General features: G+C 37.2%; 1 protein-coding gene and 1 long non-coding RNA gene across 2 annotated transcripts; one reads left to right on the top strand and one right to left on the bottom strand.

Moving 5' to 3' along the window:
• Nucleotides 1-75090: 75090 nt before the first annotated feature.
• Nucleotides 75091-80809, top strand: LOC141521574 (uncharacterized). The gene is made up of 3 exons (XR_012478008.1): nt 75091-75335; nt 75814-75995; nt 76782-80809. It is a non-coding gene; the product is annotated as an uncharacterized LOC141521574 (long non-coding RNA).
• Nucleotides 80810-94217: 13408 nt separating this feature from the next.
• KLF13 (KLF transcription factor 13) lies at nt 94218-199377 on the bottom strand. The gene is made up of 2 exons (XM_074234271.1): nt 198247-199377; nt 94218-103461 (listed from the first exon to the last, which is right to left on the bottom strand). The coding sequence occupies exons 1-2, from the start codon at nt 198779-198781 to the stop codon at nt 103169-103171; spliced, it is 828 nt and encodes a 275-aa protein (XP_074090372.1). The 5' UTR covers nt 198782-199377; the 3' UTR covers nt 94218-103168.
• Between the last annotated feature and the right edge of the window lie 32269 nt (nt 199378-231646).

Raw genomic sequence — 231646 nt, 5'->3', positions numbered from 1 at the left:
TTAAGATTAGATAATTTAGTTTCCAAGTAAAATTAATTTTTAAATCTAAATTTTCATTTATTGCATGTAATAAATTTAGTTTTTATTGCCTGTCATTTGTATTGCATTATGAAAGTGATGCATTTATATATCTGCCTTTCTTCATTTGATTGTGAGGTTTTATACCCTAATACATAGTCAGTTTTGTATAGTTGCCAGTTCCTACTGAGAAAATGGTATATTTCTTTTTATCCCCATTCAATTTTCTCCAGTGTTCTATCATATCTAACTTTTCTAAAATAGTATCATTTCCTTAACTTCTTTTTGTTTATTTTGTGGTTATATTTATCTAGTTCTGAGAGGGGGGAAGTTGAAGGCCCCCACTAGTATAGTTTTGCTGTCTATTTCTTCCTGTGATTCACAAAACTTCTCCTCCAAGAATTTGGATGCCTTATACCACTTGGTACATATATGTTTAGTATTCTACTTCATTATTTATGTTACCTTTTAACAAGATTCTCTTTCCTTCCTTGTCTCTTTTAATTAAATCTATTTTTGCTTTTTGCTTTGTCTGAGATCAGGATTGCTACTCCTGTTTCTTTTTTACTTTGCTTGAAGCATAATTATATTCTGCTTTAGACATTTACACACTGTATGTGTTTGTTTTTCTGCTTCAGATGTTTTTTAAAACAATAAATTGTAGGATTCTGATTTTTAATCCAATGGGTGAGTTCATCCCATTCACATTCATAGCTATAATTACTATATATTTTCCTCCATCTTACTTTTCCCCTTTCTTTTATTTTTCTCTCTCATTTCAATCTGTCCCTCCTCACCAGTGTTTTACTTCTGACCACCATCTCTCCTTATATGCCATCCCTTCTATCAAACCCCTCCTTTTTCTTTCCCCTTTTCCCTCTTACTTCTACTCTCTGTTCTGTCATCTCTTCTACCAGCACCCCCTCTTTTTTTCCCTTTCCCATCCTATTTACTTATAGCATAAGATAGATTTCTCTACCCAACTAAGTCTTTGTGTTGTGTGTATTATTCCCTTTTTTGAGCTAAATCCATTGAGAGTAAGGTTCAAACAATGTTCACTCTCCCTACTGTAATAGCTCATTCATGCCTCTTCAGGTGATATAATTTATCCCCATTCTACCTCTCCCTTTCCTCTTTTCTCACTATTTTCCTTTTGTTCACCCCTTAATTAATTTTTTAGTCATCTGATCATAGTCACTCTCTAATTATACTCCTAACTACCCTAATAGAGATACAGTTCTTAAGAGTTACAAGTATCATTTTCCCATATAAGGATATAAGCGTTTAAACTTATTGAATACCATGGTGTTTTCTTTTTCTTTCCTATTTACCTTTTTTATGCTTTTCCTGAGTTTTGTATTTGAAGATCTGGTTCAGTTTTGGTCTTTTCATCAAGTCTGCTATTTCATTGATTGCTCATTCCCCGCCCCCCCCCCCCCCAAAGATTATGCTCAGTTTTGCCGAGTAATTGATCATTAATCCAAGTTCTTAAGATTTCCAGAGTATCATATTCCATGTCCTCTGATTCTTTAAAGTAGAAGCTGCTAAATCTTGTGTAATCCTGACTATGGCTCTTTCCTATTTGATTTGCTTCTTTCTGGTTGCTTGCAGTATTTTCTCCTTTACCTGATAGTTCTGGAATTTGGCTGCATTGTCCAATGCATCCCTGGCCTTTTTTCAAAATTCTTCTTATTCCCACTTCTCTGATCTCTCCTCTCTAATGACTCAGTCTCTGGCATTTGGAACCAACCATTCTTTGCTCTAGTTACCCTGTTCCTGATCTTCATTTACTTGCTTTACATCAGCTTTCTCTAGGCAACCACTCTCTCATGTCTCATGTTCCCCACTTCGAAAGGGCTTTTTCTTTTTTTATTAAGAACAACATCAAAACCTTTTTTATTTCCCTCTATCCTACCTTCCCCATTTGTACTTTTCTTTTCTTCTTTCCCCTTATCCCTCCTCATCACTGTTTTGCTTCTTTGTTGCCTGCCTCATATTGTCCTTTCCTCTTTTTCCTTCTACTTCCCTGTAGAATAGGATAAATTTCTTATTGCTGTTGGGAATGTATATCATTCCCTCTTTGAACCCAATCTGTTGACAGTAAGATTTACTCAGTGTTTACACTTTCCCATCTTTCCCTCTTCTATAATAGGTCCTTTGTTCCCCTTCATGAGGTTTTGATTATCCTCTAATGTCTCTACTTTCTTCCAGCATAAACTTTTTCCATGTCTTAATTGTTTATAACTCTCTTGTACCCTCCACATTCTGTCAAAATACACTCCTTTCAATTTTCCTAATAGAAGTACATTCTCAATTCACAAGCATTATCACCATAATAAACAATTGGTATTGGGGCAGCTAGGTGGCACACTGGCCTTGGAGTCAGGAGTACCTGAGTTCAAATCTGGACTCAGACACTTAATAATTACCTAGGTGTGTGGCCTTGGGCAAGCCACTCTAACCCCACTGTCTTGCAAAAACTAAAAAAAAAAAAAAACAACTAAAAAAAATAATTAATTGGTACTTACATCCTCTAACATTTTTCTTAGTCTTATTGACTCCCCCCCCCTTTCTGTTTACCTTTTTACACATTTCTTGTGTCTTGAATTTAAAGATCAAATTTTCTGTTTAGTTTTGGTCTTTTTATCAGGTAAGTTTAAACATCCTCTATTTCACTGAAAGGCTATCTTTTCCCCTGGAAGAATATGCTGAATTTTGTGAGGTAGTTGATTCTTGGTTGAAATCCAAGATCCTTTGCCTTCCAGAATATCATATTCCAAGGCTCCTGATCCTATATTGTTGAAGCTGATAAATCCTGTATAATCCTGACTGTGACTCTCTAGTATTTAAATTGCTTCTTTTTTGATAGCTTGCAATATTTTCTCTTTTAGCTGAGAATTCTGAAATTTGGCTATAATATTCCTTAGAGTATTTTGGGATCACTTTGTGGGGCTGATCAATGAATTCTTTCAAGCAGTAGTTTATCTTCTTATTCTAGGATATTAAGGCAATTTTCCATGGTAAATTCCTGCATGATATTTTCCAGACTCTTTTTCTGATCATGGAATTCATGTAGACCAATAATTCATAAATTATCTCTCTGGATCTATTTTCCAGGTTGATCATTTTTCCTAAGAAATATTTTGCATTTTAATTACTTTTTCAGATTTTTGGTTTTGTTTGATAGAATTTTTGAATCTCCATTTGTCCAATTCTAATTTTTAGAATTTTGTTTTCTTCTGCTATCTTTTGTGTTTCTTTTTACAGTTGGTTAATTTTACTTTTAAAGGAGTTGATTTTCTATTTCCATTTGGCCAATTTTAGTTTCTTTTTCATATGTGATGGAAATTATGCCCCAGCTTTATTTAACATTCTTCAAATAGTGAAGTCTTTTTTTGTTTTTTATTTTTATTTAAATTTTAATTTACATTTTTATTTACACATTACTAAAATAGTCTTGTTGTAACATGATCCCCCTCCCTCCACAAAAATAAAGTGAAAGAAAGTGAAAGAAAGTGAAAATAAATATGCTTCAGTCTGTGTTCAGATACCATCACTTCTTTCTCTGGGGTGAATCACATTCTTTATCTTAAGTTTGTCAGAGAAGTTACTTCCATATTTTTCCACAGTTGCTGTTGCTGTTGCTGATTGCAATTCCCTCCATCCATTCCTCCCCACTATCATTTATTATATTTTCTCTCTTCTTTAACTCTGTCCCTCTTCAAAAGTGTGAAGGAAGAGGGGGAGTAGGTGGCACAATGAATAGAGCAACAGCCCTTGAGTCAGGAGGACTTGAGTTAAAATCTGAGCTCAAACACTTACCAATTATCTAGCCATGTGACCTTGGGCAAGTGATTTGACCCCACTGCCTTGTAAAAAACTAAAAAAAATAAATAAAAACCAAAAGTGTGCTGTGGGACAGCTATGTGGCACAGCAAATAGAGCATGGGCCCTGGGCCCAGGAGGCCCCAAACATGCATCCCACCCCAGAGAACCAGCAACCACTTAGTTCTGTGGTCCCAAAAAGGCCATGCAATCCTACTACCTTGCAAAAAGTAAAAAAGAAAATGTGTTGTAACTGACTTTACTTTCTCATGATCTACCCTCTCCTCTATCACCTACATACCCCCCTCCCCTCCCTCTGTTGTCTTTCTCCCATCCCCTTTCTTTCCTTTTTTCCCCTCTTGATTTCTATACCTTATTAAGTATGTATGTTGTTTCCTCTCTGAGCCATTTCCTATGAGAGTGAAGGCTCCCTTATTCCCCCCTCACCTTCCTCACTTCTACTCCATTTCAAAAGCTTTTTCTTGACTCTTTTACATGAAATATCTTAGCCTATTCTGCCTCTCCTATCTGTTTCTCCCAGTCCATTCCCTTTTCAGCCATTGACTCCATTTTTACAATATATTATACCTTCATATGTTATACCTATATATACTCCTTCTAACTGCTCTAATAAATGAGAAGGTTCATATGAGCATTATCAGTATCATCTTCCCATGCAGGAATATATGCAGTTCATCATCAATAAATCCCTCATAATTTATCCTTCTCATCCACCCTCTCTACGCTTCACCTGAATCCTGTACTTGAAGGTCAGACTTTCTGTTCAGCTCTGATTGTTTCAACAGGAACACTTGAAATTCCCCTATTTCATTGAAAGTCCATCTTTTCCCCGGAAAAGGATGTTCAGTTTTGCTGGGTAGTTGATTCTCAGTTGCATTCCATGTTTTTTTTGTCTTCCAGAATATCATATTCCAAGCCCTGTGAGCCCTTAATGTAGATGCCAAGTCCTATGTAATCCTGACTATAGAACCACGAAATTTGAATGGTTTTCTTCTGGCTGCTTGTAACTTTTTTTCTTTGATTTGGGAATTCTGGAACTTGACTATAATATTACTGTGGGTTATTTTTTTGGATCACTTTCTGGAGATTGTTGGATTCTCTCAATTTCTATTTTACCCTCTGCTTCTAGGATATCAGGGCAATTTTCCTGTAGAAATGCTTTAAAAATGTAGTCAAAGCTTTCTTCCTGATCATGACTTTCAGATAGCCCAAAAAATTTTAAATTGCCTCTCCTGGATCTGTTTTTCAGATCAGTTTGCTTGTTCAATGAGATATCTCACATTTTCTTCTAGTTTTTCCTTGTTTTGGTATTAAGTTATTATATCTTGATTCCTTGCAAAGTCATCAGTTTCGTTCAGTTCCATTCTACATTTGAAGGAATTGGTTTTTTTTCAGAGAGTTTTCTTATCTCCTTTTTCATCTGACCAATTCTGCTTTTTTTAAGATATTCTTTTCCTCATTAATTTTTTGGACTGCTTTTTTCATTTTACCTGAACTAGTTTTTAGCAATGTTGTTTTCTTTAGCATTTTTTGGTATCTCCACCAAACTGCTGACTTGGATTTCATGTTTTTCCTGCATCTCTCTCATTTCTCTTCCTAATTTTTCCTCTACCTCCCTTACTTGATTTTCAAAATCTTTTTTGAGCTCTGCCATAGTCTGAGCCCAATTCCTATTTTTCTTGGAGGCTTTGGATACAGAATCTTAGACTTTGTCAGCTTTGAGTGTGTGTTTTGATTCTCCATGGGACCAGAGTAATTGTCTATGGTCAGGTTCCTTTTTTTCCTCTTTGTTCATTTCTCCAGCCTGTAGTCTGATTTTGGGGTGCTCCCTGAGATTTTGAGTATTATTTGGATGCCCCCAGAAGAACTTCAGTTCCTTCAAGGTCTTATGAGAGACTCTGACTGTTCTCCTGCCTGTGCTCTGGTCTGTGGATGCCCACAAGCACACCCCTCTGCCCTGGAACTGTGAGGAGGGTCCCTTCTCTGCTATTGTAGTATGGGGGCCCAGACTGTGACCAGAGTCTGAATATGAACAAAGCATAAGAGTCCTGTCCCATGGACAGAGGAGAGACCTCGACAGCCTCTCCCCACCCCCTTACCTTCCGTGAGCTGAGTTCTCTGGGTGCAGCTGCCAGGTGGTTCCCTGCTGGGTGGCTCTGTGGGCCTGCTTCCATTTCCTGAGATCTGGGCTGCATTGATGGCTGCAGCTGCATCAAGGGCCATAGGTGCACTGAGGGCCAAGCTGGCCTGAGCCCCGCGTTCACCCTGGCAGAAGTCTCTCCTCTGATCTTCCAAGTTGTGCTTGGTGTTCCCTGCATTGGCAGGTCAGAAAACTGCTTCTGCTGCCAGGAGCCAGTGCTCCCAAGGACCCAGGCACCCCATGGGCTGTTCCTGGAAGGCTGGAGCTCCTCTCCAGCATGGTGATCCTGTCTATGCTGCTGCCCCTGTGGAACAGAGCCTTCCCATGATCTTCCAGGTTACTTTGGGCTGGAGAATTGCCTCACTGTGTCTTTCTGTGGGTTCTGTCTCTCAAAAATTTAGTTGGAGTTGTAATTTTAAGGTTTTTGAAATATTTTGGAGAAAGCTCCTGGGAAAGCCTGTTCTCATGCTGTCATCTTGGCTCTGCTCCCCCCTCCCCAATTTTAGTTTTAAAGTTAATGTTTTCAGGAGCAGCTAGGAGGCCCAGTGAATAGAGCACTGACCCTGGGGTCAGGAGGACCTGAGTTCAAATCCAGCCTTAGACACTTAATACTTACTTAACTGTGTGACCTTGGGCAAGTCACTTGATTCCATTGCCTTGCCAAAAAAAATTATTAAAGTTGTTGTTTTCTTCAAACAATTTCCCATAATTCTCCTACATGACTCTCATTTCTTTTCTCCATCTTTTTTCCTCCCCTCTTCCTTGGTTTTTAGAATCCTTTTTGAACTCTTCAAAGAAGTCTTTTTGGATTTGAGACTAAATCAAATGCTTCTTTGAGATGTTACATGTAAAGTATTTTGTCACTGCTTTTCCTTTCTGAAACGGAATAGTAGCTTTTATGATTAGTGCTTTTTTCTGGTCTTTTGCTCATTTTGATAGTTGAGCTTTTCTCATAGGGAAAAAGGGTCACAATGTTAAGCTTTATGTGCTGGGGCTGGGGGGCTGGTCTCTGGCTTATCGCTTGTCTTTGGTGTTTTAGATGCTAGCAGTTTGCACCCTGTGTTAGGGTAGCCTAATCCAGGCCCACTTGTTGCAACAACATTCCAGGACTTGAACTTTGTCTTTTGAGATGAGGTTGGGACCCTCACAGCTTGCTGAGCCCGGACCCAAACTACATTGTGACTAAGAGCCTTCCCTGGCTTTCCAGCTTTCCTGCTTGGCTGGCCTCCCCTTTTACCCTTGTAAGACGGACTATTACTGAAGTTCCACTATGTTATCTTGAGTTGAGAATTTGTTTCACTCTGAGGTTTTTTTTTTGTGGGTTCTGTCACTTTAGGGTCTGTTTAGAGTCTTCATTTAAAGTTGTTTTGGGAAAAGCTCTGAGAGTTTCCTAGTTTCCTGCTGCCATCTTGGCCCTACCACCAGAAGTCAAGATGGTTTTTTCAAATCCACAGGCCAAAAACTGCATCTGAACGATGTCATTCCCAAAAGTGAGCTTTGGCATATTTCCTTGAATACCAACACCCTCAGAGTGTTAAGAAATGAGACTATATTTTTAACGTACCTTTTATTCAAAACATGGACAAGGAGAATAATGACAAGAAATAACTAACATTTGTATAATACTTTTAAGATCCAGAAAGTGCTCTAGAAAGATTATCCTATTTGATCCTCACAATAACCCTGAGCTTGGTGCAAACTGAGGATAAGAGAGATAAAGATAATTATCTCACAATAAATCTGAGATGGGTGCAATTATTATCCTTATTTTACAGATGAGGAAACTGAGGCTGAGTGAGGCTCATGAGACTATTAAAGGTTTGAAGCAAAATCTGAATGCCGGTCTTTCTATCTATTACATTACATAATTACTTAAGCAGCTAAAAGAGACAAAAAGTAAAATCAGTACTATAGAAGTATTTTGGCAAATGCCCAGAGAAGGAGAATCATTTTACCTGAAACTAGAGTGATCAGTAGTAAATCTGAATCTATCACGAATAGCCTCATTAGTTTAGGGGAAGTTACAGTTCCTACCTCTTGGCTCAATGTAGCCCCTTTGCAGCTAGCTCAATGTATGACTAATAGTAGGTGACCTCATGCCTCTGGGTCTGTTCCCACATCTATAAAATGAAGGGCGTTCAAACAGGGCAGGGTGTATTAACCTGATATCCACAGTCTCCTGATGAAGATAGAGTCTGTGACCTTAGGAAAAAATAACCCCTTTATTTTCACTAAACTGTAATTGTAGCATTTTCTTTGATTACTTGGAAATATCATACTGAAAAGCATTCCATAGGATTCACTGAACTTCCCTAGGGGTCTATGGCAGCAAAAATGCTAAGAGCCCCTGAACTAGAAGATTCTGGAACTGATGATAAATTCTCCACCCCACCCTATCCCTAGCTCCAGGTAGAGCAACAAAGAAAGGGGATAACAATGGACTGTGGGACTCAATTGGGGAAGAGGTTTCCTGGTATTCCTAAGGAAGGACTCTTTCCATTCAGTATTGACTGAAGAACACTTCAAGAAGGGCAGGATCCTTCCAGTGAAGTCCATGACCTGATAGAGAGTTTGGATTACAGAATGCATGCTTTTGCCTCCAATCCTCAGAAAGAATTGGGAAACAGGCTATGACTGAGATGTCAGAATGTAGCTAAGAACTCAAATAGAAGAGACCTCCTAATAAAGAGGGCTCTTTGCAGAATGAGCTCAAATCTTATATTGACTGCTGTTCATTCTTTGTTTTTCAAAGAGGACCAATGACAACATGTCTTATCTTGTGAATTTGATTGAAGTTACACAGAGTTGCACAGAATCATGAGCCTCATTCTTCCAAAGTCTTCAAAGTCTGGTGGCAAGACAAAAGTCAATTGTCTGGGATGTAGTGGATAACATTGGGGTCTTCCATGTCTGACCAAGCTCTAAGCCCCCAATGGCATCTGCTTCAGTAACTATCATGACCAATGGAACAAATTGTTCTCATCTACCCAATCCACCAGAGGAAGTCTTCATACTCTTGTGAGAGATACTAGGTCTGTTGGTCACCCTCAACTTGATTTAATCTGTCTGTTGAGACAGCTATGCATGCTACAGCTTCTTGGATTCACAAGTAAGAGTTGAGTGCCAGATAGACATCAAAAAATATATGAGCAGCCCTGTAAAAGGCTCAGCAAACTTTCATACCCTACTAAATGTCCTATTTAACCTTACTGAAAATAATGAAGAGAGGGAAGGTACTAGAATTAAGAGGGATTGAGAAAGACTTCTTGTAGAAGATAACATTTTGGTTGGACCTTAAAGGGAAGCCAGGGAAATCAACAGACAGAGATTAAAAGGAAAAAGTATTTCTATTATGGAGGACAGTCATAAAGATGCCCAGAATCAAGAGAGAGACTATATTATTCATGGAAAAGTCACAAGGTCAGTGTCAGTGGGTCAAAGAGTGTATACTAAGGAATAAAAAGTATGAAAAGGTAGGAAGGAACTAGGTTATAAAAGACTTTAAACACCAAACAGAGGATTTTACATTTGATCTGAGAGGTAATAGGAAGCCACTAGAGTTTATTGAATAGGAAAGTGACATGATCAGATTTGCACTTTAGGAAAATCACTTTGACAGCTGAACTGAGGATGAAATTAGAGTGGGAAGAGACTTGAAGAATACAGACCTCCAAAAGGCTATTGCAGTTTTCTAAGTGAAATGATAAGGACCCACACTAGAGTGGTGGCAGTATTAGAGGAGAGAACGGTTTATTTGAGAGATATTGCACAGGTGAATGTGACCATGGCAATAGGCTGGATATTGGGAAAGAGAAATAGTAAGGGGTCTTATTTTGAGAACCTGAAAAACTGGAAGGATAGTAATGTCCTCTACAATAACTAAGTGTGTGTGTGTGTGTGTGTGTGTGTGTGTGTGTGTGAGAGAGAGAGAGAGAGAGAGAGAGAGAGAGAGAGAGAGAGAGAGAGAGAGAATAATGGAAGGGGGAATTCAGGAGGTGAGGGGTAAAGATAATGAATGCAATTTTAGACACACTGATGTGTCTACTAAGATGTCTATTAGATGTTGTTTTCTCAAATGAGATGCTGAATAAAAGGTTCTTTATAAATGCAAATGAAAGGAATTTTTAGCTAACTTATCTACTCATTATGTTTGTTGTTATTCAGTCACATCTGATTCATTGTGACCCTATTTGGAGTTTTCTTGGCAAAAGATACTTGCATGGTATGCCATTTTCTTCTCCAACTCATTTCACAAGTGAAGAAACTGAGGTAAACAGGGGTAAGTGACTTGCACAGGATCACACAGCTAACAAGCCTCTGAAGCAGACTTGTACTCAGGTCTTCCTGACTCCAGACCTGGATCTCTCTATTGCATTACCTGGGAGATGGTTAAAAAATGAATTCAAAAAGCAGCATCTCTAAAAGATTCCAAGGAATGACAAAGGCAGCAGATTTTAGAAGACCACTAGCTTTAGAATGAGAAGACCTGGATTCAAATTCTGATTCTATTACTTCTGACCTTGGTCAAATCATTCAACCTCTCAAGGCCTTAATTGTTCTATTAATAAAATAAGGGAATTAAATCATATGACTTCAAAGCTCTTTTCCAGTTCTGATATTCCGTGATTCTATGACTTGAAGATAAGACTAGGATAAGAAAGATGCAGGCAAAGATTTTTCTCCCAATCTGACTCCCACTAAATCTGCACTTCCACCACTTTGCCAGTAGCCCAACCACATTTGTATCACTTAACAAGACTAAACAATACTATTGGATCATTCTAATCCTTTTTTCCGTGAAGCCAGAGGCCAGTGACCCAACTGCATCTCAATCTCTTGGTTAGACTCTTGTCCAGAAGAGATGCCATCTTTCCCTCATCCCTTCCAGGAACTTTCTTAATTACTCATATATCTGTCATTCACATTTTTTTCCCCAATGTTATGTTTAGAGTGACCCTCTGGTAAACCCCATGACTTTATTTATATATAAAGTAAGAATCCATGGGATTCTAAGAGAGGAAACAATGTATAATGTAATTTTGACTTCTTTTAAGGAATTTACAAATCTTTCTGTATCTGTAGGGTTACTGTTTTATAACCTGGATTACAGAGACTCCCAACAGGTTTTGGACTAACACAAATTTGGCCCAGTACTAAGAGTTGATCCTAAAAGGGTCATTGTCCTTCAGTCATTAAAATTACTCCTGGAGATAGGGGAAAAAAAGAACAAGAACAAACAAAAAAGTCTCATAGGTTGAGAAGCAGCTCCTTATACAAAATTCCTTCCCTCTGAGGCTGTCAGCTTATCAATCTTCTGGAATTTCCTGTATTCTTGCAGCAAGGCATGCCCAAATTCAGATGGGGAGCCATTCCTTAGATGTCTTCAAACTAAAGCTCATACCTTGTAACCTCAATAAGCCTTGTCTTTCAGTGTTTCATCCATCTAAGTAAGCTCCTGTTGTAAAATTCTGCAATTATCCTGACCTCTATCTACTTTGGTGTTTGGGAGGTATATGGGGTGTTCAAGGGGAAGCTATAATGTGAGGGCTCACCAAACCCTTTTCAGGGTTGCTCACTCACCTTTGATGTTCACCTTTTACCAGCACTCACCTGTGACTTCATGAAATAGTAGCAAAAAAAGTTGTAGCCACACCCTGGTAAAACCATATTAGCTATTAGACTAAACCAGATTGACATTAACCATCACTGGGTTAGTGGAGTGAATGCCCTGCAGAACAGACAGATGAAAACAATTTGCTCCAATTTCCCTGAAGGCAGGGAAGCAGGCACTGTGGGGTCCTTGGAGCTTGATCATCCCTTGTATTCTCAGGCCATCTCCAGTCATCTTGATGTTTATCCTGCCCTGGACTTTGATGACTCTGGAAAAGTGAAGTTCATGATTTTGTGCAACTCTGCTTCACTTAAATCCAATTCACCTGAAAGTCAAAACAGCACCAGTAATGCCATTGGTCCTCTGTAAACAAAGGATGAAGTTTGGTTGTTCTGCTGCTTTCATGTGTCTGACACCTTCTGGTAAATATTTAACAACTGACTCTCTAGGGGGAAAAACTATACACTTTTAAAGTTTATTCTACATCCTTATTAATATTTCCTCCATCGCTTTTATAAGTTAGACAACTGACAAGACAATAAAACCAGCCTTTATTTGTACTTTTTGGTTATAAATTCTAATACTGGATATATAATAATCAGGTCTCTCTGGCTCTCTTGTTTCAGATCATCCCTCTTGTTTCTCCTTCTAAGACCCTTCAGACTCTCCCTTTGGAGGGGTGGGGGAGAAGATCCCCTCTCCAGTTCTGATATTATGTTAGCTTTCTCTCTTTCCAGACTGGGAAGAAATATAACTTCCAGGGTCTTTGCAATCAGCCAAAGCCTTGCCAGATGACTGTGATGATGATGATGATCTGACATAAAAATAACATTGATAAAGAGCACATTTCACACTTTACTTGTCATAACCCTGAGGACTTGTGGCTAGGACACTCCAATCAATCAATCAATCAATCGAGTATTTATTAATGGCCAGACACTATGCTAGTTTAAACAAATCCATTTAAAGCAAATAATTTTTAAAAAGATATGTCAGAGTCACACACAGGTATTTGCCTGTTCTTGCCCCAGAGACTACGCTTCCTATAATGCTTTCGGACTGAGTCTACAGGTCCAGGTCCCACAAGGATCTCCTTCAGCACCTTGGCCTGCCTCCATTTTGATGAGGGAGTTTCCCATTCCAAGAGCAGGAGGAATGAGCAGGAGGAAGGAGGCAATGTCCAGTCCAACCAGAGGTGGGCTGGAGTCATTTCAAACAGATTCTTGAGAGGTAATAAATAAATTAAATTAAAACATTTACACTTCAGAAAATGACAAACACTAAAAAAAAAATCAGGGCTTGATTTAATTCCTCTATTGATTGTCTAGACTTAACAAAATCTAAAAAATCTTTATAACAGGACAGATTAAACTTAAAAGTTAGTTGTTTATTTTTTTGAGGAGAGAACTTGTTGTTAAACATTTACCAGCATGCAACTGAAGGTAACCAAATGGTATTTAACATCATGGTTCCTCAGTCCTTTGAAAGATAATGGGAGGTCTAGATTCTGAACAAGTACAGTCTCTGTGAGTGTGTGTGTGTGTGTGTGTGTGTGTGTGTGTGTGTGTGTGTGTGTGTATGTGTGTAACACTTCCCCACTCCTTGTGCCGATAACTAGGAGAATACTGACTTCCTATAAACCTATCACACTATTACTGACTTGGGGTGAGGTTGGGAAAATAAGAAGAAAGGGGCAGATACTAATTCAAATGGTATTTTCTTCTGCTTGTGGAAATTAGAGTAACTGATAATCAGAATCAGTTTGAAATAGCTACAGCTAATGTAACTAGTCACATGCCTATGATCATTTTTAACACTTTGGTTAAATAAAACAATAGTCTATTCAATTAGAGATCATTATAAGGGATAAAATGAAAGTAATAGAATTTAGTCTGTAATCAAGAGGAATGATTTGATTGGTGAAGACACAAATATATTCCCAAGAGTTCTTAACCTGGAGTCTGAAAACTTTAAAAAAAAAAAGGTTTTTATGGGGACAGCTAGGTGGCCCAGTGGATAGAGCACCAGCCCTGAAGTCAGGAGGACCTGAGTTCAAATGTGACCTTAGACACTTAATTGCTTAGCTGTGTGACCTTGGGTAAGTCACTCTTAAGCCCATTGCTTATATATATATATATATATATATATATATATATATATATATACACACACACACATATATATATATGTTTTTATAAGGATTTCAGTTTCCCTTATAATGCTATGTATTTTATTTTATGCATTTAAAGACATAGTTCTAACACAGGCTCCATTAGTATCACTAGATTGCCAGAGGGATCCACTATATAATAAAAAGCCCTGCAGACCCTTGTGGATCAGATATGTGATACAGCTCATCCTTCAGAGACAGTGCTAAGGGGTGTATGACTGACTTTCTACAGCTTTGAGATCCTGCTCTGAAGGAAATGAGCAACCACTTCAGGAGCTTTTTTAAGAATACCTAAAAATGGGGTCACAGAATTGGACACAAATGAATCGATTGAACAATAACAATTAACCTGTAACCCTTGTCTAACTGAGTGGGGTGGTTTCCTGAATTATAACTCTGGGTTGCTATATGCATGTAGGGAGATGTGACTTTTGCTTGTCTTAGAGACCTATGTGCCTACAAAGTGGTTGCATTATTCATATTTGCACAGCATGTTTCCATTGAGCCGAAACCAATTACTGTATTTTATATAATTATAACTTCAAATACTGCAAATTTAAATACATACAACCACTTCATGGGATTCATTATTCACCCTTACAGGAACTTAGCTGTATCTAATGTGTAGGAAATAAATCTAATTCTATCTGGGAGAGTGGAAAAGCAACTCTTCCCACAAGGGGCAGAAATCAAAGGCTCAATTAGAGACATGGAATGGCACCTTCCGGATCCAAGATCTTGTTTAACTAAATATGTACTTACAATGCAGTCTTCCTGGATTCCTGTGGCTTGAGTGACTTAATCAATTATATAAGCCAATCTGTAGTATGTACAAATGGTATTGTTTTAGAGACCCGTTGACTTATTCTTTAGAGGTAGACATAAGTTGATTACCTGTTTTTCACCAGTAGTAAACTGATGAGAGTCATAGATTCATTAGCCAAGGGAGAATCAGTTCTAATCCTTCAAACACCCTAGAACCTTGAAGATCTTCCCTATATGATGGCAACTCACCAATGTAAAACTGGGAAAACTCTAGGCCTTGTAAGAGTCATTCTAGGAATGGTCCCGGCTAACCTACTTTGAAGGTTTAGTACATGCAAAGGAAGACCCGGCCAACTCTAATCCAAGAAGCTTAACACCTAGGCTCTGGACCATTCTACCACTTGGTTTTGTAACTTGGCCACCTCCCTATAGGCTCAACTCACCTTACCCTCTGTCCAGGGAAAGTGGACTCCAGTAATTTTTAAATAGCATAGTCCAGACAAGAGAGAATTCACCACTTTCAAAAGATAGGTGAATTATAAACCACTGCCTTCATGACCTCAGTTTGGCATTCCTGCTCTGAAAAAAAATAACAGCTTACAAGTCAGGATTCAATAAACACTAGACTTGTGTATTTGCATAGGGGGAGGTGGGGTGCATGCATGTGTTTTTTCTCCACAGTTCCCACTGGAATCTCTGTCAATATAAAGTGGTGAAAACAAGTTTTTTCCATTTGTTTTTTTAGGCTTCAAACTGATGATGACTCAGTGGCATTTAAAGCCCCCTCTGTAATTGGGAATCGTTCATCAAACAGGAGTTCCCCTCAAGTCATGTGCATCATACTTCCAAATCCACCCATTTATAAAGTTGTCACGAAGAGTCTGCTGGTCATTTGTTTAGGAAGTTGAAGCCTTAGAAGCAGCCTGATGTAGCTTTTTGGCTAATACTGTTGGGGACTGTGTGGTATGGATCACGTGTTTGGGTTTGCTTTTAATCCACAGTAAATAGATTGGAAATTCCCAAGAGTGGCATAAAAATGACTTGCATATGGTGGCGTGAAAATTGATATTCCTCTGGAAGAACAACAATTCTTGAAATCTACACTTTACCCACAATATCTTCCAACCCAAACAGTTGTTCTCATAAAGTTATGAATGAGTGAATTTTTTTTTCAAATATATAATGGAAGAACACCATGCAAACCCAGGCTAAAATGAAACAACAATCTGACGAATGAGAAATCAGGTTGGAGAAGAGAGAAGTCTTTTTATTTAGGGAGAAAGGGAAGAGAACAATAATGTTTGTAGTTTGTATATTCTCTTGGTTAGCCAGTTGTCCAAGCTGTAAAGGTGAAAGGTTGAGCTGTTTCTTGTTTTTTTGTTTTATTTTCCCTTTGATTTCATAGTAAGGAACTCCCAGTCAGAAATTTTCTCCACCAATATAAGGAGCCACTTCTTCCAACTTAAAGTCTTAGAGAGTTGCCTTCCACAGGTCATTAAGAGATTGCATGACTTACCCAGGGTAACACAGCCAATATTTATCAGATGAGGGTCTTGAACCTTGGTCTCCTAACTCCAAGATCAGTTCTCTGTGTATTACACCAAGTTGCCCTCCTTATATATAGAAAAGTTGTTAGATTTTTTTCCAAATGAAACCCAAGTACATCTGTGACTTCATCAATGCATTTATTCCCTCCATTAGTTTTGACTGCAGTCCATCCAAGTTTTTCCATCCTTTATAATTCTCACCCATGTCCTTACATGAGTTTGCTTCATAAAACACTTTCAAAAATACTGGGAGTAGGGAAGGGGATCTTTCTTTCTCTGGCTTTCATGAAAATAACAATGGAGCACAATGGTTATATCCTGCTGTGAACAACCAGGAAATTATCTTGCTATCTAATTGCATAAGTAATAAGTTGCCTCTAAGGCATAAAAAATATTATATCTCACAGGAATGAAGTAAGCTTCTTGCCTTTGAATTAACCTACGGTCAACCTTCCTTAGATTTCTAATTTCTGGGTTTAGTAGATCCACCTAACTTAACTCCATCAAAACCAAGTTATTCCACTCCTATAGTAAAATGCATTTCCTGAATCTACTTGCATTTTGCACATTAAAAGCACTGGAACCCTAAGTAAACATGAAGGATAGAATAGAGGGGCTATAATAGAATGAGAAGGTCCTGTGACTGCTTCCTATAGAGTTTGGATTCACATAAATGTATTCAAATTTTAGGGACTAAACCTTAGATGATCATCATTTGCCTTTAGTTCTTCTCTCTAGTCCAGAGTTTTACTCTGGCAATATCGCCAGAATAAAGATAAGGTATAGCTGGTGTTAAGCTTTCCCCAAATGGAATATTAGGTTCCTGAGTTTTGTATAAGCACTCATTATATTAATATGTAACTCTTTTATTTTATCCACCATATAAAAACATAAGATGCAAATGACTCATAGAAACCTATGAGAAATACAGAAATATAAAACATTTGAGCAACCCATCAGACTCACACTGAACATAATCACACTTTAGAGGACTGCCAAACAAATAAGTCTCCTTCACATTGAACCTACAATGTCCAAATAACTCAAAGTCTAGATCCCTTCTCCCTTACCCTCAAGATACAGATTTAGACTCAGTTTCAGGTGTCCTTTGTCAACACATGAATGAGTAAATTCTCCTTTAAAAAGGAAATTTTTCCTCACTAGGAAGCTATGCCCAAATGTTCACACTTAGAAACTGGATCTCTTAGAAACTCTAAGACTTGGAAAGTCTTGAATTTGTGATTATCTATGAGACAGAACCCAATACTGGCCAAATTTACACAGGATCTCTTCCCAGCTCATAGAGAGCCACATGTACCACTATCATTGCTGCATTTTGGGCATAAAAAAATACATTCTCAGGAATTATAGTCTGACTTGTGGTCAGAAAAGGAAATTAAAAAGCAGAGACATCCAAAAACCAAAGACCTGGGAAATTCAAAACACCTAGGCCAGTACAACTCATAGTGTTTTTCCTTCAAGTCACCACAGTTTTCTAATCCTGAAGTGGGATAGAAGAATGGGAAGAAGAAATACCTTTTCCAATGGAACATTGATTTGGAAACCCAAAGAGAGAAAGATCACAAAAAAAGAAACCTAGCCACTTTTCATTTTTATAGAGTCTGGGGAAAGAATAGCACTTCCAACAATCAGTTAACTAAATCATTTGCAAAAATTGATTAAGCATGGTGATGGGTGCTGGGGTTTCAAAGAAAAAAATGTGAAACAGTACTTGTCCTTAGGAACTTACATTCTATTGGGGAGATAATATGCACATGTATAGGTTTTTTTACGAAACACATACAAAATAGATGCTAGGAATTAGTGTAGAACAATAGCAACTGAAAGGATCAGAAACATCTCTGTGTAGAAGATGATTACACCTAAGACGAGTACCAGAGGAAGCCAGGGATTTTAAAAGATGGACATGAGGGGGAAAGTACATTCCAGATGTGGGGCATAGCCAAGGCAAAAGACATGAAGATGGAAGATAATGTATGAGGAACAGCAAGAAGCTCATTTTGTCTGGATCTTAGAATGCCTTCAGGGAGAGTGATGGTTAGTAAGCTTGAAAAAGTAGAATGTAGATAGGTCGGGAAGACTTTTAAATTCTAGACAGAGAAATATGTATTTGATTCTAGTAATAACAGAAAGCCACTGGAGTTTGAAGAGAATTATATGTTCAGCCATGGGTTTAGAAAATCAGTTTGGTATCTTATTGAAGGATAGATTAGAGGAGGGAGAGCTTGGAAAAAGTGAAAACAATTAAGAATCAATTGCAGGGGGCAGCTAGGTGGCGCAGTGGATACAGCACCTGCCCTGGAGTCATGAGTACCTGGGTTCAAATCCGGTCTCAGACACTTAATAATTATCTAGCTGTGTGGCCTTGGGCAAGCCACTTAACCCCCTTTGCCTTGCAAAAAAACCTAAAAAAGAAAAAAGAATCCATTGCAATCATCATCCAGGTGAGATATGAAAAAAGTTTGAATTGAGCGATGGCTTCATGAATGAGGGAAGGATATAGGTGTTAGAGTCCTTGTGAAAGTAAAAAAGTCAAGATTGGACAATTGATTGGAAATATGGGGGTGAGCAAGGAGTCTGGAATGGCAAGAAGGTTGCAGATTTGAATGACAATAAGGAAGGTAGTGTTTTTAACAGAAACAGGTAAATTTGGGTTTAGAAGAAAGATAGTGTGTCCCATTTTAAACACATTGAATCTGAGATGCCTATATCCAGTATGATCTGATTGATTTAATTTCTGCTTAATTATAGATTAGGTTTTAAAATTATGTTTTGATTTTTGTAAATATGTCCTTTCTTGCTTTATAAGCACAATACAGTGACTGTAATGAGATTTTTTTTTTAAATCCAGTTTAAAATCCAGTGTTTGTGGATTTCCTTCTAGTTGCTCAGGCTTCAAATCAATGTAATGCAGGAAGCTTTTATCAGGTGTCTATGCTGTGCAAAGAACAATGTTAGGAATAGGAAGGAATACAAAGATAATTAGAAATATAGTCAAAATCCATGCCCTTATGGAATTTGCAGTCTTGTGAGAGCATGAGACATACTCAAAAGTGGGGGGGCAAGATGGACTTGTAAGAAAGTTATGGGTGGTACAGAAGAAAAACACCATAATTCAGAGTCACAGAGCCTTGTGTGAATCCCAGCTCTGTGACTCACTTCTCATGTCATCTTGGGCAAGTCATGTAATCTGTCTGGGACTTATTTTCCTCATCTTTAGATGAGTGGGTTGGACTTCTAAATGCCCTTTCACCTCTAAATCTGAAATCCTTTGAAAATGTTGTACAAGATTCAAGGATGGAAAGATTATTTCAGCCTGATGAGATTGGGGAAATCTTCTTGAAGGAAGTGACAATTGCTCAGAATATTGAAAGATGGTTCAGATCTCAGTTTAGGTCAAGCCATTTAAATGTGCAGGTACTTTTTCCATGTATGCTTCAGTCATTGCCCTCTCATAGATTATTTTAGTGACACATTGTAAAGAGATTTATAAGGAAGGGTAATTTAATTCACTAATCCTACAAATAAATTCTTTTCCAGAACTTCTTAAGGAACACAGACTAGACTCAGTCTTGTTCCCCTTTCTTTTCTTTCCACTAGGCTCTTAGAGATCAAGGAGCCAAATGGAAATATTAGAGAGATAACTATTTATTGTTTTTTTGATAAAGAAAATTATCCCTAACAATTTATTTGTTTTGCAAGCTTAGTTTTCAGCAATTAGATTTGCTTAATGATGGTACACTTGTAGTTTTACCAAAACCCATCAAAACCCATTAATATTGACCAATGACAGAATAAAATTTCCAAATTGGGAAATTGTCTCCACTCAGTGAAACTTAGTAAGAGAGCAGCTAAAGGAGAACAATGTTTAAGCCTAGTGGCCCAAAGGGAGTTGCCTACTTGCCTTTTGGAACAGACTTTCTCCAATAGTCAAAAGCAATCTTCCTTTACAATAGAAGATGGAGTGACAGGATGAAACTAGGGGATATCTTAGATATAGGAAACTATGAAAGATAAAAATTGTAAAAGAGGACAAATTTATCTTCAGAAACTTCCTACCTACCCTTTTCCCATTATTATTAGTTCTTCCTTTCCCCATTCTACTCTCCTCTTCCCCTTCACCTGAAGTTGCCATTTCTACTGCAGGGTAAATGACTGGTGATAGTTTCATTTAAATAGGGATGCAAATCTTAAATTAGAGGTATGAATCTCTTAACATATGTAGGCAGGCAGTACCAAGAGAACATTGTGCATAGTAGAAGAAATATTGATTAAGAGCAACTTTGATTGACTAATACATCTTGAGAATCATAAATATTCAAACCAACTCCAAAGAACTTTACAAAGGAAGTTGCAATTTACCTCCAGGGGAAAAAACTGATAAATAGGAGTATGTATAATATGGTTGTAAATGTGTTTATCTATAGATGTATTTAATTTATATTTCTGTGGGGTGGGTTAGGGAGTAAGGGAGAAAAAAGTACACCGTAGAGCAAAAAATTAGAAAGAATCACAGATAAGCAGGATAGCTTTGAAAACAATGTATAATATTTAACTGTAGTTGGGTTTTTTTTAAACAAAAAACTGAGATGGGAATTCATGGTTGTATTGTATTCTCTATGTTGTGTTATATGGGCTTTTTGTCCCTTTTTGTATTTCAAAATTAATAAAAATTTAAAATATATATATATATGTATGCAGAAAATATAGCTTTTTTATAGATTAGTCCTAATGTGAGAAGACATAGGTTTAAGTCCTGACTCAATCAGTTGATTAAATATGTATTTATTAACCTATCATATGGCAGGCAAAGTGGGATGGACTAGAAGGACAAAAAAATGAAATAAAGTGTTCTCAAGAAGCTTACATCCTATTAGAGGAAACAATATGTAAATATATATATTCCAAGAATAATATAAAGTACAAATTAGTTAAATAATTGGTAGTTAGGAAAAGATAGCACTACAATTTGAGGACTTTGGGAACTAAATGAGAGATTGTATTAGACAGAAGTGAAGAAGGAATGCATTGTAGAGGCAGAGAAGAGAGATGGAATTCTCTATGTGAGGAATAGCAAGAAAACTAATTGGGTTAGATCAGAAGTGTGGGAAGAGAAGTAAGGTATAATTAAATTAGAAGGATGGGTTGAAACCACATTATAAAAATAGGAAAAAAATGTTGTGGAGGCAAAAATGACAATATTTGTGGAGTTAAGAAGAATAAGAAATTGAAATGCCAAGGACATAAATCTTCCAGGACAGTGGGGCAGAAAGAAACAAGCTTATTAAAGATAAGTCACTCACATACCATGAGCATCAGTTTCCTCATATGTATAATGGGGATGATAACTGGATTATTTACCTTGTGGCAAAGGAAGATATTTATAAATCTTTATTGTTTTGAGTATTGTATTAAGTTGTTTATCATTTATATCTAAGTCTTTGTAACCCCATTTCAGATTTTCTTGGCAAAGATGCTTAAGTGCTTTGCCATCTCTTTCTCCAGCTCATTTTTCCAGATAAAGAAACTGAGGTAAACAGGAGCGACTTGCCCAGAATCACACAGCTAGAGAGTATCTGTGGAAAGATTTGAACTCAGGAAGATGAATCTTCCCAACTCCAAGTCCACCACTCTATTCACTACACCACCTAACTGCTATAAACTTTTAGGCTAATGGAAATTCAAGAATCAGCCACAGGGTAGGATGAGATTATTCAATAATATCAGATCCTTTCCTTATCCATGAAATGACACCATAAGGTATTTCCTTCCCCTAATTACCTTTCCTTTTTCATCTCAATAAAAGCAATACTATATGTATTTGCTAGTATCTCAATAGTAAAATAAAATATTCATATGGTTTATAGATATGATACACCTATCTATAGCAAATGTATATATGTGTTTTATAATAACCTCTTCTAAATATGGATATTAAATGCCTCAGTGGTGTTTTAAAGCTCTTGGGCACAATTAAACTATAGGAATAGAAGTGAATGTGCATGTGTTTTAAACCCTTTGTTTAATGTAGCAAAACTATATTCTCTGTTGGAATTTGGGACTAAGACTGTATTATGATGACAATTGGAAACCATTTCAATGAGTTGGAAAATGGAACTAAGCAGATATAGTATGAAAGATGGCAGTTAATCTAACACCTAGAAGTGTGAACGGTGTTACATTAATCCTGTGAAACTTTCTTTTAATAGGCCATTTGTGATTTGTTTCGAAAATGGGCAAACCCAAGGTTGTAAAATTTAAAGAGCGCTTGGGAACCCTGGGGAGAGGGGTGGTTGATGCAGATGGAGGGGAGAGCAGGGAATTTGAAACCCATCCGAGCTTTGACAGCTAGGTAGCTCCATAGTGTACAAAACCCTAGGTCTGGAGTCAGGGGTTCAAATTTGACCTCAGATACTTACTAGCAGTGTGATCCTGGGCAAGTCATTTTTTTTTTTGCTTCAGTTTGCTCATCTATCAGATGAGCTGGAGAAGGAAATGGCAAACCACTTCAGTGTCTCTGCCAAGAAAACCCCAAATGGGGTCACAGAGAGTAAAACACAACTAAAAGCAACTGAGCAGCAACCACAAAATATCAAAATATTTCCTTACCATTGCCTGAATTTATAACTTTGCTCTAATCAATTTAATTTCACTCTAGCCTATTAATATATCACATAATATGGTATATTAAATAATTAATAAATAAATGTATATTTTGTTGTTTTTTAGCTGAAATTCAAATAGAAATGGATGCAGACAGCATATTGGATTAGAAAATCATAAATTAACATTAGTTAGTTGATTTATTTTGTTAAATATTTCCCAGTTATATATTTTAATCTGGTCCAGGAGGCACTTGAAGTTTTGCAGACAATATGAAGACAGCAGGCTGAAAGATTGATACTCTTGAGTCCCACCTCTTTATTTTACAAATGAAGAAGCTCAGGCCCACAGAGCTTTCATGTCTAAAGTCACAGAGATTATGATATTGGTATCCTTTGAACCCAGGTCCTTTGATTCCCAAACTAGTACATATATATATGTGTATATATATATGTAATGTTATATTCATTTATTTACACATATTTGTGGTAGGTGGGTGTGTTTGTACTCTGACTTTGTAATCTCATTTGTTCCCAGGACTTCAGTCACTACCTTTAAAGAATTGATTTCCTAATCTCTCATTTGTGTTCCAGACCCAAATTTCTGAAAGCCTGCTGGACATTTCAATTCAGATTCATTCCTGGAGACTCATATTCATTTTAAAAAATCTCCAACAACAGATATGATCATGTCAATCTTTCTCTCAAAAATCATCACATGCATCCTCTTATCTTGAACACAAAATGGAAACTTCTCAACCTGTGATTCTGATTTCAATAGACTTCTCCAGACTTGTTTCACAGTTTGTTCCTTCATGTACTCTACCATTCCATCCAAGTTGGCCTATTTGTTATTTTATAAATTTAATCAATATCTTGCTTCTCTGGTTCCTTAGCTCACATTCCAATCACTCTTTTCTTTTCTTTTTTGCTCTGTCCCTTCTCACATAATCTTTGCTTATTTATCTGTTTCTATGTTATATCCCCTAGTAAAATACAAGTTCCTTGAGGGCAGAATCTATTTTCATTCTTTTTTTGTATATAGCTGCCTAATCAATGTTTAATTGAACTGAATCTTAAAATCCAGCAAGACCTCATAGATTATCTAGTCTAATTATCTAGTCTGGGATCCCTTTCTCCAACTTCCTCCAAATAGGTCATCTGACCTTTGATTGATCAGGAAAAAATGGAAGAAACTAGCTCCTGAAGTTGCCCATTCAGCTTTTAAATAACTCTAATCCCTAGAAAACTTTTCCTAAGATTGAGTGGGAGATGAAGTCTTCTAATGCAACTTTCACATAGTGCTCCTAATTCTATCACTGGGGCCAGGCAAAAAAGTTAAATCCATTTTCTGTTTTTTAGCTTTTCATATACTTAGAGACAGCTATTATTTCTTCTTCCCTCCAAGCTAAAATTCCCAATCTTCTTGCATCATGATCTCAAGGCCTATCACCAGCCTGGGCATCTCTCCAGCTTGTCAATGTCCTTTCTAAAATGAGATCAGAAAACCAAACCCAGAACTACAGATGTGGTTGGACAATAACAGAATACAGCAAGACTAGCACATTCTCAATCTTGTACAATCTTTCTTGAGGCATCTTTAGATTATCTCAGCCTTTTTTAGTGGCCATGTCAAACTGTGTATGCTGAATTTATTCAAAACCTCACCCTGATTCCTGTAATAGCCAACCCACTAACATTTTCCTATCTTGCTAAAATGGCTCCTGTAAAATAATGTTTTCACCTAACTTAAGGTTTCCCAGGAATCAGTTAAAGATGATACTTGGTTATATGCCTAAAGTTTTCTTGTTTGGGTCTTAAAGACTTTTCTATCTTTCAGGGAGGTCTATTAAAATTCATAAAAGCCAGAGGGAATTAATACCTGAAGCCATTTTCAATGAATACTTTTTTATTTTAATTTCTTTAATTTAAGGCAATGGGGTTAAGTGACTTGCTCAAGGTCGCACAGCTAGTCAATAAGTGTCTGGTACTGAATTTGAACTCAGGTTCTCCTGACTCCAGGTCTGGTGCCACCTAGCTGCCCATCAATGAGTACTTTTAAAGTTGATGTACAGCTCTGGATGAAATAGGTATGAATAAATTGGGTTAAGAACAGTATTTCAGAGAACAGATCTTACTTAGGATCACAGAATTTTAGGGGTAGCTAGTGGCACAGTGGATAGCGCTCCAGGTCTGGAACCTGGAAGACATGAGTTCAATTCTAGCCTCAGACATTTCCTAGCTGTGTGACCCTAGGCAAGTCACTTAGCCTGTTTATCTCATTTTCCTTTTCTGTAAAATGAGCAAGAGAAGGAATGGGTCATTTCCTTGAAATGGAAATACCATTCCAGTATCTTTGCCCCCTGCCAAAAAAAAAAAAACCAACAAAAAACTAAATGAGGTCTTGAAGCTCTAAAATGACTGAATAACATCAGGGATCCTTCAAGATCCTTATGTATTCCAAAGGAGAGCTTTCAAGGGATCTTGCACTGGAAAAATGATGAATCTTTAGTTTTGCTAATCTCTTAACTGAAATATAGCATTTCCTTCAAATTACTTTAGAAAACTTATTTAAGAAGGGACCTATAGATTTATTAGATTGACATTTTTTGATACAAAATAACAGTTAAGAATCCCTGATGTGATCCAACCCTCACATTTTACAGATGAGAAAACTGAGGCTCAGGGATGCTAACCAAATTACACAGATGATAAGAACTAAGCTTCAAATTCAGATCTCTGGCTAAGTATGCATTGTTTCCTCAACTTCATCACACTTAGGGTCTACCTTTGTGTGAACACGATTGCAAAGACTTATCATTCAAGATTTTTTTTGAAAGATTTTATTTATTTTGAATTTTACAATTTTTCCCTTAATCTTGCTTCCCTCCCTCTACCCCCCATAGAAGGCAATTTGTTAGTCTCCACATTGTTTCCATGGTATGCATCGATCTAAGTTGAATGTGATGAGAGAGAAATCATATCCTTAAGGAAGAAACAAAAAGTATGAGAAAAAAAAATTACACAATAAGGTAACATTTTTTTAAAATTAAAGGTAATAGTCTTTGGTCTTTGTTCAAACTCCACAATTCTTTCTCAGGATACAGATGGCATTCTCCATCAGAGATATCCCAAAATTGTGCCTGATTGCTGCCCTGTTGGTATGAGCAAGTCCATTAAGGTTGCTCATCATTCCTATGTTGCTATTAGGGTGTACAGTGTTCTTCTGGTTCTGCTCATCAGTCAAGATTTTAATTCAGGAGGGGGAAATAATCTAATTAGTTAGAATATAGCTAGGTTTCCCATCCTGAGATCTATTTAGACACAGTAATAAAAGGGCATAATTTCAAGATAGCTATATGAATCAAATACCAATGTTGATTCATTGATAACTTGGAAAGGAAAAAGGGGCAAATGAAAGAACTGGTAAGAATGTGAATTCATGTAAAAGATCAGAGCTCCAGAATTAAACAAAACAGAAGGGGAAAAGATGACCCTGGTTTTCTGTTAGGTTATAATCTTAGAATATTGGTATTTGCTTACTTTCCTACAAAGGAGATCATTGTTTTTACCCCTCCCCCTTCCATTTTATAGGTAAAAATTTTAATTACTTGAGGGAAGTCACATAACTAGTGAGAGACAGAGGGCAGACTTGAACCTTGCTCTCCTGCTTCCCAGGCCAATTTATTTTCTTATGCCAATGCCTGCAAGGATTTGTTTCTCTCCTCTATTCCAGGTCAAAACTAGGTCCCATCCCCTCTCTACCACTGTCTTTACCTCCACAGACTATCAATCACAATGGGCATGATAAGATTAGGAGGAGACAGAGAAGTGAAATGTTGAGCCAAGAGAGACTTTACTGTATCATTTATGTTCCAGTATCCTTCTGTCAACAACTGATTTTACTATCAGTTTAGTTGTGAGTAGTTGGGGTGGTCTCACAGCAGCCACACTCTCAGGAGCATTATTATTATTCTGGCAAGCAAGAGGTTGAAATGACATCTTTGGCTTCTTACCCCTGGATTCCCTAAGGCTGGGGCCATTTAGCCCCACCCTAACCTGCAGGCTAAGAGACATAAGGATTTATGGATTTATAATCCAGGACACTCAGCATCATCTCCTAGGCTTATTTGTGAGGGTTGAGTGAAATAATGAAACAACATCTTATAAACCCTAAAACATCACAAAAATTCCTGTCATTATTAATATTTCTATTGTCTCACTCTGGCCATTTTATCCCAGTTAGAGAATAGGACTTTTGCCCCACCTTTGTGACTAGGACCCCCACCCACCACCACCTTACATCCCAGTCCCAATTCTAGAGTTCTGACTTCTTTCTCCCATCCCCTTAGTCTAATCCTTTCCTCCTTCCAGATCCTGTAAGACTAAAACATACCTCACTTCCTTTCACAGGTTTCTCCCAGGAATTGGAACTCTTCCCATGAACCAGAGACTCTGGTTCTGACTGAGTGAGTGTTGTGGACTATAGGTGACCCATTAATGGCTTGTTTGACCCCTTTGAATTAGCTCATTCTTCCATAGATTGTTAACTTTTTTTATGCCTGATTTTCCAAAAATGTGTCCAGACTTCATCTTGGGCACCCCAAAAGAAATGATGTTTTGGAAAGATTCCAGAAGTGATTATTAGTCTTGAGTTCAAATATCTTGGATTTGTTCTACCTACAACACACTGAGCAAAGAAGTGAATAGAAGTAGGCAAAATAGGCAATTACCTATGGTATGATCCAGGGTGGAGGCAAAGACAAACTAATTTTTCTAAGTGTATATTTTTAATATCTTCAAATTCTACTCATCAAACTTTGGTGATCATTTATGTCAATTAAATTCTCCCAGCATTTATTAAACACAGGGAATATAAAGTTGAAAAACAAAAATGAAAATCCTGAAATAGTGCTCTCCCTTCAAGGAGCATTCTATTGAGAAGCAGTTCTTGGTATTAGAGTGAATTAGAAAGAACTTGAGTAATCAGCTTACTCACTCAAACATGTCACCAGTGAACCACCTATGGTTCACAACACTCATGCAGCCAGAACCAGATTAAAATATTGTTCCTGTCTTATTTTGATATGTTGGTGTTTCGATTATAAAAAGAAACACAGAAACATGTGTGGTTTGTAAATCAATATGTAACTCACAGGGATCCTTTTACATGGTTTAGTGGCATCTGTTTCTGTTTGAGTTTGATGTCACTTATTGAGCAGCTATATGGTGTAATGGATAGAGCACAAAGGATAGAGGGACTGTAGTTAGGAAGACCTGAATTCAAATCTGGTCTCATATTTGCTAGCTATGTGACCCTGGGTGAGTCATTTAATTCTATTTGCCTAATTTTCCTCAACCCTAAAATGACCTGGGGCAGTGGATAGACACTGGCCTTGGAGTCAGGAGGACAGGAATTTGAATCCAATCTCTGACATTTACTAGCTGTGTGACCTTGGGTCACATCCAGGGCCATCTCATCATCCTGACTCATATCTAGCCACTGGACCCAGATGGCTCTAGAGGAGAAAGTGAGGCTGGTGATGAAGCAAAACTTCCCTTCACTCAAATCCAATTCATGTGCTTACTGATGTCATGGTCTTCTTTGAAAATGAAGGACAAACATTAAATTGACCTGGAGAAGGAAATGGCAAACTCCTCCAGTGTCTTTGCCAAGAAAATTCCAAATAGGATCACAAAGAGTCAAACACAATTGAAATGTCTAAACAACTTCACTTATTTCAGTTCCTAAATCAGAATTCTCTTTACTGCATCCTAGGTCACATCAAAGATTCCCACTTTATGCTATACTACCTGCTCTTCATTCCCTACCTCCATATAGAAGTGTGAACCCCATGACCATGATCTCTGTTTGTTAAGAAGATCCGCTTATCTTGCCTAGATTGAAGCCACCCATCTATTTATTGGCCATCTCTAGGTCATACTGTCTTCTAAATATCCTGTTAATTCATTTTTCAACTGTGCCTCTGAGAAAAGTAATCATATCAACACTGGCATTCCTGGCAAAGCACATTTCAACTGATTGTCCAATTACCATTTTTGGTTATTATTTTCTCTCTTCCCCAAAACACTCTTACCTGGCCATTCCTCTCTTTTATATGTTTTCTTCCCCATTAGAACATCTCCTTGATGATGGGAAATTGCCTATTTACCTGCATTTATATCTCCGGCATTTAGCACAGACCTTAGCACATAGTGAGCACTCAACCACTGGCCAACCCATCCTTACTTGAAGACCTCCACTGATAAGGAAACCTACCAACTCCTGAGGCAGCTACTCTACTTCCTTCTCTTGAGCCATGATTGTTGGATCAATTTTCTTCAACCAAACCAACTTCTAATCAGAGCTCCTAGTTCTACCCTCTGGAGCAAAACTGAACAAGTCTAAATCTCTCACATATTGTTTTCAGTCATTCAGTCATGTCTCTCCTAGGTCACCCCATGGACATTGTCTGTGGGATTTTCTCAGCAAAGAAACTAGAGAAACTGAGTCAAATGGGGGGTAAGAGACTTGTCCAAGGTCTCACAGCTAGAAAGTTTCAGAGGCTGAATTTGAACTCGGATCTTCATGACTTCAGGACCAGTACTCTATTCACAATACCACCTCATTGCCCCAATCTTCCAAAGGACCATCATTCAAATACTTGAAGACAGCTATCACATTACCCCCTCTCAGTCTTCTCTTTTCCAAGCTAAGCATCCTGTTCCTTCAACATCCATTCAGAATGGTACCTGATTCCCTCAACATTCTGATTGTCCTTCTGGGGACTCATTTCAGTTTTTCAATGTCCTTTCTAAGGCATGGTGTCCAAAAACAAACATTAAAGACTTTCAATGAATGGTAGCACAGAAGGTTCAGTTTTCAAGCAAAGGGGAGCATAACAGTGAAACTTTGTCTGGGGTACACATCCGGTCCATTCTACTGACCCTTGGAACTGATAGAAGTTCTCTGTGGGTAGTGAAATGTCAACTTGCTGATTTTAACATTACCTGAATTTTCTTAAAGCCCATAATGCACCTTGGGTGAAGGTGCATTAAGAAGGAAGTTGTCCACTTAAGGGAAGCTAAGAAAATTCCACCTATCACCAAATGGCTCTTTCATGGACCTTCCCTAATCCCTGTCCTTTATTTAGGGTGAGGCTTTGAAGGATTCTGATAAATTACATATTATTCTTTGGGAGTGGTACTAAACTAAGCCACTTTCAAATAATTTAGCGATCATCTAGCAAGATATAAAGAAATGGAACAAAGGAAACATCATTTTTTTAATGGAGGAGAAAGAAAGAGAGAATAAAAATAGATCAGAAACATGCCAAGCTCTCTAAAAACTGAGGTCTGTCTAGACAATCATAGAAAGGGCCCTGGGCAGATGGGGAGGCAAGTGAGGGTGATTTTCACCTCTTACATGAAAAGATGAATAAATAAGGTACAGATAAATTTCATCTACTTTTCAAATTTTACCAATAGTCTCTGAAAATGAGAACATCCACTTGGAGACCAAGAGAAGAATTCACACCATAGACCTTATCCCCCCATACTTTACTCATCTGTGACCTCACTGAGAACCAATGGAGAAAAGGGGTTGGATTTCAAAACTGAGTTTGAAAACTGTTTTTTTTTTATTTCCTACATAGGTAAACCTTGTTCAGATTATATCTGTGGAATTCAGAGATTTCATCTATGAAATGAGAAAATTGGGACTAGATGCCCTCTGAAGAGGTCCCTTCTGACTCCAAATTTATAATTCTGTGACTTTTCATTCATGCAGGAATTTTCATTTATGAGGCAGTTTCCCCATTTCTCTAGTCATTTAGAGAATGTGTTTTGCTCCCTTTCTTTTACTCAGGCACCTGTATTTAATCAAAGGCCCCTTTCATTGAGCTGATGTCCATCCCAGTTTCCAGATCTAAATATAGGTGCTTGGCATCTGGCTTGATTAGGGTTAAAAATAGATTTTGCATATGTTCCCAAAGTTACTTTTTTTTATAAGTGTTTGAGAGTCTTCCATTTTCCTCATGGAAAGGGTTAATATAGGGAGACATTGCTCAGAAGTCATGATCTTATCCTCCAATTATTTGTACTATTAATGACCTTCTGCTCTGCCTGTGTCCCATATCCCACACTTTCAAGCTAGTTTATGGGGAGTTGCCTTGGAAGCACACCCTGTTCCCTCCAGGTTAGTGACTTTGAGACCCAGGACTTTGAGACCCAGACATGAAAAAGATGGGGAAGTGCAAACTGTTCTTTCCAAGTAACCTGCTTCTCCCTCCAAGACTGGGGCCAGAAGATGCCTGCCTTGATGTGCTTCCAGACCTATCTTCAGTGGGTGAACTGGAAGCCTGGGAGAAGCCAGAGATCTGGCCACTGACTGGAGCCCTGGCCCTCCAAAATACACACATTGATAGCAAGGGCCAGGGAACCACCTCACGGCTCTCCACTTCAGCTTGGGTTTTACTTTTGGCAGGTCAAGATGACCCTGTGGTTAAAACTGACTTTCTCTTTCCATTTGGAGCTTATTTTCAGGGTAGTTTGGGGTAAACTGCATGGGCGGTTTCTTCCTAGGCGGGGCTGTGTTCATAGAATCAGAACTTCAGGAAATAAGTTACAGTTCAGAGAGGCAGGATGGTAGAGAGAAGAGAAAGAATGATAAACAAGGAGGCTGAAGAGTTTCATTCTAGTTTCAGCTCAATTAGCATAAGATCTTTTCAGTGACTTCTGTGAGCCTCAGTTACCTCACCTAAAAAGTGGGTATATAGGCTCTGGGTTCCCTCCTCCCAGGTCACTGTTCTGGCTTTGCAACTTCTATTGGTTCCCTATTCTTCTAGAGATAGCCCAGGTCCTCAATGGCCTAACCCAACTGCCTTAACCAAAAATCATAGGCAAAAGAACAAGCCCAAAGTGTCCCTCCATGCCCATAACTCCTGGCTGACACAAGTGTTTAGATATTGGAAGAATTAAATGATAGAAATCTATGAATCAGCCTTGAGTCAAACTGCAAATAATGGCTTATTTTTAATGATCTAGAAGAAATATTCCCGCAGAGGTGCCTTTTATGGAGATTTTCTTTTTTGTGGGCTCCAGTTTGTAAAACAATGGAAGATTTTAATAGTCTGGAAGCATTCTGGATCAAAAGGTGTGAACAAACTGTAATGATAATAATAACAACAATAATAATAATATAAGAAATTACACCAAAACAGTCTTTCCAAGTCCAGTTGTTTTGAGAGTTGGCACCATCTCCTGTGGAAAAAAATTAAATAGAAGGGAAGCAGCAAAGCAGAACAAGACAGTGACCACAATGAGGAGGACCTACAATACTTAGTGGAAACAGATGACACCAGTATCAACATCATGAAGATTGTCTACAAAAAAACAAGGAGGCATAGTACCAGTGGGAAGAAGTGAAGCCCACACTTCCTCCTCTCTGGGGCCCCACTCATGGCAGCATTGTAAGCCACAGGAACTGTGGGGGACTTTGTGGGGGGAGGATGACCCACTGGAGTGGAAAAGGGAGGAGTCCCAACCATCATTCCTCTCACATGAAAATCCTTTTTGTGTACCTATGGAGGAAGCAAAATTGAGCTATTTTGACACTTTAGGAGTTCAAGTATTTTTAAATGTAGCTGACACAAACCTAAGGGATTAACCAATTACTGATGTTACTGGATTCTATCAAATATGGTAATATTTATAAAGTACTTAGCATAATCCATAGAATAAGACCTTAAAGGCTTATTACCTTCCTCCTTCCTTGTGAGTTAGGGATAATTACTCAGATGGGGAGCTAGAGCTCCAACCTGAAGTCAGAAAGACAGCTTTCTGAGTTCAAATCTTTCCTCAGCCACTAGCTGTGTGACCTTGGACAAGTCACTTAAGCCCATTTACCTCAGCTTCCTCATCTGTAAATTGATTTAGAAAAGGAAATTTGCCAAGGAAACCCTAAATGGGGTCACAAAGAGTAGGACACAACTGAAATAAGTGAACAACAAAAAGCCAGATAAGAGAGATCCACCCAAAGTGTATCAGTTCTTTTATATCAGACCTCAGCGAACTTTTCCTAATTGAGCTACATAAGGAGAATACTTACCCTACCTAATTAAAAGACTTTTGTGAAGTTAAAATAAGGTAACCTGGAAATTCTATATGGATATAAAGGATTATTAAATTATCCTTTTTCTATCTCTGGATTCTAATGTTTGCCTTTAAAATCAGAAACAGATGCCAGATAAGACACCGTTACAGATCAAAGTCTACAGCAATATTACTGGGCATTTCCAGTAAAAGGTGGATCCAATTCAGAGGTGGCCCTTTTTTATAAGCAGAGTAAATATTACAGTTTCAGGGGCAATTCAGTCAAGTCCATCAACATTTCTTAAGTGTCAGTCATGAGGAAAGTTGTTCTATTGTTTCAGACCCTTCATGACCCCATTTGAGGTGTTCTTTGTAAAAATACTAAAGTAGTTTGTCCTTTCTTTCTCCAGCTCAATTTACAAATAAGGAAATGGAGGCAAATGGGGTTAAGTGACTTGCCCAGGATCACATAGTAAATGTCTGAGGCCAGATTTGAACTCAGAAGGATGAGTCTAATGCATCCTCTATGTACTATGGGTCACCCAGTCAGTCCTTATGAGGAAATTATTGTTGATACAAAGAATAAAATGAAATACTTCTTATCATCAAAGGGAGAATTTTTCTGGAAGATAGTAACACAGACACTGATAAGTTTATGCAAAAAATAGACTGAAGTTTTTTTGCGCTGCCCAGAAGAGGGATCCATGCAGCATTGTTCATGGTTTCCATAGTAACTTTAAAGGGAAACTTTCACAATGTCTGGAGCCCTGCAAGTCTTACAGATGAAGGAGGAGGATGTCCTCAAGTTCCTTGCTGCAGGGACCCACTTGGGTGGCACCAATTTGGACTTCCAGATGGAACAGTATATCTACAAAGGGAAGAGTGATGGCATCTATATCATTAATTTGAAGAGAACTTGGGAAAAGCTTCTGCTGGCAGCTTGTGCCATTGTTGCCACTGGAAATCCAGTTGATGTTAGTGACATTTCATCCAGGAACACTGGCCAGAGAGCTGTTCTGAAATTTGCTGCTGCCACTCGCACCACACCTATTGCTGGATGCTTCACCCTGGGCACCTTCACTAACCAGATCCAGGCAGCTTTCAGGGAGCCTCACCTCTTGGTGGTCACTGATCCTTGTGCAGATCATCAGCCTTTGACTGAAGCATCATATGTTAACCTTCTAACCATTGCACTGTGCAACACAGACTCCCCATTTCGCTATGTGGACATTGCCATTCCATGTAACAACAAGGGAGTTCACTCAGTGGGTCTGATGTGATGGATGCTGACCTGAGAAGTCCTGTGGATGCATGGTACCATCTCCCGTGAACACCCGTGGGAGGTCATACCTGATCTTTACTTCTACAGAGATCCAGAGGACATTGAAATGGAAGAGCAGGCTGTAGCTGAGAAGGCAATGACAAAGGAGGAATTTCAGGGTGAATGGACTGCACCTGCCCCAGAATTTACTGCTGCTCAGCCAGAGGTGGCTGATGGGTCTGAGGGCATCCAGGTGCCATCTGTGCCCATTCAGTAGTTCCCTACTGAAGATTGGAGTGCTCAGCCGGCTACTGAGGACTGGTCTGCAGCTCTTACTGTTCAGACCACTGAATGGATAGGAACTGCCACAGAGTGGTCCTAAGTTTTACCCAGATGTCCTAATAGTGTTGGAAAAATGCTGATAGAAAATAAACATTGGTTTCTTAAAAGAATAGACTTAAACACAAAGCACATTTTGTATGAGGAGAACACTAACCACTGAAAGTGATCTAGAAGGGTTTCCTCTAGGAGGTAACACATTAACCAAACTGAAGAAAATGAGGGATTATAAAGAGACAGTAACAAGGCATTCCAGCTTAGGGTCACTGACTGAGAAAAGGCAAGGCAGTAGAAGAGGAAATGTTGAAAATGGGGAAAGTTGAATAGGCCAGTTAGTCTAGAATGTTAACTATGTAGGAGATCTAATGTGAAAACATTCTGGAAAGATAGATTGAAACTGGAGCTCAAAGGACTTTAAATGCCAGAAAGAAGAGTTTGTATTTTATGCTATAGGCAATAGGGAAAGAGTGAAGCTTTTTGAGCAGGGAGGCAGTTCAGCAATGCACCTGAGGAACATGTTTTTGGCAGGATGCATTAGAAAAGAAAGCAGGAAGATAGTGGCACAAAGTCCCTCAGGGTGCCATTATTCTCAATTTTGTCTTTTTTTTTAAATTTGTTTAAGTTTTATTGATGTTTTGTTTTTACTTTACAAGTATTCCTGCTTAATTTAACACAGTAGAATAGTTAAGTAAAAATAATCTGGAAGTTATGCAACATTTCACATCTGTAGAGCCCCACCCCACACATCTTTCTAATCTTTTTCTCTCTTTCACCCTATGCCACCCCACTGGTAAAGAAAAAGAAAAAAACTAATTTCTTACAATAAATCTGCATAATCAAAAAACCAAATCACCCCTATGGCTGTATACAAAAATATATGTCTCATTCTCTAAACCCTTCACCTCCCTGTAATAGATAGGATGTTTCAGCAGCAACACTATAAAATCATGAAAGGTCATTATCATAATTGTAATTCTTATAGCTTTCAATTTTTTTCCCCAAATGATATCCACCTCCAGAGAAAAAAGTGATAGGCTTTGAATGTAAAGTGAAGTGTGTGTGTATGTGTGTATATATATATATATATATATATATATATATATATATATCTATGTATGTGTATATACCTATATTGTAACACATATAATGTATATATTTTTAAATTTTTCTTGCTTTTTTGCAACATAGCTAATATGGAATATGTTTGCCTGATTTCACATGTCAAATTGTTACATTGCTTACCTTCTCAATGGGGTTAAAGGGAGGAAAAGAGAGGAAGGGAGGAAACTTTTTTAAAATGTTAAAAATAAATGGTGTTTTTAAATGAATTTTTTCCCATTCTTGTTTTCATATAGATTTATCTCTTGGTTCTGAATACTTCTTTCTTAATTAATTTATAAAAGTCCTCAAAATTGTTTTTTATAATATTGATGTATAGTTATTATGTCATATTGATAGTAGGAATTGTTCTGTTCCTGCTTGTTTCACTCTGCATTCCATATGTCTTTCCATGTCTTTTTGAAATCAACTATTTCTTCATTCTTATAGAATAATAATATTCTATTAAAGTCAAAAATCATAATTTAACCAATCTTTTCTCAACTATTGGATATTCTCTTACTATCCAGTTTTTGCCATCACAAAAAGAGCTGCTACAAATATTTTCATATATAAAGGATTTTTTACTCTCTCTGATCTATTTGGGTATAGGTTTACCAGTATTACAGCTGGGTCAAAGGGCATGCATCATTTAGTCATTTTTTTGTGTATAATTTCAAATTGCTTTATAGAATGGTTGTACCCATCAACCATTCCATCAATAGTGCTTCAATGTACCTGTTTTCCCAAACCCTCTCCAGCATTGTAATTTTTTTTGTTTTCCTTGCCACTTTAATGAATGAGAAAGAATTTTTGAATTTCTCTAGTGTGCATTTCTCTAATTAATAGAGATTTGGAGCTTTTTTCATATGATATGGAGCATTTTCATCCCTTGAGAACTGTCTGTATGATTTTTTACTATCAATATGAATCAGTTCCTTACTTATCTTGAAAAGAAGACCTTTACTGGTCTTATGTACTGGAGAAACTTGCAACAAATGTTTTTTTTCCCTTTTTATCTTAGCTTTCTTAAAGAGGTTTGTGCAAAAAAAATCTATTTAATTGCGAAATTATCCATTTTACTTTTGTCTTCTTAAATGCTATTTAAACTTCTTTACATAGCATATCGGGGTTTGATGTAAAGGGTTCAAATGCAGTAGTTCCCTTGTTGCTAAGGAAAACAAATTGTTATAAAAACATTGACAATTTTGTTCCATTTTCTGTTTGTTTTCTTCCCACCAATTTCACTATAAATGTTCATACTACGATAATGCTCAACTAGAACTTATGGCAAACTTTTCATAGACTTATTTTTTTTCTGCCACTGATTTTCACTGTTTTGAATTGTGGTGTTTCTCATACTCTTCGATTATCCTCCTTCAGTAGTGATTTTACAAATGAGTTTGTATTCTATACAATGTTGTCCTATACAATTTTGTCATACTTGACAAGGCAATCAAATGATTACTAGCTAAGGCAGTTTCTGGACTTTTTTGATCTACTTAATATGGCAATGGTTTTTATGTCACATAAACATTTGTAACAACTGGTAGCAATAAAGGAAACAAAAAGATGTGATAACTGATTAGATATCTGAACTCAGGGAGAGGGAGATTTGATGATAAGGTCAGGGTCCAAACAGACAAGACTGGAAGAATTGTTCTGACTTCCAACAGAAATTAGGAAGCTTGATGGAAGAATACATTTTTTGGGGGGGGATATGATATCAATGAATATTGATTTTCTTTCTCTAGGATTTTCTATATGACAGGAAGTGTGAGAGATGATAAAATCAATGCTGGAGAAAATGCAGTAGCATATGGGAAAATAGATAAAAACAAGTATGTATATATATATATATATATAATATGTATATGAAATATGAAGAAGAAATCCAAAACAAAATAATGTTTGTTCATTATGGAATAGAAAATCCAGAAAGTACAGTAGAAGGGGGAACTGGCAGAGTTCTGCCCTTCTTTAATTTTTCTTCTAATTTGATGCTGATTTTGATCTCTCTAACTCTTTACTGGAAAACAACAAACAGCAGATTCTGACATACCTTTCACAACAATAACCTATGGCTTCTTGTCTGGCCAAATAAAGACAAGTTGACAGTTTTCTTGGTTTTTTTTTTGTGTGTGGGGGTGTGATATTTGATGTTCACCAGATCTAGCACCTCTAAACTCTTTTCTAGGAGAAAATATCTATTACGAGTAACCATGAGACTTCTAAGTGTTTTAGAGACCTTTCATATTTCTCAACATTTTTTCACCATGCTTCTTTGTGCTTACTTCATATAAAAGTTATCAAATATCAAATTATATATTGACTTGCTCTGGAAGGACATGTCAGATTCTTTGAATTTTTCTACCTCTTCATCTTCTGCAGTCACTATATAGGGTATGAGCAATAATTATTTTATGGTATTGTTTTTGTTTTATATGTCATAAGCTCTGCAAGACAGATGACCAAGTATCAAATAAAATGATTTCTCTCATTGCCTATGGGCATATAAACCAACCTTTTGTTTTACTTCTCCAAAAAGAAGTAGTGGGTCATCCTTTTATTTACAACTGCATTCTGTTATCTGGTTTCACTTTTTACAAGAAAATTAATAGTAATTTGGTTTAGCTCTTTTAAATGTATGTCAATTCACTGAATTTTGGACAAATATATAAAAAATCTAGTACTTTAGAAGATAGAACTATGTGTTTCTTTAGGGCAGGTAGGAGGCACGATGAACAGAGCACTAGACTGGAAGTTAGAAGACTCATCTTCCTGATCTCAAATATGATCTCAGATACTTACTACCTATGTGTTCCTGGGCAAGTCACTTAACCCTATTTGCCTCAGTTTCCTTATTTTCCCTGGGGCAAATCATTCCAATAGCTTTGCCAAGAAAAACTCCAAGTGAGGTTATAGAGAATTGGACATGACTGAAAAATGACTGAATAACAATGTGGTTTTTAAGAACTTCTGCGCAATTTTCTATTTTGCAGCATTATGGATACAGAAGTGGACCAAATTCATCTAAATGAAATTTTCTTAATTTTTTGTATCTGTTTCATGAGTGTCTATGACACTGACCTTCTTGAAATAAGCCTTTCTATATTTAGTTAGATGGATTTTCAATCATAGATCCATCTTGTCTCTGGGATTTTTCTTACTGAAAGTCTATCCAATATAGTCAAACATGACAAAGTCTAATCTCCTCATAGTCTTCAAGAACCCAGAGCCAGTTTCATGACAAAATGGGGCATTGAACGAGGCTCTTGATGAGACCACAAAAGAACCAGAGGCATAAAGATGAATTGCACCTCAGGCCTTGCCTTCTAGAAGCTTTGATTTTCATAGAAGTTGAAGACATGCTATAGAGGAAAGAATGCTGTTTGCAGTCAATAGACGTGGGTTCAAATCCTGGCTCTATCAGATGACTTTGGACAAGTAACTTAATTCTTTGGGCTCTGATTTAATTCCTTGTAAAGCAAGGAAAAGACCTCTTTTAAGTTCTTTTCTAAGTCTCATGATCCTGTGATCTTTAAGGACTGTTCCAGCTGCAAATCTTATGATACTAGGACATGTACAAAGAGAAACATAATACAGGACAGAATATGATGAGTACAAGAGAATCCCAAATAGGACTGTGAATATGTTGGGAATAGCAAGAACTACTTTTGTTTGGAGGAATCAGGGAAGACTTCCTGGAAAAAGTTAGATTAGAGCTGGACCTTGAAGCTTCTTTCAAGAAAAAAGTAAAGAACACAAAGGATTGTGTTTTTGGCATGGGATGAATGTATAGGAACAGACTTCAGAGAATGAGCTCAAGTACTACCTAGTAATGTAGTATATTTTGGTTGTAGTAGTATATAGTTTTTAGCCACTATTGTAATATTGTTGTTTGCCCTTTGCTCTCAAGGAAGACCAATGCTAACATGAATGAATTGACACACAGATGAATTGGATTTGAGTAAGACAAAGCTGCACAAAGCATCAGCTTCATTCTCTTCTAGAATCATCAAAGTCCAGTGACGGAATATAAGTCAAAACTATTAGTAATGGCCTGGGATGCAATGGATGACTCTGGCATCCTCAATGTCTGACCAAGCTCCAAGGTTTCACAGAGCCTATTTCAGTTGCCTTCATGGCCATTGGAACCAGTTGTTCTCATCTGCCCTCTGTTCTCATCTGTTCTCATCATTACATGCTTGAGATAGACTCCCCCTTAATTTGCTGATGGTTTTGTGATCTGTCAGCTATCCCTCGACCTTGTCACATTGTATTAATTGTAGTTTTAATTGTCTTCTGATGACCACAAACTTTACTTTACTTAGAAAAATCAAGTCCATATGAATGTGTCTTTGATTCTACAGAATGTGAAGACTTCCCAGTGGAAATGGAACTATTTGTTCCAATGGCCATGAAGGCAACTGAACCAGGTACTGTGGATCACTTAGAGTTTGGTCAGATACTGAAGATACCAAGATCATCCACTGTATTAAAGCCATTGCCAGTCATCCTGATTTTTGTCTTGCTACTGGATTTCTATGACTATGAAAGAAAGATAACTTTACACAACTCTGTCTCACTTAAATCCAACTCATCTATAAACAATAATAGTTAGATTTATTTTTAAATTATTTGAAATGGAAGGGGCAGAGCAAAGATGGTGACAGGAGAAGAGCCTCTCTCAGGTGCTCTCGCCATAATATTTCAAAAAATTGTAAAATTATGACTTTAACTAAATTTTCAAGAGACAGAACCAACAGAGGGATCCAGTGAGGCAATTCTCCAGCCCAAGGTAACCTGGAAAATAGTGGAAAGGCTCTACTCTACAGGGTTAGAGGGGCAGCCCACCAGAGTGAAGGAACTTCAGCCTCCAGGAGGCAGCCCCAGGGCACCTGGGAGCTGCAGCTCACAGCAGCAGAGGCATTTCCTGACCTATACCTCAGGCAGCACCAGATACAACTTGGAAGATGGGGGGGGGCGGGAACCTTTGCCAGAGTGCATGAAGCCCAGCCCTCAGGACACTCAGCAGCAGTAGTAGATCCAGTAAATGGAAGCAGGCAGGCAGAGCTGGTAAGCAGAAGCCCACAGGCAACTGAACCTTGAGTGCTCAGCCTACCAAAGGTAGGGGAATGGAGAGAGACTTCTGAGATCTCTCTTCTATACCTGGAACAGGACTCAGGAGCTCTGACTACATTCAGATCCTGTTCACAGTCTAGGCCCCCAATAGAACTGCAGCCCCCCACCACCTCAGACCCATGGCACAGGGGTACACTTGTGGCCATTCACAGACCAGGAGGGAAGACAGAGCTTCACATGCTGAGATCCTGGTGGGGGGTTGCCCCAATAATACTCAAAAATTCAGGAAGCACCCCAAAACCAGGGAAATGAGTAAACAGAGAAAAAAGAGGAACATCATTGAGAAATACATTGTCTATGATCCCAAGAAGGATCAAAATACTCAGTCTGAAGATGAGGAAGTACAAGCATCTAAAGACTCCAATAAAAATGGAAATTGGGCTCAGGCTATGACAGCGCTCAAAAAAGATTTTGAAAACCAAATAAGGGAGATAGAAGAAAAATTGGATGAAGAAATTAGAGAGATGCAGGAAAAACATGAAAAAGAAGTCAGCATCTTAGTCAAGGAGATCCAAAAAATGCTGAAGAAAATAACATGTTAAAAACTAGCATAAGTCAAATGGATAAAACAGTTCAAAAAAGTTATTGAGGGGGCGGCTAGGTGGCATAGTGGATAAAGCACTGGCCCTGGAGTCAGGAATACCTGGGTTCAAATCTGGACTCAGACACTTAATAATTACCTAGCTGTGTGGCCTTGGGCAAGCCACTTAACCCTGTTTGCCTTGCAAAAACCTAAAAAAAAAGTTATTGAGGAAAAGATTGCTTTAAAAAGTAGAATTGGCCAGATAGAAAAAGAGATAAGAAAGCTCTTTGGGGAAAACAAATCCTTCAGATATAGAATGGAACCAAAGGAAGCTATTGACTTTAGGAAAAGTCAAGACACAATACTTGAACACCAAAAGAATGAAAAATTAGAAGAAAATGCAAAAGATCTCATTGAAGAAACAACTGATGTGGAAAACAGATTCAGGAAATATAATTTAAAAATTATTGGGATACCTGAAAGTCATGATCAGGAAAAGAGCCTTGACCTCATTTTAAAAGAGTTCCTACAGGAAAATTACCCAGATATCCTAGAAGCAGAGGGCAAAATAGAAATTGAGAGAATCCACCGATTTTCCCCAGAAAGAGATCCAAAAATAAAAAACACAACCCCCCCAGGAAAATTATAGCTAAGTTCCAAAACTCCCAAGTCAAAGAGAAAATATTACAAGCAGCCAGAAAGACACAATTCAAATATTGTGTAGCTGCAGTTAGGATCACATGGGACTTAGCAACACATACATTAAGGGTTCATAGGGCTTGGAATATAATATTCTGGAAGGCAAAAGAGCTCAGAATGCAACTGAAAATCAACTACCCAGCAAAACTGAACATCCTCTTCCAGGGGAAAAGATGGACTTTCAATGAACCAAGGGAATTTCAGTTGTTCCTGTTGAAACAACCAGAGCTGAACAGAAAGTTTGACCTTCAAATACAGGACTCAGGTGAAGCATAGACAGTGGAAGAGAAGGGTAAAATATGAGGGACTTAATGATGATGAACTGCATGTATTCCTGCATAGAAAAATGATACTAATAATACATGAAACTTCTTATTTAATAGAGCAGGTAGAAGAAGCTTTTATAGATGAAGCACAGGAGAGAGCTGAATTTGAAGATATAATATATTGGAAAAATGGAGTTAATGGTTAAAAGGGAAATGTAATGGGAGTAAGAGAAAGTAGAGGTGGAATAGGCTAAGATATTTCATATAATAAGATTTTTTTATTATTGCAATGAGCTATTGTAATGATATGGAAGGGGGAAAGACCATGGGGGAATGAGGGAACCTTTGCTCTCATCAGAGGTAGCTTGGAGAAGAAACAGCATATATACTCATAGGGTATAGACATCTAGAGTAAAAAGGAGAGAAGGGGGACAGGGGAATGGGGGGATGTGAGTGATAGAGGAGAGGGTGGACCATGGAGGAGAGTGGTCAAATATAACACATTTTCTTTTTTTACTTCTTGCAAGGGTCTGGGATTGGATGGCTGGTCCAGGACCACAGGGCTGGGTGGTATGTGGGCTTGGGACCTCTTGGCCCCAGGGCCAGTGATCAGTCTGCTGCACCACTCAGTTACCCTACAGCACATTTAGGAAGAGGGACAGAGTGAAATGAGAGAGAAAATATAGTATATGGTAGTGGGGAAGTATGGATGGAGGGAGTAGAGATCAGCAATGGCAACGGTGGAAAAATATGGAAGTAGCTTTTGTGATGTACTTATCATAAAGAATGTGATCCACGCATGACAGAGCTGGTGGTGTTGGAACACAGACTGAAGCACATTTAAAAAAAATTTATTTTTATTTTTTCCTTTTTCCTTTACTTTATTGCTCATGAGGGTCTTTATTTTTGGGGGTGAGGGGGTATTATATTTACTGTCCAACAAGAATATTTTAGTAATATATAAAAACATCATTTGTACAAAAATAAAAAATAAATATATATAAATATATATAATTAAATTTAAAAATAAAATAATTTGAAATGAATTTCATGAAATAAGATTGGAAAGCAAGCTAGAGTCAGATGGTATAAAGTCTTAAATGTCAGACAAAGGACTTTGAATTGGGAAGTCATCAAATATTTTAAATCAGGGTAGATTAAGACCTTGCTATTAGGGAGAGAGCTTGTCAATTAAGTGACTGAGAGCAGCATCACCTGGTGAATAGGGCACTGGACTTGAGGTCAGTCTCACTTTGCATTACCATGAGCAAAGTACTTAATTTCTTTGTGCCTCAGGTTTTTTTTTTTTTTACCTGTCAAATCAAAGAGTTCGACTCATTGGGCCCTTCAAACTCTAAAGTGGTGATCCTATGAAGAATGAAATGAAGAGACTAAAAACAAAGAGATCAATGAGACCTTATAATAGTTGAACCCAAGCAAGATGTATTGGGGGCCTGAACTTGGGTGGTTGGAAATAACTTGGATGAAGAGAGGTAGTGGAATGAATGAAAAAGATGAAGGGAGACTTCACAAGACAGGTTTGATAACTGACTGGAGATAGGACTAAGGAAGAATTAAGAATCAAAAGTGACTATGAGATTTTGAGTTTTGTAACAGAGAAGATACTCATACCATTACCAGATAGAAGGAAACTAAGAGAATGAGCATATTTGATGGGGATACATGAGTTTGTGAAGATATAATCTTTCCCAATGCTATAATTATAATCCACAGTTCCATAGAATCATAAGTTCCTGTATTAAAGACACTGTAAATTCTGGTGTCACCATGGTAGCATATCCAATGATGCCCCACACAAATTCATGAATCTGATACTGTAGATCTTTGCTATTGTTGTTGTTTAGTCATTTAATTCATTTCTTAATCTTCATGACCTCATTTGAGATTTTCTTGGCAAAAATTCTGGAGTAGTTTGCCATTTCCTTCTCCAGGTTATTTTACAGATGAGGAAACTGAGGTAAACAGGTCAAGAGATTTGTCTAGGTTCACAAAACTAATATCATCTGAGATCAGATTTGAACTCAGAAAGATGAGTCCTCCTGATTCATTCTGTGTGCCACTTACCTGCCCTATAGAGCCTATAGCTCTACAATAGATCTAAATTCACTATTGACCAGTTATATATCTATTATTTTTTTCTCAGTTCTTCCTTGCTTTCTCAGATCTTTCTTAGATTTTGTCCTAAGCTTGTCTACAACCTGATCTGTGGGTTATCTCAATTCTGGTTTTAGCCAACATATTCCATTACTAGGCTTAACCAATCTTTAGCTCATGTTCAGAAGCCCACCATGAGATACACTTACCCATAGCTTTCTTTTCTAGATCTCTTAAGACTGTAGCCTTGGCAGTTTTTATTTCCATCTATCCCTTTCTGCTATGAGTGACTTGAAATGATTCAATTAGTTTTACTGTTAAATTGTAAGATCGATTAATCTGATCCATGACCCTAGACTGATTTCTGATCTTTCATTTCTTGAGGCCAGTTCTTCCCATTCAAATCTGCACCCTCTGGGTCTTCCCACTAGTTTCTTGTCTAATGGGTCTTCCTTGCTCTTAGCTTTTTAATAGAACAATACACACTCACACACCCTTGGTCCAGTCAACAATGGACACCTTCTCTGCAGGTCAGTGTTGCAGAGTACAAAGAATGATGGGCTTGAAGCCAAGAATCTTGTCTCAGATACTTAACTGCTTTGCTAAATATGAAAAACTTACTTAAAATCTCAGAATTTCAGTTTCTCCATTGCTAAATAGGAAAATTCATATTTGTACTGCTTCACAGGGTTACTGAAAGGAAAGCACTTTCCAAACCTCAAAACATTATATAAATATGAGTAATTATTATTTCCTTTGTCCTTCCTCTTGCTTTACCCACCTCTAAGCCTCAGGGTTTTTGAGTCATATTTCAAGACCCTCCTTGAAGGGACATTTGCTTTTTAGAATCTAGGTTTCATTAAAAAAAAGCCACAAACCAAAAACATATTTGGTAATATGGATTAATAATAATTATAATTTGTGTAACTTTAACTGCTCTGGCCTCCATTGCCTGAAGGGCAGGAATATTACATTTTACCCCTCCCTCGGGGTTCTCTGTAACTTTTAGAAGAAATTGGGAAAGGGCAATGAAACTGTGCAAGCTCTTAGATCCAGCAATACCACTCTAGGTCTGCATCCAAAAAAAAATCATAAAAAGGTTGCCCTTTACACATGTACAAAAATATTTATAGCAGCTCTTTATATATGGCAAAGAATTGGCCATTAAGGGGATGCCCATCAATTGGGGAATAGTTGAACAAACTGTGGTACATGAATATGATGAAGTATTACCATTATGTAAGAAATCATGAGGGATGGGACTTCAGAAGTCTGAAAAAGACTTACATGAACTGATGCTGAGTGAAGCAAGCAGAAACAGAAGAACATTGTACATACTAACAACAACACTGGGTGATTATCAGCTATGATGAACTTGTTCATCAGCAGTGCAATAATCAAAGACAATTCTAAAAGCCTTGTGTTAGAAAAGAACATCCATATCCAGGGGAAGAATGTGGAGTTTAAATGCAGGTCAAAACTTACTGTCTTCAATTTTTAAAAATTATCTTATGTATTATATTTTTTCTTTCTAATTTTTTTCCAATTTTATTTGATTCTTCTTTACATGTATAACCTATATTAGATTGCTTTCTGTCAGGGGGAAGGGGGGGAAAGGAGAGAACTAAAAAACTCAAAACTTTGCAAAAAATGATCATTGAAAACTACTGTGGCATGTAGTTGGAAAAATAGATAAACAAAACATAAAAACAAAAATAAATTAGCTGCTGAGAAAAAAAGAGGGATTAGAGATATCTAGTCTCTCTGCCATTGACTCCAGCGTCCACCAATTGTAGAAAGTTCTTTTAATCACCTAATAGTCTTATTATCTTATTCAAAGAAATATTTTCTTCAAATGAATATTAAGGAAAAAACACAAAGGAATTCTCCTAACACCTGGAAAGGATTCTCATCACGTTGTACTACCTCATAATTTGGGGGGAGAAGATTAGGTTCACAGTTTATCTCAACTGCTATATAACTGCTAAGTTCCAAGTTCAATGTTCCCTTGCTGTGTAGACTGGCTGGCTGGCTAGCTATGTAATCCTGCCTCCAAGATTGCCATTGCTCATATCCAATATTATCCACAACCTGCACTTAGAACTGAAAAAGGCAAATAAAACAGACCCAAAGCAAAAGCCCAGGCTCAATTCAGGGCCACAGTATAAAAGAAAGAAGAAAAATAGCCCTTCCCTTCATCAGTTCAGTTCATGGTGCCAGTACTTATGCTGTGAATGAATTTATAGAGAGAAAGAGAGCATGACAATCTCTGTCTTATAGTTTTAAATTCACAGCTTATTATAGCTATGCATCAATGGAAAGAGACTACTTGTCCACATGGCAGGGCAACACACAGAATGTCTTCTTCCAGAAGCTAGTCTTCAGTATCTACCACATGGTGGTTTCCATGTTATGTGATCTGAACATAAGTAAAGCAAAGCCCCAATTGTACTTGTTATAAAGCTCTTTACAACATTATTATTTTTGATATTATTGTTTTTATTCTCTTTTTTCTTTACATATAAGGAATCTGAGACTCAAAAACATTTGACAGTTTTCTCAGTCACATAGTAAGTTTGACACAGTAAGTGCCAAAGTCATGATATAATACAAAACATCCCTCCCCATTCCAGTAAAAAGAGGATCTGGAACTATTGTTCACAACCAGTGCTTTCTGATGACAGAAATAGTAGATTAAGAAAATCATGTTGTTGTTTTCCAGTGCTGTACAGATCCAAATATAACTCACAGCTCCCACCCAACCACCCCCAGTCCAAATCTGGCTTCTATAAAACTAGAATAAAATTCTAGAATCAGTGCTGTTTGTTCAGTATAAAGCTTTCTGTATGAATAAGCATTTGTATGTGTATAAATACATATGTTCATGTGTGTATGGGTATATATATATAATATACTACCCATTCCTATCCATATATATATATATTATATATATATATATATATATATATACACACACACATAGATTTAGGTTGTTAGTACAGGTAGAAGCTGTGTATTATAGGTCTGTTCTTTCTATATTTATCTCTAACTGCACTAAGACTTTTGGAATATTTATATCTATTTATAACAAACATATAATGCACATGCATACTTTGGGATCTTCTTATATGTACACATATAAATATATGTACTATATATGTGTTTGTATGCACTTGGGATTTTTAGAACATCATATCTATTCATATAAACATAAATGTATACCCACATAAATGTTCTCACATGTAGATCATGTCCATTTTCCAGAAGAGAGGTGAGGAACCTGAGACAAAGAGAGATTAAGCGACTTGCCCAGGTTGATATCACTAGTAAATGTCTGATATCAAATTTGAATTCCGACTTTCCTGACTCTGGGACCTGTTTTATCTACTGAGCCACCATTGCTCTACACACGCAGACACACACATGCACACACACACACACACACACACACACACACACACACACACACACTTTATTTCAAAGAGATCTCAATTTAGAGGGATGACCTATATAGGAAAGGAAGTCTATAACAATATGCTTATATTCCCTGTGTTTGAGCCATCCCGTGGAAGGAACTGGAGAGTTTTTTTAAATTAATATGAAAACCTGTTGAGTCTCCAGAAAGATTTCCTCCTGACTCCATAATGAAGTCATTGGGTTTGTCAGCCCAGAACCCAAGATTGTCTTAATTTGCTTCAGTAGTCCCTCCTTATCGGTGTGTCAGAGTTCTGTATTCTCTGACTGCAAAGAGTCCTTTTGATCCTTGACAAAATCTTGCCTAGGAGAACAGGGAGAAAGTTCAGAATGTATTGGGCAGGACCAAGCTGTTTGAAACCCAGTGACACAGATTTATCAGGGCCAAACTCGTCTAACCCAGTGTCCAAGGTTTTGGGTAGTTTGCCACAGATCCTAGAATAGAAGACTTTTGAAGGGATAAACAAAGCCTAGATACACAGAAAAAAACTGGCCAGCAGCACCAGATTTGCCAAATAACCCTGCTAAACTACAATCAATTTTTCCTCTCCTTTACATTGCCCTATGATGGACACGTTTATAAAATACCAGTGTAGAAATCCCAGCATCTCTGGTTTCTTTATGCCCATAGAGCCAGCTTCAAGATGGGAGAGGCTAATTTAGTCCTCAGGGATATTTTCCAAAGCTGCTGCCTGGCTATTCATACAGCTCAGTGTCCTAGTTTCTTCACTCAGGAAATACAATGCATTTATAGAACTCCTGCAGTGGACAGATAGAAAATCAATTCAGCTCTCTAGCCACCCACTTCTTAGTCCTTCCTGAGATAAAAGACCAGAGTGGTAGAACTCCGTAGAGAAAAATTCTCTAAAGATTTCTGCTGTGGAGGATTTTATTCTTCTACATAATGTTATAAAAGTTTTCTCTATTCTACATCTAGAAAAAATATTTCCAATATGGTTGGAAGGAAAGAATAGAGACAAATGAAGAATGAACAGCCTCTAGATTGATTGATGGTCTCTGTTGGTAATAAAGGGGAAGATACCCAGGACCAGCATTTGGTAGAGTAGGAAACCTCTTATTTGATAAGAATTAAGGGATATGAAAAGTTCCCAATGCCCTCAATAATATTTTCCCTCTCCAATGTTTAAAAATTCTATCTTCATGGTTTTATTTTTTAGCTTAATTCTTTAATCTCTGTTAAATGCAGATCTCCCAATAGAGAGATAAATTTAAAGCTATCCATTAGTTGCAATTACAAAATGAAAAATGATTTAAGATATGAGCAGTTAGTTGGCTTTGGGAGGCAAGGGGGAGGGAAATGTGTGGGGAAGGGGCTAAAAGGAATGGCTAAAGCACACTGAGACTCAGTTTAACCTAGAATAGGTCCTGAGGGTAAACCGTTCTGCTATCAATACATGGAGAGGATACTGGAGAGGACAAAGGTGGAAAGTCAAATTAGGGGAAAGTACAAACAGTGTAAGTAAATGGTAAAAAAAAATTTATGTTGTTGGAGTTTTATAAGGGGAGGAGGGGAGTTGGCATGGACATTCATTTTTAACGTGATTTCAAAGGAAGATTTCGTCTCCAGGATACACTATCTACTCCTTTCAGACACAACAATATGAATACATCCTTTAAATGGAAAAGGAGACCTAGGTCAGCCTGGATGCCGAAATTCTCTATCAAGTTTGGGTTAGAACAGGCGGAGTGAATTGCTAATTTCCTGCCTCTGGTCTTGTGTTCCAGGAAAAGAGAATGCTTTGGCAGACTCACAATCCAGAGGTTTCAAATGATGGGAAGAGGCTTGCCTCAGAGATGTTTATTTTTCTGATTTGTCCCCAGCTTTTGACTCCACAACAAGCTATGGAACGACTTTTGTTTTGTTTTCGCTTTCGTCTCCCAAGTGAATACAGGCTCAACCACAGGCCAAATACATTGGAACTATCCTCAGAATGGACTGATTAAGTGTTTGTTCCATGTTAAAAAAAAATCATGCTCAAAGCTAAGTCAAATTAAACTTTTTTTTTTTTTTTGGTAAATTAAAGGTGGTGGGAAAAAAAGCAAAGAGCCTTTTTTTTCCCTTTTTGGTTAATCCCCCAAAAGGTTGGATTGTTTTGTTTTGTTTTCCATTCTAAGGAAGATTAGCTCCAAAGCCAAAAATAGGATGAAGAAGAAGAAGCAGCAGCAGCAGCAGCAGAAGAAAGAAGATGATATGAATCTTAATATCTCCACCCACACCAATCCATCCTCTACTCTGTTGTCAAATTGACCTTTCCAAAATGATCATATCTCTTTACCCCACTCCCAGATCAAATATAAATTCCTATGTTTTGTTTTCAAATTTCATAGCCTTCATAACCAAGTTCCTTTTCACCTATCTAGTCTTCTGACACCTTCCTCCCCTCCATAAGTAGTCTATAATCAAGTGATTGATCTTGCTGTTCTGTCTCCTGACTCTTAAGTGTTTATTTTCAAAAAGTGATTCACAGATCTATAAATCTCTCCTTCAACTCTCCTCAAATTCCCTGGCTTACTTTAAATCTCAGATGAAGTCTCACTTTCTCCAAGAAGCTCAATCTTCTTTAATCTCATTGCCTGCCCTCCAAGGTTTTTCCCAATTTATCTGTACAAATTATCCTCTACACTTGCTGCAGACATAGATACTACCCACTGTCTGAGAAAGGATTTGAATTCTTCTTCACATTAAATTCAGCATCTTATTAAGTATATTTTTGTGGTTTAGTCATTTTTTCAGCTGTGTCCCATTTGGTGTTTTCTTAGCAAAGATATTGGAGAGACTTAACATTTCCTTCTCCTCATTTAATAGATGAGGAATGGAGGCAGAGTTAAGTGACTTACCCAGGTTCACACAGCTAGGAAGTGTCTGAAGTCAGATTTGAACTCTTAAAGATGAATCTCCCTGACTCCAGGCTTGGCATTCTCCCCACTGTGCCACCTAATTGATCAAGTATTTTATTTTTAGATAATTTCATATTTAATGTTTAAGAAGGAAAATTATTGATAACACCAAAATTATCTCTCATTTTATCTCTCAACTGCTATGATTCTGTAGGCTAGAATTTAGGAAAAACTGGTTTTTATGCTCTTTTCAACAGAGATTGAGCTTATTAGCTGTGTGACCCTGGGCAAGTCATCAAACCCTATTTGCTTCAGTTTCCTCACCTCTAAAATGAGCTGGAAAAAGATATGGCAAACCATTTTTGCTAAGAAAACCCTAAATGGAGTCACAAAAGGTCAGATTGACAGAAATGATTGAGCAACAACTACACTGTAAAGGAAAGTAACTTTTTTTTTTGCAAGGCAAATGGGGTTAAGTGGCTTGCCCAAGGTCACACAGCTAGGTAATTATTAAGTGTCTGAGATTGGATTTGAACTCAGGTCCTCCTGACTCCGGGGCTGGTGTTCTATTCACTTCGCCACCTAACTGCCCCAGGAAAATAACTTTGAAAGAATTATGAATTCTGATCATTGCAAGCATGATCATTATCCTATAAAACTGATGATGAAGTGTGATACTCATATCTTGGCAGAAGGGTGATGGATTGTTGGTACAAAATAAAATGCATACAGATATAAATGTCTATTATTTTTTCTGACAGTCAATAGGACATAGATTTATTTTGCTTTTCTGTATTTATTTGTTAAAAGAGAGATGATTTCATTTAGGAGCCTGGAGGCCTGGGATCCATTCTTAAGGAGCTCTGAGCCTTGAGAAAGCCAGGTACAATGAGCTCACTGATATAACCTTAAAGCTTACAAAGTTCTTATAGTGAGGTTCAGAGGAGAAATCACTTGTTGACTTTCATAGACAAATGAATCTGTGAACTCATTGAAGCAATTATTCCTTTTTTTCTCACAGATCAAAACTGAGTTACCCATACTCATCCTGCATGACCCTTGTCAGTGTCATTCCAAAAATCCAATGAAGGGTTCACCAACATTCTGGGGGCCTTTTTAATTATTATTTCTTCAAGTTTATTTAGTATTTTTTACCCCTGTTACATGTAAAAAATAATTTTTAATATTCATATTAAAAACTTTGTGTTCCAAATTCTCTCCCTTCCTTCCTCTCTCTGCCCCCCCCCAACTTGGAAAGGTAGACAGTTCAATATAGGTTAACTTCTGTAGTTATACAAACATTTCTATTATAGTCATGTTGTGAAAGATACATATAGACCAAAAAATCCTCTAGAAAAATAAAGTAAAAATAAAAAGTATGCTTCAGTCTGTAACAAAGAATAGAGAAATTGTGAGAGTGATGAAAATTTTTAGAAAGAAAAAAAAATAAAATTAACAAATAATTTTAAAAATATACAAAAATGAGCCTAAGGAAGTTCAGAAGGGTACATAGACTAGAAGGGCAGAGTTGATACTGTGACATTCAATTTTATGTATACTTTTTTGTTTCTTTTGTTTTTTGCTTTTTGCAGGGCAATGGGGTTAAATGACCAAGGTCACACAGGTAGTTATTAAGTGTCTGAGGTTGTATTTGAAGTCAGGTCCTCTTTATTCCAAGCTGGGTGATTTACCCACTGTGCCCCTTAGCTGCCCTGTACATGGGAAATTTATAGCTTCATATGCACACCTCTCTGGCCTTTGTATATGGACATGTTCATGTATGTAAATTGCCAAGGTCATAATTAAAAATTGACAAAAGGAAATAAAAAATTATGCTTAAAATATTTGCTTAATGACATTAAAAAGACTGCTTCAAACAAACAAACAAAACAGTTTGTATATCCTTCTAAAAGATGAAGTATTCCACAGAAATAATCCCTTCTTTATATCTTGGAAGAATTTCTGTTTTCCATGAGGAGAAACTGAGATTAAATAACAAGTCAGATTTGTACTGTACTTCTGTGGACATGGGTCAGACACTGGTCAGATGATATTTTTATACTTTTCCATAGTGGGGCAATGAGAACATACAAAGGACCTGCCTCCTCTGGCAACTTTTCCTAGAGAACTAATGTCATGGAATTTTTGTCTGCTTAGTGGAAGATATCTAACCTTTGCTAAGAGACTGGATCCAGGGCTTCTTAAACTTCTTATTCACTCTTTTCCTCCTAGCCACCCCTCTCTTCCCCAGCCCATTTGGATATATTATGACTGTCTATGTTCTTGTTTTTGTCCTATAGGAAAACAGGATGGTAACCATGGTGAAGAAAAGGCCCAAGAAACTAGAGGACTGGAGATTAGTAGTAGTTATTAGAATTGTAGGGCTTGAGTTAACAGGTAACTGGATTACTGAATAAAATGGGCCACATGCCTTCTCAAGGTGATTTCATTAATGTTATTTACCTTTCAAAGGCAGCAATGGTGGCACAATGGATTGAGTACTAGGCCTGGAAAACCTGAGTTCAATTCCAGCCTCAGATGCTTATTGAGTTATACCCTCAGGCAAGTCATTTAATCTCTGCCTGTGCCAGTTTCCTCAACTGTAAAATAGAAATAAAAAAAGTGTCTACCTCATAGGGTTGTTCTAAGGATTAGACACATGTAAAGGAGTTTACTTAGCATAGTGACTGGAACATAGTAGGTACAATAGATTCATAATTCCTTTCCTCTCTTCCCTTCTAATGAACTGGAAAATATTGGGAAACACATTCTTAAACCAAATAGTTTTGAAATAGACCACCCTGGAAAATTTTATTCGTGGAACAACTGGTTCACAGAGAAGGGCTGGCCACCAATCAAGGATGGAATCATGATTTCAACTGAGAAGGCCTGACTCCTAGTCAATATCTCTTACCACTTTAGTCTATTATTAAAGAAGATTGAATATAATGGAAAAAACAAAACCAAAAGAAACCAAACCAATGCCTCTGGGGTCATCCAAGTCATAGCAAAAGTCATAAATTTCAATATTCTACTGGAACTAGAGATTTTTATAATGGAGGTCATTTAAATTTCCCATTCAGAGAACTGTCATGCATTCCTAAAAGACTCATTCTTTCTAGTGTGTTGCCCAAAACAGAATCATTACATTCTTCTGGCTTTTCCAAAACAACTACTAAATTGATATTTGAGCTCATTTTGAAGGGATTATGCCAAAACAAATGTGAGACTTTTAACTGATCTATTCTGACTAAAGTAACAAGCCTTGTTACAAAATTATCCAGAATTGTACTTTGATTTTAGCTTTGTAGAAAGAAGTCATCTTTGGTTGACTTTGTTTATTTATTTTTTAACTCTAGTAGGTGCTATCCTCACAATTTTGGAAGGAAGAAAAGAGGAAAAATTAAGAAGGAAGGAATGATGGATGGAAGGGAGCGAGGGAGGGAGGAAGGAAGGGCCCCAAAATGTTGAGAAGATGACCTCTTATGAACTTTCAGAACATGAACAATGTATGTTTAGGATGGGTAGGCATGGAGGAAAGAGATCTGTATCATTAAAGGGAATCCTTATATCAATGAGATCAATGCAGATTCATTGAAATGTTTGAATGAGGGTTAGCTAGGTATATAGAGTATAGCTATACATATAGTATATAGATAACAGACCCTGGAGTGAGGAGGACCTGAGTTCAAAACTTGTCTCACACTTAATAATTACCTAGCTGTGTGACCTTGGGCAAGTCACTTAACCCCATTGCCTAGTTTTAAAAAAGCAAGAAATGTTTGAGTATATTATCCTAGAATCATATCATGTTATATAAAATAGCATTTATTAATGGGAAATGATTTTAGATATCATCTAAGCTAATCCTTTCCTTTTTCAGAGAAGGAGACTGAGACCCAGAGCAATGACTTAACTAAGATTATTAGTGTCATTGCCATCATGGAAACCCATAGCTCTTGCTTTCCAAATTAATGCTCATTACGTTATACCACATAAATAGTTATGTAACTAAAGTGAGATATACATACATTTTATGTCCTGTGGTATGGGCATTATAATCTCTGTGCCCTTTCAAATGGCCAGGAAATGATAAATACTGTTGGCAGAATTTCAATAAATACCACACATGGCTTCCTCATTTTCAGTGGACAAAATAACACTAAATGTTGACCAACCCTGAATCATTCTTTAATAATTAATTCAAGAGGGGCGGCTAGGTGGCGCAGTGAATAGAGCACTGGCCCTGGAGTTAGGAGTACCTGGGTTCAAATCCGACCTCAGATACTTAATAATTACCTAGTGTGGCCTTGGGCAAGCCACTTAACCCCATTGCCTTGAAAAGAAAAATCTAAAAAAAAAAATTATTTCAAGAGCCAGCTAGATGGTCCAGTAGATGTGCCTCCTGATGTATAATCCTGAGTTCAAATACAACCTCAGACACTTACTAGCTATTGACCTTGGCCAAGTCACTTAACCCTAATTTCCTCCTCCCCCCACCAAAAAAGATCAGTTCAAAAAATACTTCTGGGAACTTTCAAGGTGGAGTCAAGATGGCAGCATCCCTACACAACATTAGATGAAACCTCTATATAGACATTAAAGATGCAGATCCCATCAAAAAATTTAGAAACAAGCTTTCAACTGAATATATCCTAGAGGATCTTCAAGTGAAGGTCTGTTTCTTTGGAGGAGGACAGCTAGCAGGAGGCTTTTAGCCACAATGCAGCCCAGGCCCCAGAAGCTGGGCAATAAGCTAGCAGGGAGAGTCCCAACCTCAGACAAAGTCTGAACCCTGGGGTCACTGGGACAAAAGACAGTTTGAGAATAAACTGTTGCATAGGCAGAGCCTGGATATAATGAAGAAAACAAATATCCACATGGGTAACATCTTGGTGAATGATAAGCCAGGTATCATACCCCAACCTCAGCACCAAAAGCTTGGGACTATACTCTCTATGCCCCAGGAACAGAGTTTAATGATTAAAATGAGCAAAAAAACCTAAAAGAGTACTAACCATAGAAAGCTACTATGTAGAGATGATAAAAATGCCATCTCAGAAGAAGAAAGCAGTGGTAAATACCTGCATGAAAAGTCTCAAAGGAGTGTATGAATTGGACTCAAAACTAAAGCCTCATAGAAGAGCTTAAAAAAGAATTTAAAAACCAAAGAAGAGAGGAAGAAGAGAGGAAGAAGAAAAATGGAAAAAGGAAATGAGAACCATGCAGGAAAATTATAAAAGATTGACCAAAACAAGCAACTCCTTCAAAAGTAAAAATAACCAATGGAAAAGGAATATAACTCTTCAAAAAATAAAATTGACCTACTGGAAAAGGAATGTAACTCAGCAAAAAAAAAAATAAAATTAACCAACTGGAAAAGGAAACACAAAAGCTAACAGAAGAAAATAAAACCCTAAACATTAAAAATTGGACAAATAGAAACTAATGAATCTATGAGACATCAAGATTCCATCAAACAAAATCAAAAGACTGATAAAATTGAAGAAAACATAACATATATTTTAGGAAAAACAAATACCTTGGAAACTAGACCCAGGAGAGATAATTTATGAATTATTGCTCTACCAGAAAGCTTAGATCAAAAAAAGAACCTGGAAAATATCTTCAGGAAATTATGTCCCAATATATTAGAACAAGAAGGCAAAAATAGTCCTTGAAAGAATACACAGAACATTTTCAGAAAGAGACACCAGGATAAAACTCCAAGGACCATCATAACTAAATTCTAGAATTCTGAAATAAAAGAGAAAATAATATAAGTGATCAAAAAAGAAATTGTTTAAATATAAAGGAAGCACAATCAGAATTACACAAAACGTATCAGCTTCAACATTAAAGGATTAGAGGACCTGAAATATAATATTTCATAGGGCAAAGAATCCTGGATTACAGTCAAGAACTGAATATCCTACAAAATTCAGCATATTCTGTCTGGGAAAAGATGAATTTTCAATGAAATAGAGAATTTCCAAATTTTTCTGATAAAAAGATTAGAACCAGTCTTTGGTTGGAGAGGGCTGTAGAGCTATGGTTGGAGCACCATAGAGAGGGAAGGAGAGAGTATACTTAGAGGGAATGGACATGAAAACATGAAGAGAGATTTTGCTTTGCTTGAAACTTTGGCCATAGTTGGAGCGAGTATGTTTGGAAGGAGGAGGTAGGTATAAATGATTCATGAAATGATTTGGCTTTTCCATGATGCTTTGTCTCATGAGGATTATGTGTCCATGGAGGGTACTTGAAAAAGAGATAAAGTATAAAGTGATTATAATTTGATTTAATTTGTGACTCTTTAGAAGTGTATGTCTAATGAAATAGAAGAGGAGAGGATACTTAGTGACTATGATTATTTCTCCAATCAATCTTTGGGAATAGTATTTCTTTCAGGTCAGATAAAAGGAATATATTTTGACCAAGGGGATCTAAGTACAAGATAGGGATAAAACATTAAAAACATAAAAAGAAGGATTATACTAAGAGAAAGATAGGTACTGTGAATAAATGATACCATATGAAGAGGCACAAAGATCCATTATAGTAAAGGGAAAGAATGGAGGGTGTAAACACTAAGTAAATTCTACTCAATACATTTGACCCAGAAAGGAAATAACATATATTCCTAATCAGGTCTTAAAAAAATCTATCCTACCCTACATGGAAGAAGAGGGGAAAGGGAAAGAAAAGGGAAGAAGGGATTGATAAAAGGGAAGGCAAAGGTATATGAAAGAAAACTTAAGTTAAAATGTAAAAGAAAAGTTAAAGAGAAAAGAGAACAAAGCATTGGTGAGGGAACAAAACATTGGTAAGGAGGAACAAGAGGAAAGGAAAAAGTACAAATGGGGAAAGATAGCACAGAGAGAAATACAAAATTAGTAATCTTAATTGTAAATGAAAATGGGATGAACTCAACCATAAAACAGAAGTGGATAGCAGAATGGATTAAAAACCAGAATCCTTCAATATATTATTTACAAGAAACACATTTGAAGCAGAGAAATACACAGAGGGTAAAGGTAAAAGGCTGGAACAACTTCCACAGAAGTAAAAAAATCAGGGGTAGCAATCCTGATCTCAGACAAAGCAAAAGCAAAGGTAGATCTCATTAAAAGGAATAAGGAAAGAAACTACATCTTTTTTTTAAGTTAAATTTTTATTTACACATTACTAAAACAGTCTTGTTGTAAGAGTAAGCATAATACCTCCTCCCCAAACAAAATTAAAAACCTCACAAGAAATAAAGTGAAAGAAAGAGAAAAAATGTGCTTCAGTCTATGTTCAGATACCATCAGCTTTGTCTCTGGGGTGTATCACATTCTTTTTTGTTTTTGTTGTTCTGGGTTTTTTTTTTTTTTGCAAGGCAGTGGGGTTAAGTGACTTGGCCAAGGTCACTCAGCTAGGTAATTATTAAGTATCTGATTCCAGATTTGAACTCAGTTCCTCCTGACTCCAGGGCTGGTGCTCTATCCACTGCACCACCTAGCTGTCCCACTCACATTCTTTATCATAAGTCCATCAGAGAAGTTACTTCCATATTTTTTCAGAGATGCTGTTGCTGATTGTAATTCCCTCCATCCATTCCTCCCCTCTACCATTTATTATATTTTCTCTCTCCTTTCACTCTGTCCCTCTTCAAAAGTGTGCTATGGGTCAGCTAAGTGGCACAGTGGACAGAGCACCAACCCTGGGCCCAGGAGGCCCCAAGCCTACATTCCACCCCAGAAATCCAGCAACCACCCAGCTCTGTGGTCCTGGACAGGCCACCCAATCCTATCGCCTTGCAAAAAGTAAAAAAGAAAACATGTTGTATCTGACTTTCCTCTCCCATTTTCTCTCCCTCTCGTCTATTGCCTATATCCCCCCTCCCCTCCCTCTGTTGCCTTTCTCCCATCCCCTTTCTCTCCTTTTTTTCCTTCTAGATTTCTATGCCCTATTAAGTATGTATGTTGTTTCCTCTCTAAGTCATTTCCAATGAGAATGAAGGCCCCATATTCCTCCTCACCTTCCCCACCTTCCACACTATGGCAAAAGCTATTTTTGACTCTTTTACATGAAATATCTTAATCTCTTCTACTTCTCCTTTCCCTTTCTCCAGTACATTTCCTTTTCACTGACTCCATTTTTACAATGTATTATACCTTCAAATTCAGCTCACTCCTGTGCCTCATCTATAAAAGCTCCTTCTAACTGCTCTGATAAATGAGAAGGTTCACATGAGTATTATCAGTATCATCTTCCCATGCAGGAATGCATCCAGTTCATCATCATTAAATCCCTCATAATTTACCCTTGTCTACCTTCTCCATATTGCACCCTGAGTCCTATATTGAAGATCAAACTTTCTATTCAGCTCTGGCTATATCAATAGGAACATTTGAAATTTCCCTGTTTCATTGAAAATCCATCTTTTCCCCTGGAAGATAATGTTCAATTTTGCTGGATAGTTGATTCTCCACTGCATTCTAAGCTCTTTTGCCTTCTGGAATATTATATTCCAAGTCCTATGAGGACTTAATAGGGATGCTGCTAAATCCTGTGTGATCCTGACTGCAGCTCCAGGATATTTGAATTGTTTCCTTCAGGCTGCTTGTAATATTATCTCTTTGACTTGGGATTTCTGGAACTTGGCTATAATATTCCTGGGGGTTATTTTTTTGAATCTTTTCCAGGAGGAGATTGGTATAGTCTCTCAATTTCTATTTTACCCCCTGCTTCTATAATATCAGGGCAATTTTCCTGTAGAAATTATTTAAAAATGAAGTCAAGGTTCTTTTCCTGATCAGGACTTTCAGGTAGCCCAATAATTTTTAAATTGTCTCTTCTGGTTCTGTTTTCCAAATTAGTTGTTTTTTTCCAATGAGATATTTGACATTTTCTTCTAGTTTTTCATTCTTTGGTATTATGTTATTGTTTTTTTTTTTTTATTCCTCTCAAAGTTATCAGCTTCCTTTATCTCCATTCTACATTTGAAGGAGGTGTTTTCTTCAGAGAGCTTTCTTATCTCCTTTTTCATCTGGAAAATTCTGCTTTTTAAGGTATTCTTCTCCTCAACTTTTTGGACTGCTTTTTCCATTTGACCTAAACTAGTTTTTAACATGTTGTTTTATTCGGCATTTTTTTTGTATCTCCTTCACTAAGCTGCAGACTTGGTTCGCATGTTTTTCCTGCATCTCTCTCATTCCTCTTCCTAATTTTTCCTCTATCTCCCTTACTTGGTTTTCAAAATCTTTTTTGAGCTCTGTCATAGCTTGAGCCCCACTCCTACAGTTCTTGGAAGCTTTGGATACAGAAGCTTGGACTTTGTCATCTTCTGAGTTTGTATTTTGATCCTCCATGGGACCAAAGTAATGAGTATCTTTCTAAAACCATCAACAAATATTAAATATAACAGGGATAAACTAGGAGCATTTTCAAAAAGAGCAAGGATAAAACAAGGATGCTCATCATGACATTACTATTCAATATAATTTTAGAAATATTAGCTTAATCAATAAGAGAAGAAAAAGAAATTGAAAAAATTAGAATTGACATTGAGGAAGAACAGTTTTCACTCTTTGCAGATGATATGATGGTATACTTAGAGAACCCGAGAAAATATCTAAAAACTACTTGAAACAATGAACAAATTCAACAAAGTAGCAGGATATAAAATAAACCTGTATAAATTTATATATACATGTATATATGTATGAAACATAAACATTTTCTATATATGAACAATAAAGCCCAAGAGCAAGAGATAGAAAAAGAAATTTTATTTAAAGTAACAGCAGAAAACAAAATATTTAGGAATATACCTTCCAAGACAAATTCAGAAACTATATGAACAAAATTACAAAACACTTTTCATGAAAATAAAATCAGATCTAAACAATTGGAAAATGTTAATTGTTCATGGTTAGGTTGAGCTACTATAATAAAATGGTAATCCTTTCCAAATTAAATTACTTATTTAGTACCATACCAATCAAATTACTAAATAACTATTTTACCAACCTAGAAAAAATAGTAGCAAAATTCATCTAGAGCTACAAAAGGTCAAGAATATCAAGGAAACTGATGAAAAAAATCAAAAGGAAGATAGATTAGCTTTACTGGGTCTGAAACTATACTATAAAACTGCAGTCATCAAAACTGCCAGTGAATTAAGATAAGTACAAAAGAAATCATAGTAAATAACTATAGTAATCTATTGTTTGATAAACCCAAAGAAATTAGCCTCTGGTATAAGAACTCAAGATCTGACAAAAATTGCAGTAAAAACTGGAAAATAGTATGGCAAAAATTAGGCATAGACCCACATCTCACACCCTTTACCAAAATAAGGTCAATATAGGTACAGGAAATAGACATAAAAGGCAATACTATAGACCAAATAACAGATCAAGAAATACTCTGTCAGATCTATGGAAAAGGGAGAAATTGATGACCAAACAAGAAACAAAATGGATGATTTTAGCTATATTAAATTAAAACCTTTTTGTCTACTAAAACCAAGATTAGAAGAAAACAGAAAACTGTGAAACAATTTTCACTGTTAGGAGTTCTGATAAAGGTCTCATTTCTAAAATATATAAAGAACTTAATCAAATTTATAAAGTTACAAGTCATCCCCCAATTGATAAATGATCAAAGGATATGAACTTGCAGTTTTCATATAATCATATGAAAAATGCTCCAAATCATTACTGATTAGAGAAAATGTAAATTAAAATAACTATGAGGTACCATTCACACCTAGCAAATTAGCTAAGAATGCAAAGAGGGAAAACTATTAATGTTAGCAAGGTTGTGGAGGACTGGGATATCAATGCATTGTTGATGGAGTTGTGAACTAATCCAAACATTCTGGAAAGCAATATAGAACCATGCCCAAAGAGCAATAAAACTGATCATACCTTTGATACCATAATTAGGCCTATATCCAGAAAAAATCATAAAAAAATGGGAAAAGTCCCACATGTTCCAAAAATATTCATAGCAGCTCTTTTTGTAGTGGCAAAGAATAGGAAATTGAGGGGTTGCCCATCAATTGGGGAATAACTGAACAAGTTATGCTATATGAATGTTATGGAATACCATTTTTCTATAAGAAATCATGAATGGTCTGACTCTAGAGAAGCATGGAAAGAATTACAGGAATAGATGCTGAGTGAAGGGAGCAGAACCAAGAGAAAATTGTACACATTAACAAGATCATTGTGAGTCGATCAACTTTGATGAAGTCAGATACTCTGGAGCAGTTCAGAGAGCCAGGACAATCTTGGGAGACCTGTTATGGACAATGCCATCCACATCCAGATGAAAAAAGAAAAAAAAAACAGTAAAAAAGCAAAGTACAGGATCTGAATGAACACTATGTTCACTTTTAAAAAATTTCCTTTATGTTTTTCCTTCCCATCCCATGGTTTTCTTTCTTTTCCCTTAGTCCTAATTCCTTATATAGAAAATGACTAATATGGAAACAAGTTAAACACAAATGTACATGTACAAATTTTACTAGACTGCTCGTTGCTGAGGGGGAGTGGGATGAGAAGGGAGGGCGGAAGAAAATTGTGTAACAAATTTGTGTAACAAATATGCATGTGGATAAATGCTGAAAATTTTTCATAAAGTATAATTGGAAAAATGAAATATCAATTAAAAACATTTTTGTAGTTTACCATCTTGAATACTTGGAATATTTATTACAAACTTTAATTACTATTGTAAAAAGGCATTACTATTTAATTACTATTGTAAAAAAAACAATAGAGAGAGAGCTGGTCCCACAGCTTGAAAATTCTGTGCTCATATTTTGTCTCTTGGACATACTTGTTGTGTGATCCTGAGCAAATGACTAAACCATTCTGTGCTCTAGGAAATTCTAGGAAATTCTCTATGTCTAGAATTTGCAGAACACTAATATCCTTTGATAGAGATTTCCTCAAATTGGTTGTTGCTGTTTAGTCATTTCAGTAGTGTCTGATTATCATGACCCTCTCCCCCCACCTTTGGAATTTTCTAGGCAAAGACTGGAGTGGTTTGCCATATTTTTTTCTCTAGTTCATTTTACTAATGAGAAAACTGAGGCAAAAGGGTTAAATCACTTGCCCAGGATCACACAGCTAGTATCTGAAGCCAAATTTGAACTCAAGTCTTTGTGACTCTGCCTAGCACTCTATCCACTGTGCCACCTTAGTTGCCCTATCTCACCCTATAAAAATGAGATCAGAGGTCCATGTCTTATTTCAAATTATCACTGTTCTTCAGAAGTGCTGTTGAATAAAGTCCCATTTGTTATAATGTAGAACAATGTGTTCATTGCCATCATTTATTTACATTCAGTTTGCACTTGGAAGATTTAATAGAGGATATCAGATTTGTCTTTTCATGAAGCTTGTTTGGGAGCTAATACTTCGATTTAGGTTTTGGAATATTAAGAATAGCATCCTTTTATCCAACATGAGGCGAGAAATTGAATGTTAACATGAGGACCTCACAAAGAAGCAATAGGGCAAAAAACAGGAAGGAGGGAGAGAAAATTTTCCTAAATCTTAAAGGTGCTCAATTCAAAGGCAAAATGTCACTCAGAAAAGTCAGAAAAGAATCAATGTGAGCAATGATTTCTTGGATTGCCCCAGATCTAACACAAGGACTAGACTATACTTTGCACTGTGGTTTTATAAGATTGATACTTAGAAGTGATCTCATAGCACACCTGGAAGAGGAGTCAGAACCCTCTAATTCAGTATCCCAGGGCAAAGTCTTCATCTTGTCTAACTTATGGCTCTGCTGTATAGGATTAGAGGTTGAAGGCAAATTCCACAATTGACAAATGGTCAAAGGATATGCAAAGGCAATTTACAGATGAGGAGATCAAAGTAATCCATAGCCATATGAAAAAATCATTAATTATTAGAGAAATGCAAATTAAAGCTTCCCTGAGGTACCACCTCACACCTCTCAGATTGTCCAGTATGACCAGGAAGGATAATGATCATTGTTGGAAGGGATGTGGGAAATCTGGGACACTATTACACTGTTGGTGGAGCTGTGAACTCATCCAACCCTTCTGGAGAGCTATTTGGAACTATGCCCAAAGGGCAACAAAAATGTACATACCCTTTGACCCAGCAATATCACTACTAGGTCTATACCCTGAAGAGATGATGAAAAAGGGTAAAAACATTACTTGTACAAAAATATTTATAGCAGCCCTGTTTGTGGTGGCAAAGAATTGGAAATCCAGTAAATGTCCTTCAATTGGGGAATGGCTTAGCAAACTGTGGTATATTTATGTCATGGAACACTATTGTTCTATTAGAAATCAGGAAGGACGGGATTTCAGGGAAACCTGGAGGGATTTGCATGAACTGATGCTGAGTGAGATGAGCAGAACCAGAAAAACACTGTACACCCTAACAGCAACATGGGGGTGATGTTCAACCTTGAAGGACTTGCTCATTCCATCAGTGCAACAATTGGGAACAATTTTGGGCTGTCTGCAAAGGAGAGTACCATCTGTATCCAGATAAGGAGTTGTGGAGTTTGAACGAAGTGCAAGGACTATTCCTTTTAATTTAGAAAAAAAAAACAGATATCTTATTGTCTGATCTTGTTACCTCTTAGACTTCTCTTCTCTTTAAGGATGAGATTTCTCTCTCATCACACCCAATTTGGATCAAGGTACAACATGGAAACAAAGTAAAGACAGAGTGCATTCTGTGGGGGGGAGGGGGGAGAGAAGCAAGATTGGGGGAAAATTGTAAAACTCAAATAATATCTTTAATAAAAATAAATTTAAAACCTTAAGAAAAAAGAAGTTGAAGGCAAAGTAAAGGCAACTAAAGGGATACAAACATGCCATCTCCACTCTGGATGACTAAAAAGCTTCCTTGATCATTTCTTCATTTCCCCCGGACTGGAGAATAATGAAGAATTCTGGATAGGGGAACCTTGATAAGAGCTCTGTTAATCTACAACTCATTTGCTATGATTTAAAAAAATTAACCTCTGTTTTAGTCCTTTGGCACCTCCCAAGGAAACCCAGAGCCATCTTACCTGCCCACGGCCTCAGGTCTCTGACATATATTTTTTAAATCAAAGACTTTTCCAGTGTTCTAATTCTATTTCTAGTCCAAAGAATCTTGGAATTGCTAATTTTGCATCCTGTCCAGTCTCCCCTACGCTGTACTTCAACCTATTCTTGCCTGCTGTGAGGTAACCTTCTTGGTCAGAATTTAACTTTATTACCTCCTACCAGGTTAGACATCAAATGAAGGCCCTGAATTGACCTTTCTTCCTCAGTGAACTTCTCTCCATCCATTTCTGATAGGTATGTCCTATATTTCTCTGCCCTTTCATGGCTAAATATTCTGCAGATGGATGAATACTATTATCACATTCTTTATTTTCTTGAGTTTTTTCTTTTGGTCTATTCCTTTATTCACAAAACTAATAGAAGTCATGTTTGTCCTTCATTATCAAAGAACACCATGATATGAGGGAGGTGATGCTGTGACAAGCTCCTGAGTTGGATTTGAGTGAAAGGATGCTGTGCTAAATTGTCAGACTCATTTTCTTCTTCAGAACTATCTGGTTTCAGCAACTGGATTTGAATCAGGATGACTGGAGATGTCTCTGGATTCGAGGCAATTAGGGTTAAGTGATTTTCCCAGGGTCACATAGCTAGTAAGTGTCAAGTATCTGAGGTTGGATTCCAACTCCCATCCTTTTGATTCCAAAGTCAGTGCCCAAACCATCACCTAGCTGCCCTAGGTGGTGCAGTGGATAGAGCACTAGCTGTGGAGTCTGGAGGATCTGAGTTCAAATATGGCCTCAGACACTTAATACTTACTTAACTGTGTGACCTTGGGCAAGATACTTAACTCCATTGCCCTGCAAAGACCAAAAAAAAATGTGGAAATATGTTTTACATGATTGAACATATATAATCTATATCAAATTGCTTACCATTTGAGGGAGTGGGAAGGTGAGAAAAGAAGAAAATTCAGAACTGAACTTTTTATGAATGTTAAAATTTGTCTTTACATACAATTAAAAAAGTTTTTTAAACTATTTAAATAAAATTCTCTGCATTCTGATTTCCAACTTGCCATATAAAGGAAACTTCTGAAAATTATTAATGACTTCTTAATTGTCAAATCTAAGGACCTATTTTCATTCAAAAACCTTTTTGATCATTGCAGCCTTTGACATTGTTGATTACCTTCTTTTCCTTGAGGTTCCCTTGTCTCTAGATTTTCAGGACTCTGTTTTCTCCTAGTTTTCATCCTTCCTACCTGTCTGATCTTGCCTTCTCAATCTAATTTGTCAGCTCTTCATCCAGGCCATACCCACTAACTAGGAGAGTTCCCTCAGACTCTATCCTGGGCCCCTTTTTGTTCCTCTCTCTATATATAGAATTTCCCTTGGGTATCTCCTCAGATCTCAACAATCTTATAATCATCTCTATACAGATGAATTATTTAGACCTAATCTCTCTCTTGACTTCCAAGCTCCCATTTTCAACTCCTTAATGGTAGGTATGGACATTCCATAGACACTTTAAACTCAGTATGTATAAAACTGAATTCGTTATGTTTTCCCCCAAACCCTTTCCTCTTCCTAATTTCCTTATTATTATTATTAAAGGTATCACATCCTACTAGTCTCCCAGGCTTGCCACATAGATGCTATCTTTGACCTTTCATTTTCATTCCCTATTTTCCAAGCTGTTGCCAATACCTGTCAATTCTATCTTCATATCAGCTATTGGAAATGCCCCTTTCTCTCCTCTGACATTATCCTCGCCATCTCACCTCACACACAGACCACTGCACCAGCCTTCTAGTAAGTAATCCTCCTTCAAGTCTTCCCCTACTTACTCAGCTACAAAACTGATTATCCTTAAAGCATAGGCCTGCCTATGTCTTACACACCAACCCCATTCAATAAATTCTAATTACTCCCCATTGTCTCCCAGATCAAATATAAAGTCTTCTTTTGGTTTTTAAATTTCATCATAATCTTATCCCTCCCAACCTTTCTAGTCTTCTTAAACCTCACCCCTCCATTTGATTCAATGATACTGGTCTTCTTCATAGTCCTCCCACAATTGACTGATTATGTATTTCCACTGGATGTCTCCTATTTCAGGACTTTTCTCCCTTCTTGTCTTTGCTGTTTCATTTCCTCCAAGTTTCAACCAATATCCCATCCTTTACAAGATTATTTTTTGACATTATCTCCAATTTATTCTGTTTATTACAAATTTTAATCTGATTGTGTCCATGCTTTCTTCCCACTAGATTATGTCCTCTGTGAGGACAGAGACAGTTTTTACTTTTCTTTATTTTCTTTATCTCTAGCCCTTAGCATAATACTATACATTTAATAAATGTATATTGACTTTACTTAACTTGAAATTATACCATATCTGTAAAAATGTGTTTTTAACTCTGGAGAACCTTCTTTTATAACAAGATTTTTATGAATTAAATTTTCCTCCCAATTTTTAAAGGTATCTGGAATTAACTATTAAACTAATCAGATTATTTATAATTATTTATTAATTCTTTTATGTGTATGTTTTGGCAGACTAAATTATATCCTTTCTTAGGGTCACATTTTATACCTCTTAGAGTCCCATTCAATTCCTAAAATAGTACTTTCCCTGAAAATATTAATTCTAATTTCTCTCCTTGATCTGTAAATAAATCTTTTCTTATTAGATTTATCATGAACAACGTGCTTGCAGGGGAAATTGATGGCAACATGCTCAGTGGTATCAAATAATTCTGAATTTTGGATGGCAAGACAAAAAAATGGGAAATCCCCTAAATATACTCAGTTCTTACAAGTCATGTAAGAATCCTAGATAAAATGGTTACAGTTGTTTAGTCTCTTTTTCCTTTTTTAATATCCTTGTCTCCTTTCTATGGAGTTTTCCCTTCTTAAAGACAAGAATTCTAGGGTAAAGGTTAATGTTTTATGATTAAAGCAAGAAGCCTGGTCCTATTGTGTTCATTTTATCTTTTCTGTCCCTGAACCTGTGGCCTCATTAATTTGAAGATGTCTGTCAGCAACCATTGTTACTAAGATCAGAGTTATGGATCCTGTCTCAGGTTGGAACAAAATAGGAAAGAATCTAAAGGAACCAGCATTTCCACAGTCTTAACTTGCCTGAAGGTCTCAAGGGAATGACGCCTAAGGCTGCCTGTCATTATAAATCAGTAACAGAACCATACTTCAGTCAAGCCAAACTAATTGACAAAACAAACATGTTTACTGAGCCCTTTCCACATCATGCCCTTCCCAAAGTCTGTTTTCCTGTTATGTCCCAAGGGATTTTGTGGGAGCTAACTAGTTCATTTGAAAGAAGTGATACTAGTCACATTGCTTATGAAATAAGACAACATTCTAACAGAATTTTTGCCAGTTCCACCAAACTAAACATCTTTATACTCCCTGGTTTTGTTTTCAAACAAAGGGATTAAATAGTTATAGTGACTGAGATTTTTATTGAAGAACCCAGAGAGGAGCCTCTCCCAATGAAAAACATTCCAGACTAATTTGTTGACTGGAGATACATTGAATGCTTCCCAGACATCAATCTGGCCTTCTCACAACTGCCTTTGCCATGGAAAAAGGACATTATCCATGATTCACAGTTGGGAAATATGGAAACCTCCCTAAATTCCTTAATGAAGGTCACACTGTAAGACAGTCACAGGAAAAGCAATGAAATCCAGGTCTCCTGTACCCCAACCTTAAAGCCCTAAATATCAGAAGACCTGAACTTTTAACAGCCAATAGTTTACCACATCTTTGAACTTGGCTGTCCTGTATTTTAACTGTGAATCTTGCCTTTAATAGGTTTCTTTCGTTCGATATCATCTGGTTTTTTTTGGCAAGGCAATGGGGTTAAGTGACTTGCCCAAGATCACACAATTGGTAATTATTAAGTGACTGAGGTCAGATTTGAACTCAGGTTCTCTTAACTCCAGGGCTGGTGCTCTACTCACTGTACCACCTACCTGCCCCACTTGACATCTTAAAGGATATTGACCTAGGATATTGACCTTTTCTCCTCAGCCTGAACCTAGTGATTCAGTCAAATTGTTTTCATTATTTTGCTATACACTGGACATATTCCTGCTCCTGTAATATTATTTATACTGTTTCCTGGACTAGAGTATCCTTTCTATATTAGTATATTAGGAGATATATCCTAACCCTTCCCCCATGCAAGTTAGGCTAATGTTTCTTTAAAAGGTATTAAGACTTGGTTGACTTTAGGGAACTACAGACCCAAGCTGTTAGAAGCCATTTCTGATCTCTTAAATACAAAGCAACCATGAGATGCTCCAAGCATTCTTTAATTCTTGGTTGGTCAGTCATGATGGGTATTACAGTAAGAGAGCTTCTCTCAGCCAGATCAACTTGAGGAGCCTTCAATGCCTGTCAGTATTAATATCCTTCTGCTTTGGCTAAATAAATCTCCAGTTAACTGTTTAATATTCTCTGAGTGCCTCCTTTTATTCCAATATTTGACATGAAATACCAGGGACTGTATCAGATCTGGACAAGAACAACCCATTTCTATGAAGTCAATACTCATCTGCTTGACATAGTTCCAACCCTTTGTGCTCTTACCCCCCCCCCCAAATGAATTTTGCCCTACTCTAGACTGTTAAAGGTAGTAATTACTGGCACCACACCACTAAACAAGAATTGCTTGAACTGTGGATTTCCTTTTCTATCCAAGCCCCTGTTGTGTCAGCTCTCAACAAAAACAAACAAACAACAACTACAACAAAAGGACATTGAATTTCTTCAAAACCTATCTTGAACAGAACCATATCCTAGAAATCATTGCAGTACATAAGTGCTATTATTCAAAAGGAACAAAATACACACAGGACACTGAAAAGAAATCAAATAGAACCTACTACAACCACCTTTGATTTATGTGACATCCAATAAAAGGAATTATAATAAAATGTTTCAAGAACTCAATGAATCTATAGTCTCATCAAATTTTTGTAATGGTGCAGAGTAAAACCAATTCATTTATTGGGGTCCAAAAAGAATCAAAAGCTGTCCCTCTTCTCAGAAAGAACACTATCTAATGGGAGGCCACAACATACAAACTATGTACAAATAGGATTATATGCACATATGTGTATGCATATATATGTGCATACTATCTGTCTATATTTTGCCTCTTCATTGAGAGAAATGTTTGGTTTTTTTTTTTTTACTATTGGGGAAATAACAGAACTTTTTCCTTTTCTATTTCTGTATTCAAAAATCAGTTCCTTGTAGATTATTCAGCCAGCCAGTTAAGGGACATTGCTGATAATGAGATTGTATTAATTTTCTAATCTTCTTCAGACTTCACCCACATGGGGAAGCCCATTGTTCTACTCAGGCTTGGGTAGATTTTTTCCTATATTCCAAACTGGGGTGGTCTGGGAATAAAGTGACATATTCAAAGTCAAGTCCTTCAGCTTCTCATTAGAAAAGGCCCACCTCTCATAATATTTTTCTCCTCATTAATTGTTAACCAATTAGTATTGATTGCTGTCTGTTGGGAACACCCATTCTTCCAAGGGCATATAAACATCAATAGGCTAGCTGTTTGGCCTTGGGCAAGCCACTTAACCCTATTGCCTAGCAAAAACCTAAAAAACAAACAAACAAACAAAAACCAACAAAACATCAATAGGCCACAATTTGGGACAGCCAAATGATTAATCCTTTTATCAATTATTCACTAGCCATAATTAATAAAATGAATAATTTCCAAGAAATTATGTCTCTTGAACTTTTTATATATCACACTATATATAAATGTCTCTGTGCGTATGTATGTTTGTGTGTATAGATGTATATATACATCTGTCTCTCTTCTGACACTGACTCCTCCCTGGTGCAGCCCTTTATCCCCTCAAATTTATATTAAGACTTTAGTCTCCTGGTTCATCTCCCAAGTTGTGTGTGTGTGTGTGTGTGTGTGTGTGTGTGTGTGTGTGTGTGTGTGTGTGTGTGTGAGAGAGAGAGAGAGAGAGAGAGAGAGAGTAGGTCAGTGAATATATACATGCATGCACATATACAAGAGAAAGAGAGATAGTATAAAGATAGACTAAACAGGACTTGGCAATTGATTGGACAATGGACAAAAGAGAGGAGTTAATGATGCCATCTAGGTTGGAGGTTTGTGGGATAAGATGATGGAGCTTTCAACTTTAAGAGGAAAGCATTCCAGAAGAAAGATAATGAGCTTACTTTTTGGAGATAATGAGTTTAAGATATCTATGGAACATCCAGGTTTCGATTTCCACAGGGCAGTTGGAGATGGGAGAATGAAGGTAAGGTGAGAAATTAGGTCTATATTAATTGATTTGAGAATCTTCTAGATAATGATGAAAATTCAATCCACGAGAAATGATAAGATCCCCAAGTGAAATAGTATAGAGGGAGAAAAGAAAGTCTCAGGACAGAGGCTATGAGGACATCCATGGTTGATGAAAGAAAGAACATATTGGGGCGGCTAGGTGGTGTAGTAGATAAAGCACGGGCCCTGGAGTCAGGAGTACCTGGGTTCAAATCTTGTCTCTGACACTTAATAATTACATAGCTGTGTGGTCTTGGGCAAGCCACTTAACCCCATTTGCCTTGCAAAAACCTAAAAAAAAAAAAGAACATATCAACTGACTGCTTATGTACTGCCATACTGCCATGAGATACTCTTCTCAATATTCTTATGACTTCCAATACAGAAATATCCTTCCCTGACCATTACTCTCCTATATAAATTGCCTTCCCCTGTTAGGACATAAACTTCTTGAAGGTTGAGACTGTAATGTTTTTCTATCTCCAAGTATCACTATAATGTCCAGAATATAGTACATACTTAATAAATTATTTATTTATTCATGCCCTAACCACATGGTATGAAAATAACAATATGCTCTCACACTTATAGTGAATGTCATCTACTGATTCCAGACTGCATTATCATTGACACCCTAGGCAATACACTTGCTTAGTTCTGTAGCCAACTTCTTGTTCCAACCTCAACCTCTACTCCCAAACTTTCCTGTTACTGTAACTTACTCTGGTCATGTTGACCAAATGGGCTATGATTGGAGCTAGTGATGTTTATTCTCTTCATTAAGAGGCTACTTCAGTCCATTCAACTGCACAAACATTTATTAAGCACTCTACATATACTAAGCATTGTATTAGGTGCTGGAGATAAGATGACATATAATAGGACCAATCAGACCAATATCTTTTCTCTATCCTCCCTCCCCACAAAGGTTACAATAGTTTTTCCCTAAAAAGTAATAAAACCAAAAACTAGAACTTATTGCCCTGGGGGTTGGGTCCAGATTCCTGGTTGCTCTAGATGTATTGATGTGGTTTTTTGTTTGCCTAAGGGCACATAAAGTTTCACTCACATGGAGCTGGGGTACTAAAGACTTGGCAATATTCCCAAACTATTTAAATCACCACACCCTGTCCTGCTGACCAGGACAGAAACCAGGATAAAAATAATGGCTCATCTACCCATATTAACACCCTCAAGTATCCTTGTTGAATAACCTTTCTACATTATAGCTGTCAGTCTCCTTTTTTTTTTAAATTGTTCAATAACTTCTAAGTGTTTCCTCAGAACCTGTCCTAAAAGAATGCTGGTCTGAGTCATCCTTACCTCTAGGAGATGTCAAAAGTTGGAAACTGTTCCTCCCCTGCCCTCAGAAATATTTTTTGAGATATTAAATACAGACATGAACATAGAACATCTTGCCTCTTGAACTTGGAAGTGTTTTGTGTTTCCTTTCATGATTTATTTTGTGGGTTTCCTTAGGAGCCTTTATATAGCAGGATCTCAGTGAAGGAGCTTTTTTTCATAGTCAGGATTAAAGAGTTGCTTAAAACTACCAGCAATGTTAAAGGACAGTCAGGGATTAGTTTGGGTTCCTTTCCAACAAGTAAACAAAGGCTATAAGCCTGAAGTGGGGAATTAAATCTTTACCTCTTGAAGAGTCAAATAAATTGTTCTTTCCATCATCATTACACCAAGAACTGATGAGTCAATTCAATTCAATTCAGCAAGTATTTTATTAAGCTACTACTGTATGTAAGACATTGTACTTTAGGCACTGGGGAGGGAGACAAGACAAAATAAAACATCCCTTGACTTCAAGGAGATTATTTTCTAGATTTTACTTCATATTTTTTTAAGATTCTTCCTTTTGGTTTGACTTATCAATAAGTATTGCTAAGTAAAGTACCATATCACTTTGACCACTAGACTTTGACCCCTTAGACCTTGATGGGATCAGTCCCAGACTCTGAACCCAGGAGCCTTTGGGAGAGCAATACTTCCAAAGTCTAGTGCCCCCAGACACCATCCTAGGAAGAGAGGCAGCCTGGCAACTGCTCATACAGGTACTAATACCACAACTACTGAAATCACAAAAAAGAACATTTGTGCCACCAAGTTGGCACAATCAAAATCTCTCCCCTCCCATCAAAAAATTAGTGTCCAATAACTTCCTACCTTGCCTTAGTCATAATTTTCATCCTTTAAAGAATGAAGAAGGGGGTGGATAGGTGGCGTAGTGGATAAAGCACTGGCCCTGGAGTCAGGAGTACCTGGGTTCAAATCCGGTCTCAGACACTTGTGGCCTTGGGCAAGCCACTTAACCCCATTGCCTTGCAAAAAACCAAAAAAAAAAAAAAGAATGAAGAAAGAGATAAAGAGAAATTCTATTCTTAGATCTGATTCACAGTAAGGGTTGAAATAGGTGCTTAGAGGAAAAATTTCAAGAATAGATAGATAGAAGTTCTGGCATAGTCTATGACATATTCCCAATATTTAAGGAAAGTAGATTTCAAAGAGTTCAAAAGAATAGATAATATCCCATTGTAAGGGAGATGCTCAAGAATGAAATTCTGAAGCCAGAAAGGAAAACAAATCCAATGAAGATAAAATATGGCATTTGTCTAAAATGCAATGTGACCACATGACAAACAGCAATCAACTGAGATCTTTAAAATTAATGCCAAAGATGGAAGCTAGGCTAGGAAGAGAAGGTGAATCTAATAAGAAAATGTCAGGTATGCTAAATAAATCTCTAAATGAGGTGGAGTTGGTGAAGGAAGTTGAAGATAATAAAAAAAATGGTACATGTTTGTGTTTGGTTTTAGCTTCTCCCCCCCCCCATATATTGAAGGAAAATGAGAATCAAAAAAATGGATTACATGGGGTATGATAATTGATGACATAGGAATGCAGAAATACTGAACTCTTAATTTGCTTCTGTTTTCACTACCAAGGAAGATGACTTGTACTAGAAATGAAAGGACTAAAAAAATGACTAACAAGGAATTGATATCCAAAGTAAGGGAGTAGTAAAGAGCATGTAGCTATCCTTGATGAATTCAAGTCACCTGACTCTAATATATTCTTGACTACTGAAAGAACTGACAGATGTGATTGATAAACACTCTAAATAATATTTGAAAGAACATGAACAAGAGAAGCATAACAAAGGTTGTCCCAATTTTCAAAAAACAAGAAAGAAAAAAAAAGGGGGAAAGAACCAGATTTTAAAACTATAAGATGCCGAGGTTGACTTTGATTCTTGGAAAAAACTCTAGATCATTAAAGAAATAACTGGAACTTATTTAGAAAGGGAAGATTTGTTGACACCAAGCCAACATAACTTCATAAAGAATATCACATCAATAATCTCATTTTCTTTTCTCACATAATTTCTTAACTAAAAGATGAGGGGAATGCTGTGAATCTAATTTACCTAGATTTTACTATTCATAAAACAACTCTATATTCTTGTTGAGAAGATGGAAAGTTAAGGATTAGATGACACAAACAGAAGACTTTGGAACTCTTTGGATGATAGGATTCCATGGTTCAATGTCCACATGGCAGGTTCTCCAGTGGTATACTCCAGGGAATCTATACTTGGCCCTGTGTTGTTTAACATTTTTGTCTATGATTTTGACAATGGCAAAGATCAAATATTTATCAAACTTTGGGTGTCACAGAGCTGGAAGTGATAACTAGTAGTAAATGAGAGATGAAAAAGGAATCTTGGCATGCTAGAGCATTGAATTGAAATGGATAAAATGAAATTTATTAGGAATACAGGTAAAATACTCCATTTCAGTTAAAAAAAATCACTGTCACAAGTTTGAGACAGGATGGTTATAGTTAGCTAGGAATTGTTCTGAAAAAGAGCTGGGAGTTTTAGTGAGTTCTAACCCCAATATTAATCATCAGTTTTATGTGGCAGTTGAGAAACTTGTGCTTCATTAAGAGAGATAGTTTCCAGAAAGGGGAAGTGATAGTTTCACTGTACTATGCCCTTGTCAGAGTATTGTATTCTGTTCAAAGTATCATAGTTAAAGAAGAACATTGATTAACTAGACTGTCCAGGAGGCAACCAGATGGCAAAAGGCCTTTAATCCATATCAAAGGAGGATGGGTTGAAGGAATTGGGCATGTTTAGCCTGGAGAAGGAAAGCTTGAGGGGTTGTCAGGTGAAAGAGATCATTTGATTGGAAGGCAGAGTTAGGGAAGAAATAATAATGAGACTCACCTTCTGGAAAACTATCCTAAAGCATAGAGTTTTTTGAGGATGGTTCAGGCTTCCTTCAAAAGTGCTGGATTCCTTTACCTAGAGACTAAACAACTGCTAGGTATGTGATAATGGGGGAGGGGGTTCCTTTCTTATATGGTTTAGATTACAGGATTACTGAGATCTTTCCCATTCTCAAATTGTGTGATTCTGTGACTTGGTGACCTCTAAAGTTCTGTCCAGCTGTAATTCCATTAGCTATTCAGTTCTGAGCCTTTTGTTATTGTTGCTGTTGTTGGGTTGCACCCTACTCTTCATGACCTCCAGTTGTCCTGACTCCTACCTGGCCACTGGACCCAGATGGCTCTGGAGGAGTAAGTGAGGCTGGTGACTTAGCACAGCCCCCCCCCCCCATCCAATTAACAGTGCTTGACAGGCATCACCTCCTTGAGGTCCTGGTCTTCTTCAAGAAGAAGGACAAGCATCACCATCAGTCAATAATCCTTTCTCATGGGGCTAACAACTTATCCAAATTTCTGCATTTAGTGTGCCTGGCCGGTAGTAGCTTATTGGTCGATTAACTGAGAAATCGTTGCCAGGGCACATTCAACGGATTGATCCAGCTGAGACTTGGAGCTTTGGGGAACAGAAGAAAGGCTAGTCACACGTCTCCAGATGGAAGCTCCAAAGTCCAACTCTTCCCAGGTCCAGAGGGGAACAGCATATCATCTTAGTCACTGCCATCCGTCAGAGGAGAAAAACAACTGTGTGGTTTAAGAGGGTAATGTGTTCCATTGTGCAGGATAGAAGGAAACTGGAGGAAAGTCTGCTGAGGCAGCTAGGTCTCTATCTCTCCATCTGGTTGTTTCTGTGTGTGTTTCTCTGTCTCTACCCGCCTGCCCGCACCCCCTTCTCCCTGGCCCTGCCCCGTGTATGTATGTGTGTGTGTGTGTGTGTGTGTGTGTGTGTGTGTAAGGGAGCACATGTTACCCGGTCTTGTAGGGTCTCTTCAACCGGGAGGCACAGAGGCTGATGGAGATGTAGCATCCCCAGGATGCTGTCCAGAAGCATTCTCGGAAAAGAAACAATAGTATCTGGTGTTTGCAAAAGAAATACATTAAATTTTTAACAGGAGGACTACTTCCCCCCCTCCCCCAGTGAAATCTGTCTACAGAAAGAAGTAAACTCCGGAGTCCTGGAAGGCCCGGACAGCGGGCAGAGGGCAAATGCCATCCTCTTTAAAGGAGGCGGATTGGGAAAGAGGAGGTGCGGCCCGGGAGGGATGGGGAGAGGAGGAGGGGGGTGGGACAGAAGAGGGGGAGGAGGCGGGAGAGGCCGGGGTTGGGGGGACCAGCAGGGGCTGCCCCTCCAGCAGGGCGCTGGCCCTTTGTCACCCATCCCTTCTTTCTCCCCCACTTTATAGTTCTTCAGTGGGATGCTTACGTAGGCTATGACCATGCTCTTGTCTGTGCGTGTGGTGGGGGTTGTGCTATGACTTGAGTTGTCGGGGTTTTTTTTTTTTCTCCTTAAACCCCAGTTTATGTTTTGTTATGTTTTGTATCTGCAGCTTCGTCTCCAGGATCTTCCAGTAAAGGATGACTCACGGCTGGGTTATCTCCCCTCTCACTCTCAGGCCTGGGAAACTGCAAACAAGCCGCCCTCCTCCAAGGCACCCTCCCCGCCGGCCTGCCGCCCGGCTCCGCAGGAAGGCAGCCGGCTGCTCACGCAGTCCCGTCTCCAGCCGGCTTGGGCAAACTAATTAGCCTCCAAATGGTTTTAGGAGCAGACTAGATGATCATCCTGCTTAGGAGTGAGGCTTCCATAATTAATTTTTAGGGCAATAGCTCTAAAGAAATGCTTTGTGCCCACAGCCAATTAATCTTAATTATTAACCTCATAAACAAAGTCGGTATATTTTGTAATAAGGCCTGTAGAGACAAATGTCTTATCTTAGGCAATCGAGGCAAATTACTGGGTAGCCAGATCCAAGCAGTCTCAAGTACAGAATAGATGCTGAAATCCTTTATGTCTTCAGCTAATTGTTGGGCTCCAAGGTAATAATAATAATAATAATAATAATAACCGACATTCATAATAGCACTTTAAGGTTTGCAGTTCACTTTTCAGACCCTTACTTAAACCTCATAATCATCCTGTGAGGTAAGTAATATCTACTTTGTCATTCTACAGATGAGTAAACAGAGGCAGAGATGGTAAGAGACTTATTACAGTTAGTATCTGAAGCAATATTCAAACCCAGAATGCCTTGACTCTAATGTCAAAGATATCTGAAATACCACATGAGGTATACTTATGTGATTTAAAATAGACAAATAACACACATATAAAATAAACCCAGATATATGTTAATTATTGAATCAACAAACATTTATTAAGTAATATGCCCCTATGAGAATAAAAAAATGAGACAGTCAATGAAACTTGTTCCAAAGACTGCATCTCTTTTGCAAGGGATGTTTATTCAAAATTTTCTGTTACTGGTTAGGTTCAAAGGGTAAGAAGCCAAAATCCAGTTGGAATTTATAGTCAGCTAACATTTCAGAAAGACCACCAGAATGAGAATCAGGAGACTCTGGGTCTGCCACTGACTACTGTGTGATACTGAACAACTTTCTTTGCCTCATCTGTAAAATTAAAGGGTTGGAAGAGATGCTTTCTAAGGGCCTTTTAGTTCTTACATTCTGGATTATAACAAAGGGCTTCTCTAAGCTCTTCTGAGACTATTGTACTATTTGTCTTTTACCCTGACACTGAAATTATTGTTCTGTCCTCCCAGCACAGTGCCATATATGTGCTGACCTGATCATGAAATCCCCATCATGACCTCAAGCTATCTTCTAGGAAACCACCTGTGACCAACACCTGGCTTCAGCCTTGGCTGACCCATGTTACCTGTGTCCTAGTGATGCCTTGAAGGGAAAACTGGGTGATGCCAATTGCCTTATCCAGATTTCAAGTTGGTTCTCGTGATTACACTTGTCTCCCTTTCTCCGGGGCTATTGGCTCTAGGCATGGACCATGGGTGCAGCCACTCTGGCTGCTTGCCCTATCCGCCTCCTCTCTGGCACCATTCCACACAGAGCCTTCCAGGGCTGTAAGTTGACATGTGATTGTCACAGAAATTATCCTCAGTACCTGCTTACATTAAGATCTCTAAGAAATATATCTAGGCATTTTTTTCTTTCTATTTTTTTCCAAAGCATAATCATCTATATCCTGTGGGTGAGGTAAAATAGTTTTTTATTAGTACTATGTCTAATATGCTATCTGAGACCCTGAGGAAATTATCTTACTGTTGATATGATAACCTTCATTAATCAGTAGTGTTTCTCTCTCTCTCTCTCTCTCTCTCTCTCTCTCTCTCTCTCTCTCACACACACTTTCTTTTTTTTTTTTTTTTTGCAAGGCAAATGGGGTTAAGTGGATTGCCCAAGGCCACACAGCTAGGTAATTATTAAGTGTCTGAGACTGGATTTGAACCCAGGTACTCCTGACTCCAAGGCCAGTGCTTTATCCACTGCCACCTAGTTGCCCTCTCTCTCACTTTCAGACTGGAATGACTAAAGTCCACTCTAAATATGAATTCCACAGCTTTAAACATTTAGTAACTTAAAGGAAGATAATAAAATAAATCCTAAATCTGATTTTTTTCAACTGAGTAGACTCTTCCTGAGTTCAACACACCCATTGTTTATCTGTTTGTTTTTTTTTAAAGGAGAGATAAAATGATATAGGGGAATGGGTGGGGAAAAAAACAGTTATTAAATGGAGATGGATAAAGAAAAGGAAAACAGTTCCCCTTCTCAAGGTGCTCACACTCTAATTGGGGGAGAAGATACACAGAAGAAAGTCTAAGATCTTTCTGTAGTTAACTAGTTGTGTTTTGAATAAGCTGCTTAACCTATAGACCTCACTTTCCTTAAACATTAGACTGGTTGTACCAGATGAGCTAAATCTTTGATTCTATGTGGAAACTTGACCTTGAGTATTTTTGGAAATTTGGATTCAGATTTTGCCTCTGACTCATTGTGTGACCATGGGTAAGCTCTTTGTGCCCAAGCTTACTCCATCTGTTAAACACTCCCTTGTGTCTGGTTTTGCCATGGGTGTCCATGGTTTAGAATCAGCATGGCATAGCAGATGGAGGACTGAGCTTGGGATCAGCAAGAAATAGATTCAAATTCCAATTTTGATGCTTGCTAGGTGTGTCATCTTGGCTTAGTTGATTTGCGTTTCAGGCAAATTCCTCAGAATTTTTCTCCAAAAGTGTGTATTAGTATTATAGAATGCAATTTGTCAGCTCATATTGTGCTGGCAAACAGTTAAGAATAGACTTGGAGGGGCAGCTAGGTGGTGCAGTGGATAGAGCACTGGCCCTGGAGTCAGGAGTACCTGAGTTCAAATCTGACCTCAGACACTTAATAATTACCTAGCTGTGTGGCCTTGGGCAAGCCACTTAACCCCATTGCCTTACCAAAAAAAAAACCCAAAAAAGAATGGACTTGGAGTGGGAAGTACAGAGGGAATGAGTGCCATACATACTTTTAAGTTTAATCTGAATTATTAACACTTTCTAACTTATTTTCATAAGTCTAGGTAATCAACAAAACAGTAAATCAAGCTCTTATTTGTAGCATTTGCTGATTTCCAAAGTGATACATTTAAAAATCTACTTCTATGATCTGACTCCAGTATATTGATCACGTTGATCAATCACATTGATCCAGTACTTCATCAGTTTAGATTTCCTACAGGGCACCACTGAGTATTATGTTATACCCAGAAGGTCACGGCAAACCTTGTACATTCCCAGATATCCCCTTCACCACTCTCCTAACAGAATCATCAAATGGCAAAACCCTAAGATGAGCTTCCTGCCTCTTTTAGACTGTTTTAGTGGATTTGTCTACTGTGCTTATGAGACAGAAAGACAAAGAAAAGAAGATTCTAAAAGACAGATGGGGGCAGAGAGAGAGAGAGAGAGAGAGAGAGAGAGAGAGAGAGAGAGAGAGAGAAATTATGTTGACCTACAGTCATACCTATGATTATCGTCATTACCTTCCCCACTCACTCTGCAATACATTCAGATCTGACTAGTAGTCTCTTGGGCACTCCAGGAAAATCCCTCTTGCATCTTTTCCATTAGCTTAATTTAGTTTATAAACTTGGCTCTCACACTAATCTGGAGGACTCTCCTGCTTCCTCAGAAGCCCTTTCTCTATTTCTTTTCCTTTTCTCTCCTGTCACCAGGTGCTCTGTGATATTTATCCTTTCTCTTCCTCCACTGGAATATTGCTAAATGATTCCGTTCAAGATGCCTCATTCATCTCTTTCTTTGCTTCATAAATTTTCTGAGCCCCATACTGGGCTAATCCCTAAGGTTACAAACATGATGCAACTAAACACTTCTGGGAAGCTCTGTGACTTCCAATTCCCTTTCATACTGGCTTCACACTTGATTGGTGTGTGTGTTGTACACTATATTTTGAAGACCAAATCTAATCAAACTATGCTTTTATTTCTTGTGAGTATCTAGAAGGAAAAAATTAAAATGCATTAATATTATAATAAAAATAGTTTTGGCCTCATGGATCCTTTGAAGGGGTCTCAGGGATCCCCAGACCACAGTCTGAGAATTACTGTTTTAGACAATAGGGAAATGCATTCAAAGGTGTGGTGATAGCAGACAGGATAAGATCAAGAAATGGCAATAAATTCTCTTTATAATGAACAGTAAAAGACTTGGGGCAATTTCAGATAATGCTGGAAAGACAGATTGGAGAGATTGGAGTTACATTCTGGAGGGTCTTGAATGTTAGAATAAACAATGTCTTTTTTTTTTTTTGGTAAGCAATGGAAAGCCTCTGATAATTTTTGAGAGGGGAAGGACAAGTCCAGATCTGTTTGAGAGAAAGATTATTTTGACTGAGTCCTGAAGGTGAATTGGAGGGGGTAAACTATAAGAGGATAGAATGAAGGTTTATATTCTAGAGTGGTTGCAATAAAATAAAATAAAAGTGTAAAGAAATGTTTTTGGGAAAGTTTTGATGGGATAAAATTGACAGAATTTGGAAATTTATTAGATGTGAATAGTGTGGATAGGAAGAGTCTGAGGCTACTTTCAAGTTTTGTGATAAGGTGGTTGGGAGAAAGGTGCCATTAAAGAGAAATAATGATGAAAGGAATTCAGACAGGTTTTAAGGGGAAAATGATGAATTCAATTTTGTATATAATTCATAGATTTAGAACTGTAATGGATGTCAGGAATTATCTAACCCATCCAATGTTATATTTGTGGTAATGGTGATATGATGAGGATGATGTCTGTCCTTCATTCTGGAAGAAGATCATAACATTAGGGAGGTGATGCCATGACAAGCAAGTGAATTTGATTTAGAGTGAGACAGGGCTGTGTTAAGTCACCAACATCACTTTTTCCTCCAACATCATCTGGGACCAGTAGCCAGATATAAATCAGGATGACTGGAGATGTCCCTGGATGTGAGGCAATCAGGGTTAAGTGACTTGTCCAAGGTCCCACAACTAGTAATTGTCCAGTGTCTGAGGCTGGATTCGAACTCCCATCCTACTGAATCCAAGTCCAGTACTCTATCCACTGCACCACCTCCTAGCTGCCAAAGCAAGCAATCTCATACAGGTTATACATATGCAATTGTGGAGACATATTTCCACATTAGTCATGTTGTGAAAGAGAAAAAACAGAACAAAAGAGAAAAGGCAAAAAATAAAACAAAAAAGTCAAAATAATATGCTTTGATCTGCATTCAGATTTCATAGTACTTTCTCTGGATGTGGATGGCATTTTCCATCATGATTCTTTTGGAGTTGTCTTGGATCATTGTATTGCTGAGAAGAGCTAAGTCTATCATAGTTGATTATCACACAGTGTTATTGTTACTATGTACAGTGTTCTCCTGATGCTGCTCACTTCATTCCACATCAATTCATGTAAATTTTTCCAGGTTTTTCTGAAATTCACCTGCTCATCATTTCTTATAGCACAATATAATCCCACTACACATAGCACAACTTGTTCAGCCATTCCCTAATTGATGGTCATTCCCCCCTTTTCCAATTCTTTGCTACCACAAAATTAAGAGCTGCTATAAATATTTTTGTACATGTGATTCTTTTCACTGTTTTATGATCTCTTTGGGATAGAGTAGTAGTCTTGCTGGATCAAAGGTTATGCACAACTTTGAACATGATCACAAATTGCTCTCCAGAAAGGTTGGATCAGTTCACAACTTCACCAATAAAACTAACTTTCCAGGAATACAAGGAAGTGGAAGAGACTAAGGGTAAAGAGTTCTATTTTCAAAAGAACAGAGGTTCCAAGAGTCTTAGTGAAAGTGATAAGCAGAGTGCTTTGTGTATATTATCTAATTTAATTCCCTCTTCAACTTTTTGAAGTAGATAAGATATTTCACAAAGAGGTTTGGTAATTTGCCCAAAATTACAGAACCAGCTAGTGGCAGAGCTGAGACTAGTAGTCAGATCATGTAATTTCAAGCCCAATGCTCCTGCTAAACTATACTAGCCACAGTGTATATAGACTGCATCCATCCTCAGATTAGGTTTGGCACTTGTTTATATACCACCTTGTATTATTCTCTAATTGCCCATTTGTGAAAGTCCTGTGGCCCATCTTAAGCTACTCTGGAATTGGGAAGGAGTTTTATGTTTCAAACACAGCTCCAAGAATACTCTAACCTTGACCTTGCCTAGATTTCTCTTGATAACAGATGAGTACCCACACAAGGTAGATTAGGAGACCCAACAACACCTTAACATGGACTTTTCCACCTACTTTTATACGATGTGCCTCATATTGCCAGGACACCCAAGACATCAATGGAGCCATTCTTTATGGATAAGCTGCTCTTGTAGAAATCTAATTTTAATGGAAATCATGTATTTTACTGGTATAAGGAATCTATCAGTATCAATCTGTTCACTGAATATGTTCTGACCTTCTAGAAAGGTCAATTGATTTTAGGGGAGAAGACTTTGATCAGATTGAGATTGGGACTAAATCATTTGGAATTGGGAACTCCCAGATAAGGGAAGCCCCTCTACCCATGTAGATAATTTATAATCTTAGAACACTGAGAAGCTAAGTGGCTAACCTAGGATCACATAGGATTCCTGGCTCCATGGTTAGCACTCTTTCAACTACACCCCAGTGCTGAGTTCAGTTTTTGGTTCTGCTTTTTACTATCTGTAGGCCTCAACTTCTTTTTCTATGAAATATGTGTTGTGGAAGGGGGGAAGAAGGTTGAACTAGATTCCTTCTATGATCTCTTCCACCTGTTATTCTACAATCCTACAAAAATGTTTCTCTTTGAAGTATCAACTGTAGGAGATATGAGTGATATTCAATGAAAGTCTTGGAACAGTTAGATCCAATTGCATGTATGTACTTATTACAATAGTTAAAGATATCTATGATTAGAAAAATACCAACCAGGAATCCCTCTGTCCTCATCAATATGGGTTAGGATAGTTGGAAGGTTTTCCCCTAAAGGACCACAAACTGTCCCTAGACCTTGATTGACTTGGAACTGATGAATTTATATTTATTTTGCTATTTATTTCCCCAATACATTTTAATTTGGTTCTAAACACACTTGGGGAGTGTTTCCAGGCATGTTTGACATTACTGTGGAAGAAAATCAATCATCCTGATTCCTTTCTGGCCATTGGACCCAGATGGCTCTGGAGGAAAAAGTGAGGCTGATTGACAGCCCAGGACCCGTGGTCCCTCCCTCAAAAACAGTTCATACGTATGTCATGAAATCACTTCCCTGGTGTCATGGTCTTCTTTGGGAATGAAGCACCAATATCATCATTCGAAGGTGGGATTTTGGTGTGAATTTTTAAAAAGTCAGGCATCAGAGATGAGGAGGGAGAACATTCCAGGCATGGGAAACAGCTAGAGAAGATGTCCAGAGCTGAGAGATGGAATATTTTGTACATTGAACCATTAGTATCTTTAAATTAAAGAGTATTTTGTGGGAGGGAGGGTGAGCAGGAAAGAAAATGCAAAACATATAAAGACTGGAGTCAGGGTGGGGATCAGAGAAGGTTATAAAGGGCTTTGAAAAACTAAACAGAGTACTTTATTTTTTATCCTAGAGGTGATATGTAGCTACTGGAGTTTATTGAGTAGGGAGGTAATTTGAACCTCAGCTTTACAAAAAATCATTTTGGTAATAGTAGTCCAAGCTTAAGGTGGTGAGGGCTGGTATCAGGAAGATGGCATGATTCGAGAACAGAAGAGATTTGAGAGATGTCATGGAGGTAAAGTCAATAGACCTTGATAGTATTTGTATTAATTATCTTTTCTATGTCATGCCGAAGTAAATTTTCTTTTGTTAACTTTTGAATGACCTTCAAGTGTCTCATTTCATTCCAACTCAGAACCTAAGCTACTAAGCCTGAGTCAAATTCATCCATCACATTTGGCACAGTCAGTAATTTGGACAAGATGGCATCATGGCTCATATTGTATTTGAAGTTTTGGAAAGACAATGCAAATATGAAGGATAGAGTAATTGAGTGGGCAGATTTGGTTCTGTAGTACCCTGTGGCAAGGGTTCTTTTTTTTGTTTTTTAGGTTTTTGCAAGGCAATAGAGTTAAGTGGCTTTCCCAAGGCCACACAGCTAGGTAATTATTAAGTTTCTGAGGCTGGATTTGAACTCAGGTACTCTTGACTCCAGGGCTGGTGCTCTATCCACTGTGCCACCTAGCCATCCGGGCAAGGGTTCTTTTGATGATGCGTAGGAAGTCTTCTCAATAGACTGAATAATAGGCCACTACTTGTACAGGGCAGTTAGTTCAATGGGTGCTGGAGATGGCTTTCAGAGAGAGTAAAGAAAGTGCTGGGTCTAGTATTTACTGGTAGTTATTGACTGTCTTTAAGAAGTTGAACTGCTAGCATAAGACTAAAAATAATTGGATCAGTATATTCAGCAACTAGAGACAAAGCAGCAAGTTTTTAAGGACCATTCAATGACAGATGAGGTATATTTGAGAGTTTATAACAACACAAGTTAAAAGGATTCTACTGAAGAGAGTGGCAAATGACAGGTTACAGCTGGAATAGACAGGCTGGGATAGATAAATATGGTGTCCAACCCAGAGACTTACCTTCACTGTACTGAGATCAGACTCATGAGACAGGAAAATAGGCACAGAGATTAGGAAAAAAACTTGGAAATATGATTAATAAAAAACACCTAGTTTATCCTATTAATGTCTCTAAGGGTGATTTCTTCCATTGGTGGGGGGTGAGGGGTTAGGTTGGCTATAAACCACAAAGATACTGGAGAGAGTTTAAGAAAGCCAACCAGATGAGTGATTGGGCTCCTAAGAATATGGTCCCCATGAGGCATCTTTCTACAAGAGAGGTCCTTAATTTGGGGAACTCTCAAATACCTTACTAATTGAATCAGTTATACATGCCATATGAAGACTACCTTCCCTGTTCACATCCAAGGCCATCTCCACTTGTCCTGATTCATATCTGGCCTCTGGACCCAGATGGTTCTGGAGGAGAAAATAAGCATCTCCACTCAAATACAATTCATGACTTGTTATGGCATCACTCCCTGATGCCATGGTCTTCTTCAAAAACAAAGGACAAACATCAGGTAACTAAAAGGAGAACTTATGAATTACCTAACTCTATAAAGATAAATTCCAATAGTTCTGCAAGGCAAGGTGTGAAGTTTTCCCAGTGTACAACTGTTCCCTTTGCTTGCCTCACTAATCAGCTATGACCAGAGGCATATTAGATCTCTGTCTTCTTGCCTTCTTGGTGGAACTCCATCTGAATGGAATCAGCCTTTAGCTCTGGATCACCCCCATCACTCATCTATACATGTGAGAGCTGATGGATTGTTGAAATTGATCCGAAGATTAGGATTCCTGTGTCCTGAGCAAATACTGCTATCAGTACAAATGAGCTTTAAGGATGGTTAGCAGAGGCACAGATCTTGATGTCTTGCTAAGTGGGGTAAAGGCAATGATACTTTCTCTTAGACAGGCTCCCAAAACCCAAAGCAATTGATGACAGTCTATAGGGTCTTAGTAAAACTAATGCAAAATCTACCAACTGTGCAGTAAAGGCCCTTTAGCTTCTTCCAAGCCTAAGGTACACCTTAAAGCTCCTATCCATTTGGATTATCACCTGAGCTGAGGAAGAGGAAGAGTCCATGAACTCTTGGAAGTCAGTGTGTGGTTATTTTGCAAGTAGGACCAAATAGAAACCAGTAGTGTTACCTGGACCATCTTCTATAGTTAACGTCAAACAATATCTGATTCTGAGGTGGGGTGTAGGATGTGGGGACTGAAAGATATTTCTTTTCTAGAGATAAAGATGAAGGAAGTTGACATTTTTGTTAAAATACTCCCCTTACTGCAATCCTAGGAGGAAGCAAGATGACATCTGGTCACTTACTATGGATTATAGACAACTATAGAGTCATCATACCCATTACAATACCTCTTCCTGATTGCATCAACATAATAGATCAGGGACTCCTGGTTCAGGGTGAATGGTATGGGATCATTGACTTCATCAGTGTTTTTTTCTTTTATTCTTGTGGCTGAGACTAGTGAATAATAGCTCTTTTTCACCTACAAAGGAGTCTAATTTTCCTTCATTGTCCTCTCCAGGGCTAACTAAATTTTCCCTCATATTGCTACATTTTTGTTGAAAGAGAGACCCAAAAAAAGGGTCTCAGAGGACACTGAGATACAACTTTACATTGATGATGTAATGTTTTTGTTTTCCAGGTTAGATAAGTCCACAGGGACAAAGGTTCTAGATCAGATTGTGGGCCATATGAAGGTGTATAAATCATTTCTTAAGAAAATTCACAGTCTAGCCTTCTCAGTCAAGTTTTGAGAAATACAGGGAATGTATTTAGAGTATTCAAGGCACAATCTGGAATAAGCTACTGACACTCACTCCTACACAATTTAAGAAGGAGGGTAATAGATTTCTTTTAGTTATATTTTATTTTCAAAGATCAACTTTCTCTTTCTCTTAGTTTCCTCCCTCATCCAGATTGAGAAAGCACCCTACCCCCAAAAACCACAACAACAACAAAAGCCCTTATTATAACTATAGTCAAGCAAAAAATATTCCTTATTAGACATGTCTCAATAAAAATGTCTCAAACTACACTCAGAGTTTATCAACTTTTATCAGTAGGTAGGTAGAATGTTTTATCAAGAATCTTCAGGAATTGTATTGATTACTGTGTAGATCAGAATTCCCAATTCGCATGTATGTATATTTGTATAAATTATAGCCTATAATATTATATAATGATTATTTGATATGATTTAATTATAAGCATGAATATATTGAAATTATTTGCTAACATAAAAGCAATCATACTGTAACTATATTATTAAGTATAGTAATATATTAATATCACTATTTGTATAGTTTGTCTTAATCATCCAAGTTCCACCTTCTCACTCATCCCTTTTGAGAACAAAAGAAAAATAAAATCCATTATACACATTTTTGTCAATCAAAATAAATTTCCACATGGCTATGTCCTAAAAAATATTCAGCTCATTCTGCATTCTGAGTTACACCTCTATCAGGAGTGGATAGCATCTTTCACCATTAATCATCTGAAATCCTCTATGATCATTCAGAGTTCAGCACAATAATATTGCATGATATTTATATGTCATAATTCATCAGTCCCCAATTTATAGACACCTCTTCAGATGTACATTTTTGCCACCTCAAAAAAACCTATTTGTCCATCCTTCGAATTTGTTTTGCTTAGTACTAATCCCTCCCTTATCTCTTCTCTCCTCCCCTTTTTTCCTATTTCCCCATTGAGTGCCATGTATTTCTGTATATGTATGTGTGTTCTTCCTTCTTTTGACTAATTCAGATGAAAATAAGGTCCAAGTGTCAGCACTCTCCTCTACCTCATCCTTCTTGTTTTTATACTTCTCTACTTGTGCATTTTCATTATGTGAGATAATTTACCCTAGCCTTACTTTCTCTTTCCCTCCCAGTGTATTCCTCTTTCCTTTTCTTTCTATTCTTAAGAGCATCAAGACATAATAGAACTACTCCCAGGCCTTGTATGATTGATGATGATAAAAGAGATCAGAAGGCACAAATGTATCATCTCCCATATTTGAATGTAAACAATTTTTCATTATGCATTCCTGTTTATTTTTTTTTTTTAATTTCTTGAAATGTTCTTAAGTTTTGTTTCACTTTGGTATTTGTATTTGTATTTTGAAGGTTCTCTATAACTCTGTTTTTTTTTAATCAGGAATACTTGGAAATCCTATATTTCATTAAGTGTTCATTATTCCTCCCTGTAGCTTTATATCTGGATTTGCTATTCTTGACTGTAAGTTCATATCCTTTGTCTTCTGGAAGATCGTATTCCAAGTTCTTTGCTCCATGAAAGTGGTGGTTGCTAAATCTTGTGTGGTTTCTGGTTCCTTGTTACTTGAATTCTTTCCTTCTGGCTGCCTGGGTAATTTTTTTAACCCAAAAAACCTTGGATTTTGGCTATGATATTCTTGGGATTTTCATTTTAGGGCTTGTTTCAGGAAGTGTCCAATGGAGTTTTGCCCATTCCAACTTTGCCCTTTGGTTCTAAGAGATCTAGGCAGTTTTCATATTTCTAGAAAAGTGATATCTAGTTTCCTTTTTTTTTCCCTTTTAGTCATGATGTTCAGATAGTCCAGTGATCCTTAATCTTTTTATCCTCATTGAGTTTTCCAAATCAAGATTTTTTGCTTTGAAATATTTTTATATTTTCTTTTATTTTTTTCAGACTTTTTGGACTTTATTTTAATATTTCTTGTTGTCTTACAAAATCATTATTTTCTGTTTGATTCACTGAAATTTTCAGGGAATTTGTTATTTAGGCAATATTTTGTTAGTTCCATTTCTAATTCTTTCTTCCATTGCTCTCATTTTTTTTCTAAATTTTTCTCAGGTATTTTCCACATTTTAAAAATATTGTTTAATTCTTTTTTAGACTAATGCTTCATGTCTTCTAGAAATTCTAGTTTGAGTTTGTGCTCCAGCTTTATTTTTCTCTGAGGCAATGCTTTTATATGATTTGGAGTCATTCTTTTCTTCTGAGTTTGTGTCTTGAGTATTCCTATCTCTACAATGATAGAGTTCTTTTTTGTTTCCCCATTCTTCCAATTGGATTTGATGTTAGGACTAGGCCCTGACATACTGCTGGTGGAGGGTGGGAGGAGGGTCTTTGCCACATTCTTGGGTTATTAAATATTGTATTATTCTAGGATGTTATGGGTAAGCTGGAGAGCTTGAGCTTTCAGTGCTCCTAGAGTTGTCTGATCTAAAGTATGATTGATCCCTCTTTCTCCCACTTCTACATGTTCCTGACTTGGGTTTGAATTTGAGCTAGAGTAGATCACTGCTGGATTTTGCCCCATCAATCAGTTGAAAAGCTTTGCTGTCTCTGAGCTGCAGAATTATAGGTTCTGTTTTGGTCTGAGATTTTCACCCTGTAGACTTAACATACATTGGAAGCAAGACCCTGTTTTGTATCTGAGGTCTAAGTCACAGCATTTCTATTGCTTCTGGCTTTTGAACTCCCTACTTTTTTAATGAATATCCCAGAGACACCCTATCTGGAATTACACTGTGGATCATAGGTTCCCTTCTCTTTCTGCCCTGAATCTGTGATCTGGGACTGAACAGTGGGCTAGAAGGTTTCTAGTTGGCATCTATCTTCGTTGGAGTATGGGACTGTGGGAGCCCTGGAATGGGTCTTTAACCTTGGTGCTCAGAACTACCTGGAATGATCGCTGTGCATTGTGTTCTGTTCTGCTATGGGGCAGTATCCACAGACCCTGTCTGCTTCCCTCAGCCAATCTGAGCTAGACAAAGGACTCATCATGACTTTTTCTAGATTTCCCCGACAAAGTTTGATCTAAGTTCCTATAGTAGAGGTTATCAGTGCATTTCCTATCACTCTACCAACTTGGTTTGACCTTCAAAGCTCAGAGATTTATTGGATGTTTCAGCTAACCACACTCTCTCTCTCTCTCTCTAGGTATCCTAATAGTTCTCACTTACAAATCACCTACAAATATGTCTGAGTGGGAAGTAAAATCAGTTATAACCCTGAAAGATCTAAAACAGATAATCTTAAAGGTTCTCTTCTTGTGGGACTCATGTTTTTGCAGGTCTTTGTCCTTAAAGGTCAGGGTTGATGTATCATTTAGAAGGCACCAAGAAATGTCCAGAATCAACAACCTCAAAGTGATCCCTTACAAAACATTTTTTTTTCTGGGAAAGAGGTAGTATTTATAATAATATTTTATTTTTACCCATAATTACATGTTTCTTTTTTTTTTGCTTTCTTTTCTTTTCTTTTTTTAATTCTCATTTTGTACAAATGCTTTTTTTACATTAATAAAATATTCTTGTTTAAGAGTAAACAAAATACCCCTCCCCCCCATGAATATAGACTTGCTTGGGTGATAAAGTAAAGGGGAGAGAAAAAAAATTAAAATTAAAAAAAATAATAGTAATAATTGTAGGTATGGCCAGGTGGAACAATGGATGAAGCACCAGCCCTGGAGCTATGAGCACCCGAGCCCACATCCAGCCCCGTAGACCCAACAATCACTCAGCCGTGTGATATGCAAGCCACTTGATCCCCGCTGCCCTGCAAAAACCCAAAAGAAGAAAAAAATACCCAAAATAAAATAAAATAATAATCATAGTAGGGGTGGCTGGGTGGCAGACAGAGCATTGGCCCTTGAGCCAGGAGCACCTAGGTCCAAATCCAGCCTCAGACACCTAAAGATCACCCTGCTATGTGGCTCCAGGCAGGCCACCCAGCCCCATTTGCCCTGCACCCTCCCCCAAATAATAATAATAAAAAATGTGCTTCAGTCTTTGTTCTAACACCAACAACTGTCATGGGTGGATCACATTCTTTATGGTAAGTCCATCACAAAAGTTGCTTCCATATTTTTCCAACATTGCCATTGTTGATCGCAACTCCCTCCTTTCTTATTTCTCCACTACCATGTACTATATTTTCTCTCTCCTTTCACTCTGACTCTGCTGTAGGGTCGCTGAGTGGTGCAGCAGACAGATCCCTGGTCCTGGGGCCAAGAAACCCTGATCCCCCATACCACCCCTTAGGCCCAGAATCCACCTGGCCCCATGGTCCTGGATAGGCCTTCCAATCCCAGGTTAGCTGAAACATCCAATAAATCTCTGAGCTTTGAAGGTCAAACCAAGTTGGTAGAGTGATAGGAAATGCACTGATAACCTCTACTATAGGAACTTAGATCAAACTTTGTCGGGGAAATCTAGAAAAAGTCATGATGAGTCCTTTGCAAGAAGTAAAAAAGAAAATGTGTTATATCTGACCACTCTCCCCCCATGGTACATCCTCTCCTCCATGACTCACATCCACACCCCTTCCCCCTGCTCCCCCCTCCTTCTTACTCCAGATGTCTATACCCCATTGAGTATATATGCTGTTTCCTCTCCTAGTCACCTCTGATGAGAGCAAAGGTTCCCTCATTCCCCCTTGCCTCCCCCCTTCCATATCATTGGAATAGCTCATTGTAATAAAAAAAATCTTATTATAGGAAATATCTCGGCCTATTACCCCTCTCCTTTTTCTTTCTGCCATTACATTTCCCTTTTTTTTCTATTGACTCCATTTTTACACCATATTTTATCTTCGAATTCAGCTTTCTCCTGTGCTTCAACTATAAAAGCTCCTTCTACCTGCTCTATTAACTGAGAAGGTTCATATGAGTATTATCAGTGTCATTTTTCTATGCAGGAATACATGCAGTTCATCATCATTAAGTCCCTCATATTTTCCCCTTCTCTTCCACTCTCTACGCTTCACCTGAGTCCTGTATCTGAAGATCAAATCTTCTGTTCAGCTCTGGCCATTCCAAAAGGAACATTTGAAATTCCCCTGGTTCATTGAAAGTCCATCTTTTTCCCTGGAAGTGGACATTCAGCCTTGCTGGGTAGTTCATTCTTGGCTGCATTCTAAGCTCTTTTGCCTTCTGGTATATTATATTCCAAGCCCTATGAGCTTCCAGTGTAGTTGCTGCTAAGTCCTGTGTGATCCTGACTGCAGCTACATGATATTTGAACTGTGTCCTTCTGGGTACTTGTAATATTTCCTCTTTGACTTGGGAGTTCTGGAACTTGGCTATAATATTCCTAGGGGTTGGTTTTTTGGGATCTCTTTCTTGGGAGGATCGGTGGATTCTCTCCATTTCTATTTTTCCCTCTGCTTTTAGGATATCAGGGCAATTTTCCTGTAGTAATTCTTTGAAAATGATGTCAAGGCTCTTTTCTTGATCATGACTTTCAGGTATTCCAATAATTTTTAAATTATCTTTTCTAAATCTGTTTCCCATATCAGTTGTTTTTTGAATGAGATATTTCACATTTTCTTCTAATTTTTCATTTTTTTGGTTTTGAAGTATTGATTCCTGATTTCTGGTAAATTCATCAGTCTCCCTGAATTCTATTCTTTGTCTGAAGGATTTGTTCTCCTCAGAGAGTTTTCTTATCTCTTTTTCCATCTGGCCAATTTTGCTTTTTAAGGCATTCTTCTCCTCAATAACTTTTTGAACTGTTTTATCCATTTGACCTAAGCTGGTTTTTAGCATGCTGTTTTCATCAGCCTCTTTTTGGATTTCCTTGACTAAGCTGTTGACTTCATTTTCATGTTTTTCCTGCATCTCTCTCCTTTCTTTTCCCAGTTTTTCTTCCAACTCCCTCATTTGATTTTCAAAGTCTTTTTTTGAGCTCTGTCATAGCCTGAGCCCAATTTCTGTTTTTCTTGGAGTCTTTAGATACAGGAGCTTGTACTTCCTCATCTTCAGACTGAGTATTTTGATCCTTCTTGGGTTCATATGCTAAATATTTCTCAATGATCTTCCTCTTGTTTCTCTGCTTGCTCATTTTCCCAGCCTGGGCCTGGTTTTGGGGTGCTTCCTGAGCTTTTGGGACACTCCCACAAGGGTCTCAGTGTGTGAGGCTCTGTCCTCCCTCCTGGTCTGTGAATGACCATAAGCGCCCCCCTCTGCCACAGGACTGAGGTGGGGGGGCCCTGCTGTTCTAAGGAGGGGCCTAGACTGGGATCAGGATCTGAATGTGGTCAGAGCCCCAGAGTCCTTTTCCAGGGGCAGAGGACAGAGCTCTGCAGTCTCTCTTCACTCCCCTCCCTCAGCTCAATGGGCTCATGCCCTGGGGGCTCCTGTTTACCAGCTCCTCCTGCTTCTGTTCCTGGATCTGGGCTGCGGAAAGACCAAGCTGTTCGCTGTGTGCCCTGAGGGCTGGGCTCCACGTGATTGCTCTGGCAGAGGTCCCCGCTGTTCCCTCACTTTGTGCCTGGTGCTCCCCAGGGTGCAACTCAGGAGACTCCCCCCTGCTGCTGTGTGAGCCGCAGCTCCCAGCACCCTGGGGCTGCCTCCGGGAGGCTGAAGTTCTTTCGCTCTGGCGGGCCACCCCTCTGGTGGGCTGCCCCTCCGACCCCGGGGAGCAGAGCCTTTCTGCTCTTTTCCAGGTTACCTTGAGTAGGAGAACTGCCTCACTGGGTCCCTCTGTGGGTTCTGTCTCTCGAAAGTTTAGTTAGAGTCCTTAGTTTCGAGTTTTATCAGATTGTGCCTAAGACTTGATCCCTTCTTGTCTCCATCTTGGCTCTGCCCCCATAATTACATGTTAAAACAATTTTTAGCATGTTTTTAACTTTTGTATTCCAAATTCTATCCCTCCCTCCCCTGCCCCATCCCTGAGACAGTAAGCAACCTGATATCATTATAGCACTTTTAAAAATTACTTGCTCAATTGTTACTGGTCTCTAAGTGTTATTTAATAGATGATATAGGGTCATATAGGGTCACTTCATCCAGAATTACCTATCATGAATGGGGTGATGCAGGATGGGTCCCTTTTACAAAGTGGGAAGGCATCAGTGTTCTCTGTTATTAAATAGAAATGAGATATTTGAAATCATGGTTGCTCAGATCTCTCAGGTGTTAGTGCCTTTCACAAATAGAATGTTGATATTCAGAAACTGAAGCCTCTAGTCTAGACCCTAGAATCCTACTTCTTTAAGTACTTCATTGAATTTCCACCTATAAAGACTGGGTTTCTACAGAATACTATTTTGCCTTTTTTAACTTATGGTTCCATCCACTATGAGAAAGCCATATACAACAGGACAACAATAGCTACTAATTCTAATTTAAAGGGTAAATGCTCTAGAGAATGAGGGGTCAGAATAGCCACTCTAGTGAGTGGAGTTGTAGGCTGGAAGGTCTACATTAGAGAGCCTTAAAGATATGGAATTGGAGCAGCTAGGTGGCATGGTGGATAGAGTACTGGCCCTGGAGTCAGGAGGATCTGAGTTCAAATTTGATCTCAGACACTAAATAATTACCTAGCTATGTGATCTTGGGCAAGTCACTTAATGCCATTGCCTTAAATAAATAAAATTTAAAAATAAAATAAAATAAAAATATGGATTGGAGAAAATCATATATGGTTGGGTAAGGACCCAGGAGATGGATGGTCAAGTGATGTGGAGTTTAAAGAGAATAGGATTAACAATTAAAAGTTGTGCCTCATGCTTTTCAGTGATCTGGTTCCTAACATTTACCAGCACACCACTGGTCACACCTCTTCCATCCTGACCTGGTTAAATGAATATTTTGTAGCATCCAAATTGCTGAAGGATATGTAGGAGTATCAGTCAACAGGCTAATACATTTACTTTCAGTTATCAAAGGGATGCTACTCTAGTTGCTGTCCTAGGACTCCTTCCTTAAAACAGGGGTATCTCTCTTCTCAAGTAAGACCGGTATTGGGTGTGTTTCCTTTTGACCCCAGCTTTGTGACATCATTTATTTAGTGCCAGTTTTGTAGCTCTCACTCTCATCTCTTCCCCCCCCCCCCTTTATGTAGCTACTGCATTTAATGGGCTTCAGAATAACATGGCATCCTGCTTTGAAAAGGGAAATACTTTAGCTCATTAAATTTTTATTGAATTTTCCAGCCAGGAGAGACTACATTCCAAATATACCAGGTGGGATGATTGAGGGGAGTGAAGTTGGGACTGGAGGGAGTGGGAGTAAAGGAAAAATCTGTCATGTCTGCCTTACTGTATGTGTGAATTGAATTTAAGCCTCAGTTGTTATTTAAACTATGAACATGTATAATTAGCTCTGTGTAATTTTTATTTCTACATTTTATTTTTTCTACTTTAAAGGAAGATTTAAAAAAATAAATGTTTCTACCCTGACTTTTCCCTTATCTTCCTTCTTTCTTTCCTTCCTTTTCTCTTTCCTTAGATTTCTTTCTCTTTAGCATGACAAGTAAACTGATATTTGAGTTCTTTAATTCATGCATGGAAAGAAGAATCAATTTCACTAAAGCACTATTTAAGATTAGTAGTTCAAGCTAAAAGGGACCTCATCTATATTTTGCCTACAAAATGTCTCCAAACCAGAGACTTTCAAACTTCTCCCTCTTAAACAAGTTCAATTTATTCATTTAAGAAAGTAGCTAATTTTATACCCCAGACTAATTCTACTCTCCCCCCAAAGGAAAACTGTTCAATAAAATGATAAATTCATTATAAATTTTATTTCAAAATGTAAACATCACTAAACATGCATAACAAGTTAAGACAATATATTTTACAATTCTGTTAATTTTTTCTTTTTGCATAGGACATCATTACAATATATAATCTATGTGATACAAAATACATAGAAAGTTACAGCAGAGCACATGTAGACCAGTATGGAACTGTACAACTGTAATACTTTAATGTAGTGATTTGGAAAGTTGATGAGGGACCTTTGGAAGCATTGGTGTGTTGCTAATTTTTATTTAAGTTCAGACAGAAATGAAGATGTGTGCTTTATGGAAACAGTCTAGGACCCTTCAATTTTGCTCGTGACTACTTACAAGTAGTTCCCTCAAAGATCACATAAAAAGGGAAAGGACAGAATTTCTGTGTGCAGGGATCTGAAGGTGATTTGTTCCCTATGCCTTGTGCATTTATACATAAATTAAATCTGTCTGTACACTCACATATCAAGATGTGACTCCCCACCCCCCAGAACTCAGATGCAAGCATAAATTGTGTAATAGAGAGACCCTTGTCTTATTACCCTTAGTGATCCTGGGAAACTCTATGCCAACTGATTTTACAAAATCAGTTCAAGGTAATGGGAATAAAATTGTTTTTCATCTTCCATACATATGAATACAATTCCCCTGATCCTTGTTCTTATTCCCACCAGAATCCTTGGTCATACATTTTCTGACCGTACAAGGTTGTAGTGATTGAAAGCAAGGAAAATTCACCTTCTCTAAAGCATCAAAAAAAGGTAAATTTTTAGACTTCAGTACCTCACTCCCATTCCCACTCAGCTAGAATCTTAGACTAGGTCAGGCCTTGGGAAAATGATCCTGTTTACTTTCTTTCATAGAATAATGAGGGATGAAAAATCAGTTCAAAGACAAGTTGGCTAATAAGCCTCTCAAATTCTGAGCAGAAGGGAACAAATTTTAATAGGAATTGAATTCTTCAGAATTCATCTAAGAAATTTGATTTCCAAATCAGAAAGCAGAGTTCTTATCATTGTTTTTGTTTTCCTGATTTTAACATCTCCCCCAAGATGAAATGAAAGAAGTGAGGGCAGATGGGGCAAGAAAGCTATTCACACTATACAGACTAAAAGAAGAGTGTCGATTTTTTTGTTTTAATTGGAAGATTTTAAAGCCATATTGGAGAAAACAGTCAGTAATATGCCCTGATAGTTTCGGGTGATAATATGAAATCTATACAATCTGGCGTTTATAACTTGAATGAACCCAAGATTCAAATATTCTGTCAAATAAAATTCTTTATACTAATATGGGATATAAACAATAATAAAGTAAATCATCTAAGAAACCTCATTTTGTACTCCATAAAATAAATAGCTACCTCTCTCAATTAGGTTATGTTGCCTATCAGTATCATAAGTTGGATTTCTTAACAGAAACCAAGTGAGAAATCCACCAGAATGTCTCCAGAACAAGCCACTAAAATTCAGTGTCAGTGAGTTCCAATGTCAGGAAAACTATTTGTATCAATATATACATATACATATACATATACATATACATATACATATACATATACATATACACATACATGTACACATACACACATACATATATGTATATATGAGATATATAAAATGCATGTATACATATATGCATATATACATATATATATGTATTATGGTTTAAGTCTTTGGATAGCAAACATAAAAGATGATCTAAGTCAGAGGTGTCAAATATGTAGGGCATTACTAAACCAGAGTGAAATGTAATTGGGAAATAATTAACAAAATAAATAAAAATACAACAGAACATATATAATGCTAATATGTGGTTTTTGAAGTCAATACAGCTCCTGGATCCTTATATACAGTTTAATGACCCCCTTCTTTTCTTTTTGAGTTTGACACTACTGATTTAAGTCATCTCTTATCATTTTTCTGCTATTCCTTGTTGGCTGCAAAGTAACCAAGATATAAAGGCCTTGACTCTTTGGGAGAACTGCCTGGATTCCATGGAAACAAATCAACCAAACTGATTAGTTGTGAGCTTATAGCTCTACCATAACAACAATTGTCTAGTAGTCTCTCAAAGTTCCCCAAAGTGACTTTGGTGAGAAATCACAAAATGTGTTACCCACCCTAGTTGACGGCTTTGCTGTCAGAGCTGGAATGGATTGCTATTGTTGTTGGAAATAGAGGTTTCACTTAAGGGATAATTCTTAATGGTGATATTTGCCTTCTGGTACTTGCCTCCTGACTCAGGCTAAAGAACAGGGAAACGCCATTCTGTATCATTAACTGCCTGTTCCACCCCATACCTTCAAACTCAAACGTTAGCTTCATTGATGGAATGGCACAAACCATTTGTTAGTAGATGCTTAAAGCTATAAAACCAAACTATCTCCATTGTCTCTGCTTACCAAGGCAAAAAAAATTTTCCTAAGAACTGGAGAGGGGATCAAACCATGCCTTCTGATGCACTGAACCAGTGTTGACTCACATGGGAAAGCAATATATCAAAATATCTGTCCCCCAATTTGTCTGGAAGCCTCAAGTCACTCCATTCTGGGAGTTTAAGATTATCATAATACAGACTATATATTGGAATAATCTGATACTTTGCATTTACATAGCACCTTTCCAAAAAAGGATCTCAAAGCCCTTTATAAAGATGATTGTGTCTATCCATGTTATTATTTTTATGGCTGTTAGGATTCAGGAAGCATTCTAGAATTAGACACAGTTTTCTCCAAAGATAAGAAAACTATTTCTACAGGTTTATCTAGGGATATGAGGTGACTTTCAAAGTTTTAAAGTCAAAAAAATTAGAAATGGATCAGTGGGGCAGCTAGGTGACACAGTGGATAGAGTACCGGCCCTGGAGTCTGGAGGACCTGAGTTCAAATATGACCTCAGGCACTTAATGAATACCTAGCTGTGTGACTTTGGGCAAGTCACTTAACCCCATTGCCTTACAAAAACCAACCCCTCCCTCCAAAAAAACCACCAGAAATGGATCAGCACCACTTTGTTCAAGAAAAGGTCAGCTGAAATTCTTGTGGGGCAAATTCCCTTTAAATTCTCCCTTGCCTTGGTAAAAAGTTCTCAATTTTTTACAATTTTCAGGTGTCCACTTTAAACACTAGTTTCACAGACACCTGAAGTGGCTCCCAAACACATAAAGAGTGAAAGAGTCCTCACATAATGGGGGGAGGGGTACATGGCTACTTGTTTCAGATGAATTTTCTGTTTCCTAAGGAAAAGTTTGCTCTTTTTTTTTTGTTTCAACTGAGGCCTAAGTTACTAAGGCTAAGTTGTTTTTATTAAATTGCACTCCCTTTTGTTAAAGATATATTGATAGCCACATGAATTCTCTTCTGAATTCTTCTTCTGGTGAAATGTTACTCCGATGGGAGAATTCTATTTGCCCATAACCTAAATCTCGCTAATGGGACAAAGTTTAAAACCCTGAAAGCTTCAGACAAGACAATAGAAATTAGGCCCTGCAACCCACTAGCAAACAGTAGTTCCATCACTATGTCTCAGAATCCAAAAGAGTCTTGATTACTCACCTCTAGGGCATTATTCTCATTTCATCAGAAGGGATCAAAATAATTTTAGAAATGAAGACAATGCTAGATTCCTTTCCTAGCAATGACCAATACCGCATCATTGTATTCAGACTTCCATGATACAGTAGAATCCTATATTAAGGCAATGTTGCCCTTCCATCTTGTGGACAGAATGGCCATTTATTCAGGTCCTACAATGAAGTGAAAATGAAACAAAGTGCTTTCTTTGGGAATAGAAAACCTTCCTTCTCCTCTCCCTCTCCTACCTGTTATTTCACTAATAAAAACAAGTTCATTATCCTAAGAGTTCACTATTATTTTTTCCATATATAGTCAGATATAGTATCTGGAAATGCATCTCAATAATCACAATATAATAAGCAGAAAGAAAATCACTTCTGGGCCCCTCTGTGAATGGCTTTGAAAGCATTTGCACTTGTCATAGAAAAAAACAAAACTAAAAAAACCCTGAAGCATTCATCTTCCTTTCTATTTGCTTGTGGGGTTACTTCAGTGACTACAACATCAAAAGACTTTGGGATAATTACTCCTTAGCCTGGAATGTGAATTCCCAATATTTGAAATGTGTCTTAAAATATCGATTTTTCTCAGCAACCTCTTTGGAAAACATGTTAAATTTGCCCTTCAGGGTTACACCCTTTGAGATAACCTGTTGGGTAGAATATGCTATAATTCCCTAAGCTTGTCTTTCCCTACTGTTTTATAAACACATTATCACATTATATTCCTTCTCTTTCTGAACCTTCATTTTCAACAAAATGGTCCAGTCTAAATGAATGAGAATAATTATTAAAAATGAAGCCAGGTGACAATAGCTTCAAATATATATGTATATATATTTATATATACACATATATATACACATCTATATCCATGTAATATAGATACATATGTGTATGTAAATATATACATAAATATGTGTATAAAGACTGGAGCATCTATGCTTCAAACTGGGGCTTAAGTAGTCACCCACCACACAACTGAAACGTTATGAACAATGCAACTGTTAAATATAAGTACCTATTAAACTACTTAGAAACCTCTAACATATTATTAGCCTATCACAGTTAACATACAGTACAAAATTAGAAACTGGCAATTGGAACAATGCAAAGCAGCAAAATGAGAGAGGAATTAAAACTCCTTTGGAATGTGGAGACATTTGCTTGATGACAAACAGGATACTATAGATCAGGATACTATATGTGTATAGACATATTTGTATACACATATCTATGTCCGTTGGTTGGTTGTCATTTCTTTGCTATGCTACACTCTATGGCATTTCCATTCTTACAGTAATATGAAATCAAAAAAAGCAAAATAGAGGTCCTAAGGACCCCCCCCAGTTCAAGAAACTCCTTATGAATTAATCCAGATGAACCAAAAGGACTTGTTGATAACTCAGGTCACTGCATTTAACATGACGGTCATTTCTTCCTAGGCAAAGTGAAGTATATTCTGAAAAATAGCAGAAGTTGGAAGTTTCTACAATGCTCAGTGTAACTTTTGAAGAATCACTTGTCCTGTAGTTGGGAAGAGGGAAAGAAGGGTCTGAGAGGAAGGAATATAATTAAGGAAAAGGGATATGGGAATGATCATAAAAGTTCAGTTTTGATTGAAGCTAACCCTGAGTATGGGAAAAGGACCTAGGGATATAAGGATGGCTATAAGTATGGCTGGATGATTCCTTCCCCCCCCCCCCCAATAGTGGCAGCTTAGGACAAGTAAGAAAAAGCCCTGTAATGCTTTACACAGTTCCTTGTGGAAAAAATGTTGGAGGAGGGGGTGGGGTTTGTAGTTTGTTCTGTCAACAATTTTGATAGGTCAGTTCACTTTACCCATAAAAAAAATGTCTTCAAGTCATCATGTTCTAATCTCTGCAGTAAAATGCAAATTGTGCAGTGTGTTGTGCATGTATATTTAACATATAACTATATATATACACATATGTATATGTATATATACACATATATATGAATATGTATATATCTCCATGGCACACTGGCTACTCACACATCTGATAAAATGCCTTAATAGTTAAAATTTACTCTTTCAAATTCCCTTTTTCTTACATGGAAGATGCCTTAGCAAACAGCCCTGAGACTGTTCTAAGAATCAGTGGAGATTTTTGAACTATGGGTGAGCTAAAAACACTTTCTGATACTTAAAAAAATGGGTACTTTTATTTTTCCAGTCAGAGAACATGCTATCATAATAAAAAGTTCTTTTGCTTTTGCCATTCACCGCAGTGATGTTGCAAGGGGGTAGAAGAACTTCCTGTGTTGTGCAAGTTTACTATCTCGGTGGCTTCCAGGGGTGCTGGAGGATAAGTACCTTAATAAGGGGGGGCAAGGGGAAGAGGGCCAGCAGAGGACTCCTTCCATACTCTGCTTTCTCAGCACCTCAGTTGGTTTCAGTAGGCTTTAGCATTTCCTGCTAATTCAGTGGAGAGAGAATGCTTAGAGCTTGACCACTTGGGTGGAAAAAGGTCCCCAGGGCCAAGGAGAGGCTGCCTTTGCAGGGGGTGATACCATGTCTAGGTAGATGTGGGTGCCTTAGCATAGCTGTGGCTTTTCTTCCCTTTGTCAGTTAGGCTTAAGGCATTACTTTGGGGGGGTCTCTGCAAGGTCTAAAGAGCCTTCAACTGAGACCTTGAGTGGGGAGAATTTTGCTTTTTGTTCTATAATTGGAAGTGGGATCCTATCTTGAAGAAATAACCAGTATTACAGACTCAGCACTCAGAAGCAATGGGCAAGGGCTTGGGAGCAGGGGTAAGGGGGTGGGAGGTGGGGAGAGCCGGAAGCAAGACCAGAGAGCAGTGTTTTCCTACATGGGTCATGGCTCACAGACCTCGGAGTTTGGTGTTAACAGAAACCCAAAGAACGCAATTCCATTATGAAACTGACCAGTCAAGCACTAGCTTCCAGTCCTCGTTTCTTTTATTATCATCATCATCATCATCATCATCATCAATCATCATCAGCATCATCATCATCATTGTCTGTCTTTTTCCCCAGTGTGTGAAAGAATCTAACAGAAAACTTCTGAGTGCAAATCTATTTACAGAGTAAGGCTGCAGTTAAGGGTGTGTCTTCACTTTACTTATTGTGTAACATAAATATCCATCCCTGAGAAAGGGGAAGGGGTGGGGGTGGGGGGGAAGAGTTCAACATAGTTGAATTTTAATCACATGGTTGTTTCTATTGTGCAATTTGTATTTTTTTATTTTTGTATTTTTTTCATTTCTTTCTTTACTTTTTCTCTTTTTTTCTGCTTTTTGTTTTTTGTTTTTTTTACAAATCTGCTTTGACACCTGAGGTGAAGAAAAGTTTTGTTGTTGTTGGCTTTTAAAAAATGTTTTTTCTCTTAAAAAAAATATAGGTTAACAAGAAGCATATGGCTATAAAACAAAAGGAATATTTAGGTACAGGAAATGAATTCAATCCGTCCATTGGTAAAGGTTAGTTCAGCCACCCACAGGAGCAAGGTGACAAGCATTTGCTGAGACTGCAAGCTATAACTGAACTATTTCTTTTTCCAAAACAAACAAACAAAAAAATTAAACAGCAACATCAAGCAAGAGAGTTGTAGACATGTGCAACACAACTCAGACTCCATAGAGTGCATGGTGGGTTCTGTTGCTGCCCAGTCCAGGTAGATTCAGGGTGAGCTGGCGGGGCTGATGGTGGGACTGCTGGCATCCGAGCGGCTGTAGTCACTGACCGAGCCTGTCCTGGAGCTGCTCCCACTTCGCCTCTGGAGCATGCTGGGATGGAAGTTGGCATGGCGGCGGGCATGCTTGGTCAGGTGGTCACTGCGCATAAAACGCTTCTCACAGATGGGGCAACTGAATTTCTTTTCCCCTGTGTGGGTACGGTAGTGCCGGGCGAGCTCATCGGACCGGGCAAATTTCTTACTGCAGTCCTGCCAGCTGCAGGCAAAGGGTCTCTCGCCTAGAGGGAGGAAAAGATAACACCATGAGTGGACCATGAGGATTTCGTTCACCTGAAGGAACACTGGGGCACTGGGAGGATGGCTTCTGGGCCAGATCTTCCCCCTCACAAGAATGGTGATCAGACTTGGGGAGGAGAAGAGCTTGGTAGAGAAAACAATGGCCTTGGCTTAAATCCTGCAACAGCTGGGTGACCCTGGACAAATCACTTCATTTCTCTTAATAATAAATAATGATAATTAATAATTCTCTTAATAATAAAACCTATCTCACAGGGCTCTCAAAAGGACAAAGCTTAATCAAATGAGTAAAGTAGTCAACAGTGATATGGAAAGTGCTGTGTAAATGTTATTAAAAAAATATGTCAGTAAAGTACTGGTATCTTTTATTAAGTAAAAATATGCAAATTTGATTAATAAAAATTTGTCTTTGGCACCCTTCCCCAAGCTCCCTTTAATGTATCTTTTTTGCCCTTTCCTGATGCTGTTTGCTTCCCTAGTACTCACTTCCTTCCCTTCCAATCATGCAATAAACTACTTAATAAGGATCAGACTCCCGGCTAGGTTCTGGTGATACAAACATTTGTATAACAGTCCCTGCCCTCAAGAGGCTTATAATCTAGCCAAGAAAGATAACCTAGATCTTTAATGTTGGGGAAGGAAGGCACTAGGAGATGAACAGGAAAGGCTTGGAAGGTAATGCTTGAGCAGAGTCTTGAAGGAAACAAAAGATTTTAAAAGATGATAATGCTGATGCTTTGTCCTTCATTCTCGAAGAAGACCATGACATCAGGGAGGTGATGCCATGACAAGTACTCGAATTGGATTTGAGTGAGGGGGCACTGTGCTAAGTCATCAGCCTTCCTGTCTCCTTCAGAGTCATCTGGGTCCAATGGCCAGATATGATCAGGATGACTGAAGGTAGCCCTGGAGGAGAGGTGAATAAAAGGAATCATACTTCTAACAAATCTCTCATTTCCTCAGGGACCCTATGTCATATTTCCCTTGGAAAGTTCGTACCTTTAAAACAAACCAAAGTCAGTGACTGATAACAGTGGCATTTAATAACTCTTCCCAGAGGCACTTGAATATAAATTGATCTTGGAACTCCAAGGAACGAATCTCAAATAATGAAGGTTTGGTGGAGAAGAGGTGGAAAATGAGATGGGTTCTGGGTCATCACACACACATGGGTCACCATACTCACCAGGAACTCTACCATGCAAAACTGGGTACTCTTTAATTAGCTCTACCTCTAGAGGAGAGGCTTTTAACAGTCATGGGAGCTGGGAAGGGGAGAGAAGCCTTTGCATCAGCCCCTTCGAGAAGAGAATGCTTAGCTCTGATCACTTTATCAGCCTGGCAAGTTTTCAAGGCAGTGTTTTATGACAGCTAAAACCCAGCCAAGTACAGTTGGCAGAGGCTGGCTACTATCCTACATCTAATGGACCCTCTCTCCACTGATGGAACAGACTTGTTAAGCAGTACCAGGTTTATCTCCATGTGTTAACCACGACCTCTGAAGAGGGAAACAATACATGGAAGCTCACCTGCTAAGCTGTGAGCAGCACACACAATCTGTTGTGATGTCAATAAATGTGTGTATGTGTACATGGGGTGGGGAAAGGGTGATAATAGTATATGCATGGTCATTCTTCTATCTAGAGCAAAGGTTCTTAACCTTTCTTGTGATCTGGATCCCTTTGGCAGTCTGGTGAAACCCATGGACTCCTCAGAATAAGATTTTTAAAAATTCATAATTGAAGCAAATATCTAGTTTTAGTTAGAGATTAGCAAAAATAAAGATATCATTTCACCCCTTCCCTATCTATACATGTACTTCATACAGGCTGGTGGATCCCAGGTGAAGAGTACCCAATCTAGAAGGATCAAAGAAAGCTTTAAAAATATGTAAGGGAAGGCAGGTAGTAGAAAGAATACTGAACATGAGATCTGAGGGCTAGACACAGCTTTTCTGATCATAGACAAGACACTTAACCTTTCTGAGTCTGAGTTTCCATATCTATAAAAGCAAAAAGTTGGATTAGATAGCCCATAAGGCTTGTTTCAGCTTTAATATTCTACAAATTATATATTAAACTGGCAGCTGGATGATTCAAGGAACAGAGCTTCCTGGCTTCAAGTCAAGATAGACCTGAGTTCCAATCTCAGGCTCTTGCTAGCTTTTCTAACAAGAGCACCTTCCCTCAAGGTTGAAGTGATGAGCAAATGAGACATTTGGGCTCCATTTTGTGAACCCCAAAGCTATAATTTTGAATTGTTCTGCCTTTTTCCTCTGCCTCTTTCTCTCTCCTATCTCTATATTTATGTCCATTGCATCCACTAAAGCCCACTTCTTCCTGAGCTGCACACTTTGTAAAATTCTTCTGATCAAAATTGGTCTTAATGTAGTTTCTGTAGAGAAGGAAGTTTTGAAGTTTGTCATTTTTGTTTACTATCTATGGTAGATCCTAGATAATCTCCTGGGAGCCAGACCTGTGCAAATCCAGTAAGAAGCAGGCCTCTCTTGTTTTCTAAAAACACTTTTCCTTCACATAGGCCTGATATTTGTTGAACCAGTCAAGAAACACTCATTAAGTGCCTGCTGTGTTCCAGATAATCTGTTAGGCAGTAGAGATACAGATACAAAAAATGCAACAATCTCAGCTCCAACAGGCTTGCTTTCTGTACAGCACTTTAACATGTTTTCCAAAGAGGGCAAAGAAGACTGAAGCCCAGAGGGGAAGAGACTTGCCCATGGTCAGGAGCTGATGTTCAACCCTCAGTCTTTGATTCTGGGGCAGGGACTGGACTCCAGATCTCAGCATCCCAAGAATGTGATCTTTCAATAACACCACATGGCTCCTTTCTAACATGTGAAGCCTTCAATTTCCAATCTGAACACAGGCTTCCAGAATTAGAGCCATGTACACATCCTTCCTGAACACTGAGCAACCCCATGTTCTGGACCTGAGCATCGGGACTTTGCTTTGGCAGGCAGCAGCCCCTGCTGTCAGGGTGAACGTGGGCCTGTTGCCAGGGACAAACCTTTGTCTTCTGTTAATGAAGGCGTGGGCCTGGTAAAGCTGCACAGAGCTCCTGTGAAGAAATGGTTTGGCTCTTCTTTGGAAGGGGATGTGGCTTTGCAAAGCAGGTAGGTTACATAAATGTTCTCGTTTACTGCCAGTAAAGCTATGGGGGGGAGGGGGGAGAGAGAGAGAGAGAGAGAGAGAGACAGAGACAGAGACAGAGAGACAGAGACAGAGAAACAGAAAGAGAGACAGAGAGAGAAAGAGAGAGAGAGAGAGAGAGAGAGAGAGAGAGAGAGAGACAGAGAGAGAGAGAGAGAGAGAGAGAGAGAGAGAGAGAGAGAGAGAGAGAGAGATTATATGAACTGATTGCCTAATCTTATCAGGGAACATGGAGCACAGCATGATTTTTTTCTTAAGAGTAAGCAGAGAGGGACAGGGTGTCCTTTCCAAAACTGCTTTCAACATTACTACACATTTCCTCTGTTCTATCTTCCTGGGCTTGAATCAGAGAGTTGGGAGTTTCAGTCGACAGCAGCATTTAGGACTGGGGTCAAAACAAAATGTTTTTGGACGGCAGCACCCAGTGGCTGAAATTTGAGAAGTGTGAGGGGTGAGGTCAAGCATTCCCCCTGCTACCTGACTAAATTCCAAGGATGAAGGAGATCCAGAACGTCAGACTTAATTCAGAGCTAGTCTGACTGCAAGAAGCAAAGGTCACTCCTTAAGCCTGTAATGTCTTTGGAGGTGGGGGGGGGGTGAGGAATGAGGGTAAAGAAGAATGTTTATAACATTCCAAAAAAGGAAAAGATCATTTAAGCATTTGAAAAATGCAGCCCACATTGTATATTTTGTTCTGCCTGGGCCACTTTTGGCACTCAGTAATGTAGGCTAATCATACTCTAAACAAAGTTTGAGATCCTGGGGTGTCCCCTTTGAAAAATGTTAACATAGCGAGGAAAAAAAAAAAGTTTTGCAGCCTCTCAGGCTTTTTTAGGAGCCTAGTTCCCAAGGCAGCCACCTGTGCCTTTGATATGGAGGGTCTGGAATGAGAGGAAGGGGAAAAGGGATCTAGATTCTAGTCCTACATTGCAGCAAGAGCAGAAATAGAAAGCAGGGAGAAAATGACCTGCTTGGCCATGCCTCCCTCAAAAGTCTTGGGACATTTGGCAGCATGACCAGGCTGCTCTCCCAAGCTGTGTCTGGCTGACTCCAAGGCCAGATATTGGGTATATAGCTGAGACATCTCTCCACCCAGAGGAAAGCCAGTTCTGTTTACAGTGTAGGTGGCCAGCAATAAAATTATGAAGGGAGTCAAATTTGTCTGGTGTCACTAGCATCTTTTTCTTCACCTTTTGCCCTCTCCCTATCTTCTTTCTCCCAAGAGTGAGCGAGAGAGCGAGCGAGTGAGAGAGAGAGAGAGAGAGAGAGAGAGAGAAGAGAGACAAAGAGACTATTTTCCTAAAGTTGTTCATACTCAAATGTAAATGACCAGTCCGGTTTGAAGTATGACCCTCTTCCTAAAGGAATTTGCATTTTAACCCAGAACAAAAAAATTTGTTTGTCTTATGTCAAAGGTAAGTTCTAATTGTGAAATTAAGGATGGGATTCATATCAGGCAGATTTGTTTTGGTGGAGTTTACAATAAATTTGGTTCTATGTTCTTTTTCACATTATTCTCTCAGATACAGGCTTTAGAATTAGCTTGTGGACATCCCTAAAGCTCTCATGCTGAGCTGTTGGCAGCAAGATTAAAAGAGACCCATGAGAAATGAGCACCTCCAAAAGTGAACCACAGTGCACAGGTCAACAAGGGACATTTTTATGTAGTCAAAATGTCCAGAGTCCAACATAACAATACACTGGCCAACAGGAACCACAAACCCTGAATGTTCATTTTCCTTCCACAAGTAACTCAAGGGAAGCAGCATATTACAGTGGGAAAAGCAGTAGATTTGGAGTTAGACTTAGGTTAGACTTAGCCCCAGCCCTGCTTCTTACTTACTATTTAGGCTTAACAATCCCTTCTCTAACTTCATTTACTTCACCTGTAAAATGAGGGGATTGGACTCAATGGCTTCTGAGATCTCTTCTACTTCTGCATTTGTGAGTCTATTCCCTATCCTAGACAGGGTCAGGTCTAGGGGAATTGAGTGACCAGGTAGATTTGGTGAATGGAAGAACCATAAGACCACAGAACCAGGATACCTGAGCTTGGGTCCCTCTTGGCCACTTCCTGTGTGTGTGTGGTACTGGTTAATTCAATTGACCACTCTAAAAGTCACTTTCCTTCTTCTCTAAATTTGGGGTAATGCTGGGGGTTGGGGGGGAGGAAGGAGGGAAAATAAATAAGATAGGATTCATACCTCTCAAAAGGGTTTTTAGGAGGTATGTGCTTTGTAATTGTTAAGTGCTTTGTAAAATATAAGTGGTTATGATAAAAATGATGATGTCTCCTATTGCTTGTTATCCTACCATCCATTCAAGGCTTACATATTATTCAAGATATGTATCAGATTCTACCATTTTTGTTGTTTCCCCATGTACACTAAGGCACAGGGATCTCTTTGTTCCCTTCTTTGAATTAATATGGCATTTTTAGTATTATAGCTGTTGGGCAGCTAGGTAGCACAATGGATAGAGCACTAGCTCTGGAGTCAGGAAGACCTGAGTTCAAATGTGACCCCAGACACTTATGAGCTACATGACCCCAGGCAAGTCACTTAACCTTGTTTGCCTCAGTTTCCTCATCTGGAAAGTAGGCTGGAGAAGAAAATGGCAAACCACTCCAGTATCTCTGCCAAGAAACCCCCAAATGGGGTCATGGAGTGTCAGAGATGACTGAAAATAATTCAACAGCATTTCAATTGTTGGTCATGTTATTTTCATCTCTTAATGTTGCATATGTTTTGTCTCCTTATGAAAGTTTTTTCTGTTTTTTTTTTAGGATTATGAAAGTCTTTTAAGGGTGGAGACAATGTATTATATTTTTCCTTCTCTTCCTTTTCCATTTTCCAAGTGCTTAGCCCAGAACTGGTACATTAGAGATGCTCCTTGAATGTCTTCTGATTTGTGCTGTGACCCTGGACTGCCCTGGTACCCTCTCAGAAGTCCTTCTCTTCTACCTTCACACTCCCACCAACCAAAATAAACTGTTCATATTCTACTCTCTCAGTGTCTTCCTAGATAAAATACTCTTCACCAATAATGGTTTAATGTGTCACTCTAGACAGATAAACTAAATAAGAAGGAAGCAGTCATCACGTAGCACTATCCAGAAAGGCAGGCTCAGTGGAGACTCTTTTTTTTTTTTTAAGGATTTTGCAAGGCAAATGGGGTTAAGTGGCTTGCCCAAGGCCACACAGCTAGGTAATTATTAAGTGTCTGAGGCCAGATTTGAACCCAGGTCCTCCTGACCCCAGGGCCGGTGCTCTATCCACTGTGCCACCTAGCTGCCCCTTAGTGGAGACTCTTTAATGAAAGAATGAAAGAAAGAGAAAAGTCAAGCCAAGTCAAGATGGGATAGGGAAAGGTAGTCAGAGCCCTATTTAGTCCTCTCTTGCAAGAGTTCACCTACATTACCATGATTCAAATATACAGTTCTTTAAAAGGAACCCAAGCAAAAGCAATTTCTGGTTCCTGGACTGGATTTTTTTTTGGTAAAGGAAGATACTGCATAATGAAATTCTAGGCAAATATAGTGCAGCTGGATGATGGTGAGATAGACTTTCAGAAAAGCAATTCAAGTCTCGTGGCATCCCTCTCCTTTGAGCTAGAACAACAGCATGTGTCCTAACTTTTCTACCTTGTTTTCCAGGAAAAGAACCCTACCTAGGATAAATTTAGACTAGAAGGAATAACTTTCCCTTGAAATAGATAGATTAAACTTTGATCCTAGTTGAGGGAGAGTATGGACATAATGAATTAGCCACAGACTAAAGTGATCATCTCCATGGTGACTTACATTAGGTCTTTAAATATTTTATATTTCTCTGTGGTTTTGTTTCCTTTGATGGCAAATCCCTAGAAGGAGGGAACTGAGCAAATTAGAGGAAGCATCATGGACAGCAATAATGGGAGAGTGGAGGGGCGGCTAGGTGAGTAATGGATAGAGCACCGGCCTTGGGGTCAGGAGTACCTGGGTTCAAATCCCGTCTCAGACACTTAATAATTACCTAGCTGTGTGGCCTTGGGCAAGCCACTTAACCCCATTTGCCTTGCAAAAACCTAAAAAAAAATAATGGGAGAGTGGAGAAGCAATTGGGAAAGGCCAAAAAATTGTGGCAGAACCCTGTGGCAGAATCAAGGACTGGTGGTGACCCAGACTTGGAAGAGACCACAATTGAGCTGATTAAATTATTTTGAGATATGACTAGGCACCAGATATGTGATTACACTGATACTTTCTCTGCAAGGTAAGTCTTAAAGAGTTACCTAAAGCAATGAGAATTAAAGTGATTCATTCAGGGTCACACAACTACCATGTGTCAGAGCCTTGCTGTTAGCCCCAGGATCTAAGCCTACAGCAATCATGGTGAATTTGATTCAAGTTGTGCTTGATCATTGGGTTCACATCCTTGCAAATCTGGGATTTGTCTTTATACTTGAAGGGTGATGAAAGATTGTTTTCCAGAATAAGGACATATTATTTAAATTCAGTAGTGAAGTTATCTGGAAATGAAACCTATTTAATAACCTTTTTTTTTGTTTTTCTTTAGTCAATTAGTCTGACTCTTCATGATTTCATTTGGGGCTTTCTTGGAAGAGATACTGGAGTGGTTGCCATTTCCTACTCCAGCTCATTTTTCAGAGGAGGAAGCTGAGGCAGGGTTATGTAACTTGCCTGGGGTCACACAGTTTATAAATGTCTTAGTCTGGATTTTAGCTATCCGAATGAACTTTTAAGTATCTTATCACCAATTATGTAGTCACCTATTAGACTACTAGATCATAAGCTCCTTGAAGGCAGAGATCAGGCTCATATGATTAGTGTCTGAGACAATGTAGGTCACATTCTTGGTGCTTAATCGATGCTTACTGCTTTAGCTGAAGGGATCAATGCATTTCTGACAATTAGAGGAGGAAGTTAGGCAACAAACTCAGAGAAAAACAGAATCACTTTCCATGGTTTTGGAAACTGTTAGAGAAACCTCACCCAAGTGATTCAAATTAATAGGCTTTTAAATCTATCACTATCTTGCTTTGATTTGTGACTATTGTGTTTGGACATCTTTTCAGCTCACAGCCTCAAGACTTACTCTCTGGAGAAGTTCTATTTATATGCTGGTCTCTCAGGGGACAGCTTAGTGGTGAGATGAGTGACCACAAAACTGAAAAAGATTCAGTTCAGAGGGAAAAAATATAGCTTGTCATGGGAAGGTATTGCATTTTATCATGGAAAATAGATATTTCTTAGAATGACATTTTGCAACAAAAATTATTTTCATAAAAAGGAGGCATAGTATGCATGCACTGGAGTCACACTGTTAGGGGTACCTAGCCCAGAAGACTATGTTAGAGATAATGACTAAAAATGAAGTTTCTTTAATTCTTCAATAACTCAAATCTCTGAGTTGGAATGTGATTCTTTATCAGAACTCTATTTAATAGTGTATATTTATAGCAAGGTTCTTCTGCATATAGGCATGTGTATATATAGTAATTAATAATAAAAGAAGTTTGATATTGTCTTGAGAAGCTGCCTAATGTTTAAACCAAAACACCAGAAAACAAGCCTATGAGATATCTGTATGTGAATCTCTGAGTTTATACATACATATATGTATGTGAATATATTTCTAGGCACATATACATGTATTCATGTATATGCACACACATATATATAAATGAACATGTACAGGTATGTGTAAACATGTGCATTTGCACACAAAGAGAATAAATGTATTAAAATTGCTCTTAAAGGGGCCGCTAAGGTGATGCAGTAGATAGAGCACCAGTCCTGGAGTCAGGAATACCTGAGTTCAAATCTGACCTCAGGCACTTAATAATTACCTAGCTGTGTGGCCTTGGGCAAGCCACTTAACCCCATTGCCTTGTAAAAAAAAACCCTAAAAAAAAAGATTGCTCTTGAAATGAAAACTTACCATGTTTCTGATTTTTATTGAGCAATGAATATATGCTGGACCCTTACCCAAGTCATCCAAATGTCAAACATTAGCCAACTGTCAAACTTTAGCTAACTACTATAGAATTACCATGTGTGTACAGATATGCATAGGAATTTTGTCACATAAACTGCCCACCATTTCTTTCTAGAAGAAGAATTGAATTTAGCTACAAAGGCTCAAATATGCAGTTCTTAGACTGAATACTCACCCAAGTTTTCCCTTCAGTCTACTATATTTCTTGGCCTGAGGGCAGCAAAAGACCTGATCACAGATTATAGATGCAATAGAATCAAGGACAGAGATATAACAAAAGGGTTTAATTGTTTTATCATGGGTTTATGTAGGGACAGACCAAACAAACCCTGAGAGAAATGGGAAGGAAATAGTGAACTACCCTTGCCAAGCTGTGGTTAGACTTTCAAGAGTCCAACCTGATCACTGACTTCCATATTCTACTACTCACTGCACTATGAAACCCTAGTGTGATAATAGAATACCAATATTGAATGAAGTATGAACCTAGCCTAAATATGCCCTCCTTACTAGCTCAGATAGAGATAGAAGCTCCAAAGCTCACCCATAGTTGGTATAGATCAAGTAGATAGGATGCCAAAAGATGGAGAACAAATAAGTTGAGGTTGATCTGCTTCCCCTTAGGTTTGTATCCCAAAGAGATCCAAAAAAAGGAAAAGGAACTATTTGTGCAAAAAAATATTTATAGCCTCTTTTTTTGTGATGACTAAAAATTAGAAAACAACTAGGAAATAGCTGAACAAGCTTTGGCACATGATTGTGATGGAATATTATTGTGCAGTAAGAAATAACAACCAGGATGATTTCAGAAAAACCTAGAGAACTTACATAAACTGATGCAAAGTGAAATGAATAGAACCTAAAGAACTTTGTATACAGTAACAGTATGATAAAAAAATTATAAATGACTTAGCCATTCTCAATAATATAATTCCAAAGGACACATGAAACATGTATCCACCTTCAGAGAATACTGATGTCAGAATACAGACTGAAACCTACTATTTTTCACTCCCTTTTTTGAGTCCTCTTGGACAAAATGAATAATATAGAATATTTTACATAATTGCATATGTATAACCTACATTGGATTGCTTACCATCTTAAGGAGGGGGAAGTATAGAATAGGTTGGGAGATAGAATTTAGAACTCAAAACTTTTTTTAAAAAATGTTAAAAATTGTTTCAATATGTAATTGGGGAAAATAAAGTATTATTAAATATACATTTATAAATGTGTTATATAAAGGAAAACATTATGCCTTGAAATCATGGATTAAATAGAAGATGCATTTAAGAGTTTTTTTTTATTGAATTAGGTAACAGAGTCAAATGATTTAAGAAATGAAAAATACTCATTTTATAATCCTAGTCAAGGTTTCATTAGCACTTCTAATATTACTTGACATAACAACTAAAGGTCATTCTAAACTCTTTGGGTTAAAAAAAAAGAGGAAAAGGAAAAAAAATAGTCATCTTTCAAACTCACCAAAACAAAAGAACAGCTAAGTGTAAATCAATTATTTCCTGATGAGTCTTTCTCTGGAGTTGGCAGGAGGATAAGACAACCTTCTCAATCAAGGTAAAACCTGTCCTCTCTGATAGACCCTAAGGTAGAAAGTCCAAAGAAAATGCCACATTAACACTTGGTAAAATGCAAATGTGGTTTTTCTGGATAAAAAGAAACATTGATGGTAAGAGGGAGAAGGGTAGTTTGAACCCATCCAGACCCTGAGAAGACCATTTGAGGCTCCTAGACCACAAGCATTTCTTGTAGTTTCTTTGTGTAGTAATAAGTAGACTCTGATAGAATATACTGGGCAAATTTAAAATTCACATCCCCAAGGCCACCTGAGTGGAAACACTTAGATTTCAAGTCCATCATTTGTATCTTCCATTCATTACATCATTCAAGGACCAATTCCAACCCCCAAAGAACTGAGTGCTCCCAAATGAATAAACTATCACTTGCATGTGCTAGAGTTGAAACCAGCTCTGGGTTGTGAAGTGGACCATGGTTGTCCTGGCAACCTTCCACTTTAGCCCCTTCCTCCTGGATAATGAATGATTCTCCCAGTTGTAAAGCACTTAAGGTCCAGTGACTCGTTAATGCTAATGCTAACATTAATGCTGGGAATTTCAGAACTGTTGGCAGACCGGTGAAGGAAATAGTTTGGGGGAGACAGGCCACTCAGTAAACACCTTTCCAATGACCCCATATAGGCAGGATACTTTGCCAGTTCTTGTGGGCCAACTCTAAATACAGCCAGAGATATCATTACTCTTCTAGAGTACTCTACTTTCTTTAATTTGACAAGTAAATCCTCAGACTTCTCCCCTCCCTCAAAGTGCCTGGCTTTATAGTTTATAATTCACATTTATGTTTACCTACCTAGCCAGCTGTTGCAGTAGATACAGCACTGAGCTTGGAGTCAGGAAGACTCCAAATCTGATCTCAGACACATACTATTTGTGTGACACTGGGCAAATCACTTAACTTCTGCCTCAGTTTCCTCCACTGTAAATTGGGAATAATAACAGCACCTGCCTCTCGGTGTTGTCTTGAGGATTAAATGAGATAATATATTTTAAAAACCTGGTACATAGTAGATGCTATATAAATATTTATTCTCTTCTTCCTTCCCTCCTCACACCTAGCATGAAGAGTGACAAAGGAGAAAGATGCCTGTAATGCAAGTTTTCTTAATTATCTTTTGTGTCCTAGACCCTTATGGCTGTCTAGCGAAGCCTCTGAACCCCATTTCAGAATAATGTGTATAAATGGATAAAATAAAATGTTTAGGTCTACAAAGGAAACCAATTATATTGAAATGCAGTTATCCATAAAAACTTTTATTTTAATTTTCCTCATCTAAGTTTTGGTTGCCCTGAAATCAATCCAAAGACCCTCCAGGTTTAGAACCATTGCTCTAAAGTAATTAGGAGAACTTCATCCTTGTCAGGAGTCTGTCACTAATTAGCTGTTAGTTTCCACATCCCAAAACAGTTTCAATTTGCTTCTTTTTGTTTAAGATTTTATTTGAGTTTTGAGTTAATTTTTTCTCCCAATCTTACTTCCCTCCTCCCCCAGAAAGCAATCGGTCAGTCTTTATTCAATTTGATTCTTGAAAAAAGAAGTTGGATTGGTTGATATCTAAGATCCCTTCCAGGGATATAAGAATCAGTTTTAAAAAAAAGGGTTGGAAGGCTTAGAACAGATCTGATGGCTATCTTCAAATATTTGAATGGCTTAATCACATAGGAGAGGGATGAGATATTCCTTTTATACCTCAAGGGGGTAGAAATATCGTAGAAGTAGTAGACAGATGCTGCTGAAAATAATTCAATTTAGTCTTGATGGAAAAGAAAAAAAATCACTACAAATTAAAGCAAATGAAAAAGTGCATTAGTGTCTGTCTTATCTAGTACACTGGAGAGAGAATTCTTGCCCACATACTAGTTAGTAATTTGGATCCTATGGAGGCTAAAGTTTAAAGCTATAAGTGATGATAGAGAGTATCAAGTTTTGAAAAGGAAAAGACTTTATAGACAGGTCACCTAAAAGAAGCCAGAAAGATGCAATGATTATATAGTCTACTTTACTCCTCCTCTGTAGGAACATCTAGGTGGCACAGTGGATAGAGCACTGGCCTTGGAATCAGGAGAATGGGAGTTCAAATCCAGCCTCTGACCTTGCAAGTCACTTAACCCTGAATGCCTTGCATCCAGGGCCATCTCCACTGATCCTGATTCATATCTAGCCACTAGCCCATATTGCTCTGGAGGAAAAAGTGAGGCTGGTGACTTAATATGCACCCCCCCCTTTACTCAAATCCAATTCATGTGCTTGTCATGACATCACCTTCCTGGTGTCTTTGAAAATTATTACTCCCCTCTGTAAACTTGGTGAGACCAATGTCCCCATTGCTTCTTGACCAAGATACTCCATCTCCTGACTGCAGGTTCATTGACTGTGCCCTCATGTCTGAAATTGTCTTCCTCCTTGTCTCTTCCAGGCTTCCTTCTTCTCATTTTAATCCTACTTTGTACAAGAAGACTTTCACCCCCGCCCCCAATAAAGGGATAAGCATAAAGCTAATTTAGCTGGCTTCTCTAAGTGTTCTGGGTTAGCATGAGGCTATTTCTGGTTCCTCTCCCCTCTCCCTTCTCCCCTCCTCCCCCATAAAACTGTTATTGTTGTTTGCCTTTCTTTGTAACTATCAATTCTTTATAAATACTTCTTGACACACAACTAGTCCTTACTAGGTATTGAGCAAAACTTGAGTTTTCTGACTCCAAGTTACGTCTATGCTTTTTTACACTACACAACATTTTGAGTTTGGATATCTATGGAGAAGGGAAACTTCCATAACTGATACACTTGTCCTCTACAGTTCTTAGTATTTATTACACTGGCTAGCAAACAATTGTGTGCTAGTGTCAGTGAGAATCCTCCCCAAATCCCAAAACCAGAAATCATATTCTTTGGGGTTTTTTTTCATCTTCGTCAATGTCTGATTCTCTTTCTAACTCAGTTGGACAATCATAGGAAAAACCTGCCCTATGTACTTCAATTAGTGCTCCAGTAAGTTCCCTTTCAGAACTCCTAATCAACAGTCAGAGGAGAAATGAGAACCAGAAAGAAGTGTTCTACAAGCAGGGTTAGGGAGGGGGGCAAAAAACAGGGAATGATTCGATAGTCAGGCAACCAAATTTTTAAAAGCATCATCCTTGGGTTAGACTTTAACAGGCTTCATTTTAGAATGTTCACTGAAAAGTGGTCTAAAGAACATTGCCATTTGGAAAAGGTCACACTTTAAAAGGTTATGGAGGAGAAATATTCACAAAGAATTTAAACAACTTTCATCTGGGGTTATAGTCAGTGTTTTTGAAACTCTCTACTACCCCTTTTTTAACCTTTTGTATGGCATGTCCTTGACATCAATGAAGCTTCAAAATTCACTGTAAAATGATTTATTCTCCAATTATCTAATTGGGTATGTGTGATATACACATTAGGATAATAAACCCACCCATCTCATCTACCTTCTGGCATTTATTGGATTTAATGTCACTGGCATATATTAGCAAGAAACAGGAAGTAGCTCAGTGTCTAGACTTGGGAGCTAGAGAAACAACTGAAAGGGAACTTTGTACGTCTTTAAACGGACACTTTAAGCAATGGATGTGTTCCTGAAAAACCGTAAATCAAAACCTGTAAATGTGTGAAGGGAGCTAGTTTATGCCTGAATTTCCTGTTGCCTTCTTAGACATCTCCACCTAAATGTCTCTCTGGCTGGCACTTCAAATTTAACATTTCTAAAACTGATTACTATCTTCCCACCTCAATATTCCTTTCCCTGTAGTTTCTTTCTACTAATGGCACCACCATTCTTCCAGTTTCCTTGGCTTGTTGCTTTGTCTTTTCCTGCTCCTTACCCCCACACTTACAGTTGGCTGCCCTGTCGTATTACTTCTAATTCCACAATATCTCTGGCAACCAGTCCTTCCTCTCCATTCCCACTGAAATTTCCTTAGTAGTACACATAGGATGGGGTAGTAGAATTAGAGTCAGGAAAGATTGACCTTGATGCATTGGGTAGCCCCAAGCAAACGGCTTAACCTCTCTATGACTTAGTTTCTTTATCTGTAAAATTATGATAATATACTAACACAGATTTGCTTATAAAGAAAGCATTTTTAAATCTTAAGGTGTTTGAGGAAATGAGTTATTATTATTATGATGATTATGTCATCTAAACAATTCTTATACTCCTCTAACTGGGTTTCCTACATCCTGTCTATTCTTTCTTCGATCCATCCTTCTTATTAGGAATATTCCTAATTATTTCATCTGACCATATTACTCATTTCCTCAAAAATCTATTAGAGGCTCCTCATTGCCTACCAAATAAAATCTAAATTCCTAACACTGGCATTTGACAACCTCTTCATAATATGATCCCCTCTTCATGTCCATCTTTGTCTCATACTGTTTCTTGTCACTGACTGACCCCTATGGTCTCAGGGAACCTGACCCCACTCTCTGTCCATTTTCATCCTGCAGGGCTCCTTCTTCTAGCCTATGCATCCTATTACCCCACATGCTAGAAATGCCCTCCTTATTTCTGGGAAAATTCTTCTCTTCTATGGACATTAACTCAAATTCCGATGTCACTTCTTCCATGAAATATTCTCTGATTTCCTCAGCTACCAGTTCTTCATCAGTAAAAAGTAGTCTTTCTCTCCTTGAATTCTCACAGCTATTTCCCTGGACTTCACTTTTGACTTTATTCCACTCTCCTTTGTATTATAGCTATTTGTGTATATGCCCTCCCTACCATTAAGTTGTAGTTCCCTTGTGAGCAGGGCTTGGATCATATCTATCTTTGTATCCACAGCTGTAGCAGGATGCCTTGCATATAAGAGGCACTTAATAATGTTTGTTGAATTGGATTGAATTGAACAGTGCTTTTAACTTTTCAAAGCACTCTACCATCTATTATCTCACTTTATGTTTGCCACAGCCATCTGCATTACAGGGTATTATCCCCATTTGATATTCAGTTAGGAATGGTTCTCCCCCCCCCCCACTCCTTCCCCTGTGGCACAGGTGCCTACCTAAGAAGCACATGGTTCCTGTTTCTCCCATCTATTCCTCCTCCATGCTTTATCCAGTTCTTTACCTAGAGGAAAACAGGGAATAGAGGGATATGTGCAGAGGGGCAGAAACAAACCTCCAAACCTCAAGACTCAGTGAGAGATTCCAAGGAAGAAGAAAATATCCCACCTAGGAGTTGGAAGACAGGTAGGAACATAAGAAATATAACCTTATTCTTTCAGTCTGGGAAAGTAGAGACATTTATTAAAGATGAGGTAAGGAGAAGGCAACTAGTTCCCATAACCACCAGAAGAGGCCCTTGGTTCCTGGACAGGACTACAGAAAGATGCAAAAGAAAAAGCAGAAAGTTTCAAGTAATCCAAGGGCATTTTGGTCCTGATGACTTCATTCTGAAGAGAGCTATAACATGGATCCTATTTCCATTTTAATCTTTCTGGTGTTCAGGTGCTTAGGAGCTGGCACTATCTCCTGGAGAACATAGTAAGTGATGGGAAGTTAAAACATCAGTGAAGAGACATGCTGTTGTGACTATGGGAGCCATAAACAATAGGTGTACAGTAGTAGAAGGTAGGTGCATCTGCCAGAAGAGAGTCAAATGGCAATGAGATTGAACAAAATATCAGCCATAAAATATAGAATAGGGGAGTAGATCGTGAGAAAAAAAGAGACTGCATACAGTAGGAAGGCAGATCAATAAAAGTCATGACTGGGCCCAATTAACCAAAGCATAATGAGGCACAAAGCCCTATGGTGAAAGACAAACACAGACCTTGCCCCTTGCTTAGGCTTCATGCAGTTAGATGGCTCAATGAATAAGACTTAACTTAACCTTGATTTATCTCAGTTTCTTTATCTGGAAAATGTAGATAAGAATAAAAATACATACTTCTCAAGTTTTTTTCCAGGATAAAATGAGAACTATCAAGTGCTTTAGAGACCTTCAAGAACTATGTAAATATTGGTTATTATTAAAACATGACATTATTTCAGTGGTCTGACTTCATGTCTCTGGATGCTGAATCATACAAATTCAAAATGGAAAAAGATGTACAAGTATGTTGAACCAGTTGCACCTGGGAATACTGTTGCCATCTATGACTCATGAAGAACATTATACTTCTTTTCTGTACTCTTGGGAGATGAAATGAAAGGAAATATGTTATGAATGGGAACTCTTCAACTGTCTGCAAGCATCTGCATTAGGGATGGGTGTGCACTTGAGTAAAAAAAAACTATTTCCATTCCTTGTGCTGTCAGGGAAAATATGATCAAATCCCTCACTTTCATCTTACCTAAGCAGAGTTTCTGTATATGGAGATAAGCCATTTAAACTCTTTGGATCATCTACAAATGAACAATCACTGGCACTGATGCCAAGGATAAAGGACCCAAGGCAAATGCAAATAGTGCTCTTCCTTTCCCTGTCAGATGTCCCTCTTCTTCCATTTTTTTCTGATGCTTTTTCTACTCCATTTAACAATTCTCTTTCTCTCAGGTCCACTGATAGCACCTTGGGACACTTGGTTTTGTATGTGGCACTCAGTGAGGAGGACAAAAATCCTTTCTTCAAAGTATAAAAGCTTTTATTTTTCATTATGATGAATTAAATATAGTAATATGTATTGACAAGCACTGTGGCAGAGAGGGGACCAGTCTTCTAGTCAGGAAGACCCAGATTCAGGTTGTGTTCCTATGATGTATTAGTTGTGGGACCATGGGCAAGTACCCCAGATAACACACCAAGATTCTTAGTTATAGGTTGGGAATCTGCAGAGTTAGAAGAGAATTTCCTTTACCAGTGGTAGTACTTTCTCATTTACATGAGTAGATTAGAATTGATTTTGTGGATTTGTCTGGTTTTTTAAGGCATCCCATTGTTTCTAGTCATCCCATTTCATTGATGTAAATACCTGTCTCATCTCCCTTCATTTGGGTCAAGGGTACTTGTGATGAAGCATGACTTTTGGATCAAAGGATCATAGATTTAGCCCTAGAAGGATTCTAGTCCAACCTCTCCCCATTTTATAGGTGAAGAAACTGAGATCCAAGGATGTTGGGTGGTTTGACCAAAGTCAGATTGATAATAAGCAAGATTTGAACTTCCTCAGACTCCACAACCAGTACTTCTTCCTAATTTATCATGCTACTTTTTGGGGGGGCTTTGATGACTGCAAAATCATCAAGGTATCCCTGTTCCCAGAACCATATAAAGTGGTTTATCTTCATCTAATCTTCTCTCATGATCTTTACATAGCCATCATTGTTTCAAATCAAAAGTCCACAGTGTTCTCCTTTTGCCTAGCCTTTAAAAAAATCTAAATTCTACTACATTCAGCTGCTACTCATTCCCTTTAATCCTTTCATTAAATCACTGGCCAATTTTCCAAATTCACTTATTTCTCTAAGCACCCTCTTTCAAAAAACTAATCTGCTTCCCTTCTGACCCTAATAACCCCCTTGCCACCCCCCCACAAGAACCACACTCACTTACCTTTATGTTTTTCCAGACACATACAAATTCTCTTCTAAACATACATACACAATTTATTTCAAACCAACTCAACTTAAAATTCCAGAAGTCTTCCTGGACTCACCCTTCTCCCCCGCCATGATTTGGATGATTCCTTTATTCATTGTCTGTTTGGCATGTGCTTACTGTCTTTGAATGCTTTTATATTCCACTTACTGATATGTTGCTTTGTGACATTCTAAAATAATTTCATGTGGATTTATTGTCTCCCCAAGAAATCTAGACAAGACTGTAGAAGCTGGGAAAATTTACCTTGACCCTCTACTCATTTTATTTCACACAGAACTAGGCTGGCATTATTCCTTCATGACAGGCGATCTATTGTCTGGGGAATAGATTTCAGGGACTGTGGATTTAGATGGGGTAAAAAAGAATTACATCTTTATTTTCACTAACCTCAAAGTAGAATTTCAATTTAAAGCATTATTCTGAGAAGGCCACCATAATGCCAGAGGGGCCATGACATAAAAAAGACTAAGAACTTCTAGCTTAGGCCCTGCTTCCAAATGCCAGCCAACTAATCTCTACTAATGGCTTAGCTGATAATAGCTTTAACTGCTATAGCTCTCAGGAGTATCTGCATTTTAATAAGTGATTCAAATATGAAAAATCCACAATCCAAAGGAACAACTCATGAATGGTGGAATTCCAGGAAACATACAGGAAGTGGCTACATATTTTTGGACAAGAATAGCACTTGGTATCCTTCAAATTACATACCTCATAGCTGGTTACCAATTCCTAGGGCCCTCTCTGCACCCAAATTGGTCTATTATGACCCCTAAAGGAAAGAACCTGTCTTCTCTTTCCTGTATATGTTCCTATAGGACCTGCATGGATCCTCAGGATGCAATGGACACTCATTTAATACAAAAATAATAAATTAACTTATAAAAATCTGTTTTCTGTAAAAATTGCTCAATTCTGATGAATAGAGATAGCCTGCTATTTCTTAAGGCACTTTAAGATGCTTGATGGTGGTGTTCCAAGAGACTCTGACTAAACCAATTATTTCATCACAATGTGGGAGTTAGTAGAATGATGAGCCCAAGCTGGTGAAAAGGGTGAAAAGTGTCAAGGCAGTGGCATACTTAACAAAGTGAGGGATGAAGTGTTAGAATCACATGAGGAGGATTTTTTTTAACAAGACTAGTTAGTCTACATCACAGAGGAGAAATGAGCTTCACTGAAATTTTTTGCTCTTGTCACTTTTTGTTATTGCTCAGAAGTCCTTGCAAAAATGTATAGGTTGAAGAATGGGCACAGTGTTTTCTTCAGAAAAAAGTAAAAATAAAAAAAGAATTCAGACAGAGTAGAATTAGGTTGAATCTCTGAGAATACAAATAGGTAACATTTCTGAATTTATTTCACAAGGGAAATCTTATATGGCCAGACAGTATGCTGCCATGTTGATAGGCTCATGGTGCCCCAAACCACTTGATCTTTGATTCATAGGATTTAAAACTAAACTTTAAACTAAGTAATGGTCATCAAATCCAACCTCTTCATTTTTATAGTTGTGGAAACTGAGGCAGGTTAGTCAAGTGACTTGCTTAATACCATTCAGATGATATATTGCAAAGCTGAGATTAGAATACAGGTAGTCTGACACGAAAACCAATATTCTTTCTACTACACCAAACTGCCTCAAATTCATGAGGCAAGCAGTTCAAAAAGAGGGAATATCATGATCCCTTTCTACTATTCATATTATTTAATCCCCTTCCATGAACTTTATGGTCCAGTGGCAATGGCCTTCTTGAAATTCCTGGAGTATGACACTACACCTCCCAAGTCCATGCATTTTTATTGGTTGTTGTCACACCTGAAATGTTCTCCCTCCATTTTTCCAGCTCCTAGCTTCCCTGGATTCCTTTAAGATTCAGCTCAAATCCCTCTTTCTGTGGATCTTTCTTGGTCATTAGGGAGCCAAATGATCCAAAGTTCATGTAATTCTTGACCTGAGGCACTGGCCAAGTTAAAACAGGAGACAAATGAGGGCCATGGATTTTATCCAATATGTGGCAAGGAACTGTCTTAAGGTGCTGAGGAAAATTCTTACCCCAGATGTTTCTAATGGGGACAGAAAGCCACAAAGAGATTGATATCAGGGATTAAAATCCAAATATTCTTATGAACATGGCTGAAAGGGACCCTCAGGAATGTTAGCGTCAGAGACTTTCCCAAAGGCCAGCTTTGATTAAGGAGAAAGAACATGCAAGATTTGGTAGATATACAAAAGAGATATAAGGCAGAAAAGAGACACTACTGAATCATAAAATAAAAAGGTACAGAAGAGGGAAGCAGGAAGAACATCAATAAAAACAAGTTTTAATCTCCTTACACATTTGCAAAAAATCATCTAGTTATGGGACCATTTCTGCATAACTTGGATAAGTACTGCTGACAGATAATAAGCAGGTCCCAGAAATGAGTAAAAGAAGCTGGAAAAAGATTATGTTTTGGAAATTATACAACATTTTCAATGGTCCCAAACTTCCTGTTATTGCAAAAGTCCATTTCTTTAACTTGAGTGTTTTTCTATTGCTACTTATTGTATGACTGTGAATCAGAGTACCGTGGTCTAATAAGAATTATAATTACAAAACTCAAAAGACAATGAAAAGACACACCAAGGTCAAAGACATGACATTAATAACAATGACTTGTGGATAAGAAGCAGCATAGAAGCAGTATGAAGAGAAACTAAGGTGAACTAGTTGTGTATAGACTATGAGACAACAAGTAGATAACTTAAATGGTAATTTGGTGCCCTTGAGATAGTAGATAAATAAGAGGAAGATCTCCAAAACATTAGGAAGACACTCTTTTGGAAGTTTCTAGGGGAAATGGTAAGGATTTATACAAAGTAAAAAAGTCATAGATGAATTGTGATTTGTACAAAATGCAAGAGTGTAACCATCTATGAAATCATGCCTCTATCAAAGAAAAAAAATGGGCTTTACAAGATTTAAAGATTCATCTTCTAGAGTTCAAATGTGACTCCAGACACTTTCCAGCTGTGTGACCTGGGAAAATCACTTATCCCTATTTGCCTCAGTTTCCTCATCTGTAAAATGAGCTGGAGAAGGAAATGGCTAACCACATCAGGATCTTTGTCAAGGAAACTCTAAATAGTGTTAAAAAGAGTCAGACACAACTGGAAAAAAAATGACCGAACAATACAGATTAGAGAAGATAACATATGAAAGAGCTTTGAAAAATTAAACCTATGTACAAATGCAAATCATTATTTATTTATTTATTTTGCTATTCCCTTTCTCTTCTGCCAATTCCTTGGTTGAACTGCCCTTATCTACTGCCAAAGAATGTATTTTAGGACTTAATATATCAGTTTGACAGACTACAATCTAATGCAATCTAATGGGCATTTACCATGTTCTAGGTATAAGCATACAGGTACAAATAGAAAAATAGTCTGTCCTCAAAGAACTTATAGTTTATGGAAATCAGTGATGAATACTTTAATTGTATATATATATATATATACATATATACACACACACACACACACACACACACATATATATATATATATATATATATACATATATACATATATATATATATATATGTATATATGGCAGTCTGAGATAGAAGGAAGTGATACATTTACTTTTCCTAGAGCCCTGAAACCTTCAGGCCGCTCCCTAACCATAAGATATGAGTGAAAACATACATTAGGAAGTGATTCTGGGTGACAGGCAGGAGTAGCATCCCAACTGTTCTACCCTAAAACTGAAAGAATTCATGGGTTATCCCCAGATGTTGGTAAGTTGGGGACTGCTTTGCTTGCATCATAGTGTAAAACACATTCTGACTTCACTGAGCCAAAGAAACCAAGTCCCATTCCAACTTCTGCCCACTTGCAAGACTTGGAAGTCTCTATGCTTCTACCAGGGCAGAAAAGGCTGGATCTTTTCCTCTGATGAGGTCATATTTAATCCCTAGACTAGGCAGAAAAAGAAGTTTTCCCCAATCCATTAGGGTCAGTCCCTTCAAATGAACCCAGAATGCTTCACAGTCACATTTAATTTCAAGAGCAATGTCAAATTCAGATTGGATCCATTCCCATCATCTTTGTGAGTTATCATCCCATTAGAAATGTCAATCTCCCTACTATTTTACCTCTATATTGAAAAAGCAAACAAGAAAGGAAAACACATAGATTCTTTACATTTCCTGCTAAGCTATAAGAGTTAATGGTTTGCAATACCTGAGAGTTGATAGGCAAGATGACAACTTGGTCATTAGATCAATCAACCAATAAATATTTATTAAACACTTATTATATGGTCTAAGCACCTTACAATTATTATCTTATTTAATTCTCACAACAACCCTGGGAGGCAGGTGCTATTATTATTCCCATTTTAAAGCTGAGGAAACCAAAGCAAATAGATGTTAAGTGACTTATCCAGGGTCACACAGTAAGCATTTGAGGACAGCTTTAAACTCAGGTCTTCCTGAATCCAGGCCTAGTGCCATGTGCTGCCTCTCTACACAACCTCTCTACAATGCAATAGATGATTTTGCTATTGCCAAAAAATAATTCCTCTGAAGTCAACCTAATGGTAAGCTTCGCCAAACTTAGGTAGAACTTGAACAGAAGAAATACAATACTTCACTAGACCTAAACCATAATCTTCTCTTGCTTGGTAGAATCTTCTAGAGTTTACACTTCTCTAGCATTATTTTGCAGGAAGCAGAGTCCTATGAATCTCAATTCCTAAGGGAGAGACTGTGTTTGGAAAAAAAATTGCTGAGAAAGTTAGAAAATATTAAGGAGAAAGTAAGTGTAGATATGAATCTTACACTCTCTGCCACAAATTCCAAATGGAGAGACATAAAATCTAAATACACTAGGCTATACCAAAAAACAATTAAATGACAACAAAAGTAATTAACCCTCAGATTTATAGTTAAGGAATTTTTAAAACAAATAGAAACAGAAGTGACTATAAAAGAGGGAACATAATTTTGATTACCTAAAAGTTAAAACTTAAACTTGTCAGAAATTAAAGCATATGGAAGTAGTTAAAAACAAATCTTCTCATCCATTATTTCTCATAAAAGTCTGGTATCCAAGAATATAGGGAATTGATATATATATATATATATATATATATATATATATATATATATATACACACACACACACACATGCATATATATGTATAAATAAGAAGCATTCCTCCACAGATAGGACAATATAAAATGACTTTTCAAAAGAAAAAAACCCAAATCATTAATAAGAGAAATCTGACAGGTATTTCCTTCTATTGTCATTTAATGTTTTATTATGTTATCTTTCATATTTAGGCTTTATTTGTTACAATAGATGATTTCAAGAAGAGAGGGAATTTTGAGAAATAATGGGAATATAAAAGGTATCAATCAAATTTACTTTGAGAGAGTCACGCAAGCTTTTTTGGGAGGGAAGGGTTATGAGGCAGTGGTATAAAATGATTTGTCCAAGGTCACACAGTAAGTATCAAGTCCAAGGTCAGATTTGAACTCAGATCCTCCCAACTCCAGGACCACTTAGCTGAGAGAGAGAGAGAGAGAGAGAGAGAGAGAGAGAGAGAGAGAGAGAGAAGAGAGCTACCTTAATGTCACAATGAGAAATCATTTTTATTTTTAGGGAGAAATATTATTAATATATTTGATAGCAAGGTTGAGACCTAAAATTTGTTGGCATAAGAAACTGCAGATATAAAAGTCCCTTCTCCAGTGCAGACCAGCAAGTTGTCTATGATTTATAATTTTCAAGTGTTACCAGAAGCATTGAGAGATTAAATGATTTATTCATAGTTACAAAGTTAATATGTTCCAAAGGTAGAACCTGATCTCAGTTTTTCCAGAATTAAAGGCCAGCCTTCTATTCACTATACCATGTTTTCTGTCCTTAACATCATTATCTGTCTTATCATCGTAACAACTGTCATCAGCATACTAGAAATATGATATTATTTATAAACTAACAATTGACAAATCCCTAAACTACAAATAGTGATAATGAAATATTCTTGAGAGTCTAACAAATGAACCATACTGGAATGGAAGCATCATCACAAATTAATCTATTACTCATAATTGATTATGGATCTGTCTGAGTAGTTATGGCAATAGTTTTGTTTATTATAATGCTTCATTTACGTTATGTTTTATTTGTTGAATTCTCAAGGATGTTTTGAGAAAGAGATGTGGAGTCAGCCAGTGTGATTCCCCCTGTTCCCAGTGAGGTGTTGGTTAATATACCTCCTTGAGATTAACCTGGTCATGCACTGAACCAGTATCTCTTGGATAGTACAATTGTGTTCTTAAAGGGAAGCAATTGATAAGTAGCTCAATGAAAAGAAGATCTATTGAAGTTATGAATACACAAAAGTTTTTCATGAAAGGGCCACTGGGAAAACAACCACTTTGATGGGGGTTGGGGTAGAGGGAGAAGTAACAATAATTACAAACACATACCCCTTCCTCCAGCTCATTTGCCTGGAGAGGTCAAAAAGACCATATGCCAAGAATTTCATAAGTTGTTTTTTCTTCTTCATTTTTTCTTGCTGAGGGTTGCAAAACACATCAAAAAATTTCCATTCCCAAGGTCACTTTTAAAACAACAATACTAAAATACTGATCATTTCTACCAGTGGAAATCTCTGGGTATTTTATTCCCAGAAGAGCAATAGCAACTACAGACAAAAGTCCTCTTGAGTTAACCTGCCATATACACAAAACAAGTCCCTTCCCAAAGGGATCTAAGTCTAGAAATAAATCTCTTGCCCTTCATGACAAAAACTTCCAAAGATGCACCTGAAGCCATAGCCACACAACACAAGTTCTCTCCCAATACGATATTTAATGCAGTAAGTGGGCTTATGCAAGATGATTGATGCCCTTTGAACAAACAGATCTTTACAATTCTTTTTTTTCTCTAATTTGATAAAAAAAATAAGCAGCTCTACCAAAAAAAAAAACAACTTCAGAAAGGTGGACCAAAGCTCTTGAGAAAGGAACTGAAATGACAATAATGGCAAACATCTCTCAGAATTTCTTTATCATTTCTAAACTAGAAAAGAGGTCTTTTCCTTCTGGTTTGGAAGTTGAATATTGCATTGGCATTTTATTCCTCCAAAACAATGTTCTCACAGCTTCATACAGAAATACATTTTAATGGATGTTTTCATATAAATTTTTAAAAATTCATTCACTAAGGTTGGGGAGGAATGAAATATCTTCTTTCATCACTAAAATATGGTTTGTTTATGTAATGAAACCTTCTTGATGCAAATCAAGAAATAAATTTTTGTGCATTGTGAAAAGTTTTAATCATGGAAAGTCTTTAAGGAAATGTAATTTTCTTATTCTCAAACTAACCTTACTCAGAATGGGCCAAAGCAAAAAGTTGTGTTTTTTTAATCAGGTTCTTAGTTTGATATTTTTGAATCAGTAATTTTGAATCAATTGATGTTTTTGTCTTACTGATACAGATATACATATATATATACATTTATATATATTATTTATATAAACATACATATCCTGTTATTTTAGAGCATGCCACATCTGAAAGATTAAGTAATTTATAGCTTATTCATGGGCATAGAAGTAGAGATTCAAACCCAGCTCTTTCTAACTACAAGGTCAGTCTTCTAACCATTATGATGACAAAGATGACAATGATGATGATAAATGATGATGATAGTGATGATAACAAAGGTATTTGTATAGTGCTTTAGGGTTTGCAAAATTCCTTTGCATAAGTTTCTCATTTGATAATTTCCATCGTGGCTACAACCACCCAGAACTCTCATTCTACTGGCATAACCTTTGAGAAACGTCAATGCTACAGGGAAGTATCTGAGTTTGGTAGAGGTAGAATTCCTTTTGTTATTGTTGTTCTGAAGCACTATTTAGTAATAGCTAGTAAATTTTATTTTTCTTCTTTTAAAAAATATTTACATTGTTTATTTTTTATTATTGGTTGTCTCCTTCCTTGTCTATCAACTGCGTGATGGAGAAGGCCAACATTGGATATGTGTGTGTGTGTGTGTGTGTGTGTGTGTGTGTGTGTGTGTGTGTGTGTACTATAAAAAACATTTCCACATATCAGTTCTTTTTCTGGAGGTAGATAGCATTTCCTTTCAAAGGTCCTTTGAAGTTTATTTGAGCATTCATACTATTCAGAATAGCTTAGTTATTCACTTTTATTCTTTAAACAATATTGCTCTTATAGTATATAACTTCTCTTGGTTCTGCTCATTTCACTCTATATTATTTCATGTAAGTCTTTCCATGTTTTTTTCTGAAATCAACCTGATCATCATCATATCTTATAGCATAGTAGTATTCCAATAGAACTACTTTTTAAGCATAATTAGTAGTAGTCATAATAATAGATTACACCTTTTCTGTGCATATCGCTTTGCAGTTTTCAAAGTGAAAGTTTTCCATCTATATGATCCTAATGACAACACTCAGGCAGAACAGATGAAGATGAGAAAGAGGTGATTTAGAAGGTTCAGTAGATTTCCTGAAAGTCATGTCAATTTTTCTGTTTCAATTAAAAATTTATTAAGCACTTGCTAATGTGTTAAGGAACTGTGTTTGGTGTTAACAATATAAAGTCAAAAACAAAAATGCTCCCTGCCCACCCAAACATACACAAATGAGTACAATATAAACTAAGGAATTAAAGGAGCAAATGAAAGATCTTTTAGGATGTATTAGAATACTTGTAGGATGGGCTAATACAATAGCTGGGGAAATCACGGAAGAGGATGAGACCTAAGCTGAAACTAGAAGGAAGATAAAGAAGATGGGAGATGAGAGATTGGGGCAAGAGATAAATAAAAGGGATGGCTCTACTCAATTTGTCTCTGTCTTAGAATGCTCTATTTCCTCATCCCTACCCCTTGGTTTCCTTAACTTCCTTTAAGACACAATGCAAACTCCATCAATTCTAGGAAGGCTCTCCCAGGCCTCCTTTCCCTCTCCTGCCAGTCGCTGATGCTTTTTTCCTTTCAGAATGCAATATATATATAAACTCTAAGAGATGGGTGTATAGTCTGTATAGTGTAGGCAGAGATTTGAAGGTATGGACTGTATTTTTGTTGCTCTCTATTCCCAGAGCTAACTTAGATTAATATCTGGTACATAGATCTTAAAAAACATTTGTTGAGTGACTGATTGACTGCTTCCTGAGTCTTCACTCAAATTCTTATAGTAACTGCCTCTATTCATTTTTTTTAGGTTTTTGCAAGGCAATGGGGTTAAGTGGCTTGCCCAAGTGCACATAACTAGGTCATTATTAAGTGTCTGAGGTCAGATTTGAACTCTGATCCTCCTGACTCCAGGGCTGGTGCTCTATCCACTGCACCACCTAGCCACCCCTCCTGCCTTTATTCTATTGGAACTAAAAATTCTAGAGAAAAGACAGAGATGAGAGGCAACTGTGATGACAGTTACCACATTCTGATTTTCCAGATAACCCGTAACCTGGGAATCTTGAGAGACAAGATGGGGAAACTGAAACTATATGATTTGAGTTCAAATCCTTATTTCCTGTATTAAAGTAGAACTTGGACAAATCACCTAATTTCTTTGGTCTTAAATCCCCCAACTGTAAAATAAGATGAGAAAAGGGAGAGTGGAATAGATGCAGATCTTTAGACCTTTCCATCTCTAGATCTATGTTTCTATGAATACAACAATGACCTCAATAACACCACAGCTCCCATAATTCAGACTTTCTGCATCCTCCATAGCCAGTAGGCAGAAACCAGAGACCTCCAAAGTGAGGTTATCTTGCCCAGTGTCAGATAAGGGGCAACTCTACTCACACACAGAAACCTAGCACTCTGCTCTGCAGACCTGTTTGTCCTTGTTCCCAAAGTTGTGAGCCCTATTAATGGATAATGCTAAGATAATTCCCCGATTTAATCACCAAACTTCTATTTGAATTATAAATGAGTGTAGTGTACCTTTGCTGATGCAGAATGCAATGTAGGTCACAGATGTGAGTTCAGGCTCAAATGCAGAGTTTATAGACCAGAGAGAGCATCTTGCCATTGGTCACATTGGACAATTCAAGTACCTGAAGGGAGGAATTGTTCTACCCCCAAAAAACTTAGTCCTGCATGTCTAGCATAGATGTGCAAATCACATAATTCACCTGGAACTCATCAGGCCTGCATGTTTTATGGAAAAATGTCAGTTGTCCAGAAGACATTTATTCTGTTATGACCTAAAAGTGTTTATACTCCCAGTGAGTTCTGTAGAAACAAAACTAAAAGATTTCAAATATTTACTTTAGATCTCTCTCTCTCTCTCTCTCTCTCTCTCTCTGTGTGTGTGTGTGTGTGTGTGTGTGTGTGTGTGTATGTATGTGTGTGAATGTCTGTGTGCTTTTTGTGATTGGTTGTGGAATGGAGGTGGGGAGCATCGGAACTCTGATTTTATCCAAGTGTGGAAGTTCTTACCATCAATCAGCAGTTCACTTCTAACTTAGAGCCTGTGTTAGATGGAAACACTAAACATGTTAAAATATTTGACAGAAAAATTTCTTCACAAATTTTTGGACCTGATTTGTGATTTCATTGGAAACTTACAATGAGGTAACTCCATCTACTAATGGAGGCTGCTACCTTTTCTGCACCTCAGTATATTAGTTACTTAGAGCACCAAAAGATAAGTGACTTTACTAGGGTGACCCAGCAACTAAGAGTAAGAGGTAAGATTTGAACCTAAGCATGCTTGAGCCTAACAGTACCAGCTGCTCTCCCTTTCTTTCTTCTTCCTTTTCTCTTCCTCTCCCTTTTCCTCTCCCCCTTCTTCTCCCCCCCCCCAATCCCCCAAACTGGCACTCTATCCCTCCACCACACCACAACACCTCTAAGATCTTGACAATAATTAATTAGAATAGGAACTTGCCAAATGATCTTATTTCCCTTCCTTCAAGCCCCCAGTATCATCTCTCCTGGCTTTTGCTACTCACTTTTTAAAGTATTCCTTAGTTAACTGCCCCTCCACAATGAGATGGTGTCCTTTCCTTTAAAAAAAAGCAGAGGTCTCTAGAGCTCTTGCCTGTACTAATTTATCATAAAAATGTAATTCAAGTGGGGTGACTAGGTGGCACAGTGGATAGAGCACTGGTCCTGGAATCAGGAGTACTGAGTTCAAATACAGCCTCAAACACTTTCTCATTACCTGGCTGTGTGGCCTTGGGCAAGCCACTTAACTCCATTGCCTTGCCAAAAAAAAAAAAAAAACCCCAAACCCTAAAAACAATGTAATTCAAGAGTATTTTTCCTGTTCTTTGTCTCTAATGAATTGAGATCCTTGCCTGATTGGGGGGGGGGGGGGCGGGGATTGTTAGTTCCAATAAATCAATCTCTCAAGAGAATTAATGAAGCTTCCTGTGGCACTGACCAATAGGGCAGCCAAATATTAAAATTATTTCCCTCTCCCCTCTAATCCCCCATAGCCCTGATTTAGAGATGACAGTGTATGAGAGGTCTAAATTGAGGAAGTAAATATGGTTAGTAACAATGTAGTCCAATAATATGATTTGGAAGAGTTTAAAATCTATGACCTCAACTTCTCTTAGAAAATATTGCTGTTTCTAAGCTTGCAATTAAGCCATAGACATGGAGCCCAACTTTAGTCTCTTAAAGGATAAATGACCATCTGTAGACAATGAATTATCTCACTAAGAGATCAGACATAATAGATGAGCCACACAGTCTTGTGTGTTTAATTAAGTTCATTTTTATTAAGCCTGCCCATTTAGGATTATGCCAATTTAGAGACATGGTTGTTTACCCAGTACTTAAAAGTAGACAAAGCAGTTCTATACTCTTCATAAGTATTTAATCCAGCATTTAATAACTTCCAGTCACAAAGCTTCCATCCCATAACTAACCTATATCTCTCATTGTGATTCTTGCTTCTTTTCCCCTTTCCTGTTTGAAGTAGAAATGAAGAAAAGAAAAATAGGAAGGAAGGAAGGAAGGAAGGAAGGAAGGAAGGAAGGAAGGAAGGAAGGAAGGAAGGAAGGAAGGAAGGAAGGAAAGAAAGAAAGAAGGAAAGAAGGGAAGGAGGGAGGGAGGGAAGAAAGGAGGGAAAGAGGAAGGGAGGGAAGGAGGGAGGGAAGGAAAGAAGGAAAGGAGGAAGGAAGGAGGGAAGGAAGGAGAGAAGGAAGGGGGGAAGGAGTAAAGGAAGGAAAATACACTTCAATCTACACTTTTACTCTATCACCTGTTTCTGAGGATGGATAGCATGTTTCAAATGAATCCTTTGGAAGAGTGATTGATAATTGTGTTGGATCAGTTACTAAGTCTTTCAAATTTAATTATTTTTACAATATTGCTGTTTTGTATCAATTGTTCTTTTGTTTCTGCTCATTTTACTTTGTATCAGTATATATTAAGAATAAACTGTTAACTCATGTTCATTTTATAGTTCCCTACTGACCCCCCAGATCATCTTCCCTCAGTTCATCTTCTGCCCTCCATTATGAAGTTTGTTTTAATGTTATTTATTTTCTTTCCTATGCACACTATCTTTGTTTCTCAAGTCTCTTTATGTTCCTCATCTTAATAACTGTCTACTGTAGTCTGGTACAGTTGAAAGGGAGTTAGCCAATAGTTCTAATTCCTAGTTCAGCCACTAGTCATGTGATCTTAGTAAGTCACAACCTCTATGAACCTGCTTTCTCAACTGTAAACTTCATGCTTTTTAAATAATGAAAAAAAAATAAGCTAATGCTTTTGAAAATACCAAAGGGAAACTATTATTATTCATTATTATTGCTATTAGTATGGATTTTTTAAAAATCTAGCTCTCTTAACTCAGTAATATCCCTCCCACATCTATCCTTTTGCAACACTTCACACCTTATAGTCTACCTTTCTCCTTAAAATTCAAAAATAGAGATGAGGGGAATCCACTCTTCCTCTAAGCCCCAAAGCACTTATGTTGCACATATCTTCCAAATTGTACAGTGGTAGCTCTATCTGAAGAAGTAAGCAATCAAAATCAGAAGGCAGACAGATAATTAGTTATCCAGAGCCTTCTGTTCTCCTCTGTAAATCTCACTGAAGGGAAGGTGGTGTCTAACTGTCCCACCCCTGCCTCAATCCCTAGAAAGAGGCAGGTAGAAAAAGGGAAAAGAGGGACTTTATAGAACTTGTTTATAATAATTATTATTGTCAGAACAAATAATTACAGTTTACATTTATATCACTTTACAGTTTTCAAAGTACTTTCATCATAATTCCATGGGATTAGGTAGAAATAAGTTACTGAGTCAGACTATTATTCTCGTTTTCCACGTGAGGCAACTGAGTTTCAGGGAAGCTAAATGTCTTGCTTGAATTAACACTGCCAAGTAGATATCAGAATTAGCACCTGAAACAGTCTCTTGATTTCATGACCAAAGAATACTATTTCTACTCTGCCATAATATGTACAAGAAGCAAAGAGATGCTGCTTGAACTCACTTACTAGGCAATCAATTCTTAATCCAAAGACATTAGCTATTTAAACTATTCAGAGACACTAATCAATCAATGAACATGCAAATATTAAACACCCACTATGTGTCAGACACAGTTTATGAAGTTCTATATGTCATATGGTAATATATTTGCTGATCTTCCTTCCCCCCACTATTCTATGGATGAAAATGTAATATCCAAGAAAAAATAAAACCTGATAAAAAAAATCATACAGCCAGATGGTGCTAGAGCCAGGATACAAAGTTCTTAGTTGCAACCCACATTCTTAGACCATGATGGACAAGGGGACATGGAAGAAAGGTTCTGAGTTCTCACTCCTAACTAATCATCTATTTCTGATGCTGTGTGGGTTATTTTTTTCTTCTTTTGATTTCTTACATTTTTGTGTCTGGGATTTAGTCCAGGACTGGTCAGGATGTATAATATTTCTGGCTACTTTCCTTTTACCTGGAATGAGCTTTTAAAAATAAAGCCCATTTGAAGATGAGGTTAGCCCTACCACATACTCTAACACTCGAACCGCTGAGTTAAATGAATAATTTCCCAACTTCAGATGGATGAATTGCCTTGGAACTCAACAAATCACTTGGGATATTTTAAATTTCCATATGTTTTTATTCCACATAAAATTAAAGTTCCACGGGTGGCATTTTTAATGTTCTTCTACAATACATATCTGTTGGGCACAGGACACTCTTCTAGTATGGGGGGATAGGGTACAAAAATAACTGAGACATAGTCCTTGCCCTCATAGTTTTTATAGTTTATTATAGAAAATCCAGAATGTAATATATACTCAGGATAATTTAGCCTGTTATGCAAGGTTCCCAGGTTCTAGTCCCAACCTATCTTTCCAATATCATTTCCTTCTTCTTGTGTTCTGCCCTAACTACGATAATTCCAGAACACACCCTTCAAATTCCTGTTCCTCTATGCCTCTGTTTATAACTGTTCCATACACCTGGAATGCCTTCGCCCTCATCTATGCCTATTGATTTTAATCCACCCTTAGAGGCCTTGACCAAATGCTTTCCATTATAAATCCTTCTCACTTTACTACCACCATCCCTCTACCAACTAAATCTGAGTCACCCTTCTTCTGAGTCCCAAAGTACTTTGCACATTTTCTGTAGCATTGAAATTTTGGTTTTTTTGGTATAGAATATTAAAAGTATTGGACTTAAAGTCAGGAAGATTTGGGTGTGAATCCTAATAAGATACCTGTCAGCTTGTTGATTCTGGGCAGGTTAAATTATCTGAACCTCAATTTCCTCATCAGTAAAGTAAAGGGGTAGTACTTTATAGTCTTTGAGATCCCTTCCAGATTTGAATCTAAGATCCTCTCATTTTATCCCCACCACATTGCATTATAAAAACCTTCTGAACAAAACCTATTAATTCAGTGACTGAATAAATGATAACAATTGTTATTTTCATAGCATGTTAAAATTAGGAAACTGTTTTGAAACTCACTTGAGCATCACAATGGATAGAGCACTGACCTTGGAGTCAGGGAGTTCAAATTCAGCCTCAGACACTTGATACTTACTACTTTTGTGACCTTGGGCAAGTCACTTAACCCTGACTGCCCCTCATCTAGGGCTGTCTCCAGTCATCCTCATTCATATCTGGCCTCTGGACCCAGATGCCAGATGGCTTTGGAAGAGAAAGTGAGGCTGGAGATTTAGCACCCTCACTCAAATCCAATTCATGTGCTTGTTATGACATCACCTCCCTGATGTCATGGTCTTCAAACATATCTTTATCCTGGTTTTATAAAAAATATGGCAAAATTGAGGCACAGGAAAGTAACTTCCCAATGGTCATGAAGTCATTATTCCATTTTAGAAATTAAATAAAAGCCAAGTTTTCCTGACTATGAGTCCAGCCCTCAACCCATTATTTACTTCTATGATAAGTATACCGTAGATATCATGGAAAAAGGACCATGACAGTGAATGAGAAAATTGGACTTATAACTAGCCTTTAAGACTTCTGGCTCTTTGGATGACAACTATCTAGCACTGATATCCAGGATCAATACTTGAAATGCTAGAGGGCTCTATAGATGTGGAAGAACTGCCCAGAAATACTGGTTTATCACCTTTTTCCTACTTTTACAGCTGTTCTCTTATACTTTTCTGGAAATTGAGTAAGAGAACAAATGGATGAATGAAAAAAATCAAACATTTATTGAACATGTGCCATATGCCAGGCATTATAATAACACCTGAAGATTAAAAAAATATTTTTAAAAGAGACAGTATCTGACCTAAAGAAGTTTAATTTTTAATAGAGGAAGACAACATAAAAAGGGAAAAGGTGAACAGAGAAGGAAGTTTTGTTCTGGGGAGATGGAAAAGGTGGTGAGGGACACATGCATAAACAGGTACAGAGAGGAAAGGAAGAAAATGATTATTAAATTCCTACTAAGTTCTAGCAACTATGCTAAGCTTTTATGAATGTTATTCAAGGACTCTGGTAATATTATTATGCCCATTTCCCAGTTGAGGAAACCAAGACAGAGATTAGATGACTTACCCAGGTTTATACAGTTAGTAAGTGTTTGAAGCCATATTTGAATTCAAGTCTTGACTCCAGATTCAGTGCTTTAATCCTGTGTAACCTCCACGGTGAGCTGGGTAGGGTGGATGAGGCTGAAGCATGGGCCTGCTGATCAGGGCCAACCAATATATAATGGACTAAGTGAGCTAGAATGTGCTAATAAAACAAAAGGAATAGAGGGGAAGGAAAGTATAATCTCAAAAGCAATGCAATAAAGTCACCAATCCCCAGTAGTATAAACAAAATCCATTCTCATGGGAACAGTCTAAGGATCTAGTCTCTTCACCTAATCTATTATATCCACATCAGACAATACCTGCTCAGACTCACAGTATTCCTAAGGAAGGAAGGGAATATCCAAAGATCCTCCATTAGGAATCCACTGGGTTACTAGAGGAACCTGTCCTAAGGTGGACAGACCCTGTTTTTGAAGGGGAAAAAAAACCCCAACAACGCAGGAAAAAAGCAGAACTAAAGTCACAACTTTAAGCCATCTGAGGATAACATTTTGTTCTTTGCAGAGCTGAAGTGGTTTTACTATTAAAGGGAACTGAAAAATAAAATTGTGAAATATGAAATTTGCCCTTTACTATTTGACCAGATTTCAGCACCATATGGGAAACCTTAGCTTCAACCAAGTTATTTTTACCTGCCAGTACTAACCTGACAACTTAAAACTGTCTACAAATATAAGCAAGAAACTGTTTTTGCTTTCAGAATTCAAGTTTGAAAAGGCTTGACAGATAAACTGAGTTCCCATTTCCAATTACACTAATGGTGGAAATGGAGTTTCCTTTGAGGGTTCCAGTCTATGAACCTCTAACAGCACATATACTTGTTGTTTAATGTGTGAAATGGACTCCAAAGAGTCAACAATTCAAGCTAGTCACATAGGTGTGAATTCTCCATAGTTTATGAGGTTTTCTACTAGAGATCCTCAGAAAGGAAACAAGTTTTGCTGACCTGGAGTTGAGAAGGGATGTGTTGCTGGGACACAAAGAGGTGTTGCTGGGCTAAGCAACTCACCTAATTACCTGGGGGTTCCTAAGGAAACAGAAGCTTCAGTACCTCTTGGGGTAGAGTCATATGATTCACTCACTGTACTGTAGGCCATAATGGCCATAGACAAAGTCTATAGTCTAACTTTCTCAGTCTCCTTAGGGACTTAGGAGCAAAGTCAATTGCTTCTCTATTCTTCCTACTTCCTCTCCCACCAAGCAGACTAACCATCCTTGAGGTTTGGCCACCCAATGATATTTTAGGGGTTCTATATTGGTGGTGTACATAGTTTAGGAACTGGGAAGTGGGAAAAGATGACTTCCTCTTTTCTCTCATAAGTGGCACTTGAATTTACAGTACATAATTAACATGATTGAATACAACCTTTTATTAAGTTTCTATTTATTGATCTCCATAATGTAATAGCTTGGAAAAAGGCAAGAGGAATAAATGAAACCTTGCAGTTATAATTGACAGGAAATAAAGCAGACACAAACTAGTCATCGGAGCTTAGCACTTGCAAAGAGGGAGACAGAAAGAAGGCCCCTTCATCAGTAGAAGTGACTATTTAACCATAAGCTCTTTTTCTCCACTCAGCAGAAATACAAGAACAACATTGCCAATTAGACATCGGAACAGAGAGTTGATGTGTTTTAGACCAGTTGCTGGAGAAGATATGGAGATTTCTGGAAGAAGTGACTAGTCGCCCTCTAAAGTCCCTTTCAACCCTGTGAGTCTATGATTAATTCCATAATTCTCCAACTGGAGAGGTTACTAGAGGTGAAGAATGGCAGTGTAGCTCAAGTAGGTAGATATTACAACTCCACTGATGAACTTGAATTCATCTGGTTTCCATCACTGAATTATTTTCTTCCGGAGTAGACCGATCATCCCAGGGAGTTTTGAACATGGTCCAAGGATCAGAAAGAGATGATACCAATCATTTATGTTTATTGTTGAAGTTGTATGTAAGCTTGGGTATTTTATATTAAAATGTTGCGATCATACCCAGTCCTACTGAGTGAGCCCTGTGGCTCTCTCAAACTCTTTAGATTCTGCAATGATCCTGCTTGTTTATTTGGCATCCTTAGGGGGTGCTGACTCAGTCATTTAAGTGTGTTGTTCAATCAAGGGCAAGAGGAAAAGCTAAATACAAAATCAATTCCAACCCCTGCCTCCCACCCGCACACCGTGGTTTGATGGCTAAGAATTTCTAGGAGTAATTTTCAGTTGCCTGTAAGTAAAGGTGGAGCTTTTGTGCTATTATTTTTATAAGAGAAAAAGAAAACAAATAAAATATTTTGACTGTTTTTTTAGAAAGTAAAACCTTACAAAGTGCCACCTTGAAGTGTTGCAAAAACCTTTCAGTTTTTAATAGCATAACCACCCACACTCAGACCATAATATTCTAACCAACAAACTATCTGAATACTAAAAAATAAATTAAAAAGCTTTTGTCTGACATATCATCTCACTTCAGAACACCTACTTAGTATTTTAATAGTCTACATACAATATATTTCTGGGGGTAGGCAAGATTAGTTTTATAACAACTGAATACAGAAGTTCTCCATGTTACAGGCCTAGAAATAATATTTTAGATAAATTCTAAGGCTTTACTATCCCTGCTAACACATAAAATTGTATCTAACATCCATAAAAACAACAACAACAACAATTCACAATAGGACATGAGATCTTGGATGTTCTAATGAGACCTTCTTCTAATTACCCCATCATTACTAAATAATAATGCCTGGCATTTATATAGCATTTTAAGTTTTACAAAGCACTTAGCAAACATTATTTTGATTGATTTTGTCAAAAAAAAACTGAGTTAAGGGTTATTGACATCCTCATTTTATAGATATGGAAACTGAGGTTCAAGGAGGTGAAATCATTTACTTAGATTCAAACAGCAAGTATCTGATATAATATTTGAACCCAGGTCTTCCTATCCACTTGTACTCTATCCACTTCCCCTTGATGCCTCCTTTTTAAAGAAAATGTATTTAAGAAACCATGATGCATAGGGGCAGCTAGGTGGCGCAGTGGATAGAGCACCAGCCCTGGAGTCAGGAGGACCTGAATTCAGATGTGACCTCAGCCATGTGATAATTGTCTAGCTGTGTGACCTTGGGCAAGTCACTTAACCCCACTGCCCTTTAAATAAAATTCTAAAAAAAAAAGAAATCATGATGTCTCTTTTATATTTAAGTGAATGACTGCATGGTGATTGTGGTGTGTGTGAAGTGGATTGGCAATCAGAAACATGGATTCCTGGGGTGGCTAGGTGGTAGAGTGGATAGGGCACCGGCCCTGGAGTCAGGAGTACCTGAGTTCAAATCTGGCCTCAGACACTTAATAATTACCTAGCTTGTGTGGCCTTGGGCAAGCTACATAACCCCATTGCCTTGCAAAAAACCTAAAAAAAAAAAAGAAACAAGGATTCCTAATTCTACCATAATCTTTTGAGAAATTTGTTTACCATTCCATTAAATCATAGGATTACAGATCTGAAAATATATGGGACCTTAGTGGTATTGCAATTTACTCTCTTTTCTACAAATGCAAAATCTAAAGTCCAAGGGTTTAAATCCAGATTTGTCAAAGGTCACAAATGTAATGAGATTCAAGTTCAGGTCTTCTGGCAACAAATACAGCAATCTGTCTAATACTCTGCATTAGATCTCAACATTCACATCTATAAAATAATGGGATAGCAGAATCCTAGATATAGGGGCTGGCTTGGAAAAGACTTCAGAGACTAATCAAATCCAATTCCCTTATTATACAGCTAAGCAAACAGACGCCAAAAGATTATGGGACTTGCCTAAAGTTATACAGGTAATAAATATTAGAGGAGAGACACAGGCTACAATAGAACCTCAAAGATCCCTTATTGTTCTAAAATTCTGTCCCTATAAATCTCCTGTAAAGCATCTTTTGTTGTTTTCTTTTTTCTCTCTCTTTTTTTTTTAGGTTTTTGCAAGGCAAATGAGGTTAAGTGGCCTGGCCAAGGCCACACTGCTGGGTAGTAATTATTAAGTGTCTGAGACCGAATTTGAACCCAGGTACTCCTGACTCCAGGGCCTGTGCTTTATCCACTACGCCACCTAGCCGCCCCATGTTATGTTGTCTTGAAAATACCTGCTTTGTGTCACATTATTTAATTCTGGGGCAAAGAACAAATCCCAAAATTATTTTAACTTTTTATCAACAATGAGGGGATCCATTATTCTCAATGACAGAGAAATCATAATGTTCTTTCTGCCCATGTTTTAGGATTCCTAGAAGACTTTGATACAAAAGGATTTTTACTTGAGTTTGAGGAGAAAGCAGAGGAAAGGAAATGCTCTCCCCTTCTCTGATCATACACCCCTCTTCTTCTTCTTCTGCACTTTTTAGTAAATAAATTTCATGCACTTTTGACAAAACAAGACAGCCAGTCTGAAGAAAACTTTAAAAGTCAAATAAAAATAGATTAGAAGCCTTTTTACACATCAAACAGTTTTTCTCCAACAAGTGTTAGATGAGTTAAGCATAAAAGAATCAGCCATATGGATTAAATTTTCCTGAAAGTAGACATGGGCTACACACACACACACACACACACACACACACACACACACACACTCAGAAAGTACTTGGAAAAATACAGTTTCAGAAACCCAAAATATTTCCCACATTTTAAAACATCTGACAAACCCAAAGTATAATTGGCTTGGCCCATCCCTAAACCACGTGCATTTCATAGATATACATAGATGTTGCCCAGTTCTTTTGTATGGGAAAATTTTCCTGCACATTAAGAAATTAACTCAAGCAGGGGCCCCAAATTAGGTCCTGTCTGAGCAGGGCTCTCAGTGTTACTTAAGCACAATAATTAGGTTGACCGTCAATAAAATAACAGGAATGCAACCTTTTCACTTGTAATAATGAGCTTGTATTATTTTCTCCATTCTGGTAGCTACAATTTTGCTTTCAAGAATTAGATCGTGATTTTTTGGTGATTTCTAATCTTTAGTTAAGCCTGATTCTTACAGTATTTATCTACTTCTTAAACTGCTGTTTGTTCCTAGTTGTTGTTGCTTTTTAATGTGGACGGTTGTTGATTTTCTTACTTGGTTTCTTTTTTTTTAAGATCAAAAACACATCAACCTACATGCTTTGGGTATTGTGATAACATTTAAAGTTCCTTGGTTTTAAATGGAAAAGTTAAGGAAATTCACTTTAGATATAGCTCCCTGGCATTACTTAGTGGACAGAACCATGTGTACAATGAGATCTTCATGAATTTTTCAATGGTTTAGTCTAAGACTTTGTAAATTCAGCAACACTTCAACGACTTTTCTATTCCTCCTGTACTTTTCATCCTGCCAAACACATATGGATAATCAATTAGTTTCATCATTTAACTTTATGTGAATTTTAAGGTACATTTATCCATCTGTTTTTTATTCATTTATACTCAACTCATCAACTTTTCCAGATCTATTAGAAATTCAGCCTCATGAGTTCCAGTTCTTTCACTTCAACAAGCATTTATTAAATGCAAAACTAAGGCTCAAAGTCAAAGATGAAGAAGCCCCTGCCCTCAGGGAGCTTATATTCTACTGAGAGGGATAAATAGTATACACAGATAAGTGATGACAAGACAATTTGAGAAAAGAAAGAACAGTTAACAATAAGAAGTAGCATGGAAGGTTTCCCATTATAAATGTTACTTCAGTTGAGCCTTTCAGAAACTAAAGATTCTAAGAGGCAGATGGAACACCATATTTAAGGAAAAGTAAGCAGGACAATCTGGCAAGGAGAATGAACAAAAACTGCTTATAAGGCAATGCCTAGAAATGAAAATGGAATCTACTCTGCTAGCATAAATATGCCCTTCTCAATCCAGGTTGAAGCAACACATCCCACCCTGAATTTAACTCCATGTATGCCCATTAATTAGCACCATCTTAAGAAGTTGACATTGAATATTTTTTTAAATTCCCCTGTCATATCCATCCCCACCCCACCCATTGCTACAAAATCATGCTTCTAAAGATTTCAAAATGATTCTTCTCATCTGTTGATCCATTCATCCTAATAACTTTAGGACCAGAAGAGACAAACATCAATATGCCTATCTAATTAAGTAGAACAAACTCTAATCCCAAATGGTTATGTGATTTGTCCAAATCCATTCAATTAGTCAGTGGTGGGAACTGAATTAACACTCAGATTTCTTGACTCTCAGTCTCATGATTCACCAGGAAGTAGGACCTAACTCTCTGAAACCAATATTGATATGAACACCACTGGTATGAATGCTCTGTTGACTCTTGCTGTCCTGTTCCTTATTCTAGAGTGGGCAAACGATGATGGCCACATCCAGTGGACAATTCTCCATTTTCCTACAATAGTTCACAATCACCTTGGCCTAGGGATAGTTTGGTCATCGTGGCAGATGGCAAGATGATGATCAATGTAGACCAGGCTTGCATCAACCGCCTCCCCTTTTCAGGTGCTGTTCCTGGACACAGTTGTAAGAGTCCTGAAGCCCAGAGACCGCAGGTGACCAAATTATCAAGGGACCAAAGAGCTCAGGCAGACCTGGAAATTAAAAGAGAAATGTGGAGGATTACATGATTCTCCTTTTTCCAGGTTTATGCTCATTACTGAGGGATTGTTGAGACAGTTTTAGGAATGTTATTCCAACTTAGATATTTTACAACCACAGCAAGTTGCCATCTTTGGGTAACCCAGTATATTTAATGACAAACATATTGGCACCTATAACTAAAAAGGACAAGATCACCAGTCCTCATGTGGGTCAGTTACTTTCACTGTATTTCAAGTCCAAATAGCCCTGGGTGGCTTTATCAAAGGACATTATTATGACCAAAAAGTCCTTGGTCAGACTTCTGGCCAAGATGGCAAAGAGAAGACAGGCAATGCTCTAAGTGCTCCTAGTTCTCCCTCAAAAATAACATGAAAGAAAACTCTTAACAGAAATTTGATCAACAAATCCCAGAAAGAGAAGCTAGGAGATCACTTACCAACAAGGTCTGTCTCAGGGGACCATGGGTGAACCAGAAGGGAGAACAGAGGGCCAGTGCAGGGACAGTAGTTGGGGGGTGGGTGGAGGGAAATCCAGAGGACTGGCCTAAGCCACAGAGGCCTTGGTGAGTAATGGGTCAAAGACCAACTTTAGCCATGGAATCTTTGGCTGGGAATAGAGGAGTAATGGGAGGGTGAGTTCCATCACAGAGAGTTGCAGAGCATGCCTGAAAATGGAACAGCTGGGCAAGGGACCTAAGTTGCATACTTTTTGCAAAGAACTCTTCCCAGAACTAATAGTAAATGCCCCCCACCCCCTCAGGCTCAGGTGTGGGCAACAGAGTTCACTCAGCTGAAAGGGAGATTAACTCCCTCACCCAGGGCCCAACCCATTGTTCAAGGTCAACTTAGACCCTGCAGCACCAGAGAAAGCAACCAGCACCCCCAACTGGCTCACTCTTGGAATTACCAAGCCAAGTCAACAAAGCCTCTAGGGTTTTCAAAAGCAAATCTCTGAGAGCCAGCCCCTCCCCCACTCGAGATCCCAGGAAAATGAAGAAAGGTCAGCAGGAAAGGGGGAACTCATAGAGAAATGCTTAGAAGAAGCATCTCTCTAACCCAGAGAGATCTAGCACTTCTGAGGAGAATATGAATTGGTCTCCAGCCCAGAAAGACTTCCTTGAAGAAATCAGGAAGGAGTTTAAAAGTCAATTGGAAAAAATGGGAAAAGAAACTCAAGAGAAAATTAATATCTCACAACAAGAAGATAAATCTTTGGAAAACACAATTGAACAAGTACAAAATGAGGGTAATTCTCTCAGATCCTCAATTGGGCAAATGCAAAAAAGAAAATAATTCTCTCAAAATTACACTTGGGCAAATGGAAAACTCCTTAAAAATAGAATTGACCAATTGGAAGGGAGATACAAAAGGTAAATGAAGAAAATTCTTCTCTAAAAAAAATGGAATCCGTGGAAACTAATGACTTTATGAAACAACAAGATTTTGTTACACAAAACAAAAAGATTGAAAAAATAGAAGAAAATGTAAAATAACCTCATCAGTAAACCCACTGACCTCAAGAATCAATCAAGAAGGGACAACCTGAAAATTAGAGGTCTTCCTGAAAACAATGAAGAGAAAAAAAGCCTGGACTTAAAATTACATGATTTAGTGATGGAAAATTACCATTATATCATGGAACCAGAAGGAAAAATAGTTATTGAAAGAATATATGGATCCCCTCCTGAAAGAGATCCTAAAATGAAAACACCAAGAAATGTTGTGGTCAAATTCCAGAACTATCAGATAAAAGATAAAATCCTGCAAGCAGCCAGAAAGAAACAATTCAAATACCAAGGAGCCACAGTAAGTGTTATGCAGGACCTGTCTACATCAACATTAAGAGAATGAAGGGCCTGGAATGAGATATTCATAAGAGCAAGGGAGCTTGGAATACAGCCAAGAATCCTCTACCCTGCAAAGCTGAGCCTTCTCTTCCAGGGGAAAAGATGGACATTTAATGAAATGGGAGACTTCCAACATTTCCTGATGAAAAGACCAGAGCTATAAAGAAAATTTGGACATCAGGGGTGGCTAGGTGGCACAGTGGCTAGAGCACCAGCCCTGGAGTCAGGAGAACCTGAGTTCAAATCCAGGCTCAGACACTTAATAGCCTAGCTGTGTGGCCTTGGGCAAGCCACTTAAAATTGCAAAAACTGAAAGAAAAAAAAAGGGAAAAAAAAGGAAATTTGGATATCAAACAAGAAATACATGAAAAAGTTTTAAAAAAGGGTAAAGAAAAAAATTTCTATCCAATAAGATGAAACTAGCTATATCCCCACCTGGGAGAAAGATTCTCATTAATTCTTGAGAATTGTAACTCTATTAGAGAGAATATACATAGCCAGAAGTGATGGTCACTCATGATCTGTGAGACTGTTATCTGATAAGATGAAACTGGCTATATCCCTACCTGGGAGAAAGACTCTAATAACTCTTGAGAACTGTAACTCTATTGGAGAGAATATACTTTGAAGTGATAGACACTCATGACTTCTGCAACTCAGATAGAATGATTTAAAAACAATACCTCCTTAAAAAGGGGGACAGTAAGGAGATGGGAGGATGGAGGAGATTGAATGGGATAAATCTCATTACATCAAGAGGTAAAAAGACTTACTGTAATAGAGGGGAAGAAGGGAGGAGGAGGTGAAAACCAACTGAATCTTCATCTCATCTGACTTGGCTTAAAGTTAATTTACACACACACTCAGTAAAGTTAAGAAACTTATCTTACCTTTCAAGCATTAAAAGAGGAAAAGGGGGGACAGGAAGGGGGAGAAAGGGGGACTAACAGAAGGGAAGGAAGAAGGGGAAAAAGAAAGGGGAAAGAAAGGGGAGGGGTTGATATAGGAGGGCAAACACACTGAGGGGTGGTATTCAGAAACAAAATACTGGGGAATATGGATAAAGGGAAAAAGGGGGGAAGTACAAACAGAACAAAAATAGCATGGAGGGTAATAAAGAGTTAGTAATTATAACTTTGAATGTGAATGGAATGAACTCTCCCTTAAAACATAAGCAAATAGCAGAGTGGATTAAAAACCAGAATCATGTAAAATGCTACTTACAAGAAACTCATCTGAAGCACAGAGATGCGTATAGAGTAAAGGTAAAAGGTTGGAGCAAAATATATTTTGCTTCAGCTAAAGTGAAAAAAGCAGGGGTAGCAATCCTTATTTCAGAAAAGGCAGCTGCAAAAATAGATAGTGCTAAAAGAGATAAGGAAGGAAACTATATCCTCCTAAAAGGTACCATAGATAATAAAGTAATTTCAGTACTAAATATGTATGCACCCAATGGGATAGCATCCAAATTCTTAGAGGAGAAGCTGAAAGAGGTACAGGAAGACATAGACAGCAAAACTCTACTAGTGGATGACCTCAACTTCTCACTCTCAGATTTAGAAAAATCTAATCATAAATAAACAAGAAGGAACTTAATGAGGTAAATAAATTGTTAGAAAACCTAGATATGATAGACTTATAGAGGAAATTGAATGGGGATAGAAAGGAATATACTTTTTTTTTCCCTTCAGTACATAGTACTTACACAAACATTGATCATGTACTAGGGCATAAAAACCTAGTGATCAATTGCAGAAAGGCAGAAATAGTGATTACATCTTTCTCAGTCCATAATGCAATAAAAATCATATGCAATATTGGGCCAGGGAGCTATAGACCCAGAACTAATTGGAAACTAAATATCCTCATTTTAAAGAATGAGTGAATCAAGTGACAAATTATAGAAAGAATTAATTATTGAATCCTAGATAATGACAATAATGAAACAACAAATCAAAACCTATGGGATACACTCAAGGTGACTGTCAGGGGATATATTATATCTTTAAATGCTTACATGAATAAATTAGAGAAAGAACAAATTAAAACCCTTAATTAAATACTAAATTAGAAATTCTAAAAATCAAAGGAGAAATTAATAAAATTGAAAGCAAGAAAACTATTGAACTAATAAAACCAAGAGTTGGGTTTTATGAAAAAAATCAATAAAATTGATAAAACCTCTGGTCAATTCAATTTAAAAAAAGAAAGAAGAAAAGCAAATTTCTAGTAACATAAAATGAAAAAGATTAACTCACCACCAATGATGAGAAAATTAAAGTAATAATTTGGAATTATTTTGCCCAACTCTATGCCAATAAATTTGACAATCTAAGTGAAATGAACAGATATTTACAAAAATATGAACAGATATTTACAAAAATATAAGTTGCCTAGATTAATGAAGAAGAAATTAAAAACCTTAATAACCTTATCTCAGAAAAAGAAATTCAACAAGCCATTATTGAACTCCCTAAGAAAAAATCTCCAGGGCCAGATGGATTACAAGTGAATTCTATCAAACATTTAAGGAACAATTGATTCCAATTCTATATAAACTCTTTGGAAAAATAGGTGAAGATGGAACTCTAATTCTATGATACCAATATGGCACTGATACCTAAACCAGGAAGAGTTAAAACAGAGAAAGAAAATTATAGACCTATCTCCCTGATGAATACAATGCAGGGTTGGTTCAATATTAGGAAAACTGTTAGTATAATTAATTTATCAATAACAAATCTATCAGAAATCATATGATTATATCAATAGATGCTGAAAAAAGCTTTTGACAAAATACAGCACCCATTCCTACTAAAAACACAAGAGAGTGTGAGAATAGATTGTTCCTTAGAATAAGAAGCAGTATCTATCTGAAACCATCAACAAAAATAGTATGCAATGGGGATAGGCCAGAGGCATTCCCAGTAAGATCATGGGTGAAACAAGGATGCTCATTATCAGCACTACTATCCAAAATTATATTAGAAATGTTAGCTTCAGTAATAAGAGAAGAAAAGGAAATTGAAGGTAATTCCTTCTGGGAACTGGGAAAGAAGAGACAAAACTCTCACTCTTTGCAGATGACATGATGGTATACCTAGAGAATCCCAAATAATCATCTAAAAAGCTACTAGAAATAATTAGCAGCTTTAGCAGGGTCACAGGATATAAAATAAACCCTCATAAATCCTCAACATTTCTATGTATGAGTAACAAGATATAGCACATAGAGCTAGAAAGAGAAATCCCATTCAAAGTAACCTCAGACAATACAAAATACCTGGGAGTCTACTCAAAAACTTTTTGAAAACAATTACAAAACACTTCTCACACAAATAAAATCAGATTTAAATATATTTAAATAACTGGGCAAACATCAACTGGTTATGGATAGGTCGAGCTAATATAATAAAAATTACAATTCTACCAAAACTAAACTACTTGTTTAGTGCCCTACCAATCAAAATTCTAAAAATTTATTTTAATGAGTTAGAAAAAATGTAAATAAATTCATATGTAGAAATAAAAAGTCAAGAATTTCCAGGGATTCAATGAGAAAACACGCAAAAATAAAGTGGCTTGGCCTTAGCAGATCTAAGATTATAAAGCATCATTCATCAAAACTGTCTGGTATTGGCTAAGAAATGGAGTGGTGGATCAGTGGAATAGACTAGGTGCAATAGCAGGAAATGATAATAGTAATCTGCTGTTTGATAAACCCAAAGAGTTCAGCTATTTGGATAAAAACTCTCTATTTGATAAAAACTGTTGGGAAAATTGGAAGTTAGAATGGAAGAAATTTGGATTAAATCAACACCTCACACCCTATACCAAAATAAGATGAAAATGGATACAGAATTTAGACATAAAAACCAATATTATAAGCCAACTAGAAGATGCAGGAGTAGTACACCTGTCAGATCTATGGAAAGGGAAGCAGTTTATGACCCAAGAAGAGAAGGAGAACATCATAAAAACAAATTAGATAATTTTGATTACATTAAATTAAAAAGCTTTTGCACAGGAAAAACCACTGTAACCAAGATCAAAAGAGAAGTAGTAAATTGGGAAACAAATTTTACAACTAGTATTTCTGACAAATGACACATTTCTAAAATACACAGAGAACTGAGTCAAATTTTCTTTTTTTTTAAAGTTTTTGCAAGGCAAATGGGGTTAAGAGGCTTGCCCAAGGCCACACAACTAGGTAATTATTAAGTGTCTGAGGCCTGATTTGAACTCAGGTACTCCTGACTCCAGGGCAGGTGCCCTATCCACTCTACCACCTAGCCACCCCCTGAGTCAAATATTCAAAAAAAAAGAGCCATTCCCCAATTGACAAATGATCAAAGGATATGCAAAGGCAATTTACAGATGAGGAAATCAAAGTGATACATACTTGTGAAAAATTGCTCTAAATCATTACTTATTAGAGAAATGCAAATTAAATCTCTCTGAGGTACCACCTCATACCTCTTAGACTGGCTAATATGACCAGAAAGGACCATGATCAATGTTGGAAGGGATGTGGGAAATCTGGGACATTAATGCATTATTGATGGAGCTGTGAACTCACCCAACCTTTCTGGAAAGTAATTTGGAATTATGCCCAAAGGGCAACAAAAATGTGCATAGCCTTTGAACCAGCAATACCACTACTGGGTCTATACCCTGAAGAGATTATAAAAAGGGTAAAAACATCACTTGTATAAAAATATTCATAGCAGTCCTGTTTGTGGTGGCAAAGAATTGGAAATTAGGAGAATGGCTTAACAAACTGTGGTATATGTATGTCGTGGAACACTATTATTGTATTAGAAACCAGGAGGTATGGGATTCAGGGAAGCCTGGAAAGATTTGCATGAACTGATGCTGAGCAAGATGAGCAGAACGAGAAAAAACATTGTACACCCTAACATGGGAGTGATGATCATTCTTGATGGACTTGCTCATTCCATCAGTGCAACAATCAGGGACAATTTTGGGCTATCTGTGATGGAGAATACCATCTGTATCCAGAGAAAGAATTGTGAAGTTTGAACAAAGATCAAAGACCTTACCCTCAATTTAGGGAAAAAACCCCATCATCTTATTATGCAATTTTGCTATCTCTTATACTTTATTTTTCTTCCTTAAGGATATGATTTCTCTCTCATCACATTCAACTGAGATCAATGTATAGCATGGAAATAATATAAAGACTGACAGATTATCTTTTGTGGGGGTGGGGGGGAGGGAAGCAAGAATAGAGAAAAAATTGTAAAAATCAAAATAAATAAAATCTTTCTTTAAAAAAAAATCCTTGGTCAGAGAGTTATCAATAGATCTGCATAAATATTTCCCTATTGATAGAAAAAGCACTCCAGGTACATGCACTACTGTTGGTGGGTTTAAGGAGATGCATCACTAGAATAGGCTATCAAATCAGCAGTACTTAAATTAAGCAAAGGGATTTATATAATAACGACTTATTGCTCAGAATGTTGTTTCTCTTAATTGGCAGTCACTTTTTCATTGTTTCTTATATTTCTTCTGATTGTCTATTGTCACCAAAATATTATCAAACTGTTTCTTTATGATGAGCATATACAGTCATTAAAGGAGTTGATGATTGGTCCTATATAAGAGAATTATTCTAGTACAGTGGGTTCTCTTTTGTGGGCCAGGCCTGGGAAAGATAATAAATAATGTTCTCATGTATGTATCTCTACAAGTGGGATTTTTTCACCTGAATCTTCCAATTGAGGTTCATACCTTTTCAAAACCAATTTCATAAACCTAACCAACTCTTCTCAGAAATCAGATTTGTCTTTCTCCCCTCAAAAAAACTCTGATAAAGAATGGGACTGACCAATGGACCTTGTGTAAGTAGAGATAGCTATATATGTTTGTCAGGCAATACATTTTTAGAAATTCAATTAACTCCGTTAAGCCAAGTATGCTCAGAAAAATGCTAAAGACTGTGTTGGCAGTCAACCACATACCAATGATTCAGGGGGTCATCTTGTGACTTATATAAGTAAAAATGAATTAGGAACAATCTCTAATATGGTAGAATGAGTTGCAATTTTTCCTTTACTTACTTGACTATGTTTATTTTTATAGTCTCCATTCATCACAGATTAATATGACAAATAAGGGAAGCATTATAGTCTACATGCAAAATTTCATTAGCATGGAAAATTTATTGTACTTTGTTGAATCAGTGAGATGTCAAAGACATTTAAAAAGTATTATTTTAACAGTAATCATCAGTGCTTGAGATTTACCCTCAGTCTCTTAACTCTTGTCCAGTTAAGTTTAGAGGGACTCATCACCAAGGCACATGAACAGTGTTGAATTTTTGGCCACAAAAACTTTAAATGACCATCTGCTATGTTGTGGAAGAGCTGTAAAGGGTATCAAGAGATAGCGCACCCAACACCAAAGAAAGTTCATATCTTTGAAATGGTGTTCCATGTCATTTCACACACACACACACACACACACACACACACACATATATGCAGTCCATCATTTGAACCTGACACTACATTAACAATTCTTTTTTGGGGGGGGGGCAGGGGGAGGTATAGCTATTTACATAAGTGGTACCTTAACACCAAGATCAACATTAATTTCCCTAAGTGAGAAACCTTCTGACTTAGAGGGGAAGAGGTTAAAGGATAAATCAGTAAAATAAATCAGTACAGAGAGAACAACTTGAAAATTCAATTATATGGGAAACCATAAAAGAGTGTTTATAGGAAATGAAATCTATAGAAATATGTGATTTTTCACTCAAGCACGCTGAAAATAGGAATCATGGGATGATCAGTTTTGAGTTGGAAGGGTGCTTGAAGATCATCAAATCCAACACCCTGAGGTTTAGAGAGGTCATATGACTTGTCAATGTCACACAGGAGTTAGTGTGTGAGAATATTCAAACCCAGACCTTCATGAATCCAGGTTTACTACTCTGTTGTCTATACAAGGAAAAATTGCAACTGCCTCAGCTACAAAAATAAAAGTCCATGAGCAGAGGTAAGATGACTTCCCCATGACACCTACTTCTTGAAACTCTCTCTTCCTTTAGTTTCTGTGACAATCTTATTTCTTTTTGGTTCTCTTGCTCTTCCTTCTCCCATCCTCCAACCATAAGCTTTCTTTAAAACTCAGTCCATACCTCTTCTTTCTCTCTACATTATTTTGTTTTAGCACCTACTATCAATTGTGGCTTCAAATTTTCAATACTTACCAATCTCTTAAGTTTTATTTATGTATCTTTAACTATGCATAGGACATTTCCAACTGGATATCCTTCTAGCATTTCAAATTTACTATATTAAAATTAAATTCCTCACGTTCCCCCCAAACCAGTTTGTCATCCCAACTTCCCTATTTTAAAAGTGAAAAAACTATTGCACTCACATAGACTTTTTTCTTAAATATTTTATTTATTTTGAGTTTTACAATTTTTCCCCCTAATCTTACTCCCCCCCCACAAGAAGGCAATTTGCCAATCTTTACATTGTTTCCATGGTATACACATTGATCCAAATTAAATCACATAGACTTTTTAAACCATCATAAGATTACTGAACTTCAGAGTGGAAAGGAACCAGAGAAATCATCTTATCCAGCCTTACCCAAAGGGCTTCAAAAACCAGTTTGCCCATCTTTTGTTTAATACTTTCACTTGGATGGGATATCATCATTGATCCTTTCTTTCCCTTTTAGCTCCTATATTCAATCCTATCAATTCTTTCTTTAAAATTTCTCTTTTATCTATACATTCCTTTGTTTTCACTGATAGCACAGGTTCAGCACAGGTTCAGATATTCATAACTACATGACTGAATTGTTGTAACAATCACCTATGATTATAAAATCATGCAATGTTAAGGTGGAGGGATCATATGGACCAACTGCCTCACTGTACTAGCTGACCTTTCTCCAAGTTTTGTCCATTTTAATTTATCCTACATGCAACTCATGCAACTTGTTAAAATAGCTATTTCATCATGTCCTTCTCCAGTTCAGAGAATTTCAATGGTTCCCTGTTGCTGACAGGAAAAATTTTAAATTCAAACCATTCATTTACCCTAACTGTGCAATCTCATGTTACTACTCCCCAATATAAATCTTTCATGTGTGACAAACCAAGCCTATATATTGGAAGCTTTTCCAATCGTTCTTAATTCTGTCTTCCTATTTATTTGGAATATAGCCTGTTTTGGATATATTTGTTTGCATATTGTCTCCCCCCATCAGATTGTAAGCTCCTTAAGGACAAGGGCTGCCTTATGTCTCCTTTTGTATCCCCCCCCCCTCTCTCTCCATGGCTTAGCAAAGGGCCTGGACATAGTAGGCACTAATTAAATTGTTATCAATTGATTTTTTTTTTAATTCTAAGAGCAATTAGAAAACTAGGCCAGAGGTAAGAAGATATAGTCATGTAGGAGATTTTAACTACTTAAACAATTACTCAAGATCAAATTCTGCCAAAAGAAAAGACATCTGATGAATTCTTGTCTTCATGATGACTTTATCATTTATAAGGTAGAAGAAATAGAGAATTGATCATCTAGACAATTCTAAACCTTGCGGTCTACTGGAATAGGGACTGAACTTGGAGACAAGAGAGATCTCAGTTTAAATCCCGTTTTGACATCCAGCTATGTGATCTCAGGCTAGTCACTCAATTTTTCTGAGTCTCAATTTCTTAATCTTCCAAATTGGGCTAATAAAACTCATAGTCCTTACCTATCAGGGTGGTTGTGAGGAAAATACTTCATCAATGTAAATTATCATATTATACCAGCAGGGAAGGTTGTTGGAGAAGAAGTGATGGGACTGCTGGGAGAAAGTAACCATGAACTCTATAAGGAAGGTCATGGTCTTGAGGAAAGAAATGCTGTCACAGTTCAATGTGCACTATTGACTTTAGGAAAGCATACTTTTCAGATCACAATAAAATCTCAGTATTGAAAGATACCTTAGCATTAATATAATCGATGACTAAGTAAAATGCCCTATGTGGGAACCCCACTATAGACTTGCCTTAAAGACTTCTAGTGAGATAGAAGTTACTCTCAAGGCATCACACCTTTCATTTGGACAACTCTAATCAGTGCTAGACCAAAATCCAAAGTAAGTCTCTTGACATCTTCTAACCATCCCCCTCTGCTCCCAAACAGAAAAAGAAGGTCTCTTTGGGGGGCAACTAAGTGGTGTAGTGGATAGAGCACTGGCCTTGGAGTCAGGAGTACCTAAGTTCAAATCTGGTCTCAGACACCTAATAATTACCAAGCTGTATGACCTTGGGCAAGTCACTTAACCCCATTGTCTTAAAAAAAAAGAATGTCTCTTCTGCATGATAGCCCTGTAAATCCTTCAAGGTAGCTAATGTTTCCCTGTAAGTCTTTGCTTCTCCAGGCTAAATATTCCTAGTTCCTTCAACTAATCCTTATTATGGCATAGTCTCCATTCTCCTCCTTATCTTGATATCCCTCAAATTTGTCAATGATTTTTCTATAATGGAGGTTTAAAAATGCAGTCCAAGATGGCAAGACTGCTGTGTTGTACTATTAATTTAATACATTGAATTTGCAGTCTAGACCTTTTTCCATATAAACTGTTGTCTAGCTTTGCCCATCACCCTACAGCTGTTCAAAATATTCTTTAGTTCTAGGTATAGAATTTTTATATTCTACCTGTTAAATTTCATCTTATTCAAATTTGGCTCATACTTCTAGCCTGTTGAGACCATTTAGGTTTTGAACTTTTACCCAATATGTAATTTAGCTTCATGTCATCTCTAGATGAGCTAAGGATGTGCCTTCTCTACCTTGTTCATAATGTCTACGTGAAAGACTTTCTTAAATGGCAGTTTCTGAGAGCTGAAAGTGCTCATAGATGGCATCTTGTCCAACTCCTGTATTTTATAGACAAGGAATAAAGCTCAAGATAATTGACTTGCCCAGGTCATAGGCCTAATTAGTTCCAGAGCTGGAACTAAATCTGGTTTTGACTTCCAGTCCAGTGGCCCTTTCTGTCTGGACTGCTGACATTGCTGACATGTTATCTTTTCCCCAACACCAAAAACCCTGTACTTCCTTTCTCTCACTTTCCCTATTAGATTTGACATTCCTAATGAACTCTTGTTCAGCACAGATGTCTGTAGCCTGGAGCATAGTAGGCACTTAATAAATACTTGTTGATTGACTAGGTCTGGCTTGACTTGGCATAGACTCTGGGAATGATCTGGGACTATTTCCCCTTTCTTCCATATCAGGGGTTTTTAAACTGGGGTTCACAAGTTCATTTTTTTTTAACAGTATACATATTTTAATAAGTATTATTTCAAAGAAATTAGTTTCCCTAATAATCATATATATATAATATATGTGCATATGATACATATATATATATGTTTTATTTTATATAGTTTAAAATTATTCTAAGAAGGAAACCATTAGGTCCACCAGACTGCAAAAACAGGTCTGTAACAGGAGCCAGGGGCAGCTTGTGGTACAGTAGATAAAGGACTCCAGGGCTGGAGTCAGGAAGACCTGAGTTCAAATGTGATCTCAGAAACATACTAGTTATGTGATGCTAGACAAGTCACTTAGCCCAATTTACCTCAATTTCCTCATCTGTAAAATGAGCTGGAGAAGGAAATAGTAAACCACTCCAGTATCTTTCTAAGAAAATCTCAAATGTGGCATTGAAGACTCAGACATGACTGAAACAACTCCAGAACAGCAACAGCAACCGCAACAGCAATAACAACAACAGACAGACAGATTAAAAACTCCTGAGCCAGCCTTGGGCTCTCATGACTATCCTTAGTTAATAGCTGGTTAGTCCCCATTTTCTCTCCAAGAGTTGAAATTTTCCTGGAATAAGAGGAAAAGAGACAAGGAGATGCTTTCTATTATCAGATCAATCTGTCAATAAAGACTGTAAAAACAGAATCTAGTTCAAGAGGAATGAGTGATTTTATTAAAAAGAAGAAAAAGAAATTCCAACTATATAATCTGGAATGGTCCAAATGAGGATAAAAATATTCAGATATCTGAAACAAACTGTAGTTACAAAGGGAATTCCTATTGAACTCATATTTTGGAGAAGACATGTACAAAGGAATGGCATGAAACTATAAGCATAGTTATAAAAGTTAAAATATAGAACTGAGGCATGCAAAAAAAGGTATCATAATATTTTACTTGTGTTCACAACAAGATGAAGCAGGAAAGATTTGGGGAAGATGGAGAAATGTTACTGGATGAGAAGGCAGAATTATTTAACTCCCTGTTTTGGTTTCACATCTTCATTTTCTCCCACTTTCCATCAATGGGACTTCCCTTCTCCCAGTCACTCTCACTTAAAACTTCCAAGTCATCCTTGATTCCTCCCTCTCCCTTCCTGTCCAGTCACTAAGTCTTGTCATTTCTGTTTCATTAAAGCCCGAGATGAAAAAGTTGTAGAAAATATTTTGCTGCTTTTAATATAATCAAGTCTCCCTCCCCAGATAATAATGAAAGGATATTCACATGTGACTGTGGAGCCAATGTCAATAATCTTGAGATATCATGGAGAAATGAAGAGATAAAAAATGATTGGAAATGAAGCTTCATTTTTTTAAGAATGAGGAAAAAAGTGGGTTCTAAAAAGTACAGATCAGTAAATTTAATGTTGAACTATAGTAGAATTTTAGGTCATATCCCTAAACATCCCTTGGAGTACATCACCCTCATCACTAATATTTATATAAATTTCATTATATGCCAGACTTAGAAATGAAGGGTGATTACTAAGAGCCAGCATTAGTTGACTAAAATTATTTTTTCTTATATATTTATTTTTCATTTTCATACAGTTAGTTTTGAACATTCATCCTTGTGCAAACTTTTGAGTTCCATATTTTAAAAAAAAATTATTTTCTCTTTAAAACACATTTATTAGTAGATAAGAAGATGCTTTAGACATTAGCTATCCTGATACATGCTTTGTACAATCTTTTATGTTATCCTTGAGAACAATATGTAATTCAATACAATCCATGGATCTTTGGATATCTAATTCAATTATTACTCTTCTGTGCTGTATAAAGCACTATGTGAGGTTATAAGAATACAAAGATAAAAGCATAACAGACCTGTGATCAAGAAGTTTACATTTTACTGGCAGATATATGTCCTGGAAAACTAATGAAGCTTTATCTATTTGTAAAAACTGACATAGGCCTACTCCATCCATCAAGCATCTGACATGGAATTTTTATGTAACAGGTGTTCAAAAAATATTTACTGAATTGTTGAATAAAACTGAAGTTGAAAGTGAGAGGTCCAGGAAAAGTGTAAACTCACCAAACAAGATACCATTATCAGTCATTCTTGAAGTTTTATTCACACTGAATCACCCAATGCTAACCTTGAGGAGCTTATAATGGAGGAGAAATAGCAACACCTGACAAACACCAGATGCTCCAAAAAACAGGATTTATGATTCTCCCCTAAGAGAATTAGTGGTATTATAGTTTATGAGACACTGGGAGTTTCTACAATGATCTGCTCCTGAAAAAAGTGTTAAGGAAGCCTAGCTCATCTTAGAGGTCTTCTCTAAATTAATAGCCATTTTCCCAGAGTACAGATTATTCCTTGCTCCCTAACTATCCATATTAGGTGCTCTTTTTTTTATTTAGGTTTTTGCAAGGCAAATGGGGTTAAGTGGCTTGCCCAAGGCCACACAGCTAGGTAATTATTAAGTGTCTGAGGCTGGATTTGAACTCAGGTCCTCCTGATTCTAGGGCTGGTGCTCTAGCCACTGCACCACCTAGCCATCCTACGTGCTCTTTTGTCAGACCTTCTGTAAGGAACTGATAATATTAATAATTTAATATGATATACCTCCAAAATTTTTTAAATGTTTTCTTTCTGGATAGAATGTTTAATGTTTTGTTTCTGTATAGAAACCCACTCCAATCTTGAGACAGAAAACAAGCAAAAACAACTAATCCATTGAAAACAACCAGCAATATACGTAGCATTCTACTCTCATTGCCTACTGCCAAAAGAAGGGGATTCTATTTCATTATCTGTTCTCTAGAGCCATTACTATTTTTCTTTTTAATTGCTTAGGGCCTAGCTTCCTAGTATTTCTTTTCATTTATATTATTATAGTTATGGTGCAACTAGATGGTGAACTAGAATTAGAGCACCAGCCCTGGAGTAAAAAAATTCACATTTGGCCTCAGAAATTTATTAGCTGTGTGATACTGGGCAAGTCATTTCCCCCTCAAATTTCCTGATCTGCAAAATGTTGGAGAAGGAAATGACAAACCACTCCAGTATCTGAAAACAAATGAGCTCAGAGAGAGTCCTACATGATTAAAAATGACCTATAACAACAAAAGCTATTGTGCATATTGTATTCTTAGTTGTGCTTCTTTCAGACAAGCAATAAACATTTATTAGTTGCTTCCCAAATGTCAGGCACTGTATATCAGTTCAAATATCTTTTCTCTCATTTTTCTGAATTCTGAATATCACATTATATCCATTTGCCCCAATTTGTTCAATCATTCCCTATCTGTGGGTACTGACTTTATTTGTGATCATTTGGTAACATACTGACATGAATATAGGTACTAGTCTTTTTTTCCCTCCTAGTCCTCCAAAGTTGATATTTACAATGAACTTCTAAAGGAAAGCATGATTTATATGTAAAGGAGGGAATCAAATGATGCCCAGGGTTCTCATCTTGCTACCCTGCAAGACCAATATCCCAACCAAAATGCTAAATTTGCCCACAGAAGTGGGACTATGCATAAAACTAGAGTTGGAAGGGACTTCAAAAACCATGTTGTTCAACTTTTCATTTTACAGATGAAAAAACTGAGGTCCAAAGTAGTTAAGTGAATGCCTAACGTTACACATTTAGTTATTATCAAAGGCAGGATTTGAAGGCAAGTTCTCTCACTTTAGGGCTATATTCTTGCTCTTATAATAATTTGGGAAATTTAATCTGCCATTTTCTCAGAATTTTGCACCAGCATGAAATTTCTTTGGATTAGGACTGTAAATAGGATAATCCTAGAGGATCTAAGAGAGGTTTGCCTTAAATCTCAATTTGAGATAGGAAAGAAAGTTAATTGGTACAGAAGTTCTAATCAACTGATTTTTGCTTTGTTTTAGTAATTCACTCAAAGTTTTATAATATGAGATCATAAGACTTGAAAGGACTAGAAGTCATCCCATCCTTCAAATAAGGAACTTGGGGCTCCCAGAAATTAAAGAAATCTCCTAAATAATGAAGTGATGAAGAAAGAACTAGCTCCCAAGGTCTCTTGTTTCCCTAATTCTGTGTTCTTTTTACTGCATTTTGTGTCAATTTATCATATTCAGATGATGCCAAAATCATACGTATGAATCATTGTGTCATAGTTAAAATAGTTCTTAAAAATCTAATCCAAGACTATAATTTTAAAGAAGAGAACTCTGAGAAATTGGACCAGAATCTTACCCATTCCTTGAGCAGAGAGGGGGAAAAAAATAGATATTATACCTTGAAAATCATCATGGTTTCTTGCTGAATAAGAAAAATGAAACTGAAATTTAGTCTTCACAATCTCCATAAATCATTTTTAAAAGTCATCTTTCTTTTCAACATTTAAAAACCTCAGCAAATTCTATTGTATGTATATATTTATATGTATAGACATATACACTATCACTTTTATAAGTCTCAAAACTGTATACCTATTTTAAAAAAGACTGATTTCTGTACACAGGGTTCAGCCTCTATCTCACCTTTGCCACTAGATGAGTAGTGAAGACCCATGGCTATCCCCTCAGATATTATTTACAAACTCAGCCACTGTTAAGATGCTGGAAAATTTGTCTTGCCCTCATGATGCTTAAAGTTCAGGAAGAGATAACAATTCATCAAATAGTATTGTTTAAGGATGATAGTCTTTGAGGATCATCTGGCAACTTAATATTGTGAAACCTTCATAGTCAGGCCATCAAGGAGGTTAAAGATTTCCCCTATCCTTGTTTTTAGCTAAATATTTCCCTTGATTCAGGGTGGTCATCTCAAACAGGTGACCTCCACCTATAGGTTTATAGTAAATCCTAGAGAATAAAACTTCATACCTAGCCTATATTTTCTGTCATTTTATTTTAACCCTATATTTTTAAGGTTTTTTTAAACACATTTGTAATAGAAAATTCACTCAGATTGATATAAAAAAACAGCATGTGCAGTAGTAAAATATTGAGTTTGGAACCAAAAGATCTGGATTTGAATCCTGATTCTGCTACTGTATGACTTTAGGAAAAGCAGTTCACCTCTTTGGCTCTCAATTTCAACATCTTTAAAATGAGGGGTTTGGAAAAGATCATTTCCAACATCCATTTGGTTTGAAATCCTATGATCTTCTCATTAGCATTCCAGGACATCATTCTGTTTGTAAAATTAAGTCTATGAAACGTGAATGAATTAGTAAACAAAAGGAATAAGGCCAAGGGCTGTGAATTGCACTTCATCTTATTTCCAAAAACTTTAGGTAGTCCAGGCAGGCCAATAGGTCCTGTTCTCCCCAGACTATAAAACATATGTTATCAATTTCTTTGCAAATATTTTTGCCAGATGAGGATTTCTCTTGCAATTCCAAAATGGACATCAATAAACATATAATCCATTTTCTATTCTGATATTCTAATCTAGTTGAAATATTCCATGGTGGGTGGGGAGAATGAGGTGGGGCAGGGAATGATCTGGACACCAATTACAGTTAGCATTTCTCTCTTGACAACATAGTCACTTTATTATAACATCGGGGAAACAAACAAACAAAACAAAATCCCCCAAGTCAAACAAGGTAAAACCAATGTAGCCCCTGACTCTCCTTATTGGAATCCTTTTCCTCATTCAATTATTTTTCCTTCTTCCTCTTCACTCTAGCCACAAACCAGTATCTTCACCCATAATGTTTTTTTAAACCTTTTCTTGTGTCATGGATACCTTTATCAGTCTGGCAAAGTCCATAGATTGTACCCCAACCCCCGAATAATGATTTTTAAAGGATGAAATAAAATTTACAAAATTATAAAGGAAAGCAATTATATTGAAATAGTTATAATACACAATATACATGCATATATATTATAAATTAATGAACCACAGGTTAAGAAACATCTCCTGCCTAGAAAGGCCAGGTTTCAAAAAATGTTTATCAGTCCTTCACACTTTAACATGAACTTTTGCCTTTCCAGGGATTACGCATTTTAAATCTTCACTCTAAAGAGAGACTTTGTACTCTGCTCAAGGAATTTCAAGGATTGCTAAGAAGTGGGTGTAGAGAAAGAGGAGAAGAGAATTGTTTGTTTTTACTTTATGGGGAAGGTCTTTTTCCAACCTTCAGAAGAAATTAAAAACAAAGGGCCAACAAGCTACAGAATAACAGCCAGGGGTTCTAGTCTCTGCAATTAGAGACAATATGGTCTTGGGCAAGTAATGTGATCTCTTTGAGTCTCAGTGACTGAATCAGTAAACTGAATTATATTAGGAGATTTCCCCCATCTTACCTTTTATCTCTAACATTCTTCTAAGAATTCTGTGAGTTAAATCAGATTATCCACAATTACACACAGCACTTTTAGCCTTATCTTAGATGTTCAGATTATTCCTGCTCCAGGCTGGGACTAAGACCCACCTTACTTAGATTGTTTTTCTCTTTAAGGCAAAAATGAGAACCACTGTACATTGTAGAAATTGTTGCTTGTTTTTTTAAAATTTTTTTTTATGTTTTTGCAAGGCAAATGGGGTTAAGTGGCTTGCCCAAGGCCACTTAGGTAGGTAATTATTAAGTATCTGAGACCAGATTTGAACCCAGGTACTCCTGACTCCAAGGCTGGTGCTTTATCCACTACACCACCTAGCTGCCCCTGTTGCTTGTTTTGAAAGAAGGTATCACTTCTTTTCCTTTTCTCATGATTTCAGTACTTTATCATGTTCCCATCACAATAAGCATCTAATATTCTGTACATATCTATTGAATGACTGTGAGCAGCATGTAGAAAGAAGTCTGGCTTTGACGTAAGACAGTACAGGATCTATGTTCAAATTTCAGCTATTCTTTACAAATTTTTTTATTTGTGTGATGTTGGACAGCAGCGTAGTACAATGGAAAGGGGATTTGAATTCAGAGGTAGACCCTGTTACTTGCCATGGGAAAGTCATGTCAACTTCCTGGACCTCACTTTCCTCATCAGTAAAACAAGGAGGTAGGTGATCTCGACAGTTCCTTTCAACTCAAATTGTATGATTCTCTGCCCTAGGTTCCTCTTGTCTGGGGCACACGGTACACTTCTGGCTGCTTTTATAAGCTTTTTTAGTTCTTGATTTAACTCCAGTTAGCTGAGCTAAGCACAGATGATTGAGTTGGAAACTCTCCAAAGATGTATTTCCAACTGGCTGCAGATGAACTCCAGGTGCCAACACCTTGAACTAGAATAACCAGAGCTGGGTTTTATTACTGAAGGGAAGAAGATGGCTGACAGATGTAGCATTCCTGCCACTGGAAAGAATCTATCCTCAAAGAAAATAGGAACTGTGGTCTTTTTGAGCCAGCTCCAGGTCTGTCAGAAGCTCAACACTCAACACACTGAATCTGCTTCAAAAAAGACCACTTGAAGCATAGAGCTGGCACTAGAAGAGCTTTTATGGATAACTCAGCCTAAGCCTGCCATTTTGTAGAAGAGGAAACTGTCCTCTTCAAACACATGAGCCATGATTTTTAAAAAGTCTGAACACTTCAAAAGGGAAGGAAATTTCACATCATTGAGAACTAATCCTCAGTACGACAGCAATAGCAACTACTAGAAACCAGCTGCTAAAAATACTGGTTAGCAATTCCTATCCAGGTGCAAGGGCCTTCATTGTTCAAGAACTCTTAGGCAACAAGTGAATATGATGGGAGAAGTCATAACTGAGATCAGAGTCCAAACCAAGGAGACTTTCATCTGGGACAAAAATAACTGATGATCATGGTTGTTCCCAGGACAGTCCAAGACAGGAAGAAGTCTAGTTGAGGATGATAAAGAAGACAGACAACAGTTCTATGTGAATTGTCATAACAGAAGAAGGGCAATCTCTGCCCCCCTTCCCCAATGAGTTCAACACATGTTTCTAGAGAGGTTAGGAGAGGACATTGCTAAGGAGGTATTTTAGTGACAGGACTCTGAGAATGGAAGCCTATGATGGTCTGTGGTACAAGTTAGAGAAGAAATTTATAGTGTTCCACATGGGGACGGCAGCCTCTTGAACACCAAAGAGAGAAGCGCATCTCTCTGGGAGGAACTTCTCCCCATTTTGACATCCTGGACATAAAATCCAAATTTCTTTAACTTCATTGTAGATCTACACTGCAACCTTTGTTAGCAAAGTTCATTATAGAATAACAATGTTGCTTGCGCTATTACTTATAAATAATACTGGGGGGACCCAAATTCTTTTTGGTTAGTTCCTTCAGCCCCTAATTGCACTCAAAGTCTCAGGATGTTGTACTTTAAGTATTTGATGGTTTTTCCATTTTCTCATTGCCCATGAAGGAATCTGCACAACATATCAGCAGCCTAGGTTCTTCATTTAGATGATGATTTCTCAAAACTTTTTTGTTTTCCTAGCTAGGTACAATATCCCTTTCTAATAAGAAAGAAATTATTGTGAAGATCTAGTGAATTACTATAGTTACAGTTCTTGGCATATTATAAAACACTCTATCAATACTAGTTGTTGTTGTTATTATTATTATGACTCATTTATGGAAATGAGTACTCCCTTTTAAGTTTAGTTGCCAGTGATATCAGAAAGCTTTGTCTGCTTGAATCCTCATGGATTCAGAAACAAAGATCAGTAGGATGAGCCTCCCAAAACAACCCAAAGAAAAGAGAGTCACTGTAAACTATCCAGGATCCTTTCCACTACACAATAGGAAAAGCATTAGTTTTGGAGTCAAAATATCAGCATCCAAATCATTGCCTTAGTACTCTGTGTGACCTTGAACAAGTGCCTTTACTTCTCTAAATCCATTTTCTTATCTGCAAAATGAGAGAATTGGAAGAGATGATTTATTAAGTAGAAATCTTCTGCAAACAAATGATGAGATATAATGGGCTAGTTGAGAGGACATTGATTTGAAAATATAGAAAATAAAGCATGGTCTTCAGGGTGGGGGGAGGGAGAGGAAGGAATATTAACCCTGAAATAAGGAATCAAGTCTTTGAAAGAAACCTCGGAAAATACCCAGCTATCTATCTTGGTCCCAGAGAAAAAATGAGGAAATTCATCTTTCTCATTTAAAGAGATGGAGGACAACAATTGTAGAGTATTACATATTTTACACAAGGGAATTAGTGTATAAATTCCATTCCCACCCCTTTCCTGTAAGGAAAAATTCACTAAAGAGGGTCAGGGTAGGGGAGGAAGAAAAGATATGTCTGGACATGACTATAAAATAAAAACTAAGAAACAAAAAAGTACTCAGGTTACCCAAAACTAGGATAAGAAAAAATCATACATAGGTTCCAAGACCATAAAGTACTCCATCCTCATCTTCACTTTTTTAAATCCTCCTCTTTCTTTTCTCCCTTGAAAGTTATATATCATCTAAAGAGCCTTCCCTGATTGCCCTCACCTTTAAGTATCTTCTCACTTCTCAAGTTTTCTTAGTCTAGGTATCTTTTCTGTCTTTATTATATTCTATCTTGCATCATAAATTATTCTTTAACATACCTATGTTCAAATAGATGGTAAGTTTCTGAAGGGCAGGCATTATCATTTTTTTTACCTTTATATCCCTAGTATTTAGATTCCTGGTACATATTAAATAATGTCTATTGAATTAAATTGAATCACCAAATTCTGGGTCTCTGTTCTGACTTCTGGGCATCTTATCTTCAATAGATTATTTTACATGGATGAAATGATTTCTTTTTGTGTTAGTTATTCTGTTATGATTATATTGACTGCTGCCATGGTTATTTTATAGGTGAGTAAGCTGATATTCAGAGATAGTCAGTCAAAAAAACATTAAATGCCAACATTGTAATAGGTATTGTGTTAAGTGCTAGGGATAAAAAAAAGAGGTAAATGACAGTCCCTGCCCTCAAGAAGCTTACACTCTATTGGGAGAGACAATATGCAAAGCAAGATATATAAAGGATAAATCGGAAATTATTCAAAGGGAGAAGATGATAGAATAGATAATTCAATGGCTTATTCAAAATTACAAAGCCATTTCATGATAAAATCAGGACTAAAACTCAGTCCTCTGATTCTTAGTTTAGTGAATAAAAGTTCTAACCAGATTTAAAATTCTATCAGCACAAGACCATATAAGCAGATAATGAGTTAAATGATAAAGTTAGGATCCTAAAAAAAAGAAAATCATGATATACTAGAACAATGGGATGAATCAAATAAGCTAAAAAAATTAACAAAGATAAATGCAAGCTATATTACTGAGTGTAAATTATAAGCTTCACAAATATGGAACTATATTCTTAATTATATACTATAATATATAACATATAGTATATAATATATAATATAATATATATTAATTATATATAATCAATATTTTTAATTAAAATTATTGCTTAAAGAATAGTTGCACTATCTACTTCATGAGATAATTGTAAAGAGTATTTTATAAACTCAAAAGGATCATGCAAATATGAAGTATTAATTAGTTTATTATTTACATAGTACTTAACCATATACAAAGCACTTCTCTCAAAACTCTGTGATACAGTTAGTGAAAGTGTTATTATTCCATTTGACAGATGAGACAGCTGAGGCCAACAGAGCTAAGAATGGAAGCCAGAGTTGCTTTTTGTTCAAATATAATTCCATTAATCAAAATGCTTTTCTGAGTCTATGTTGCTACTTTTTAAACCACTAGAAAAAAATAACCTAATATAGTAACAATAACAATGGTGCTTCTGTAGTGTTTTAAAGATTTACAAAGCACTTTACATTCATTATTTCCTTTGATCATTGCACTTTAGTCAAAGTTTGGATAGCATGGATAAGAACCCAGAAATAGCTGGTACTGCATTCTGAATTCTCAGTGCCAATAAATATGTCTCCATTAAATACTTGACTTTTCACTGATGTCACTCACATTCATGAGAGTTTTCACCTTTTCCTTTCAGGATCTAAAAAAGAAAGAGGGCATTGTGTCTGTTATTACTTCTCAACTTCCTTGATCAAGCCTTTCAAAGCCTCTCCTCCTTATCACAATGACGTGAGAAAATACACAGGAATAAGGGAATTGTGATTACAGAATCCTGGGGATATTCTGTTGCCAACAAACATTTCCTAGGAGCTCAGGAAAGAGTTCAGACATGGGATTTACAGCAAATAGCAAGAAAACAATCCTATTTGTTTACTTCTATATGAAGTGACTACATGTTGACACCTGAAAAATCTGGTTCTTTTATTGCTGTTGTGAACATACCTCCAAAGGAACAGTTTAAAATAGCTCTATGAAGTGTGTACTATATGGAATTCAGTTCACAAGATCATAAAGCCAAAGTTCTGAAGGATGGAGCAGCAGAGTCAATCTAGTTCAACATCCTCATTTTTCAGATAAGAAACTGAGGCCCAAAGTCACTCAGGTAATAAGTGTCCACACTGTTATATCCTATCACATGACCTTCCTCCATCACACTTTTCCCTCCACAACTTTCCTTTATGTAAAAATAAATCAGAGGGATTTAAAATATTTAGAGTGAGATGATAGAAAAAAATAAAGTCAGGTCTGGCTTTTTTTTTTGTTTGAACAAGAACACATCTTAAAATTGCAGGGTGTGTTACGTATTTCCTTTTCAAACATAAAAAGTTTAGCCATCTGCAAGAATTGAATATGTGTCCATATGTTGTAATTAGAGGCACAGTGTTGTAAGGACAATGTATTCCTCATGTAACTCAGCAGCTTCAATGATCAGCATGGCTAGGATTTAAATATAAACAACAGCCAGTAAATCCAATAAACTTGTCAGAGTTCAACTTCATATATTGGGATAACCCCAAATCTCCAGAAATAAACAGATCAAATTGTATTTGCAATGCTCTCTTTTCCTCCTCCTCCTCTTCTTCCTTCTCTCTCTGTCTCTGTCTCTCTCTCTCTCTGTCTCTCTATGTCTCTGTCTCTCTTTCTGACTCTGTCTCTCTCTCTGACTCTGTCTCTCTGTCTCTCTGTCTCTCTCTGTCTCTCTGTCTCTCTCTCTCTCTGTCTCTGTCTCTCTGTCTCTCTCTCTCTCCCCCCTCCCCTTTTCTCTCTCTCTCTCCTTCTCATCCTGCCATCTTTTCTAAAAGAGAATAGGGTAGCTACAATGTGAAGTGACATGAAGGTTCTCATTTGTGCCATCTGGTGATTTGGCAAACCCTTTTATCCAGGATCATATTATTTGTTTTTTTCCAGAATGAGGCCCTCTTCCAAGTTGTTGGCTAAGTATAAAATTGTATACAACCTAAAAGTGGTGATTTATAGTAATGTGATCTTATAGGAAAATCTACAAATAAGAGAAATACCCTCAGGGTACAGATATTGTCTAACTATGGTCAGTCATAGAACCAAAATATATTAGAACAATGGTATCCTCTCACATCCCTCCTGAGATTTCTTCTCTCATAATCACTTTCTTCTTTTCTACAAACCCCATCCTTTCAACCAAGGGAATATAATCAGTTCTTCTATCTCTCAAAAATCAAAACCAAAAAAAAAAAACACCACCAAAAAAAAAAGATTACCCTTTCAAGCTATTCCTTCTCTTTCCTCTCACTGATGTATTTTCACAAAGATTAATCTATATAGTCTATCTCCACTTCCTCACTGTCATTTCCTTTTCTTTTTTTCTCATTATTAAAGATTTTATTTATTTTTGAGTTTTACAATTTTTCCCCTAATCCTACTTCCCTCCCCCACTCCCCACAAGGCAATTTGCCAGTCTTTACATTGTTTCCATGGTATATATTGATCCAAATTGAGTGTGATGAGAGAGAAATTATATCCTTAAGGAAGAAACACAAAGTATAAGAGATAACAAGATCAGACAATAAGATATGGTGTTGTTTTTGTTTTTTTTGTAAATTTAGGGTAAAAGTCCTTGGTCTTTGTTCAAACTCTACAGTTGTTTCACTGGATACAGATGGTATTCTCTATTGCAGAGAGCCCCAAATTGTCCCTGATTGTTGCACTGATGGAATGAGCAAGTCCATCAAGGTTGATCATTGCCCCCCTGTTGCTGTTAGGATGTACAGTGTTTTTCTGGTTCTGCTCATCTCACTCAGCATCAGTTCATATCATTTACTTTTCAGCTCTCCATAATCTGACTTATTTTCTCCATTCTACTGAAATTTCTTGCTTCACAGCCTTCAATAATTACTTAATTTCCAATATCAATACTTTTGATTTAGTCTTCATTTTTTTCATCTTTCTTAAGCATTTTATACTTCTAACCATCCCTTCTTTCTTGATATTCTCTCATTCCTTGACTTCTGGATAGTATTCTCTCCTGTCTAATTATGCCTTCTTGGCCTCTATCACTAATTTATTTTCCTCTTTTCATGCCCTAAATGTGGGTAACTCTTAAAGTACTATCCTGTTCTCCCTATATTCCCCTCCCTACAATGATGATTTTATCTGTTCTCCAAGGAATCAATTATCATCTCCACGAAGATAACTCTCAAATCAGTAAACCAATCCTAATCTTCCCAGATCTACACTTCAAACTGCCTTTTAGACATCTCTACTGGATATCCTATCAGCAATGCAAACTCAATGTGTCCACTGTCTTTCTACCTAAACCTAGTCCTCTTCCAAACTTCCCTATTTTGATGCTATTGATGGCACCACCATCATCTCAGACACTCAGGCAAAAAAAAAGTTCAAACAAACAAACAAATTTACTCTTTCCTCTCTTTCACTTCCCAAACTCAATCAATAGTAGCCTAGTTTTATCAGTTCTATATCCAAAACCTCTCTGGTATTCCCCACCTTCCCCTTACACAACTACCATTCAGGTTCAGGAACTTGAACCATAGTAATCTTCACTAATCACCTTGCCTGATTGCTAACATCACCCTTCACAAGGATGCTAAATTTATCATCTTAAAGATTTGGCAGTATTACTACTTGACTAAAAAACAAGTCCCCAAACTCACAAAATGTTGATTACCTATTTTTTATAGCCTAGCACCCAGCATTCAAAGACCTCCTGTTTCTAATCTAATCCTTCTAACCTTATTTCTCCATCACACACTCCAAATTCCTGTCTGACAGACTAAATGATTGCTTCCTCCACCATTTGCTGAGTTTGGCCATTAACTGTAGCTATTCCCACATTTGTCTTGTGTTCCCTCTCCATCTCTACCTGTTGAAATCCTTCCCCTAACTTCAAGGACCAGCTCTATAAACCTGCTTTCTCAGTTACAAGTGATCTCTATCAAATATTCTTATTACACTTTGTAGTTATTAAATTTAATATTAATTCATTCACAAGATTGTGATTTTCCCCCCAAATAGTGTGTAGGCTACTTTAAGGCAGAGTTCTTAAATACAAATCACCCCCCCCCCGTTTTTATATATTCATAGAAAATTTAAAAATAAAAGTCCTTCTTCTATACCATGTTGCCACCTTCAGGAAGATATACAAGAAACTTCCTCTGTGACCAAGTTTTTCTGGGATACTGTTATAGACAGTCTGTATCTACCATTCAAATTATCCCTAATCCCACCAATGACTGATATTATCTCACCAGGAAAAAGTGGCAAAAATGAGCTAAGTTAATCATTTAAATTGTAAGATCCTTGAGGTGAGGCATACCAATATTTTTCTTATTTCCCCTATAACATCTTTTATAGTGCCATACACATAATGGAAGTTTAATATATTTCTCAGAGTATGGATTAGTCTAATGTTAGAAACAAGATCATCTACAAGATGGGGCTGATAACATTCTGAGAAAACATTGATCCAAAGCTTCAGCTATAACTGGCAAAAAAAATATAACTGAGTTAATAAAAAAAAAACTTAGTGATCTGAGACAATGAATTAAAACCCAGGAAAGTTAAGCCAAAAAGTATTTTGAGTTCACAAAAACAAAGTATTATTATATTTGAACTCACTGTATCTAAGCTGGTGTGTGTTTGTTTGTGTGTGTGTGTGTGTGTGTGTGTGTGTGTGTGTGTGTGTGTGCGTATGTGTGTGTCAGAATAGAAATAATAGTTTTTGAGGTAAGTCTTGGCACAAGTATTTTTCTCTTTGCTTGAGTAAATCTTGAATTCTAATTTGCATTCAGCCAACTGAAATGCTACCTCCCCCATTCCACACCTGTGAGTGATTTCTTGAAGTTCTACTGTAGAAGTAACTGTCAGTGTCAGACTTTTCTCTGCACCTGCCTCAAATTGGGTTCAAGTTCCATTCAGAAAGATTTTCAGTAGCTGTCCTTTGCATACGGATAACTAATAAGTTAGATAAGCATATGGTTATATCTATGCTGAATAAAAGTAATAGAAAGTAAGTCTTGGGGTGAGAAAATAAATCACTTTAACCATTATAAATATCCAAATTAACTATAAAGGACAAATTAAGAAAGAAGCTATTTGCATTCAGATTCAGAACTGATAAATAGAAGTAGGTATAGATTTACCTGTATGTGCTTATTTGTTTCTAAGGATAGCCATTTTCTGATATTAGTGGAATGCTTGTTTTATTCCATAAATTAAAAATTAAAAAATTAAAAATGATTAAGAAAAGTTCCTTACTTTCAAGGACATTATTTATGATCTAATCAGGATTTCAATTACATATTCTGTCTTTATGGAAAGTTGGGACTTTTTGCACTAAGAAATCATTTTCTTCCAATGTGAGTGCTTGACCTCTTCTGAAAAAGGGCAGGTTTTCCAATATTTTATATTAAACAATTTAAAAAAATTTGGGGGAGATGTGCACATGATTTAAGTTTTCTTTCCTGTTAGTTTCTGAAATGTTAGTTTCTTCAGGAAAGAAGGAATTTCTGACACATAAGAATGTATGTATAAAGATGAAAAGAAAAGAAAAATGAAGTTTCCAATGTCAATGTTGTTGTTCAACAAGTGTAAAAAGAATCAAAGGATGCTTCTTTCATGATTATCTTTGTAAAAGAATTCCAACATCTGAAAGTATGGAATTGTGTCCCCCCCTCCTCAAAAAAAATTTCAGAAGATTCAAAGCTCATAGAAGCAAACAACTATTCATGTAGACAAGCAAAGGAATGCATGCCTAAACAAGAGTAGCAGAAATAAACTATAAAAATGGTAAATGACAGATCCCTAGTGTGATTTTCCTCTTCATGTTTATGATTCATTTTGAAATGATAGAAACTAGAATTATCTGTCTGCTTATACTCATGTAATGTAATTATTGAGCTGGTTTCAATATAAATAGAATTACCATTGTCTGGGGATTGCAAAAGCAATGTCAGTTATAAAATCTAACATGGTGACTACCCTTGCCTAAGGCTCTAACTTTATAAAAAACAGAAATTAGAAGCTATCAAAGACAGAGGTATATGGTATAACAGCAAAGAGTTATCAAAATCCTAGAGAGTCTTAATAGGCTAATGTCTATTTACCACTGTTCAATGATTCTTCCAATTATAGATAAGATCAAAAAGAAAAAAATTCAGATACTATACATATGTTTTTGTGTGTGTATATATAGACATATATGTCTTCATATCTTTATATTTATCATATTTCTATGTATGTCAAGATAGATAGATAGATAGATAGATAGATAGATAGATAGATAGATAGATAGATTAGATAGATGATAGATAGAATCACCTTTTGAATTGTGTTCTTGAAACACTTTGCTTCAGGGCTGAGGGTGGAAGCTGATCTCAGCTTCATCAGTGGCATATGTCCCAAAGAAGGTTTGATATAACATCTAGAGAAAATGAGACCTGCCATCTCTGAAAAAAATCTGTCATGGAGAAACATGGAAATGTAAGGGACTCTTCTCTGTATTCCTTTTACAGTTGATTTGGGGACCTTCTATCTGGATTCTTTTGCTTCTTCTGGTGTCTCTGATTGATTGAATAAAATCTTTTTGTGTTCAACATTTAGGAAATAGTGGAAGTATTGTAATTAACTGACTGTTCTCACTGGGATTTAGGCAGATTTTTTTTTCCTCTGAGTCATTTGTTGACTCTTTCCACTCTTTTTATTCCTCTACTTTATATCTCTTTCTATAAAACTCTTGTTATTCAAAGTTCTAACTGTAGCCTCCTCCACAACTCTCCCTATACTCTCTTCCCTTGGCTTTGACTCTTACATCTGTGTAGATAGCCCCAAAGCCATGTCATAGGGCCATTGGATCATAAGATCATAAATTTTGAAATTAGAAAGGATTTTAGAGATTATTGAATTCAATACTCTCATTTTATGGATGAGAAAACTGAGGTCCAGAGAGAGTGAATACTATCCAATGTCACAAGAATGATGAAAACCTGATCTTCCACTATCATAAATAACAAATTCTTAATTCTGATTGCTCTCTGGACAAATCTAATATCTCAAAATCACCATGTCCAGAAATGAATTCCTTGTCTAGCACAAACCCTACCCTTTCTTGACTTTCCTTTAAAAGCACCACCATTGACTGAATTACCTGAGTTTGAAATTTCCCCATCATCTTTGATTCTTCTCTTTTTCTCCTCCACTTTAATCAGTTACCAAGTACTATCTATTATGTGTCAGATATCAGATGAGATCTGTTGGATCCCACCATCATAATAAAACAATCATTAACTCTTTTCTGAATTAATGCAGAATTTTCCTGGTCAAGCTCTTCACATCAGGTCTCCTTCCTTCAACTTACACGATAGGATGCTTACCAGGTCCATCTTGTCTAATGCTTGCATATTACAACTTCACTGCTAAAAATCCTTCCCTGATGCCCCATTACTAACCAAATGAAGTACAAACAGCTTAGTCTGGCATTTAGTGACACAACACTCTTTTTTTGCCTCATATCACTTCCCTTTTTTGGCTTTTTTTTTGTGGGATGGAGGAAGATAAGAATGGGTAGAGGGAGAGAGTCTCAAACTTGTGATTTCATTGATGTGAGAAATTTCCAATATGGAAACTCCACTCCCTGATATACTTATTTTATGCTCCAATAAGACTGGACTATTTGTCATTCTCTCACCACACTCCATATATATATATATATATACATATATATATATGCATATATATATATATATATATATGTATATATATATATATGTATATATATATACTGGAAAATTCTTCTCCATTTCTATCTATTCAACTCCTCCATTAATCCTTCTTTGACACCCCCCCATACACACACACACAAACACATCTAAATCACAAAGTATTTTGATTATATGTCTGGTATATAGTTTCTATGTTTTTAAGTACTTATGTACTTATATAATATATAGGATGGTAAAGTTCATGGAGGCAGGGAATCATATTTTATTTCTCTTTTTTGTACTTATCAAAGAACAGCATATTTACTTGTACACAGTAATAGACAACTATAGATGTTTTAACTGGAGTTGAAAAACTTCATTAAATGGATGAGCTCAACTTCCTGAGTCCCATGAACTTAAAATAATAGCTGCCATCATTCTATACATAAATTTTCATTGTCTAAGACTAGGTGTTGAAAGGTTTAAGATACTATGCTAAAAACTTATGCTGACCTTGAATCGATGTCTGAAAGTTTGTTTTTTACTAAAAAAATAAATCCATGATTCTAGTTTATGTTCTGGTAGAGTACTCACTACATACATATACACACACATGCTAAACACACACACACACACACACACACACACACACACACACAAAACTCTCCTTTCCCCTCTAAACAAAGAATGAAATGAATGGAGTCAGCATTACTTTGTAGTGTATGTATTCACATCAATTACTACATCTTTCCCCCACTTACCAGTGGCTACTTCCTGAGTAGCCTGTTTCTTCTCACACTAAATAAGATAGGGATTAAACTAGTTCACCACTAAGGTCCTATAGAATTCTGAGTTCCCTGATTCCAAATGTATTATATAGTTAATTGCCAACTTGCCAATCATTTATGTTTTCTGGAAGCTACTTTGTTTCTCAGAACTGATTGACATTGTTGAAGATTTCTTTCTCCTGAATACTCTCTCCTCACTTCAATGGCTTCTTGCATTCTGTTCTACTGGTTTCCTTCCTATTTGTCTAAACAATCTTCTCAGTTTAATCATCAATCTCTTTCCTGCCCCCAGGTACAGTTCTTCTCCCAAAGATGTCCCCAATCTTTCTTTTTTTCTCTTCCTAACATCTCTCACTTGGTGATCTTATACACTCAAGTGATAAATAATCATCATCTCCATTAGATTATGAGCTCCTTAAGATCAGACATTGTCTATTTGCCTTTCTTTTCATGACAGTGTGTGGCATGAAATAAATGCATAATAAATATTTATTGACTGAATGACTGATCTCCAAGTATATTACTCCCAAATCTATAAATCCAATCCTATTCTTCATCCTGTTTTAGATAGAACACTGGACCAGGAGTTAGGAATTCACTTCATAACCAACCTCAGATACTTGCTAGTTTTGTTGGGCAGGTCATTTCACCTTTTTCAACTTCAGTTTCCTCAACTGTAAAATGAGGATAATAATAACATCTACCTTTGAGGGTTATTATGTGGATCAAATGAGATGCTATTTCTAAAGTGCTTAGGACATAGAAGGCACAATATAAATGGTAGCTATTAATATCATCATGTGTCACTGACATCTTAAGCAAAGGACATCTAAAATAGAATTCATCTTCCCCTCAAACCTCAAAATGACCCTATTTCTTTTGATGTTTCCCCCCCAGCCTCTTAGTTACTCAGCTCTGTAACTCCTGAGTCATCCTTGCCTTTCCTCACCCCTTCACTTTCTCCTCATGTCAATTAGTTACTGCTCTTGCATCTTCCTCCTATATGTGCACAACACCATCATTTCCTCTCAATGTCCAGTGTCCACTACTGGACTATGGTAAGAGTAGCCTAATGAACTTCCCTACTCGTCTCATTTTTCCAAAACCTAGGTCATGATCATATCAAGCTCCTACTCAAATAGTTTCAATGACTTCATATTCTTGCTAAGATAAAAATTCTTTAACCTAGCACTCAAGGCCCTTCCACAATCTGATGATCATTGCAAAGAAGTTGTTTTTTTTTAAATGTAGCTCAATTTTTGTAAAATGAAGTTTGTGGTATTTATGTTCAACTAAAATAAAGTAATGATGATAATAACAGTAACTAATACTTATATGGTGGTGAATATGTGTTAGAAACTATGCTAAGTGTTTTCCCTTTAACTCATTTGAATCCTGACAACCCTTCAAGGTAGGTGCTATTTCTATCCCCATATTACAGATGAGCAAATTGAGGCAGACAAATGTTAAATGTCTTGCCTAGGGTCACATAGCTTAATGAATGAGTCAGAAGAGATTTGAACTTGAATTTCCAGTGCTCTACTCACTGTCACCTTCCTGACCCCAAACTGTTATTATAATAAACATAACTAAGGAAATCTTGAGTTCAAATACAATGCAAATTTATTTTTGGTTCATAAAAGTAGTGTCATACCACACCACTACTATCATTATCACTACATACTAATTTACAAATAAACTTATTTGAAAGCTTAAAGTTTGCAAAACAAGAAGATCTGGATCCAAATCTTACCTTTGATACATACTGCCCATGTGCATCTAAGCAAGACATGAAACATATCAGCACCAAATACAATTCTCTATAACTGGACATGGCAGAGAAGATGCCCAGAAGCACCAACAGAGTTTCCCCATCTAGAGCTCTATATACCAATGAAATCACAGGTCTGGGACTTAACTCTGCTCACAATCCATAAGATTATAGGCTTAGAATTTGAAGAAAACTTAAAGATCTAACCTCTCTATTTTATTGATGTGGAAACTGAGACCATAACTGGGATTTGAAACAGGATCTGGACTCCAAAACCAGCCTTCTCTCAATACCCACTGCCTTTCATCATCATCATCATCATCATCATCATCATCATCATGTATTTTATTTATTTTCAAATTACATATAATGGTAGTTTCTATCAATCATTTTTTGCAAGGTTTTGAATTTTCTCACTGCCTTTCCTAAGTGAATGTTCCCATGAATGCTAAACAGCTTTATTTACAAAGCAGGAAGCAAGGGGATGAAAAGAAAGCAGACACGGGTAAAGAAAATGATATCTAAAAAATCTCTCAAATCTGATAACTGATCAAAATATATTTACTAGATTTCTTTGACTGAAAACTTGGGCTCTATTAGTCACAAACAGATAAATGACAAAAAGAGGGAAATAAATTGTCTTCACCCTCGAGGAGTTGGCATTCTATAAATTAAGTTAGAAAATGGAAAGGGGGCGGCTAGGTGGCACAGTGAACAGAGCACCGGCCCTGGAGTCAGGAGTATCTGAGTTCAAATTTGGCCTCAGACACTTAATAATTACCTAGCTGTGTGGCCTTGGGCAAGTCACTTAACCCCATTGCCTTGCAAAAACCTAAAAAAGAAAAAAGAAAAAGAAAATGGAAAGCACCAAGAATGAGAAATTAGTAGTCTTAAAGATCAACAGAATTGTCTTCTTTAGGCTGATTTCTTAGTTGGGAAATTAGCCGAATCAAAGGCTGTGCATGGAATTCTTCTTCCTCCCTCCTCCCAAACCCTAGAAAGTTTGCCACCTAATCTTCTGCAGGGAACTCACAGGCAAGGAGGCAGCAACATAAAACAAAACAAAACTAAAAAAAAACCCTCTGTTGACCCTGCTCTGTCATTTGAGTAGTTTAATTAGATTAATGCAGTAACATTAACATAAAACATGTTTACACCTTTTAACACTAATAAAAAAAACCCTAGCATATAGTTATTTGTTGGGAGATCATCCAACTGAGAGGACTGGCTTATTCCCCAATTATAAACTCTAGTTGAAAGGAGGAAAGGTTTTTTTTCAAAAACAGAGTATTTTTCTGGGCTTCAGAAGGATTTAAGTTAGTAGCCTCTTTTCTTCTTCACTAATTTCTAAATCCCCAGATTCTAGAAAAAATGGCTATTCCAATGTAGGCATCACCCAGAAATTTTCCAAAAACCTAATTACCTTAGAAGCTAATAAAATGCTGGGGAGTTAAGTTTATTTAGGCTCACATAATTCTTGGAGGTTTTCCAATACAAGTTATCCCTCCCTTTCCCCATCTCCAGGGGTGAGGAGTGATGATTCTGCCTTTTTTCTGTTCCCTGCCATCAGAAGTAAACAATGCTATCTTGCAATTTTCAAAAGACTTTTCTACTATTAAAAATAAAATACTTCAATGAATCTCTTGAAAGAAATTGTTCCTCCTACAAAGGAAAGACAAATGTTTATTCAAAAAAATATTTCATGGAACCAGGTCAGGCATTTTGATATCTTAGTCACTCTAACCAATTAAAAAATACAGCAAATCAAAGCCACCACTTGGAAACTTGAAACAATTAAAATTCTCACTAAAAGTACTTTTCAGTAAGCAGTTTCCTAGGTTACACAGTGTTTACCTTTAGCTTTGTCGGGTACTAAGCACTTTACATCTAACCAAATACTGTTGCTTCAAAAATCCTCATTGCAGCCCTAAGTACCAACCCACAAAAGAGAACTCACCCTAATCTGGATCTGGAGATCTAATTCACCAACTGATCATGTAACTCATAAAGAGTCTAAGGGGTTTGTGCTATTGGCCTAATTGGGAATAACTTCCAAGAACATGTGGTTTAAGGAGGGGATTGGAGTGAGGGAAATTGGAAATTGGAAAAGAACTCCATAAAAAAAAAAGATTGTCCATAGTCCCCTTTTCCTCCAATCTTCTTTAGCTTCAAAAGAGCAAAAACTACTTTGACCTTTGGCCTGGATTCAAATTTTGAATAGCCCCAGTAGGGTTTTACTAGCTAGTTATAAACCCTTGCTTCTAGTCAGAAAAGGTCTAGTATGCCCAAATCTCTTGAATATACTGGCTCTTCTGGGAAAGAGCTACAAGGAAAGGGCAACTAGGTGAAGATTAAACTACTCTGCTCTAAGGTGAGCAAAGCAGTGGAATTGCTAGTATATAATTCACCCCCACCCCTATCCCCCTCACATATATTCATGACTAACATACCATTTTCTGTTTGAATTTCAAGAGCTTCACTGTAAAAGCAGCAATTATAGGTAGCTTCATTTGCCCATTGTTCATTTCAAAATATGATAGTCAAAAGACATAAAATACCTGTTTCTCTAACAAGTCCTTACTGCCTGTGTCAAAGAAAAATGTTAATACTTAATACTGTGTCCTATGTTCAAAGCACCAAAATGAAAGAAAAATAATATTTAATTTAACATTAATATTTTTCAGTCATTTCTAGGTTGATGAGAGGTGTCCAAACTGCTGTGGTCCCCTTTGCCCTCTGACATACATAACTGCCATGAGATTTCAAGTAACCTATGTAACTAACCCAATCCCTATACCAATAGGTTATGGGTCTTGGTTACATTTAAGAAAACTTAAATAAAAGGAACAGATCTAGGTTAATTTTCCCAGAATTGAGCAATTAAGTCACTACGCATTCCTCTGGGATACTCCCTCCTCTCCCTTCAGGAGTTAAATAAGAGGACCTCTTCTCTTCTATTAATGTCTTAACTCTTTCTCACTGAAGAAAGGTAGAAGAAGATGGCTCACCAATCACTTTCAATGGACAGGTTAAGTGGTGAGTTCCTAAATATGAGTCAATAACCAAATCATTTCAATTGGGTATACAGGCTTAGACAATAGTGATATTTTGTTAAAAGTTTGTTACTATCAAAAAAATAAAAAATAAATAAAAATTACTATCCTTAATCTATCTCCCAAGGAAAATTTTTTTGTTCATTTTCCAGAGTCCTAACACCCTCCTTTCCAAGGGGCTTTTCCCAGGTGTCTGGAAAGGGTTTTAGAGGAAAATATTATTTCTTATTGTTTTCAGCTTTACTAAAAAAGTGATTTTTGAATATGCTCCCATGCCTATAAGTTCTATAGTGAATTATACCACATTGGATGCAGTTCTTCCTTGAAGGAGCATAAGCCTCATCTCATTTGGCAAAAGTACCCTATTAAAGAGAACCAAACTTTATTGCTGGGAAGCTTATGTTTTCTGGGCTAAGCCTTCTTGTGATTAATTTCTTTGCAAGTGAATAATTTTACTGGAGAATTAGCAGTCAAAACATAGCTCTTTCACAGGTAATATGGTTCCAGCACCATTTTTTAGTATTGGATGGGCAATGTGTACAGGATTCCAATCACTCAGGAATCATGTCAATGTGATTATGAAGATAAATAAAAAGGAAATAAAGTTTAAAGTGCCCAATATACATGTTAGATTGAATAATAGAAGAAAAGTGTGTGTCATTCTAAGGGAAAGTTAATCTTCATTCCATTACTAGGGAAGTTCCTCTTTAGATTTTAGCCCACAAATGACAAAATTCCCATAGTTCCCAGACTCTTCCCAGTTAGGCCAATAATGAACACCCTCAGACACTGTGTGAGTCACATGATCTATTGGAGAATCAATGAAAACACTTCAGTTATGATTAAATCACTACTTGTTGACTACATATAGTATTGCCAAATATAACCTGGACATACTTGGAAATATCAGTATCAGGGAAATACAATCTGTTGCTCACTTCAGATACTCCATTATCATCTAGAAATGATTTTCCATCATACAAGAAAAATTTAATAGAAAAAAAACACGTTTTAAAGGAATAAAAAGGAGTTACAGTCTTCAGTGCCACAGAGTTTACAATTACATAGATCCTGTGCTGTCTGATGCCAAAGCCAGACTTCTTTCTACATGCTGCTCACAGTCATTCAATAGATATGTACAGAATATTAGATGCTTATTGTGATGGGAACATGCTAAAGTACTGAAACCATGAAGAAAGGAAAAGAAGTGATACCTTCTTTCAAAACAAGCAACAATTTCTAGAATGTACAGTGGTTCTCATTTTTGCCTTAAAGAGAAAAACAATCTAAGTAATTGACACTACTACAAATAGATGATTAAGGTAAAAGGAACTGGTATTCATATAGGTGAGAGAGGAGAAGTGGAAAGCATCTTGAAATGCTTGGGAAAAGTGACCTTTGCATAAAAAAGCAATTATTCAGAACTCTTAATCATGAATACAACAGTTTGGGATGAAAGCTAATCTCTAGTTAAAGTATGCAGGAAAGAATAAATGGCAAATTCAGATCATACTTCTGTTTACAACTCTTCTCAAGGGTAACTGGTGATTTATATAAGTGCTTCTACCTTCATTAAGGCCTTTCCAAATAGGGTACTTTGTATTTCAGAAAATCTGTAATTCACACTACTAAGAAGCCAGATTTAACAAACATGTTCTTGAATTTATACTCATGACAAAAGGTCTTCCTGAAAGAACAAAACAGAATGAACAAGGAGAATGGAAATGTAATCAGAGGAATAAATCAAGGATGTGCTTATTGTTTTTCCCTTTCATGAATTTTATATGGGTTTGAAACTTTAACTGAAATATGTGAAGGGTAACAGGGACAAGGTAAGAGTGGAAGGGACAGAAGGTTTGTGACTAGGTCATTGATTAATTAGTATCCACTATATTCTTGTTTTTAACTGATCATGCTAACCAGTCACTACATGTCCTCTTATTTCTAATTTTGTCCAATTTCCAAAGAAAGTGGCTTTAGAGTGAAGAAAAGGAGTTGAGACTAAACTCCCAGTTTTTTTGCTCCAGGCTCTGCCCAAACAAATGATAGGCCTGTCTTAAGTATGATTACTGTAATACAATCTGAGTCCCTTAGGCATAAAGATACTATATAATAATTAAGGCCTGTACATTCTTTCTATACTAAGCATTACATTCCCTCCTCCCTTTTTATTGATGCCTTAAAAAAAACATATATTACATTCATTTCTGAATATATCCCTCCCTTTCCCCCTGCCCCACATAGAGCCCATCCTTGTAACAAATATTTCAAAGAAGAAAAGGGGAGGAGGAAACATTTCAATAAACTCAACCAAACATTGACTCTGTCTGACAATAATTTCAATATTCCTTACCCTGATCACTCAATTCTATAATAAAAGGGAGAGGGTATATTTTCCTCAATTCTTCTCTGTGTCATAACTCTAATTTTTAATTCAAGTTTTTCTAAATATTTCTAGGTTAAGATTAAGTTTCATACACAAATGAACAAACTAGGGTCATTGTATGAACATGATATACTAGAGGATATTTGAGTAAAACAGAATACAAAGAGAATAATGCCACTTTTTTTGGCACCCTGGTGCTCTGCAGGTTAATCCAATACACTGAGCCCTTCAAATATTTCTCTCACAAACTATTCTGTATCTGAGGAACATGGTCAATGGATACCTATTATCTCCTGTACTTTTGTATCATCTTCAATTTTGATAAGCATTCTATCCAAAAAAAGATATAATTGACTCATATTTTCCCATTACATGTTAAAGTCTATACATTCAACAAAATAATAAAGCAAAAAACGATTTTTATCTCAAAAGGCTTACAAAAGCATTTCAATTTCTAACATAGACATAATAATATTTACTCCTTCATTGAGTCACTGATAAAACTCTTGAACAAAACAGGGCCAAGGATATTCTCCAAACCTAGGACATTCTGCTAAAGACCTTCAACTACAACAACATTCATCCATGACTCCAAATCCAGAATTCTTTATATTATTCCAGGCCGTATATTGTTGTGTAATATATGTGTAAAACAACCTGTTATGGTAGGACATCACAAAATGGGGGCAGTACCTGCTGATACAATTCAGAGCCAAAAGTACCCTAGATCTTATAGACAGGGAAACTAAGGTACAGAAAAGGTAAATTCCTTCACTAACATTGCAGTACCATTAATTGTAGAGTCAGAACTAGAAACCAAGTCTCTGGGTTTTCATTATTACTATCAGTATGCATTCAATACTCTTACACAGGTTGAAAAAAGTATGGCAAATTTATTGAGTAAACCATTCGTTCCCCAGAAAATGAAGTTTTCCACAACACTACAATATCAATATATTCTGGATAACTAAGATTTTATTTAACAGAGACTTTTTAGAACTATCAACTTTTGAAGCTGGAACACTCCCAAAATGCCATCTTTTAAACTCATTTTTTTTAGGTTTTTGTAAGGCAAATGGGGTTAAGTGGCTTGCCCAAGGCCACACAGCTAGGTAATTATTAAGTGTCTGAGAATTTGAACTCAGGTACTCCTGACTCCAGGGCCAGTGCTCTATTCACTGCGCCACCTAGCTGCCCCTAAACTCATTTTGAAACAGGATGGCCAATAAAGTCAGACCTAATGTTTTTTTTTATTAGGTGGCAAGAACTTTGGCCCCAAATACCTTGTAAAGTCAAACTCCTGAACTGATGTCAACGCAGGCTGGAGATCCAAAATGGGGGAGGAGGGAAGGTCCATAATTCAGCGAAAGGAGGTATTTCCTTAGGTAGCAGATGAGATCCTTCAGCAATTTCAATCATCTATAGCCCCTCCCTCTTTGTTCTAGCAGAAATGTGTTTATCACCTGGCACAGCACAGAAATATATAACCTAAGGCAACAAACCACTCAGTGCTTTTCCAGAAAGGTCACTTAAGGATACTCAGGCTTACAGTTGCATGATTTAAGCCAAGTTCCTGGTTAGCAAGTGTTTTTGTGCTATGATTGCCAAAAAAAGAAAAGAATAAATTAAGACTTCTTCCCTTCTCTTGTCTCCCTCCCCCATAAAACTACTTGGGATTGCCTGCTGAACTTGCCTTTTATCTTTTGATAGAAACTCTAATAGAAAATCTGATAGAAACCCCAAGACTTCAAGTTGTTCCATTACAGAACTAGTATATTTGACTCTCATTGCCTCTTATTAATGAATCAATGTTTGTCTGATGGCTATCTAACATGCAAATCTCCAAGACCAGTCACATAGAAACAAAAACAAAATGGGAAGAAACAAGTTTTAAAAAGGCAATACTTTCTTTTAAGTATATATTTTTTTTTAAAAATCACAAAGAGAAGGAGAAGCAGGGGTCCTTAATGGAAAGATTTGGAAAGATTTCTCTTCATTTGAGTTTAAAAAGTATGTTGCCTTTGTCAACAAGGTTAACTTCCAAACAGCTGATACAAGGTTATTTGGGGGTAGGAAAAAAAAATTCTGGCATAGGCTTAAGTTATAAAACAGAACTAGAAATCACATGTCTTATATAAACAAGTTCCAAGTTTGCCCACTGGGAAGAGCCATGACCATGTTTTTTGCCTGGACAATAATAAAGCATAGCACTCCAGGTCCTCAAAGCAGAAGGATGATTGGTTTGGTTTTGGATTTGTTTCTGAGTGTTTTGTGGAAAATAAACTCAGTTGTCAAACAAAATAATTTTTATCAAAATAGATGTTAAAATTATTATTGCAATTAAATGATGTACAGTGTTTAATCCAAAGCAGTAAAGATAAACTTAATGTGAGGAAATATTTCTGAATAACATATCGTTTTTTCTTCTTTTCATTGTTTTTTTCTTTTTGTCTTTTTTCTGATTCAAATTATAAATAAAGCCAGCTCTTCTTTTGAACAGTCCCCAGGAGAAAGGGAGAAGAGTTCACAAGTATATTCCCACCTAGAATTCCCAGGAAGTCATTTTTTACCACAAGTAGTGGGGTTGTGGGAGGGTGAGGAAAGAAACCAAATTTTGATGTGTGAAATTTGATCTGTACTAGTTCCCCCCCCCACCAATGGTTTGTACATCCCTTCCATTATAGAACTTGGTGGGGGTCACCAGAGTAAGCAGGCAACAAAATCCAGTTCAAGGGACAATTCCATCTTTGTGGACTGGCATCAAGATGAATGGGCAAACTGTGCAATGGCATGACTGACAACACTACTATAAATACTGTCTCCTGGCTATAAATATCTTGTCGAAACATATTTTTATCCAGTATAAATAGCAAAACCTGTTTTGGCAGTGATGTTTATGGGGGGAAGGGAGAGAAAGAAGGGAGGAGGTAGTGATTTGGACATTCCCAAGCTTCTCTAGAGCTATCATTTGTTTTTAAAAAGATTCACAACACAGAACTGGAAAAACCTACCATTTAGTCAGCTGGCTTACTTGAAAGGTGGTGCAGAAACCATAGGTAGTTCGAATTTATACTCAAATTCAGATTTATTATACAGAAATGGAAAGTTTCATAGAGACAAGTTATTTTTAGTATCTAGCTGCCATAGAGTTTCCCTTAGCAATGTTGACAACTTTGATGGTTAGCATTCCAGGTAGACTACTGGCTCCTTATAGAAGGGAAGTTGAAGGCTTCTAGATCTTTACAAAGTGGATAGTGGACAAGAGAAAAATCAATCATATCATATACTAAATAATTGGCTCCTAGAAATCAAGACAGATAATTTATAATCATAATATCCCCCCCATATTATCAATATCCCCCTCCATGTCTAATCTATGATAAGTAGTTAATACAAGCTTGTAGAATGAATGAGCAGAGGTAAAGGTTTTTCTCCATTCTTTCCCTCCCTCCCTTATCATTTTCTTCCTTTTGGCTTTCACTCCATTTTCCCTTTCTTCTCCCTCTTCTCTAATATCTAAAGTAGAGTAGATACATGACCAAAAAAGAAACTAGTTATTTTTTCTCTCCATATCACATCCTTCTGGTGGGAGCAAAAAAAAAAAAAGGACAAGGACCCTCAAAAGTCTTTTTCAAAAGCATTTGAAAATGCCAAAGCATTTTTAAAACAGTAAATGCATACAATACAAATACAATACAAAAGATACAATAAGTAACTTCAGTAACTTTGGTGAAAAATTCAAAATGAATTCCTTTCTGCCATAAACTGAATTTAGGTTTAAGAGCACTTAATAGTTAGTCAATTAATAAACATCTAGTGAGTGCATACTGGGTTTGAGATAATGTGTTAAACACCAGGAATTCAAAGAAAAACCAAAAAATATTCTCCACCTTAAGGAGGCATTTAAATAACTATAATGTTCAAGATACATACAGGGCAAATTGGAGGGAGTCTCAGAAAGGAGACACAACAATGATGGAGAATGAAAACAACCTTTTGAAGATGCATAGATCTGAACTAAGTCTTGAAAGAATTTAGGAGAGCCAAGTGTCAGAGATGAGGAGGGGAAGCATTCTAAAATGGACGACAGCCAGAAAAGGTTCACAGAGACTAGAGATGGTATGTCATAGGAACAGCAAAAAAACATCAGCCACAGCCTCCTCTAAACCACCTACTTAGTATCTCTTGCCACTTCTGTGACTTCTCTCTTCCTTTTCAGAAATACAATACCTCAAGACCAGGAGAAAAGACCTCCATGGCTGGTTGTAAGGGTCTGAGAAAGGGGAATAGTAGAGTAGATTTAGAGCCTAGAGAAAATCATACTATTTGTTCCCCAACAAATTTATATAAATAAAATTAACATAGTGTGCTATTGCATGACTTTGAAAGGGAAAAACATGTCATCAAAAATATAATATGTACCCCAAAGGAGAATGAAGTTCTACCAAGTTTATTAAGGGGACAACAAAAAGGGAAATTTATAGGCTATTTCCTATACCTTCAGGTCTAGAATTTTGGTTTTATTATTGTTGTTGCTGTTTCCATAAGATTTTGTATATGTGTGAGAATTATGCTTTATTACCAGCAGGCCTTCCCTAAAGCATAGATCAATCTTGTCCTTAGGGACTACCTGAAGCATCAGACCCAGGGAAATCACCCAAGCTAGAGGGCCAACCCAGATCTGTGTGCTTACCTCATCAATTAAATGAGGTATAATATGGTTAACATGCCAAAGGCAAAGTCACCTGAAAGCTTATTGGTTGCTACATTCAATTAGAGAAGATATAATAACTGCATTGGCTAATTAGTTGAGTAGTTGTTTACAAGGAGTGAAAGGACCTTGAGGAGATGGGGCTTGGAGACAATAGTTTTCAGTTTTGATGAAACATGTGTATTATGCATCTTCACCCAGGTCTGGCATGCCTGTAACCTCAAATTCAGGAGTGTCCAGGACCATAGTCAACCAAAGAATCATAAATCTAAAATGGACTTCAAGTAGTCATATAGTCATGGGAGTCACATAGTCACAGAGTCAAATAGACCTCTTTGTTTAAACAAGCTGAATGGGCAAACCTAAGGCAACAAACCAGTCAGTGATAGTCATTTATACTTTTCTTTAAAAATTGCAAAGTGTCTTAGGTATTGCTAATTGGGAATTCCCATAAATGCATAAATCATATGAAGTTCTTTCTAATGTTCAACTTGAAACTTGAATATCAGAAATACAATCCATCAATACCAATACAAAGAATGAAATATTGCCTACTTTCAGGCAGATAGGAGTGGAAGTGGATAAAGGAACACTAGGTCTGGAGGCAGAAAGCTCTGAGTTCAAATTTGTGACCTCAGATACATACTTATTAACTTTTTACCCTGGTCAAGTCATTTGATCTGCCTGCTTTAGTTTCCAAAGCTCTAAAATGGGAATAATAACAGCACCTACCTCAAAGAGTTGAGAGGATAGAATGAGCTATTATTTACAAAGCACCTGCCACAGAGTAGGCCCTTAATAAATCCTTTATTCCCTTTTGCTTCTCAAGGAGTTCCTAGCAACATCCCAAAGATCATCTACTCCAGCCTCCTCTTTGAACAGATGAGGAAAATAGAACCCAAATAAATTAACTGAGTTCCCCAAGATCACACAGATGTCAGATCCTCTCTCTCCACTGTACCAGGTTGCTCCTTTAGCTTATCCCCATGCTTCCCATTTTTCTTGATAATTCTCATTCAAATTTGAGTCATTACCTCCTGTGCCTTTCTCAGTAATATACAATCACAATTTCTACTATATCATGCAAATAAAGACTGAGGATAAGATTTATCTTCTTCAAAGTCTGCCCAGTATAAGGATGAAAATAGAGTGCATGGAAATATTTCAGGGGAAAATAATAGGAAAACTCTTATACAATAAGATCTTATTTGTCTCATCTTCCTCACAAATGAATGATCCAGATAACTAAGATTTATGACTATTACTCCATTTCTTTTTTTTTAAGTTGGTTTTTTTTTTTTACAAGGCAATGGGGTTAAGTGGCTTGTCCAAGGCCACACAGCTCGGTAATTATTAAGTGTCTGAGGTCAGATTTGAACTCAGGTACTCCTAACTCTAGGGCCAGTGCTCTATCCACTGTGCCACCGAGCCGCTCCACTCTATTTCTTTTTAAGATACCAATGACATTTTGTTTTCAAATGGATTATACTCTCTTCTACAAAGTAAAACATGCAGAGTTTTTTTTTAGCTTTGGGGATGATCTAAGAATTATCATGAACATCAATTTCTGCTATTTTCTTTTTTTTATTTTGCCTTTGTTTGTTTTTTCACCAGGTATAAGTTAGTGACTCAGTGGGGGGGGCACAGTTGTACATACTACCTGAGTAGTTTTGGTACCCTCTAGGGGTACATTCCCCTAGGCCTTTCAGGCACAAACTCTATGCAGACCTATGCACTTAAGGTCTGCAAGGCTATTTTCTAAATTTAATTGTTCCCAGGTCACTGTATTTCTTGAATTCTTTATGTTTTGTTTTCTTTTCTTGGTTATTTTCAGTCAATCTTCTCCCTGGTGGTTAGAATTTCAGTATAAAGTTTGCCTTAATTCCTCTTTTATAAATCAGATAACCAAACAATTTAGAATTGTATGCAAAGTATGAGTAAATAGTCTCTGAATGAGAATGCAGTTAGTCTCCTATAAATTAAGTGAATGAATTTTAATGCAAAAATTTTGTGAGATAAAATGTGTAAAATAAACATCTATTTCAGTTACTCATCTGTCATTTTTTTTTGCTGTGTTCTAAATAACTGAGTCACCACGAGCTCTCCCCAATAAATGAAGTGTTAATATCATTGTATGATTTTTATAAAAGAAGTCTTCAAACTTTATCATCACCTGATAATATAAGGTAAATGATATTTTCCTCCAAAGTCTTTTCCAGAGTCTCGGGAAAAGCCCCTTTAAAAAGTGAATGACAGAAAGACAGGAAAGTTTTTCTTAGGAATATATTTTAAAAGTTTTAAATCTTTCAACAAAGAGTAACTCGTTTGTCTGGTTTTTGTCATTGCCTTCCTGATTTGGGTTTTCATCTACTAAGTCTCCTGTTTACCAGCCCATCTCAAATGTTGGTGCATTTCTTCATTGAGAAAGGATTAAGCTGTCCATGAGGTACCTTTAAGAGTGATCCAGGAGGGAATGAGATGGGGACTAGATTATTCAATAAGTTTGGATTGTTAATTCAGACTGAATATGTATTTTATATATTTCCTACTTTAGAAATCCCATCTTCTTAAAACATTCATTGGGGTTGAGGAGGGAATGGGAGACTATGATCATCTAGATGGCTATTTCCAAGCTAGAAACTGACTTAGAGATTTGTGTTAAATTCTATAAAACTTTCTATCAGACTGGAGTAAAGTACAGTATTAGTATTAATAAATATGTTTATTAATTTAACAATATATCAGCAATTATCACTATAGGCAATTCAAGTGCAGGGATTTCTGGGAATTCTGACCCAGGAAATAGCACACACTTGATCACTTTGTCTCTGAAGGCAAACAACGGCACTGTGTGTTTATTTAATTGTACATATATGGGTGTGTCTCTAGACTCCCCTTTTGAAAACAATGCACACAAGTTGGAAGATTGATTCAGTTCAAGAACCATAGTGGATAGAAAATTAGATTTGTATTCAAGAAGGGCTGGCTGTAGATCCAACCTCAGATACTTATTAGCTGTGTGATCCTGGGCAAGTTACTTAAGCTCTCTGTGCTTCAGTTTTCTTTGCTATAAAATGAGTTTGTGTGGTCTCCAAGATCCCTTTTGGCTTTAAGTCTATCATTCTTTAATTTATAATCTTATGATCCTATTATTAGAGAAGTCAGAAAATACAGCCAAAGATATACTAGGAGATCAAATTATGAATCTGGAAAGTTGGTGGTTAGTTTTTCTTATATTTTATTTGGAGTTTACTCTCTCCTGTCACATGGACACACACACACAAAAGGAAGGCAGCTGGAAGAGATAGCAATTTGACAATCATATTGCTATACAGAAAAAGTTATAAACTCCTAAGAAGAGAAATTCATCTGAATTTGAGAAAAATTTGTTTAAAATCTCTGGACCTCAGTTTATACATCTCTCAAAAGATGGGCCAGATGATCTCAAAGGACTCTTTCAGGACTAACATTTTGTTATTCGAATGAACTAGTTAGTGTAGTAGCCCATGAATTATTTCTATGAAAATGAGTGGCTCCAAATTTTTCAAAATAGTTGCTTCACTTTAATCACATAAACTCTAGCCCAGGCCAGTTCCCATGGATCACACTGGAATCATTAGAAATGTTGTTTTATTTCAAATGCTCCCTCCCTCCTTTCCACCACCCTCCCCCCCAAAAGGATCTGTTGCTCATGCTTTAGCCCCCAAGGGTTAACAGCATCTATACTCCCCTGAATTACAAGGTTGGCAGAGCTGATTAAACTTACATGAAGACATACGCTATGATTCCCGTTTTCCCCAGGCTTTAACAGAAAACCATGGAAAAATTACGTGAGAACTGCAACTAGGGTTGGCCCTGGTTAAAAACATTGAAGGAGAAGAAACGTTTTGGCTGGCAGGCTGGAGGAAAAGCAGGGAACTGAACTGTTCTGAAAACAATTCTTCTGAGGGAACAAATAGGTAGGAATGTATTCAGAGTGTCTCTGCCAAGAAAGACAGTGTGTCCATTCCACTGGTAGCGAGCCAAGCCCCCCCATCGCTCTGGACAACAAAACAGAATCTGACGAAGTCAAAACACTGACTGCCAGCTGCTAGAAGGATAGAAACAGGGTGAGCTATTTCATAAGGGAGCTCTCAGTCGGAGTCTAGGGGATAGATTTCTAAAGAATGAAGCAATGATCTCTAGGATCTTTTGGTTATACCTCCTCCCATTTCCCTCCTTAATTTCCACATCAATGCTCCTCTTTCACAGAACTGGGGTTTAAAACCTTTTTTTTTTCCTCCAGTCTGGGGAATAAAACCTAACTGGTAAATCTTCTCTTATCCAATTTTGGCTAGTTGTTTTAGTTGCTCAAATAGTGTAATAGAAAACTATCTTTCATTGATTACTAGCTCCAAATAACTTGAATGAAAATACAATGGACAATAATACTTTACTGAACATAACTTTATTTTGTAGTAATTTGGAAAGCCCTTTGGGAGCTGGATCAGAGGATTCACAATCATCATTATAGTCATCAATTCATAACTACCAGATAATAGAGTTTTCTGGTTGACAAATTGTCACATGATAGATTTCTCTAAATGGAAGAGTAAATTTTCTGAAACTCTATATGATCTGTATGCTATATACGGTTAAGTGGTACAGTGGAAAGAGCACTGAACTTTGAATGAAGAAAACTCATCTTCATGAGTTCAAATCTGACCTCAGATACTTAGTAGCTTGGAACCCTGGGCAAGTCACTAACCCTATTTGCTCGGTTCCTCATCTGTAAAATGGTCTGGAGAAAGAAATGACAAATCACTCCGGTATCTTTGCCAAGACATCTTCAAATAGTCATGAAGAGTCAAACATGACTGAAATCACACAACAACCAAAATTATGTGCCAGTCACCATGATGAGCACTTTATAAATATTATCTTTTTGTTTCTCACAACAACCCTGGTAGGTAGGTAGATTATCTCCATTTTACAGTTAGGTAAATTGAGACAGAAAGTGGGGAAATGATATGCCCTAGATCACACACCTAATAGATATCAGAACTCTAATGGAACTCAGTTCTTTCTGATTCCAGGACTAATGCATTATTCACTCAGCCACCTAGTTGACTCTGACAGACAAGATTGTTTTGGATTCTAAATTAAAGTAATTTGGATTCTTGCGGCCATCTCTTCATGAAATTGTTAGAAAAATATCACTTTCGCATTATAAATTAACTTAACGTTTAAACCCCAAGATGGCTCAAAATGATTTTTACCTACATCAGAGGGGGGAAATGAGTATTAATGACACTAATAAGTTTATATACATAGTTGAAAAAATTTTGGAAATGTGAATTAGGACATTTAATATAGTTATGTGATCATAGCTATATGATTTAAAATTCTAACAAAATATTTGAACTGATAATAGCTTAAATTTAAATAGAGTAAAATATAATGGGAAAATAGATTTAAAAAAACCCCAAGAGCTACCCCCATAAGGCTTAAAGAGCACTGGATTTGGTGTAAGATCTGGGTTCAAATCCTACCTCTGTCATTTAGTACCCTGTAATCTTGGGCAAGTCATTAATCCTCTGGTGGCCTTAGCTTCCTCACTTGTAAAATGAGGGGGGTGTGACTGGATTGGCTCTAAGGTCATGTTATGCCTTATAGTTTCTTTATGTTGTTATTAGGGAAATGGGATGACATAATTTTATCCTTAGGTTATTAGAATCTAACTAATAATACCCCATTGTTGTCAGTTCTACTGTACTAACACAATAATAAAAACTTGAATTTTATAATGTTTTATACTTTACAAAGTACTTTCCTACACAAGTTAATTCACCAAATATTTTAGTGCCTATGTCTAATGTCATTTTATAGCAACCCTGTGTGAGGTATACACATCAGATATCATTACCCATGTCTTACAGTTCAAGACAGTCTAAGTGACTCACCAAAGGTTATAGTCTAGATAGGAAAATAGTGGTTTTTAGCCTACTTTCTACTTTAGGTCTGTCTATTCTGACCAAAACTCCTTAAAGAGGGTGATTTAAAGGCAAAAAGCCCTGGATTAAGTACCTGTGTAACTTTCTAAAGGCCTTTATCATCTTTAAAATAAGAGGGGTGGACTAGATGACTTTTCCTTCTTTGAATTCTTTGACTTTCTATGATCCGATTTGTCCGAGGCTCTTCCACACAATCCTTTTCTAATATCTTGTTACCCTATTAACACAACACAGTCCAAAAAGTTTCAAAGAAACAAAGCAAACAGCTGAATAGGAACAAAACCCATCATAATGGCATCACACACACACACACACACACACGCACACACACACAAACATACACACACATGCGGGGCATAGGACATGAACTCGTGATTTCATTGGCATAGGGAATTCCTAGATCAATATGGGTTAGTACCCTCTCTGCAACTCACAGACAGAGTTGCCCAGGGGCCCTAAAAGGTTAAGTGATTAGTCCATGGTCCTATACCCAATATCTATGAAAGATGGGATTTGAACATGTTTTTCTGGCTCTGCTGACCAGGTCTCTGCCCACTGCATCATACTGTGGTTCATATGTCTATGTATATATGTGTTTGTAAGTGTATACATATATCTGTCTATTTAGGGGCAGTTAGACAGTGCAGTGGATAAGGTACTGGACTTGGAACCAGGAAGACCAAAGTTCAAAACCTGTTTCAGCTACTTTAGCTATATGACCTTGGGCAAGTCACTTAACTTCTCAATGCCTCAATTTCCTTATCTAAAAAAAGGGATAACAGTGACATCACAGGATGATTGTGAAGATCAAATGAAATAATTATATATAAAGTGCTTTGCTAAACCACTATATAAATGCTAGCTATCATTATTTTGGTACTAATATTATCTCTAAAATCTCATCATAAAAACCTAGTAAGGTAAGTAAAGCAAACATTTTTATTCCCATTTTATAGTTGAAGAAATTGAGGTTGAAAGCGGTTAAGGTGACTTGATGGAAATAGGACTTAAACCTGATTCTTGTGAGTGTAAGGTAAATGAATCCCCTACCCATTATGCAATAATATTGAAATGAGCCTCCAAATCAAACCCAGTTCCAGATCCTCATCACCTGCAAGAGGGTTGGTTTCCATGGTAGAGAGTGATCTAAGTACAGATAAGACAGATTTTGGTGTCCCACAGGGTGACAATCTGATGGCAGTTTCCTTCACCTGGCATGAAAAAGAACCTTCAGGCTTCTCTTTAGGACTGTCATTACTAGGGTATCTGTATGTTGCAAATCTTCATTTCTGGGAGAAATTGTAAATAGCTTAGAGTTCCTACAAAGTCATGTTAATTATTGAGAATGGCACTGACTCCACTGGTCAACAGGGTTCAAGATGATCCAAGGCCAAGAAAGAGGTTTTTCCCAGGATTTGGGGAATAAAGGAAAAACAAAAGCAAAACATTTTAAGAAAATGTTCTCTTAACATAGAGCATTCTTTTTTTAGGAGATGGCAAGAGAGACATAAACATTTCCTTAATTTCTAAATTTACTAATTTTTTCAGGCCAAGATCCAGAATGCCCAAAGGCTCAATATTCCACATCACTAAATATCTATAACCAAAAACATAGGGGAAGTGTTATTTAAGAAAGTTTGAAGTTGAGAGAATTATCTACACAATTTGAGATTAAGAAAAACTTTTAAAGCCAGTGGTTAGGATAGCAGTAATTTATCCAGAAATTAAATTGTCCAGAATGGTAGTCCATGCTTGTTAATATAGACATTAAGAGACAGAGCTTTTAATGTTCAAAATGAGACTTATCTTGACTACATTTTTCAAAGTTTTTGATCAATGATCAGTGAAGTAAAACACAATGGGTGAGTTTTGTCGTCTTGCCTTCTTTGACACCGTCATTTACAGAAAACATTAGCTAGTCTGCATTCCCCCATCCTCCACCCCACCCCCCAACTTCATAGGCTAGTAGCTGTTCTACCACCATTTATAATACACAGCCACATGGTGATGTTTCATCTTAGTGTTCCTGTCTGAGAAGAGAGCGAAAAAGGAACTGGTCTTGTTTTCTCAGTACTAAAACAGGCACACCTCTCAACTTTGAGTATAAGCCATAGCCTCAAGGCCCCCCCCAACACTGATCACGTCCCAACTCTGGATCTGACAATGCCCCCTAATTCTGATCCCACACCTCCTTAATCCTGACCACATCTCCTCAAATTTGACCACGCATCCCCAATCTCAATTAGATTCTTCATCCTTGACCACACCCCTCCCCCACTCCAAGGCTCCCAAAGCAGGTAACTCAACCTTCAACCCCGAGAACACACCCACAGACTCGGATCACAGTTCCCCTACCTTAACCGTACATTCCTAATATTAGCCACATTCTTAAACAGAAATCATACCCCATACCCCCAGACCCAGTCGTCCTCTTTTTAACCTAACTCCCACTTACCCATGTTTGGGGAGTTGGGAGGGAAAAAGAACAAAGTCAAGAGAAGATAGAAGAAAAGAGAAAGCACACTTTGTATCTTGGGGGAAGAGAAGAAGTAGAATGAAACCCCAAAAAAGAACACTGAAGTTTCCTTTCTCCAAAGGAAGAAGACTAGAAAGAACCAGAGGTCTACGTAGCATCCAAACTCTGCTACTTTGTAAACAGGGGTTTAGTCATGTAAAATGATTGCATACAGTTTGTTAGTAAATTTTTCCCGTGTGTTGGGAAATATACTAAATGCACAGCAAACGAATAATCTATTTGTATAAAGATGGATCAGAAAAGTGAGCGCTTTCAGGACTGTTGGTCTGACCAGACACACAGGACTGAAAAGATAAGATTAATAAATATATTCATTTTGTTTCAAAGGACGGAAGGGGGCTTTTTATTACAATTGAGCAGAGAGAGAACAACTATTTTTTATTGGTTTATAGTAAAATGGGGGGGGGGGAAGTGTCTATAATTAACAGCAAGCTTAGACAAGTACTTCCTAACGCATAGTGCTCATTCAGACCGTGTCACGCCATGTTCCAGACCTGCGTTCTGGCCTGCGGGATTATTATTTACCCGTGTTTACTTGCAACCCTTAGCAGTTAAGTCTGGGCTGTATATACAGTGTCAGCAGTTGTGGAGGGCAGGACTTTCGAATGTTTGATGATGAGGTCTGGATTCCTGGGAAGGAGCTCTAGGCAGCCCGGTAACACAAATGAGAGGAGTTAAAAATTAAAAAGGTTTTAAAAAACATAGGAAGCTTGTTCTTTCCCGGAGCAATAACAGGCTTGGTTCTTGGGTGTGGGGCTTCTCTCTCTCTCTCTCTCTCTCTCTCTCTCTCTCTCTCTCTCTCTCTCTCTGTGTGTGTGTGTGTGTGTGTGTGTAAAAGAAAAAGACAGAGCCCGAGTATTTCCACTGTCTGGCTAGTTGGGTGGGGGACCTTCCAACAAAGAAAACCCAGTCCCCCCGGGAGCCGTCCCATCCATGGACAGAGTTCCTCTCTTCCATGGTCTTCCCCCATTGCACACAGTCAGTACGGCTGGCTCTAGTAACAACAAATTAAATCCCAGAGCACCGAGGGAAAAAAATTACAGGAAGAGGGGAATGAAGAATGTGCAGAGTAGCTGGAGAGCACCGGTGTCCCCGGGTGAACCCGCCCGGGCCAGGGCTCCTCCCCTTGGTTTCCCTCCCAGCCCCTCCCAAATTCACTCGGGCTGGGAAAAGGAGGGGGCAGGGGGAAAGGAGGGCTTTCCCCATCGGTTTGCCTGGTCCTTCACCCAGGCGAGAACTCCAAAAAAAACCCAACGTGCTGCTTCATTTTCCCGGCGTTCTGCTAGGAGGCAGAGGGGTTCCGAGGACTGGCGCCGGGCCACCCCCCCTCCCGAAGAGGGACAGGACCTGCCCCTCGGACGGCACCCCGCCTAGGACTAGGGACTGAGTCGTTACAGTGGGGCGGGGTCGCCCAGGCTCGTACTACTGGAAGACAGTCTTCCTACTCCCCCTCCCCAGACACCCAGCGCCGACCACCACCCCCTTCCCCCTTCCAGCACCACTTGTAGTCCTAGTCCCCCCCTCCCCCAGCCCCGGATTGCTCGGAGGGGTGGGGAGACGGTGCTCTCTGAGCCCCCCCCCTCCGCCCAGCCCACATGGCTTCTCAGAGCCCCTCTGCCTCTCCCCAGGGGCCAGTCCCCCGGCTCCAAGGCGCACCCCGAGAGCACTGGAGAATACTGGATAATGAATGAGAAGCCTCGTTAGGGAAAGGAAGGCAAAATGTGGTTCAAGGCTTCTAGGAAGCTGTCCAGGATTGATGGAGGGAGCTGGGGGTTGGAGCAGTACCGGTGTACCTCGCTGTATGCACTAGTTTCCAGGCAAAGTTTTGTGTCAAATCAAATTTTTATAAACCAGATCACATTTTGTCCGCGTTGAGGCAGTCACTATTTAAACCATCTCTACGTGAACCTTTTTTTTTTGGAAAGGTTGAATCATTGGGAGATGATCCTCCGAGGGTTATTTCCCTGTATCTAAAATCCCAAATCATTCACTACCGAGTCTGCTTACAGCGGGGTACAACTGTAGAGGGGGCGCGGGCTAGCACGGTGGAGAGGACAGGTGGATGGGGAAGACGCAAAACCGGCAGCACCAGAAAGGTGGGCTACGGCACTCGACAGCTGGGGGCCTGGGCCGAGGGAGAGGAGGACGGGCGGGGGAGAGGGGCCAGGGTCCCTCGCAGTCCAGGGCAGCTAAGGCGCCGCCTCATTCTCGTCACTTTAGAGACCATTAACAACAAGCGGGGAGGAAAGGGCTAGTTCTGAGCGTCTGGCACCGGGTGTCAGCTCGGGAAGGACAAGAGACAAATCCTAAGGCTGGCCTCGGGCCGCCACTCCTTGGGCGGTTTAATGGCTGAGCCACCGGCCGCCCGGGGACTGACCTGTATGAGTCCTTAGGTGAGCTTTGAGGTGGGAGGATTTGCCATAAACTTTTTCGCAGCCCGCGTAGTGGCATCTGTGCTTTTTCTGGGGTGACTCGGGGTCGGCTCGGCTTCTCCCCCGTCTGCTCCTTTGTTTGAGGCCGGGCTCGCTCCCGGCTGGACTGGTAGGTGTGGCCGCTGCTCCGCTCCACCGGCCGTCCGGGGAGGCGGCTCCCTGAGCCGGCTCCCCCGACGGAGAGAGCCGGCTGGGCAGCCTCTCCTTTTTGGAGGCGTTCTCCCTCCTCTCCGTCGGCGGGGCAGGAGCTGGGACGTGTTGGTTGAGATCGGCTAGAATCCTGGCCACCACGATCAAAGAGGCGTTGTCCTTGCCGCTCTCTCTGCCTTCTCGCCTGTCTTCGGCATTCGGAAAAAGAGGGGCGGCTGCGCCTTCGGGCGAGGCGTCGGGGTCCTCCTTGGGGCTGTGGACGATCGCGCGGTTGGACATGGAAACAAGGCACTCGGCTGCGAAATGATCCACATAGGCGGCGGCTGCCATTTTACAGAGAAATTGTTTTAATCTCAAATTGCACTTTTTTTCTCTCTTTGCATAAAAATATATATATAAATCTATCTCTATAGATCCACGCTGGTGGGCGGAGGGGGTGGGGGCTGGGTCTCCTCTCCCTGGGCACGCTGCGTACTTTGAGTGCTGGGCTTGTAGCTTTACCAAAACTGCACTTGGTCCAGGAAGATCCCACCCGGGCGGTCATTAAAAAGTGAATGCATTTGAAGTCCAGTGAAAGGAAAGAGAGGAAATCCCAGCTCAGGAAGCTGCGGCTTCATCGGCTTCAAAAGCTGATTTTTTTTTGAAGGATGCCAAATAATAAACATAAAAAAAATATAATAATGCTGCTGGTCTACCCCTTCCCTCGCATTGTGACAATACAACCAGCTTTGCCCGTTATTGCTGCTCTGAGGGTGTTTCAATCCCGGGTGTGGGCGTGGTCTGGGGAGAACATCTGGGCCCGACGTCACCCCAGAAGCCACATCCTGGGGCAGATCAGGTTAAAAAACGTTCAGCTGCGGCTGGGGCTGCAGGGCTGCATGTGAGGAGTAGGCAGGGGAGGCAGGACCTTCGGAGGGAGGGAGGGAGGGAGAGAGAGAGCGATGTGGGGCTTGTGAGCCTGGACTGAGCCAGGCCGCCGGGAAGGGCGAATGAAACAGAGGTCGCCATTGGCCCGGGCGAGGTATCTCTGGAGCCAATCGGCACCGAGATGGGGAAACTTCTACAGTTGCAAGTTTCCTGGAACCAATGGGATTCCTGTTACAGGCGAGCCGAACCGCGAGGACAGAAATTTGAGATAAGCTCTTGGCTGGCTTCTGCGAAACCTCCTTAAAAGCAGCCCTGGGGTTTCAGGGTGTAGTTTGGTGGAGGTGCTCACACCCCGGCCCCACCCTACGCCACCCCTCGCTCCTTGGGCATCTCATTCAAGGGCTTGGGCAACCAGACAGCCTCCTCCCTGTCATTTTCCTGCAAAAGCTGCCTAACTACCTCGGGGAAGCCGACCATTTACACAATTAGGTCCTTTGATAACTGTGGCAGCTTTGCTTCGGCCTTTACAAACACACACCCATGCATACATATCCATATTACACATTACATGTATGTAATGCATATTACAAATAAAACCCTTTCCCACCTAGATTTGCAAACTGAAGAGTCGAATGTTTGCAAAGGAGGATGTGCACTTTGTACCAACCTGAGTGGATTCCAAAAAACACACCCCAAGCTAGTTTCCTGAAAGATTCTCCAATCCCACCTGCTTCTAAATCACCAGGAATCTGGGGCCAAGGACCTGCAACTATTAAGACCTAAAGATTCCATTATCTTCTCCCTTTTTCCCCCATGCACAAATAAACAAATATTCAGCCCCGACCTGAGGAACAAGACAAAAATCAAGAACTCGTGTTCCCCCCTGCACAACAAGGCTTAAGAGAAAAGAGGAAATGGAAATGTTTTGAAATTATATCCTCGACCCTTGAAGCTCGGTCCTCCCCACCCCCAGCAATTTACCTCTTGGAGCTTTATAGAGCTTGGAAAGAATCAGGATTTTGGAACTGAACGATGCTTTTAGAGATTACAGTCAAACCTAACTAGGTTAGCGGCAGTGTACAGAGACAAACTCGGGTCTCCTGATTCTTGGTTTATTGATCTTGACTACACTGCTTGATGGAAAAGAAAAGAACTAAAAAAAAAAAGAAGAAGAAGACTTTAGGGAAGAATAAAAGGAAGGCTCAAGAATGATTTGCTCCCTATTAAGCAGAGGCATGGTGATAGATATTAAAAGAAAGAATGAGAATAATTCTCTCTCTCTTTCTCTTTCTCTTTTCCCTCTCCCTTTGCCTCACTTCCCTCTCCTCAGAACCGCACCTATTTACCACTTGAAGTTCCCCATTCTTCCTTTCTTCTTGCAGCTACTGAGACTTCAAAAACCACCAACTTCTGCAGGCCAAAGCCACACAACCCCACCCCACTATCAGGATTTCTAATAGGAAATGCTCAGCTATTGCTACTCCTGTGGACCTCTTGCTATTCTTGACAGACTGCCCTTGAAATATATTTTCTTTATTTTTAAAATTTTATTAAAATATTTTGTTTTTACAGCATCTTTTTTTTAAATTGAATCCCAGGGTTGTGAGAATCTAATGAGACAATACTTTTAAAACATTTAACATAAAGCATTATTTAATAAATACAGTGCGGGTGCTCTGCCTTAATCATCTCTCTTGTCCCTGCCCTACCCAAGGAGCCATTCCCTGTAGCAAGAATAAACAAAGAAGAAGATAAAAGCAGTTCAGCAAAACAAACCAACATTAACTAAGTTTGAAAGTATTTTTTTTATCTTAAAGAAAATAGTCCTTAGCTTTCTCTGAAACTCAGGAGTAATATAATGAAACATCTGGTACACAGTAGGCCCTTAATAAAAGTTCATTGACTTGAATTTTTAGAGACTTGGAAAAGAAAACAGAACCATGTCATAGGATGTAGGATTTAAAACTTTTAACATTTCTCTCTGTGAAGGGGTTAAGCCCAGATTCCTTTTTCTTTTCTTTTTCTTTCTCTCTTTCTCTTTCTTTTCTCTCTTTCTCTTCTCCTCTGTCTTCTCTTCTCTTCTCTCTCTCTCTCTCTCTCTTCCTACTTTCTTTCTTATCTTCCTTTCTTCCTTCTTCCTTCCTTCTTCTCTTTCTTTCTTTCTTTTTTTTTTTGGCAATGCCTATTACCTCTGTGAACTTGGGTAAACTTCTCTGTTCCTGTTAAAAGATGGGATTGACCTAATGTCCCTTAATCTTAAACCCTACATTCTTTTGAAAGTCTCTGTTCTCTTCCCATGTTCTCCAAGGCCTCCACAAATTCAATTCAAGAAATTTTTTTAAGTGCCTACTATATACCAAGTGTTTTATTATATAAAACAACAACAACAAATCTCTGTCCAGGAGTTTACATTTTACTGCTCAAATGACCAACTGACTGAATATAACATATGAAAATTGCTTTGAAAACTTAAAGCATTTGATAAATGCTAGCTATAAATTATTAATTATTGACATTACTTCAGACAACTGTTCCTTCCCCAGCTTTAACCTACCCACCAGATAAAGCAGATAGCTTTCACAGCTTCCACTAAACAACTCTCCCAAATCTGGCCTTTGAAAAAAATGTCTCCAGACCTACTCTATCAACTAGGGAGTGTAGCCTAAGCCTCTCTTCCCCCGCCAAAGAAAGTGTAAACTGAGACCTCGCAGAGACTTGAGGACAGTCATCCAAATGTAATGCTAATGTTGGTGGCTATGCTAATGTTGGTGCTGGAAAAGACAATAAGTCAGGAAATGTATACTTGAGGTGATGTGGGGACTCACTGCTGTGATGGTCTCAGTTAGGAGGAAGCACTATAACAATTAGAGAAACTGCTTGGGAAGGAGTGGGGGGGAAGAGTTTAGAACAAATACGTTGAATCAGAGGAAACTGTAAGAAAGAGGGACGCCTGATGCTAAGGACTGAATGCCCACCTCCCCACCCCCAGAAGGAAGATACCTTTCAAAGTAACTCTATGGGAACCAGCTGAATTAGGGTTCAGGTGTGAGCAATTTCCTCCTGGAGCTAAGGGGTGTATTCAGGCCTACATCTGAAGGACTCTGTTTTCCTTATTCCTCAAGGAAGTCAGGAAAACTATCTCTATCTTGGACAGGAAGTATAAGTAAAATCATCTGTCATTTTCCTAACATCTATATGGTTGGGACCTTGAGATCTCTTCCCATTGGACTGACATGGTCATGCATTTTAAAGATTAGTTTGAACATTTTATGCTGCAGTGAAAATCTGAAGAACTGAAGCTGGAGAAAGGAACATTTGAATCCAGGTCTTTGAATGTTTCATTCATTTGAGAACAGTCAATTCCAGAATTTGTCACATATAACAATCTAAACACTCTGGGTCTTTCTCCATGGGACTGACTTTTATTCTTAATAGATTGGGGTGATGTCTTCTAAATTGTTTATATAAAAGTCTCTCCCTCTCCATATAACAATTCAAGTTGTCCCACAATTCATATAACATTCAGTAAGAATTCATGGGATCTTAGATTTAGAGCTGAAAGGGACCTGAGAAACCATCAGTTCCAACCTCTCATTTTCCAGATGAAGACAAAGAGCAAAGAGAGATGTTTGGCTTGCCCAGGGTCATATAACTGAGATGTATCTGAGGGAAGATTCAAATTCAGGTTTTTCTAACTCCAAATTCAACACTTTGAAATATAACTGCCTCTATTCATCCATTTAGAAACTCTAGTTTCAATCTTATCTCCCAATACAAAAATCCTCTGTCTCATCCAAACTGAACTACTCACTGACCCCCCAAAAAGCCTTTTGTCTTTACCACCTCTCTGTTCTTTCCTACCTAACTCCTGCCCTTAATTGAATGAATGAAGGAGCATTTATTAGGTATTAACTATTCAAACTACTTTGCTAAAAACTGGAGATACAAATAGAAAAAGTAAGAGAACCTGCTCCTCAGGGAGATTACATTCTAATAGAATATAATACATAACTGGGAGGAGTAACCTGGACTGAGTCTTTGTCAATGAAGTTAGAGACAGCAAGTGGAGTCTAAGAGTCTTTCTTTGCCTATGTCAGTCTATAATGATCTTTCCATACCCTGAACTCCTATTGTACTTATTACCTGTAACACTTAAGAAAAGTATTGCCTTATAGTTTTTGCTATTTTTTCTTCAACTTTATATAATGTTCATGAAGGTAATTACTATGGTTCCTTTTTTGTATTCCTGACCATGACCTAATGCAGTGCCTGCCATATAATCAATAACTCAATATTTGAGAGGTAGGCTGGTATAGGAGACAGTGCCAGAATCTAGGTTCAAATCATATCTCTGACATTTGCTAAATGTAGAATCCTGGATAACTTCACTTCTCTGACACTCACTTCCCTAAGCTATGATAGGGAATACCGATATTTGAGCTATCTCTGCAGTAGAATTGTAGTGAATAAAGTACATTGTAAACCTTAAAGCATTATTTGTATAAAGGGAATTCATAGGATCATAGATTTAGATCAAGAAGGGACCTAATAAGACAAATAACCCAATACCTCCATTTTACTGATAAGTAACCTGAGGTCTAAAGTGATAAAGTGATTTGACCAAGGTCAAGCCACATCTATGGGGTGGTTATTAGAATGTTCTTCTTCAATCTAACCACCAAACCCCCTATTTTCCTTTAAATCCAAATTAAAATGCTACCTTCTAAATTACCACCACAGCAGGGTTGGAGAACCTATTTTTTTTCTGCCAAAGGTCATTAGGATATTTATATTGTCATCATTCTCATGTCCTACAAAATTATCAACTTAAAAGTTCACCTGTAGCTGCCTTGGCCAGACCAGATCAAATAATTTTGAGGGCCTTCTATGACTTGAGGAGTAAATGTTCCCCACCCGTGTTCTACAGGAAGCCTTATCCAGTCCTTAATTCTAGTGCCTTCTTTCTGTTAATTAATTACTATTTAACCTGTATATACTTGTTTGCATGTTGTCTTTCCCACTAGATGATAAGTTCCTTGCTTAGACAGAAGCTGTCTTTGCCTCTTTTTGTCTTCCTAGGACTTAGCAAAATTGTCTGAGACTCAGTACTTAATAAATGTTTATTGATTTTGATATTGATTGAGACTTGCACTTGAGGCCCATTGTTCTATTACTGATTGTGTGTTTTTAAGTAAATCATTTAACCTCTCAGAGTCTCAGTTGTTTCATCTATAAAATGGGAATATTACTATCTGGCTTACAAACCTCATCAAGTTGTCTATATAATCATGGATTTAGAGCTTAAATAAATTTAAGAGATCACCTAATTCATGGGTTTCCAATCTTTTCAATCCTCATGCTTCCTGGTTGAGTAAACCTTCAAAAGGTTAGGGATAAGTTTCATTAGTATAGGGAAATTTTAAGTTAGGAGACCCCTCTGCCTATGCCTATGTCTCTGAAAGTTATAATTTTAGAGTTGTTTTTAGCTATGAGAAGTTAAGGGGAAACTGGAAAGTGATCTTTCTTCCTGACTCTGAGGCCAACTCTTTATCGATTATACCACATTGCCCTTCAACCCTTGTTCAACAGGAGAGCAAGTAAGTCTTAGAATTTGCCATTCACATGCCCGTTAAAAAATAGAGAAATTAATTTTTCATAAGGAAGCATTTCTATAGTACATAACTTATTTTAGTATCACAAAGTTATTCATAGCACATCAGGAACACAATCAAAGAAGTTAGTGAGGCCTTTGGTTCTTGTTATCCAAAAATATTCTTTAGGGTATAATTTTTTTATTATTTATTTATTCTTATTTTTGTACAAATGATGTTTTTTATACATTACTAAAATATTCTTGTTTAAGAGTAAACATAATACCCCTTCCCCCAAAAAAATATAGACCTGCATGAGCAATAAAGTAAAGGAAAGAGAAAAAAATTAAAATAAAAAATGATAATAATAATAATAATAATAATAATAATAATAATAATAATAATAATAGGGACAGACAGGTGGCACAGCGGATGAAGCATCAGCCCTGGAACCAGGAGCACCCAAGTCCAAATCCGGCCCCAGGCACCCAACAATCACCCAGCTGTGTGACCTGGGCAAGCCACCCCCAACCCCATTACCCTGTAAAAACAAAAAAAACCCCAAAATAATATAAAATAATAATAATAATAATAATAATAATAATAATAATAATAAATGTGCTTCAGTCTGTGTTCCAACACCTCCAGCTCTGTTGCAGGTGGATCACATTCTTTATGATATAATTTTGAAAGGAATAACTACATATAATGTTTAGCCTATTGTTTATTTCTTACTTTGGATTTGACTTAAAAACACACTTGAGAATCTTGATTCATAATTATATGTTTGTTCTGGTCAGTAGAAGCTATTTTTTTAGTTGTCCCTTTAAAAATTTTCAGATGTACTATAATTAATACTCCCTCCCTTGTCTACCAAGTCCCCACCTTCTCCTCACCCATTTCTTAAAATAATACAACTACTATGGAAATATTTCAGAAGTTTAAAATGGTAATTTGCCAAATATCTCCCATATCTCTTTGACAATGCTCTTGTACCCTTGAGGGCCCACATACCTCCATGATGGGAGCTTCCTATCTGGTTCAGTCTTTTCATATAATATCTGAGCTAGGTCTTTAAAAAGAGAAAGAACTTAAGAGGGCTAACTATTCTCGGAATACCCAAATGGATCTGTCTTCTCTCTGAATTGGATAGTTCCTCAATCTATGTTCTGCTTCTTATGTGATTCTTGCTCATGTTTCCCATAAATTCACTACAAAGGAGTCCACAGAGCATTCTTTGGGACTTCCTTGACTTTGCTTTTTACTATGGTGATGTGAGAAGGGTACCAGTGGAACAATTTATCTGTCCACCTAACCTAGCTTAGGTGGAGCCAAAATGAACCTTTTGACTCATTCATTTTCCCAATGACATATTTTTCCTTCATGTCTTCTAAGTTCCTTATTTATTATATCATTCTGCTCACATCAACCATGTTCCCCATCTTAGCCTTCTATCATTCCAGATATGGGATACAGAAATCAATGAAAGTTAAGTAGCCACAGTAAAATAATAATGCTTCATAATAGTTGACACCTATAGTTTTTTGAGTTTTCCCATAATGTTTTGCATACAATATCTCACTTGATTCTCACAATAGTCCTTTAAAAGCAGCTGTTATCTGTATCCCCATTTTATAGATAAGGAAACTGAGGGTGGGAAGTTAAATGATTTGGGATCATGTAGCTAGCAAATGTCTAAGGAAGGATTTTCACTCATATCTTCTTTACTCTATATAACATTTTGGATAATGAAAAGGTTAGTAGTCAGTGAGATTTGAGGAAAAGAGCATTAGATCTAAAGTCAAGTGAAATCAGTATATAATATGCTTTTGTTAAGCACTGGGGACACAAAAAAAGGCAAAAAAAAAGCAAATAAAAAAATAAAAATTAGTCCCTGCTGTTAAGGAGCTAACAGTCTAATTGGAGAGTTGTTTAGTTGTTCAATTATATCCAATTCTTCATGGTACCATGGACCAAAGCAAGATGGGTCCTTCTGTCTTCCACTATCTCCAAAGTCTTTCCAAATTCATGTTCAGTGTTTCCATGACACTATCCATTTCATCCTCTGCTGCCTATCCTTTAGCTTTCAATCTTTACCAATATTAGGGTCTTTTCTAATGAGTTCAATCATCTCAATAAATGACCAAAATATTTAGACTATAGTTTCAGTATTTGACCTTCTAGAATATAATCTGAGTTAATTTCTTTAAATATTGACTAATTTAATCACCTAGCTGTCCAAAGAATTTTTTCAAAGTCTTCTCCAACAACACCGTTGAAAAGTGTTGATTCTTGTGGTGTTCAATTTTTCTTAGTCTAACTCTCATGGAAATACAGTGCTACTGGGAAAATCATAGCTCTCACTACATGGACCTTTCTGCAAGGTGATATATCTGCTTTTCTGTATGCTGCTCAGATTTGCATTGCTTTCCTTTCAAGGAGCAAGCATCTTTTAATTTCATGGCTGCAGGTTGTCATTCTCAGTGATCTTTGAGCCCAACAATATAATTTAACAATGCCTCCATTTCTTCTCCCTCTATTTGACAGGAAGTGATGGGACCAATTGCCATCTTAGTTTTTTTTTATTTTAAATTTTAAGCCAGCTTTTACACTCTCCTTTCATTCTCATCAGAAGATTTTTTCTCTTCTTTTATAAGGAAAGCATTATTATAAATGCAAATTAGTTATAGCAATGATTGATCTGTCCAAAACTTGGGTATTTATAAAATGGAAAATGGAAAACAAGACTGGAAAGAAAGTGGCAGTTAGATTATGGAAGTTCCTACATATATGGTTTTTCCTTAACGAAAGAGATCCACTGAACTGTGAGGTGATCTTGGCATTGATTAGAAATAAACAGAAATAAAGACAAATCTGACTAAAATAAATTTTCTCTTTTTTGTGTCTTAAATGATCTGGAATGCTTTCTCAGTTAAAGAAGAAATTTAATAAAATATTAAGAAATTTAAGAAAATTTAAGAAAAAAATTTTTTTTCTCAGAGGTTCTTATCATTTTCTAATTTTGACTGAGACAGGAAGCTGAACACCCAATGTGCCACTATACATTATTTTCTCAGTATTTCTGATGAATTGAAACCAAAAAATTTAGAAGGTCTCAGGAGAGAGTCTGTTGGGAAAGTTTCCCACCTTGTTTTGAGGAAGAGAAGATCAGGGAGGGCCTGAGTCAGTATGGGCCAACAGTTAAAACTGCATCACCTTCCATCTGTCAGATTTGATTGAACTGAGCAGAAAGATCTCTGCCTCTGAAGGAGAAATAGTACAAAATAACCCAAAGTTCCAGGAAGATTGTGTGGCCCATCACTGAGGGTTGACTGTTTTACATTAAGTTAAGGGAGTGAGAGAAGGAAATAAGTTCCTTACTTCCTACTGAATGACCACATGGAAGTCAGTATTAATGGATAAAGAAGTCAGAGTGACACAGCACAATGTCGTAGAAATGTCCTTTGGGAGGTTAAGAGGCACACTGCTCAGACAGAGCTTCCCATAACAAAAGTGGGAGCTCTCCTTTTCCATCCTCCCCACCCCCTTGCAATGGAATGCAATTTGCTGACACAATTAGTGGCAGTGCACAATACATACACCCCCCTCCCCATTTCTCTCCTAGGCAGCCTCCTCCTGATTTCCACACCTGCTGCCCCCAGTTCCCACAGCTTTCCTTCCCTCTCTTTGCCTCCCACGTCTTTGATCTAATCAAATTTCCACTGAAATAGGGGTCTTATGGTTTATGGTTTTTCTTTGCCTGGAAGAAGGGAATTCTATTGGAGTTTAAATAAATCTATAATGATTCAATTATTTGAAGAAGGGATGAGATGGAATTTCCTGAGATGTGAAGAAAACTAATTTAAGGACTTTAGAGATCATTTAATATACTCTCTTCATTGTAAAGAGAAAGAAAGAACTGAATATAGTTGGAGTCTGAGGACCGAGGTTCAAATCTTCACTCTGCCAATCACTTCTGGTGAGGCTTTGGATAAGTTTCTTGTCAATCATGAAGCCAGGATTTCCTCATCTATAAAAATTAGGATGTCAGACCAGATAACTTTTAAGATCTTTTCTACCCTAGAAGCTGTGATCTTGTGACTCTGAAGCCCCCCAAAATAACTGATTTGTCCACTGTCTCACAGGTAGTAGAATTAGAATTCAAATCCAAGAATTCATTCCATTATATATTAGTCACCATTAAGACTCTTCTCTCTCTTTTACCTTTATGGGATCAAATGCTAGGGACCAAAGGCATATGGAATTGAGATCTGAAATAGCAGTCCAAGGCAATAAATGAGTCACATATTTATATTTACATGCAACTATGATGGGTGTCTATGTGGTTCAATGCCAAACTTATACTTACTCAAAAGATTATTTTATGGAGAATTCACACAAGGTAAGTATTCACGGGGGGGTGTTAAAAGAAGTAATACTGGACATTCTGAAGGTCTCTCTGAAGAATTTTGGAATTGATAGTGCAGCATAGATGACACTGGCACAGGATCATCTGGTATGGCATGCCTTCAACAGAGAGGGTGATGTGCTCCAGGAGCAATGCAGAATGGAAGCAACTCAAAGGAAATGTGAGGGGCTTAAGTTTAGAGTATTCACTCCATGTATTCATGTGGACTATTTGTGCTCCATCTGTGGGAGAACATTCTAAACTTTTATTGGTCTGATCATCCACCATTGACACACTGTAATTTGTCTATAACACACTGATGTCCTTTTGGTCTTCTTTGATAATGAAGGATAAGAACCAACCAACTGATGTATGTATGTGTGTGTGTGTGTATGTGTATATATATATATATATATATATATATATATATATATATATACATATATATAAAAATATATATCAACTCCACTTTGAAATGCCAAAAACAATGAGTCATCATTACTTCTTAAGTTCATTTTAAAGACTTCTTTTATCTTTGCAATTTTCCACTTTATTATTCTACCTCTTGGTCTATTACCCTGTATTTAGTAGTGATAAAAGCATAATGGTATTTGCTAATAAGCAAATAATCTGAGGAAGCAATGGAACCATTTCTGAGGTTGAAATTCATTAACTATAAAATAGAAATAATAATATTTATAATTGCCTGCTTTGCAAGTTATAAGACAAGAACTTTGAAATGTGAATTGCTATAGAAATATATTTTTAATACTTAGAAGAAAAACACACCAGGCCAGGCAAGCTAATTCTGGGGTCAGGGAGGATAAAGAAATTCTGTCTAGGAAATTTACACCAGAAGAAGGTAGTGGATAGAAATCTATACTTGAAGTCAGGAGACCTGTATTCAAATCCTGCACCTCTGCTACTTTTTATTAGTAGTGTGATCCAAGTCAAGTCACTTAACCTCTGTCCCTCGGGTCTCTGAGGTCCCTTCCAGTTCGATATTTACATATGTCCTAAAGTCATGACTGAAGACTTCACAAATGACAAAGGACAAAAGAGACTAGAGAAAAATTCATTTCAATTCAATAAGTTTTTATCAAGGACCTAAGGACAGGTAGGTGGTACAGTGAATAAGCACTGGACTTAGAATCAGGAAGACCTGAGTTCAAATGTAGTCTCAGACAGTTACTAACAATATAATCCTAAGCAAGTTACTTAACCCAGTTTACCTCAGTTATCTGTAAAGTGAAGACCATGGTGGGTAAGTGGCACAATGGACAGAGTGTCAGACCTGGAGCCAGGAAGATTCATCTTTCTAAGTTCAAATCTAGCCTGAGACACTAACTGCGTGACCCTGGGCAAGTCACTTAAAAGTATTTGCCTCAGTTTTTTCATATGTAAAATGAATTAAGGAAGGAAATGGCAAATCACTCCAGAAACAGTATCATAGAGTCAGACATAAGAAAACAAACAATGCAACAATAGCATTATACATTTCACTCTGGGGTTAAAAATACAAAGGTTAAAGAATGATGGTTCCTTTCCTAAAGAAACACCTAATGAAAGGATATTATTCTTGTACATAAGAGAATATACATACAAATAATAAGAGACAATACATATAAATAAGACAATACAACAAGGATCTTATAAGGTCCAGGAAGTGTACAAGAAGGAAGGAAGGATGGATAGATGAAAGAAGAAGAGAAAAGAAAAGAAAGGAAAGAAGAAAAAGGTAGCTCCATAAATAAAAGAAAAAAGACTATCTTCCTGAATTCAAATCTGGTCTCAGATATTTACTAGTGGTATAACCCTGGGCAAATCACTTAACTCTGTTTACCTCAGTTTCCTCATCTGTCAAATAAGCTGGAGAAGGAAATAGCAAACTACTCCAGTATCTCTGCCAAGAAAACCCTAAATAGGCCATGAAAAGTTGGACATGAAGGAAATGACTGACTCAACAATGAAATTTAGGCAAACAGAACATCAGAGAAAACATAATATTAGCCCAGATTGACTGGAAGAATTTAATCTTGAGGAAAATTATCCTTCAATAATTTCTCCACATAAGATTTACAGTTGGAAGGGATCTTTGTAACCTAGGATCCACAGTCCTGGATAGATTTCAGGATATCTGGGAATTTTGATGGGAAAAAATTATATCTTTTTAATATAATAATTTCTTTTGTAATCCCATATATTTTATTTTAAGTTTTTAAAAACATTATTATGAGAAGGAATCCATAGGCCAAAGGGGATGGTGGCTCAAAATATATTAAGCACTCTTATTCTGAACCTCTTTTTCAACTCACTCATAAGGAAAATGGACCGTATGAGGTTGAGTCACTTAGCCAAGGTCACTTAAGTAGTTGGTAGCTGAACTAGTTTTCAAATTTAAATCCTCTGACTTCAGAATCAGAACTCTTTCCCCCATAATATCATTGAATTTCTAAGAGAAAGTACATAGCAGTTCTGAGATATTCCTTTCCTTTTTTCCTTCCATACCCTTAACCTAAGAACACCTGCGATTTCTAACAAGCCACTTGTCAGGAGAGTTAGCTCAATGTAAGGCCTCCTTCCAGAACTGGGATGAACCTTGTATGAGTATTTAAAAACAAAGTTCATATTTAACTAGGAATGCTTCCAGAAAAAACACCATGCCCTACAACCTTAGCAGGGTCAGTCATTCATTGCTGTTATTTAAAAGTGAGAGACCTGGCAGTCTAACAGTGCCAGACTGTTAAGGTGTACCCTTTGGCCAAAGATGTAGACTTAATGACTGTGGAGAGTGTGTATCACCTTCTCTCTCAGATGGTAGGGAGCAAAGGAGGGTCAAAGAGAGCCTGGCCTCCCAGAGGGATGGAGGGAAACCCTTGACCAGCAGGAGGAAGGTAGATTCTCTAGGAAAGGAGCCAGAAATCCCAGTAGTGAAAACTAGGAGAAAGTATAAAGGAGATTGAAAGTGGTGCTTGTTATAGTTATAGGAAATCGGGACACTTCAAATCTGAATCCCCTGAAAAGACTATAGTTGGCATGACCAAAACAGTTCCACAATCCCAATAACCCACATTATGAGCTCACCAAAGAGGAGAAAAAAGAAAGAAAAAATTCTCTCTGAGATGTTGACAATGTCTATCTCAGTCTTGGAAGATATGATTTTTAGGAGACCAATGGATGGAAATGGACAATTTCTAATCTAGAATATAGACATATTAGCAAACAATATCATAATTCATGAGTTAAAAAAGAATGCCCAGTTTCTTTGCCTTAGCGTTGATATCTTTGATAATCTGATAAAGTCTATGGACCATTATCAAAATAATGGTTTTAAATGTTTCAAATAAAACACATAACATTGCAAAGAAAACTAAATATAGTGAAGTAGTTATAAAAATAGTGTTTAAAAAGAAAAAAATTCATAAATCCCAGATTAAGAACCCCAGATTAGTGTAATTTGAAAGATATTTTTCCAAAAGTGAATTAAACTAATTGGGTCATCCTTAAATTCAGTAATGAATGAATAAATGAAAAGAATTTATTGGCATTTAATATGTTCTAAGTTGGAATAAAAAAGCAAAAATGAGATGGTCTGTGTCCTCAAGAAGCTTAAGTTATAATGAGGAAGAAAACACACACACACACACACACACACACACACACACACACACACACACACACACACACAGAAGCCAGAGAAGGGAAATTGATATGCAATTACTTGGTTATGAGTTTTTCCACAGGTAATGATTGTGTTTTGATTTGATTACAATTCTTAGAGCAAGAAGAGATCTAGGCAAGGCAGAAAATGAACAGGGAAAGAGCTGAAAACCAGCTGAAAAGCTTAGCTCTTCTCAGTCTCTGGAGAACTAGTTTGGAGAGTGGAGTAGAAGCTGGCAGGGAGGGACAGAAAATGAGTGAAGAGGCTGTATAATCCATCTAACTATTGCGAAGGGGTTGAGTAGAAAAGTAATAGCTGGTAGGAGGCCTTGGAGATGGCTAAGAGCTGAGAGGGATCAGAACTCCCAAACTATCAAAAAAATTTAGGACAGAAATTCAGAAAATATTCCTATTTCTATAGATAGTTCCATAATAATAAGGCATTTTAATTTTTAATATGCTAAATATCAATAAATATGACACACAAAAACAAAAGATTTTGGTAGGAAGGGTAGGGGTCCTTTGATAATATTTAAGTGTAAAGCAGCTCTGAGAACAAAAAGGTTGAGAACAGCTGCTATAGGAAGTATCACCAATATTCTTTTGAAAAACTCAAAGCAGTTCTCACTCCTCCATATTTAATTAGCAGATTAGTCTTATCTTTTCTAACTTCTTAATATCTTTCAAATTCATCCCTCTTCCTTTACCAACTTAGTTTAGGCCCTTATCACCTCTTACTTGGACTATAAAAATAGCTTTCTAACTAGAATGATTCTAAAATACTCTGCTCAGTCATATCTTTTTGTGACCCCATTGGGAGTTTCCTTGGCAGAGATAATGGAATAATTTGCCTTGCCTTCTCCATTCCATTTTATCAATAAGGCACTGAGTTAACTGACTTGACCAGGGTCACACATCTTTTAAGTGTCTGAGGCCAGATTTGAAGTCAGGAAGATGAGTCTACTTGACTTCAGTCCCCATACTCCATCGTGCCTCCTAGCTGCCCCTCTTAAAGCACAGGTCTGGCCAAAGCACTCCCCTGATCAAGAAGCAGGGAAGTGATATGATCTGCCTCCTCTCTTCTTTATCTCTTCCCCCTCTTCTTCCTCCTCTTTCTCCTCCTACTCCTCTTAACGTGTGCTCTGCATTACTGCAACTAATACATTGCCAGCAGTCTTTTCAAGGCACAATCACTATCAATCAAATTTTCAAACACATTTAATCATGTCTCTAAGTGGAAGCAGGATTTGATGCAAAGAATACCAATGAACACAAACCAATTCTTGGAACTTGTTGACAGGAGTGGAACTGAACTCACAACTAAATCAAGAAGCTGCAATGGTTCCACATTGCCTCTAGTATTAAATAAAAACTCTGTAAGACCTTTCACAATCTGACCCCAAACTACCTTTTCAGATTTATTTCATATGACTTACCTTCACATAGTCTATGAATACTCCACCCAAGTTTGACTGACTTAATGGACCTAGTATATAATATTCTAAATCTTGATTTCATGCCTTTACCCATGAAGTCCACCCTCCCACATTTGGAATGCTCCGTCTCCTCTCCTACCCCTCAGAATCTCAAATCCCCTTTAGGAATCAGCCCAGGGTCCACTTCCTAAGAGAGTCATTTACTGATTGATTTTTCCCCTCCCCCAGCCATAATTAGTACTTTCCCAATAGATCAAATTATTTTATATTTACTTAAATATTCCAATTCATCTGTAACTCATTGATTTGGAAGCTCCCACCAACAATCCAGTTCATAATTCATTCAGGATTGCCTTTCCTATGCAACTCTTGTCCATGAGTCCCTGTAAGTTTGCCATTGAAGGTCCATCCAATGTGCCAGAGGTCTTCTTTGGGAGGGAGGGTTGATGAAGCACTATAACTGGTTACTTGTGGGTTTACCTTGAGACCAGCCCATCTTCTCTTCAATTGTAAAGAGGGTCTGGGAAACCAGATAATATTCTCTATGAAAATTATACAATTAAATTTGCTTTTCTTTGATGTTCCTCATTAGTTATAGGCTTCTTACATCTGTCTCCCTATCATTGACCTTTTGCTTATTTTTAATTCTTCAGTCTTCTGTATTCCATATGTCAAGGCCTCATAGCAACATCTTCGAGTGAGATCAAACAAGGAATAAACCAAGATAATACTGTATTTATTTCTTATTTATATACTCATTGTATACCTCCTAAAGAATATAAATTCCCTGAGAGTGGGTATAGGGTTACCTTCCAATGGGAAAGAGTGAATTCCTATTTTGTTTGTCTTCGTATTTTTTTTTTAATACAGTGCCTGGCAATAGCAAATGTTTAGAATTATTCATTGAATTTAATTGGATTGAGCTGATTAAAATTAACTAAAGGGCAAATACTCAAAAAATGCTTTCCATAAGCCCCTACAAATATACACTCCAAAGAAATGAAACTCTTAATATTAATAATAATACTGTTAATATTAACCAGCATATATTATGTACATATATATATGAATATATATCACTTTAAATTTTAAGTAGCATTTTATTTTTCCTAATTTCATGTAAATTCAATTTTTAACATTCAGTTTTTAAAATATAGACCTTTTTTTTGATTTTTGCAAGGCAATGATGTTAAGTGACTTGCCCAAGGTCACAGAGCTAGGTAATTATTAAAGTTGGATTTGAACTCAGGTCCTCCTGACACCAGGTGCTTTATCCACTGTGCAACCTAGCTGCCCCTTAACATTCATATTTTAAAAAAATTTTGTTTATTTAAGGCAATGGGATTAAGTGACTTTCCCAAGGTCACACAGCTAGGCAATTATTAAGTGTCTCAGGCCACATTTGGATTCATGTCTTCCTGACTCCAGGGCCAGTGCTCTGTCCACTGAGCCACCTAACTACCCTATCCTAACGTTCATTTTTGATAAGATTTTGACTTCCAAATTTTTCTCCCTCCTTCCCCCTCCCCTCCTCCCCAAGATAGCAAATAATGTAATGTAGATTATACATGTGCAATCCTGTAAAACATATTTCCACATTAGTCAAGTTGTAAAAGAAGAAACAGAACAAAAGGGGGAAAAACATGAGAAAAAAAGAAAGTAAAAATAGTATACTTCAATCTTCATTCAGAATCCATCAATCCTTTCTCTGTATTTAGATAGCATTTTGTATCATGAGTCTCTTGGAAGTGTCTTGGATCATTATAATGCTGATTGTATATTGATAATCACAATCTTTCTTTTACTCTATTACGTTAAAGTTTGTAAAGTACTTTACATATATAATCTCATTCAAACCTCATTATAACCCTGAAGAAGTCATAATCTATAATTTCAATTTCATGGATGGAGATATTGAGGTTCCAGAGAGTTTGGGACTTCCCCACATTCAGACCTTCCTGATCCAATAAAGGGCTTTCCCTGAACTCATAATGACAACATGGTATCAGAAAGTAGAGTGCTGGAGAGAGTGGGCATAAACCCTATCACCACCCCTTCAATCAAACCATAGCATTACCCCATCTGTGTTCTAAGAAGCTAGGTTAGAACTACCTAGAAGTCCCTAATCTTATTCCAGTGAGAGTGGAAAGACATCAGGATTGAAACAAAGTTTTAGTCAACCCATTTGAGTAGGTAGTCGGTGAGAGAAATTGGGGAACAATTCTATGAAGACCCCAATTGCAAAATAGTATCTGTCCCTAAGGTGGTTAGTAGGTTGCAAGAAAATCTTATCACCTGCCATCAATTGTAAGAACTACTCAAAGAAGTCAGTTCAGGAAGGGAATGACAAGGCTCCCCTCTTCCCCCATATGTCCAGTACAAATACTGAATATCCTTATCTAATCAAGGCAAGCAGGATTTTCAAACAAATACCATCCTCCTTGCTTTCTAGGTTCTTTATACAGAAAGACCAAAGGAATGCTGAGGAGACTTGGAGAGATAAATACTTTTTATTATACATCCTTGGAGGTGGAAGGCTACATAGTCCAACTTTGCTTATCAGTTTTCCAAGTTCCTAGTCTGCATATCTCCCTTGTCCTGGTACACTCCAAGGCTACCTGTCCACTGTCTGCCATTGACAGCTGTCTGCTCCACTCAGCTTTGTTGTCTGCAAACAAGCATGGTCTAACTGTACCATGGCATGGTCTATCCTTTAGCCTGGACTCTTATAGGGGCCTGGAAAAAAGCTGGCATCATGCCCAGTCTAAGACTTATATAAGTATCATCAATTATAAACAAGGTGTGTAGTTGCCCATATAAGGATTGAATGTCTGATTATATAACCATAATCTCCTAAAATGGATCTTTTCCAGTTAGGCTGGATCACTGTGATTAAGGGAGAGTCATATTCCAATTCTGGCCAAATGGTTTACCTTACCACCCTCTCCCATCCAAGAAAGACTGGGGGAAAACTGTAGTGTAGACATTGCTAGTTGACTGGGGATACATTGAGCTAGGTGAGTCCTTATGGTCCATCAATTGGCAATGGTCACTCTCAAAAGACACTGGCATCAAAAAGGAATCTTATTCCAACCACTGATGTTAGAGAATACTAACTATGGAGTGCTGTTTCTTTCAACTTTTATGATTGCTGTTGACATTTTCTTTTTCCAGTTGAGACTTTCAGGGGATTTTACCCAAACCCAATTGTTATATCTATTTCCTATAGACACCAAAGCCAGGATAATGACTTTCAAAAGTTTCCCATTCTACCCTGAGGGAATGTTAAGCTTCTACCATTGAAATCATAAGTTCTAAAGTGTCTATGTGTTAATAACTTGCTGAGAAATCAGAAGAATTAAACAGGAACTAGATTATAACTCACCTAGAGTTCTAGGAAATTACATCCTTTTGTATCTGGATGCAAAGAATGTTTTACTGTTGGATTTTCTCCCTAGTTATCCACTAAGTTTCATGTTTAAAGTATGTCCATTTGTTATTAGAATAATGTCTCAAAGCAGAGCAAAGCATATTATGTTCACTTTTTAAAACTTCTTTTATATTTTTTCTCCTGGTTTTTTCCCTTAATTCTAATTCTTCTTTCACAATAAGATTTATATAAAAATATGTTAAACATGTGTACATGTATAATCTATATCAGATTATTCACTGCCATGGGAAGGAGGGAGGGAAGAGAAGGTGGTAGAAAAATGGGGAAAATCAAAAGCTTGCAAAAAGTGGATTGTTGAAAACTATCTTTGCTTACAATTGGAAAAAATATTTATGTGCCTGATAATAATGACTAGTAATATTAATAATTATTATTAATAATAAATTTTGAATAATAAATACATTAGCTAGGGGTGCATATTGTGAGTTGAATAGTAATTATCCTCCAAGCAACTACAACAGGGGTGGGGACCATCTAGCCTGTGGGCTATTTGGTCTTGTGCTGCCATGGAGCTTCTTAGGGATGAATTAATTAAATGTTTGACCAAACATAGCAGGCAAATAATGTAAATATCTAAATAGCCCTTAGCAGAGAAAAGATTCCCTACCCCTGAAATAAAAGGAGTCAATAAAGAATGCTACAGCTAAAAAAAAAAAACCTTTTAGAACAAATTATAGTGGGTCTATAGTGCATCTGAATGAAGATATTCCATTGTTCTAGATATTGAGGGAAATGAATATTTATGTGCGTATGTTTGTATATGTGTTATATGTATGAATGTATATATAAAATTCACACACACACACACACACACACACACACACACATATATATGTTTTGGTACTCAGAAAATAAATTCTTAGATTTCAAAAACCATACTTTTTTGAGTTAATTTCCATATAGCACCTATCATAATATTAGGAAACTTTCTTAATAAATATAATAAAAACAAATTGCTGAATCTTAAAGGTAAAGGTCAAGACTAATTTCTAGAGATCATATGAGCAACATAGTTTAATGGAAAAAATACTGGTGTCAAAAGATACATGTGTTCAAATTCTACTTTTGACACTTATTTATGTGACAATAATGTGACAAACTACATTAAGGCTTTGAGCCACCATTTCCTCATCTCTAGAATGAGGATAACAATACTTGCATTGTCTATCTTTCAGGGTTATTGTAGGAATCAAATGAGGTAAATAGATGTAAACACTTTGTAAATTTTAAAGTAGTATATGATTATTTTATTCCCAGGGTCCTTCTTTCCCTTCAGGGACCTGAATAGAGTCTGAAACTACATGTCTTCTTTCTCTCAAAGATAGAAACCAGAAAACCAAGATCTCTCCTCTCAAGTTCTCCCCTCTTGAAGGTTCAGAGATTAAATAATGAATCTCCACTAATGAGGAGAGGTTTATGCAAATAGATTTTGAGCAAGGATTTATATCTCTATATTGTGGTTCAGTCATTTCAGTCATGTCCACCTCATTATGATCCTATTTAGGATTTTGTTGATGAGGAAACTGAGGCAAACAGTTAAGTAACTTGTCCAGGATCACACTTGTAAATTTCTAAGGCCAAATTTGAACTCAGGGCTAGAGTTTTTCTAGCACTCAGATGTAACCTTTTCTATAAACTCATTATAAGTGTTGAGAAATACATTGAAAGATCTTAAGTAATCATTGAATATAAGCCAGTGTATCAGGGACAAAGCCTTGCACCTGATCATTAAAATGGAAAATGAGAACAATGTATTATTGTGTGACAATGGCAGGGGGATTGGAGAGAGAGGAAAGCAATCCATTTCCCCAAGTTTTATTTCCTGTGTCCCTAATATAAAAATTTTAAAAGACAAAAAAAAACCTCCAACTAAATGATGAAGACTAATTCCACATCTGGTACATATTTACATTTAGAAATATATTATAAACACCATTGATAGCCAAATTATGTTTACAAGTTCCATAAGAAATGTAAGGAAAAAATAAATTACCATGAACCACCTTGCTAGCCTTCATAGTGAACCCTAAAAGCAGATTGTTATGAAACCTGAAGATGGAAGCTGAGGTTGAATGTCTTCTCATTTTGCCCAAATTGTCTAATGTGGACCATACGTTTGTCATGATAATGCACCATCCTTCTGTATCTGCTCCATGTGCTCTCTCCTTTTGGCTCAACTTAACTCAGCTTGACATCATTTTTTGGCCTCTGGGTATTTAGCCATTCCTGACCTGTAATATGCTCCTGACCTGGGACATAAATATTGTATTGCATCTTTTCAGCTCTTAATTTCATTTCAAGCTATAAAAATACAAAACTGTGCATAAATACAGTCAGTTGCTAAATGAGAAGATAAATTGCCAATTTATTTAGAGGTAGCTTAGTTAACTCTGTGGTCCCTATGGGAATTTTTCCTAATGAATATTCCCACTAATGAAATTGAGGGACTTTCCCATGGAATTCTAGAGTTTTTTCTTCCTTCCAATCTTATACATCCACTTAGTTATGAGTGAATTTAAGTTGAATTGATTTAAATTTAATGAACTTCAATTAATTTGCTATTTGACTGATGTTGCAATAGACATCAGTCAAGATCTATGTGCCAGAAAAATGACTAAAAGTGGAGATAAAAAAAAAAGCTTATAGGTCATGCCATTTCTGGTAAGATTAAGCTCTTCAAAATGGGTACATGTGGTCTTATAGTTAACCACAAGGGAAATAATCTGTTCATTTTTCATATCCTCATATACTTCATAAATTTTATGTACTGTATGTGTAAGACTGTATAGTTTGACAGTCAAGAGAGACCAATGCATTTTTATATTTTTAAAATATGTAATTGTATAAATTTATACTGTTTTCAAAGTATATTTTTGAGGTTCTATTTTAGCCACAATTGAACAGGGCTTTATTATCTTAGATCATTTCAACAATTTTAAGTCAAAACATTTTAAAGCACCTACTGTGGGCAAGATACAAGGATAAGATAAAAAGTCACTGCTCTCAAGGATTTTCTAGTCGAATAAAGTGTATAGCACATACCTATGAATAATATGGTGGGGCAAAGCCAAGACTGAAACAGAGGGTACTTAAGAAAATATGAGGGGGAAGAGAAAGACCATTTTCAATTGGGGAAAATGAAATATAAAACTTGGATGTCATATATATTCCCTGAGATTAATATAGCCAGGAGAATTCAGGAGGAATATTTGGGGGGGGGGATTCCCCTGGGGAGGGAGAGAGGACATTAAAAATCATTCATATTTATCTATATTTCAATAACATCAGCCAAAAAGGCAACACTACAGAACTTATGTGAAATCCTTAAGGTCTCCTGTCTTTGATGTTTTTACATTGGCCTTTCCCCTTTCCTAGAATGCACTAATTTCTCATCTCCACTTCATAGAATCTTCTCTTTTTAGGATGCAGCAAAACACTACATTCTGCATGAAATCTTTCCCAGTTCCATCTACTAATGCTCTGTCTTCCAAATTATCTTGTATTTATCCTGAACATATCTTTGTTGTCTCTGCTATTAGAATGTAAAGTCTTTGAATGTAAGAATGGTTTCATCCTTTGTATTTATTTCTCTAGTTTGGAGCATACCCTGTTTCTGGCAGTTGTGGTGAGTGCTTAAGATATGCTTGTTGATTGATTAATTGATTTTCTGAAAGTTTAAAAAATTCTCCCACTGAATTTCATTAAATAAGATAAACTGAAGCATTGCAACTCAGTTTCTCTATAAAAAGACATGGAAGTGAAATGAATCCTTTGTCATATTAAACTGACCTGACATCCTTTTAGGGCATTCTGACCCTTCTTGTCATTTGGAGAGGTCAATTACATAATTTTCAAGGCCTAGTCAGTTAAGGACATTTATGGAGCTCCAATGTGGGCTAAAAACACTAATAAGGCTTCATTCTTAAAACAGGGTTGAAAAATTTGCTTTGAATTTATAAACCAACTCCAAAATTTAGATGCCAAAAGAATTGTTTTTTAGCTTTCAGGGAAAAATAAGAAAAAAAAAGTCAGTATGTTGCCCTTCCCTAAAGTTTAACTCCAACTGCCAATCAGGTTATGGTAATGACCCTGAGTTCTGGAAGATTATGCCAGTGGAAGACAAGCTCTGACCAAACTGGAAAAACTTTTGAATTTGAACCCCTCCAAAAAAGCTATTACTTGCATCTTTTCTATCTAAACACCAGGCTAGCCAAATTTAGAGAGTCTTTACTGTAAAATATTGGCCACAAGGTAATGAATTTTTCTGATCATGGCAAGACATGAAAATTGTCTCCTAAGGCTTGGAGTATTTGTGATTTGTGCTGATGTAAAATACCAAAACAAAAGGGAAAAAACCCATTTTTTGAAAAACACCTTGTTATAAGGGCATTGATTATCAACCTCAGAACAAGATCCAAATTCAGGTTACAAATGGTCTGGAGAAGCATCTCAAGATAGAAAGACTCAAAATGATTGCTGAGCACATCTGTCCAACATGCTTCCAATGCATCAGAAAGTATGGTAATCATTTATTTTCTTGCTGTTTCCTCGTCCCTCCTGTGACCTCAGAATTAGAATATAGTATGAGACATAGTAAAATGCAGTTGTGGCTTAGAAACTTCAAGGTGTGTTCCCACAACTTTGAGTGATGTGATCCCAAACCACTGACTTTTTAAAATTATCCTTTTATAATGTAAGTGCCTTGAAAGCTGGAACTGATTTCATTTTTACACTCATTGTGGTGCCTGGCACATACTTAGTAAATGTTTCATTTTTTTTTTCAGTTGAATGTAAATTATACTTACCAAGGAAGGGGGAAAAGATTACTCAGAAAAAAAAAAATGTAAAACTCCCAGCAGCCTAGAACCAGGATTCATGGAGCCCTGGTATTAAATGAATTGCCTTGTTTTGGTCAAGAATAGGATAGGTATGAATGGGACTGGATTTGTGACTATTAATGGTGAAACAAACTCCAAAACAATTTTCTGAAACAATGCAGATCAGCTCTTGGCTGCAACTTATTTGTTGTTGTTAGTTGTTTTTGGCCACAGCCAACTTTTGTGACCCTAATTGCAGTTTTCTTAGCAAAAATAGTGGAATGGTTTCTCCAGCTCATTTTACAGATGAGGAAACTAAGGCAAACCAGGTTAATTGACTTGCCCAGAATCATACAGTTAGTCTGAGGTCACATTTGAATTCGGGGCCTCCTGACTCTAAGGCTGGTGTTCTATGCACTTTACCAACCAGGTTGCAACTTATAATCCTAGAGAATTTCTTGGAGCATACTTACCTACAGAGCACTAAAAGTTTAAATAATTTTTCTATGGTATCCCAGGAGGTTAAGTGATTTGCCTAGGGTGACCCAGCTAGTATATGGCAGAAGGAAGACTTGAACCGAGGTTTTTCTTACTCTAAGGCCAGCTTTCTATCAAGTATAATAAAGCGTTTAAAAACTCATTCATTTTATTTTCTTTTTTTTTCTGGGCTTGGGTCTAAATTGATTTCCATATTGGCTTGACATGTTCATAGCTCCATTGATAGTACTTTTTTTTTTGCAAAGCAGTGGGGTTAAGTGACTTGCCCAAGGTCACACAGCTAGGCAATTATTGTCTGAGGGCAGATTTGAACTCAGGTCCTCCTGACACTAGGGCTGATGCTCTATTGTGCCACCTAGCTGCCCCCTCATTTTATTTTTTAAAAACTTAATTTATTTATTTATTTTCATCCTTATGCACATGTACATGTTTAAGTTACAAAATTTCCTTCCATTCCCCTCCCCTCAGTGGTAAACAATCAGTTTAGCATTGTGCATACATATTTTGGATACATGCATTTACATATTAGTCATTTTCTGTATAAGGAATTAGTATTAAGGGAAAGAGATACATAAGAGATAATTTTTATCAGATTATGAAGGGTTGGGTTTTTTTTTATTGGTTTGTTTTCTTCCTCTGGATGAGGATAATATTGTTCATAGCCAGTCTAATACAGCTGTCCTAGCTCTTTCAACTGCTGAGAGGAGCTGCTTCCCTTAAGGTTTATCCTCTCAAAGTATTGTGGTTAGTGTATACATTGTTCTCTTAGTTCTGCTCCCTTCACTCAGCATGAGATCCTGTAAGTCATTCTATGCTTCTCTGGAGTCTGACCATTTATGGTTTCTTACAGAACAATAATATTCCATAGTATTCATGTACCATAACTTGTTTAGTCATTCCTCAATGCATGGGCATCCCTTCAATTTTCAGTTCTTTGACACTATGAAAAGAGCTGCTATGAATATTTTGGAATATGTAAGACTTTTCCCATTTTTTAAAATAATTTCTTCTGGTTATAGACCTAGAATTGGAATTTCTGGGTCAAAGAGTACCAATAGCTTTTTTCTCTTTGGGTATAGTTCCATATTGCTTTCCAGAATGGTTGAATCTGTTCACAACTCCACCAGTTGCATCAATGTCCCAATCCTCCCACAATCTCTCTAGCATTGATCATTTCCCCTTTTTCTCACCTTGGTCAATCTGATAGGTGTGAGGTGATACTTTATTTTCATTTGCATTTGCATTTCTCTAATCAATAATGATTTGGAACATTTTTTCATATGATTATATATTACTTTAATTTCTTCATTTAACAATTGGGGAATGACTTGTAACCTTATACATTTGATGCAATTTGCTATATATTTTAGAAATGAGACCTTTATCAGAACTCCTAGCTATGAAGATTGTTTCCCAGCTTTCTGCTTTCCTTCTAATTTTGGCAGCTTTGATTTGATTAGTACAAAAACCTTTTTAATTTAATATAGCCAAAATCATTCATTTTTTCAGTTTATAATGCACTCTAATTCTTGTTTGGTCATAAATTTATCCCTTTTCCACGAATCTAATAGATAAAGTATGTCTTAGTCTATTAATTTATCTGTGATATTACTCTTTATGGCTAAATCCTGTACCCATTTTGGTATAGGGTATAAGATATGGGTCTATGCCAAGTTTTTGCCATACTATTTCCAGTTTTCCCAACAATTTTTGTCAATTAGTGCGTTCCTATCCAGAAGCTGATATCCTTAGGTTTACCAAATGGTAGATTGCTGTAGTCATTTACTGCAACTTCTTTTGAATTTATCCTAATCCACTGATCCATTTACTCTATTTTTTAACCACTACCAGGCAGTTTTGATGACTGCCACTTTATAGTATAGCTTTACATCTGATAGAGCTAGACCACCTTCCTTTACAATTTTTTCATCAGTTCCCTTTCTATTTTTGACCTTCTGTAGCTCTAGATGAATTTTGTTAGTATTTTTTTCTAGCCTGGTAAAGTAGTTATTTGGTAGTTTGATTGTATGGCACTGAATAAGTAATCTAATTTGGGTAGAATTGTCATTTTTATTATATTAGCTCAACCTAACTATGAGCAATTGATATTTTCTCAATATATAGATCTGACATTATTTGGGTGAGAAGTGCTTTATAATTGTGTTCATACAGCTTCTGAATTTGTCTTGGGAGGTTGATTCCCAGGTATTTATTTTTGTCTATAGTTGCTTTAAATAATTTCTCTTTCTATCTCTTGCTCTAGAGCTATATTGTCCATATATATATATATATATATATATATATATATGAATGCTGAGGATTTATGTGGATTTATTTTATCCTGCTACTTTGCTTAAATTGTTGTTTCAAGGAGCTTTTTAGATGATTTTCTCAGGTTCTCTAACTACACCATCATATCACCTGTAAAGAGTGAAAGCTTCGCTTCCTCATTGCCAATTCTGATTCCTTCAATTTCTTTTTCTTCTCTTATTGCTACAGCTAGCATTTTTAGTACTATGCTGAATAATAGTGGTGATAATGGGCATACTTGTTTCACCCCTAATTTTATTGGAAAAGCTCCAAGTTTATTCCCATTACATATAATATTTGTTGATGTTATAGATAGATACTATTTATTATTTTAAGAAAAAATTCCATTTATTCCTAAACTTTCTAGTGTTTTTAATAGGAATGGATGTTGTATTTTATCAAAGGCTTTTTCAGTATCTATTGAGATAATCATATGATTTCTGTTGGTTTTGCTATTGATATGTTCAATTATGTTGAATGTTTTCCTAATATTGAACCATCCCTGCCTACCTGGTATAAATCCTACAAGATCATGGTATATCATCCTAGTAATAACTTGCTGTAGTCTCATTACTAGAAATTTATTTAAGATTTTTACATCAATATTCATTAGAGAAATTAGTCTATAATTTTATTTGATTTGGTTCTTCAAGGTTTAGGTATCAGCACCAAGTTGATGTCCTAAAAAAGAGTTTAGCAGAACTCCTATTTTTTTAAAAAATAGTTTATGTAGAATAAGAATAAATTGTCCCTTAAATGTTTGGTAGAATTCACTTGCAAATCCCCCTTTTTCTTGGGGAGCTTATTGATGGTTTCTTTAATGTCCTTTTCTGAAGTGGGATTATATAAATAATTTATTTCCTCTTCTGTTAATTTGGGCAGTTTGTATTTTTGTAAATATTCATCCATTTCACTCACAAGTTATCCAATTTATTGGTATACAGTTCAGCAAAGTAGTTCCAAATTATCTCTTTAATTTCCTCCTCATTGATGGTTACTTTACCCTTTTCATTTTTGATACTGGTAATTTGGTTATCTTCTTTCTTTCTTTTTTTAAAATCAGATCATCCAAAGGTTTGTCTATTTTATTGTTTTTTTCATCAAACCAACTCTTAGTTTCATTATGATATCAATGTTTACTTGCTTTCAATTTTATTAATCTCTCCCTTGATTTCCAGAATTTCTAATTTGGTATTATTTGAAGATCTGTAATTTTTTCTTTATCTTGATTTTTTAGTTATATACCCAGTTCATTGATCTCCTCTTTCTCTATGTGATTCATATAGGCATTTAAAGATATAAAGTTTCCCCTCAAAATTGCCTTGGCTACATCCTATAAATTTTGGTATTGATTATTTCTATTATTTGTTGTTTGATTCACCATTTGTTTAAGATGAAGTTACTTAATTTCCAATTAGCTTTTGACTTATCTTTCCATGACCCTTTATTTCATGTAATTTTTATTGCATCATGGTCTGAGAAGTGTATATTTATTATTTCTGCCTTTCTGCATTTGATTAAAAGGATTTTGCTCCCTAGTATATGGTCAATTACTGCCGAGAAAAAGATACGTTTTTTTCCCTAACCCCATTAAGTTTTCTTCAGAGGTCTATTATATCTTTTTCTAAGAGTTCATGCACCTTCTTAACTTCCATCTTGTTTATTTTGTAGTTAGATTTATCTAGTTCTGAGAGAGGGAGATTGAGATCCCCCATTATTAAAGTTTTACTGTCTATGTCTCCTTGTAATGCACTCAGCATTTCCTCTAGGAATTTCAATGCTATACCACTAGGTGCTTACATGTTTAGCAATGATATAGCTTCATTATTAATGGTGCCTTTTAAGAAGATGTAGTTTCCTTTTTTATCCCTTTTAATGAGATCAAATTTTGCTTTTACTTTATCTAAGAGCAGGATCATCACTACCCCTGATTTTTTTTTTCCTTCAGCTGAGGCATAATATATTTTGTTCCAACCTTTTACCTTTATTCTTTGTGTATCTCTATGCTTCAAGTGTTTCTTGTAAACAACATAGTGTAGGATTCTGATGGGGTTTTTTTAGGTTTTTGCAAGGCAGATGGGGTTAAGTGGCTTGCCCAAGGCCACACAGCTAGGTAATTATTAAGTGCCTGAGACCAGATTTGAACCCAGGTACTCCTGAATCCAAGGCCAGTGCTTTATCCACTATGCCACCTAGCTGCCCCTAGGATTCTGATTTTTAATCCATTCTGCTATCCTTTTCCTCTTAATGGGACAGTTCATCCTTTTAACATTTACACTTAAGATTACTAATTCTATATTTCCCTCCATGCTATCTTTCTCCATTTATGTTTCTCTTTTCCTTTCCTCTTTTTCCTCCTCATCAAAATTTTATTCCCTTTCCCCTTTGACATTTCTTTTAAAATTTAACTTTCAGGTTATTTTTACTTTTACCTTTGCCTTCCCTTTTATCAGTCCATTCTTCCTTTATCTTTCCCTGTCCCCATTCTCCCCTTCCCTGTAGATTAGGATAATCTTTAAACCCAAGTGGGAATGTGTCTTATTTCCTCTCTGGACCAAATCTATTTAAATTATTTAATCTATTTACTCAGAGTTCACACTCTCCCTTCTTTCCATCTAAAATTATAAATCTTTGTACCTCTTCACGAGGTGTTATTTATCACTCTACTACTATTAATCGGTAATATCAATCACAGTTTGATTATTTGATTGCTTGATAAGCTAATATTGTTATCAAAGTATCATAACAGATTGCTTGCTTAATTTTTTGATAAGCAACATTGTCTCAAATTACATCCAATTATATTTATAATTATTTTTTACCTTACCCCCTTTATAAGTACCCTACAAGGACACACAGTCTTCCTCATGAGCCAAAGTAACATCCAAAGCCAAATCATTTCTTGAACTATTTGTGCCCCTCCCTCCAGGCCTATTTTCTTTCATACTTTACCTGCCCCCCCCCCCCCAGTACTTAACCCCTTGTTAAATGAAGGTTGCATTAGATCAAATCCTGATCTGATTAACTGCAAGAATCTTAAGGATCTCTAGCACTGGGGGGCTCTGGAGGTCTTACCTGAGAATTTTACAAATGATTGTAAATTAGAGACAATGAATCAGGATCTCTTACTTTATGGCACCTTCATTAGACAAAGTACTAAGTTTTATCAGAACAGCAGAATCAAAGGATAATGCTACACTTAAATTTAAAGTTAACACTCCTGCTTTTTTTTGTCTCAGACATAGTGAAATCATACTGGACTTCTTCAATGGAGAGACAAGACCTAACCATATCCACATCTTTAAGTCCAATCTCTTCAATTATATTCGACCCTTTAATTATCTTAAGAGAACTAAAGTTCTCAAGAATTGTAAGTATTATGTCTTCCCTTTTAGGGTTGTATACATTTTGATAGTTTTGAGTAACATTTGTTTTGTTTTTTCTTCCCCTTTTCATTTACCCTTTTATGCAACTCTAGGGCCCTATATTTAGTGATTGACTTCTCTGTTCAGTTCTGGTCTTTGTGTCAGGAAATTCTGGCTCTATTTCACTGAACATCCATCTTTTCCCCTGACAGTATATGCTGAATTTTGCAGGGTAATTCATTCTGGGTTGTAATCCCAGGTCCTTTGTACTCTGATATAAGCTATTCCAGGTCTTTCAATGTTGAGACTAATAGGTCCTGTGGGAGTCTGATTGTGTTTCCTTTGTATTTGAATTGTTTTCTTTTTTGCTACTTGCAATATTCTTTCCTTTATTTGAGTGTTCTGCAAGTTGGCTATGACAGCTCTTAGAATTTTTATCCTGGGATCTCTTTCTGGAGGGGTTCTGTGGATTTTTGCAATGGTTATATTGTTTTCTTTTTCTAGCAGATTTAGACAGTTTTCCCTTAAAATTTCCTGCATGATTTTTCCAGATTCTTATTTTGATCTTATTTTGTACAATGATTCATAAATTGTCTCCTCTGGATCCATTTTCCAGGTCATTCATTTTCCCTAAAAGTTACTTTACATTTTCTTCAACTTTTTCAACCTTTTTAGTTTGTTTGATGGAATCTTGAAGTCTTGTAGATTCATTGTTTTCTATTTGTTCAATTATAATTTTTAAGGTTTTATTTTCTTCAATTAGCTTTTGTGTTTCCTTTTCCAGCTGTTTATTTTTGCTTTTAACGGAATTAGTCAATTTTCATAATTTTCCTGCATGACTCTCATTTCTTTTTCCCATTTTTCTTCTTCCTCTCTTCTTTGTTTTTTAAGTTCTTTTTTTAAGCCCTTCAATGAACTTTTGAATTTGAGTTTAATTTATAGACTCTTTTGATACTTCCCCTGTGAGTGATTTTTCACTAATTTCTTCTTCAGACATGGCATTGTTATCATCTTTGTCTATAAAGTAGTTTTGTATAGTGAGTGCTCTTTTAGTTTTTCTGTCCATTTTTGTTGTTTCAGCTCTGCTTCTGGGGGATAGGGAGTATAGATTGAAGTTGGGTTTTGTTTTTGCTTGTTTGTTTGTTTTTGCTGGGGCTTGGGTCTGATCGCTGACTTGTTGTTGGCCAAGATGTTGCCCATGCAGTCCAGGGCTTGTTCAGGTTCTGATTTAACAGTGTTCCCAACCCACTCCTATCTTTTACCTGGGTGTTCCCAGGGTTCAGACTTTGGGTTTGGGATCCTCCTGCTGGTTTTCTATCTAGCTGTTGTTGTTGTTGTCAAGTTGTCAGGACATGTATTGCACTGTGGCTAAAAGCCTCCTGCTGGCTTTCCCGGCTCTCCCACCTCCCACCTTTACTTCCCCTTTCCCCCAAAGAGACAGACCTTCATTGAAGATTCTCCACAATGACTACTATTGAAAACTTCTTTTAATCTTCTCTTTTTCTAGGTGGGACCTGTAGCTTGAATGTCAGAACAGAGTCTTCATTTATCTTTGGTAGGGAAAAGCTCTGGGAGCATATTAGCTTCATGCCACCATCTTGGTTCCACCCTGGCACAAAACTCATTCATTTTTTAACCTGCTTTCCTTAACCAAGGCAGGAGAGTCTACAAGGAGTGGACCATTTTAATAGGGATAGCAGGAGAATGTAGCCAAGACTAAATCCACTATCAAGAAGGCACTTAGGAAAAGAAAATGTCACCCTTATAGAAAGTGTAACTTGATTGAATAAAAACTACCAGGCATCCTATACTCATTGTACTGTAGTGAGTTAAAATTTTCCCCAATACTAAGTGAGATGAACAAGGGTGGGAAAAGAGGCAAGCAACAGTCACCAACATTTTCAGCTATCATCAACAATGAATGTTAACAGTTGGACCAAGTAACATTTTAGGGCAGTGGAGCATGAAGAAACAAAAGAGGTAAAAGGGAATGGAGGTAGAGGAAAAGAGGAAGATAGAAGTAAGAGATATAAATGCATATGATGGTTAGTTAGCTAGTTAAAGAATGTCATCAGTTAGTTGATAATGTATAAGAATTTATAAACTGGGGCAGGTAGATGGCACAGTGATTAGAGCATTGTTCCTAGAGTCAGAATGATCTGAGTTCAAATGTAGCCTCAGATATTTGATACTTTACTAGCTGTGTGACCTTGGGCAAGTCCTAATTACTTCATCCCCCCCTCCAAAAAAAAGAGTTTATAAGCTCCATAGCATCTGTGCTGAGTTGTCTATCTCTACTTCAAATCATTGGGATTTGGCATAAAGGTACCATCTTTAAGAGCTTTTATGATTGTTTGGGCTAGACTGGGAGAGTTTTCTCCCATTTAGTGAATTTATTTTTAGCTTCACATTTCTCAAAATTCTTAGAAGGTGAAATACTGACCCTACCTGTGACTATCTACTACACTTATTCCTTCCACGTTGCAACTTTCCCTATTATGGGTCCAATATTTTGAGGGTTACCACAAGAAATTAAATGGAATTTTTTTGGAGTTTTGGGGAAACTGCAGATAATATATGACCAGATAGAAAAAGTCTAGAAATTCAGAAATTAATAAAAACTTGTGTAGTATTATATGATATCAACCCAAATTTTGCAATAAGGTACTATACATACACCATAAAAGAAAAAGGGGAAAAAAAATCAGACTTCTTCTCTGGTACAAAAGAAGAGCCAAAAATTGTATGTAGATGTCACAGATTGTGGGGCTACCATACCCCTCTTCTCCCCC

Source organism: Macrotis lagotis, chromosome 4 (assembly GCF_037893015.1).
Source record: "Macrotis lagotis isolate mMagLag1 chromosome 4, bilby.v1.9.chrom.fasta, whole genome shotgun sequence".
NCBI classification, from domain to species: Eukaryota; Metazoa; Chordata; class Mammalia; order Peramelemorphia; family Peramelidae; genus Macrotis; species Macrotis lagotis.
Note: the sequence above shows the minus strand (reverse complement) of the source record. Positions and strands in the feature narration are given on the sequence as shown.

Bases quoted from the DNA above. Each gene is read 5' to 3' on its own strand.
- KLF13 (XM_074234271.1), bottom strand. From the start codon at position 198,781: ATGGCAGCCGCCGCCTATGTGGATCATTTCGCAGCCGAGTGCCTTGTT. The intron at 103,462-198,246 runs GTCAGTCCCCGG...TCCTCCCTCTAG, and splicing joins TCACCTAAGGACTCATACAG to GCGAGAGACCCTTTGCCTGC.